General features: G+C 35.1%; 19 protein-coding genes, 1 long non-coding RNA gene, 2 other non-coding genes and 2 pseudogenes across 38 annotated transcripts; 7 read left to right on the top strand and 17 right to left on the bottom strand.

The window, feature by feature from the left end:
- Positions 1–15,560: 15,560 nt before the first annotated feature.
- LOC132188209 (uncharacterized) lies at positions 15,561–16,716 on the bottom strand (annotated as a pseudogene).
- A 597-nt stretch (positions 16,717–17,313) lies between these two features.
- Positions 17,314–29,865, bottom strand: EDA10 (SEC7-like guanine nucleotide exchange family protein). Its single transcript, XM_059602625.2, has 11 exons — positions 28,411–29,865; positions 25,557–25,874; positions 25,009–25,354; positions 24,487–24,909; positions 24,049–24,341; positions 22,996–23,269; positions 21,199–21,704; positions 20,777–21,098; positions 20,251–20,623; positions 19,447–20,108; positions 17,314–18,150 (listed from the first exon to the last, which is right to left on the bottom strand). Exons 1-11 carry the CDS (start codon positions 29,583–29,585, stop codon positions 17,542–17,544), a joined length of 5,301 nt encoding a protein of 1,766 aa, XP_059458608.2. The 5' UTR covers positions 29,586–29,865; the 3' UTR covers positions 17,314–17,541.
- Positions 29,866–32,518: 2,653 nt separating this feature from the next.
- On the top strand, positions 32,519–36,800 carry LOC132188196 (Tetratricopeptide repeat (TPR)-like superfamily protein). 2 transcript variants are annotated; one of them, XR_009440865.2, is made up of 3 exons: positions 32,519–33,412; positions 34,297–35,161; positions 36,548–36,800. XR_009440865.2 is itself a non-coding variant. In XM_059602602.2 (2 exons), exons 1-2 carry the CDS (start codon positions 32,963–32,965, stop codon positions 35,086–35,088), a joined length of 1,242 nt encoding a protein of 413 aa, XP_059458585.2. In that variant the 5' UTR covers positions 32,519–32,962; the 3' UTR covers positions 35,089–36,800. The 2 variants fall into 2 exon arrangements, 1 of the variants encoding a protein (XP_059458585.2); XM_059602602.2 differs by having other exon boundaries at positions 34,297–36,800.
- A 2,155-nt stretch (positions 36,801–38,955) lies between these two features.
- On the bottom strand, positions 38,956–41,854 carry LBD18 (LOB domain-containing protein 18). The gene is made up of 2 exons (XM_059602593.2): positions 41,145–41,854; positions 38,956–39,426 (listed from the first exon to the last, which is right to left on the bottom strand). Exons 1-2 carry the CDS (start codon positions 41,478–41,480, stop codon positions 39,061–39,063), a joined length of 702 nt encoding a protein of 233 aa, XP_059458576.2. The 5' UTR covers positions 41,481–41,854; the 3' UTR covers positions 38,956–39,060.
- Positions 41,855–52,960: 11,106 nt separating this feature from the next.
- LBD19 (LOB domain-containing protein 19) lies at positions 52,961–55,719 on the top strand. Its single transcript, XM_059602911.2, has 2 exons — positions 52,961–53,313; positions 55,314–55,719. The coding sequence occupies exons 1-2, from the start codon at positions 53,026–53,028 to the stop codon at positions 55,659–55,661; spliced, it is 636 nt and encodes a 211-aa protein (XP_059458894.2). The 5' UTR covers positions 52,961–53,025; the 3' UTR covers positions 55,662–55,719.
- A 3,178-nt stretch (positions 55,720–58,897) lies between these two features.
- LOC132188195 (uncharacterized) lies at positions 58,898–65,961 on the bottom strand. Of its 3 annotated transcripts, none has more exons than XR_009440862.2 (4): positions 64,559–65,961; positions 61,634–61,757; positions 59,659–59,804; positions 58,898–58,987 (listed from the first exon to the last, which is right to left on the bottom strand). It is a non-coding gene; the product is annotated as an uncharacterized LOC132188195 (long non-coding RNA). The 3 variants fall into 3 exon arrangements; XR_009440864.2 differs by lacking the exon at positions 58,898–58,987 and having other exon boundaries at positions 59,248–59,804; positions 64,559–64,637; positions 64,755–65,961; XR_009440861.2 differs by lacking the exon at positions 58,898–58,987 and having other exon boundaries at positions 59,248–59,804.
- A 908-nt stretch (positions 65,962–66,869) lies between these two features.
- On the bottom strand, positions 66,870–69,416 carry LOC132188852 (uncharacterized). Its single transcript, XM_059603417.2, has one exon. It carries the CDS (start codon positions 69,180–69,182, stop codon positions 67,281–67,283), a length of 1,902 nt encoding a protein of 633 aa, XP_059459400.1. The 5' UTR covers positions 69,183–69,416; the 3' UTR covers positions 66,870–67,280.
- A 3,950-nt stretch (positions 69,417–73,366) lies between these two features.
- Positions 73,367–85,985, top strand: LOC132186124 (65-kDa microtubule-associated protein 3-like). Its single transcript, XM_059599948.2, has 14 exons — positions 73,367–73,447; positions 73,738–73,826; positions 74,017–74,109; positions 74,213–74,410; positions 74,534–74,788; positions 75,213–75,422; positions 75,511–75,666; positions 75,798–75,957; positions 82,945–83,096; positions 83,184–83,271; positions 84,056–84,129; positions 84,288–84,362; positions 84,465–84,657; positions 85,428–85,985. Exons 3-14 carry the CDS (start codon positions 74,038–74,040, stop codon positions 85,877–85,879), a joined length of 2,085 nt encoding a protein of 694 aa, XP_059455931.2. The 5' UTR covers positions 73,367–73,447; positions 73,738–73,826; positions 74,017–74,037; the 3' UTR covers positions 85,880–85,985.
- A 3,263-nt stretch (positions 85,986–89,248) lies between these two features.
- LOC132186123 (AT-hook motif nuclear-localized protein 7) lies at positions 89,249–101,730 on the top strand. The gene is made up of 6 exons (XM_059599947.2): positions 89,249–89,553; positions 90,328–90,767; positions 93,625–93,692; positions 94,684–94,815; positions 96,848–97,009; positions 101,113–101,730. The coding sequence occupies exons 2-6, from the start codon at positions 90,410–90,412 to the stop codon at positions 101,410–101,412; spliced, it is 1,020 nt and encodes a 339-aa protein (XP_059455930.1). The 5' UTR covers positions 89,249–89,553; positions 90,328–90,409; the 3' UTR covers positions 101,413–101,730.
- Positions 101,731–104,729: 2,999 nt separating this feature from the next.
- Positions 104,730–105,311, top strand: LOC148585075 (uncharacterized). The gene has a single exon (XM_088517690.1). The coding sequence runs from the start codon at positions 104,730–104,732 to the stop codon at positions 105,309–105,311; it is 582 nt and encodes a 193-aa protein (XP_088373816.1).
- Positions 105,312–115,317: 10,006 nt separating this feature from the next.
- On the bottom strand, positions 115,318–118,664 carry LOC132187186 (protein cornichon homolog 4). Its single transcript, XM_088517485.1, has 4 exons — positions 118,573–118,664; positions 117,773–117,954; positions 115,516–115,638; positions 115,318–115,408 (listed from the first exon to the last, which is right to left on the bottom strand). Exons 1-4 carry the CDS (start codon positions 118,642–118,644, stop codon positions 115,372–115,374), a joined length of 414 nt encoding a protein of 137 aa, XP_088373611.1. The 5' UTR covers positions 118,645–118,664; the 3' UTR covers positions 115,318–115,371.
- Positions 118,665–118,926: 262 nt separating this feature from the next.
- On the top strand, positions 118,927–122,648 carry PBF1 (N-terminal nucleophile aminohydrolases (Ntn hydrolases) superfamily protein). Its single transcript, XM_059600868.2, has 7 exons — positions 118,927–119,070; positions 119,185–119,292; positions 121,139–121,220; positions 121,596–121,725; positions 121,834–121,976; positions 122,068–122,154; positions 122,238–122,648. Exons 1-7 carry the CDS (start codon positions 119,024–119,026, stop codon positions 122,310–122,312), a joined length of 672 nt encoding a protein of 223 aa, XP_059456851.1. The 5' UTR covers positions 118,927–119,023; the 3' UTR covers positions 122,313–122,648.
- A 255-nt stretch (positions 122,649–122,903) lies between these two features.
- Positions 122,904–124,590, bottom strand: LOC132186805 (DUF1499 family protein). The gene is made up of 7 exons (XM_059600869.2): positions 124,420–124,590; positions 124,284–124,340; positions 123,995–124,120; positions 123,607–123,673; positions 123,401–123,493; positions 123,184–123,297; positions 122,904–123,057 (listed from the first exon to the last, which is right to left on the bottom strand). The coding sequence occupies exons 1-7, from the start codon at positions 124,551–124,553 to the stop codon at positions 123,004–123,006; spliced, it is 645 nt and encodes a 214-aa protein (XP_059456852.2). The 5' UTR covers positions 124,554–124,590; the 3' UTR covers positions 122,904–123,003.
- A 259-nt stretch (positions 124,591–124,849) lies between these two features.
- KU80 (Ku80 family protein) lies at positions 124,850–132,275 on the top strand. The gene is made up of 12 exons (XM_059603049.2): positions 124,850–124,916; positions 125,333–125,425; positions 125,512–125,563; positions 125,718–125,849; positions 126,611–127,014; positions 129,277–129,563; positions 129,681–129,876; positions 129,996–130,202; positions 130,680–130,847; positions 130,950–131,273; positions 131,719–131,849; positions 131,987–132,275. The coding sequence occupies exons 1-12, from the start codon at positions 124,902–124,904 to the stop codon at positions 132,057–132,059; spliced, it is 2,082 nt and encodes a 693-aa protein (XP_059459032.2). The 5' UTR covers positions 124,850–124,901; the 3' UTR covers positions 132,060–132,275.
- Positions 132,276–133,522: 1,247 nt separating this feature from the next.
- LOC132187127 (peptidyl-prolyl cis-trans isomerase FKBP43) lies at positions 133,523–139,496 on the bottom strand. 4 transcript variants are annotated; one of them, XM_088517428.1, is made up of 12 exons: positions 139,355–139,496; positions 139,129–139,202; positions 138,658–138,875; positions 137,863–137,999; positions 136,093–136,882; positions 135,769–135,972; positions 135,458–135,694; positions 134,745–135,003; positions 134,423–134,510; positions 134,293–134,334; positions 134,147–134,195; positions 133,523–134,037 (listed from the first exon to the last, which is right to left on the bottom strand). In XM_088517428.1, exons 1-12 carry the CDS (start codon positions 139,365–139,367, stop codon positions 133,956–133,958), a joined length of 2,193 nt encoding a protein of 730 aa, XP_088373554.1. In that variant the 5' UTR covers positions 139,368–139,496; the 3' UTR covers positions 133,523–133,955. The 4 variants fall into 4 exon arrangements, with proteins under 4 accessions (XP_088373554.1, XP_088373555.1, XP_059457301.2 ...); XM_088517429.1 differs by having other exon boundaries at positions 135,458–135,664; positions 135,775–135,969; XM_059601318.2 differs by lacking the exon at positions 135,458–135,694.
- Positions 139,497–142,201: 2,705 nt separating this feature from the next.
- Positions 142,202–142,397, bottom strand: LOC132188918 (U2 spliceosomal RNA). Its single transcript, XR_009440977.2, has one exon. It is a non-coding gene; the product is annotated as a U2 spliceosomal RNA (small nuclear RNA).
- Positions 142,398–144,818: 2,421 nt separating this feature from the next.
- LOC132188917 (U2 spliceosomal RNA) lies at positions 144,819–145,015 on the bottom strand. The gene has a single exon (XR_009440976.1). It is a non-coding gene; the product is annotated as a U2 spliceosomal RNA (small nuclear RNA).
- A 1,221-nt stretch (positions 145,016–146,236) lies between these two features.
- Positions 146,237–153,541, bottom strand: LOC132186556 (Transducin/WD40 repeat-like superfamily protein). The gene is made up of 10 exons (XM_059600533.1): positions 153,169–153,541; positions 152,215–152,320; positions 151,533–151,593; positions 151,128–151,423; positions 150,874–151,013; positions 149,887–149,961; positions 149,284–149,374; positions 148,081–148,284; positions 147,332–147,376; positions 146,237–146,742 (listed from the first exon to the last, which is right to left on the bottom strand). The coding sequence occupies exons 1-10, from the start codon at positions 153,370–153,372 to the stop codon at positions 146,663–146,665; spliced, it is 1,302 nt and encodes a 433-aa protein (XP_059456516.1). The 5' UTR covers positions 153,373–153,541; the 3' UTR covers positions 146,237–146,662.
- Positions 153,542–155,216: 1,675 nt separating this feature from the next.
- LOC132187624 (protein transport Sec1a) lies at positions 155,217–171,244 on the bottom strand. 7 transcript variants are annotated; one of them, XM_059601994.2, is made up of 21 exons: positions 171,028–171,244; positions 170,007–170,065; positions 168,586–168,667; positions 168,133–168,211; positions 167,198–167,248; positions 166,982–167,078; positions 166,844–166,876; positions 164,009–164,134; positions 162,532–162,723; positions 162,361–162,444; positions 162,159–162,257; positions 161,962–162,038; positions 160,078–160,174; positions 159,467–159,592; positions 159,277–159,372; positions 158,179–158,295; positions 157,993–158,070; positions 156,800–157,008; positions 156,034–156,124; positions 155,849–155,938; positions 155,217–155,435 (listed from the first exon to the last, which is right to left on the bottom strand). In XM_059601994.2, exons 1-21 carry the CDS (start codon positions 171,104–171,106, stop codon positions 155,382–155,384), a joined length of 2,016 nt encoding a protein of 671 aa, XP_059457977.1. In that variant the 5' UTR covers positions 171,107–171,244; the 3' UTR covers positions 155,217–155,381. The 7 variants fall into 7 exon arrangements, with proteins under 7 accessions (XP_059457977.1, XP_059457979.1, XP_059457978.1 ...); XM_059601996.2 differs by lacking the exon at positions 171,028–171,244 and adding an exon at positions 170,175–170,476; XM_059601995.2 differs by lacking the exon at positions 171,028–171,244 and adding an exon at positions 170,200–170,476.
- A 1,928-nt stretch (positions 171,245–173,172) lies between these two features.
- LOC132188454 (vestitone reductase-like) lies at positions 173,173–175,226 on the bottom strand. 2 transcript variants are annotated; one of them, XM_059602908.2, is made up of 4 exons: positions 175,106–175,226; positions 174,027–174,566; positions 173,447–173,642; positions 173,173–173,358 (listed from the first exon to the last, which is right to left on the bottom strand). In XM_059602908.2, exons 1-4 carry the CDS (start codon positions 175,224–175,226, stop codon positions 173,217–173,219), a joined length of 999 nt encoding a protein of 332 aa, XP_059458891.1. In that variant the 3' UTR covers positions 173,173–173,216. The 2 variants fall into 2 exon arrangements, with proteins under 2 accessions (XP_059458891.1, XP_059458892.1); XM_059602909.2 differs by having other exon boundaries at positions 174,027–174,560.
- A 6,108-nt stretch (positions 175,227–181,334) lies between these two features.
- On the bottom strand, positions 181,335–184,269 carry LOC132188279 (vestitone reductase). 2 transcript variants are annotated; one of them, XM_088517468.1, is made up of 4 exons: positions 184,025–184,269; positions 183,261–183,794; positions 181,897–182,041; positions 181,335–181,787 (listed from the first exon to the last, which is right to left on the bottom strand). In XM_088517468.1, the coding sequence occupies exons 1-4, from the start codon at positions 184,143–184,145 to the stop codon at positions 181,646–181,648; spliced, it is 942 nt and encodes a 313-aa protein (XP_088373594.1). In that variant the 5' UTR covers positions 184,146–184,269; the 3' UTR covers positions 181,335–181,645. The 2 variants fall into 2 exon arrangements, with proteins under 2 accessions (XP_088373594.1, XP_059458683.2); XM_059602700.2 differs by having other exon boundaries at positions 181,897–182,092; positions 184,025–184,267.
- An 8,672-nt stretch (positions 184,270–192,941) lies between these two features.
- LOC132186852 (vestitone reductase) lies at positions 192,942–195,275 on the bottom strand. 2 transcript variants are annotated; one of them, XM_088517249.1, is made up of 5 exons: positions 195,153–195,275; positions 194,316–194,849; positions 193,824–194,019; positions 193,579–193,709; positions 192,942–193,147 (listed from the first exon to the last, which is right to left on the bottom strand). In XM_088517249.1, exons 1-5 carry the CDS (start codon positions 195,271–195,273, stop codon positions 193,062–193,064), a joined length of 1,068 nt encoding a protein of 355 aa, XP_088373375.1. In that variant the 5' UTR covers positions 195,274–195,275; the 3' UTR covers positions 192,942–193,061. The 2 variants fall into 2 exon arrangements, with proteins under 2 accessions (XP_088373375.1, XP_088373376.1); XM_088517250.1 differs by having other exon boundaries at positions 193,067–193,147; positions 193,541–193,709.
- A 5,881-nt stretch (positions 195,276–201,156) lies between these two features.
- LOC148585074 (vestitone reductase-like) lies at positions 201,157–202,980 on the bottom strand. 2 transcript variants are annotated; one of them, XM_088517740.1, is made up of 4 exons: positions 202,827–202,980; positions 202,080–202,616; positions 201,614–201,809; positions 201,157–201,512 (listed from the first exon to the last, which is right to left on the bottom strand). In XM_088517740.1, exons 1-4 carry the CDS (start codon positions 202,945–202,947, stop codon positions 201,371–201,373), a joined length of 996 nt encoding a protein of 331 aa, XP_088373866.1. In that variant the 5' UTR covers positions 202,948–202,980; the 3' UTR covers positions 201,157–201,370. The 2 variants fall into 2 exon arrangements, with proteins under 2 accessions (XP_088373866.1, XP_088373867.1); XM_088517741.1 differs by having other exon boundaries at positions 202,080–202,613.
- Positions 202,981–208,468: 5,488 nt separating this feature from the next.
- LOC148585073 (vestitone reductase-like) lies at positions 208,469–210,310 on the bottom strand (annotated as a pseudogene).
- Between the last annotated feature and the right edge of the window lie 1,390 nt (positions 210,311–211,700).

Below are 211,700 nucleotides of genomic sequence, written 5' to 3'. Positions count from 1 at the left end.
GCGGTAGAAATTTTAGGTGGATTATTATTAAATTCTAAATTTAAGAATAATTTTTATTGATACATCAGAGCAGTAAAGTTATAAACTATTTTTTTATTCTCTAAATTTGATGGCTATCGGAAATTCAATAATAATTTTAGAAGTTTCATAAACTTTTAGAGAATAAAAATATAGTTCTTAGCATTACTCCACATCAAGGAGTGCATATTCTACTGGATATAAGCCGTATGAGATTCAAGTTGTATTGTACTTGTAACTATTTTAGAACACGTACAATTAATCTATTTTTGATATGATTATTGATTATTTTTGCGATTTTTTTGTTATTGACGTTATATTTTATATTTACTCGGTCCGTTCAGGTCAAGATTGCAGGGCTGGAGAGCTTGCGAAGCCACGGGCCCCAATTCGGCCAAGGAAGCCGGCGTGTCAACCGAACAATTGCATAAGGAGCACAATTAAGGAATGTGGCACAAAAAATAACTACCTTCAATCTTGTCCTAATTGCTAACGAGGGTAGAATTCGTCACGCTATCAAGTCACGGTGAAATCCTGCCAGTGAGTTGTTATTCGACACAACACTAGGTCAAGGCCATAAGATTCTAGCTCTCGTTTTCAAAGTAAGAACAACTTTACTCCTACTAACTCAAGTATCATAGGAGGTTTTTATCCATTGGTATTTCTGGCAAGTATCCAACTCTTCTTACTCCTTGCAGGCGTCCGTTGCCAAGTCTAACCGTGCGATCAACTATATCATCAGTTCCGGTAGCTGACTTTCGCATATTTTACAATGCTCACAAAATATGAAGGTAATTTATAGATAAGAACTATATCATTTAAAAAAGGAAAAAAAAAATCAAAATTGTATAGTTAATTAGTTTGTATTTTAAAATTTTAATTAATTAAATGAGTTATAGAGTAGTTGAGATTAATAAATTAAGATATTGCAGCGGCATGAAATTTAGCATGCATACGAGAAACGTACGGAGAACATTTAATCTAGAAAAAAAAAAATTAATACGTACGGATGAGAACTATTAATTGATAGAACATAAAAAATAGTTATATTTAAACACACACATCCATATGTTCGTGATTTTTTATTGGTACGCATTTTATTATACATGAAGCATGCATTTACTGCTAGAAGAAAAAGAACAAAAAAACAAAAGAAAAAAAAGAAGGGAAGACGACAGTTTTAGTTTGACAACAAAGAAGGTTTATAATATACAGAAATGCTTCTTAATTTATATTTGGGGAAACTTCACTGAAGATCCCTGAACTTTTACCCGTTTTAAAATACCCTCTCTACACTTCAAAATCTCTCAATTTAGTTCTCTAAACTTTCAATTGCTCTCAATTTGGATCCCTTCGTCAATTTTAGCCGTTAAAAATACAAAAAAAAAGACCAAAATATCCCTGATTTTTGTTTTTTTTTTTTTAAATAAAAAAAAATGTTTTTGAAGTTGGAATTTTATACAAAAGTCAGGGATATAAATGTCATGTAACGTTTAAAATCTGACGGAGGAATCCAAATTGAGAGCAATTGAAAGTTCAGGTGACTAAATTGATAGATTTTGAAGTTTATGGGGGTTTATCAAATCGGGTAGAAGTTCAGGAGTCTTCAGTGAAGTTTTCCCTTTATATTTTGGTGTTCAGAAACAAAATGAAAATTAGTATGGGTCAAGGGAGCCAAAAAAATTCTCACCTTTATAATGTGACTAGAATTATAATAAAAGTTACTGTGTACGCGTCTCCAAGAGATAGTTCAATCGGCTGTAGACCACACCTTATGAATCGAAGATCACTAAAAATTATTGTGTACGCATGGTGTGAGAAAAATGATATTTTTTTTAGAGATTATGTTTTAGGTCATATCTAGGCTCCGTTTACTTCGACGTAAAATGGTTTCCAGAAAATGATTTCCGTATTTTACGGTGTTTACTTCGACGTAAAATAGTGGTCAACGGAAAATATTTTCCTTTTGACCAAAAATTCTTCTTCAATTTTAGGAAAATGGTTTACGGTTTTGAAAACCGTAAACCATTTTCCGACTATGAGCATCTCATTCTTAAAGTGATGGATCTTGCCAAGACCCTCCTAGAACTTCGTCGGGACTTGACCGGGTCCCACCCGGGACTTGACCGGGACCCACCTGGGACCTGACCGGGACTTGACCGAGAATCGCCCGGGACTTGACTAGGACCCGCCCGGGACCCTAGAGGGACCTGCCCGGGACCTGCCTGGGACCTAACCGGGACTTGCCCAGGACCTGACCGGAACATGACCGGGACCCACCCAGGACCTACCTGGGACTTGACCGGGACTCGCTCGAGAATTGACCGGGACCCGCCCGGGACTTGCTCGGGAACCGCCTGGGACGTAACAGGGACGCGCCCGGGACCTGCCCGGGACTTGACCAGGACCTGCCCAGGACCTGACTGGGACTTGCTCGGGACCTGCCCGGGACTTGACCGGGACCTACCCGGAACCTGATTGGGACTTGCCCAGGACCCGTCCGGGACTTGACCAGGACCTGCCCAAGACTTGACCGGGACCCGCCCGAGACCTGACTAGGACTTGCCCGAGACCTGACCGAGACTTGACTGGGACCCCGGAGGGACCTGCCTGGGACCCGCCCGAGACCTGACCGGGACTTGACCAAGACCCGCCCGGGACCTGACCGAGACCCGCCCGGGACCCTGGCGGGACCTGCCCGAGACTTGACCTAGACCTGACCGGGATTTGCTCGAGACCTGACTGGGACTTGCCCGGGACCCGCCCGGGACTTGACCGAGACCTGATCGAGACCCGCTCGGGACCTGATCGAGACCCGCCCGGGACCTGCCCGAGACTTGACTGGGCCCTGCTCGGGACCTGACCGAGACCCGCCCGAGACTTGCTCGGGACCCCGGTGGGACCTGCCCGGAACCTGACTGGCACTTGCCCAGGACCCAATTGGGACCTGACCGGGACTTGACCGGGACCCGCTCGGGACTTGACCGGGACCTGACCGGGACCCGCTCGGGTCCTGAGCGGGACTTTACCAAGACCGAGCAAGTCCCGGTCAGGTCCTGGTCAAGTCCTGGACGGGTCCCGATCAAGTCCCGGCGCGGGTCCTGGTCAAGTCCCGGTCAGGTCCCGGGCGGGTCCCGGGCAAATCCTAGTCAGGTCTCGGGCGGGTCCCGGGCAGGTCCCATCGGGGTCCCGAGCAAGTCTCGGGTGGGTCTCGGTCAAGTCTCGGGCAGGTCCTGGGCGGGTCCCGAGAAGGTCCCAGTCAGGTCCCGAGAGGGTCTCGAGCGAGTCCCGGGTAGGTCCCTCCGGGGTCCCGGGCGGGTCCTAATCAGGGTGGGTCCCGGGCACGCCCCGATCAAGTCCCGGAAGGGTCCTGGTCAGGTCCCAGGCGGGTCCCGAGCGTGCCTTGGTCAAGTCTCGGGCAGGTCCTGGTTAAGTCTCGTGCATGTCCTAGTGGGGACCTTATTGGAAAAAATATATATTAAAAAAAAAGATATTAAAAAAAAATTATTTTCCGTGTGCAAGATAAACGCCGTAAAATGTTTTCGACGGAAAATATTTTCAGGGAAAATGAATTTTCTGAAAATATTTTACGAAGGAAACCATTTTACGTCGAAGTAAACGGAGCCCTAAAGTCAATTTTTTTAAAAAAAAAGTAGAAGTATTTTTCATGTTAATCATTCTTTGGTTGGATTATTTTGAAATTTGTCTTTTGCTTGCCCAAATTCAAGGGCAGAAGAACTAGCCTATACCTTTGGGGGCTCCAGCCTCAAAAAATTTAAATAACATCCAAAAATATATATTTTTTATTTGGTATTAAGAAACCTTTTTTTTTTTTTTTTTAATGAGAAAATTATTATTATGAAAGTAGCTAGCTGGGTCAGCCTTCATGGTTACCGAAATTAATAACATTGGATTTTGTCCCCATGTTGCGAGGCCTCACGTAAGCATCCAGCTCACGCGCACGTGCATGCGCAAGACGCACATCCACGGGCGTCCCTAATCTCCATACGACGGAATATGCCCTTGCCGGCAATCGTACCTTCTGTCATTTGCAAGGGTTTTTTTTAAAAAAAAAAAAAACAAAAACGTTTTCCCCAATTGCAACAAACAAGAACCTTGAAGCCGAAGTGATCCCCATGGTTCCAACATCGCCAAGAGCTAGACTCATGTTCCTTAATTTGCTGTTACTACTTGTTTAATTATGTAATTTCGACAATATATATATATATTCACAAGATCATACAATATTGTTATCAATGTTATTCTGCCTTGTGTTTGTTTGTGTGTTGTTTAATTCAAACATTTATAGTTGGTAAATTAATTAAGTTACCTTATCCTAGCTATGAGTTTAATATTTTAAAATAAATGATAAGTAAATGGACTGTCAGTGCTATTACTATTAATTAACAGCTGGTATAATTTACATGTTTAATGATAAATTAGATAAATAGATTGTTGCTGTTGTTGTGTTTTTTTTTTCTTTTCTTTTTTTTTTTACCAACCATAAATTCAAAAGCCCATCGCTCAATATAATTCCTGTAATATTTAACTGTCATGGTTGTTAAGTAATTAGTTGTATCATAATGTTTAAATGCATCTGTAACATTGGCGTGAATTAAGAACAAAAAAGTTTATATATATATATAGGCAACTCCAAGATAAAATCAAAAATGAAAATGTTTGGGGTACTACCATTTTTTTTTACAACTCCTTAGAAATTAAAGTTGTTGTTTATAATTGGTTAAATAATTAAGAGTGTATGGTTAACAAATCAACCACTAACTACTTAAATTGAGAAGTTAGATACTTAATTATAAAGAGAATTCGAGATAGAAATTGAGTTCGAGATAGCAATCAATGTATGAGGACAGAGGAAACCTTAACAGGGATTTGATAAAGGAAAATATGTATAACGTACGGGACAGAGCCGGCCAAGGATGAAAGATAAGAAATTAAAGAATGGATTCAGGTCAAGTCAAGACTATAACGCATGCACTATCCAGATTCCCCTTCCTCAGCACGCGCTTGCTCGCTTCTCGAGATACTTGATTGGAATCGAGGAAGAAGGTTATAATTAATTAAGTACCCCACTTGGCTAGAAGAACGGTTTTGGTATAGTCATAAATTGTCACGTCAGTTTATAAGGAGAATTTTGTAGTAAAAAATACAAATACCCCTAATAACACTTAAAAAATAAAAAATAAAATAAAACTTGCTAAGTAGTGAGAGTAGAAGATGTAGTTGGCTCCATCAAGCAAATTTTTTTTTTTTTTTTTAAACAATTCAAAGGAATGAAAGATTAGCATATATGGCTCATATATTAGCTAGGTACAGTAAAAGGCTATGTGACACCCACAACAAAAGGTCAATTTATATAGTTGACTTAGAAATTTAGTTCGATTTACCTAATTTCAAATTTTAAGCATTCTGATTCGTCGTCGATTCTAATATATTATTTCCATGTAAAATTAATAAAGAATCCATGGCGTAACAGGCTACGCTTCATGCCTTTTGACTTCAAGAGTTGCTCAAATGCTTGCTTTGCTACCTTGTCTTCTTATTAGATTCCGGAAGAAAGTTGTAATCCATCAATAAGATTGAAAGCACGAGGTTTTCTTTTGTGACGACGGCAATTAAATTAATTAAGTAACTGAAAAATATTTAAAGGAATAGATATATATAGAAGATTATTGCTTGGTGGGTTACCTTGAACTCATGCTAATTTTAATGGACAAAAACTTCTTCCAAATTAGATTAGAGAAAATTATTTCAACCCAATTTACAAAATAGTCATGTATTTTTTGAACATGTAAAAAACACATATAATATTAAAAAAAAAAAAAAAAAAAAAAAAAAGGTGTTTATCAGATATTAAGAAATACATACCAATTTTATAGACTATGTTAAAGAAAAAAAATTTCAACCCAATTGAAATATATGTTCAATTTGAATTCTTTTTTTTTTTTTTTGTTCTTCCCTTTATTCCGTATTTCAATAAAATAGGATCTTTCAATTGAAGTTCTCTTGGATTACAATGTTGTGTCACGAGACAAGCTAAGTAATCTATATATCTTTCTAGATTTTAGAAATGGCACTTAATCCATTTGAGGTCTACTCTCTCTTAACATTCATCAAAATCCACCCTCAAAACTACAAGCTGAAAAGCCATATATAATAACCCAATTAATTAAACAATTAATGAGACAAATTAATCCCACAACAAATAGCTGGAACAACACTTCTTAATTAATTCCTCTTTTCTTCCCCCCACCCCCCCCAAGCTGTCCAGCATTAATCTCTTCTTGTGTTTCATTTAAAAACGACCATTTATATGTGCCAAGTGATCATATTGCCATACAACATATACTCTAATGAGTCCAGGACGAGACATGTCATTCCTCCATCTCTCGTTCATTTTTACAAAAATTTATACGACTCATATTTAGAGTACGTTTGGCGTTGTGATTTCATAAATAAAAAGTATAATTTTAAATTTAGCTGAAAAAAAAGATAGATTGTTTAGAATTGCGATTCTGAAAACATAGAAAATCTCCGTCTTCAAGTAGAAAGTAAAGAAGTATTTTTTTTTTCAAAACGCATAATTTTAAAAACTAAATCACAATTTTAAAAGCCAAACTACAATTTTACTAAATGTTTAACTATATATATTTAAATATCACACATTTTCATATCATTATTTTTAAATAGCAAGTTTGAAGCCGGCGTGGCTCGATAGTATTGTGGTTGGCAAATGGCAACCACCTGCAAATAGGCACGTAGGTGGGGAAGAGTGAAAGAAAAAAAAAATGATATTGCCGCGGTTTGACTGCATCGTCCATGGTGATGTACGTTGAATGGCAAACCGGAGTGTGTGGGCGTGAAATGTGAATGAATGAGAGAGAGTAATAGCACAGGAGAGAAGAGGTGCTATGCTGACAGCCGCAGTGACAGTACTGACAGTGACAGACTCTGAGTGACACTGATCACCAACAGTACGATCACATTTCCGTGCGCGGAGAGGTCGAATGGAATGAAAGCTTTATTGCAGATTTACATTACACGCGCTGAATCCCATGAAACATTAACCCTTTTGATGTTCTCTGTCGGAGAGTCTCCTTTCCATCGCCATTACCTCGATCTCTTTCCACCTTCTTCGATTAATATTCTCTTCTTTTCTTATTTATTTTTCTTTTCCTTTCTCTTGGTGGTTCAGAGCTGATGTCAAAAGCGATCGAAAATATAAATATAATTAGTTGAGTTCTTTTCAAGGAAGAATATGATATATATGTGAATAGGATCTAAGCTAGATGCGTGCCCAATGTGAAGATTAATTAATAAAACAATATTAAGGTCAAATGTATATATCTATTATACAATGTAGTAGTTACATATATTTATATATATATTTAATTTCTACGTGGCTTTAAGTCTATAGCTTACAAATTTCTAAAAAATATGTTTACTATCAATGCCAAATAAATGGTTTAATATTAGGGCTGCTGGGTGATCCAAATCTGAGTTTGGTATATGAATCTTTGATATATTATAGACTTTTGGCAACTGGGTTTCTTGATGTTTTGTATATATGGGACCTCCTCACATGTGCAACACATACGTGTGCTTAGATTTTTGGAAATTATATATATATATATCCTTATTAATTTTCACTTATTAGTCGAGTAAAGTACTTAATTATGTAGTCTAGGGCGCTCATTTATTTTCAAAGAGATCTTGCTATAGTTGTTCATTTTGAATATATTCTTTCCCTTCATCTCATTTGATTGGTTTTCTAATTCATTTTGAATATCCCTACATATGTTGTCTGTTTTAGAATATAAGTGAACACAATTTTTCAATAGAGTTTTTTTTTTTTTTTTTTTTTCCTAATCTATCCTTACTTTTATTGATAGATGTTCCTTTAAAAATGTGATTTTTCTAGACAGAAAAATAATAGGAAATAGGCCAGGGGGGAGGGTATTTAATATGATAATTTTACTAAGGGTCCATTTGTATTTGCAATTTCAAAACATGAGATTTAAAAATAACGATTCTAAAACATATGATTTGAAAACACGATTCTTAAAAACACAGTTAAACGTTTGAGAGAAAATCACAATTTGACATTTAAAATTGCACTTTAGCTTTTAAAATCATGGGTTTTTAAAAATGCATCCCTAGGCCATTGCATCCGCATATTTTTCTACGTTTTTCAAATTGTAATTTTTTAAAAACAAACTCTCAATCAATATACATTTTACGATTTGGTTTAAAATTGCACTTTTAGTTTACGAAATTGCAGTGTCAAACACACTCTAAATAAGCGTTCTAAATGTTACAGAACATCTAAGCCCCAAATAATGGTAAATTTGAGTGTTATATGCTTTAGAAATTAGTAATAGTATTTCTTTAAAATGAATCTTGCCAGGATGATGAACAAATTGAAATTGAAACAGAAAGAATATAAATTAATATTGCGCCAAATCATTTAGAATTGATTCAATGGATAATAGACACCGAGTCGAAAAGAGATGAGATTGGAATGTAAGATGTAGCATTTATATTATTCGAATTGGTGATATTAATGGGAGGGCACCTCTACTATGTATTGAGTGGGCAATGTTCAATTTCTCTCACACAGAGAGAGAGAGAGATTGTATAAAGAATAAAAAAGGGTTGGTGATTAATTGGATGAATAAGAATCAAAATCGGGGGTCCTTTCCGGGGCGACCGGCCCGCCTTCTTCTCGCATGTTACTTTCATCTCTCTCGTCACATTTGGCCAACTTTCTCTCTCTACACACTAAAACAAAACAAAAAACATTATTAATTTAAAAAACAAAGTGATAAGCAAGCATAGCAAACCATCCATCCATCTCATAACAAACGAACAAATAACAAGAGAAAGCTACAAAATGCATTTTATTATTCAACAAAACATCGTTTTCTTAAGCAGTCAACGTTCCTCCCAACAACTCCTTTCGGAGGTACTGAAATCCAAGAGTCGTCTTCATCACGAATAAGTCACTAATATCGACCTCAATCTCACAATCTCCACCGTTCATTATCCGCGTCGACCATAATAATTAAAAATATATATAATATTAATCATCTTCTTCATTTGTCTCTTGCTTTTTCACTACGTACTTTCATTTTAATTCTTCATATATAATAATATGTAAAACCTAACAAAAGAAAAGCAAAATTTCAGGATATTATAATTATATATTAATGCAGCGAGAGGGTGGTAAATGAGGATATTATCCGGTTCAAATGAACTGAAAATGATCCTGTTCCAAGAGATACCGACTATTTTTTTTTTTGCAATTACTTTTTTAAATTTTTAATTGAGTTAATTATATTGATTATTTGGTGAAGTCTATTAAATATTTCTCTTTTATAACACTTGATAGTTATGATGGATTACTATACATGTGTCGAACAACTTATATACTTAATTATTTACTTTATAAATAAAATGTTAAAATGAAGAAGATTATTTACACATGTATAGTAGTCCATCTTCTTATACACATGGCATCTTGGCAACTTGGTTAGAGTTAAGATGTACATCAATCATCGTAGGATATATGTTCAACATATATATATACTTTAACAAACCAATATTCACAATTAGTGACGAAACCAGAATTTTGGTTCAAATCATGAGGTAATTAAGACCAAAATATAAAATTAAAAAAAATAATAATTGAAAATTGATTAAAAATTTGAGCATATTAGGCTACTGTATATTAGGTTGTTTACATGGACAAATATTGGCGGGCTAGAGGTCATTTGCCTCCTCTAATCACCACCCCCGGTTCCGCCGGCCTGTGCTGATCATAATAAATGGAAGCCCAATTAAGAAAATATTTTAATAGTCCTAACTTTGAATTAAGTTGCTTCCATCCTCAAAATTAATTAGCTATTTCCTAGCACAAGCGTGGTAATTAGCATTTGAAATTTTCTAAAGTTGGCCTCCCTAGCTAACACCAAAGTTCTTGGGTTCACAATTGTACTCCGGTTCAACCAAGTTGAAGAATTGAAGCAGCGTAAAGTTGACGGGGTCTAGCTATATGTGAACGTTGAATAATATTCTTGTGAACAAATATATATATGAAATCTTCAAGAAAGACATAGTCTAGCTTGCCTTTGGAAAGATGAAGAAATGAATGGAAAGCTCAGAGAAATGTTGCAAAAGTATGGTCCAATAGGGATGCTTAATTAATTATCTTAATCAATCAATTAATTAATGGGGTAGCTTTTATTAAACAAATGAAACCCATTATCATGTACCCATTAATAAACAATAATTTAAGTAAAGCTAATCCAAAGAGAGACCATGGACCACCTCAAAGAGAGCACATATGTGAGGTTTCCATGTGAATGGCACCTATTGCTTGGAATCAAACATAAATGTTGCATGTTCTCACTCTCTCAGAAGCCGCTTTTCACTCATAGTGGCTTCAGATTGTTGCACCAATTGTTGTCATCGATGCAACGCCAATCAACAGATAAAACTTTTCGAACTTTTAGTTAATTAATTAATCAATTAATTAATTTAATCAAAGCAGCTAGCATCGAGCAATGGGAATATTTTTGAAATTAAGTAATTTAAACAAGCCGACCAAAACTCAGTTTGCCATGTGATAGATAGTGATCGATTTGGAATCATTGTACTCATCATCCCTTCACCTTCTTGTAATCTTGTTGATCAACATCTTTAATCAATTGATCAAATGAAACACTAGGGCATTTAGTTATATATATATATATTACACGACATCTATCAATGTTCTTTCGTTGCATTCATTTGTAGATTGTTCGTTCCAGGCTTCAAACTTTTTTTTTTTTTGGGGGGGGGGGGGGGGGGGGGGGGGTTGCATATTGAATTCCTCTTACCTTTCTATAATTAGCATCTTTGTTGAGAGCAACCGCTAAATGTTTTTCTTAAAGCAATAAATTAGAAGGTAACATAATCCAAGTTATATTATGGTTGATTTGATGTTGTCCGGGCAATAATTGGTCCGTATTGATTCTACCCATTTTTTTTAAATGATGAATAAATTGTTTTTTTTTTTAAAAAAAAAAAAAGTACGTTAATAAATATATAAAGAAAGGTTTCCTAATATTAAGAATTAGGTTCCAACCTATTTGGAAGTGCCAAACATTTTGGTAATCATAATTAATTAGAGAAGACATTGGAAAAGTAATTTTTTGGCAGTATAATATAAGGAAAAAGATTACTCTTAACAGATTAAGAAATTGTCTCGAGGGACAATGTGGTAGCTTCAATGATAACTTAAGATGGTTTCTTTTACCTAACAAAAGTTATCACGAGAAAAATAATGAATTGTTTTTGCCTAATTTTAATTTGACTGGCATGGAAAACGATAGACTTAACCTAAAACTCCAATATTTTAACAAGAGAAAAGAAAACAAAATCATGGCATTCGACAAGTCTTTCTTAAGATACTCGAGAAAGTGTGACAATCAAGTAGATCTCCTTTAGGATATAGAGCTCATTCATAAATGGATAATGCTTGATATATATTATGCCATATAAAACTATATATATATGCTACTTAATTCATGTGTATATATAGTTACAAAATATTCAAGAACCTACTTATAATAAATTGCCCAAGATCAAGTGTGTCTAAAATGAGAGAGAGAGAGAGAGAGAGAGAGAGAGAGAGAATAATTAAAAAAATACCATATAATTTAAAAAAAAAATGAAAAAGGGAAGAAAAAATAAGAGAGGGAGAGAGAGAATAATTAAAAAATACCATATAATTTTTTTATAAAAAAAAAATGAAAAGGGAAGAAAAAAAGAAGAGAGAGAGAGAGAGAGAAAAGAAGGAATTCATTGACTAATAGAGTGGGCCGGGTGGAAGCCCACTCTTTTTTGGTCCATTAAAGACTGGTTTGTTGGTTTGAACCGCTAAGGTGAGGTATGAGAAGGGCCCATTTGTATTTTGCGACTCAGGGGATGGGCCAATTTTTTTTTTTTTTTTTTTTTTTTCTCCCTTCTTCTTTTTAGTTTTAAATAAACTGTAAATCTTTATTTTTTTGGTCTACTAATGGCTGGGCACTACTATTTGTTAGGGTTTTGTGCATTTTATAACATGGGCAGCTTCTCATCTACAAGACATTTAAATTGATAAGTGAAAATATACAATACCCACTTCAAATTCCATCTTAAACTAATAATTTTTTTTAAAATTTTGTCATGATCAATGTTATTAGCATACCAAATTACCAACATATATAATTAATCTAAGATTCTCTGTCTCTTGTTGTTTCCCTCATCTCTAGTTCCAGAAGCAACAAAAGTAATTACAACAAAAATTACCATTAAAAACCCCTCTACTTATGTTGGTGAGAAAGTGTAGGAAGAGAGAAAAGATAAATAGCCCAGAGCAGTAGAAGGCATGAAACGAAAAATATTCCTGAAGTTGCAGTAGCTATGGGCCTATGGCTTTGAAGTCCAATATGGGTGGTGCTTTGTTGGGCTGAAGCAGCAAAATTTGGAAGAGATTTGGCAGGATTTTCTAAATATATGATTCCATATTTCCATTCTCTTTAATTAAGGCTATTTTACGAGCACACACAACAGCTATTTTTTTTTTTTTAATTTATAAAAAAATAGAGAATTAAAGGGAAAAGTACACTTTACCCTCTAAAGTTAGGGGCGATTTTTAATTTGACCTCTAATGTTTCAATTTTTGAAATGCATCCCCCAAACTTTCAAATTTTTGCGATTTGACCAATTTAATCCAAAAATTTTCATATTGCTCCTAATTTTTTTTATTTTTTATAAGAATGGCCACCCCTTTGGCCATTTGGCCATTTTTGCACCCCCAATTTTTTAAAAATAAAATAAAATAAAAATAAACAATTAGGGGCAATATGGGAATTTTAAGATAAAATTGGTTGAATTGCAAAAAATTGAAAGTTTGGGGGGTGCATTGCAAAAATTGAAACATTGAAGGTCGAATTGAAAATTGCCCCAAACTTTGGGGGTAAAGTGTAATTTTTCCAGAATTAAATTATTTTTTTATCCAAATACGCTCTATAATAGCTTCTCTTATATTTTACTATGCCATATTTTCTACATAATGTTAGTTTTATACTTATTCTCACATTTTTTACAAAATCTCAATACAATTCCCTAATAAAAGGCAAATAAAGGAGAGACGAGAGAGAATAGAGAAATATTTTGCCTTAAAATAATGGTAACACGCTAACATACCCACTGTTTAGAGAACCTATAAGGAATCTGCTGCAAGTAATTTTTGTGATTTTTCATATATATTTTCTTATATTTATAGCTATAAAGTACCTGTTATGAATGCTATTACAAGAGCAAAAGACGTGCTCTAAATTCCGTACAATGAGCTGGGTAAAAGTGTTTTAGGATAATCTTGGGAGCCTATTAGGCTATAATTAGAGACATTTTACTTAGAAAAATTAATTACTATGCAACCTGCGGTCCACGAAACCTAGTAAAAAACAGGATGATGATACATGTACTTGTTATTCCTGCTGTGTGATCAATTCAACCATACTCCATTTAATCATTTATCCATGCAATATGCATAAAGAGTATCCCATCAGAAGTGCAATATTCTTGAATGGTACTTTTTTTTTTTTTTTTTTTTTTTTAATTTTAATTTTAATTTTCTTGAATGAGACTTGAGAAGCTAACAGTTGTGTTTTGGACGATGAGTTAATTAATTAATTGATAATTGATATTTAAATAAAGAAATTTGTTTATTGGTAAATTACTATTTATTTTAAAAACTTGAGCGGATAAGTCAACCTTAAATATTTAACTGAAATATGATGAATTGATATTGGAGACAATTAAGGATCGAACATTTGTTGTTATACCATATTAAATTACCATTTATTTCAAAATTTTAAATATAAAAATATTAATTTAATTAAGGGTTAAATACTAAATACTCCCCTAGAGTTTTATTGCTTTATTTTTTCCCATATAGGGTTTGATTTTTTTCACATGAGGTCCATGTGGTTTTGATAATAGACTAAACTAGTCCTTCTATCAGTTGACTGTTAGTTGATTTAATGGAAATTCACATGAACCAATCAAATGTTGACACGTGACACTTACTTATTTTTTATTTTTTATTTTTAAATTAAAAAAAAAAAAAAAAAATGGGGTGGCTCCTTGGTGCCCAAGGGGGTGGCCGAAACCACCCCCAATGGGTACTGGGGGTGGCTCGAAACCACCCCCAATGGTGGTTGGGGGTGGTTTCGGCCACCCCTAGGCTCCATGGGGGTGGCTGAAGCCAAGGGGGTGGCCCTGGCCAAAGAGCCACCCCCAATTTTATTTTATTTTTTTTAAAAAAAATACATTATTTTTTAATTTTTTTAAGAAAAAAAAATTAAATATGAGCCACATGTCAACATTTGATTGGTCCACGTAGATTTCCATTAAGTTAATTAGCGGTCAACTGATAGAGGATTAGTTTGGTCTATTATCAAAACTACAGGAACGTCCTACGATAAAAATCAAATCCTAAGAGAAAAAATAAAGCAACAAAACCCCGAAGGAGATATTTAGTATTTAACCCTTTAATTAATATTATAACCTTTATTTGTTTGCTTTGATATTTCAAAGCATGGAGCTCCTTTAAGAGGCTCCCACAGTCTTCCCAGTTCCCAGTGTCCATGACATTTGATGAAGACTGCACCATTTAGGTGGATTTTTGTTTTTGTTTTTGTTTTCTTTTCTTTTTCCTGGTGGATTTTTGTTATCAACTTCTCATTGTTCCAGCTAATTGACAAGGACCTCTCCACAAGAATTGGACAGTAAAATGATACACGAGGAACCACATTATTGGGAGAATAAACACTTAAAGAGCTTTAAGTAATTAAGTCTTGGGAAAATATATATATATATATATTAAGTGAAGCATATGATCAGTAATACTAAAAACCATATTTTCTATCTTACAACTATCTCATAATACTAATGTGTCATTTTTAATCGACCATCGTTTAAAAAAAAAAAAAAAAAAAAAAAGGTTGATCGGAACTTACATGATTTCATAATGCTCATGTTACAATATCAACGAAATCTTAGATTTTTTTTTTTTAACAAAAACTTATCCAAAGGTTAGTAGAGATTTCCACATTAGCATTGCGGAATAATTATAGGATAAAAATATAATTTTTAACATTACTCTATATGTATATATTAGTTCGGTCGAAAAGGTTTACTTTGTGTGTTTGAACTCAACAGTCAACGCTAATTTAGTAACCACTCAATGTGACAAAATGTTATACACTTTCACTCTCACTCTTTAAGTGTACAATCTCTGATCTGTCTAGTGACAACCACCGTACTAGCATACTCTCTCATCAATCTTTTCTCTCGCTACCACATGCAATGACCGTTCTCTCCCTCTAGACGCTAGAGGAAGCCCTTACCAAGCTCTTTAATTACCAAAATGCCACACGTCACTACCAATAGTACTCAACCATTTTGTTCGTGTAAGCCACATGCTCTTAGCCACATTCTATCATGATAAGAAGATGGGAAGTTCATCACATAGCCACATCTCTTACTGGAAAGAATAAACAAGTCTCCATATGTTTAAATATCACTTTAATCCACAAATTGAAGTTTAATTGTTTTTAAGTCTAATTATTTTTTCAGTTGACTTAATGTGAGATTCTATTAAATATGAAACTTCAAGCAAGAAGTATATATATATAAAACAGATATAAATTATACATCTCTCTAATTATCGCTCATCATGGATCGGAAATCTTCAAAATCGACAAAGCCATCTCCATCCTTATCGACTGCTTTTATCATACGCCTACACTGTTTAAGGCTGCATCCGTCGCATCCAAGGCTGATAAGAACTCGCTGCAATTCTCTCGGTGAGATTAGTCCATTCCTATCAACATCAAAGATGACAAACGCATCCATGAGATGATCTTCCTCCTTCTCGACGCCAAACTTTCTACTAGCGTTCATGGTGTCAATGAATTCGTCCAACTCGATAAGCCCGTCTCCGTCGTAATCCATCGCACTCACCATTCCTTGAGCTTCTTTGAAGGCGGTTGATTTCTCGTACCCGAGGCAGAGGAGGAGTTCGCTAAGCTCAAAGGTCGATATCTTCCCATCCCCGTTGGCGTCGATGACCTTGAAAACTTCTTTGAATTGGTTAGACACTTCCATGGAAGCAAAAGAAGTGGTTGAGAAATCAAACTTGGAGGATAATCTATAGGGTTTTCTTCGCTTGAATCCACTCATTTTGTGCATGGCTCTCAGCCGTCCAAGGAAAGTTTCAGCCCTCCTGTGGAGAGGGGCCAAGCAAGTTCCCAAAGATTCCAACATAATGAAAGAGAGCAAGAGCGAGAGAGCTAGCAGTGGTGGTGAAAAATAAGTGGAAGTTAAAGAGCAGGAGAGCCTTGTCTTCTTGCAATAATTCTCTTGAGATCAGACCCTACAAAAAGGCCAAGCAGTCGCTGTAGCTCAGCCCTTGGTCCCTGAACAACAACATCTTTTAAAGTGGCGTTTGATCGAGTCTATTTTGGTGGATGCCAGCTGAATTGTAAATTATCAAAAGGTGCCGGCAAATTTTTTATTTTCACCAATTTCCATTCTTGTGGTCTCCGCAACCTGAGAAGAGGTTGATTGAGTCTTGCTTTCTATGGCAATCATGATTCATGATGCTGGATTTTATGATCAAGTATAGACAACCATCCTGATCACGCAATGTTCCCTCAATCAGTTCATCTTATTTGCTTTTAACTAAAACAATCAAATGATGTTACAGCATTAATTACAGTAGAGGCACCAAAAATCTGAATCCTGTAAAGAGGCAATTTTTTATTCTCCATTCACTATTCAGTAAAGATGCCTTTTATAAGTTTCTCTTTCACTTGCGTCTGTTTTTTTTTTCAGCAGATGATAAATCTACAGTGCAGGCAGAGAGAACAAAAAGAAAAATGCTATTGTCTATGGGGAATATTCACATTCACTAGTTTTTTATATTAAAAAGTAAAAGAAAGAAAAACAAATGGCATATTCACCATATGTAGAATATTACAAAGCCCATTATCAACAAAGACGAGATCTAATGTTGCATTTATTTATGAAAAACATCTCTGTTGATAATTTTATGATGAATGTATAACATAGGGAAACCTGTTATGCACTGAATAGCAATTTTTTTTTTTTTTTTTTACAATAAATTATTCTTTTGTAACTTCTGTCAAAAGGAATATTTCACTGAACATACAACAGCAGAACTCGTGAAAACACCTGTAAATCTAAATGGAGGAACCGCACCTCTGATTAAACTACAGAACGTTCAGAAGCACTAGCCAATCCAAAACCAGGGCTAACTCTCATACACTATGAAGCTATATTTCCGAAAACAATTATCAGGAAAAAAGAAAGAAAAAAGAAAGAAAGGAACTAGAAGACTTGGATAACAATTATCATACATCTGCAACAAGGGGCCCTATCTCACTAAAATCAACAAGATCGGAGTAAAACAGGACCCACCGAAGAGCTAAGCATATCACTGAGAGCTACCTGAACCTCATTTGAGCCATGTTCACAACTAATCAAGCTTGCAAGAAGGGGGAAGAACCGATCCAAGTTCTTCTCAAATAAATTCTCTCCCAAACTACAGATAGCCTGGAGAGTAGCAACAATAAGAGGTGCACGTGCAGCCAATTCTCTCCGTTTCCCCGAACCTAAAGGAATTTGCCAATGGGCCTGCCCGACGGATGATTCAGATACCTGTCCCAACCCAGCAGTTTCAAGATAAAACTGCAAGACCTCCTGGCAAAGGTCCACAAGGTAGGACTCCACCTGGACCTCGTCATAACTTGGAGGCCTATCCAGAATAAGATTCTGTAAGAATGTGAAGCAAATTTGGTAAGACTCATTCTCAAGCCGTAGTAGTGGAGGGTCTTGCATTTGGGTCATAGAGCCAAACTCTTGAAGCTTTGAACGTAGCGTTGTATTGCTATTGATCTTGTGAGCATTGGATGCCACATCACGTAAAGCATCAAAGAGGAGTAGGGTGTTTTTGGCTGAAAGATGAGAGCGATACATGTTGTAGATTTCCACCACTGCCTGCAAATTTGACGCAACATCACATACATAAATGTTATTCTTTCCCAAATTGGCAACCATACTCTTCAGGAAAACAAAATGGTTATTCTTTTACTTAGAGAATATGAAGTTGATCATGCATAAATGAATAATGTGGTAATCATCCCAAAATTTTCAGTTTCATCTTTTCAGTCTCATCGAGTTTTGATAATCTCAATCAAAGATAAGATTTTCAATATTTAGGTCATTAAGTGGAAATGTTTGGACAAACCACGCCAATGTTTCATAGAATGGACTGAGACAATGTACAGTCGTGTTACTTCGAACTTTAGTCTGCACGGCAGCAAATATTTGAATTAAAGGACCAACAAATGTAGCAACCTAGAGAAAATATTAGCTACATCTGCATTATCACTCCAAAATTGCTCAAATTTTCAATATTCCTTATAAAGCGCAGTCTAGCTCACCTAATAAAAAATCAATGTGAAATTGAGCACTCATAAGTTCCTTTATAGTCCACACTCAATGTGAGCAATTCGTCTTTCCAATACGAAGCTAACTTTATGAGGAGTCAACAAAGATCCAAATCCATCACCTCAACTGTGATATTTCTTCATTTTATTTCTTCATTTTACATAAATTGTTTAGGGCGTTTATTATTGTGCATTTGTCCCTTTCCCTTAGAGACATTTCTAATATATGTTGTCTAAATATTTCTGCATTTTTTTTCACATTTCCTAAAAACATGCACAAGAATATGTAAGTTAAGAGCCACATATAGCTAAATGTCAGTTATTTCAGATCTATTTGATAGATTATGACATTGGTGGCATCAATACTAAAAAAACACATTTTCAACGAGACAAAACAAAACATAATTACTGGTGGGGACAATAATTATGAAACTCCGACCTGAAGCAGAATTTTCCTTTTTGGAGAACTTGCAATTTTCAAGTTCGAGAAAAAAATATTTGTTAACATAAAGTTTCATCCACGCTTTGCCAAGCACTGATTCAGCATTACTTATGTGTTCTCTTTATACCATTCCTTAAATCTAGAGCATGTCAACCAATAATTTAGTATTCGTATAATCGTATCTTCTATATTTATTTATTATTTATTTATCAACGCTTGCATATTTCTTACTGAAATAAACATTGGAGGCCAACTCAAACAATTCTATTAGCTGGATTAAGAACCATGCTCTAGAGGCTCATGCAAAACAGATATTTTGACATACTAAGCTCGAGCCATGTCCACATATTCTTAAGCTGGAAGGCATCTGTACTAACTTGCAACGTTAGATAAAGATTCTACCTGAATCAGTAGAAGTTGAACAGCAGCTCGGCACTTAGCATCAGATAATGCAGCATAGATTTGTTGTGTCCTTAGGCTCTCTGAATCATCATCAGGCATGTCAGACACGAAAGACTCTCCATTATTTTGGCTGGATAAAGAATGTTGACCGACAATGAAAGAGAAATCAGGAACTGTTGCACTAGCTGCTTCTTTCAATGACAAAGCCACTTCTAGCCACTTTTCCTCAGAAAATAGATCCCCAGCATTGCTCATCAAACGGACAAATGCAGCAATACCAATACCGGCAAGGCTTTGGTGAGGACGCTTAATAAAGCTCACCAGAAGCAACAGCACTTTTCTCAAGAGTGGATTGACGGTGTTATAAAATTTGACAAAAAGATCTACAACTAGTTGGAGGGCCAATGTGCATGTCTCGTAAAGCCATGCATCTTGATCAAGCTCACTTGTATCACTATCAGCTCCCTGCCCTGGTGAGTTTTCTCCAGAAGGATCAATTGCATGGCGTACGTAGTCAAAAATTGGAAATAGGACTGATTCAAACACGCGTTCCCACAAAGGAAGAGAGAAATGGTGACCATGGTTGCGTAAAGTATCAAACAACACTTGTAACGCACTCTTCCTGATCTCAGGCCTAGGGTCAAAGCTAAGTTCTGACAAACCTGCATAAAGAGAAGACTCACAATCAAATATTTTAGAAACATGTTTCTTTTGACATGAGAAGAATTTGTTTATGGATTTTAGGTTGAAAACTCAAGCAAATCCAAATGATAAGAAACACAAGAACTTATGCATCTTCCTTACCAGCCAACAAAGGGAACCAGAAATAGAGGTGACCATCCACCTCTCCGTTATCTTGTTTACCATCTTTTCCTGTTTGAGGTGAAGATGGAGGAATCCTTGCAAAAGCTTCCTTTTCCTTATTCCTAGATGAAGAGCCAAGATCTCCTTCTGCAAGTTTTGTTGCACAGAACCGAAGAAAACCGATGGCATTGAGGCTAATGTCTTTGTTGAATCTGTTATTGGTGAATGCAATCAGGCAATTCACACAATCTGTAAATGTGGTGGTTTCAGTCTCGGTAATGTATGGGAAGTAGTCACGCACTATCTTCTCAATTATTTCAAAAGCCAACAATACAATGTTTTTGTGGTCATCATAAGCTGCAGTTGTGAAGACCTGAATAAAGTTCACATAGTAACAACAATCATTAAGAATACCCCAAGCAGAGTAGTTTATCAAATCACAATGAGCAGAACTAAGGTCCAAATAAAATTTTCAAAGATTGAAGTTCATTTTTTATAAATAATATAGATTGAATAAATTGCATACCATGAACATGCTCTTCCATCCAGATTTGACATTGTTGACACGAGATAATACCATTTGGGAGACACATCTAATGATTAATTCTCTGATTTCAACAGCACCACTTTTACGCATAACAATGACAAAAGGCTTCATGAATTCATTTTGAAAATTATAATTAGCCAATTCTTCTCGCTCTAAGAATTTCATTGACAACTGGCGTAAAGAATCCATTGCAAATATTGCAATAGAGAGGTTTTCTGAACAGCCAATGTTTACAAAGAAATCAGAGAGCACATGCCAGATGCTTGACCACACAAGCCTGATGCGGTTCATGTTATAGTGCCTGTTATAAGGACATAAAACAGGCCATCAGATAGATACCAATAAAAACATAAATAAGATAAGCCCAAGAAAGGAAAAAGAAGAAGTAGGGTGATTCATACGCTATCTCAACAATCTTTGTAAGGCTGAAAACCCGTGGATCAGATGCAGATCGCAATTCCTCCATAGAGACCTTACAAAGGGCCTTGACGAAGTCTATTATTGCTTCACTGTTTAGCTTTTGACTCCTTGTGAAAATGCGATTCATTTCAGAGCTACCAACTTGTTCTAACATGTTCAAATTAGAGACCAAATTGTTCACCTGTTCAGATGTAACTGCCCCAGAAGCATTGCTACCAATACCAGCACTATCATAGGAACCCCTCATCACAGCAGAAGCTGCATACTGAATCCTCCCAGGTCCCTTTTTTTTCAAGACAGGAAGGATGGTAGACTTGGCCTGTTTTGACTTTTCCAACTCGTTCTGAGGAAAAGCAAAAAACGTGGCATCTGGAGGAGCACCTTCTCCCAAGAGATGTAGATGCTCAAATCTTGAAACACATGTCAAGATATGCTCCCAAGCTTCTTGTAAGTAATTCCCATCTTCATCTGCGATTGTAACTATTGCCTATTAACAATATAGATGCCAAGTACACTGTCAGGTCCATAAGCAATGGCCATTTGCTTAATGTGAAAAAAAATTTACTGCTCACATTGTTGGAAAACTAGATTCCAATGTCGTAGGATGCATTTTCACTAATAATACAGATTTCCGAAAGCAAGTCATACACAAGATACGCACACCCACATGCGTGCACATATTTACGCCATTCTGAAATCTAAATGTCCGAGAACACGTGTCTGCGACGTTGGTAAATATACACTCAAATTTACACCCATGCACCTACTGGGTCTTACCCTCCACCTTGAGCTATACAAACTGACTAGGAGATTTGAGTGAACAATGACAAGGAATCGATTATTTGATAACAATCTAGATTATGTAGGATTATACACAAAAGATATTTTCTTGGACAAGTATGTCTCATCAGCAAACAATACTCATATCTGCATCCCCTAAAAATTCAGATTAACTTTTAAAGCATTTTAAATCTTACAATATGACTTGTGAGATGTAGCATCACATATGGCATACCATCCAATCACTTAAGTACTAAAATAGATTTTTACCTCTAAGACCAAAAAAATAAAAATAAAAAATAAAAAAAAGACCAATCTTTTTTAGTCTCTAGACTACTCACGTATAGTTTCTTCATATTTGTGCAATTTCTTTTAAAATGAACAAGTAGACAACAAAAAGATCTGGACAGCAGAGATATCTAGCAAGGTTCTAATTTATTGTTAAAGTAACATATCTATCAACAAAGTTTTTTGTATAAGTACGTATAGTTTCTTCATCTTTGCCCAATTTCTTTTAAAATGAACCAGTAGACAACAAAAAGATCTGGACAGCAGAGATCTGGCAAGGTTCTAATTTATTGTTAAAGTAACATATCTATCCACTAATTTTTTTGTAATTTTCTGGCAGTGTGGAGTTGATCAGATGACAAAGTGTGAAATGGAAAGAAGTCCATCATCTAGCTCATAACAAAAAGGATACAGACCAAAATGCGAACACACACACAAAGAGAGAGAGAGAGAGAGAGAGAGTAACAAGATTATACTACTTGGTACAAAAAGGCAGAGACTAAAATGCAGCATACGTATTTCACTCCAAATTAAGAGCTATGTGATTTTAGCAAAGGATTAATAACTTTACGTCCCAAAAAAATAGGCAAATTCTATTAACACAAACTCTTGATAGACATCGTAAAACTCAAATCGTATCATTAACCATTACCATTTTTAGCTTACTCTTAATCCTTTATGGCATCCATAATGGTAAAGTGCACACCAACCTTAATTGCATCTATGTTTTTCTGCTTGATATCAGTAGGAGAGTGTAGAGAGGTAAACTTTGCTAGGGAAGTCACAAAAGCATCTCTATGAGTCTTCATGGACATCACAGCAGTAACATGGATTGCATACCGGAAGCCTTCGAGACACAAAGCAATTACTACTTCATCGTCACTTTGGTCAAGTGGAACACTGAAGGCAGCCAACATAGGAGCCCAGCATACCTCAATCATGAATCTAAGGATAACCACGTCTGTTGCTGCATAATAAGCTGACCTACAGATCACCAAGCAAGTACGTATCAATACAAAAAGCTAAAAGATTGTTTCCTCCAAATTGCAAGATACACTTCACAATAAGCATAATCCAAATTGAAATTCCAGGCAAGTAGAACAGTGAAACAGCTAAAAAAAGAGACTCGGAAAATCATATATGTACTCCATCCCATAGAGATTGCCCTCCTCACTACTTTTTTTTTTTTATATAAGTAATGTCATATCATAAGTAAGGCGCATAAGGGTGCAACTCTAGCACAGAGGGATACAAGAGAACCCCTAAGATGAAAAAATAAAAAATAAATAAGCTATGAATCCTCCTCACTATTCCGATCCATTAAAAAATATTCAATCATTATGAATCTCTCATTTTTCTGAAGTACCTTCATGTCTCATGTTATCCTTTTCTTTCATCCCACAAGTTCATATATTAACAACAGTGACTTCAAACTTGAAAGAAGAACAACCAAGTGTTAGAAACATTAGCCACATGTCTCCTTATTTGTTAACTTTTTCAAAGAAGGAAAATCTTGGTGGGATACTCTACCATACACCTTGCTCTACTCGGACATTGGCCACTTAAAATAACACCAGTGTCATGCCAGTAAGAGAGTGATACGGTTTATATATGTACCCGATAGACAAAGTTCAGTGGAAATACAATATCTCTAAGACCAAGATCCTAATATTTAGTATAAGGGGAATTTAGTTGTATTCACTAGCAAACAATGGTAAAGCAACAAACTCTTGGAGCATAAGAGAAAACCAAGTTCATCTTACTCAGATTTGCGAGCTTTTTCTTTGAATTGTTCTTGCATGTGCCTGATAAGATCGTCACTTGTTTCCATATATTTGTCTTCTCCACGCTTACGAATCACTATATTCAGGATACTGTCCAAGCCCAGAAGTCTGTTCGAGTTCATAGACTGTTTCTGTTGAGGAGCCAAATCATCTTCTTTCATTTTAATCTCGTTTCTTGATATTCGTTCGAAGAGTGACCTCAGGTACTCCTCAGGTAAATCTTTTCCATCATCTATGCCACGATTGTTTCGTATAAAATCATCAGCTGACATCTGCACATTTTAATGACCACAGAGAGAGAGAGAGAGAGAGAGAGAGACAGAGAGAGAGGAGAGAAAGAGACAGAGAGAGAGAAGAGGCTTCATCAGCATTCTGTTTGAAACATCTGATAAGATCAGATGGAAAATGTGAACACACCTTGTTCTTCACCATAGGGTTATGAGCATCAGTATTGAGCAATATCACAGAGTAAGCAAGGACATAGGCTGTGTCAGCACTAATAAAAGCCTTTGGATTGCATTTGCAATAACACTCGGCAAACTTTTCCATGATTCGATCAATCTTCTGTGCCTCACCAGGCAACCTAAAGCCTTGAAGAAAGGCCCTGATTGCTTCATCAAACTCCATACCTTGAAAGTCAAAAGCGTCCACATAGGCATGCATCACTTTCAGTGATAACTCTTCCCTTTCTCCTAGATAATCACCTATTAAAGTCTTTTTCAAACCAGATGCATTTTTAAGAAAAGCTGCAATCTCCTCAGGTGAGTTGCCCACCTTGTTTGCATTAATAAGAAATTCAATCCCTTTCTTAGGTTTCCGATTAAAAAGAGATATACCTTCCTGCCACAAAATTTACATTAGATTCCATGGGCAATAGCCAACTACATAACGGCTGTGAGATAGATATGCTTGTGTCCCAAACATTACATATTATCTTACCTGAAGTTCCAGCTTGTAAGCTCGCCGTTGCTCAATTGTCAAAACTTCAGAAGCCTCACTAGAAGCTTCAGAATGAGAATCTGACCCTTCAACAGACTCATCCCCATTTCCATTTGCTATGGGAGTACTTCCAGATTCAGGGCCGTTTTCAGCTGCTTCAAATTTCTTGGTGGAATGAGGATCTGGAATACGCAACTGTTTATTCATCCAATCTCCCATTGATCTCAAAATAGCCACTAAGCACTTCATAGCTTCAAGTTTCATGGTCACCTCCTGTGGTGGCAACAGTGTGGTGGCTACACCAGGAGGGACACCTTGTGCAGTTTTAAGAAGTCCATTGACCATTCTGGAAATAGCAGCACAAACAAAATGAAGAATGCATACAAATGTTAACTTTTAGGCCAAGTCAATCATTCTCAAAGTATCAAAAGGATGTGCACTAATGTAAGAACAAGATTTGCAGTTAAGTTTGAAATTCTTGTTCTTGAACATGATTTCTTACAATTGTATCAAAATGTGCAAATTCTGCAGGATGAAACAGAACATACCTCTCAAATATGTTTGATGAATTGACATCACAATCATAATTAATAAAAATGTCTACCAAGATTTGTGAATCAACACAGAGCTTCTCGAGAAACCGAAGCACAATCATCTTCTGCTGAAAATTAGGTTGAGCAACATTTTCTAAAACCCTGAGAACAATCATAGGAAAAAATACTCCAATCTCTGCTTTCAATCCAGCTCTAAATCTTGACACCAGACTAATGAAAATGGAGCAAGAAAGCTGGAAAACAATCATAAGAGTTGAAGCGCTGTTCTTCAACAATGACAAACACAAGTATTGCTTAATGGCTCCTAAAAACCTGTTTCACCACCAGCATATAGAGAAGAACACAAATTTGGCATTAGGAACTTCACTAGTAGGGGAAAAACACAAAGCACATAAATGAGTTAAAAAGAAAAGAAAAGAAAGAAAGCAAAAAAACAAAAAAGAACGTAACTTTTCAGCAATGGCAACTAAAATGATGAAATGTGCTTACTCGTGAAAGAAATCGAAGCAAAACTTGTAGATCTATAAATGCTCAAATATATGTGCCAATTGAAGAAAAGAAGGAAGCAAAATGCAGTTCAGCAAATAATTCAGCTTACGCTTGATGGAATGCATGTTTAAATCTGATTAATCATTGACTGACCAAGTATAGCATAGCTGATTCAAAAGGTAGCCTTATACAGATCTTTTTGTAAAGCAACCATGCTCCCATCATTTGATAATGCCTAAACCAATTTTTGTTTTAAAAGTAATCGAGATACAATAAAAGTGTAGGGCGCCCCAGGCATACATGGTGTATAGAAGCAAAAAGAACAAGACAATCACGATATTTAATCACCAAAGGAGAGACAAAAGCAGATGTATAAATATACAAGGTGTTGAAAGATAAAAACTTAAATCTTCTATAAAGTCCTCTAACAGTCTCCAAAACTTCTGTCATTCATTTTCCCTCCAAAGACACCACAAAAGGCGTGAAGCAGCATCTTCCACACAGCATCACTTCGAGTGTGCTAGCAGTCCACCAATAAGCAAACAAGTTTATAATTCGTCTAGGCATAACCCAAAACGGCCCAAATCAACTGAAGAAAACATTCCAAATGGCACAAGCAACCTCACGATGGAGAAGAAAATGGTCTACAGACTCCTAATTCCTTTTACACAGCCACACCTATCAACCACATTGCCACAACAGCGTGCCGCTTCTAGAGATTGTGCATGGTAAGGATCTTTCCTAGGGCCGCTGACCAAGCAAACAAAGCCACCATCAACGAAACCTAGCCAATAGATCTATAAGAAAGAAGTCCAATAAATTTTGGCCAAAATTGATTCCACCAAATAGCATAAGCAGCAGGACAATTCAGTGAATGAGCAAGATGTAGTAAACTGCTTCTCCTGACTTCTTGACCGCAATGTAAAAATTATAATTTAGAAACTTGTTGGCTCTTCTTTTCTAGTGTATGCCATCAGCATTTGTCAAGGGACCAAGCCAAGATCATAAAGAATTAAAGAACTTAGAATACACCAACCAAAGTTAAGGATATAATAATCCTCAGTGTTGGGAACATCAAATAAAAGCAAAGACTAAAATAGCTACATAGAGCGAGTTTAGACTGCACAGGAAAAGCACCAAACTTCTTAGTACGACAGTCATCAAGGCAAACAACAACCTGTCTTGAGCCAAGAAGCGACGAAACCTATCTCTTCAAAGTACAGCTTCTTGGCCCAAAAAAAAAAAAAAAAAAGTTCAGCTTCTTGTGAAGCTAATGATATACAATTAGGACATCTAATACTAGCACCATAAACACATACTTTGTTATAAAGCCAATTGCAATAACGACTGTGAAAAGTAACCTCCTAGCACCAAGGATATCCAAAACGTTGCAGCAAACACGATCGGAATTTTGACTAAATCTCACTTCTTCTTTTTTCATAAGTATCAATAATTTTGTACTAGAACCTAACTAAATCTCACTTCTAGCCACCAAACATCATACCAGCTACAATGATCTCTAGTAACTACAATATTCCTTGCCCACCCCAAAACTTTCCCCATTTAAATTAATTCTCATAGCAAGAATCTTCTCCAAACAATTTAGTATACACCTGAGAAATAAAATTGACAATATTACAACAAAATTGTGAAGACTTATAAAAAATTCAACATTCCATCTCAAATTCCAGCGTGGTTATTTCTTATTTATATACTAAGGCTCCATTTATTTTGACGTAAAATATTTTTATAAAACATTTTTTTTGATAAGTAATGTTGGATAAGGGAAATTTTTTGTAAACATTTAGTATTTTCAAAAGTATGGCTGCATTTGGAGAACTTGGGTCAACTGTAAAATATATGTGGTCAACCATAAAACGTCCCATTGTTTTCCATAAAATGGTTTACATTTGAAGGCATAAAATTTATATTTTCCGTGCATAGCACCTCTCTTCTAACAACCCCACCCCCCCGGGCAACGAATACTCGCACCATGGCACACTCCGGACATAGTTCTCCTGCCAGCACCAACCCCATCGAAGACATCCCCACCAGCGGAAAATGTTTCATTTTCAGTACCAACCAAATAACAAAAATTGTTCAGGGAAACATTTTTAGTGTGACAGCTAAACACTGGAAAATAAGTAGTTTCATGGAAAATATTTTCAGCTGAAAACGTTTTTAAGTCCTTGAAACAAACGGAGCCTAAGTTTAAAACCATGATAACTCCAATTTAGTTACAGAACTACATCTTCATCCAGTTGACAAGATTAAACCCATATAAGTACACTGGAAGAGCAGAAGTGTAGCATATAAGTATATTAAACAAGTGTGTGTGTGTGAGAAGAGAGAGAGATACCTCTCGCTAGTCCTAAACACAGCCCCGGCATTCTCCAACAGAATCTTCAACAACTCCAACGCCACAATCTTTCCCTTCATCAACTGTGGATCCGCCAGCGCTTCCTTGGGTGGCGTCTTCATCGACAGCTTGCAGAGGGCCCGGAACACCAAAAACGCGTCCCTCCGAAGCTTATTCCCAATCTGAACCTCCAAATCCTCGTCCCTCTCCCCATCCCCGTCCGCCAACTCGCCCTTCCTCCCCTCCAATGCCGTCTTATACATACTAATCTCCCAATATTTGGCGTCCAACATGTCTTTATCCGTTGAGTCCAACAAATCCGCCGGGTTCGTCGTCTCCACCGACGTCGTCGTTTCAAATGCCCCGTCGTGACCGCCCAGCGAAACCGTCCCTGGCGAAACGGGATTCAGAACCCCGTCAATGTCCTGCATTATCTTCGTGATAAACCCTTGCACGAACATCGTCATGGACCCGTCCGCATCAGATTTCTCCACTGGTTCCATCAGTTCCGCCACCACAATCGGCTGAATCGGCACCGTCGACGAGTCCGCCTCCATTCTCCGGAACACGATCACCAGCATTTGGATCAACGACGCCTTCGCCGTCGTCTGGTTCACCACGTTTTTGCTCCCCAAGTAGATATCGTAACACGTTCTCACGATCTGGAGGAGGCAATCCCCGTGGATTCGCAGTGGAATCGAGGTCACCGCCGACAAAAGCGTCTTGAGGACGAGCAATTCTACCTGGTCATCGCCCAAATCGTGGCACTTGCAGACGGACTCGATCAGCTTGGCCAAGAGCTTGGCCTCGTCGCCGCCGGTGGGGTCGGCCTCGCCGCGGAGGTAGCCGTGGGCGATCAGCTTCTGGATGCAATCGACGGCGGGATCGGCGATCTTGAGAACGCCGGAATTGGCGGCGTTGATGAGCGGGCTGAGGATGGACTCGGTATCGGCGAGGGAGTACTCGGTGGTGCCACCGTCGTGGAGTGGGCCTGGGATGGATGAATCGGACTCGGACTCAGCCTCGGGCTTGGAAGGGGAAGCGAGCTTTTCGAGGACAGACTTGCACTCGTGGGCGAGCTTGGAGTGCTTGCGCCACGAAGCGTTTTTGATGATCTTCTCGAGCGCCGGGGAGACCACCTGGCTTAGCCGGGAATCGGCTTCCGAAGAAGCCATTCCCGCGTTCGGAGATTAGAGGTCCGGCGCAGTGACTCAGATCTGGAGTGAATTGGAAACGGGGAGGGTTTCGCCCTTTGGGAAGCTCGGCAAAGGAGGTTGTTGCTAGCTCGCCGAGTAACGGTGGCGGGTTGACTCGGTGAGTCGGCGACCAGTTCAACAGGTGCTAAGCTTCTGATCGCATCAAAGTTTCATAGAAAGAAAGAAAATTTGGGTGACGGAGGGAGGGAGGGAGTGAGCTTTCCGCTTGTACGAAGAGTGGGGTTGAGATTTAGATCGAGTTTGCGTTTTTTATTAATTTTTTTATCCAAGTCCAAGTTTTGAGTATTAAAATGACTGAAATGCCATTGTCTTTGTCTGTTGATGATATGTGAAATAACACCTGATCATGCGGGATGTGAAAGGGTGGTGTTTTGGGTTTGTAGTGGGACTATTAGCTGTTAATCGGAGCTGGGAATTACAAATTCGTGCAGTTGAAATTTTGCATTGTGTAGACATACTTTTTCTTTTTAAATGGTTTGTGTAAAATTGGAAGATCGGTGGGGTGACTGCCTGATTGGTGCTCACACTCGCACCATGCAATACAAGTCTTTGTCAACCGAATTCTAGGATGTTAATGTGGGTATTAATGAAATGTTCTAAGATCAGCATGATTTATTTATTTTTAATCTTTTGGGTCAAAAATACTTTTTGGTGCCTATAAGAGCATTATTAGTAGTTTCATCAAATTTTATTTACCAAAAATACAATTTTATTTATTTTAACTATTTACTTTTTTAGAGCACTCCAGCAGCGTTACTATTTTAATAATCAACTTTCACTATTATATTTTAATGTTATTTTTCAAATATTTATTTATTAGGGTAATTACATTTTGCCCCTATGAACTACAGCGTCTTGACATTTTTCCCCGGTAAACTAAAAACTATAACACATGACCCCATCAAACTACCATCTTATAACAAAAAGCCTCATTTCGTCAATTAAATTGGTTAAAATTGACGGTCAACGGTCATGTGCAAGTCATGTACCATTTTAAATTTTTTTCTTCCACTTTTACCCTCATTTTAAATTGTTTTCATGTGCTAAATTAGGGTTTATGTCCTTTAGGGGGGTATAAACATCATTTTCTCGGTTTGAAGTGAGGCCAAAAGTGAAAGAAAAAAAATTTAAAATGCCAAATGACTTGTACATGACCGTTGACCGTCAATTTTAACCCATTTGACTGACGGAATGTGGCTTTTTGTTATAAGATGGTAATTTGATGAGGTCATATGTCATAGTTGGTAGTTCATGAGGAGAAAGTGTCAATGCATTATAGTTCATGAGGGTAAAAGGTAATTACCCCTTATTTATTTGTTCTCTAACTATTAAAGAATGAGAGATAAGTGAAAAACAAAAAGAAATAGAGAAATTATTTTTTTATTCAATAAGTGAGTGAAGAGTATTCACTATTAGTAGTGAGTATAGCTAGCTCACCATTTTTTTTTCTTCATTCAAATGGTGAGATTGAAAATAAGAGTTTTTAACTACTTTCACCAAATTGCTTCACCAAAATAATTATAAAAAAAATGACTTTGATGGGGCTGTAAATGGTTTTGTAGAGTTGTCAAATAGCTATCCAAGTTTTTAAAAGTATGCTATAAGGAATTTACAAATGTTTGTTTTTACTCTCTTTATTAAAAATATTAACGACTATTTTGTCACGATAAATGTTAAGGGCACTATCTTTTTTAGTAACAGAAGTTTACTAAACTGACGTGTAACTCATTTATTAGAGAAAAATAAAACAATTAATTAAAATAAATATAACAAGTATCAATGAATAAGCTAAACAGGCATCTATTAGTAAAATAGTTAGTACCCTTAATATTTATCGTGTCGCATGTACATGTGATCGTATCACCGTTTATAAAATTGCATTAGGGTATATTACTTGACATGTTACTATGTTAGCATCGCTTGACATATTAGTATTTAACATATTAATTAAATACACTAAATTACAGTACTCCCTTATATTAAAAGATTTTAAAAAAAATTTGGCCAATTACCTTCATGTTATTGGCATGTAGATCAACCCCTCGTGGAGGGGTGGAGATTGTAGAGACACGAGTTCTCATAGACTTCATGGTCGGGCATGGGAGGAGAGTTGGCTAGTATGTTTTTTTTTTTTTTTTTTAACATAAGGGTATAATTATAATTTAGTATATTTAATTAACATGTTATAACTTAACTAAAAAATGATGTTAATGTATCAAGTATGAGATGGTGTGATGTACATGTGGCTTGATTTTATAGGAAGTGACATGGCTAAGCATAGACATGGCAAAATAGTCATTAATATTTTTTACTGAACATTAAGAAAGATAGTAAAAGCAAAAATTTGTAAAGCTCAACTACCATTATTGATATTTTTTAAAGGAAAATGTTAGGTGTTTTTTTAGTGTTTTTTTTTTTGTGTCTTTCTAACTGTGATGTGGCTTTTAAAATTACCAATAAATTAAAAGTCAGTAATGATAATCTAAAATTCAACGATAATTTTAAAAGTCACATCACAGTTAAGAAAAAACCAAAAAAATGCTAAAAAAACACCTAACATTTCCCTTTATGAAAACTCAAGTACATATTTGATAAACCTACAAATCAAAAGTACTAAAATGATGTTAAACCTTTAGTGTTTTTTTTTTAAAAAATTTTTATTCCTGTAATTCAAAAGTAGGGATAAATGTCAAATGATGACACGTATGATCTCAATTGAATTCATGCGTTGGTTTTCATCATAATGTTGTGAAATGTAAGATTAATATCTTTTTGTTAGCCATGGCCTACCAAATTAAAAGAATAAAATGAAAGGTGATGATTATCCATTATTTGAGATTTGAACTCATCCATCAAAAGTTATTATCTTTATTACAAAAAAAAAAAAAATTATTATCTTGCATGTGGGTTTGATTTGGGGATAAGGGCCAACATATCTCATATGGATTGGGCAACTAGGTTTGCAATTTTTCTGCTAAGATAACGGCAGGTCCGGTTTCCTCGTACTCCTTGCTTCACTAGCTGTCTGAAATCTCCAATTGTTCATCTGGGTAAGATTCAAATACCCAAGTGGTTCACCTCACAAATAGCTAGAACAATCTTGAACATTTCCCTACTGCTTTAACTTCTCTGGGTAACAGAGTTGTTTTGTATTTGATTCATTCATGTATTTATTGTCACCTGTTTCTTCGAAGACACTGCTACCCTTTACGCTTCTTCTTCAATACATGTACTATAGTTTTGTTTGCAGTTGCAAACTGAGGGATTGCCTCTGTTCAGTTTTCCCAAAATAACTCATGATATATGTTTCTGCATTTTGATATTTCGAGTTGGTTATGGGCATCTATTCTTGTAACATGCTTGTTTATCCCCACTCAACTTTCCCATTAATCAATGATATTAGGAAGACCTTTTATTTTCCATTGGGAAACTCTATTTTGCAAACCCCCACAAATTTTGGATTTCGCAAAATCCATTGTCAATGGGTTGCGCCCAATGTGGAAGAGATGGAACAAACAGAAATCCTGGTAGAGAAACCAAGGTTTACGTGGCTAGAGATAGGACCTAACATCACAGAAGCCCAAAAAAAGACTATTGCTCAACTCCCTCCTAAGATGCCCAAACGATGCAAGGCCTTAATGAGGCAGATTATCTGCTTCTCTCCTCAGAAATGCAGTTTGTCTGATTTGTTGGCGGCTTGGGTGAGGATTATGAAGCCTAGGAGAGCTGACTGGCTTGCAATTCTTAAAGAATTGAGTACAATGGATCATCCACTTTATCTTGAGGTACTTCTCACTTTTTCATTTTCATTTTTGGGTCTTTGTTGATTTCATTAACTCATACCCAATCGGACAAGTTGCACTATCTACTATAGATTTCATTAACTCAAACCTGACCAGGACTTGCACTATGTACATGTGTGCGTAGAGAGAGAATTTCTGGTTTGAATTTGCTTGTCAGTTGCTGTTGTAGCGTGTTTAGTATCTTGTTGATTTGAATTCTCATATAAAGTTGAAGACCATACAGGGAGAAAGTCAGAGATGAAATCTTTATGGAGAGAGAGCCAGAGATTCTTGCCAGCATCCAGTAGTGAGCTCTAAAATCCTCCCGGTTGGTTTTGTCAAATTCTTTATATTGGAATAGAATGACTAGAAAAAGGGCATGTGCATCAAACCTATCAGATATTTTAATGCCAATGGGAGGTTATTGGTGTGGGATAGTGTGGCACGATAGGGATTATGTATAGAATTGGTAGAATTTCATTCAGGTCAGAGATCTCTGTGGTGCAAAATTGGAATAAATTGATAATATATGACACATTATAATCTTAAATCATTACTTTTCTTTGACAGTTGTGATATCTGTTTAAAATTCTTGTCTGCCACCAATCAAATGGTTGTTGGCTAAGGAAAATTCAGGAAGATAAGCACATTTTATTTTGAAGAAGTTTTTAAGGAAACAGAGAATTAATAAGTTCCTATACCAAACATAGTTTTTTTTTCCCAGACGCTTCTGCATATTTTTATTGCAATTAACATTTAAAGTGTTAATCTTCTTGTAGAAGTTGCTTTATTATGATATAATATTTCTGTGCATTTAGATGAAACGTTCACTTTTTAAAACTCCTTACAACCTGAAGTGAATTCATGGTTCTTGGCGCTTTTCTTAGGTGGCGAAACTTGCCCTCCTAGAAGTATCATTTGAAGCCAATGTTCGTGACTATACTAAAATAATCCATGGATATGGGAAGCAAAACCAACTTCAAGAGGCTGAAAAGACCCTCTTGGCCATGAAGAGTAAAGGCTTCATCTGCGATCAGGTAATTTTAACTGCCATGATTCACATGTACAGCAAAGCTGGCAATCTTGAGCTGGCTGAGGAAACTTTTGAAGAACTCAAGCTGCTCGGGCAACCTTTGGATAAAAGATCCTATGGCTCAATGATCATGGCCTACATCCGAGCTGGAATGCCCCAGCAAGGAGAAATTTTACTTGGAGAAATGGATGCCCAAGAAATATACGCGGGAAGTGAAGTTTACAAGGCATTGTTAAGAGCATATTCCATGACTGGTGATTCTAGAGGGGCTCAAAGAGTGTTTGATGCACTTCAGTGTGGCGGTATACCTCCTGATGTTAAGATGTGCGGGCTCCTTATAAACGCATATGGGATGGCAGGTCAAAGTCAAAAGGCAGCTATTGCATTTGAAAATATGAGGAGGGCTGGTCTTGAACCAAGTGATAAATGTGTAGCTTTGATGTTGGCTGCATATGAAAAGGAGAACAAGCTTAACAAGGCATTGGAATTTCTAGTAAAATTAGAAAGATATGGAATTATTCTTGGGAAAGAAGCTTCAGAAACACTGGCTAGGTGGTTTCAGAGATTAGGGGTAGTAGAAGAAGTGGAGCTTGTCTTGAGAGAATATGCTGTAGGTGAAGCCAATTTCGAAGTTCCCTCTTCCTAGGTTCCAGTCTTTCTTGCCATATTATTGGTCTCATGTACATGTGCTTCTTTCAATTGCCAAGAAGGTTGAAGTGGTAAGATCATGAGCTTTTGGTTATTTCCATCGTCATTGTGGCTGCTGTATGTATTTTTGCTGATATATATATATATATATATATATATATATATATATATATATATATATAGGTGGTTTTATCCTCTACATGTAGTTGACATAGAACTTTGTGTCCTTGCCTTCCCATCTTCTTGTTGGCTGCGGTGTCCATATTAGAGCTGCAGCACAGAGATGGGTTTTACAAATCCATGGGGTTTCACTTGACTTGGACTTAAAGTCAAGCCAGTTGTTGTGTCATTTGCTTCTCACCCTTGGCATTTGCCCATTGAGAGCGGAATTGGTTATCTCTTGCGCCCCATTGTCGCGTGCAAGACAATACAAGAATTTTGGTCTTTAGCGACCACAATATCAGAGACTACTAAATGTTGTCACTGATGACATTTTCTTGTTAACGAGTTATCTACGATGACATTTGTTGGTTGTCACTGATAATCTGAAATTTTTTGATATTAGTGACGACAAAATTGTCATCATGGATGTCTCGTCGCTGATACACAGGTGGGAATTTTTTATTTTTATTTTTATTTTTTTGTGCGCGAGGTCCCAGCAATTTTATAGCAGTGACATATTACTTATGTCACTTTTAGCAACTACATATTACATTGGGGAGTAGGGTTTCCTTGCTTTCTCTAAGACATTCTAGTGTCTTGTCATAAATCTGAATTGTATGACTAAAATATGCTAGATTTTACTTAGTTTTTGTAGTTCCTGGGGTGGGTAAAATAGAACTCCAGTATACTGCTAGCAAACTAACTTGTGCAGAAGAGCTAGTTGACCTCAATATTAAAAATGATCTATAACATACAAAAGAGATTTTAACATGAATCTTTCTTTTATCGAGTCTCATACTGCCTAAGGAGATTAGTTGACCTCAATATTAAAAATTATCCTTCATACCCTGTTCCTCCTGTACCAATGCCTGCTCCTGCTCCTGCTCCTGTGCCAGCACCTAGCAGTTATGTACCCGTTCAGGTAATGCCTGTATGCCAATCGAGCTTCTTTTTTTGCACCTTATTTTGAATGGTTTCTTTTGAAGTATGTATCGCTAGCTGAAGCTGATTATTGTGCTTATACTCTCTTTATGGATGGCCCATACTCTCACTGCTTGTATCTCACAATGCAATCATTCTGCACTGTGTAGATGAGTTTTTCCAGGATAGGAATGCAGAACCGTGCATGCATTTAGTAGTTAATTTCTAGGCTCTTGGAATATACTGTTTGCAGTTGCCCACATGGAAGTCATTTAGTCTTTTAATCTGGAAAATTTGAGTTATTTATTCTTGGCATAATATTTACCTTATCCATTATAAAATATGGACGGCTGAATTTGTAAATCGGCTTGCAGCTGAATCCAGGAGTTTCTATAAACATAAGGCAATTTCTTCATGATGCTCCTAAGACATGTTATTTCACATGCTATGACTTATTGCTGAACACAATTACACACAGGATGGTTCCCCTCAACTTCTAGAAAGATTGTAATGAATTTTCTGTAGTGGCTGACATCATTATGGTTGCTCCTTGGAGATGCTTCCCAGCATACTTGAACTGCTTTGTTTTTGAAATAATAAGGTCTATCTATAGGCTTGCATAGACTTTGACAATGGTGATCATTTTAGCAATGCCTTTTTTTTAGTTAAAAATGGTAGGTTGGGGAGACCAATTGTAGCTATCCTACCTGGGTGTAATTATAGTAGCACCTACCTGTTGGGAGTTGCATAGGAGGAACCTAGACGGTGTGAACTGCAGGCACTCCTTCAAGTCCGACTGAACCATAACTTGACCCAGTCTCACCAGGGCATCAAGGGGAATCCAAGGCAGCTAATACTAATCAGGCATATGTAGGGATTCTCTATTGTGTAGATTCGAAACCACGCCCTAGTACATGCTTTAGATTTTAAAGATGTGTTTATTGAAAAATTGAATAACTTTTTCTTTTCTTTTTTTACAAACACATGCTGATTCTTTTTATTTTGCCCCTTCTTTTATGTAGTTTCAGAACTTTGATTAATGTGAATGTTGTGTTGTGTTTCTGAGCATATGTTGATTGAATACTTGTATGATGTAGGAGTTTTAACTGTTCTCTATTAGTTAACTACCAGGCCAAAATCAGTGACAATTGAAAATTATATAAATAAAATTCAAAATGTATAAAAAAGTACAAAGTTATCAGCTGATAATAAACTATCAGTGACGACATAGTATATCGACAATTAGTTATAATCACTAATGACTCCTTATGCTGTTAATAACTTATTATTAGCAATGAATGTGAACAAACAATAAATTGAACTGATAGAAAGCCGTTGCACTAAAGAACAAGCAATGAATTGAGCTGTCAATGCGAGCACATCTAGCATATTTTTTTTTCACATCTACCCTTCTAAAAGGAACATTGGCTCTAACAATTCCATCTGTCTACAAAAACAACCATAAATGTTTCAAAAAAAATAATAGAGGGTGTGTTTGCTAATAGAACGGGCCGTTACTGTACCTACTGTTCTAGCTACAGTAACGATCAGAAAATAGTACACTAAACCTGAAAAGCAATCTCCATCTCTTCGACAAAAATTACATCCCTCTCTCTTCATAATAACCTTGCAGTAAAACAAATCCATTTAACCTAACCACTCCCTAACTTTACTTATTTTCAACGAAAAAATATATATATATATATTTCTAAAGCTTCTTCTTCCTGGTTTGTGAAGTTAGGAGGTGGTTATGTTAGATGGGTTTGTTTTACTGTAGGGTTATTGGGAAGAGCCCGGATGTGATTTTTGTCGAAGAGAAAGGGATTGCTTTTCAGGTTTAGTGTACTATTTTCTGACCGTTACTGTAGTTGAAACAGTACTGTTGCAGCTACAGTAACGACGCCTTCTATTGGCAAACACAGCCAGAATTACCTCAAATATTATCATCGACGACTTTAAGGTTGTTAATGATAACAATTCTCAACTGAACAACTGTGATAACTTCTGAATTTTTAACTATGACTTTTCACCAAAATTTTTGTAATGAGAATTTAGAATTATTGCTTGAATAGGTCAAATCCTTATATGCCGATAAATGGTTAATAGTGATTTTCTTTCTATATGCTGATGCGGCAAATAAAAGCTGTGAGATGGCTATCTAGCCCATCTTGAATAGAGTAGAAGATGAGGTTGAGTTTAAAAAGTAGATTTATTTGGGTTTACCATTTCAAAAAATGCGATTTAAAAATAGCACTCAATCGCAATTTGGATTTTAAAGTTGCAAATTTGCCTTTAAGATTGTCTGTTTAAAAAAAAAAACACTCACGTGCCTCTGATTTGAAAATGCCGATTTTAGATGTGTTCAAATCGCGATTTTTTTAAAATACAATCTCAATCAATCCAATTTTCTACGATTCAATTTAAAATTGTATTTTTTGTCCACGAAATCGCAATGACACGTTCAAAAATTTGGAAAAATCACCAAAACATTAGTGGCTTCAAAATTTCTCTTTCTTTATGAATCAGATATATAAAGATTGGTGAAAATTAGAATGTTCATCAAAATGATTCTTTTAATTCAGACGATAATTTGACTAATTCCTCACCGTGAAATTGTTTGGAAACAAACGAGGAAATCACCACTATCTGTGTGTAACTTAATCTTCAAATATTAGAAAAAAAAAAAAAAAAAAAAAAAAAAAAAAAAAAAAAAACTTAATCTTCAAATAATTATAAAAATAAAACAGAATGAATAAAGTAATTTTGAATTTCACTAGTACTTTTGAAAATAAAAAGGAATACAGCTCAGTTACTAAAATTACTTCCCATTATAACATGGAAATTAATTAATTAAGCTCTCTTCCTAGCATATGATCAACGGGAAGTCTCATTTGGAGAGAGTTGGTGATGTTGAGGAAGTGGATCCGGGGGGTGCAGACCCGTGTCTATGGAGGAGTTCTCGTGCCAACGCTTGGAGGTCGCCACCGCCACCACTTGACGACGAACCGCCGCCTCCAAATTGACGTGGATCCATGGGCCGCTGCTGCATGGCCCACGAGGGTTGCACCATGGGATCGAAAAGTGACGATAAATCATACGTGACGGGCATGGAAGAGGCTGAAGGGAGGTCCGCGATTGAGAGTGGCGGCGGTGTCATCGCTGTTGGAGGTGGTGGAGCGGGTGGTGGCGATGGTAGCTCCAATGTTGCAAGGTGGGCTTGCAAGTACGAGAGTTCTGCTTGTAAATTCACCACCTGCTTAAAACAATTCATAACAAAATAAAAATAAAAAATAAAATAAAAACAATTACACCTTGCGTAGATAATATATTGCATTTTTTAAGGTAAAAAATGAAGACAATTTGAGTGTTTTCCACAAAAGCGAGACTGCTGAAGGCAACAAGTAACAAACTTCCTAAGTTGGAGACAGAAGACAAATAATTAAGTTGAATCAACCAACATTATATTTGGGAAATTAATGATAAATAAGGACAATATTTTATTAAATTAGACAAACTTAAGGCTTTATTTACTTTGTTTATACTAAAAGGGTACTCGAAATATGCGCACTAGAACATGGCGTTGCGGACAAATGAAGGTTTCTCCTGGCATAGGCTAAACATAGTGACCCATTACATAAATTTCTTATCCATAATTGTTGTTGGGAGAAGTAATTTATTGTGCTAACTATACATTCATTGTTTTCTTTCTTTCTTCTTCTTCTTATTTATTTATTTTTTTTAAGATATTTTGTAATGTAATTTGTTTGACAGTCCTCAAAGTACCTTTTTTCTACTATACAACTGATGGAGATGGCGTGAAGTAAAACTCAGCCTTTGAATAAACAATCACTTGTAAGGAAAAAAAAAAACAGAGAAATGTTATTTAGTAGACTGATATACAACTTCCATACAACTATATATGGTAATGTGACAGTGAAAATTAGCCATTAATTTTTATTTTTTAAAAGCTCTAGTTGATCTAAAGGTTAATTTTCATTGTCACATTATTCCAGTCATATAATAGTCTACTAATTAAATAGACTTACTAAAAAAAGAAAAAAAACTAAAGACTAATTTTTATTATTTCATCATCTCAATTGTATAACAGTCTATTAATTTAATTAGGTCTTGCTATATACCGTCACTTTGATAGAAAAATGCAAGACAAAATGATAAATTGTGCTCTGTTGGAGAAGCCCCACCAACATGTAGTCTGTAGATGGGGGAATATAGGGAATGAATCTTAATCCTCGCTAAAAGCCTAACTCCCAGGACCCGACCATTTCCTTAATAACAGCAAACCCCACAATTTTGCACAGGAAAATGGTACAACTTTTGGATATGCACGCGAAGCAACCGGCCACCCCATGATTTGTTAATTAAAATTAATCAAACACCTGGATTTCAGTAGAGCACACAAAAAAGTCTCCTAAGCACCGCAGCCTGTCCTACACTTTTTCTTAATTGGGTTTCTTTTAGTTTTTTAGACCAAAATTTATACTAATTTGTTTCTCATCAAGGCTACTGACAGCCTCCTATCTTTTCCAAACTCCTATTCATAATTGAAGGACGTAATAGTAAAAATCAGGTTAATTTTTACTATTACATTATCTTTCCTATATTAATGCAAAGGCTAGAATAATCCAACATGTTTTTATATATGGGCGTTACTCCAAAGTCGAAAGAATTCAACGGTTAAAAAGAAAAAAAGACTTCTAAGCTTTTAAAGTCTGCCTATTATACTCCATATGTTAAACGCATATGCATGCCATGGAAAGGGCAAGTGAAAAGTGGAAATTTGAAGAGGAATTAACCCACTTACCACTTTCAAAGATTTACTTGAAGTACTAGGCAATTAATTATGTTGTAATAAGACAGTAAAAAGCAAAAGCAAAAGAACAAGCTAGACATAATTAACTACTACTGTCTTGTTCTTATACTAAAAATGGCAAAGTGACAACTTAAATTTACCTGTTGTTGAAGAGCAAAGATGTGAGCAACGCAGCCGTATACAGGATCTCTAAGCCGAGCCTGAGCCTCATAGCATATTGTCACCACCGCATCGAGCCGCTTGTGGATAGGAATGTGCAAAAGAAGCTTGGATACGTTACTCGCACCAAACACCTTGTGCACGGCTGCGAAATGGGCTGCGCCTTGCTCCGAATCAAAGTATGGCGCAAATATACACCCCGGCACGCACTTCCTCCGCAAAAACTTGCAAGCACCGCATGGCCCTCCGCCGCCGCCCCCACCGCCACTGCTGCTTCCGCCGCCATTTCCGCCGCTACTAGTAGGGTTTGCACTCATTTGTTTTTTTGTGTGGTTATCTCTCTTTCTTTTTCTGCTTTCTGTTTTGGGTATGATGATTATCACATAATTAGGGTTTGTGGGGTAGTACTTGAGGAGGAGGAGGGAGGAGGGAGGAGGGAGGAGGAGGAGGGTGGTGGTGTTTTAGGGTTTGGTGGGTGTGGGTTTTTTTGGTTTTTTAATGGGTAGTGATATAAAAGGATATATAGAAGAAGTCTTTAAAGCCACGCGAGAGAGCAAAGGCTTAACCCCCACATTTAGCTGCTTGCGTGAAGCAAACATGCGATAAGCCCCATGTTATTTGTTCTCAACTGCTTTCCTTTTTCTTTTATCTTCCTTCCTCTCGTGAGTTTATTCAACAAATCTCATGTTCCTCTCACTCTCTCTCTCTCAAACTTTCTCTCTAAAGCTTCCTTTCAATTCTCTGGCTTTACATATATATGATATATATTGCACTTTGCTTTGGCTATATATATATATATATATATATATATATATATATATTGCTTTTCGAAGAAAAAGAAAAGGATTTTAGAAGGTGGACACGCGTCAAGGGGACTGTCTATATCTGCTAGCCACTGCGTGTTTTAAGCTGCGTGGAGGGGAAAAGACGCCAACTCCTTTCTCTTTCTCTTTCTCTCTCTCTCTCTCTCTCAACGTTGAAAATGACTCGATTTTCCTTTTCCTTTTCTATATACATGAAAAAGCCAAAAAGAAGCCGATGGGTTTATAAAAATGAAATGAATGCCCGCTGGATTTTCTAGAGTGTAATTTGTGTTAGTAGTGGCTAATAATAAAATATTACTTTTAAATTCAGCAAGAGTCAGGCTCAGGCGATTAAGAGGCATATATATGAATTTTTGTCAAGCTAGCAACAGCAGCTGAAGAACTTGGGAATTGAAGCGGCCGTGTAGTGATCAAACATTAAGGCCAATATTTATGAAGTGGATTTATCTGTCAGGCCATATATTCCTTAAATGGAAATAATAATGTTCTACTAATTTATCTACTCCATTTGTGAGAGCTCTGATCAGGAGTACTCGGGTCATCAACATTACCTCTAATGGTTGAGTTTGATGACCATGACAATGACACTGTAATTGTAAATATATTCCTCTTATAGTATGAAGCTTTCTGTCTATACCTCACTTCCAATGACATCCTCCCTAGAATTGTAATTCAACAATTACAGGTGACAATTTCTTAGAGTCACGTCTGTTAGTAAAGTTGGAGTCTTATCCGGGCACTTTATACATGTACAGGATTTGCCTAACAATGTGTGTCATGTCAGAATATGAAGTGGCTCTACCTTAAAGGGATTTTCCATTATAAAATGGTAAAAATTACATTTTTATTTTATAATTATCTTACAACGAGTAGTCTCAACCAACTTTTGATTTTTCTTTTTTCTTTTTTAACAATGACTAATCCAAGGCTTAATTAGGACTATAACACATTAGCATTATGTGATAATTGCTAAATAAAAATGTAATTTCTAATATTCTTTGTTCACTTAAACTTCCATTTAGGACTAACTATACACATTAAAAAAGGAGCCGGCGGGGCGGGGTGGGGCCGGGGAGAAAGAATGATAAATTGCCTATCTAGTAACCTATTGCATAAAATATTCATAAAAGAAAATGTTTTGGGTACTACATGCTACAATTTTTATTACAATTCCTTATAAAATCACATGGTAATCTACATAAGTGTGACAACATAGAGGAAAAAATAAAACAATAAAATTTGATTGATAAATTTAATTGTTTAGTGATTAATGCATTTAAGTTCATAATAAACGTATAAAAATTACAGTACCCTTAACCTTAGCAAGAATTTTCCTTAAAGAACAGATTATATAGTACTATTAAATTGGTGGACCACGTGTTTTTGATTGGATGACAACTCATATATAATGGTGATTGAACATAATGTTGGTCATACTATTTCATAATTTGTTTAAGAAAAAAAAAAAAAAAAAAAGAGAGTACGGAATAAGATCAGATCAAGATTAACGGTAGACGAAGGGACCAATTTGTCCTTGAATTCCGTGCCTAGTAGTAGCCTATAATTAGCGCAAAATTTGCGATCTAAACAAAAGGTCAAAGTCTCAGAGTTCGGCATTCAAAGGCCGAGCGGAGCCACTCGAATGTGGGAGCGCCACGTATGAGTCGGTGACTAAGAACGTAACGGCCGGGTAAATAGATGACCTCATCTTAGAGTGGGACCCGCGCGCCGTTCCATTGAAAAGAAAGTAATGTCTCTGTTCCGTCTCGGAAACGTGTGACAAGAGCCGGACGGCGCGGTGACACGCCGTTACGAACGGTTACTGTTTCTCGTTTCCCCCTTTTTTTTTTTTTTTTGTCTAAAAAAAAAAAAAAAAATTTAATTTTTATATTGTTTAAAATATCAAATAAAAACAAGTAATTTTTTAATTTTATTACATCAGTGCTCTTTTTTTTTTTTTTTTTTCTCTAATATTTTGTTGAGAAAATTGAGAACCGACACTACAAAAAACTCATGATTTAGTGACGTGTCTACAATAATATTTTTTTTTTTTTTTTTTTTGTTTTTGCTCCCAAACATCACAACTTTAGTGATGTGTTAATTTTTGGGGTGGCCTGCGGGCTACCTCAGGGGTGGGCAACCCATATCAATTTTACAAGGATACAAAGATGGTCTCTAGCATTACTAAAAAAAAAAATATTTAAATTTATACTCCAGTATATATGTATATTACTAATTACATATAGTGACACAAAGTTACACAAAACATTGTATAATTGTATAAATCACAAAAAAAGTAAATTTAAATTTGAATTACAATTATTACAACATTAATGGAAAATTAGAAGAAATTTGTGATGATATTTTTGTGATACGTACCTATTTTATTTCAATACAAATAAAACTCATATAATTATGAACATTTACAAAAATAATACATAGCAAAATAACAAATCCTTTTTTTTTTCTTTTTTTTTTTTTATAAATACAAAATAAAACTGAATCTTTCACTTAATATATATTTATGGACAAAGTTTTCCTCTAAAGTGGGTTGGGGGAATTTTCTTCAACCTACTCTATAAAAGTGACATCTGTTCATTTTTTTAATAACATATGATACTCTATAAAAGTGACATGAGTTTATTTTTTTTAATAACATGTGATATGCACATATTTTTTTAATAGTATGGACAAAGTTGGAATAAATTTCATTTAAAACTCATGTGCATCTCACATGTTATTAAAAAAATGAACACATGTCAATTTTATAGAGTAGGTTGAAGGAAATTCCTCCAACCCAATTTGAAGGAAATTCCTCCAACCCAATTTGAAGGAAAACTTTGTCATTTATTTAATGCAATCAAACAAATCATTTCACGTCATGTTCACTGCTTAATTATCTCTTTCGTGTTTTGAAAGTGTTTTTATTCCTTTTCTAGACAACAATCAAACAATTGTCTCTTATTTTGCTTTCAAAAGCAAAAAATTCCCACAAATATTCATGTAAATCATACAAATGAAAAAATAAGACTCTAAATTTTAATTTGGGGGGAACTAGGGCCATTTTCAGTCCCCCCATAAATCTGTCTCTGGGTCAAGTGTCAATATCAGATACTTTGAGGGGTACAATATCACTTTTTAAACATTGAGGTTAAAAGTGCAAATAAATAAATAATTCGGGTAAAGTGTATTTTCTATGCTGAAAACTATGCAACTATACGTTAGAGTTTCATTGGAAAATTGATGGCTGATGTCAACGACAAGGGTCTATCTTAGACCAAATACAAAACTAGCAAAAGAAGAGGACTTCCAATAAATTAAGTGACTCATACACGCAAGTACGTATGAAAAACTGTAGCTGTGAGTTATGCCAAAGAAATAGAGAAGGATGATTTGGATGAACTTTGGATAAGCTAAATTAAATTCAACTTAAGTGCTTCACCAAGCAGTACTACTGCAGGTTAAACTCAAATAACCCTCAATTGTAGTTCAACTTGCTGACCTAATAGTCGCTAATTGATTGGAGTTAGTCTTCCCTAGTGTCAAGGACGACGGAACCAACATTTTCCATTTGAAATGGCTAAAGTATAAATAAGGGGTCCAATTTATTGGAATAGAATCCTCTCCGTTTTATTCATATTCGTTAAGATGATCATATCTCCCTAAATCTTTATCCTAATCATTAAAGCATTTTCAAGCTTATAATGGATGGCAAAATTAATGAAGGCTAATTTAAATGTAGAAAGGGAAAGGGTGTCCTGCTTATACTTAATTTGTAGATAATCCTCTAATTATCTTCTGCAAGATTGGGAAGTTCAGTTCGGTTGCAGTGGCAAATGGGTATCTTTTTAAATCTAAGGAGTCGTTGGGACTTGGGATCGATCCCTCTAAACCCAGGGAAGAGCAATATTTCACAGAAAGAATACAGGGTTTTGTTCAAGAACAAATTTGGGGTTTTCTCTAGCTAGCTAGGAGCTGATTTTGGGTGTTGTGAGTACGTACAAGACGTTTTGCTGGACTACAATGGTTAGTGGTGATTATATTTTTGGAACAATTGGCGAATTAGCAAGTTATACAAAATGAAGGTTAACCCTTCTCATGCCATGCACAAGTAGACCAAAACAAAAAAAAGAGAGAAAAAAGTAACCCTTCACACGCATTCATAGTCATAGATATATATGTATCGATCATTGCCCTAACTATTCTGGCCACTGCATATATGTTTTTAGGTGGAATAAGGAGTCATTTATCCCCTCTCACCCAGGCGACACCGTTGCCGCTACTATATAATATTGTTTAAAGACAAATTGAGTACTAGAAGTTACCATGAATTTGTTATTAACACACACGAGATTTTTATTCTTCTAGATCTCTCCCTCTCTCTTGAATTTCCAAGTTGCTTGCTTTTACGCTACTAGGAAATATATTCATTCTTTTCATTGTTGTTTGGGACAACATTAAAGTAAAAGGATAGTCCAAGTTAGGTTTCAACACAAATAAAATCGTCGTGTATATATATATATATTTAACAAAGTTGATGATCAATGGAGTATAATTACCCTTTTCATGTAGGATGTCCAGGCAACAATGTCCCTAAAAGGTTTCAAAAAGCTGACCCACTTGTATTGAAACACATGTTTCCTAGTGCTTTGTTTATTTTCGAAATACTTAGGCTGTCTCTTCATGTTTAGGTTGTGCCTTGCTAAACTTTTGCTAACATCAATGTTGCCCCCATCACTGCCCAATAATGTATAACAGCAGACCCACGAGCTCCCCCACTCGTGCGTTCAACACCTAGAATTCATGCAATTGTATAAGAATTGATCATTCTTTGAAATATTTCTGTTCAAAAAATGGGATTTTATATTACAGGATGTCACCCAAGCATACGGCAAAGAAGCTGCTAAGGGTCATCTTCTAAGCTACTTTCGGAAGAAAGGAAGATTATAAAAGGAATGTAAAAATAAAGGAGTCAAAGGATGATTTTGGACCAACTAATCATGATCAAGTCTTTGCAAATATTTTTAACACTTTAATAGTCATGCCAGTCAAAGTATCTATAAATCTATGATATCTTTGAATATATTTTAGGATAATTTATGATTTTATATGGATCATTTTTCTAATTCAATACAGTTGTATCACAATCCTAGTTGGCTTTGTTTGTTCAACCTTTTTTGTTTTTTAAAACAAAAATATCCACGTGCAAACAACCTAAAACACAAAACACAAAACACTCACAATATTCAAAAATATTATTTTCACCACCTTGTCTAATCTATAAATACTATGATTAAACAAAAAATCCTCTCTACAAGGTTTTGAAAGAAAAATATGATATATCAAAGAAATATAAACTCAAAAATTATTAATATAAGTGAATTAACGATGAAACAAAAAAGATGTGTAGACTAATTTAGCTTAATATTAATATACTACGCGCGTTTTGAACATGGCATCTTCTGATTGTAGGGATGAATAAACAATAAATAAATCCAAGTATATATAGGTGATCATATTTATACAGCCTTTTCGATCCAACTGTAATGCGTGAAGAAACCTTTTTTTTTTTTTTTTTTTTTGGTAAAGTCCACTTAACTCCCTCAAACTACCACCGCAATGGCTATCTACCCCCAAACTATTAATTGTAATAATTTACCCCCAAAACTATCAAAACAATGACAATGTACCCCAAATATTTAAAAAATGATGAAATTACCCTTACTAAAATAAAAAAAATAAAAAAATTTTATTTTTGTTTCAAAATTTTAAGGGTATTTTTATCTTGTTGAAAATTTTGTTGGAGTAATTTCGTCATTTTGCTAGCATTGGGAGGGTACATTGTCATTGTTTTGGTAGTTTATGGGGTAAATTGTCGTAATTGATAGTTTGTGAGGTAAATTATCATTGGGGTGGTCATTTAAGGAGGTTAAGTGGACTCTATTTTTTTTTTTTTTTTTTTTTTTTTAAGCAATGTGGGCCTCATGATCTCAAACAATAATTTCCAACTTTATTACTTAGAAGGCGAAATTCTTGACTGCGAGTAAGACGAAATAAAAAATAAAAAATAAAAGAGAAAAAAAATACTTCAAAACAAAATCCCATTTCAACTTGACTGAAAATTAGGCATAAAACAAATTATCAAGGGAAAATTCCTGGGCTTTTGGCTAATGGGCTAATTATTTAAAGAGTTTTGGGTTGGGCCTCTATGTACATTTTGACAAATCGCTTTAATTGTCAAGGCCTGCATTCATATTGGAGAACAATTTTGATGTTTTGCAGGCAACATCTGGCTCCTGTAGTTGGGCGTAGTAGAAATATACAAGCTTCACGAATTAAAATATTAATTAAACAATTGATTTATCTATTTTTACTAGCTTAAAATTTTAAAATAATTATTGATTTTAATATAATAACATAACAAAAGTCATGACGTGTTCGGCCTGATCAATTGTTGAAGGAGAGTTTAAATTCACACGTGAAATTAAGTCTATACTTTTTTTTTTTATCTCACAAGCAAATTAAGGTTAGTCTAAGTGGACTGAACACCATATATATATATATATATATATATATATATGAGAAATGTTAAGTATTCTTCTAATGTTCTCTTGGTCTTTTCCCAATTGTGATGTGTCTTTTAAAATTATCGTTGAATTTGAGATTATCATTATTAACTTTTAATCTATTGGTAATTTTAAAAGTCGCATCACAATTAGGAAGACACCAAAAGAATACTAGAAAAACACCTAATATTTTCATATATATATATATATATATATATATCCTATTGCCAAGGCATGCGTTTGCCAAGGCATGCGCGTCTGAGAATTTACAACTTTGATGGGAAATGTTGTCATTGAGGCAACATGAATGAGTGCTAGACATAAATAGCATAGAGTCTCAATATAATTGAAATTTGGAGTCCAATAAGTGTTTTAATTAGTGAGTGAAAATCAACTGTGTATTCAGGGGTCTACATGCAACTTCTTATGGTATAAAATATAACCAAGTGAGACCAAAACAATAATGTGTTTCTAAAGCAATCTCAAATTAATATTTTATTGAATCCAATATCCCGCCCATGAAATGACATATTTCACTTTTCAGCTCTTAGAAATAACTGGTTTTTTAAGCACCACTCCACTTATTACAGTCTCTACTATGCCTTCTTCTCCGATCAATCTTTTCTTCAACCACCCACATACATTGATTGCTTATGCAAAGTGCAATGCATCTTTGGGGTTGAGATTCTTCCCCAAAGTTAAAGAAAACAACAGCTACTCGATCTCCCTCTCTTTTTGGTGCTGAATAACCAGTGTCATCCATCTATGAATTAACATCTACGTTATTCCCACATATTTTATACCACGACGCATTTTCAGTAATTTTTTTTTATTAATATAATAAATTACTTAAAATATATTATGCTAATTAATATAAAATGAATGTGATAAATGAGTATAAAAAGTTACTTAAAACACGTCATATCAGATAATGTAAAGTAAATATAAGGAGAAACTTCACTTAAGTTAACTCCCGAATTAGCTAGCCACTCCCCAAATGGCCCAATTTTTTTTAAAAAAAAATATAATTTTTTAATATTTTTAATTTTGAAAATATATATTATTTTTTAATTAATTATATAGACACGTGTCAATTTGTTATTGGTGTTGACATTGCGTTCCGTCAAATTTTGAACAGAAATATCATCTTCATCTTTAGACAAACCAGAGATACTTAATGTAATAAAAAATAAATTATAAAAACAAAAACAAAATAAAGAAGTTAAATCATAGATAATAAAGTATTTAACTCTAAATATAATAAATAAATATAAAAAATAGGTAATCGGAAATATTTTATATACCCAAAGAGGTGTCTCTGTAGAGATACTGTTGCTTACTTTTCATGTGCCTATGCTGACCTCTTGTTCCTTAAGGGAGACGATAAATGGAAGCAAATGTCAGATTGACACGTGTAGTGATTAGAAATATGGTAATATTAGGTCAGCATGGTTTTTCGTGCTACTCAGAGTGGGGCTTGACTAGGCTGTCCATCTCACCATTAATTTTCATTTCTATCCACGTTGACCGCAGTTCATCACTTTCCTCAGATTAATGACACGCCACATTGTGCGCGCGTAAGGAACTTGTGAAAAGAGGTGCCGATTAGACAACTTCAACCCCACTATTTCTTACAATTTTTTGATTTTTTATTTTTTTAGGTTACATATGGTACCAAATAATCAGCCTAAAATAAAAGAACTTATATATATTTAAGAAAAAGCATAATATATTCTCTCAAATTATTATTTAATTGTTAATATTTTTAACAATATTTTTGCAAATTACTAGAAATTGTCCGTATTCTTTAATGATATTTGATGATGTGACAAATACTATATCGAGAAGTGATTATTTGACTGCTACTTTGTTTATTACCGAGTTGTGGAGAGTAAAAGACATTTTGGTTAAGAAGTCCGAGGATGAGAATGACTATATATATAAAGGCTATGGCTGTGAAAATGAATATTAATTAGGTTTGAGGAGTATTGAGGAGAGAATGTAATCTCTTGATGATGATAGTTACAATTTAATTTTGGACCCAAGGCTCAAGACAAAGCTGAACAAATTGAACAAGTGCTAGCTAGAGAATGCCCTTCCAATGTTGTTGGATTTGGGAGATCGAAGTCCTAAAAGTGGTAAGGAAATGTTTGAATCATTTGTACAAACTGTGCATACAATTCTTCCAAATGAATTTTGATTTGGACATACACTTGGGAGGAGAATCTATACATCTATGAGGAGATTTCAAGTCAGGACTTTAGCGCATTAGAATGATGGAAAGCAACTACTCTGAACTTTTGCATAGTGTCTAAAATGGCTTGAGATATATTGTTTATACCTATTACCATGATGGCTTTAGATTCGGCTTTTAGTACTAACGGTCAGATTATTGATTTGTAATAGTGGTTAGCTTTCGAGGTTTCGATTGGTGTGGTCACCAGCTCAAATGATGAATGCAAGGAGATCTGAAGAAGGTAGAGCAACAAGAGACTGGCATCACTGGGGAAGACGCCAGAAAAAAGGCCGGAAGTAAAATAAAATCTTGGGGAAGGTAATTCAAAGTATATTCCCTAACATCATGTTAAGAATAAAGTTATATATTGAATCACACCTAATGTTGTATACGAGGGATATGTGCTAGCTAGCAATACACAAACACACCTGAATAACCCATGTGAGACCAGGCACAATACATAAAATAATCAAAAAATAAAAATAAAAATTGTAGAGTTTTGATCATATTATATATATATATATATATATATATATATATATATATATATATATATATATATAGTTTAGAGCATTTTCAAAAGAATAGTCAAATTTGATTATTATGGGTGCTTTTTCATCTTTAGTATAATATGCACCTTAATTTTTTTTTTTTTTTTTTTTTCATTTAGTGTGAACAATAAATAGGTTGATTAGTCTATTCACTATTCACATTATAAACTTTGTTTATTATTTTTTTTCACTCTTCTTATCTTTCTTTCACAATCTCTTCCACACAAAATAATATTTAAAAAAAATAAAGAGTAAAATAGAGATTTTGTTAGAGTGTGTATCAAAAAATGAATAGTTAAAGTAAAAATATATACTTTTTCGGTAGCTATTTTATCTACTTCCGCTAGAGATGCTCTTATACAGTTGCTAGCTAGCAAGAATACATATTCAACTGAGTAACTATTGAGTGAAGAGGCAAGCTTACGTTGAAATAGAAGGAGGTTGAGGCTCCACTGCATGATTAGCCATTTTGGTAGGTAAAGGGCGGGCTTTAATTAAATATTGAAGTTTGCAATAAAATTCCCGGATTTGGAAAAACAACTCCTTCGAACTGCTGCAACTTTGAAACCAATAGTAGAGAGAAGGTATGAAATAATGAAAGGCCGAAGATATAAATATATAAATATAAATAAATGTATTATTAATAATAGTGCATCTGCATGCACTGCAATTCACAAAATTAGGTGAAAGGAAGAACTACGGCCATACCCTTTAGGCTTTAGCAATAGAAGAAGATCGATTAGAAACAAGTACACCATCTGACACACACCTATGTAGATCGACTAGAAATGACAAGAGAATGAGATGGGATGTTTGTCCCACGTGGGCTGGGATTCGCACGTGGCCTCAACTGCGGCCGTTGGAAGTTTATATGTTTTTTGCTTCACGCAAGCTGCTCCCCCAATTCCCCTCCTCTCCCCTTCTTGCGTGGCTTTAAAGTTTTAACAAAATTCACCACCCACACTAAATTCAACTTTTATATATATATAAAATCGCAAATATTATTAGAAAAATGAAAAACTACCCTCTCTCAAATGACCCACCACCAAAGCTTCCATTGTAGTGTTATTGGGTATATATATATATATATATTTTTGACCCATGTTCACACAAAATGGGAGGAGAATTCGAATGAATGATTTCTATTTCATAAGACGTGATCTCCAGCCAATTGAACTATCTCTTAAGAACTATTGGGTAAATTGCTATACAATTGTCACACAATTTAATTATATAAAAGTAAAAATTAGCTTTTTGATCAATATTTATTAAAAAAAATGTAATTCTAAATACTCAATTCTAGCTTATCTTATTGGGTTAATGCGGCGCGCAGTGCTCATCAATTATTATTATTTTTGTTCTTTTTAATAAAGGTTGATTAATAATTGATGATGACTGTCATATCAGTTCAGTGTTACTCTTAAAAAAATGAATATTGATTTTTTTTTTTCACATCATCTCAGTAGCAAAGTGATAGTAATATAACAGTTTACTAAATAGCACTACAAAATCAAGTCTATAAAAATAAAAAGTAAAGAGCCTTTTTTTTTTCCTTTATATATATATATATATACCCATGTCTCTCTCTCTCTGCCCCCACAAAGTTAAACACAGAGAGAAGAAAAGTAGAAAACACAGAGAAAAGAAGCAAATTTGTGTGTAAAGGAGATCGAAAAGGGAGAGCAATGATGACTGGAAGCAACGGAGGTGGGCCTTGTGGCGCCTGCAAGTTCCTAAGGCGAAAGTGCGTGAGCGGTTGCATATTTGCGCCCTATTTTGACTCGGAGCAAGGAACTGCTCACTTCGCTGCGGTGCACAAGGTGTTCGGCGCCAGCAATGCCTCCAAGCTCCTCTCCCGCATTCCGGCACACAAGCGCCTCGACGCCGTCGTCACTCTTTGCTACGAGGCCCTCTCTAGGGTTAGAGACCCCGTCTATGGCTGTGTCGGTCACATCTTTACTCTGCAACAGCAGGTGTGTTTTTTTTTTTTTTTTTTTGTTATGAAAAATCCCAACAAAAATCCAAAAATGGAAAAACAAAACCCTTTTCCGTTTTGCAGATTATGGTTGTTTGGTTTTTAATTAGTGCTTCATTTATATATATTTATTTATTTGTTTCATATAATGCCAAAAATGCTCCTAGGCTTTCTCCTTAATTAATTACGAGAAAATAGTGAAAGGGAAATTAATTTGTGATAAAGTCGTGGTATATATATATATATATATCAAGCACCTGGAAATGTAAAGTAGTATTAAATATCTTGTAGGTAGGAATGGGTCAAGGTTTCGGGCATGTGCAGACTAGTAGCTCCTTGGGAAGAAGTAAACCCAACAGGGGCTTTTTCTTGCTTTGTAAGATTTTGAATGTCAGTTTTGCTGCGTTTTTTTTTTTTTGTTTTTGTTTTTTCCAAAACGATGGTTACAATTACACCGAAGTGTATACTTTTTTGTGCAATTTTTTTCGACAAATTGCACTATACATGTAATATTGTAATCCGAGTTGGTCAAGGTTTTCACACTTATAAAAGACTGTTCGTTTGACACGTTTGTCAGTCTTAGGTACCGGTGCATTTTCTCTGTCGATCGACATGCTGACGTGCGACGATGTAGGGTTTTGTTTTCATTCTAGGGAGAGAGTACTGGTTAATCGGCAGGGTTTCTTCCTTTGGATTTTCAATAAAATTTGCGTGAATTCCATGCTAACTTGCACTTATGAAGAGAGATAATACTAGGGTTTCTTTTTATAATCTTGTTTGTAACTATTTCTAGTTTTCTAAAGAAAAAATTTTGTGAAATTCATGTGAATTTAACATGTACTATTGAGAAAGAGAGAGAGAGAGAGAGAAAGAGAAGTGGCAGCCGCCATGACCTGGTAGTGGTGGATTGCTACTAGGGGGTCTTGTTTGTTGCTTGCCGGAGCTACTAAGCAAACTTAGCAGCTCGAGAAATATACAAATATTTGTGTTTTGACTTTCCCTCTCAGTATTTATATCGTGGAGGACATATTTATATATATATATATATAGTAATCTTAATAGTGGATCCGTGATCTTACACTAAAAAATCATCTATATATATAAGCAAACTATTTCATTTCATGGGTGATGACGAACCATAAGTACTTTTAACATTTTTTTACTGGCATGAAAGCAGTACTCTAGCTACCATATGTTAGTTCCAATTATTTGGTAAATTAATTAATCTACTATTTTATTTTTGGGGGTAGAAAAGACTAAAGAGTTGTTACCTGTAAAGATGGATGAATCATATATATAATGTTTTGATTAGGGTACGTAGCCGCTATATGTGGGAAGCATTATTGGTACGTAATTATTGAGATTGCATAATCTTATGCGTGATATGATAACAAGCTTTGGCTTGTAAACATATATAACCCTTTCAAGGATTCAGGAATATTGTCTATTGCCTATGTACGGTAGTATATATGGTCACTCGCATGCTGTAATCTCATCATGATTTACAACCATTATTATTGTTTACTTTTTTCTTCACCTTTTCTTTCCGTTTCTGTGGCCCCTAATTAATTGGGAAGATAAGCACCATCACTCTCTTCTTTGCTTTAATTTGGTAAATTTCCATTACCCTCTTATTAATTAGGTCTGGAGTTGACTATACTTTATCTTCTCTCTCTCTCTCTCAAAGCTTTCACATTTGGATAAGATCTGCTGATTCCTAAATCTAGCTATGCTTTTAAAGTACTTATTGCATCATTTGATGGAGATACAAGTATATATTACCATTTTTCCCTAGCAAATAAAAAGGTATATGTACAACTGTCATGTATAATGCTTGAACACCCCCCCACCCCCCCAAAAAAAACAATTATTAAATGCAACATATTATTAATGTTGTTTAATTTATAGTCCTTAGGGCGGATAGGGTGGTAGACACAATAATAGTTGCATGCATTTAACAATAAAATGGTGGTAATTAATTTTGCTATGGATTTGTAGGTAGTGAATTTGCAGGCAGAGTTGGCGTACGTTCAGGCCCGTCTTGCTACATTGCAGCGGCTTGCTCCGGTGCAAGTGCCGCAATCTCAGAGCTCATCACCGACCAATAATCACCATTCGTCGTCAGACTTGGCACCATCCAACTATAACTTGTCCTCCATGCATTTTGATCATCATCATCATCATCCTCTGCAACCACAGGCTGCCACGTCAGCAGAGTTGGCGAGTTTTTTCAATCCGGTGGATCATGAAGAAGTGGAGGATGGGGATGTCCAAGCATTGGCTCGGGAAATCATCTCTAGGTACTTGCCCGGAGTAAGATTCCGGCCATCAAGTCCCGATCACTAGATTTTTAGCTTTTCTATTAATTATTATTAATATTATTATTGTATGTTTTAATGGCATGTTGTTTTGGGGTCCATTGGAATTGTGAGGCAAGCTGCTCTACTTAATTCGATAGATTTCAGCAACTACTCGTTTTCTCACCCCTAAACTATCATTTTCAATGTCATGACCAAAGGAAGTCGGCCTACTTCTTTAACTTCGAATATTTTTGTAAAGCTCAACCACTTAACCAAATGAATATGGTTTTTCTTCTCTCTTCTTGTTTTTTTTTTTTTTTTCTTTTTTAAATGAATGAATTTCTATTAACCAACAAAATAATACAGCTAGAACATCAGATATTCACAACCCTATTCAATTATCTACATTATCAAATCAACAGCAGCTATAAGAGCTTGCTTGCCACCACAATACAACCAATAGAAAGTGCTACGAACTCAGTCCCGAGTGTCTCACATGACTTGAAAGTATAAATTTTTTTGAGCACCCTCTTCTTACAAGCCAATTTTTAAGGGTAAATTTTAACAAAAGTTTGTATAATTTAATATCAGAACTAACCATCACATCAAGCATGTGATCAAACATAACTCGTAGAGTATATATGGAATCAAACGAGTTGCGGTTTTGTAATAAAGGCACAAAGAGGGCCACTTGTAGGCTGGTTTGATTAAAATGTTTCATATGATGTTGATAGAATAAACTGTCGTGAACGTTGATTGCAAAATTTGATAATATATTACTATTCATACGCATTTAAGTACAACAAACATAACTCGTCGAGTATATATGGAATCAAACGAGTTGCGGTTTTGTAATAGAGGCACAAAGGGGGCCACTTGTAGGCTGGTTTGATTAAAATGTTTCATATGATGTTGACAGAATAAACTGCCGTGAACGTTGATTGCAAAATTCGATAATATATTACTATTCATACGCTTTTAAGTACAATAAATCGTTGTACTTGGCCTATCTGGATTCTGGGGACTGGTTAGACCAACTGGGTCGGGGACCAGATTGGGGTGAGCTATATATTAATTGGGCTGATACTTTTATAGAGCCAGTCGGCCAGCAAGAAAGATTGACTCTTGTCTTTTCTGGTCACCAGTAGTAGACGGTACTAGTCCTAGACTCTGTTACATACAATAATGTCCCATTTCAACCGGCTACGCCCAGGCCTCAACCTGCTACAATGGCTTTCTTTTCGTTTTCAGGACTCTACAAAAAAGCAAAAAATTTGTCTAACTTTTTATTTTTTATTTATTATTATTCTTTTCTGGGGCCAACGCCTAAAGAGCAAACATGGGCTCTCAAGTATGCAAAGCTCTCTGAATTCTGCTTGCTTCTGGGCCTCCAGGGTCTGGTTTAGTTGGCTACCCACAGGCCCAAGTCTTCCAGAAATTGGCACAGGTGTAGATTGGCTGTCCTCCCAAATCCCAATCTCTATTTTAAGGGAAACGTTGAAAAATGCCTGATATTTAGAGAGAGTAAATGACATAATAACTCTTGTCAAGCTTCAATCAAATATCTCCTATGCCAAAATCAAAGAACTGAAGCCAATATATCTATTTTATTTTCTAAATTTTACTTCCAATGAAGGAGGCTATTTGACATGCTATGAGGGTTTAGATTAAAAATAATAATAATAATAATAAAAAAGGAGGTAAATTAAATAAATAAAGTGAAGTAGCATGTTTAAAATCTAAAAAATAATCTCAAACTAAAGCCCAACCCATTTCTTTTATATTTATTTATTTTTATTTTCTTTCCTCACTTCTAGTCTATTGCTTCTTGGCTCTATAATTCTTTATTTCATTGATATTTTATATGTTATATTAATATATTCACTATCAAGTGCCCGTTGATTTTAGTTGGTTGTTACGTTCATCTTACCAAAAAAAAAAAACAAAAGATTTGTGAATTATCTATCGAGAATAATATATTACTAAAGCTTGAATATAAAAATTATATTAGTAATTTACATCTCAAAAATTTAGAAAATGATTTTGAAATTACTTTTTAAATAGAGTAAAGTCCACTTATTCCCCTCAAACTACAACTCCAATGACAATTTAACCCCTCCCCCCACCCACAAAAAAACTATTAATTACGACAATTTACTCCCCAAACTATCAAAAAATGACAATGTACTGCCCTATGCTAGCAAAATGACAAAATTATTCCTATAAAATTTTCAATAAGACAAAAATACCCTTAATTTGAAAAAAAAATAATAATTAATTTTAATATTTTTGTTTTTATTTTAATAAAAGTAATTTCATCATTTTGTTAAAATTGACAGTACATTGTCATTGTTCTTGTAGTTTTAGAGGTAAATTGTCGCAATTAATAATTTGGGAGGTAGAATGTCATTAGGGTGGTAATTTGAAAGGGTTTAGTAGACTTTACCCTTTTAAATATTTAATATAAAAATTTATTATATTAATATTTTAAAATTACAAAATGCCCTTTTAACTTTTTATTGAGCCGCCTCTGCTGCCAATGCACCACAGCGGCACAGCCCCCAACCACCCCACCCCCCCCCCCCCCAAAAAAAAAAAAAACTAGGTTAATTTTAAGAACGAAAAAAAAAAGGGGGGGGGGGGGGGGGGGGAACATGGGGGAAACATTGAGATTGTCTGTCTGATTGTATTGTGTTACGAAACTTCGTTTTTACATAACCTGTAAAAGACAACATACAATTCAAGTTTGAAAAAGAAAAAAACATAAGGACCCGTTTGGATGTGCAATTTCAATAAGTGCGATTTTAAAAATTACGTTTTTAAAATCGCTACTTTTTAAAATCGTACATGCGTTTGGTAAAACATACTAAAAAGTACTTTTTTTTATCAATTGAGTGTTTGGATAACATTAGCATATAATTGCGGTTTTATGACCAAATTACCAATAAGGATAAACAAGACAAAGAGGATGAAGAAAAAAAGAGAAAAGAAAAGTTTTAATATATTTTAGGTGGGTATTCTTGGTATTTTTTTCATTCCCATTCCAAAAAAAGTAATTATTGTGTCAAATATCTTTTTAATAGAAATCGTGATTTTATTTTAAATTCGCACTTTTTCAAATAAGCACCCTCTAATCAGCTTATGGAAATCGCAGATTTTTTTGCGATTTTAAAATTTACGTTTTTAAAATCGCAATCTCAAACACCCTAAAATTACGATTTGGTTTAAAATCACAGATTATTTAAAAAAAAAAAAAAACGCACTCCCAAACGCACCATAAATGCCAAATCAAAGGAGACCTACCCAGAGAAGAAAACCAACAGAAATTGACATTGAGAGAAGAAGAAAACAGGAGATCATTACACCCACCTCCTAGTAAAACACACACATACTCAGATCATCAATTATGGGGTACCTACAAAATATTTTAAGCAAGATATTGAAATCCTTGCGCAGAGTTCTAAAAACCGCAACATCTGCAAAATTTCTGATGAAGTAGATGAATTTTAGATTTCAGATGGATTCACAGAAATCAACATCAGCCCAATGACTTCAAAGTGCCAACGGCACCAACTTTCTTGTCAACCAAACACACAAAAAAAAAAAAAAAAATTCCAAGCAATTCACAGAGATACAGAATAAACCCCCATCCTTTTGGTTCCCATGAACCTCCATCATCCTTTTGACAACGACATACTTTAAAAAAAAATTGTTTCAGAAAATTCCACGTATTTCTGTCAATGTATATTATTCGGCAAATAAAAGGAATAATAATTCACCCACCAACTAGAAAAAGACTAGTTCTTCAACCCAAAACCCCAAGATTCACAAATTCTAAAGACCCAGATTCGTAAATTTGTAAAATCAAGATCATCAAATACCAAATGGTCTTATGGAAACCCAATACTCAAAATACACAATATGACACAGATGGATTTGGAGGAAAATATGCTTAAACTCCATTTGTGAATAAGGAAGCCCAATAATCAAAACCCAAATGACTCAGACGAGAGAGAGAAAAATTAAGTTAAAGCAAAACGTACTAGGCTTGTCGTCAATCCACTGAGAGATGGAAAAATCAATCTTCTCTATGGATGGAGCTTCTAGTGGCATCTTGCCATCTTGGTGAAGTGGACCGAGAGAGAGCGCACAAAGGAGAGAGTGAGAGCGCGAAATATAGAAATCCTGCCTGGAATATAAAAATGTCAACAAAAGAAATGGTGTATCTATATCTGCTCCCTACCTCTGGCAAGCAAGAGTAGCACTAGGCAAAAATCTTGTAGTAGATAAAATGCCCTAAGCAGTTTTAGCTAGTTCACTTGGAATGCCCTAAGCAGTTTTAAGGGGGCTAGCTAAAATTTGGTTAAGAAGCTGTTTAGCTAGTTCACTTGGACTGCCCTTAAGCAGTTTTAGACGATTTTGGATACGGTGAAATGAAAATGTCGAGTGTTAAGCCTTTGGCAGCAAGTAAGCATCTCTTGTAACATATGAGCAACACCAAACCCCTCTAGAGCCCAAACCTCCATTTTGAAGATAGTAGGGCAGAGAATTACTAGTATAAATATATATATTAAAAAATTAAAAAAAAAAAAATTAAAAAAGAGAGAGAGGATAGATTATAGAAACCCCAGATAATACAAATAAGCCTCATCATCAGACTCGTGGGATGAGGCTAATAAGATTTTCTCAAGCACAGATTTAGACATGTTTAAGGGTCTATATATGTTTCTACTTTACGAATATGATATTTTATGGGCATTTCTAGTAATATCAAGTGTTATTCCTATTTTGACATTTCTAATTTCAGGAGTTTTAGCCCCGATTAGAAAAAAGGTCGATAAAACAAAACTGGCCCTGATATGGTGGATGATGAAATTCAAAACGAAGTGCAGTTGGACCAATTACCATAGCCCCAACAGGGGATTCAGGCTTCAGCTGAGGGATGAACTGTTTAATTAAATGCTTGCATCGGTGTTACTGAGCCCAATCAAGCTTTTGCTAGAGGATGAGCCTTTCCGTAGCATTCCCTTTTTCAAAGTCTAGAACGCTAGGGACTCTATTCAAGTGGAGTAAACAAAACGGGATGCACAATCAGTTGAGTCGAATGTGGATATTGGCAAGAATTGATTGAAACTTTAGCATGGGCTAATGAACACACATTTTGGCTAATTTGATTCAATGGAGAGATAAACCAATGGCTCTTTCCATTGTGCCAGCGTTATCCATTATTAAGGCACATTCTCAAAATACCTATAACTGCAGCTGTGACAATAGGCGCGTGATTGGGCAATATGCCAATTTGCCCACTATTAGTAGATAAAATGATAGGGACTTCTAGGCATTAAGGCTCAAACTGCTTGCTCATGGCAAAATAGTTAAGGTAGCGGGCAAACAGCTGGCGGATGCAGTTCTTGCCCCTAAGATTGCAATTCAAAACAATCTGTTACAGGGCTTGTGTTGAACCAGAGACCTCGCCCATGAAGTAAATTGTCGCACCTACTGAAAAGCAACGAAAAAGGCTATTGAATTAACTGGACAGCCAGGTACAAAAGGAATTCAAGTATCGCGTATCAAGGGCACAGCTAGCAGCATTGAAGTCGACTCAGGCAAAATGGATTTAGAAACCTAGAGAGTAAACTAAAATCGATATTTTTCCTTAATAAAATGGTGAAAAAATTTATCTAAGTTTTTTTTTATATTTTCAGTAAAAATAAACATAATCTCAGTGTAGGTGTTGGGTGTGAGGAAAATATGACACAATGCTTAGCCGAATCTGGGAATACAAAGTGTTGACCGCGACATTTAAACATTTTGCAACGTAATGATGGATTAGGTGTTCATTTGTTAACTCTCTGCACTTCACTAAATGCTGAATGACACGCATGGAAATATAAATTTCACTGTTATAGAGTCACATATCTATGTCAACGTAGAGTAAGACTAGCATTTCATCAATCCTCTTCTGGTAAAAGACAGGTGCAATAAAATCAAGCCACATAGGGTAAAACAAGGTATTACCTTTTTACTAGCTGAAACAGGCTACAACACTACCAAAATGTCCTTCAATCCACAACAGTTTTCTCTGCTAGAGTTCAGATGCTTGCTTTAGCTGAAGATGCCGATTTCATCGAACAAATTATCCCTAGATCGAAAAAATTGAGTCTAATATCATGATGTCATCTTTGAAACATTCAATCAAAAACCATTATGGCAAAAAGTTTGTGTGAATAATACAAGCACCATTAGAGCCAAAATACATTATCGGCAAATAATTTAAGAAAGTAATGTAGTAAAGCATGGAATTACAAAGACCCCACTTCATAGGTCCCAAGCTATATGTTAAAATATAGCCTCCTGGGCATGAGGATAAACTGCTTAGCCCGTCAAGGGTAAAAGCTCCTGGATTACCTGGTAACTGGTTCTGGCGGGTGGGATCAGTTACCCGTAGGAGTTTGATTAACGGTGAGGATTGTTGTACAGTATGCGTTTGCGACGTGCAATTAATCTGAGTAAAGTTCTCCTACGTTATCAAAAAAAATATATATATATAGAAGCTGTTAGGATGACAGGCTACTGGTGAGCATTCAAGCAGTACAACTGGAATAGTTAACATGGCAAGGAAGCATATGTGCCAACTCCCAACACCTTGCACTTGTTTTTCATACCTAGCTCTTTGTGATTGTCATTGGGTTTATTCAATCCTCTCAAATATCTGTCGTTTCTTTTCATCTAATAACCCCGAATAACCCCGATCAATGCTCATTTTCAAGTATAAATGCAGCTAAACTTTAATACTTAACCCATGAAGAGCAAAGTCCGTCAAAAGTATTAGTCTTGGACCATTACAAGAATCTTCCAGACACCAGAGTAAATTATCCAACTTATTTTAAATTCGCTTTGGTACCAACAAGCTTCATGTTACAACAGAGTACTTCTTGTGGGCAAAACAGTACTGTAATACTGAAAAATTTGTTTCCTTTCACGACCAATGCTCATACAAAGAATATAGTTAGAAAAAGAAAAAAGCTACACATCTGTATGCTTCCAAGCAGTAGTGTCGAAACATACTCATTCCAGGACTGGAACAAGTTCTAAGAGCTAAAAAGTAACTCAGTTTCTTAAGTTGCTTCCTAAGAACTTATAAGCATTGACAATAAACGGTACTTCAGGTTTTATCAAGCTGCTAATCAGTGTTTGCACTGGAACCAAGATGGTCCAATGAAGAACAAACAAAAGACAGATATGAGATGCCTCATAAAATTACAAAAACTGATAAGAACGAGATTGAAACAGGCTGCTTCCCTGAAACAGATAAGAACGAGCCTGATTAAGCTAGATTACAGTTGATGGAAAATCCACAACCAACTTGACTGCCAAATAGCCACATTAGAAACCTAAATTAGTTAACTTCATTTTCATAAATATGATGATATCAAATGGTCAGGATTGTATTAGCAGATGAATCATGACCAAAACCAACAGTATCTAATTACTAAATTAACATCATAATAGACTAAATCCTAAAGATGCAATCATTATTTAACAATTGTTTGTAGTTACAACCTGTCATGGGACCATGAATAGCTTTGGCAGGGAAAAAAGACCTCTGAAGCTACCTTTTATACTGCATAGACTTCAGAACACGAGTCAGGAATGAGTATTTCTTGACAGATCTGACCCCAAAGTTTGGGAACTGACCAGTCATTCCTTATTTATGAATATATAAAGGGCACACCAGCCACATCCAAAAAAGGTATTGCAAAACAGCTCAAGTAACTCCTTACAACCCCCCCACCCCCCCCCCCCCCCGCGCCCAAAAAAAAAGGAACAAGAACTAAAACAAACACAGGCTAGATGCTTGACCAACCTTTCAGAGGCACCTATTGGGCATATGACCAAGTGTAGGAATAGTCCACATACATTCATATGCCTATCCATGTCATGTGGTGTCCCACATGAACCATGCAACAAACACCAAGTCTTTGCATGAGGCCCCTAGCCAACTTAAGAAGGCAAGCAATCTCGTCATGGTCTAAGATGAAAGTATCACCTACACCTGTTAATATGAAATTAATACACTACTTTGGTTTCTGGGTATCACTATATGATACAAATAAAACAGTTTTCAGTCAATCACTACTGTATTGCTATAAACAAGCTTCTGTGCCATTTTACTATTTCTTATAGCTCCACATTACATCATTCCAGAGCTAAAATACCTACAATACTTCACAATTTGATATAGATATGGGTCAAAAAACATAGCCAGTCTACAAAATCTAGGCATACGACATGGTAAATGGTCACTGTATAGATTCTGCATATAAAAACACAAATTATTTGTCTTTCATCATCAACTAGAAACTTACTGGCAAAACTTACAAATGATATCATGTTTCACTTGGTATTGTATTTCAATACATTATTGACACCAAACAGTCGAACAGCCAATTGTACAGTAAAAAGAAAAAAACTTGCCACGAATGTTCTTTGGCAAAATACAGCAGCTGCATTCATAGAGAACAAAGTATGTTGAAATTTCTATAAATTCCATAACTTTGTACAAAGACTTGAAAAATTAGGATCCCCTTTCTCCTGTATCACTAACTTTCTGTTGTCAAATATAGTCAGCATGACCTGTTTTTCTTTTTTGGGCTATTCTAGTCAGCATGATTTGCCGGGACATAAAAGTAGCAAAACCCTTGTCTAAAACACAGGAAGGGTGAAAATGGAAGAATTCAAGAAACTTACGGCATAATGATTATGTTAAAAACTAACAAAAAAATGTTGAGGAAATGACAAAGCATATTGATTAAAGACCAAAGAACACAAGATACACAAAATTGTAGCAGATTAACAGAAATGATATGAAATTTAATCCTTAAAGGAGCACATCGTTACAACTTATATAAATTTGGGTAGAGATATGAAGAATATATGCACCTTTTGTTGAGAGTATGACACTGCACTCTTAACTTTATGGTGCTTGCAGTTTGCAGTGTCTTTTACCAGATGGAATGGCCTTCAAAGAGAGAAACCTCACGCAAGTAATCCAAGATATGCGCGAAATCGACAATTATACGTGGAAGAAACAATTTCCTATATGGGATCTCAAGAGTTCTTGAAGATAATCACCAACCTAGTATGAGGGTCTCTTATGCCAATGAACCTTTGGGAGGAATCAACACTAACTTGAGGACACCCAAGAAAGAGTGATAAAGAGAGGTAGAATTTGAAGTATTGGCTCACCATTCAATCTCATGGTGGTACAATCCAGAATCCAAACTTCAGGCAAAGCCTTAGTACAACGCCCTTGAAGTTGTTAATATATCTGTTACAATGAACTTTCAAAGGTACCAATCTTATTGCAAGTGCAAGGAGAGCATATAAATAACTTCTGAAAACCATAACAAGAAAAAGGTGTAACATGTCTCTACAGTATGCATCTCCATTCTTCTGTGGATATAATAATAAAATCTGCAGAAAGTAATGTTTATAGAATATCTGCAGCATGGATACCAATATTTATATATGCATATACCTATCTGCAAATAGATAAATGAATAATAAGAAAAGCAAAAAATAAAGAATTTGAAGTATTGGCTTACCATTCAATCGCATGGTGGTACAATCCAGAATCCAAACTTCAGGCAAAGCCTCAGCACAACGCCCTTGAAGTTGTTAATATATCTGTTACAATGAACTTTCAAAGGTACCAATCTTATTGCAAGTGCAAGGAGAGCATATAAATATCTTCTGAAAACCATAACAAGAAAAAGGTGTAACATGTCTCTACAGTATGCATCTCCATTCTTCTGTGGATATAATAATAAAATCTCCATAAAGTAATGTTTATAGAATATCTGCAGCGTGGATACCAATATTTATATATGCATATACCTCTCTGCAAATAGATAAATGAATAATAAGAAAAACAAAAAATAAAGGTGGAAGAGTCAAATTTCCTCTTCTCACAAGCAACCGATCACACCATGCTCATCATGATTGTGATACAAATTAAAAATCAGAAACACTTGAATCGGGGGTACAACAGTAATCATATGCAACATAATAATATACTTGAAAGTGTATTCTACTTACTGATCAAAATTCTTCGTTGTTTGCAAAATGTTGACAAGCAAGGATGAACTCGTATCACCCACCCCACCCACACTTATGTATGATATCTTTTAAGTTCTCTAAAGAATACACAATACCCAAGTCACACTTTAGACTCTTGAGGCAGGAAAGTAAGGTTTTGGGTTCTCAAAAGAATTTTGGAAAAAGTAAAAATTGAGAATTATTTTGGTGGTGGCCACATTTGAACATGTGTTATCTGTGGGATCCACAAAATAAAATGTTTTTGGTAAATTAATAAGTGTTTTTGCACCACCACCTCTATAGAAGTTGTAACTGTACACACGCTTATCTCATTCACAAAGTTTTTTGTTTTTTTTTTTTTATTATTATCAAATTGAGGCTGATAGTAGAATTGAACAATTGTAAGTAGTATCCTTGCTCAACACTATATAGAGGATGTTTCTCCACCAGCTAGTTCAATAAAAATTCAACACAACAATTAATAACAACAACATGTTAGAGTGAGTGTAACTTGTCGATAAATAAAAGTTCGAAGAGAGAGAAGCTTCCATTAAGGAAGATTAGAAAAGAAGACAACTTTTTTCACTCGTGTAATCAAAGAAAAGAACAGAAAAACACTCCTGTAATCATCACCTCCTAACTTGGTAGGTAGGCCCTGGTAGAACTCAATAATCAATATTATAATTATAATTCCCTTTCAGCGAGCACAGCAACAAAACCATTAAACCTGGAAGCCGATGATCAAGGGCCTAAAGTACCCACATATTGTCAATACATAATAAAGGGTGATAGTGAAAAAGTAGTTCATATAAACTTTGATGTCCCTTAATGACCACCCAAAAGCATTTGCTGGCACTCCCAACAGTACAGAAAAGATTGTCAAAAGCAAGTAGAATAATCCCCAAGAGAAAAGGCACAAAGTCCCTTAAGATTTATCATATCTGTTGAAACAGGTAAGAAAAGTATGATAAATAATGCAAGGAAGTTTTAGAAGGACTACCAACTTATTGGATCCAGGGACAACCTCTAGAACAAATAGCACAATCTTAACCCAGCAGTAACTGTTTGTTAAGCACCGCAGCCAGGTGACAGATAAACTATAAAGTGATTGGTTACTGAGCATTCAGAAAAAAGAGGCTTACAGAGATGCATATACAAGAGAAATTCAAGTTACATACACATCATGACGAATAAGTTCCGTATATCTCATCATGCCACGGTCAACGTGGAAGCAAGACTACACATATAATACATACAAGAATTTGAAAGAAGAAAAATAGACTGAAACAGTCACCAATGTGCATTATAAAGAAAACCAAGCTAAAAATTCTGGAGGCCAGGAACATTGTTAACAGATAGTTAAAAAACACATATGTGCAGAGAAGCCCAATTGGGCTATCCTTTACAGAACCACACGAGCAAACACACCTAAAAAGCACGTGAGCGGCTCAAGTTCTTCTGTATACATTAATGTACAACCCACTTCCAACTATGAGAAGGGATGAATGGCTACGATAAAAATCCATGACTAAGGAAGAGTAGATTAACCAAGCTGTTGAGGAATCTACACAATCTCGCCATGCCTGAATCCACTATCCTCGCAATCTGCACCAGTGTCCAACCCACAAGGAGAATCATACCATTTAGGATTCTCTTGGTAGAAACTATCAACCTGTATACCAACAAGACCTACATCTGCAACTATGGCCTCATCATGTCTAATGGGCTTGGTTAGTTTAGTATCTTCACAATCAAGAATGCTTTTCTCGTCAAAGTCACTGCATTTCAACCACTTTTCTGGTTTACAAGGCTCGGTCATCAGATCCTTCTGACTCCTACAATCTTCCCTCATTTGGTCCCATGGAACAACGTCGCCAAGAGTTCGCCCAAAACTGTCTTCATCATCCTCAATCAAATCTGTGTCCTTGCCATCCCCATATATTTGTTCATGGTGATGATCACTCCAATGCGCCAAATCATTCTCCCCAACCAACACATCATCTGAATGCGGCTTGTGAGAGATCATCCCAATTGCCTTCAAACTATCTTCCCCTATACTCCTAACTTTATTCACAATCTCACACAACTCTCGAGACACTGAACCCAATAATTCATGCGGAAGTTTGGTAACTTTACCTTCTAACAACCCAACCTCAGCTCTCAATTCCTGCACCTGCTGTAAAACCGAAAGCTGCAAATCCCCATCATCCTTCCCCATCAACCCAAACCCGTCATGCTCCAACTCCTCACTCACCCCATACACCGCCGTATCCTGGTCCATCAAAAAGGCACCCTTATGCCCCACAACCCGATGCATAATCCTCGCATTCCCATCCAATGGCCCCGGCTCATGCCCCGTATGCACCGCATACAACTTAAACACCGCCATCCCCTCTTCCTGATACACAAAAGTCTTATCCTTCTCATTATAGTTTGCAATTGGCACAATGGCTCTAATCCTAAACCCACACCCACACCGCTTCGATGCATAAGGCTCCCTCTTCAAAATCTTTGACTTCTTTGCGGCAGGCTCGCCCGCCCTATGACAAGCATAGTCCTTCACCTCCGCCATAAACGGCTTATACCTAATATACTTCTGCCTAATGCAGAGCACAACCTTATGCTTGGCAGCCAATTGCTGAAGCCTATTGGGCACTTCCTTGGCCGGCACATCAAAGGACTCGGTATACTCAAACCTACGCCGCTTAGTCCGCGCCGCCGCGGCCCCAGAGGACCCTCCCGACGACACCGCAGAGCACACTGGGCACGCGGCAACGCAAACCCTAATGTAACTCTCGGGAATGCCGTAGAATTTGGCACCTACGGTCCAGACCTGCTTAATTCTCTCTATAGTCTCCTTAAGCCCTAGGTGTTTGATGTCCGTATCGGAGTGGAAGGTCATGGCTATGTCCTGCCACTGGTTAATGTGGGAAACGAATTGCTGAGAATTGTTTTTGAAGCAAAGGAATTGGTTACCGTTGGTCGGGTCGACGTGGGCCGAGAGCTTGTCCTGGATGCGCTTCCACGCGGTGAGGTAGGCGGTGTCCTCGTTGCGGTCTTTCCAGACGGCGCGCCAGGACTTGAGCACGGCCCGCGGCGTGGCGGCGCGGATCTCGCCCGGGGTGGCGAGCCGGTGCTCCAGGAGGCAGCGGATCATCAGGGAGTGGGACTCCGGGTTGAAGGTGTAGAACTGAGAGGAGATGTGGGGCTCCGGGCTGATGTGGAGCTTCGGAACCGGGTTTGAGGCTTCGCCCGGGTCGGGTTCGGAGGAGGAGGATGAGGTGGAAGGGGAGGAGGGGGAGCGGAAGAGGACGATTTCGGGGAGGGAGAAAGCGGGGTCGTTTTGGGAATCGAGAGGAATGGACGGCTGGGATTGCAGGATCTGATGGGATTGTGGTGGTGGGTCCAGATCATGGGGGTTGAGGTGGTGAGAGAAGAGGAGGTCTTCCGTTTTGTTGGGATTCATGGGAGGGAAGGAGGAGAGGAAGGTGATAAGCGAGAGAGAGAGAGAGAGAGAGAGAGAGAGAGAGAGAAATAAAATGAGGCTCGTGAGAGTATGTTTGTGAGAGGGGTGAGAGTATGTATGTGTGCGTGTTCACTACTTCACTTTGTGTCTGACATTTTCTTCAAAGGCTTTCTGTCTTTGTCTCTTCACTTTTTCTCCTTCTTCTTCTTCTTCTTCTTCGTCTTCTCCTTTTTGTTTTTCAATTTCTGTGGGTCGTCCTGTTTATTGCTTCAATTAAGAAATAAAATAATGTATTTGAGACTTCCATACGCGTACATACTCGATCTGCGCGAGCATTTTGGCGTTCAAAACATAAAACAAAATACGGAAGTTGAAAGTAGTAAAGCTCGCGAGCGAGAGACAACACATAAAACGACAGATCAACTCAAAAGAGAAAGTGCCATTTTCTTGTCGTCACTCCTGATGGCATCAAAAAAAGAAAAGAAAAGAAAATTGACAGAGACCTCAGACCTGCGTTGGTGATCGATCCAGTAGTTTAAACAAAAACGGTTTTGAATTGATCAACGGCCAACGAATGATTTGGACTTACCAGAAGCGTTGGACTGATGAGTTGACCTAGTGTTTTCTTTTCCTTTTTTTTTTCTTTTCTTTTTTTTTTTTTTTTTTTTTTTTAAGGATTACAAAAATAAAAAATAACAAAGAGCATGACAATGCAACAATAAGCCCGAAGGCAAGCAGAGTAAACAAATAAAATGAAAAAAATGCATTAAAAAATGACACGACCTTATGCTGAAAACTAAGAATTTTGGATGCCAATAAAGGCAGTTGAGCAAGGTACGAGCAGGAGCATGATCATCCTGAAACCCTTCAATTTTATGATTTCTATCTAAAACCCTATAGAATTGGACATAAATAAGGGCATGGCCTTCAAAATATCTTTCAACCCTACCTGAAGGCCTATTGGAAAAGAGGCATGATGGGAGGAAGGAAGGCGTCAGGTGCAGTAAATAGCAACCCATGCACCGTTGCGTGTGGCCCATGCGTTGATGCGTGGTGGCCGGATGGAGGAAACTCAAGATATCCATCAACCCTACCTGAAAGCCTATTAGAAAATAGGCAAGATGAGAGGAAGGAATGTGTCAGGTGCAATAAAGAGCAACCCATGCACCGTTGCGTGTGGACCACATGTCAACACGTGGTGGCCAAATGGAGGAAACTTTGGTAGTGGTTGGAAGCAGAGAGACTCAGGAGAGAGGTGGGGTGGCGCGTGTGGGGGTAAGACTTCCTGAAGTGATAGATATGATTTAAAAACAAAACAAAATAAAACAAATTAAAAACTTAAAAATGAGTTTACATAAGATATGATTGTTGGAGGAGGTAGAGACCAGATGATCCGCAGTGAGGATGGAGATGATGGAGCTGTTGTGATAAGATAAATCCCAAGGACGATAAATAGGTCCTCCAAATAAACAAGTAGGGCCTCCAAAGAGGCAATTTAAGCTTCAAAATAGGCAAGAATGGAAGGAGGAAGAAAAAAGAGGGGGCTAGGAGCAGGGACGGAGCCAGGAAATTTTATGGGAGGGGGCCAGCCAAATTTTTTTTTCGGTTCTTTATAATTTTTTTTATCAAAAAAAATTATTTTTGTTATTTTTTATGAACTAAAGACTACCGTAAGGACAAAAAAAAATAGACATTTGAAAGTAAGGGCCAAAAATAAAAAAACTTAGTGAGTATAGGCCAACAAAATTAAAAATAGGGCCAATTTTTTTTTATGAGGCCAAATAACTAAAATTAAAACTTTAACTTTACTTTTTTTTTTTTAATTTTTTTAATTTTTTTTTTTACTTCTAATATTTTTTTTCCTTATTTTGGGGGGGACCATGGCCCACCCCGGTCCCCCCCTCCCTTCGTCTCTGGCTAGGAGTCAGTCGCAGCCACAATGGTGAAGGTGTCTTGAGAGAGAGAGAGGGCTAGTTTTTTTTTTTTTTTTTTTTTTTGGTAATTTGCTGTTTCTATTGCTTGATGCCTCGTACTAGTTGAACCACTTATAATTTATCTTTAAAAGTCATATTAATTTTAGGGGATAGAAATGTGACATTTATTATTACTCTTTATTTTATATATAGATTAATAAATAATAATTCATTACATGGGGTATTGAAAAAATCAAATACCCAAGGAGAATTATTAAAATGTTTAAGGTCGAACGATGTTTAGAAACCTCTCAAAGAACATTAAAAAATTACTGCTACATCTTATGAAAGTCGTGGATTACAAGGCTTATATAAAACAGGGATAAAACATATGTTTTATAAGCCAGTTAAGAAATTAAACAAGATACGGTTGTCTTGATTGACCAAGACTTGATCTTGACCAAACGAGAACTAGGGTTTCGTAAATATCTCATAGTGGCGATTGAACCTCGGCAGCGATCTAATTGTAGATAATAGCTTTCATTCTGGTGATAACCACTAGTAGAAATGTGACAATAACCTAATTGTAGATTTGTAATTTTTTTTTTTTTTTTTTTGAAAGAAATACATTCAAATTTCATTGATAATAATTACGAGAATAAAACTCTTACATCGCAGGAGTACAAAGCTCTGAAAATGCAAATTATAGCTGAAGCTATAAGGATACAACATCACCTAAAATCTCCGCTAACCTATGACTAGTTTTCAAGTGAAATAACAGATCTGCATAAGACAGACACAATCCAATGCATAGGTAGCGCAAATTCCTCCTCGACCCAAAAGCCAGGATGAAGTTCACGTCCACAACTTGAACGTTTAGACTAAAATTCACATCCACGACCTAAAAGATCTAGACCAAAATTCAGTTCACATCCAAGCAGGCAGATCGAGTAGCCAAGCCTTATTACAAAACAGAAGCAAAAAAACCGAAATAAAACGTGGGCGAACCAAAGAGGCAGGGCCTTATTATAAGCAAATAACATGAATGAAATGCATATAGGGAAAAAACATGAATAAAGACAATAAAAAGAAAATAAAACAAACAGGAACAGACACACGCAGCGTGGATGCCGATTGTACACTCGCCCGAAACCGACACCGGAAGGGAACAATGGAAGCTCGATTCGGTGGGGACGCGGAAAAAGCCCAAAACAGTGGACGAAGGGTGGCGAAACCAATCGCCAGCTGGCCGGAAAACCATTGCAGCAGGGGACGTTGAAGCTCATCGCTAGAAGGGCATGAGGAAAGACCCAACATCGAACGTTGGGCAATAGAGCGGGCAGAGGAGATCGGCGGCGAACACAAAACAAAACTGGGGGGAGATTGAAAGAAACCCCCAAAATCAGCACTCACACCGAGTGGCACACAAGTAAGGCTACAAGAACATCACACTAAAAACAAAGCAAAGAAAAGAAAGGAAAGGAGCAGAAAACAATCAGAGAGCCTCGCCAAAGACAAAAGTGGAACAAAGAGGAAGGGGCGGCAGAGAAAGTGTAGGGAGGAGGCAACCTGGGACTGGGACATTAAGTAAACTACTGGCACCCGGTACAAGGACAGGCGAGGGGGAGGAGGGAGGCAACAAACGGCCATCCCTCCTCCCCTCACCATGAGGGAGAGGGCTTACCTGAGGCTGCGGCGCTAGAAAGAAAGTAAGAAAAATTGTAGATTTGTAATGTATTGCTTAGAAAGTAAAAATAAAAAATTGTTTTCTTTATTTTTGGTAATTGTTTACATGACAGCCTCATGTGGTATGTAAATATATGTGTCACGTTTTCATTGGTATGACATAAATAATATAATGGGGCAAATTTTTTATTAAAGATTGGAAAGGAAAAACCTATTTGTCACTTGAGCAAAACCAGTTATTTTAATTATCAAAATTAAAAAATTTAACCGTAAAATAGGCAAAATTTAAGAAATTTTGGGACATTTTTCCTTTTTTAAATTCAAAATTTTGAATACATCCCATTCGACCCCACCAAAACAACAATCCCGATCGCCTCCCACTGGGCCACTCCCTGACCAGACCCAACCACAGACCCCTCGATCTTAACACGTCATCTTGGCTCCTATATATGACCACGTGTCAAGATCAGGCACTATTTCCTCTCCCCAACGTAACGGCTCCCTTTGCTCCCATTCCCTTTCCCTCCCAAAATGAAGCGTTACACTTTCTTTTTCCATCAAAACCCCAATAAACCCATTCTGATCAGAAACGGATTTTCCGGCACCGAAAAACTTTTCTCCGTCTCCAGGCAACACTCTCATAATTTGAAAATCTCAGACAATCAGGTTCGTTTTAATCGTCATTTTCTGTTTGCTTGGCTGGAAAACTGAGGAAAAGAAAAAGGAAAATTTCCTACTAGTTCTTAACATGATTGTTGTTAGTCCTCCATTACTTGCTGCATTACTTCGCTCATTTGAGTATCGCGTTCATTTTTGTTTGTTTGGTTGGCTGAAGGTTATTCCTACTGAGAGTTCATTCTGAATTGTTTTGTTTTGCATTTTTTTAATTTTTAATTTTTGACATTTATTTGTTCAGTTAATTTTTGTTCATCCATTTTGGGAATGTGACATTACAGGGTTTCTTCTAGTTTCTCACCAGCCAAACAGAGCACGCTTGAGGAATTGTTTTGGCGTCTCTCCGTCTCTCCCTTAGTGTCTGTGCCGTGTATGTATCTCTGGAATCTTTTGAGACTATATTTGATATTATAAGTTGCAAGAACATAATCTAGGGTTTTGCTAATGCTTAAAGAATTAGGAATAAAATTATACTTTTATGATGTGAATTTTTATAATATTTGTTTTTTGTTTTTATGTTGGTACCTAGAGGTGTCTTACAGAAATGTTGTCATTTTCAGTGAAGGTTGCCTTGCCTCACCATGTTTAAACACCAAATTAACCAGTTTGCGCATATTGAAACAACTTGTGGATTGTTGCTAGATGAACTGCAGGTTTTCTTCAATTTCTTTTGAAGGATAAGTTATATAGAATCATGCATCTGGTATTCCTGATAGCATGTTGAATTTCTTTTCTTTTGGTTATTGTTGCGATTAGAAAATATGGGATGAGGTTGGAGAGCCTGAAGTCAATAGGAATACGATGCTGCTTGAAATTGAACAGAAGTGTCTGGAGCTATATAGGAGAAAAGTAGATGTAGCCAAGAAGTGTAGAGCACAGCTGCAACAAGAAATAGCTGAATCCGAAGCAGAACTTGCAGATATCTGTTCCGCAATGGGTGAGCAGCCACTACATGTAAGTCTAGTAAGGAATTAAAAAACAAGTTTATATTTTTATGCCTGCCCTTTTTTTTTCCTCCGGTCGCCACAAGCAATTCTTTAATGGTTGGAACTTTTGTTGATTGGTTTGTATCTTCAGTTTGATTGGAAGCCAGATGGAGGCTTGAGTAAAGAGCTTGACATCGTTATTTCACAACTGGAGGACATGCGGAAGCTAAAAATTAACAGAAAGAACCAATTTGTTGAAGTTTTACAGCAGATACAGAATATTTCAAATGAGTTTCGGGGAGATACAGAGGATAATCTGTACAAGGTGGTTCTGGATGAGACTGACTTGTCCATGAGAAGACTAGAAGAATTACGTAAACAGTTGCTTGAACTTCAGAATCAGAAGGTTGATCAATTTACTATCTTTGTATATAGCGGCAAGTTTGGGTTTTATTCGATTCTTTGTTCCCTCATAAATTTACAATTATTGCAAGAATAGCAAATTCGGATTTTTTTTCTTCGATTTTTTGAAAACTATGAAAACTGTAATTCAGCCAAAACTTGGGGAAAAATGGGTGAGAGATGAAAGTATGTCTTTTCAAGGAAATGATGGAGAAAGCATAAGATTAATTGGAATTTTTGCGATTAATTTGGGATTACTTACAATGAAGCATGAATGAATGCAACTGGAATATGAATTGTGCCTATTACATTTGAACTATGTTCTGGGAGTGTGTGACATAAAATTAATCAAGTTCTTTTCATCTATGGAAGTTGGAGGTTTTGTTGCTATAATGATTTCTCCTGATTTTGTTCTACATCACCTGCAGAGAAATCGTTTGAAGCAGGTATCGAACCACCTGAACACCCTGAACTCAGTGTGCTCGGTCCTTGGTATGGAGTTCAGACACATAGCTGGTGAAATCCACTCCACTTTGAATGATTCCAAAGGAACAAAAGATATAAGTAACCATACGATAGAGAAGTTGGCTGCTGCGGTACAAAGTTTGAGAGAGGTCAAGATTCAGAGAATGCAAAGGGTCAGTACATGTGTAAACTAGTTATCCTATTGTCCTCTTGAGAAAACTTTTTTTTTTCTTGACCTTTTTAAACCTTGGAGTTTACCAGCTTCAAAACCTTGCAAGTGCCCTGTTGGAGATGTGGAATTTGATGGACACACCAATGGAGGAGCAACAGATGTTTCAGAACGTAACTAGTAATATTGCTGCTTCAGAACCTGAAATTACCGAGACTAACATGCTTTCTGTAAACTTCCTAAATAATGTATGTAATTTTAGAGTTAGATTCCTTGGAGTGGAGAACTAATTTTGCTTTCTTATGATTTACAATATGTGCAAAGTTTATGTGGGAAATTGACATGTATTTAACTATTTTTATGAGTTTTTTTCCTGCAGGTTGAGGCAGAAGTTTCAAGGCTTGAGCAACTAAAATCAAGTAAAATGAAAGAGCTTGTTATGAAAAAGAGGTTGGAACTAGAGCAGATATGTAGCCAGACGCACATGGTCACGGAAGCACTTAGTGTAATGGAATCCTCAGTTGAAGCCATGAAGTCTGGTAAGAATTTTATTAATGCTATTTATGTAAAAGGCTACTGCAAGTAATTTTGATGTTTTTCTGCCAAGGAAATTTCTTCTTTCTCTATGAGGCATGTGATTTTATTGAAACCGTTGTCAAGCACTTATATATAACTTGAGAGCTCATTCAATATGGGGAAAAGATACAATCATAAACTTTCATTGACTTGAAGTATCAATTTGTGTGCAAGGATTTTTGTATGATGCAAACATGGGTGAGGTCAGGATTTTAACTAGAGGGGCCGGATAACACACTAAAATAAAATTTTAAAAATATATTTCTAACAACTGGTTTATGATTAAATCATGAAGTACTTACACAAAAGCATGCTTTTTATAGTACTATTCATGTCCAAAAGTTATAATATAACTTAAAGCACATTCAAAAATACATCTTCCAACTTTAAAGTTCATATGTACAAAAAGGGGAGAGAGAGAGAAATATTCCTCAAGGTTAATCTTCCTAACGTGTAAAGTTACAAATAAAATTGCTTTCAGCTTAAATGTTCATGGCCTTGATTTGCTGTAAATTCAACTTGATAATTAAATTGGATTGAGTAGGTTTTGCTTACTTGTTCACTATGATCTCACTCTTGTTGGCTGCTGCCTATAGATGATGCTACTACATATTAATCTTGAAAAATTACTTACTTGATTCCTGAGGTTTGCAGTTATATCAAACTGATCCAGGGGTATCAAAAGTATCATTAAGATCCATGGAGTAAGCTCTTTGATCAAAAGGGTCCCTACCGTTGAATTGTTTGATGAAAGCAGTTAGATGCACATGCGGATCTACGTCATCACCAATCTTCGATGACATGTGGCATAAATGATGACATTAGCTTGTTGTCATTATAAAATTATAATTTTACCCTTCAAATAAAAAAAGAGGTCACCCTCACAGCCACCCCTCACCAAATGAGGGGTAGTCGGCCCTTACTATGTGAAGGGCGATTGGTCGGCCACTTGTGAGGGTGAGGGGTAGTCTAATAAGTACCAAGTGTTATCTCTTACATATTTTCTTTAATATTTTAACAGTAATTTATTGTTATTCTACTAATCTAGGAATTCAAACATTAATTTTTTAGAAACCCAAAAATATTAAATGACATTTGTTACTTATTAGTGTAGGTTGAAGGGAATTTCCTTAAAACCAAGTTTAGAAGAAATTCGTGTCCACCCAAAAAAGGACCCTTAAAAGGGTTATCGAACGGACTAACTTTCATTTCTCTCCTAATCAAGAAAACTAAAAGTTTTTTTGGTTTAATAGAGAAAGCTTTCATTTTTCAATTGTTCAATAATGGATTTTCTTTAACATAAAAAACAAACAGCTGTTATAGAATAGGAATTTACTTGATTTGGAAGACAGCAGGGCAAGTGTGGGCTTTGCTTAACAAGATAACAAGATCTTCTTCTTCTACTTCGTCTTTTTTTGGGTGGGTGACATTTGGTGAATCGAAAAGTGTTAGGGGTGAACACCAATTTCAGATGCTCAGCGGAATTAATCTACCCCTCTTTGTGCAAATTAAATAGTAACACAATAGCAAAAATAATAATCAAGCAAACCCACAAACAAGACACCAAGATTTTTACGTGGAAAACCCTCCAATGCGAAGGTAAAAACCACGGGACCTAGTCCAGTTAAATCTTCCACTATCAACAATAATGAGTTTACAATTTGTCTTCCCTAGAGAAATATCTAGAGGTTATCACCACATCAAGAATACATGCATTCTTGGATTAAACATAAATTCATCACCCTAAAGTGGATTCCAACAAGAATAAAGAAAGATCTCACCAAGTAGGTATTAGCAACCAAGCGATTGGAGAGGAATTCCAACGATCGACACCAGTCAATACGTAGCACTCGTCGTCAGGAGCAACACTCTAAAATTGCATCAAGATCGAACCACAAACGACCTTCCAATCTCTGACGGATGTTCTTCTTTTTCTTTTTCTTTTCCTCCCTGCGCCGCACGCCTCTTTCTTTCTTCTCTCGCTCTCTCTCTGTTTTTCTGAAAGAAAAATATGTATATATATAGCACACAAAGGGTTTTAAAACCCTTAGTGTTTCCTGCCACGTGGGTTGGTCCCCACATACAGAGGGATCACCCAACAAATCTCCCCCTCCCGATTATGTGGGGGGCTCCACCAAGCCCGCTGCGCTTCTGCAAATTTCAAGCTTTTGCATAGGCAACGATTTAGTCATCATATCTGACCCATTATCATCAGTATGGATTTTCTCAATCTGTAACAGCTTATCCTCCAGTGCATCACGAATCCAATGACACTTAACATCAATATGTTTCGATCTTGAATGGAAAGTTGAATTCTTACTGAGATGGATGGCACTCTGACTGTCACAGTAAAGCACATACCTTTCTTGCTGTAGACCCAGTTCTTGTAAGAACTTTTTCATCCATAACAATTCTTTGGCCGCTTCAGTGATAGCAATGTACTCTGCCTCTGTGGTAGACAAAGCAACACACTTCTGCAATCTGGACTGCCATGACACTGCTCCCCCTGAATAAGTAATCAGGTACCCTGAAGTAGATTTTCTAGAATCAATATCCCCAGCCATATCTGCATCTGTAAACCCATCAAGCACCTGTTGACCATTGCCGAAGCACAAACATACTCTCGAAGTACCTCTGAGATACCTGAGAATCCATTTCACAGCTGCCCAATGTTCTTTGCCAGGATTAGAAAGGAACCGACTAACAACTCCGACTGCATGAGCGATATCAGGCCTCGTACACACCATGGCGTACATCAAGCTACCCACGGCTGATGCGTAAGGCACTTTCTTCATTTCATCTTTTTCTTTCTCACTTGTAGGACTTTGCTTTGAACTCAACTTCAAATGACCTGCAAGTGTAGAGCTCACCGGTTTTGCCTTGCTCATGTTGAATCTGTCCAATACCTTCTCGATATAACTCTCTTGTGATAGCCACAATTTTCCTTTCTTCCTATCACGAGAGATCTTCATACCAAGGATATGCTTTGCGGGTCCCAAGTCCTTCATAGCAAAGGACTTACTCAATTCTTTCTTCAGTCTGTCAATTTTACTAGTGTCACGACAAACAATCAACATGTCGTCCACATACAGCAAGAGAATAATAAATTCTCCATCAGAGAATTTCTTCACAAACACACAATGATCTGCTGTAGTTCTCTCATACCCATGATCAACCATAAAAGAATCAAACTTCTTATACCACTGTCTCGGTGCCTGCTTGAGTCCGTACAAGCTCTTTTTCAACCGACACACTAAGTGTTCTTTGCCTTTAGCTGTGAACCCCTCTGGTTGCTCCATATAAATTTCCTCCTCCAAGTCACCATGAAGGAAAGCAGTCTTCACATCAAGCTGTTCGATCTCCAAATTCATTTTGGCAGCCAAACTCAAAACAATTCTGATAGAAGACATCTTTACCACGGGTGAGAAAATTTCATCAAAATCAATGCCCTTCTTTTGACCGAACCCTTTTACAACTAGTCGCGCCTTGTACCTTGGCTGTGATCTGTTTGGTTCAATCTTGCATCTGAACACCCATTTGTTCTTGAGTGCTCTCTTGCCCTTAGGCAGTTCCACCAAATCATATGTGTGATTCTCATGCAAGGATTTCATCTCGTCTTGCATGGCTTCTAACCATTGATTTTTCTGGTCATGTAGCATAACCTCTTGATAACTTTCTGGCTCTCCCCCATCAGAAAGTAGCACATACTCATTGACTGAATACGTTCTGGAAGGCTGTCGGTTTCTGGTAGATCTTCTCAACTGAATCTCAGCGGCTGGTTCTGAAGAAGCTTGCTCTAGATGCTCTTCTGACTCCGCATTATCAATTGTAGGCTCACCATTTTCACCAACTGTATCAACCTGTTCTTCTTGTACATCTCCCATGTGTTCATCATGCATCACACAAGGAGGAATAACTGGATCCAAATCAACACGGTATTCACTCAGAGACTCTGCCTTTTTCTGATCCAAGTCTTCAATGGTTTGATCTTCAAAGAATACGACATCTCTGCTTCGTATGATTTTCTTATTAACTGGATCCCACAGTCTGTAACCAAACTCCTCATGCCCATAACCCATGAAGATACATTGCTTGACTTTGCTATCAAGCTTTGATCTCTCATCTCTAGGAATATGGACGAATGCCCTGCAGCCAAACACTCTCAAGTGCTCAAAAGAAACATCTTTCCCTGTCCAAACCCTTTGAGGAATGTCACCATCCAAAGGAACTGAAGGAGAAAGATTTATCAAGTCAACTGCTGTCCTCATTGCCTCACCCCAAAAATGTTTAGGCAATTTTGCATGAGAGAGCATACACCTGATTCTCTCACAGATGGTTCTGTTCATTCTCTCTGCTACTCCATTATGCTGCGGAGTCTTGGGTACAGTTTTCTCAAGCCTGATCCCATGGCTTTTGCAATACTCTTCAAACGGTCCTCTGTATTCACCACCATTGTCTGCACGGACGCATTTTAACTGCCTTCCAGTTTCTCTTTCAACCTTCATATGAAAGACTTTGAACACACCCAATACCTGATCTTTGGTTTTCAAAGCAAACACCCATACCTTTCTAGAGTGGTCATCAATAAAAGTTACATAATAAAGTGCACCACCTAGAGTTTTAGTGTTCATAGTGCAGACATCAGTGTGAACTAAATCAAGAATATTAGACTTTCTTGATGAAGAAGATTTTTGAAATGAAACTCTTCTTTGTTTTCCAACAAGACAATGAGTACAGGGCGTTAGTGACGTACCTTTATTATTAGGCAGGAGCTGTTCCTTGGCGAGAATCTGAAGTCCCTTCTCACTCATGTGACCAAGCCTTTTGTGCCATAGCTCAGTGGAGTTTTCATTCTCAACAACAATCGCATCTCCCTTGACTAGTCTTGTAGCTGTCTTGTAGAGAGTGTTGGTCTTCTTTCCCCTGGCTAAGATAAGAGAACCCTTGCTCAGTTTCCACTGTCCACCTCCAAGGTAATTGTGGTAGCCTTCATCATCAAGTTTCCCAATAGAAATCAAGTTGAAGCGCATTTCAGGAACATGCCTGACATCCTTGAGAATCAATTTGCACCCAATGCTGGTTTCTAGCTGTATATCTCCCATGCCCACAACTTTACACTTTGCTTCATTTCCCATCCTAACCCAACCAAAATCGCCACTGGTGTAGGAAGAGAAGAAATCTCTATGTGGAGTAATATGAAAAGATGCTGCTGTATCAACTACCCACGTGGATTCATCACATGCGAGATTAGCATAAGCTTCATCAAAAGCAAATACCACATCACCATCAGATGCAACTGCTGCAGTGTCTTTTTCTTCTTGACGTTCATCGTCTTTTCCTTTCAACTGTTCCCTCTTAAACTTTCTGCAATCTCTTCTTATATGCCCAGGCTTGCCACAGTGAAAACATTTTATGTCCATTTTTGAATAGGACTTTCCTCTTGACTTGTCACGACTGTCATACCTGTGAGGTTTTCTGCTTTTACTTCTCCCCCGCCTTTCTATAACAAGTGCCTCTGAATGAGAAGAAATACCTTGTTCTTTCCTTCTTGCCTCTTCATTGAACATGCTGTCTTTTACCATACCCATAGTTATCACACCATTGGGAGCCGAATTACTGAGTGACACCACCAAGGTTTCCCAACTGTCTGGCAAAGAACTCAACACAAGTAATGCTTGCACCTCATCATCTAGTGCAAGTTTCATAGTAGACAACTCGTTCAACATTCCCTGAAAATTACTCAGATGCTCCGTAACACTATGCCCATCTTTGTACTTCAAATTCACAAGCCTTCTTATCACAAAGGCTTTGTTTTGAGCAGTCTTTCGTTCATAAAGACTTTCTAACTTCTGCCAAAGACCATATGCATCAACTTCTTTGGCTACGTGATGAAAGACACTTTGATCAACCCACTGCCTAATATATCCAACGGCTTTCCTATTCAATTTCTTCCAATCATCGTTGGTTGCAGTAGCTGGTTTGACACCTTTCAACTCAATGGGGTCAAACAATTCTTTGCAATACAAAATATCTTCCATCCTAGTCTTCCAAATTGAATAATTGGAAGCTGTGAGTTTAACCATGCTATTAGATGACTCTTCCATTTAATTCACACAAGAACTCCACACAAACAATGAACCAAAAGCTTTGATACCACTTTGTTAGGGGTGAACACCAATTTCAGATGCTCAGCGGAATTAATCTACCCCTCTTTGTGCAAATTAAATAGTAACACAATAGCAAAAATAATAATCAAGCAAACCCACAAACAAGACACCAAGATTTTTACGTGGAAAACCCTCCAATGCGAAGGTAAAAACCACGGGACCTAGTCCAGTTAAATCTTCCACTATCAACAATAATGAGTTTACAATTTGTCTTCCCTAGAGAAATATCTAGAGGTTATCACCACATCAAGAATACATGCATTCTTGGATTAAACATAAATTCATCACCCTAAAGTGGATTCCAACAAGAATAAAGAAAGATCTCACCAAGTAGGTATTAGCAACCAAGCGATTGGAGAGGAATTCCAACGATCGACACCAGTCAATACGTAGCACTCGTCGTCAGGAGCAACACTCTAAAATTGCATCAAGATCGAACCACAAACGACCTTCCAATCTCTGACGGATGTTCTTCTTTTTCTTTTTCTTTTCCTCCCTGCGCCGCACGCCTCTTTCTTTCTTCTCTCGCTCTCTCTCTGTTTTTCTGAAAGAAAAATATGTATATATATAGCACACAAAGGGTTTTAAAACCCTTAGTGTTTCCTGCCACGTGGGTTGGTCCCCACATACAGAGGGATCACCCAACAAAAAGCTGTGGAGTGGAAAAGAACAGGTTTTGGAGACGAGGAAGGCACTGACTAGGTTTTGTCCGTATGTGCAACTATCTATGTGACTTGAGCGATTGTCCTGGAAAAATAAATCATCAGCAATTACATTTTGCAGGAGCTGTGGATCCAATGTACCTGTTAGAAGAAATTGAACTTCAAATTGCAAACGTAAAAGAGGAAGCTTTGTGCAGGAAAGAAATACTTGAGAAGGTTGAGAAGTGGTTAGCTGCATGTCAAGAAGAGAGCTGGCTTGAGGAGTACAACAGGGTTGAACTTTTTTATCTTATTTTGAATAGAAAGTAGCTTCCATTCCCCTCATCTTAATTTATTCACCTTCATATCATGGAATTTCAGGACGATAATCGATATAATGGTGGAAGAGGTGCACATCTTACCCTTAAACGTGCTGAGAAAGGTCGTGCTTTAGTTAACAAAATTCCTGGTAAATATCTTGCTTAACCAAGTTTTATTTCTCATAGCAATAGGATAGAGAGTTGAAACAGGTCGGCTCAATGTATTTGAGGCCTTAGGCGAAATTTTGAAGTTGAGACCTTATTTTTTTTAATATTTAAATATTAATTAAATAATATTATTATATTTTTATAATGTTATTATTATTTTCATTTTTATTATTGTTTCATGACTTTTAAGTTTAATTTTTAATTAGTTGTCCCAAAAAATTGATGTGGTATATTTGTTTTTTTAGGTTAATTGGTTTTATTTTACAATGGACTTATTATATTGGGACCTTATTTTAGAGGCCTTAAATTTTTATGAGAAAAAATTTTGGGCCTTATTTTTTTTTTAAAAAAGGCCTTAAGTTAAAATAAAATTAAAAATTTTTTTAGGCCTTATTAAAAAAAATTTTGGGCCTTACTAACTGGGGCCCTAAGCGACCGCCTCAGTCGCCTAGTCATTGAGCCGGCCCTGAGTTGAAAATACTGTGAGTTTAAATCCCAGTCGTATTATTAGAGTACGATCTGATTGAATTACACTATGCAGATATGAGTAGTACTTATATGCAGCTCTTACCGTTCTACTTAGTGTGCCGAATGTATAAAACAATGATGCTGGGAAGCAGGGAAGTTAGAGCCTAGAGGACCTAATAAATAGATTGTTTACAAATTTATGTTCAGATTAATATTCTATGTAGATGCTACCTTTATATTTTTTCTTTGGTCTATTTTATGAGTTTTTGTTCTATCCTTTGGATCCTATTTGAGCAGCAATGGTGGAGGTATTGACGTCAAAAACAAAAGCTTGGGAGGAACAAAGCCAGACTGAATTCTTATATGATGGTGTAAGGTTTTCTGTTAATCGATTAAACATTTTAATAGACATGTTGCTCCAAGTCAAAACTTGACCTGTTCAAGTTCGTCAAGTTGTAGTGCATATTGATTAATATTTACATTGCCTTTGATTATGCAAATTAGATCTTCTATGATATCTGTTTTGTAGGGACGGCTTCTTTTTATGCTTGAACAGTACAGCATGCTAAGGCAAGAGAAAGAGCAAGAAATGCAGAGGCAGAGAGTATGGACCTGGTTTTAATTAATTTGTGATAATCAGTATGGAGTTTTCGTTTTAAATCTTTTTTCTCTTTATGACCCATGCTTGAATCGGTTCTGTATTTAGGACCAGAAGAGAATCCAGGGACAGCTGATAGCTAAGCAGGAAGCACTTTTTGGGTCAAAACCCAGTCCATCAAAGAGTGGAAAAAAGGCTTCGAGAACACCCACAGGAGTTGCAGGCAACAGAAAAGTCTCCCTTGGTGGAGCAATGCTTCAGAACCTGAAACCTGAAAAAGCTGCTTCCCGTCTGCAACCTAGTAAGGGTGACTTTTTGAATCAGAAGGGCTATGTTTGCCAACAGCCGGGGCGCTATGTTTGCCAACAGCCGGGGCCAACACTGTTGGAACGGCATTGTTTCAGCTACAGTGCCAACTGACATGTGGCAGCAAAAATTGACTTTTTCATCTTAATTTTTTTTTTTTTTTTTTTTTTTAATATTTTGCTTTTTTTTTTAAAAAAAAAATTATATGAAAAAGTCAATTTTTGCTGCCACATGTCAGTTGGCACTGTAGCTGAAACAGTGCCGTTCCAGCTACAGTGCCGGCCCCGGCTGTTGGCAAACATAGCCAAGAGCTCTTTGAGCCACCAGCACCATGGTGGTTTTGCAGCTATGTCCTCTAGAATTTTTCAAATATTTAATTAGAAACTAAATATTTCCAGGATCTTTATTGGTAGGATAGGATTTTGAGGAGTATTACTATACTTAATCAAAGGACTGCCAATATTGAAAACTAAGGCCAGCAAATTTGAACCATCTTGCTTTAAGGTCCTTTGTCTCTTAATACTAAAATAAATTTGCACCATTCATGTAATATAGTAAGATTACTCTCTGATGTGAAATATACAGATTAACCGGTCCAAAATTTAATGGTAATTTTTTTTACCACATTAGAAAATAAGCACAGAAAAATACATGTAGGATTTTTTAACACAGTAATATTAGAATGTCTACAATTTTGGGCATTGCTTGCAGAGTTTCTCAGTGACTATTTAACTTGCAAAGTTTTGGTTACAAAATTTTATGCAGGTAAGAGCATCTCAGAGGATCCTGGTCATTCAGCAGAGAAGTATTCATCTGGTAGTGGAAAGGCACATAAAAATAAGTCACCGTTGATCCGGAAGCCCCTTTCTCCTGTTTCTTCCCAAGTGTTATCTAAGGCCAACATTGATAATTTCCTAGAAGATCAAAAGATGACATATACGGCGTCGTTACAAAAAGCTCTCTCAAGCACCGAGCTGTCACTAGTGGGAACACCTTCGAAGCCGATTGCCGTTGGCTATGAAGAAAGCAGAACGCCGAAGACGATGCCAATTCCGGAGCCGACAACTCCTCCGACAGTGTCAGTTCCTATGACGACAGCCAGAACACCAGCTACCCCACGTCTTGCTCTATGTATTGAAAACAACAACAACAACAATCAACCAACTGAATACTCGTTCGAAGAGGTCAGAGCTGGTTTTATCCTTCCTAAAACCTAGTCTCTAATGCCCATCAAAATCCCAAAATTGATAGTTGTTTCATGACAAATTATATGAAGGAAATTGATGATTTTTCTAAAAGATTATGGCATCTTATAGGATCCTCTTTCAGTGCTATACTTATTCCCATTTTTTTACGCCAATTTTCTCACACCCATAGCATTGCTCCATGTACACTGTTATTTGAAGGCAACTCAATCAATATAGATGGGAGCCGTTGGGACAAGTAAATGATCCAGTAGGACATGGTAGATAGAAGTTATCTCCAGGGGACAAGGATAGTGATCCATGAAGTAATGTACCCTCTTTTTTCTGACCCATGAAGGATTAATTTATTAAATATGGTGGGAATCATTACTCTTGATTATACCATTGCTACAGTACTGGAGCCAAATAAAAATTATTTGGAGGGGTCAAATATTGTTGGCAGAATAGGGATTAGATTTGGAAGGCAACTTGAAAGTTGAGAATAGAAACAAACACAGTAGGAAGAAAGAGAGTTGAGGAAAGAATGGAGTTGGGTTTTGAAAAAATAATTATTTAGGAAGAAACTTCCTCCACCGCTGCAAAGCAATGATTGTTTCTGCTGAAAAGCAGGGTTACAATTCAACTTAAAATTGCTCTTTTGTCGTTCCAACAAGTACTACGACATGTGACGTCGTACGTCAAAATCCCATTTTTTTCGGAAAGCTCGTCTCCAACTCCCACCATCGGAAGAAGGACGGAGAGGAGGGATTCCTCCTTCCTCCTTTTTTGTTTTTTCTCCTGCAATTTGGGAGCCAAATCTACCATATTTAGCCTATTTTCTTCGTGCATACACCTACCCTCACCACCTTTGACCTAGTGATGAGTGGAAGGGAAGTTGTGTTTTGGGAATTCGAGTATGGGGGCGAGGGGCCCCATGAAATATATTCGGTTTGAGGGGCATGTGCGGTACAGTTTGTAACATGAGAGACAAGCAACGTATCTCGGACAAGTGTAAGCATGTAACGGCTCACCTGCTCAAATTTTGTCAGGACCACCACCACCACCTCCACGCCGACCTTGGCTTTTCTCACCTGCCAATCACATTTTTCTTTCCTTTTCTTTTCTTTTCTTTTCTTTTATCTGCAGGTATGTGAAGGTATTACCATTACCATTACCGAGGTTTGAATATAAGGAAGGGTGGTTGATTTCTGCACTTATGAGACCACGTGAACACATTTCTACCCATGCCATGTTCTGATTTTTTTTTTTTTTTGGGTGAATTTAAGCCTTCTTGTCGGTTTAGATATTAACAAATTTTTTTAAAAAAAGAAAAAGTATTTCCATGAGTCCATGTAGTCAAAAAGTTATTTTTTATTTGAGTGATCTTATATTTATTCGCTGTGATTTTTAAAACTATAATTAAATATGAGATAGGTTTTTTTTGAATTATAATCTAATTGCAAATTTAAAAACTGCATATGAGTATATGAAAATAAGTGTAGGAACTATAGGAAGGGATTTTTTGATCGGTTTTACATTAAAAAAAAAACTAGGTTGAGTCAATTCAAACACCGTTAATTTGACTAAACAGGGAGCTCTAGGGAGCTTCGGTTGCATAACGATCGCACACCATTTGATTGGTGTAAGCTACATAGAGCCCCCGTCCACATAAACGATCATACCGTGTTTGATCTATATAAGCCACAAAGTGTTCCATTCGAACACCGATTGCAATATGTTTGAACGAATCTCTTTGGGTTGTGGAAAAATTACAGTTTTTTAAGAGGAAAAAGGTACAATTAAGAGTTTAGGAGGTGTTTATGATGTTCAAAGGGAAATAATTAAGTCCTATGATTTTGAAGATCATATAGTATGAGCCTACATGCTCTTTTGTCATTAAATAGTATGTATAAAGTGTGATTATGAACAATGATGTAGTTATGCCGTTTAATGAAGTTATGTGTAAAAAATTGTGGGGTATTTTGTTAATTTTGACACTCCTTGTTAGGTTTTAAGATAAAAATTTAATATGAGGTGATATTGCAAAAAATTAAAAATTCAATATAATAAATTGAGAATTTTTAAATTTTAGGTAAGTAATTGTAAAAGTAATGAAAATTATGGGGTTAAGTGAAGTTTTTCCGACCTTTAAAAAGTGACAATAGGGCATCCCATCCTACCACTACATGTCAAATTATATACTTTTGTATATTTATTTCCAAAATACCTTTGAAACAAAATTAAAATTATTTTTAAAAAACTGAAAAATAATAATTAATTCAATAGCTATCGACCTCACACATAAACATAGCGAGAGAACCATCAAGGGTAATGGTTCAATGGCCCAAAAAAATTTTAAAGTGGTTAGAACATTTATTAGGACGTGGGTTTAAATATCCGCAATGAAGAATCTGTACATATACTTGATTAGTATTAGTCGCCTAAGATTTTAATTGATGCCTAGGTAGGACTGAGTCAGACTATAGCTTAGTCGGACTTGAGAGAATGCTTACAGTTCTCATCATCTAAGCTTCTTTAGTGAGACTCTCAACGAGTATATACTACTATAGTCATATTAAAATAGGATAACCATAATTGACCTACTCTATCTACTATTTTTGCTAATATATATATATATATATATATATATATAGTGAGGGAAAAAAAAAAAGAAAAAAAAAAAAGTAGTGCGGTGCATACCCCCTTTCTCATTTCATGATGTAACGTATTAATATTTTCCCACGTGCAAGGAAGGTCATATCCCATAAATGAAACTGCCTGTCCGGCAGGCGCATTGTCACTCTCCCATGGCAGTATATCCATTGAGATGCTGACAAGCAAGTATCTATCTGTGAGCTGCAGGTGAGGCAATCACATCTCACCACCCTGAATTCAAATTCTGCCGAAACAAATTCCCCCAATACAAAAAAGCAAAAACCCCTCTAGAATTTCAAACTTCAATTGACGCGTTTCGTAATAATAATCTTTTTCGAGGGCATAAGTGAAAGTTCAGTCTTTTATTTGCGCAAAAAGGACAAAAATCAGGTCAGCGGCAAACAAAAAGGTCGGCCCGCCAACACTACCTTTCGGAGCTTTAAATGCAAAACAAATGAATTTCATAAAAGAAAGTAATTTACTCTTTTTCCACTTATTTCCCCTACTTTTTCTATAAATTTACCATATTAGACATTTACCTAATTTTTTAAACCCCAATTCCCCTCACGGACGTGAAAATTTCATTAACTATATTTTATTTTATCGGGTTTAGCAATTACTGCTTTTGTTTTTAAAATTGTTTTCACATTCAAATTCCAGTGGGTTTTTTGTTTTTTATTTTTTATTATTATTTTTTTAATTTTGTATTATTTCAATATATATTTTTTTTAAATTTTTTGTTGGTTATTTATTTTCACTTTCCTTTTGCTATCTCAACTGCCTTTGTTTTCAGACAACTTCTGAAGAACCGGCCTGCGGTTAAAATTTTCCGACGCTTGAAATTCAAAGGCGGTTTTCATTTTCTCAGTAAACAAACAGTTTATTTATTTTTTTAATTATATTATTGTGATTTTTTTGGAACTTTTTGTTGTTGTTGTTGTGGTGGTGTATGAGAGTACTGTCTCAGCTCGAATGTGAAAAGGGTCTGACACAGAACAGTCTAAGCTGCAGTGTCGAAAGAGCTAGTTGAAGTTTGGAGGTTCCAGTCACAGGTCGTGATCTTTGGATTTTGGTGTAGTTTTAAGTTCGAAGTTTTGGTTATTTCACTTCTTTGTTTTTTTTTTTTTTTAATTTATATATTATTTCTGGCTAAAGATTTGATTTTTGTTCTGTTCGTTTATTTTTTGGTGTAATAAGTTCATATTTTCTGATTTTGAGATGTGATTTGTGCTAAAACATTTTTCTGTTTTTTAAATGAAAATAATTGTTCTTATTCATGGGTTTACTCTCTCTCTCTCTCTCTCTCTCTCTCTCCCTCTCTGTGTGTGTGTGTTTATGTTCACAAGGAGTTTTTGTTTTTGATGTTATGATCTTTGAAGATTGAAGAAAATGTTTACTTGCAGTAAAAAATATACTCCAATAGACATTTTCTATTGTCTGTCTTTCTGTTTTCACTTTCTGATGTTTTTTGTTTTTTATTTTTTTGTTGGTTTGGGTTACAAGTTTAGTTTTCAAAAGATAAAAAGAATTTGACTGCATTTTTATTTTCTTTCCGGGTCTTGTTTTCTAGTCTGAGTTTCAAATTTCGTTTTTATTTTTAAGTTGAGGAAGATGTTGTTGAGCTTAGGTTAATTCCATTTATCTTTTTATAAACTTCTAGCTTTTACATAATACCTTTTGGATTTTAGGTTTGTATAGTTGTTTTAGATCTCTGAAGGTTGAAAAACCTTTTGAGTGTTGAGCAGATATTTCTCAAGTCTTTAGCATTTTTCCCCAGAAGGAAACAAAAGGGTTTTAATTTGGAAGCATGGATTTCTTTGTTGCAGATGCTAATGTGAGTATCTGAGTAGTTGGAAATATCAAGGTTGCCAGCTCTAGTGGTTGTTTTATGAAAGTGTTGGTCTATGAATGGAAGCAAGAGAAGGTATTAGTTCAGGGGTTACTGTGATAGGAGCAGAAGCTCCATCAGCTTATCATGTAGCGCCGAGGTCTGAAAACAACCCGAGCCAGAACCAGCCTGCTGGTGCACCAGCAGTGACTGCTGCTTCACCCGTGAGCGTGGGATTGGCCGGAACAACGGGAAAGAAGAAGAGAGGTAGACCAAGGAAGTATAACCCAGATGGGGCGGTCACTATGGCATTGTCTCCAATGCCGATTTCATCTTCGGCTCCACCTGGAGGTGACTTCTCGGTCACCAAGCGTGGGAAAGTGCGACCAAGTGGTTTGGAGTATAAGCAGCATAAGAAAGTGGCAATGGAACATTTTGGTAATGGGTCTTTCTTATTGTCGTTTTTCTTATTCGATATGTTACCATGACAACAAAATGGTTGTCACTAAATCTTTTATGATTGATATGAATGATGCTAATTCTTGTATTGTGTTTGATGGATGTTTATATTTTGTTCCTGCTTTTGATACTAGAACAGCTGTTTAGAGCAGGATTTGAGTTACCGCACTTGGATTTTGGATCTAGTATCTTTGATTTTGAAGAATTCAATGTTCTCTCCTTTCAAGGATTCCTTTTAAAGTCATTCATTGATAATACTTGTCAAAGTTCTATGTGGGACCTTACTATGAGATGCTCTTCAATTTTGGGTGTATAATGATTGTTCTGTGAACAAAAAGGTCGGCTTTTGTGGGTTTCTGTCAGTGAGGGAATATTCCTTATGTGACCAAAATTTGTGATGAGCTGACAGGAACAGAATGGAACTTGATAAAGGTGTGACGTTCTTGAGTCATAAAGCCTGTTGATTACACGAGCTTTACTTGGGATGAGAAAGATATATGTCCTCCTCAAATCGCAGTCCTGATTTACATAGAAGTTGTAAGTTGAGTTTTGACCAAGTTGATCAAAGTGTTTGGATTTCTGCATGACTTCTTTTAAAGTGTTTCTAAAGGAATGGGATTCCCTTGTCAGATGCTTGTTGAACTTTTAACCTCAATCATTTATAGTTTGACCCATACCCTTTCTTCCCAATGGTGCTCAGGCAGAGTTAGCTATACTTTAATGTAGGTTTTATGTTGGTTAATTCAGTGTGAAAACCAAGTTAGTTGTAAGTTTAGGTTTAGTTGATTAAGTGGTAGGTAAAACTGGCCGAAACCCCTGTTTTTGCCAGCATGATAGCAAGTACGGACTGGCAGCAAGGATTCAACTGAATGACCAGAGCATCGGTTGCTTCCACTTGTGGCCTTCTTCGACGACCTTGACACCATAACATCAAGGAACCCCCCCTCTTCTCCACTTCATGTCCTGTTGCTTAAATAGGGCTTTCGAAATTCCTATTATACCTATTTCATGGCATGCTTCATGTCTTATCTTACTGCCTTTGCTTTATGGCAGAATTGGATTCAATCCACCCTTAGGCTTGGAGGAGCATATATTGATATAGGATTGAATGTCATGCCCCTAAAAAGCATGGTTGCATTGGGAGAATAGGTAGGCCTTGTTAGTGGCACATCATCAGGAATGGATTCAATCAATGGACAAAATCCTAAGAACATTTAATAATGAAGCAAGGAAAACAACTTGATTTGGTGTTTAAAGTTGAAGAAATGAAGCTGCTGTCGCAAGCCAGTTGATAGCTGTTCGAATTCGAACTCAATCTTTGAGGAAATTCAAGATTTGAGATTTTAGAGCTTCGGTCGCTGGAAGTTCAAACAAAGGTCTTCATACTATAGAAAATGAAGTTCCCAAAAAGGTCGGTCGCAATGGCAGTTGCTTAATATTGGAATGAAGGTGTTTCACAAGACCCATTGAGCAGCTTGGTCACAAGCTGTTCACAAAAGGTTCAAACACGTTTATCAAGGGAGATCCAAGAAGCTCGGTTGCAATACAACGTTCGAACGCCATTGCCGAGAAAATTGTGAAACCCTAGCTTGCGTTTGAATGAGATACTTACCCGTTTGAACGCTGCTGCCTCAAATTGTGTTTTTTAGAAACCAACTTGCACCAAAACTTGAGTTTTTTTTTCCCCCTATATAAGCCTCATAGTGCACGATTTTCATAAGACCCTGAGACTAGTATAAACTGCGTGTAATTTAATTCTTCTATAGTGGATGAATTTCTTGGGTTTGGCTGCCCATAATGGTTTTAATTTTTAAGGATGCTTCAAAAGGTTTTCACTTCATCACCAAATTCTTGTTTTTGACTGATTTTATACTTTGGTTAATTTTGGTGATTTTGTATGTGGTTATTTATTTTAAGTTAACTATGTTTGTTGAGACAATTGAGAAAACACTCTATTCACCCCCTTATAGGAGTTATTTGGGGCCATTAGACAAATTTCATTTAGGATGCAAGGTGGTCATTTAGCCTGATTCAGCTGTAAAATCTTGTACTCAGATTTCAACCTATGCTTCACAGCAACCATCAGCATTTGCAGCCAATGATGAACTCAAGTCCTTTTATTTAGCTCATTCTCTACCCTTTGCATTGTTAATAAAGATCTATGTTATATTACTTGTTATGATCTTTCTTCTGCAGAAAGTACACATTTTTAGTTGTTTCTGTTTAATCTCCTATTATACTATGACCTATTGTAATGCACTTCAATGACTCAATTACTGTATCAAATCAGATCAAATCAGGCCTCTCACTGTAGGGATTGAATCAACGTGTCTACATGTAGAAAACTTTATTAAAGATGGAACCATTAATTTGATCCAAGTTGCTTAAAGATTGCATAGGTTTTGTAGGAAAGAACTAAGCTCTTTGATTTTTTGCTGAAACTTTAAGTATAATATATAAGAGATCTTTGTTATTTCAAAAGTTTTGATTACATGAAAATGTTATTAATGCCTGAAAGGCTTTTATTTTCCTTATTTATATGCACTTCAAAGTGTTAGTTCCTGGATCACTCCCCCCCACCCAAAAAAAAAAGGAAAAGTAAAAGTAAAAAAGAAGATTGCAAAGTTGAATAATATTCCATAGAAGCCTCTACATGTGCCTTTTTATCCATATAAAAGACTTGAGTCCGTGAAACTTATTTATTAGTATAGGCTTATTTTACTTTCATTTAGATTAGCTTTCAGTGAAAGAATCATTTCATCTGTATAATCTTCCATGTGTGTGTGTTAACTTTTAATTTCGTATTTGTTAATGTTCTGCAACTCTTATTTTGTAGGAGAGTTCAATGCATGTTCTGTTGGTACAAATTTTATGCCCCATATAATCACTGTCAATGCTGGCGAGGTACGTTTGATGAGCAAAAGAAAAGAAATTAGCATTGTTTACTAAATGAGTAGTTTGTCTTCGTGATTAATCGTTGGTCATGTCTAATGCCTGCTTTTCCTTTTAAATTGGAAGACATCTTTGCAATCTAGGGAACTGTTACGAGAAATAGCAAAATTTAAGAAAAAAGGTTAATTAAGTCAGAGTTGTTTTATATACAGAAATGTTAACTTTTTTGTAATTTAGAGGTGTATGTGACTGGAGTTCTTTAAGATTTTTTACATTTTATTTTTTAGTGTCATGGTCCAGGGTTTTACCACTTGGGTAACGGGCCCAAGTATTTTTCAACGGTCCTTTTCCTCTAGGGCTACAAGATCTCAATTAAATCTCTTTTTTTTTTCCCCCTCTTTTCCTCTCTCAAATAATATTTGTTTCAATATTTTCATGTAGGTGTATGCCTAGGATTGATTTCGATCTAAGGTCTCATTCTCAGATCTTGCATATCATTTATTATATAGCAACTTTAGAAAGTCAAACTGGGGGTTATATACAATTAAGGGAAGTACATATTAAAAAAATTCGGCAGGATTTAGAGCTGCTAGTTTTCCAAACAGCTTATCTTGAATTCGTTCTATTATTATCTGTTAGATTCCAAATCCTTACATAAACTGATGAGCAGTCTTAACAATGTTTTCTGTCTTCTAATTCAAGGAGTTTCTCCAACAAAAGTTTTACCAAAATTAGCTTTGCCCATTATATAGAACCGACCGCTTTTTATCAAAAACAAGATAACTGTAGTGTTTTTTTTGGGTTAGTTAACTGTAGTGCTGCTTTATTTTGGTCAAGTTAACTAGTGCTTTTATCATCATGTGATGAACAAAGTGCAACTCTAATTTCAATTTTCCTCTCAAATTATTAATATTTGGCTATTGCTTTCTATTTTGAATATATTCGAATGCCTTATGTTGGATTTTGCTGCTTCTATTTTTTTTTTTTTAATTGGTGTTAACAGGATGTCACAATGAAGGTTATATCATTTTCTCAACAAGGACCTCGTGCTATTTGCATCTTATCTGCTAATGGAGTAATTTCAAATGTTACACTTCGTCAGCCTGATTCTTCTGGGGGTACTTTAACGTATGAGGTGTGGCCTTAGTCATTCCATCTCGAAATATATTATCTTTTGGATGATTCAGACTTACTATTTACATACAGACGCAATTATAAATGGATGAATGACTATACTCTTCCCTGTCTATTCTGCATGTTACACTTGTATGCTTTTTGGTGTACCTGAGTGCAGTTCTGATTTTCTGGGTTAGGATGTGAAATAGCCAAGGTTAGAGCTGACATGAACACATGACATGGATTGACATGGTAAAGCTATTCTGGCACATCTAGATCTCAGAAAGCTAGGCACAAAAACAGTAGGTGGTTAGGTTTACCATGTGTGTGCCTGTCCTTTAAAAAAATCTTGCCAAAACCATCAAAGAAAAATATTATCTCTTAAAAGGAAATGAATAAATACTATACTCATATTGAACATATTTGTGCCTGGATTACTTTGAATCTAGTGTCCAAGGCCTAGCTTAAGCGTAACAATTACTAAATTAAAATTGGTATAGTAGGAGTTAACATGCCACTTAAATTCCCCTGGAAAGACATCAGAGTCAATAAAACCCCAGTTCAGCATATAGATAATTTTCTGCCACCTCAACATTAGGATTGAAGACTGCTTAAACAATCAGTCAGCAAAACATTGTGTATTTCCTTTTCAATACAAAACCAAGTACCGAGCATGCTTAGATGATCCATACTCTTATTGGTTCATTATCTTAGTTTATGCTAGTATAAAAAAATATCTTCAAATATTTAAATTTCTCTATAGAAATGTATATTAGGTATTATTAGATGTTGCATTATTAAAGAACCCTATGCACAACTGTTTTGTCAAATCAAGAAATCAAATAATTTTCAATCCTTTGGTAGGTCATGGGAGGTATTCTCTTCTCTCTCTTCTCTGTCTTGAAATTTTAAGAATTTTCTATTTTACTTTCTTCTAGATTACATATCGAACCTTAGCTTTCAATCTTGAACTAACAATCGAAATTCTCTCTTCCTTGTATCCACTCTGTAATTGGTTAGAATGGTCCTAATCCATCTCTAACCCAGATCTAACCTAATTCAGTTCCTCAAATCTACTTATTGATGCTTGCCCTAGTTTTTGAATTTGTGGAGGGCTATAGAATGGTGATACTAACGTTAATGTGAATTGGTTGCAACATGCATCCAGAAACTGAAACGGGTAATTTATCTGTGGTGGCATAAAGTATTTTAATTATGGGGATTCATTAGAGTATCTACAATGAAAAATATACGAAAGTTATTGAATGTAGAAAATGGGAGATCACATGTGGCATGAATTATTTGCACAGTGCTTGATGTTTAACAGATTAGGTGAAATTTCCATATTAGTAATTTATGTCCACTTGTTAAACAATTGTGTAATCTACATAAAGAGTGAGGTGGGTATATAAACACCTCTCTGATCCCTCATCATGAAATGGTATGATAGCTTGCTTTTTTTTTTCTCCATGTAGATCTCCTTCTCCTTTTATGTACGTGTGTTGCAGCTTTAATAGAGTAGAAAACATTATCTTACGGGACAATGCCTCACATCATAAGTTGCACGCTAAAAGAAACAAATAGTACACCTTTGACTGAGTCTTATCCTGTAAGTCTTACATCCAATCAAACCACTTGCCTCATGACAGTTTACAACACCTTTTGTACTACATTTTCCTTTGTCTTGAAGAGAAAGGTGCCAAATCTCACATCTTATATGCTTATGTTTTGGCATGCCTTATTATATACTCAACCCATACATAAAGGAGACCCCAAGGAGTTGGTATTGGGATTCTAGAATTGACTGACCTATAAATGAGGTAATCAGAAAGAGATTGAGGATTTATATTCGTCAGCACATTAAGTTTTTTACTTGAACTTAGTTCACAATAAACTGTAAAAGCAATTACATCAATTTTTTCATGGTGATTATTTTGGCAGATATAGATGGTTTAGAAAGCAAAATAGAGAACAAAGAAATTGTTGTGGTTGCATTAAAATTTGATTCTGTTCCATGTATCTAAGATCTCTTCTTCCTGGTTTTCTTTTAGGGTCGTTTTGAGATACTTTCCTTGTCTGGATCTTTCATTCCTACTGAGACTCAAGGGACAAGGAGCAGGTCAGGTGGGATGAGTGTCTCTTTGGCAAGCCCCGATGGTCGTGTTGTCGGGGGAGGAGTTGCTGGACTTCTTGTAGCTGCTAGTCCAGTGCAGGTAAGCATTTTCTAAAGTTTTCTTCATATTTCATTTATTTTTCTTTGGGTGGGGGCTTGTGTAAGGGTGGTTCATTAATTAATCTATACTCCATGTTGCTCCTTTTATGCGGGCTTTGGTGCTGCATCTGAGATCTAAAATATGATTCTCCTCTTGCCTTCATTAGCCATCGATCTTCTAACATCTAGAGAAAATGATTCATTTAGGATATTAACTATTAAGTGAAGAAAAAGAAAAAATAAAAATTGTGGGAAAAAAGCTTGTATTTATGATATATAAAACTGTACAACGGATTGACTTACTTATAGTTGAATGAGGCCAATGATAGAAATGAAATACACTAACTACAAAATCAAGAAATAATGCTAATTTACTTATAAAAAAAAGAAAAGAAATAATGCTAATTGATTTACAATAATTAGGAGGAGCTAATATGGTAGTGAATAAGGAATATTACCATAATGTGATGTGAATATTATGAAGATATTCTAACCCCAAGGGGTTGGCCTAAGTGGTGGAGACCTTGGTCTTAAAGGTTTGCTCCCTTCAAGATCCAAGGTTCAACACCTCATGAGTGCAAACAATCTCTTGGGGCTACACCCTCTGGTGAAAAGCCAGCGATTTAACCAGTTTCGTGTAGGGAAACTTCTAAGGGTGCGGCGCACGGGACCGGAGTTTACTCTACAGGGGTGGGTCCAAAGGGCCCTGCCTTGGAGAGGTTCCTCGACATTATGTATATATATTCTAGCACAATTATGGTAATATTCTAATATCCCCTCTCAAACTCGAGGTGGAACAAGATCAAGAAGGCGACTAGGCAGATGAGATTCAATAAATACGTCAACTACCTAATTTTCGAAGGAGACTTCTCGTAGATGTAAGGTGCCCTGTTGACGATGATGCCTGATGAAGAGACAATCAATCTCGATATGTTTGGTGTGCTCATGAAAAACATTATTATGGGCAATTTGTATGGCACTTCGATTGTCACATTGAATGGCAAAACTAGTAGTTTGAGGGGCACCTGTATTTGTCAAAAGCCAGCGTAACCGCTAAAAATCAGAAGTAGTGTTAGCTAGCACACAATACTTGGCCTTAGTGCTGGATCTCGCAACAACGAATTGTTTCTTATTGCGCCAAGAAATTAGAGATGTCCCAACTAGAAACATCAACTCGTGGTGGAGCAGCGAATATGTGGGATCACCAGCCTAATCAGCATTGGAATAGGCGTGGAGGTCAAGGAAGGAATGTGAAGAGAAGTGAAGTCCATGAAACTTACTTACCAAATGAATAGAGTTCTCTTGACATAGCGCAAAACACGAAGAACATCATAATGAGTAGAGCATGGCATACTCATAAACTGACTGACCAAATGAACAACATAGGAAATATTTGGCCGTGTGACTGTGAGATGGATAAGACTGCCAACCAACTGTGTGTAGAGAGTGGCATTTGGTGGAGGCTCACCATCAATAGAAGAAGCTCGACATTCGTCTCGAGAAGACTGCTGGTTGTCTTACTATTTGTCAAATCTGCCCTGGAAAGTAGGTTAGACCCATATTTGACCTGAGATAGATAATAACCAGCACCTGAAGTAATCTCATGGCCAAGAAAGTAGGTGTCCTTAACATTAGACCAGATCAAACTCATACAGCTAGAGATAACGTTGAGGATGAAGATAAGGAAGATAAACATCAAGTGTCGATAGAAGAACACTTGTGATAGGACTCTAGTATTCATCTATAGGCAGCATTACAAACTGTTAGAATATGTTTTCTAGTTGTTTTTCGTTTGCTTGTATCTTCCAAGCTGGATTCATATGATGTATATGCTCCAGCTTGAGGGGGAGTGTTAGAAGAGTTAGGGTTTGAGTCATTAGGGTTTTGGGGGTATTTTAGTCTCTATGGTATTTCCCTAATCCTATATAATAGGATGCTTGTATTAGGTTAACATAAGTTGAATAATATAAGCATCCTATTATATAGGATTAGGGAAATACCATAGAGACTAAAATACCCCCAAAACCCTAATGACTCAAACCTTAACTCTTCTAACACTCCCCCTCAAGCTGGAGATCAGAGCCAATACACGACTAATGTCTGAATTTTTTTGCCTTCATGGCTACTTCTTCCTCTTCCTCCATCACCTCTTTTGCAACCCTACCCATGACGTTTGCTGCCTCCCACAATCCTTTGCACAATGTCACTCACCATATCACCCTCAAACTAACCTGAGATAAATATCCTCTCTGGAAAGTAGTTGTTGTCCCCTTTCTCGAAGGCCATGATCTAATTGGTTTTGTTGATGGTGCCACTCCCCAGCCACCAAAACTTATTGTTGATTCCACATCTGGCATGCTGGTAGCAAATCCAGATTATCAAACGTGTTATCACCAAGACAAACTCCTCATGAGTCACTCATCTCCACTCTGTTTGACAGACTATTACCTCATGTGGTGGGAATTTTCACCTCCCACCCACTATGGCTCACTTTGGAGAAGTTTATTCTCTTCTCATTCTCAAGCTCGACTCATGCAAGTCAGACACCAACTCACCATTTTGAATTGTTGATTATTTTCAAAAGGCCCAAGGCTTCGCCCACATGCTGGCAACCATTGGTCACCCCCTTGGACTTAGTACTGACTAAGATCCCCTCGTCACATTGATTACAACACGATCTGGCGCATCTAAAATATTGTTAATAGAATGGGTAACATCATTGAGGGTGAAGGCATTTGAGACAAGGTAATAATTTATTTATTTATTATTATTATTTTTTTGGCTGAAGAGTATTGGTGCGACAAGGGAATATACCTGGGCGTGAGTTTGGCTATTAGAGGAGTTGATGAAGCATATTTAGAACATGTGCGGCAAGAGTAGAAACTGAGATGTGGACTTGGATAGGATGGCAATTAGGTGTGACGTAAACAAAAAATTGGGCATGAAATTGCAATTATGATATGATGCACCAGTCTGAGAAAAGTACTCGTGCTTGGGTCACAATTACGGATTGGGTGTTGATCTAGGTTTAATATCCAATCAGATCAAGTTCTTGAGGCATGTGGATCTAACGTGCAAAACCACCTGCTACGCATGGTGGCGTGCAACTATGTGGTGGTGTGGCCGACCTGTAGGTGGAGCATGAGAGCGTGTCTAACAGTATATTGAGGATATTTCTTCACAGAGCTATAGATCGATTTGTCAAACATGGAAGAAATGGCGGTGCACGTGGTGCGTGGAGGCATGTGCTATACCAGATGGACTCTTAATTTCAGTCAAATAAAGTGTTTGGTGTGTTGCTCTCGCTTTGAAAAACACCAAGGAACTGCTAAAGTCAAAAAATTTCACGGGCGGTGAAAGGAGGCTTATTAGTGAAATCAAGAGATTGGTGGCTTTGAGACCATGAAGAAAAAGACAAGTTAAAGAATTGTTAAAAGAAGCTTATTTTTCTGATATGTAAAACTGTACAATAGATTGGCCTATTTATAGTTGAATGAGGCCAGTCAAAAAAAAAAAGACATTAAATACAAAATTAAGAAATAATGCTAATTGAGTTACAATAATTTTTTTTTTTTTGATAAGTAATAATGCATTAAAAGAGCGTAGAGGAGTGCAATCCAAGTACACAGGAAGTATACAAGAGAGCGACTAAGAAGGAGAGAAAGAAGAAGAGAACATAAAAGGAAAATCAGGGAAATTGATCACTAAGGGTTAGGAGGAGCTAATATGTTAGTGAATAAGAAATATTATCATAATATGATGATGAGAATATTATGAAGATATACTGGCATAATTATGGTAATATTCTAATATTAAGAAAGACTAGCATTGGGCTTGCTTAAGATGGTGGGAAAGAATTAAGAGCTTTAGAATAATACACTCAACCTAAACCTAACCTGAACGGCAAGAACCAAAGAAGCCACGTTTGACTTTATCCACGAGTAATTATTGTGGATGTGGTTCTCATACCCTAACCTAACTGAAGCTAGAATTAACCAAAATTTTGGTTGGATGATGACCATGTAGCTTATGAACACTAGTTACATGCTTGAAATGAACCGTAGCTTGGAATACTTACCTAATCTTTTCATCGGAGCGCATCAGGTTGTGGTCGGCAGTTTTCTACCTAGCAACCAGCCTGAGCAGAAACCAAAGAAGCAGAAGAATGAGTCCAACCCTGCTATTGTTACACCAGCCACTACCGTAGCTACTGTGGTACCTGCATTTAATGCTGAAAATGAAGAGAGCCTGGGAGGAAATGGACAGCAAAATTCTAGCACCCCAAGACCAAGCCTTGCTTCTTCCTCCACATTCAGAAGAGAAAACTGGGCTATCCTGCACTCAGTGCAGGACTCTTCTAGAAACTCTGGAACCGATATCAATATATCTTTACCTGGAGGTTAACATGAAAAGCTGCAATCAATATTATCTTGGAAGTCTCTTGCTGACTTTATTGTTTCCTCATCTTTCATCTTTTTTAATGTATTAGTCTTTGCTTCTAATTTCTGTCTTTACAAGTTATTGATTGTTGTAATAGGAGGAAGTAGGGGAACAGAGTTCTGAACTTCCAACTAGGTTTATACATTCTTATCAGGTAGGACTTCTGATTTGTAGGCTAATTATGTAGGTTTCTGCAGGTATTACGAGTAGAATCTTTTCATGTAATTTTTCAACTGGTTTGCCTACGTTTATGACCAAATTTATCAGCAACAGTTTTCCATATCTTGAAGGAGTTTTTGTCCACTGGTTTGATAATGTTTCTGGCTGTCTTTTGCCCAGAAGTTGCTTCCTTGCTGTCTGTATCAAGGAAGCAATAAATTCTTTAATGCTTACGCTTTTGTTTCTTCTTCACAAATAACAACTAAATTGCAACCCAAACAAACAAATAGGGCCCTACACAATTAACTAAAGGAAATATGCTGAGCTTGATGAACACCCAAGTTGACACCCCAAGAATTTACAAATATCTCCTCAAGAAGAAGAAGAGGAGAATGCCGTCCCAGTACCTTGGACCACATATAACTTGAGTAATGATCATATCACATTGCTTTTGCTTGTTGGGCTATGTCGAGGGGAAACTTTAGTTTAGACTTCTAACTTAAACGTAATTTGACAAGCTTATTTTAAATCTCTTAATTTAGATCTCTGAATTTTCAATTGTTTTCAGTGTGGACTTATCCGTCAATTTTAGCCCAGTTGACACCCAAGTTGGCACTTAATTGCAACCCAAACAAACAAATAGGGCCCTACACAATTAACTAAAGGAAATATGTAATTGCAACCCAAACAAACAAATAGGGCCCTACATAATTAACTAAAGGAAATATGCTGATGAGCTTGATGAACACCCAAGTTGACACCCCAAGAATTTACAAATATCTCCTCAAGAAGAAGAATAGAATCTAGAATGCCGTCCCAGAACCTTGGACCACATATAACTTGTGTGAATGATCACATCACATTGCTCTTGCTTGTTGGGCTATGCCCACAATTTGGAGCCGGCTGGCACCACAACATACAACAATAAAAAATAAAAATAAAAAACAAGGGAAAACTTCAGTTTAGCTCTTGAATTTTCACGCGATTTGATAAATCTCCCATGAACTTTCAAATCTCTTAATTTGGATCCCAGAACTTTTAATTGTTCTCAATGTGGACTTCTTCGTCAATTTTAGCCGTTAAAAATACCTAAATATTCTTGATTTTTGTTTTTTTATTAAATTAAAATAAAAAAAAACGTTTTGACATTAAGGGTAAAGTTGAAATTTTATACAAAAGTTAGGGGTATAAAAAAATTTCATTAGTAGAGTTTCCAAAATTAAAAAAATTTCACTTTCAAATTAAATGATTCATTTTTTGTCACTTCAACATTTACTATTTTAAAAATCCTTAATTTTCTTTGATTCATTATTCATCGCTTAGCAATAAGTGTTAATGTAGATGAAGTCATTTGCTCGATTTCGAGATTCATAACACTGCTAAGTACTGTTTGGGTGTCTTGTTAGAACAATCTAAGTTGTGTTCTAACAAGGCGTGTTAGAACGCTCGAAGCGCATTAAAATATGATCAGTATGAACATGAAAACTGCAAATGGAAGGAAAAAAAAAAAAGAGAGAGAGAGAGAAAGAAAGTGAAGGAAGGTGATGGAAGGAAAGAAGATGCCTTGTTAGAATGCTCGAAGCGCATTAAAATATGACCAGTATGAACAAGAAAACTGCAAATGGAAGGGAAAAAAAAAAAGAGAGAGAGAGAAAGAAAGTGAAGGAAGGTGATGGAAGGAAAAAAGACAGGCTTTGATGTTGTTGGAGCAAGGAAATAGTAAACAATCTAAAGGATTTTCGTCTGCACTTCGTCATCTTGTACGACACAGTCAATGCCACCCCATTCTTTTGGAAATGACCCTGTGGTTAAGCTGCTAACTGTGGTTAGAGTTTGAGGTCCCCAACAATAGTTAGCTCCAGCCGGAAAAAACTTAGGGCAATTAACAAAGACTTTAGGTCAACACTTTTTATTTTATGTGGTATTAAATAAATAAATAATGGTGTAGGTTTTCTCTATCACTCATTTTCAGTCCCTTATCTTTGATTAGTTTCCGTGTAATGTAATGAACTTCAAATTAACAGTCCCTTTATCTGTCGAGAAACACGATATATATATTTTTTTCCATACACACCAGAAAACGCTGAGAAATTCCTTCCCACCCAAGCTTTGCCTTACGTCTACAGAGTGACAAGTATAAAAAATAATGTTATATATTGTTTAATGAATACTTGTTACTTTTTGGTCAATCTTTTTTAAAAAAACATTTTCTAATATATATATATATATATATGTTCTCTTCTTGAAATAATGTTTTAAACTATGGAAATTCATTACAACCTCCATAAATGATTTTGCAAATCGGGTTGAGTACTAATCGTTTGTTTTTCGTGCGCCTTATTGTGCTTCTTGGAAGGATTGATGGATCGTGTACGATTTATACTCTTTTTCTCTCGTCTTAAATTATTAAAGTATTGATTAAACGATTAAATTTAAAAGTAACTTTATTTTAGACTTCTGAATTACCACGTAATTTGATAAGTCCCAAAAACTTCAAAACTTCTCAATTTGAACCTCTAAACTTTCAATTGTAGTCAATTTGAACACCTTAATTAGATTTAACAATTAACTTCTAATGAAAATACCTAAAAAGACTAAAATATCCCTGATTTTTGTTTTTATTTATTTATTTTTAATTTGGAATTTTATGAAAAAGTTATGGGTATAAACATCATTGTCTCATTTTTAAGGTTTAAAATCTGACGGAAGGATTCAAATTAACTACAATCGAAAGTTCAAGGGTTCAGATTGATCGAGAGAGGTTTCAAAGTTTGAGAGGTCTTGTCAAATCGCGTGGTAATTCTAGGGGTCTAAAGTGAAGTTACTCCTTAAATTTATTTTAAGCTTTTAAGATAAATTAATATTTAAAATTAAATAGCATGAGAATCAAAAGTTATGAGTTAAAATCAAAGGTTATACAAAAGGTCTTCTAAAAACTAAACCACAATAAAATAATAAGCCTTACTTTCATAGACTTTTCGTTAAGTTTCTCAGAAAACTCCCCCCAATTGTTAAATACTATATATATATATATATATCCTCAACAGGGCTATACGTAAGGCGAAGGATACCGTCTCTGTTCACAGGAGAGAGAGAGAGAGAGAGTTGCGTATTTGAAGGGCATGAAGACAGTTTCCATTTCTGTACTTCTTTTATGCCTAACCATCCCTCTGCTCCTCGTGATTCTCTTTTCCATCTCACTCTCTGTCGTCTCAAAACAGCACAACCCTTTTCTTCCCACGTACGAGTATGTCGTTGTGAAAGGGTCTTGTCGGGTGGCTGTGTTTCTCATGTTTAACGTTATCATCATCACAATCTTCCGCGGGAGTAGCGCCAAGCCTTCGGCGGAAGATTCTGATTGGTTCCCTTCTTCTTTCCGTCGTTTTTTAGTCTACGAAGAAGCAGGCGAGGATGGTGCAAAAGATGAAGCAACGTGTGGAGAGTATTATTACTACTACAGCAGTGATGTTGAGGATGGTGATGATGATGGATATCATGGTTATGATGGCTATGAAGAAGACAATGATGATGATGGTGGCGATGATGATGATGATGATAGTGATAGTGAATATGATGATCATCATCAGCCAGACAAGGATTTGGAGAGGAGAATTGAGGAATTCATAGCCATGAACTATAAGCAAAGGAGAGAGGAGATGGTTTATGAGAGGCTTCTTTGCATGGTGCCCAGCAGCTCTAGCTAGCTAGCTCCCAACAGCCGAGGTTCTTCATGTAATTAGGGAAAAAGTGCAAGCTTAAATTGTAATTTTCTTTTCTTTTTTTTTTTTTTTTTTTTTTTTTTTGGTTTGTTTGATATTTCCTCCCCCAAATAATTAAGTTTTTATTTTATATTTGGGGAGGGGAGGCTGCGTTTGATCAAAGTCTTGCTGGTTCTGTACTTTTTTTTTTTTTGGGACTGTTGGGACTCAACTGCTTAATTAGCATGTATTGTAAATTAAATGGATCAATGAATAATTACTGTTGAATGATTTACAAGGGTGCATAACCCTATATATGCAGTAATTACATCGGGTTTTTGGCTTTCTTAATGAGTGCATTATATATATATAGAGAGAGAGTGAAAGAATAATGGTCAAAAAATAAATATATAAAAGAAAGAAGAGATAATCTCAAATCTCACATAAAGTTTGGTGTGAGTCGCTATGACTTTATCTTATAAATTAAGAAATTTATTCTCATATTAGGCTCCGTGTGTTTGAACGTAAAATGTTTTCACAAAAGTATTTTCCCTATTTTTTAATGTTTGGCACGACCGAAAATCATGATCAAATCAAAAACATTTTTTGTTGACCAAGAAAATCTTCTTTAATCCCCTAAAAATTGCTTCTCTTTTTTAAAATCGCAAAACATTTTTTAAGTTCAAGCTTCTCTTTCTCATAGTTCATTCTTCACCATTACCGTCGGAGGTTGCTGGAAGTTGCAAGAAACCCGAGGCCGCTATAGGAGGTCATTGGCCATTGTCGTTGTGGTTATTGATTTTATTTTAAACTAAAATCATTTTTCGAAAATACGTCCAAACAAACAGAACCTAAAATCTAAGATGGGGTAAGATCTTTCACAACAAGGCCAAAAAAAAAAAAAACAAAGCTACAGATCATCAACTGCCAAGTTGGCATACAAATGATGCTAGCATCCATTAATTGGGGTATGGGGTAAAAGGAAGAATCTTTTGAAATTAAAGAATTATTATAGAGTCTAATGACAAGGAAGTTTCGGGGACTAGTCAAAACTGCCAAGTCAGCAAGTGTTCATGGTAATGACATCAGCATCTGTTAATTGGCTTGAAAGAAAGAGTTTTGTACAAAGTCTACTACTTAACTTAACCAAACTTTATGGTTTATTCCATGAAGGTGTATACTATATACTATATTCATAGGGGCTCTTTATTACTAGTAAGATACTTTTGACACCATCATATATAATTCTATCACAAATTCAATCTTCCTAAGTGTAATAATATAAAGATATTTCTTTGGGAAAAAATAAATTTAGTCAAAAGGTTTTTATGTGATTTCAATTAAATTCTTGGGTTTTTAATTTCGACAATTAGATCTTTATGTTTTTTTTTTTATTTCAAACAAGTGATCCCCCGTTAACTTAATATCTACTTACTTAAGGGTATGCCACATTTGAAAAATCAATTAATTAACGTCACGTGTCTTTAATTAATTGATTTGGCACACCATGCTATTAACCAATTAAAGGGATCTATTTGAAATCATAAGTCAATTAATGAAGTGAATTATTTGAAACTAATTGTTAAACTTAAAAATTGAAAGACCAAATTTGATTTTTTCTTGAATTTTCAAAAATAAGTTTGATGGTACGGTTCATTGAACATAGCCCTCTCTTTTTGTGACATTATTATATTTTTTTACCAATTGCAAACGACTATTTACAATGGTCAATGGCACATGGCAGGCGAATTGGGTCTTGGTCAGTAATATGTTTTAATTAATTAATTAATTCATCAAGATTTGGGTGTATGACGTACACATGCTAACGTACTTATGTCGTACACTCTTGTAAGTTTACTGGCCAAGATGGGATCAATGGCTAGGCCGGCTTTGATAATATATATATATTTAATTTTTTTTTTTAAATCCCATAGAGATAGAAATGAGGCTTGAAGGATGGAAGAACTTTCCAAATTCCAACGCGTGTCTGTGAGTTGTGGTTGACCTGTGACCTTTGAAATTCACGTCTGAGAATATTTTCAAAACCTGCCACTTCTAGATGTTTTGCCATTGTATACCGCTTCGTGCCGTCTTTAGAAAAATTCAAATTCTTTTTGGTTTTATTGTTTACTATTTGTTTTTATTATCAATTTTGTATTGTTTTTTCCGTTTAGGTTTTGTTGATGAAGAGCTTATCCTGTTTCATTTGTGTTTGTTCCCGTAACTCTTATCCCCTGAATAAAAAAAAAAAAAAAAACAAGAAAAAGGAAGAGACAATATTAAGCCATAAAAGTCTTGTCTCAAATCATATAATCCTTAAAGATTGTATGAAGCAATGAGTTTCTAAGCTAAATTACCATTTAGGCAATGAAGTTTTAGCGCCACCAAAAAGATAACACATAGCGTACGGATTAATAGACATGAGTCTCGTCCTCTTTAACATTTATGTCTGTGGAAGCTCTAACTCATGTCGTCCTTCTCACTGGACCACATAGGACTAAATCCAACAACCCCTATAATGGTTTTTGACTAATTATTGTTGACTTTGACCTTTCTGTTTTTTTATTGGAATGATTTGCTAATCTTTGTCTCTCCTCTCTCGTTGTGTCGTTATCAAACCTTTACACAAATTCACGTACATTAATTTGAGCATGATCAGGAATCCAAATGAGATGTGGTTGAAATGGGGACTTTGGCATTCACGTCTGAGAATAATCAAATAGTGCCACTTGCTGCATACAATCAAGGAAGGGATCAAGCCATAAAAGTTTGTCTCAAATCATGGTTCTTTAAGATTTATTAAGTAATCATGAGTTGCTTAGCTTAATTACCATTGGAGCTAGTTTCCAAAAAAGAAAAAAAGAAAAAATTACCATTATTGAAGCTAGATTAGTCTAATTAAACAACATCAAATAGCCCTTTGTTCACCTTTTTTGTTTTCTCTTTTCAAAACAAAAATATTAGCAAATAACAAAAATACACAAAACGCTCAAAACACAAAAGATCACACGCAAGAGGTTAATCCAAATGGAGTGAACCTCAATCTAATACCATTTGAAAAGCTCAGTTTAGACCCCAAAGAACACCTAATGTTTGACACAAATTATAACCAATTCACAAAATTATACAACACATGCAATAAATAATTCACTACACATCAAATAACCAAAATCACATAAAGCATATAGACATTACACATGATTTTGGTTACAAAGTGAAACTATTTGAAGAACTTTTTAAACGTAAAACACTCAGGCATGTAGACAGACCTAGCAAGTCAATCCACTATATATAAAAGATAACAGTTTACAAGCAATTCAAAGTACAAAACCTTTGTAAAAAAAAAAATTAAGCAATAAAATTTAATTGGTTGTTACTGACATGGTAAGTATTCATGTCAATGTTTTAAAAAGATAGTAAAAATTATAATACCCCTATCAATACTCCAAAAAAATTACCAAAGTTTGCCTTATGTCATGTATTAAAACAGAATGTTCTATATTTACACGCGCGTGTACCCCGTCAAAGGATCCTGCTAAAAGTATTTAAGGTTGTTCGTTGACTGGGACAATATATTTCATTTGAAGTTTCTAACTTCTAAGAAAATTTCCCAGTCCCTGAATCTTCTCAACAGGGCTGTATTTAAGTGGAGGAATAATATGTAGAGAAAAACAGAGTTGGGTTTTTGCATGGAGATCATAGCTTCCGTACCTCTACTTCTTTTACGCCCAACGATGCTTCTGATCCTCGTGATTCTCTTATCAGTCTCCAAACTGCACGACATTTTTCTTTCTACATACGAGTTTATTGTCGTGAAAAGGTCTCACCACGTGGCACTGTTTTTCATGTTTAACATTATCGTGGTGATCATGGTAATCTATCATGGGAGTAGTACTACTACTGTTAAGCCATCCGTAGAAGATTTTGATTGGTTCATTTCTTTGGATTATGATGCGTACAGTAATAATTCTGAGGAGGATGGTGATGATGATGATGAATTTCATGGTTATGATGGCTATGACGAAGACAATGATGATGATGATGATGATGATAGTGAAGATGAACAGGAAATGAAGGATTTGGAGAGGAGAATTGAGGGATTCATAGCCATGAACTATAAGCAAATTAAGGAGAGAGCTTCTTTCAATGGCAGAGGTGGTATCCAGCTCTAGCGACTAGCATGCATAAAGACAACATGATGGCATGGCATGGCTAGTTTTAAGGTATTTTTGATCGAATAAAATTAGTACTAGAGTAGGGGTTTCGTATAATTGTAGCCTATGAAAAGGCATATTTTTTAGCTTCCTTTTTGTAAGGTTTTGAATTAACTTGATGAAAAGGCATATTTTTCCTATTTTTAGAGCTATGTTATGTATGAGACTGTTATATAATTTGATGATGTCACAATAAAAATTAATATAAAAGAGTTGATTTTTACTACTATAACATCTCAGTTAATTATATGACCGTTGTGTACGTAGCAGTCCCGTAATCATGTTTTATTTTTCAACAATTTTTCCAGGATCATAATGATCTATAAAATTAATACAATCACATTGTCATGGCATTATTATAAGGAAAGACACATGTATGCCTTAAACTCATAAGGCACTTAACATCTTGGGAAAAATTCTTGTGCAAAATGTCATATCTTAGGTCCATTAAAAACCTAAGATAGAGATTTCTAATAATAATGTGTGGAGAGAAAGAGGGACCAAACCGTTATATAGAAAATCTTTATAGTCTTCTCGTCACATATTTTTACCCTAATTAGGGTTAATGACATGCATCCGATTTACCATGCATATCAAACAAGAATTTTATTCTTATTCAATATTTAAATGACCTTGTATCTCAAAAGCTTAAGCCGATAAGAATGTATGAATTTAATTATTTAATTTAAATAAATGATGAAAATAATTTTCAATCCCATATTTCACCTATCTCCGTGGACGAGTGAATTCACTATTGGATTATGGGTCCTACATATCCAATTGTAGATTCCTAGATTTACGAAAGTAATGGTTGGAAGCTAGATGGCGGCTGGGAGAATGATGTGTAATATGACTATTTTATTTGAAAATGATGTATAATATGACTCTTTTATTTATATTCTAACATTCATCTTCACGTGTGAACACAAACGTACTCCCAATTAATATTAGGTGATGACCATTGCATAGAATACTTAAGAAACAAAAACCGACAATTTATAAAAGTCTCACGACAATTTATAAAGTCCCATCTCATGTTTCATCAAAGTCTTGATAAGGACTTTTTTTTTAAAATTTTTTTGTTTTTTTGAAGGTATTGATAAGGACTGTACATTAGGACTCAATAAATGTGAAAGAGTTGTATAAATAGACCCGTGGATAATTATTTATATATTACGATTTCGAAGAGTAAATAACCTTATAGAGTCTTATAAATAGTGAGAATTGTAATTTTAGCCCTGATAATGTTGGGGCCAATTGCAGTGCTTATAGAATGATTCTTCATGATCATCAACAGGGGTAGTTGGCATTATCCACCAAAATCACATTAATATACATGTTTGAAAAATAATTTTAACCCAAAAGTAGGGGTGTTCATGCGGTTTTAGTAATCGCTTTGTAATCGTTAGTAATTGCTTTTAAAAGCTGTTAGTAAAAATCGCTAACCATTAGTGAGTTTTTGAAAACCGCTAACCGTTTTTTTAATATATATTAAAAGCTTTTTAGTAACTGGGTTTTCTTTGATTTTCATATTTGTATTACTTTGGGTTAGGAATTTGATCATCCTGATGATTTTCATATAACTATGTTCTTTTTTTTTTTTTTTGGTTGATACCGATAGCATTTGGGTTTTTTTAGATACCCTTTACATTTTTTTTCTTTTTTTTTTTAATATGGTCTCATTTTGGAGCAAGCCCAATGTAGTATATCGCAACCTACATGCTTGTTAAATAATGCATATTTTGATGCCAAAAAGGCACATAAAAGGGCAAAATAAGCCCAAAACGGAAAATTGGACCAAAAGGCAAAAAAAGAAAAAAGAAACTGAAAAGGAAAAAAAAAAAAAAGTGGAAAAAAAATTTAAAGTGAGCCCAAAATAAGCCCAAAAAAGTGGTTAGTAAAAAAAGCAGTTAACCGGATGCGGTTAACAGCTAACCAGGCTTAACCGCTTAGTGGTTGGTAAAATGTACTGACCGTTTAAGTGGTTGCGGTTAGCAGTTTTGGCCACTAATTGCTAACCGCAACCGCATGATCACCCCTACCCAGAAACCTAAGCTAATGGTGTAGGTCTGCTCATGTATATTATCTACTCATTTTTTTAATTTTATTTTATTTTTCTCAATGTGAAACTCAACACTTACAACAAATCTCATATTCCTCATGTATAAGTGTCTTCCATATTAGTCTAACTCCTCTTCACGTGTGAGTTCCTCAATCAAACCAAACACAATTTTTTCCAATTATAGACATCCAGACAATTTATCGGAATCAAATCAAATGTGTCAAAGATCCAAACATTCGTTTAAGGAAAGTTGAACCATAGCCATAGAAACAAAACCAAATGATAGCTTAGAGCATCTCCAGCAGTAAGAGATATTCTACCTAGTCAAAAAGCACAATTCTCTATTTTACTTACTCATTTTTTAATATCAACTCCAATAGATTATTTATTTTATTAAATATTATTTTTTAATTTTTTTTTTTAAAAAAATTTGCGACCGCTTTTGCATCATCTTGTAAATTGCAATAGAATTGATTCAAGCAGCATACCTGTGTGTTATTTTTATTTTTTTCCATTTTTAGTTTGTCAATTATATGCATGCTATTCAATTTTTTGAAGAGTTTTTACTGATTCAAAAGACTTAAATTTGTATCATAAATTCATGAAGAGAGAAGAGAGAAGAGAGAGAAACATTGAGGGAGGGAAAGAAGAGAGAGAAACATTGAGGGAGAGAGAGAAAATAATGTGGAAATAATATTATATTTAACAATCTAGTGTGCTACAGTGAATAACAATATGAAGCTATTCACTGTAGTAGTTAAGGTATAATAATTAATATGAAACTATTCTGTTGGAGCAAAAAAAAGGACAAAAATAGCTAAATTTAGCTAATATCTCTCTTTTAACTACACTACTGAAGATGCTCTTAGTAACTAAAGAAATGCCTCTACATGAGTGACTTGACTTGATGAGAACCATGCAATGCAAGTCTCTTCAACACCCTACTTTGAAACTTGTCAATCACGTTAGGACGGTGATATCTTCAAAAAGTCAATAACCATGCTTGACTCCCGTTTAAACATGAAAAAGCCCAAAAAAATTAATGACATACTCAATGTATGGCTATTTGATTTGTTTGTTAATGTTGTTGTACGCTTGAAAAATCTAAAGCATTCATTTTAAACTAGTTTCCAACATGTGCTTGACTATTAGCAAATCATGTTTTCCTAATTATTATTATTCTTTTTTTTTTTTTTTTTTTTTTTTTAAATAGACTAAAGGTAGCCATAAGAACTCAAGAAGTTGGTACTTAAGATTTACATAGTAGTACATTATTCATTGAGCATCCAATTAGCTAGAAAGGGACCTAGACAAATCTGCAATGCAGGGTAAACCACATGTGTGTTCTTTCAAGATTGTTCGAGCTATAGCTTAGTTCTAGCCTCACTCATGAGTCGGGATTAATGAAAATGAGTCTCATCCTCCTAGTATTGTGTCCGTGAAAACTCTAACTTATGTCTTTCCTCTCACACAATCATTTAGGAGTAAGCCTTTTGTGAGAGCATCGAGATCTTCGATAGATGTTCTAAAACCTTTATATTGTGTATATTTAGCTAATATAAGGCAAAAATCACATCCAACAGCTTGTCTTTTTCTTATTATCTAAAACATATATTTTGGTTTTTAATTAGTTACTTTTGAATATAACTATACATGCATATAGATGAATATTAACCGCAATTATCTGCTATTCACAATCATTCGCTGCTATCGTACTATAAGGATTTGCTCATCTTTGTGCTTTCTTCTCGGCTCATGTCTTGAATTACACGTACTTTCTACTAATACATGTTGTCCACTTGTTTTCTGATGTCGTTGTCTTGTTAGTTTTTTCCATTAAATTAACTTCCTTTCCCTCATATTCATGTATCTATAAATGCATCTAGACCTATACATGTTTGTTTGTATAAGACTATCTACCATTGTATGTAGATATTAACTTCCTCAAAGTCAAAGACACCAAACTAACTAACATTTAGGATGTCTGGATTGGGCTTTTTAGTTTAGCTTTTATTTGCTTTCTATTTTTAATTTTTGTTGTAATTTATTTCGAATGAATGAAAGTACTTATAAACTAAAAAAAAAAAATTAAAAAAAAAAAAACTAACATTAGGAGTGGTAGAATACATTAGAAGGATAAAAATTATTTATCATAAATCGAGATTTGTTTATTGGAATTGATTATTATTATTATTATTATTATTTGATTATCATAGTTATTTGATCGGTGTTTTTGGTATCATTTTTGTACTCATTTCTTGTTCATCTTAAAAAAAAAAAAAAAAAAAAAAAAAAAAAAAACCCAAATTAACAAAAATTCACCATTGAATTGTAAAATTTACCCATCTCTTGGACAAGAAATAAGCAAAAAATGAAAACCAAACATTTCTCTAGTTATTTTATTTTTACCTATCCCAATTCTCCTATAAATATGAAGAAATACTTTATTTATTTTTATTTTTATATTTGTTGTCCATCTCTGTACAATTTTTACTGCAAATCAACATTTAGATTTGTGGGACCAATAGTTGATTTTCAAAAGAGGTGGACCACATATGTCTAAGAGATGTACATGTAGCACATCTCATAAATATGAGTAATTTTGTAATGGAAATATTATCAAGCAATTAAGAGCAAAAAAAAAAAAGTATTCCTATTGAGCTTTTTCTAGTGGCGGATGTAAGAATCTAATACCAAATTACCCATAAATTCTCTTATCTCCATTTTCTATTTCTTCTGTTATTCTCTTTATTGGATTTAAATACAATAATGATTTATCACAAATTCAATTGTAATTTTATAGCCTGATCAATTTTAGAGGGAGGTTAAAAAATATGAAATAACATTTAACATTATTTCCCTAGCACTCCTTTGTGGGGAATTTGAAGGGAGGAGGGGTTTATCTCCAAGTTTCAATCTGTTTTATAATTTTTTTATTTTTTATTTTTTTTCTCCAACGTAAATGGAATTATTTTCGCATTTTTTTTAAATAAAAAAAAAAAATCCGAAATGTTACTCCGTCCACAAACTTCTAATTACGGATGTAATGAAGAAATGACAACTAACAGACTTCCCACAAAAATCAAAATAGAGAAATAATAAAATTTTATTAGTTTTTCACTATCTTTTAACTATATATTTTCATTGTGAATAAATGAATTTATCATTGAATTTGTGTAAAATCCACGTGAGTCTACAAATTTAATGGCTAATATTTATTAAAAAAAAAAAAAAAATTTAATGGTTAATATATTAAATTTATATATAAAAAATATTTAAAAATAATTGTGCAATACGCCTTCACAAAATATTAGATAGAAAATTCTTCCGTGCCTTTGTCAAATTATAATCTACATTTAAAATTTCATTAATTAAGGGCCACTATTATGGACAATTGTCAAAACAAAAAAAAAATAATAATAAATAACAAATAAAAACCAAACAATTTAAAAACAAAAGGAAAAAAAGGAAGAATGCCTGGACAGAAAAAGTGAAAGAACATAATAATACAATTATCGATAATAATACAATCATTGAAGATTGAATCTATACTAACAATTCAATAGGACCCAGCTTTTTGTCCCAACATTCACTGAAAAAATCATATACATGCATAGATTTCTTCCTCATCATTCTCTATCAGCATCGACCAGAACAGAGCATAGCCGCAAAGGAGAATGAAAACTTAAAAAAGAGGAAAAAAAAAAAGTGAATGTTCATCATGTTATTTTAAAGTCCAAGTACCATAAACTACTTACAGCGCAAGCTCGTCAGGAGCAGCAATTCTTGATTAGTCATCATGTTCATCTGTAACACTCCAAAGCAACCTAAGAGAGATTTTACATTGAAGGGAACACACAATTTCACCAAAGTTGCTCTAAAAGTATCAACAGCAATTACCAAAAGTATAATAACAGCTATATTATCAAAATACCAGAATAGAGAGAGGAAGAATAGGATAAGAAGATAGGCGATCTTAAAGAACCGCCGCTTTTTCTCCCATCTCAACTGGTTATAGATCTCAGTTACATCAACCAAGTGTTGTCGCCGAATGTACCTGATTAAAGGATTACAAATCATCTCAGATGCATTTATTGAGCTGGGGTTGGATTATGAATTAACAAAAACTTGCTAAATTATGTGAAATCTGAAAATGCATGTATGTGTGCAAGTGCTTGGCCATGCCAAATAAAGTTCAATTGGTCTTGTGAGTGGGAAAGATGACCCACTGATATTCATCAAATGCATAACTTTGTAAAACTTGAATCAATAGTTTGGGATAAAAAGAAAAAAAGAACAATTGTTGTGCATATTTCTGACATTTAGGAAAGGCATTGAAAGTCATCCTTAGTTGGTTTTAAGTTGTAAGTTAAAAGCTATAAATCAAGGAATGTGTGTCATGACAATAATAGAACTACTGCACGATTCAAGTTTCATGCTTTGATTGATGTGATCTACACACACCAAAAAAGAAACTACTTCTTGAGTTCTAATCTTGGATGACCATATATATATTGTAAATAGATCATGCTGAATATTATTAAATTTTGAGTAGGACTACAACAACCCCTGGGATTTCACAATGACCTTCCCCCTTCAACTGGAATATACAAAAACCTCTTTGGTCATAGCAGAAGGGCAAACAGCAGTAAAAGGTAAAGCTATATTCTGATCACACCATTTCTCAATGAAAATTATACCTTTATGTTTTTTTATAAGTAATTCAATTTTATTACTTATCAAAATAATAATAATAATAATAATTCAATTTTATTAGAAAGTGCAGAAAGGTACAACCCAAATGCACATGGAGTATATAAGAGAGACACCCAATTAGGGAGAAGAAGAAAAAGAACACAAATCTAGAAAATCAGGAAAATTAGAAAAATGAGAACTATTGAATGCAGCCATCCACCCATAGAACGTTTTGAACAATATAACTTTTAACTCTACTACCATTCTCTACAATCTTTAAAATTTCGGGCGTTGCATTCTCTCTAAATACACCACATCAAGCGTAGGGGAATCATCCTTCATACTTCTATAATGAAATGGTTACTAGAATGGCCTCTCAAACTAGCCAATAACTGCACCACCTGTTGGGGCATGACCCATTCTATCCTGAAAAGGCGGAAAACCGAAATCCACAAATCTCTAGCTACTTTGCAATGTTGCAAAAGATGATCAATGGATTCTTTACTCTCTTGCACATGTAACACTAATCCATCACTATGACATGTTGTTTCCTTAAGTTATCCAAAGTCAGGGTCTTCCCTAGTGCTGCTGCCAAATAAAACAAAGTCACTCTTGAGGGGGCCTTGTTCCTCCAAATGCTCTTACAAGGGTAAGCAAGATCAGCTAGGGGCTAAACGCATTATAAAAATATCTAACATTGAATGTCTCGCTTTTGGAAGGGATCTGGAAAATCATACCTTTTAAAAGTTTCAATGTTCGGCCTTTGGAAGGGATCCAGAAAATTATACCTTTTTAAAGAAACTTTTTAAAACCCAAATTGGAAATTGACACTTTCTATTTCCATTTCAGTTCTTAAGGGAATGCTTGGAATATGAAAAATGTACTATTTAGCATGCAATCAGCAAATAGGTCAGTGTCAAGGCGATCACTAACAAGAATGGGACATCTTCATGGCTTATCCAACCTAGGGACAATGTCATTACAGGACACTAAACCTTGGGGACGATCATTGTAACATCCACTCACTCTATTGACAATTAACAATGAAGGATCATACTTATCTGATATCTCAATAGAGATCGAACATATCCAAAAAGTTATCAATCTTCATTGAAATGACAGTCGTTGATAACTCATGTGGATAAATGACTGTGAATTGTACCCTTATTTTATCTATATTTGCTTCTTGCAAAGTAAAAGGATCTGCCATGATATGACAAACCAGAAGGATGAATTCATCTGAATGCAATAACTAATTTCCCATAACGTCCCCCCATCTGTAATTAGATGATGAAATTTATATGCCACACTTACAGTTGCAAATAGTTAACACGGAAGACCCTTTTTCAAAGTATTACTCACATCATGGTATTAAATCACATGAAAGTAACTTTTAAAGTGCATAACACAATCATGTTGGTGTCTTCGAAAGAGGAGACAGATTATATGAAATTCATTCACAATTTGTTGCCGAGGAGGGTGAGAAGAGAACTTACAATCTCACATTATAACAGAGGTACGGGAGAGAGAACAAAAACATAAGCCAATTTCCCGTTAGAAGATAGAAGAAGCATAAGACTCCTTGAGCTACAAACTCTGGCACAATAACCATGTTTATCCGAGATGCTGAATCATATGGATTGACATAGTCAAACTCTAGGTCCACCAAGCACATAAGCTGCAAAAGATCTTCAAAGCTTAATCTTAATCTTCTTAAAGTTTTCAAAGAACACTAAACAAAGCACGGCAATACATCAGCCCAGTCGTTGACTTTAAAGCTCTTGCTACTTGAACTATGTTTTTGTAATAATTTGATTATCATCGTTTTACACCAAATAATTTCTTTTTCTTTAGGCCAAGATCAAAAACCCTCTCACATGATCATAGATGGTAAAATGACACTTCTGTAGGCAAATCCGAAATTAACCAGATGCAATAATGCCAAAATTGTTAGAGTTCTTCTGCATAAAAATTTCATTTCCCTCAAAGATTTTCCTTGTTTTCCAACAATTTTATGAAATACCCAAATTTTTGTTTATTTCACAGCCATAAAAATGCTTCTCTAACACACTCAGTAATTTGAAAGCAAAATTTTTGATTTTCAAAAGAGGTGTTCGAAAATCAGAACCAGAAGAGAAATGGAATTAAAAAAGGTACTGAATTGTGAATCCAGCATTGCTAGCGATGAGTATAGTCACAGAAGTATTTACCAATTGCGAATACATCAAAGATTAAAAGTTCAAAATAGAATAACAAAAAACAGAAGAAAATCTGATTGGGTTGAGGAATCAAACACCTGGAAACCGAGGGTGCATAGCAGACCTACAATGAAGAAGAAGGACAAGAGCCAGAACCACAGGGCAGCCATGGCCCTTCTACTCTCTCTCTCTCTCTGCGTGTGTTCTCGATTTCTGTGTTTTTGTTTTGCTCACGTTTTGATTTCACTGCACTGGTGGAAAACTTTCAACTTTCTACTGTCCAGGAGGGGAGCATGTGTTTTATACAGTATTTCTACTTTTGGAAAGGGAACAGAAACTTGCCTGATCCAATCCTCACAGTGGGCCTATAATAATTGGGCTGATTTATCCATTACGGCCCACTTATAGGTCACGACGTCGTATTAGTTTGTTTTCTTGAAGGAAAAGCCAATTGAGATCTGAACATTAGAAAAAGTTTGTTTTGCTTTCTTTCCTCACCATAGTTCTTCTTCTCTCATTGTTCTTTGCTCCATCAGGTATCAACGAATCATGACGAAGCAGCAAGCTAACTGGTCTCCATACGACAACAATGGCGGGTACTCTCTCTCTCTCTCTCTCTCTCTCTCTCTATTTGTACGTTGTTCAGTTTTGTTTGGCACGATGTTTTTTTTTTATGTATAGTTTGTGGTGTATGTACTCGTTATGTGCAGATCTTGCGTTGCAATTGCCGGAGCTGATTACTGCGTTGTCGCGGCCGATACTCGCATGTCCACCGGTTACAGTATTCTTACGCGCGATTACTCCAAAATCTGCAAACTGTACGCTCCTTTTGCCCCTGTATTTTTTTTTTTTCCTTTTTTGTTGTTTAAGTTTAGGTGGTTTTATTGGTTTTTTTGGGGGATTGATTGAAAAGATTTTGATTGGTGGGGGTGGTTTTCAGCTTTAGTATTTGGAGATTGAATTGGTTCTCCCGCATGAGTCGGATTGTATCGAATATCAGTCTCGTTGAAGTACAAATTTCGGATTTTGGGTTGGCACAATATTAGGGGAAAATCTTGTCTTACAGTTTTTTGTTTTTTTATGAATAAGCTTCACTTTGCTAATAACAATTCAGAGTACAAACGAACTCCAGAGGAATCTGGAACTCAGCCACAAAAAGAGGCTGAACTCAAAAAACGTCTAATAGCATAGCATACAAAAATCAACAACAACGCCAGAACACGCTACTGCATTAACAACCTATAAGATCTACCTTGTTGGTACAACACCCTTATCCTTTCTCCTTGTGATAGTCTCTCACAATCTCCTGAGCTAGAAGAACATTCTCTGAAATGCCTCGGTTGGGAATAAATGCAGTCTGATTCTTACTAATAAGATGATCCAAGCTAGGCATCAACGGGTTAGCAAGAATTTTAGTGATACACTTATACACAACGTTGCAACAAGAGATGGGCCCATAATCACTCATTCAAGAAGGGTTAATCTTCTTGAGAACTTTTTTTTTTTTTTTTTTTTTTTTAATTTTTTATGATGACGGGGAACCTTGACAAGGTAGGGCCCTTCGGACCCACCCCTGCAGAGTAAACCTCGGACCCGTGCACCGAACCCTCGGAAGTTTCCCTACACGGATCAGAGTTAATCGCTGGTTTGTACACCAAGGGGTGTGGCACCAAGGGGGAGTTTGCACCTAGCATGTCTCGAACGTGGGATCTATGGGGTGATACTCCCTAAGACCACAAGCCTCAACAACTATAATCTCTTCTTGAGAGCTAAAGAGATTATAGTTGCATTAACCTCTTTTAATAGTTTACCACTGCTAAAAAAGGGATTGAATAGCATCTACAACATCATTGCCCATCATAGACCATGCCTTTTGAAAAAATATATATTAAAGCCAATGGTCTTGTCTTACAGTTTCCTTATCTATAATTGGATATTGGGTGGACAAATAATTAGAAGTGGGATTCTTGTGATTTTCGGAGGAGGTTATAGTTTAGGAATTTTAGCAATGTCAGGTTGGGCAAAGAAGAAAAGTATAGAAGCGAAAAGCTTCATACAATTCACAGAATAGGTAATTTAGGTAGTCTTGACTTCAGTGAATATATTACAGGGAAGTTAATTCTTTGGCATTCATGTTTTGCTTGACTCATAGAAATACATATGACTGGACCATGCTTCTTATTTAAAGGAAGAAAGAATATTTGAGTAACATATTGCTCTGCCAAGAATTTTGGTGTGGATTAGTGGTTGCTACTTGGTATTGGAATAAATACCTGATGTCTTGAAGCAGTGTAGGATAGTTTTACCTTTTCATTCATCCATGTGGATAACTACTAAATGCTCTGTTAGGACAATGGCAGTTAAATAAGCTTATTTGGTGTCTTTTTACTAGTTAGATCTGTGTTGTTAAATGTAAGTTTATGGTGATACAGAAGTAGTGTGAAATGGTTTTCAATGAGTGACACGTGACTGAAGTAAATTTTTATTCTGTTGTTGCTTAGTGACTTTGAATCAGCCCTTTGTTTTCATTTTGCTCATATTTTATGGACTCTTTGCACCTGATAGCAAGGTTCTAAAGCTTATGGAAAGGGGCTGTAGATCAATTGTCAGGGTTCCGATATAATCAGGTCATGTCTAACATTTTTCTTTCCCTTGACCTTGCAGAGCGGACAAGTGTGTAATGGCTTCTTCTGGTTTTCAAGCTGATGTGAAAGCCTTACAAAAGCTCTTGGCAGCTAGGCACTTGGTGAGGTTTCAAAATATCTGTATTTAATATATCTTCTGCAAGAAGTACATTGGTTGAAGTTATGTTTTTAGGTCTGTAATTTAGGTTGGAATCACCTGGCTTTCGAACATTCCTCATAAATAGCTTTTCCAACATTTAGATGCAAATTTTTAATGTTTGTTACTCCATCTTCCTGTTGGTTTTGGTTAATTGGTATATAATTTAAAAAGGGGGATTTTTTCTATTAAATTTAATGTTTGTAAAAACACATGTAGGTCTTGTATGGTTTGAAGTTTTTAATTCTCATTTCTGTAGACATTGTTTTATTGGATATAAATATGGGGACATGAAATTGAACTCATGCCTAATCTCACTGATATTCTTTCTTGTATACAGATCTATCAGCAACAACACAACAAGCAGATGAGCTGCCCTGCTATGGGTCAACTGCTCTCTAACACCCTCTACTATAAGCGTTTCTTTCCGTATTATTCCTTCAATGTTCTAGGTGGCCTTGACAGTGAAGGTAAACTACTACAAGCTTTAAATGTCATTTTCATGCCCTTTCTTTGTATTGACGCACTTTTCTTTCTTTTTTTTTTTTACTTTTTTGGATTTAATTCCAAAACTACAGGAAAGGGTTGTGTCTTCACTTATGATGCTGTTGGTTCCTATGAGAGAGTTGGATACAGTTCCCAAGGTTCTGGTTCCACACTGATCATGCCCTTTCTGGATAACCAACTGAAGTCTCCCAGCCCTCTCTTATTGCCTGCCCTGGTGTGTTGTTGTTGACTTAAATTATGGGTTTATGTATTTTTTTCAGCATCTATATGTTACATATGCCTGATTTTTAAACTGTGACCTTTAGGATGCTGTTACACCACTTTCTGAATCAGAAGCAGTTGATTTGGTTAAAACTGTTTTTGCATCTGCAACTGAGAGGGATATATACACTGTAAGTTTTTGGTTCTCTACAATTCTGCCCTTCTGTGGGAGGTTTCTATTTCTCTTTTTTAACAAGTCGTGGATGTTTTACAGGGAGACAAGCTTGAAATTGTCGTCCTAAATGCTGAAGGTATTCGTCGTGAATACATTGAACTCAGGAAAGACTGATTTCTGTCCTGAATTGTTGTGCTGGTCTTCAAAGCAAAATGCTGAAATTGTATGAAATCTTTGATGGTATTGCCATGGTGGTTTTTTCAGTGTTCTCATGACTCGTCAATTAAGTTTTAGCTTGTCAACGAGTTCAATATGAACAATTGCATTTCCTTATGGGAATTGTTGAAGAAGTGATGCCTGTTTTGGACATGAGTTTCCTGTATTATATATCTCCACCTGTCTTTGCCCCAAGTTTATACATTTAAGTCTAACACTCGTCAAATTAGATGTGCTAATGATTTATGAATGATCTCCATTAATTTGGCGTTTGAGTGACATAAATTTGATATATATGTGCTTTATATAATGTTTGGTAGAGAGAACCTTTGAAACGTTGTTTAGAGCAACCCATCACCCTTGTCATCACCGCACAAAAGCATGATTCTTTGTGACATTCATTCTTCAGGTGATGGTTTGTACTTTGTGACAAAAGCATGCTTTCATATTATGCACATTATCTTTATAATATTTTAGTTTCAAAGCTGCATTGCCTCGGGTGAAAGAGTTAAAAAACTGGTACTAGAAATGCAAAAAAAGATTAGAAAATTTCTTTTGATCTAGCCTTTAAAGCACCATCAGTACATGATTATAAAAATTGAGGGTTCAATCGGTATATAATTTATTCTTGTTGTATAAGCAATGCCCCTCAAAAGCTGTCTTCAGACGCCCATCCTTTCTTTTCCAACTCTTGTCGCAATGCCTGTTAAGAATTCCAGAGACCATATAAATTGACTGAGGAGTTGCTTTTCACATAACTATGAATGTAAACCCACAAACAACATGAGATTGTTTATTTAAGATGCTTACGTTTATTTAAGATGCTTACCTTGATTCGCTTTCTATTGATATCAAAATCATAGTTTCCCAACCGTGATGCCGATCGGTACTCCACTATCGAGTTCTTTCCCGGTGGAAACCAAAATTCAACATCATCAACAAACTGTTGGAACAGAAAAACACCTAATGTTTCCAGTTCTTTTTGAGAAAAAAAAAACAGGTTCATGATCATGAATGATAGGATATTGGAGACAAGTTACACCTACCCCGAGTATGTGGCTTTCGTATTCCGTTCGAACATAATCAGCCTTCTTTTCCACTATCCGAGGTGTAAACTTGTCCGGTTTCGTCGATTTTATCTGTAAGATGAATTTTAGGATCTTGATTCAGCTTAGTTCAAAGTTCAGAAAGGTTAAATGCTAATTGCTATTATGAGGCAGTTAAACCACTCTCAGACAAGTTGTTGTTTTACCACTTCGACTAGTTCCTCCATTGCTTCTTCTCTGCTCACAGGCTTTTTCCTGCCGCGGTTGTAGTTCCTATAAAAGTAAAAACCAACGTGCACAACGTTTTCATTGACCTACTAGTGGAAGTCGCATTTCTCAAGTGTTGGCAAGAAAAAAAAAACATAATAGTTCCTTTTGAACATACTATTATGTAGCAATCACACGAGTCCCACGAGTCCCACGTGGTCGGCTCCTATATGCTTTTCACTTTCTGGTCGGCTCATATAAAAGGAATTTAAGAAAACTTTGTCCATTCCAAATTGTTATCTTTTATTATTATTATTATTATTATTATTAATTGCAATTATATCACTAAAAAAATTATTAAATAAGGAAAAATGGGAAAAGTTTTACCAGGGTGGGGCATAGTGAACGACATCACTGACGTTCTCCGACGTTGAGATACAGTTCTTGGTAGCCGGACAAAGTGCTAGTGCCGGTGGGTTTTTCTGAACCCCCAAATACGCAGGTTTTTTTCCGCTGCATCACAATCCACAATCGTAAATTTTTTAAGGGTGTTAATCAAACCAATCGGTGAGCTCGATCAAATAATTTCCCGACTAGGACCGAGATGACAAATCTAAATTCCCATTTACCAATGGGGAAAGAAAGAAAGAAAGATAAGGAGCACAAAGAAACGTACCTTAAGCCGAAGATGGCTCCAATTACAGCTAATTCGCTGCTCCTTAGTACGATTTCCCTTCAAAATGCAATGCTTCAACAAACCAAATCTTGCTCTGTTTGCATACGAGAGAGAGAGAGAGAGAGAGAGAGGGTACCTTCGGCCAACATGGTCAGTGGGTTGGTCGGGTTGCTTCTGAGAAAGAATGACACGGGGAAGGGTGGAATTCTTGCAGGATTTCTTGTGATTCTTGTAGAAATAGTGAATGCTCGGTGATGCCATTGAAGCCATTGTCAAAAGCTCAGAGCTATTATGAATTATCCGTGCGTGCGTGTCTCTCTGCAACCGGCGCTTCTCTCCCACGGATTTTATTGTTCTCGCTTCTCAGCTGGCGGGCCGCTATTGGGCCTAGTGACACACTCCAAACTTTGCAATTTTTTAAATGGGCTTTTTTCAAGGCCTCTTCTTTAGGGTTCAGTTGTCAATATCTTTGAGATTTCGGACTTTTTTGTAATTTGAGAAACTCCTTGACCCGGGGCGGGAAAAACGAAAAAATCACATTACGACTTCTTTCCGGTTCATTTGCTGCTCTATTCCCACCCCAGCTTCTCCCCCAAGCTTTTACTCTCTCTGTCTTCAATGGCTCGGAACAAGGTAAACCAATATCACTCGCTACATATCTCTACAATTTCTTCATTTCTGCTTCCCAATATTTGACAATTTTTTTCAAAATTTCAAATTTGCTCTAACTCTTCGTTTGTTAAAAACTCTTTCTGCCTCAGTTGATCATAATCTGTACTTATTTTACTTTATATTTTTGTAACTAAAGCCTCTTAATTTTTTTTTTATTGTTGATTCCATTGGCGAATTCCTTCCCCTCTCATTTGGTTACTTTTAATACGTTATATTCTAATTGCCCTGCGCTCTAATTTTGCTGTTTTTGTTGTTTATGATTTCTATTATGCTCTCTTTAGGGTTTAGGATTTAGGGTTTTAGTTTACCAATTTATGAAAATTGACTTATGTATTGCATATTTTATTTTATTAAATTTTTTGTGCTTTGGGTAATAGGAGACCTTGCTATTGTTGCTCGATGTGGGTCCTTCAATGCACGATGTTCTTCCGGAAGTTGAAAAAGTCTGCTCCTTGCTAGTAGAGAAAAAGGTATTACTTTAAAAGTTTTGAATTATTTTTAGTTATTATCTCTCTGTAATTTCTTTTGTCTAATATTCTTCCTTTTGTTCGTGCAGCTCATATACAATAAATCTGATGAAGTGGGTCTTATTTTATTTGGAACTGAAGGTATGCCTTAGCTTTCTAATTGATGATTTTGGGCACTTGATGTCAATTTAATTAATTCATGTTCATGATTTCATTGCTTTGGAACGCGGAGGATCTTTATTAGTTACTCTAGTAAGGAAAAGTTACTTAATGATGGTACCATTGGAATTTTCAGACACAAAAAATGAGCTGACAAGGGAAGTGGGTGGGTATGAACATGTGGTGGTTTTACGAGATACCAAAGTTGTTGATGGAGATCTTGTTGAAACTTTACAACACCTTCCTCGAGGAACTTTTAATGGTGATTGTATCCTTTAATTGTTGTACTTGTTTTTGGAAGATTATCCTTTTCTGGTGTCAATCGTCAATGTTTTCTCTTTGGCATGTATTGTCTGCTTTAAATATTTTCATCCCCTGGCTCATTGGACTTAAAACAAAAATGCTGAGTTTCTTTTTCTTCTTATGAAAATTTTGTTATGGACTTTAAAAAATAAAAATAAAAATCTATCCATTGCAATTTCTTTGCTTCAAGGAGAGTGAGCTCTAATCATAAATTTTTGTAGAAAATCTGACTGACTTATGCACATTTTTCTATGCAGACAAAGCTCATTAACTCTGTAAAATCTTGTGCCTGCCTGCCTTTTTTTTTTAAAAAAAAAAAAGAAAAAGAAAAGAAAAATAAAGAATAATTGCATTTTAATTTGAACATTAGTGAAGATCAATGTTGTATTATTATTATACTAGATTATAATCGCATCTATTATTTATTTAGTATTATTTCATATCTGTTATTGTTTTGATGGATGTATGATGAACTTCATCTGAAGCTTGGAGATACTCTTATTATACATGTATTACATAATTATTTTTGGAAGTTAATCATGGTTAATCATGCCATTTACCTTTAGACCAAAGGCATCACCACCCCAATAAGTACTGGGTGGTGGGTGAGGTCATATGTTCAAATACTGCCAGATAAATGGGTTAATTGTTAAGCAAAAATGCAATTCATATCTATTTGACTATGTGCTCATTAATATTTTCTTGGCACCTTGACTTCATTTGTAGTTCTTGATGCTATAATTGTTGGGATGGATATATTGATAAAAAGGTTTGGAAAAACAGACAAAAAAAGGAAACGCATTTGCCTTATAACAAATGCACTATGTCCTATTAAAGACCCATTTCAAGGAAGCAAAGAAGACCAAATCATCACCATCGGTGAGCAAATGGTTCAACATGGCATGGGAATGGAAAGTATAGTTGTGAGGGGAAGGCTTAGCGAGAATGCAAATAAGAGAGTAATAGATGAAAATGATCTTCTATTGAATATATTTTCGAAAACAACATGTGCAAAGTTGGTGCATGTTGAGAGTCCAATATCATTGTTTGGTGCTCTAAGAACTCGAAATATTTCTCCAGTTACAATATTCAGGGGTGATCTTGAAATCAGCTCCAAAATGAAGATTAAGGTAAGCTATTTGGTGCAGTATAGAAGTAATTGTCAAGCATATGGTATTCATATTTTTATAGATTATGATCGTTCCATGATATTGTTTCCTATCTAAAAAAAATTTTCTTTCATAACAAGGGACAAAATTAATTACTTGGGCACATCAAATTGAACCTGATCTTGAAGTAGCTATTTCACACCTGTCAATGATTTTCTGTGGGATCCACTTGTCATCACATGTGCCAGTGGATTATCTATCCTCCCAAGCTGTCATGCTTATCAAATATCACACTAATTAGATATTAAATTTCTCCAACCCATGCCTCGTACTTTATTTTTCTATAAAACATTAGCAAAAGAACCCAAATTTCGAGTCATACATGAATGGGACAGCTGTTGGTCCCCAATCACATGTGAAGCATTCACAATTCAACATTGGACTTGCGGAAAATTAATTCGGCAAAATGTTATTGAGGGGTATTAAAGTTCCATAATCTAGATTTCAACAATGGTAGTTTGGTCCACAAACAGACAAAATTGGGTATTATTTGCTTTTCATGACTTGTTCTACAATACTGGATTTTTTTTGTTATTTCTCTCTCTCTCGCTCTAAATTTATTCTCCTGTATATTCTAATTGCATTATAAAAAACTGTCACAAAAAACCTATCTTTTTAGATATTCTCTCACAAAATACACATTTTCCCCATCTTTAGAATCTTGCAGCTGTATGCTTTGTTCCTGATATGGACAGCCTATACATGATTTGGCACATACACACCTTCATAACCCACCCACTCAATATAGGACTTAATTTCACAATCTGAGATATCATAATCTCCCCTACTCAAAAATTTGACGTCCTTGTTAAGGTACACATTGGAACGTAGTGTCTCAGTGCCACATGGTAATACTAAGTTAATTATGATACCATTTGTCATGACGTTATACCTCAAGAGGACTTGCCAAAGTTAGAATTGAAGCTTAATAGAGTCACTTATGTAGTCTAGTTTCACCTAGTGCACGATCAATATGGGACTTGACACACACGTCTTCATAACCCACTCACTCAATATTGGACTTAATTTTTTTCAATTTGGGGCATTGCAATTAAATTATGTTGTGCAAATTGGGTTGCTAATTACTAAGCCGGCCCAATGGTGCCAACCTCTTTCACAAGTAGCTTACCTTTGCTTCAACAGTGCATGCATTTTGAGAGTATTAAGCCCCATTGTCACTGAAGTGTGTTAATTTGGTTTGGGGCCAGTAATTTTGTTACAAAGAGAATTTGGGAATGTATCATATTACTCTTCCAACTGATAGAGGATAAATGTGGAGACCACTGTTTGGGGCCATCATTGAGTCATCTTTTGTCTGATACATGTTATATGTCAGTTAATTGTAAGCATCAGCACAGTGTTTCAAGTTTCTTTTTGGTAATGGAGGTGTGCTGGACAGAACTGAGAAGTGATACAAGAATGCACACCAGGAGAAGGATATATAAGAGCATATTTTCAATGAGAATGAGGTGATGAGAGAGCAACTAGAGATTGCGTCTGAAAGAGGAGATCTCTGGGAGATCTGAGACTTTAGACGTTGGAGCTCTCGTGGTGATATTTTATTGGTCATTTAGCATGTGCTATAGTATATAAGCTAGATTTAGGTCCTATTTTTCATCTCAATACCAAGTGCTGTGTGAACCAAGTGAGCAAGAGCGGCAGGGTAGCATCGAGCTGTGGTTATGGTGTAAATTAGAAAGGAATCCAAAGTAGAGTAGTATTCTCAGGTAGGTTCAGTGGAAGTTTCCGACTGCTTTAGCAATCAAGTATCTTAAGTCATACCTTGGATTGGTGGCAGGGTGTTCCCCCATGATCTACAAGTGTCAAATCTGTCCAAAGTTCTATGGACCTTGATTTTCTACCAAGCACCTAGCATCTGGTGCAATAAGGTATAAGTTGCCAAGTGAGCCGATTGCCTTGTTACCACTCATGCCATTGGCTGTAATCACAGTCTTGATGCTTTTGATGCCAGTCCACTGATTGGTCATAAGCTGCCCTTGATCAAAACAAATTGGTAGCATAGGATTTCACTGTACTGAGTAATGTCGTATCTTGCATTATGATAATAATTGTGATTCTTGTTGTCTTGTGATGATAGTATCTTGCCTAAGTTTCTCCGTGTAATGTTCTTAATGCATGGGCTTCTTCAATTATTCCCTGTTCTTTGCAAGTGCTTATAGAAACATACCAAATTTATCTCATTCATTTCTTAATTGATTTTAGGTATGGGTTTACAAGAAAACATCAGAAGAGAAGTTTCCCACTCTGAAGAAATATTCTGACAAAGCACCTGCAACTGATAAATTTGCCACCCATGAGGTCAAGGTAGATTATGAGTACAAAAATGTTGAAGGTCCTAGTAGAGTTGTACCTCCAGAAGAAAGGATTAAAGGATATCGTTATGGACCTCAAGTAGTTCCTATAGCACCTTCTGAATGGGATGCTGTCAAGTTCAAACCAGAGAAGAGTGTAAAACTTCTAGGATTTACTGATGCTTCCAACATAATGCGGTACGTTTTCACTGCTTTGACTTGCATACTTAAGCTTTCCTTTTGGTTAATTTCAATTGCAATAATAATCATTTGATTTCCCTTTTCTTTTGTCTTGACCAACATATATGTATCAAGGCACTATTACATGAAAGATGCCAATGTTTTCATTGCTGACCCGGGCAATACAAGGGCAGTTCTTGCAGTTTCTGCCTTAGCAAGAGCAATGAAGGAGAAAAATAAGGTGGCTATTGTGCGTTGTGTTTGGAGAAATGGCCAAGGGAATGTTGTTGTGGGGGTTCTGACACCCAACGTATCTGAGAAGGAGAATATTGTAAGTCTTCATACGCATGCTTACTAAGTCCTATTAAACTTGGTACTTTGTATATCTTAGCTTATCATTCTTTTGATGATCTTACTAATTTTGCATGCTTTTGTGTAATTGCTGGGCAGCCTGATTCGTTGTACTTTAATGTGCTTCCCTTTGCTGAGGACGTTCGAGAATTTCAGTTCCCCTCTTTCAACAATTTACCAGCATCATGGCAGCCTAATGAACAGCAGCAAGAGGCTGCAGATAACTTGGTAAAGATGCTTGACCTGGCACTACCTGGAAAAGAGGAAGCTCTGCAGCCTGACTTTACACCAAATCCTCTTTTGGAGGTACTCATTCATGCAATTCCTCTATCTGTATTATAGTAGTTTGACATAGAGTGCAAATGAGTGCAGGGTCTATGGCCATTAAGTAATTATGGTAATATAACTTATAGAAAGATTTAAAAAAAAATAAAAGTTATTTATGCTTGTCAGCTTGTTGCTTCAGCTGTGTATACACGCACAGAGCATGTTTTGTTTGTTCTAGAGAAGATAATTAGCACCACAAGACCTAGAAGGACGATTATGCAGGTCCCTTGGTGCCCCCGTGGATTACATAAAATTACTGCAGGCTCAAACAGGGAGAAAATTTTGATTTTTGTAAAAGGATGTCATACAAGAATAATGTCTTGAGCAGTTCTAAAAGGACAACATTTCAAAAGCTATGTGAGAGATGAACAAGGAGTGTGTTTCTGCGGCTTTCTTGCCCCTTCAATATGGTATGCAGGTATTCTGCTTGTAACTAATACTGAAGTTAATTGTCAGCGTTTCTATCGTCATCTTGAGTTGAAATCAAAGCACCCAGATGCAGCTGTACCTCCTCTTGATGAAACCCTCAAGAAGATAACTGAACCTGATCCAGAACTACTTTCTCAAAACAAGTCTGTTATTGATGCATTCCGCCGGATTTTTGAACTCAAAGAGAAACCAAAGGTCACTTTTGCTGTTGCACTTTATTTTTTATTTTTTTAAAAAAATGGTATGCTGTGAAATTTAACATGGTCATTGATGTTCTGAATTTTATTTGGATTGCAGCTGAAGAAATCAAATCGACGATTTTTGCGAGAAAACCCATCTGGATCGAACAAGGAAGAGGGTTACAGTGACATTTCTGCTCAATTGCTCAATTCCAGTGAAAACACATCTGCTGTTAAGGTTGAGAAAATTGGGGATTTGACCCCTGTCCAAGATTTTGAAACCATGATGTCACGTAGAGATGGTCCAGAATGGGTTGGTAAAGCAATCAAGGACTTGAAAAACAAAATATTTGATATGGTGGAGGACTCCCATGAAGGGGACAATTATTCTAAAGCACTGGAATGTCTAGTTGCCCTTCGCAAGGGTTGCATCCTTGAGCAGGTAGCCCCCCCTCCCCATTTCTTCCAACCCCCAATTGATTTTGAGTAGAATTTGATGAATTTTATTTTAGTTTGAAACTAGGTAAAGGGCCAGATTACATTTAAAGCCACAGTGAAATAGTACAACTTCATTTTTTGAGTTGCCTTATACTTACTACCCTAGTGATTAAGGTTTGGTCGGTGGGCTACTAAAAATTTTCTTTAGGTTTGCATGGGGTAAACAGTAGGGCAGTGATCTTTTCAGTGACAATAACTTGCACTTTTCACTACTTATTTGATTTAGCTATCATCCCATTTGTCCTTTTAGGACAGAATTATTCCAATGATTGTTTGTAACATGATATATATATAACTTGGTGATCTCTAGGTCATAGTTTAGCATATTTGTTTCGACAACTATGGTTAGACCAACTATTTTTTAATTTCCATAGGTTTTTCCTTTGCAGGAACCAAAACATTTCAACGATTTCCTGCACCATCTTTCTAACTTCTGCCGGGAGAAGGACCTTGATAGTTTCTGTGAATTTCTTGCATCCAAAGAACTCACCCTGATCTCCAAGACAGAAGCCATTGACAGGTTTATATCGCTATGTTTCTTTGTTCTATTCATTTTTTCATTGCATTCTTTCATTTCAATAATTGTTCTTGTGTTCTCATTTCATTTGGCTGGTTAATTTCTTCTTCTTTTTTTATTTTTTTTATTCTCCTAAGCAGTGAAGTTAGTGATGCTGAAGCTAGAAGTTTTTTGGTTAAATTAAAGCCAAAAACTGAGGACTTGAGTGGATAATCCAGTGTCAGTCCTTGTAGTATCCCCATGTTGATGCTGATCACGGTTATGTATAGACACTCAAAAGTTTTGTTAGATGATGGGGAATCGGGGATTATATTGTAAATGTTCCTTAAATCTTCCATTCTAGGATCTGCTTCAACCATGGAAGGATGTTATTGAAACACTAGTTTTCTGTTTTTTATACATAACGGGAGTCATTGAAACCCCACCTCCCCCTCCCCCCCCCCCCCCTTTTTTTTTTTTTTTGAAGAGGTTGATAAAGTTATATAACCACTCTGACTGTTAATCAAGCCGTGAGAACACGGTAGAAAATAAGTTTGTTTTGCTAGGGCGAAACCATGAGTGCAGAGTTTTTCTTTTATGTTTTCCTGTGCTCAAGAAAGTTGAAGGTTGATATTTGTAGCCATTGTTTTTTAATAATTGGCCAAAATATTTTTTTTGTGAAAAAAAAAAAGAAAAAAGAAAGAAATAGTGTGGCTTGATAATTTGAAGAGAGATCAACGGTGGCACGAAAAGGCTCCATTTTTATTTTTCTTTTTTGTTTTCTGAGATGTCACAACCGATATACGAACTTCACGGGCTTACCATATACTGTTCCCATTTTATTGATTTTTTATTATTATTATTTCGACAAATTTCTGGTTACTCTTGGATGCATCGACTAGTCTAGTTAAAAAGGAGAAAAATGCAAAATTAGTTCTTAAAATTTCACTGATTTAAATGGCTTCATGTGTACAAAAAGTGATCGTAAACTCCTAGTAGTAAGCAAAATTAACAAATACATCTTTCCATCTATCTTCTATTCAAAATTTAGACGAGTGTTACATCAGCACTAATTATATTACATATTGTGACACCGACAAATATCCAAAAAAAAAAAATTGTGTGAGTGATGCGATCACCTCCAAATTGGCAAGAGAGGGTAGTCAAATGCCAAACTACTCACCCTTGATAGCAAATTGGCAAGAGAGGGTAGTCAAATGCCAAACTACTCACCCTTGATAGCAATTGGGAGTGGTTCGCCCACCCCCAAACGGTCATTTGAGAGTGGTCCAACCATCTCTTCAATTTCTTTGTTCTTTTTATTTTTATTATAAAAAATACACATCACAATATTATTAGTATAGAAACCTATTTGTTGATTTTGCTTGCCCCTTCAAAAAAAAAAAAAAAATTGCTTGCCATATAATGCTTTTAATCATTTTTTATACCACATTTTGCTTCTTTTTTTTTTATCTTTTTTTTTTCTCTCCCAGTTAAATTTGGACATTTGGCCAATCAATGCCGCTATATTCTTTCCCTCGTGTAAGCTAATTTGTTTGACTAAAAACTTAAAAAAGTAAAAGAGATGCTCGTGGATTATTTCAATATTCTACATCACACTTGGCAATTAATGTAACAGGTTAATCGATCTCTCCAAATTCAATCTTTAGATTTCCAAAAACCAATCTTTCTTCATTTAACTATATATGAAGCACTTTGCTCAGTCTTCTCATATCATTCATACATAACATAGCTAAGAAAGCGTAACACAAGTCTTTCAACAAAATTTGCCGCAATTTCGTCACGATTTTGCACAAGTCCAAAGTGACTTTATACATAAATAGGTGAGAATGGTAAAACGTGCGTACCATTATAATTACTCTTGGCTGCACCAACATCCAGCCTGTGGTTTCTTTTACAAAGCCTGCCTCAAGTACCTTTTCACAACAGGACATTAAGTTAAACGAAGTATCTTCTATAATTTGCTATGAAAGTTGAATCAAAATCAATGAGAACCAACTATAAGTGAGAGACAAACGGCTGCCTAATTTCATCCCAAAACAGATATGAACAAAACACAAAAAGGCAGCTCTCAGTAAGGAACACATGGGTTTTTTACAGGTCAATCAATCAGTGGACTTTAACCAATTCCACATCATATTCCAGCCATGAGTCTGGTGGTACGTTTTCACCACTTCCTTCACTCCCAAAACTGCAACACAGGCAAAAATGTCAGGCAAGGGAATGAGAACCCAAAGAAAGCAGACAAAAAAGAAAAAAGAATGGGCAGCAAGATTCATTCGAAGAATACGATCACATACGCCATTGATGGTGGGATGACAAGTCTTCTCTTTTCACCTACTCGCATACCTAAGAACCATGCACATGTGTCAGCTAGAGAATAATAAACAACGATTTTAAATGCAAGTACATTTCCTTCAGGATAAAAACATCTCAAGGGCAATACCATCAAGACCGATATCCCAACCCCTGATCACTCTTCCCACACCTGCAAGAAGCCACATATATTAAACCATGTAATAAGACTTAACATATCGTATCTAGGAAAACCACGATTCTATCTCATATCATAGTACCTAGGCGAAACTTGTAGGGAGCAGCACCAACATTTGAATCAAATGATTCTCCATTCTTCTTCAACTTGCCATTGTAATTGATGCTGATCTGAAAGCAAATAAAATTTACATCAATTTTTTAGAATTTTCTAAGACGCGTCTTTGATATTCTACGGTTCAAGATTAGAATATTATTTTTGGTAAGCTACCCCTCAGACGACCCAGAAAAGAATACAAACTGCTATTTCTGTTCATTACCTTTGATTGGAAGACTACATGCAGGAAAACACATTTAATTAACATCATTGTTGAATCAACAGAACATGGATTCAAAGGGACTTGCCTTTTTCCCAGAAGCAGCAACTTTGCTGTCTGATTTACCCATTTCTAGCACCTCAATCATTAATCCATCAGACAAGGTCTGAACCTGAGACGACTTGTCATTAACTTCCTTCTCCTCAATCTTGTCTGCTGACAGAAGGGATATATTCATGTTCACAGCTTCCACATTCTCCTGGATTCTACTCTTTTTCTTCTTCTTAATAGTCTTCTCCTTGGAATGATTTTCATTATCAAATTCATGAACATTGCTGTCTAAACTCCTGTGTAAAATAATGTAAGAATGATATAAAGGAAAGGATACAGCAAATGAAAAGTAGAAAAGTCTATTCATCTTGCAACTGCTTATCATTCAGAAGATCAATATGGACAACAGAATTGTCCAAGTAAGTTCATCCTTCGCACAAGCGAAAAAATAGAATTGAATGTTCTTTGTTGATTAGTTGATTGGCAGGAATTCTTAAATTTTCTCTGTTTCTCTCACTTGTATTTGGGTTGGGTTGGGTTGGTGGAGAGGGCAGAGTTCACAGTTCATGCAACTTCTCTCAGTGTTTAAGTGCCTCTGCAAAATTAAAGCTCAAAAAAGTAGTGTCTTGTCATTGGCTGGACTCTCTCTATTTGGGTTAGGTTGGGGGAGGAGGAGGGAGCAGAACTCATGTAATTTCTGTGTGTGAGTTTCTATGCATTTATAAAATTGAAGCTCAAAAGAGTACTGACTTGTCATTGGCTAGATCCTGATTTTGTTCATCTGTCATAGGCAGATCCTGGACTATATCATTAACCTTTGCTTCATTTTGCTGAGCTCTATCTTCTCTAACACTGTTGTTATGCTTACTGTCAGTTTTAGAAATTTTTACATCCCTTGCCTGTTGTTTACTTTTCTTTTTAGTTTTTTCATCAATTTCAGGGCCTATTTTGGTGTGGGTAAATATTAACAACAAAAAGATCAACAAACTGAAGTCTCAGTAAGCCCTTTCAATATGAGGAACATGTTACATATTCAAAGTTCAGATCACAGATATACTCACAGAGATCCTAGGATCATATTGTCAGCCTTGAGCACATCTTGAGGCACTTTATCCTCTTTAACAATATTGATGTCCTTACTCTCAGCTTCAAATGCTTTCCCCTCCTTGAGGCGTGTTTTCCTTTTCTTCTTTGGATTTTCACCATCTTCAGCCCCAACTTTAGTGGAAGGCAGCAAAAAATTATCCAGCAATTCAGCTTCCCTGCTTCAGTAAAAAAATAAACAGTGACAAGGATCAAGACAATCCTCAGTTAACTCTAATCTATGCTTCAATGTCTATATGATAACATATTATATGCAAAACACAGATCACTGAAATACTCACTTATCATTGGCTGCCGTATCTCTTAAAGGAAAATATTGGAACTTGTTCTCAGCATTTGACTCATTTTGCTGGGCTTTATCCTCCTTAACAAAATTGTTATGCTTACTTTCAGCTTCATAAGTCTTCTCCTCTTCCCGTTGTTTCCTTTTCTTCTTTGGCCTCTCACCACCTTCATGGCCCACTTCAGTGGAAGGCAGCATAAAAGTATCTGGCAGTTCAAGTTCTGTCCTCTTGTAACTCGTTTCACCTGTTCCCTTGTCAGCTCTGCCATCTACTTCCTCTGTTCTTTCCTTCATGGTAGTTTTAGACTGACCATCTATAAAAACGTCATGGGCTTTTCTTTTTGGCTGATCAGCATAAATTCCATCTTCTGCCTTCTTGTCACTGGTTTCAGGTGTTACCTCATCAGTCTTTCCTTCTATTTCCTCTGTTGTTTTTTCTATGGTAAACTTCGGCAGACCCACAACAATGTAGTCAGCTTTTCTTGTAGGTTCAATAACATAATTTCCATCATCTTCTGTCTTCTTATTACTGGTTTCACTTGTTTCGTTGTCAGCGTTGCCTTCTACTTCCTCTATTGTTTTCTTTGCTGTGGTTTTACTCTTGTAGAGAGAAGAAATTGGGACGATGTCATCATCTTCACTTTGCAATACTAGCTCATTGCCGCTACCATTCACCATATCTTTTTGTTGAGAACACCCCTCATCGTCAGACTCACGGATTTGATACCTCTTCCTAAGCCGTCTACGACTGTCCTTCCTTTTCTTAGGTTTCTCATTATCCAATATCTCTGATGATGTCAACGCCACCAACAAACATAGATCAAACACTCAGACATATATTCCATAAACATTAATGAGCATGTAATATAGGATGAATATACCCTTAACCAAATAATTTAAACATGTGCATTCAACATACCCCCAAACTCTAATATATTGAAGATGTTGAAGAACATCAAATGAAGCATATGGAAACATGCAACAAGAACCAAGAATGTAAGGAGATCAGGTTGAGATGTACCAAGATTTGATATAATCCAATAATTGGATGCTTTTGTTAGAATATTAATTAAAATGATTAAATTTCCTATTTTCTATCAGCTTAGAGCTTTATATAAGTGGTGATTTAACATGGTATCGGAACAAAAAATTTTAAATTTGAACCTTGTCTCTATCATCCACATTTCTATTTCAATTAAATATTTCACTTATTAGACATCACTTATTAAAGTGGAATTTGAGCTCGCACGTGAAAAGAAGTGTTGGAATATTAATTAAAATGATTGAATTTACCATTTCCTATCATCTTAAGTTTTTGGGATAAGTAGTGATTTAACATGTTCTACATCACACAATTCTTATCATCCTAAACAGCCCAACAACCTATTTGGGATAATCACACTTGACTGCCTTCCAAATCATCTAACCAAAATTTACTACTACATGCGATGTAACTTCGATCATGATCAAATTCCATCGACAGAAACAAGTTTGACAGTTGTAACCACCAATGAAGAAAAGAAGTTTAAATTCCAAAAACGAATTGCTTCATGCATGTAACAGCAAAGCCAAAGACTACTTGCATATGAGTCCTTCATTCCTGAGTCCTAACAATCAAATTAAACATACATATTATCCTCCCTGCCTGGTTATCCACACAAATGGCATGAAAGGGAGTAGAGCCAGCATTAATATCCTATATGAAAAAAAAAAAATTAAATAAATAAAAAATCACGAGAAAAAATGAAGCAATTTTTTTTTGATTTACCTCCACCATCGGAAATGGGAGAAGGTGGGTACACTTCCAGATCATCATCGTTGATAAAACTATTTTCATACTCATCTTCATCACTATCCTCAGACCTCTCTGTTTCAGTGTCAGCAATATCTTCCCCACAGGGTTCTCTTGCCATTGAAGTAAAGGAAAAATAAAGAAACCCATAGAACAAAATCTCAAACAATTAGATTGCTAGGCACAACCCTCTATTTGATTGCTAGTAAGTTGAGAGAGAGAAAAAATCAAGTCTAATGTTTTGTGTTGATTTGATTTACAAGAAAAGAAAAGTTCAACGCAAAAGACCAAAAGGGAACGGAACAAGGACCTCAAGCCACAAACATTGCAAATCGGTGGGATTGTCAATGGTGTGGCTCAGCTCATAGAGTGCGTTGACGCTCTCAAAGGCAGTATTCAGAACCCATTATGTTCACTCCAAAAAGGCTTAGGAAGGATTGCCCGTTGCCCCTTTCCTGAACCAGAACAGCTGGGGCTGAGAGCAAAAGGGGGTGTTCAAATCAATACTATCTAGGGTTCGATCAGTGGTAGCTGGGGTCATCTTACCTCTTAACTGATCAACTAAATTTACTAGGCACAATCAGATAATGTTACCATATAGTGGGATTTAACAGCAACCCATATTTCCAAATTCTTTATTTTCCTACTCTCCCCAACAATCAAACAGATAGTAAGCGCATACACTAATTAACCAATAAGATTAACTTGGTAGCAAAATTCCATACCATAAACAACATACAAACTCCAAAGTCTAAACCGACAAAAGGATACAACTCATGCCCAGCACTGCGCAGATAGTAACCAGTGAGGAAAACGCTTCGAGGACCAATAACAGAGAAAACAACGTCATCTGCCTCCTCAAATTCCAAATTTAGTTGCAACGACTCAGAATTCACAGGATACAAAGCGCAAAGATAAACAGGACTCCTTTTTCCCACATTACATTGAAGTACACTTTTCGCTGTGGCAGTACCAAGCGCCAGTGTTGCCTGCGTAAACCAATATACATATCATTGACGCGTACGATAAAACCCCAGTTCAGGAAACCTCTAAATCCCTTTCTTTATGAATCCCGACCCAATCAAAATTGCAAAACAAAGCTCAAGCAACCTCAAAATTCTTTCATATAGATGCAAAGACTACCAAGTACCAACAATTAATAATTAGAATTACAGATTTTTCATCAGAATCTAAATAGAAAACAATCACAATATACACAGAAAAAGAGATTTGACTCAGTACCATCGATATGTGTAGCCGTCCATTCGAGTCGTCAGATTTATGAGTATAGGGCTTCCCGGGTTTTACTTCGATTCCTGAAAAAAAAAACAAAAAAGTTAACACATGCAGATTGAAGACACAATGCAAAAAATTTCAAGCTAATTTTCCTGCATATTATCAGCAACAAAACCATTCCAAAAAAAAAAAAGAGGCGCTTTTGTGTGTATGTGCTGTAGGGTGGTCTTACCCCAGAATGCCATTTGTTGGGACCGGATCAGAGCGAAAAAGCAATTGGAATCTCTCTCTGTCTCTCTCTCTCTTAAACCCTAGAAGAACCACAGAGGCCCAGCGCTTTCTTGAATTCTTCTCTCTCTCTTTCGACTCTTAACTGTGGCACGGGTCCCATATCGGCAAGGAATTATGGGAAGAACGCGCCAAGCCCGTACACTGTACGCAAACTTAAGCCTCCGAGCGGGACCTGAGAACTTGGCTCTTGGTTTGAATTTTTACAGCGTGGAAATTCTATCGATTTTTAGTTACTAATCTTTATATTTACTCGTAATTTTCAATTTTTCTAATCATACCTTACCTCCCATGTTAATGATATACTTGCATTCTCATCAACAACTTTTATTTACTTTCTATTAAGTTCATTTCAATTTCGAAGCAGAGGTCACTGGTTTGAAGTTCTCTCCCTTTCTTGTACAGACATATCAAAAAAAAAACTCATTGATGAAAATTTTCTTTTTCACACTCCAAATTTTCTAATATAATATAAATGTAAAAAAAAATTTGGATGCTTTATTAATATTTTTGTTTTGAAATGAAAAAACAAACGAAAGGATGAAAATTTTTGTCAAATGAAGCCAAGTATTATCAAATAAAAGGTCCATATTTATTGGGTAATGAAACCAATTTTCGTAATTTCTTTTATCCATAATCTTCAAAAATAAATAGTAAAAGTAAAACATGGGTTACAAGTCAATCCACACTAAATTAAAGATTAGTGGCTTTCAATCACCAATTTATATGCATGTAACTCTTAAAACACCTTTTTTCCACTGTTTGATTCGTTTTGAATGAGGGTGGATTCAAGGGAATTTTATTGGAAATCTTAAAAGGTTGGTTTTTTCTTCTTTTCACTTCTTCCAAATTCCTTTAATCTTGCAATTAAATTTTTGTTGGATTTGTATTGGGATTAGGTCCAATGGTGCGTTGGCCGTGTTTTGAGCAACAAAACAATGATGCCGGTCAGTTGCAATTAATAATTCGGAAAGGAAAATGCTAGAATGCAATCACTTCTTCGCATTTGACCCATCAAAAGCTAATGTGACAGGCCACTTTTATTATTTTATGGGAAAAATATAAAAAAGCCCCTCAAACTACCAGCCGTTTTCGATTTAGCCTCCTGATGTTTCAAAAGTCATAAAGTAGCCCCCCAAACTACCAAATTGTTACATTTTGACCACTTCGTTAGTCAAAACCGTTAGTCTGGACGAAAACCACGAAACGACGCCGTTTTATTAGGGTTAAGTTACGAAAATGCCATTGTGGGATTTATTTTATTTTATTTTTTAAGGTAGGAGCAAAACGGCACCGTTTTTGCTTAGGGTAATATAGTTATATCTTGATTTTATTTGTTTAGTCACTCCTTCTCCTTCACGCAGCCTCCTTCACCCTCACCTGGTCAAATTCTTCCTTAAAAGATTTCTAATACATGTAATTGAAATTGGAGGTGTAAGATGAAAATTAAGTGTGAAATCAAGACTTTTACTAACAGGGACAACACAAAACGAAACAAATCTCAATAACCAAACTAAATACTCTGTTTTTCCTCAGCTTTCCCAAAGCTACTCCACACACATACTCTGTTTTTCCGCACTTATAAATCAATTGCAATTTCTTCCTCCATACTCTGTTTTTCCGCACTTTTAATAGAAACACCATTTCCATTACTTGTCCCCTCTTCCTCCAAAAAACCTCCATCAAAACTCACATCCAAATTCTTCTGGGGTTCACAACCAGAGATTACTGGGTATCGTTTTTCAACTATACTTAATTTTCATACATATTTGTCAGTACCATAATGGATTTTCTTGTTTATTGGAATTTTCTCAGAGTTGGAATTAAACTTCCAGAAATTGCAGTACGATTTGAGCACCTAAATGTTGAAACAGAAGTTCATGAAGGAGGCTGCGTGAAGGAGAAGGAGAGACTAAACAAATAAAATCGTATAACTATTACCCTAAGCAAAAACGGCGCCGTTTTGCTCCTGCTTTAAAAAAAAAAAAAAAAAAAAAAATCCCACAAGGGCATTTTTGTAACTTAACCCTAATAAAACGGCGTCGTTTCGTGGTTTCCGTCCAGACTAACGGTTTTGACTAATGGAGTGGCCAAAATGCAACAGTTTGGTAGTTTGAGGGGCTACTTTATGACTTTTGGAACATCAGGGGGCTAAATCGAAAACGGTTAGTAGTTTGGGGGGCTTTTTTATATTTTTTCCTTATTTTATTTTTGAAAATCTTTTAATTTTTAAATCAAAATTAAAACAATAAAAAACTAAAAAGAAGTTGCAAAGAGTGGCCGGCCACCCTAGACCGTCAGTTTGGGGTGGCTTTGTCCTTGGGGGTGGTCCACGCCAACATAAATTTTTTTTTTTTTTTTCTTGGATTTAGTCCTTGGACGGTTGGGGGTGACTCATGACCCTTGGAGTGGATCCCTAAAATACGCCCAAAAGAAAATTTAGTCATACAGTCAAATAAGGACCAATTGTTTTTTTTTGTTTTTTTTTTTTTTGGCATATACATCTATAAACCACATGGACTAACTTTTTTCAAATATTTTGAAAAAAGATACTAACCGTTTTACTTTTTAAGAAATTAGGTCTCTACAGAAGTTAAATTATATTCTAACTGTATACCTTAGATTTTCCAGTCAATTAACAGCATTCAAAATTACGTTACTTAAAACTCCACAACTCAAAAAATATGATAAGAAAGTCCCCAGCAAGGGGAATTCTCACAAAATTCAATTTAATGGGCTGGCTAAGCTACATGCTCGTGAGCCAGAGAAAAAAATCTTGAACTAGACTTGGGAGGGGTGCGCCAGGCCCGTGCAATAGTGCAACGCATGGGCGACGCTCGAGAGTCCCAGTAGCAAGCTACTGTAGTGGACCCTCCCCCAAAAGAAATTAATTTAATATCATGTGACCCGATGGGCCACGTATCAGATATTAAACTGATAAGAACAGATACTACACTTGATCTTAGCCAAAAGGCCGAGAAAGGTATGCCTATTCAGTTATCTCCGTTTTCCTTTTATAAGCTAGTGTTCACTCCGCCTGCTCTTATGTTTTCGATGTGGGACTACAAAAGCTGCTTCTGCGGGCATCGACTTCAAAGAGCATGCACCATGTGCGAAGCTGCGCATCTTTGGGTGCGTCTTTTATGCGTAATTTATTGCACTTGCCTTGTGCTTATGCAAATATGAGCCATTCGGTTCGCATTTAGATCCCCTGATTCGTTCTACCAAACTGCATTTTAGATCGTATTCTAAAGCAAAAGCTGTTTCCAGGGTTTTAAAGTATAAGATTTTCCAGGGCTATATCATCACAAACCATTGTGTCCTTTAAATCCCCCCCTCCCAAGCACCTCTTCAAGTTACATTCAACTATTAAACCACTTTTGAGGCCTTGGGGTGATTCCGCAATCTTTGAGCATCTCCGGCAAATGCTCTAAAAGGGTGATAATAATAATAATAATAATAATTATTATTATTATTATTATTATTATGTCTCTAGCAGAATAGTTATTCTAAATATTTTGCTACAGTATAAAAGTTCGTCGTAACACATAAACAATTATTTTAATCATTATTGCGAGATGCTCTTATTTGGTTAAACCCTAAGAAAATAATTAACTTTTAGGGGTGGTCAAATCACTCTGAATAGCTACAGCTTACACGTTGATTTGGCCACCATCAAATTGGCCAAAAGAGGTGGCTCAAGTCATTCATATATATATTTCATTTTAAGTTTTTTTTATTTTTTTTGTTGCTTTTAATTTTTAATGAGGCATATGTGCTAAGCGGCCGTTTCTAATTGATTTGATGTGTTTATTCAAATTATATATTGAAGTACCATCTTAATATTTAAGCTTAAGACAAGTACTATCTATGATGCCTTTTGAAACTAAGGCAAGGCCATTTGATTATGAATCTTATCCTTACCGTGGATACCTCAAAATCATTTAACCCCTATATGAAAAGAAAATACCCTTTTTGACAAACAATTTGAGATGAAGGTACCACCTGAGGTAATATGCAAATCATATTTTATCTACGACCACCTGAGGTAATCTCAACCCAAAAGTTTGTGCAATTTTCCTACATGCGTATGGGAGAAGCATCAGTGCAATCCTCTCATGAGTCTTTACTCCTGTCAATTAGTATTCAAACAAAATAGTAGACTGATTACCCTTGTCAATTGGCATCAATCTAGTCTCTACATTTTTTTTTTTTTTTTTCTTCTTCTTCTTCTTATGAAGGGTCTGTTTAAGTTCTTAGATTAGGAACCGGATAATATCTAGTTAATTATAGTGAAATGGTATTTTGTCTTTTCACTTTTTTAAGGGACAAAAATACATCTTTACTATAATTAACTGGATATTCTTTAGTTCAAATGAAATGGAAATCCTAATTCATAAATAGGACATGACGTATGTCATAATAATAAAATATTATTTATATTTTAAAAATAATTAAAAAAAGAAAATAATAAAAAATGAAGGGGTGGCTGGCCACCCCATTTTTGGAATAGAGTGGCTTCGGCCACCCAAATCGCCGATCCACCCCTAAGAGCATCTCCAGCAGCGTTTCTAAACTAGCTTTTTAGTTAAATTTAACTATTTTGTTAACTTTTCTTGCTCCAACAGATACTGTAAAATAGAAGGTTTTTCAACTACTGCTACAGTAAACTTTCATATTTATAAGTTACTGTAACAACTTGTAAATAATATTTTATTATATTTTATCTTTCTTTCTATTTTTTAATCTCTCTCTTTCTCTTTTTATGGGAAGACCAGGAAATGATAAAAAATTAATAAAATAATACTAAAAAATAATATTTAATTAGAGTAGATAGTTAACTAAAATAAAAAAAAGTTGTATTTTGAATAGTAAAATGAAAACTTTTGCTGGAGATGCTCTACAGGCCATGGGTAGCTTCGGCCACCAAGGGCCAAATTATTATATTTTTTGTTTATTTGGCCATTGAAGGGCCCAATTTACCCCCAACTGACCCTTAGGGATGGTTCAGCCACTCCATAGACAAATATGGGGTTGTCAATCACCCCGTAATTTTTTAATTATTTTTAAATAGAACAAATGTCTCCCGCCATGAGTAGAATAACGGGCATTAGTACTTAAAAATATCAAATGACAGGTTGAAGAAAATTCCAGAAATTTTTGATCTGACAGATAACTTACAGTTGCTGAAGAGGATTCTTGAAATTAATAAATCGCCTGTATTGGCTACATAATTCAACGATACTTGCCAGCTAGTTTCCGTTCAATTTATAAAACTCAAATTAATAAAGATAATAATAATATCTTAATAAATTAATTTTTATAACACATTTCTCGCCTTCCTCGAAATTCATTCGCATGATTTTACCAGTATAAGGTAAAAATAAAAAATTTTGGACTAGGATTTGGTGGGGTGCGCCAGGCCCGTGCAGTAGTGCAACGCATGGGCGACGCTCGAAGGCCCCAGTAGCAAGCTACTGCAGCGGACCTTCCCCCTGAAAAAAATTAATTTAATATCATGTGGCCCGATGGGCCACGTATCAGATATTAAACTGATAAGAACAGATACTACACTTGATCTTAGCCAAAAGGCCGAGAAAGGTATGCTTCTTCCTTTCTCTCCGTTTTTCTTTTATAAGTCAGTGCTCACTTCCACCTGCTCGTTTTGTTTCGGTGTGGGACTAGAAAAAAGCTTCCGCGCGCATCGACTTCAAAGACCAACATGTGCGAAGCTGTACTCCCCCACATCTTTGGGTGCGTCTTCATGCGTAATTACTGCACACATGCCTTGTGCTGATGCAATAGGAGCCATCCAGATGGCATTTGGATTAGACGGGTAAACAACATCGTCAGCACACTAAAGCACCTCCATGAAGAAAGATCGACAAAAATTATGGAGAGTTTATCCAGTATGTTTCTAAAACTTGGTAAAATTGAAGATTTGTTTCTTAGTTCAATTTTAACAACTGCTAATCTATTTGGGATCACAATATGGACCTGTGGAGACGGCATATATTTGTTTACCCTATAAGGTAGCTGTTGGTGATAAAAGATAGAAAGAGAAAATAATATACAAGAATTGTTTATTCTATATTTTGATGATTTTGAACGTGTACAATAATAGGGTTTAATTTATAATAGGATAGCTTAATTTTTTTGCACATGTATTACTTAAAAATGTGGTTTTTTTTTTTTTTTATTTATTTATTTTTTAAATATAAGGGTATAACTATATTTTTGTAAATTTTAGAAAAGTATAAAGATGACACATGACAACCCCTCCCCTATGTTAAGATTTAGCGGAAAATCTAAATAGAGTGAGGCTATTACACAAATTGAATCATTGGAATACATTGCAAATAGGGTGGTAGTTAAGTTTCCCTCTATTCTTTTATCTCTCTCTCTTATATTCGTTTCTTTGTTAATAACTATCGATTTCCTTAGTATACGATCTTTGTTGGCTGAAATCTTTAATGTATATGGAAAATAACACCAACATTTTACTTGGAATGTCTCAAAATACACTCCATTTTAAAATGAATACAAATTTAATAGTTTCTTTTTTCAATTTACCCTTTTTGTCGAACAACTTGAGATAAAGGTAGTAAGTACTTCAAGGTATAACAGTGCATAATGTCAGTAACAATTATCTTTTCCATTATAAATTCCAAATGACCATCCCATCACTTCAATGTTGTTTCTTCAAGAGTACATTTAAGATTTATAGAATTTGCAGACCGATAATCTCTGTAAAATTTATAAATCTGTTCTTTAGGAATGCTCACTGCTTCCCTACTCGATGATAATATATAAAGCATTGGCAGAATGTCATAGAAAAGGTAAGTTTTAGTAAATACTGATAATTCAGAAAGCACCTCCCAAGTCTTCCAAGCCACACCAAATGAAAGACATATGGATATGGAGGCACCTGCTTTAAGGTCGGTCAAAATCAACCACATCATCTATTTCTGTATTAAACTTTGTAACCAAAATTTCGGTGAGATCAAGTTATGCAAGTGAAAAGTAAGATTTTGCTTTCTGAATTTCGATACTCCTGAAGACCCTGCATTTGACCTTTCAGCTAAAGTGTAGGTAGCTTTCATCGAGGAAGTTGTTGGAACTATTAAGTATTAACCCTTGGAGGAACCAAGGCTGACAACTAGAGAAGCATATCTAATGCAGTCGAATAAGTAAGATGTAGATCTTCTTCATGCATTGCTTCACAGAAGTCCACTAAAAGATTCCTTTAGGATCAGTGAATTGGTGGAGCTGCCCACAACTTCACTTTCTTGTCAACACTGGCTGTGGCTAAAACCAAAACTTCTCCATCTCCTGTAGAAAGTATAATAGTGTTATGTGGACTACATCACATTAACTTGAAAAAAAAAAAGAAAAGAAAGTAAAGAGGAATTCATCAGTGAGGAATTCAGGCAACTTTGTCGATCAAATCAGGACCTACAAGTGCACAATGGCCAAAAGTGAAGAAAATCAGATAATGTTAACCCAACCTCTCAGTTTTCACTTTCCGATACTCTGAAATCCGAATGCTGGAGTACTTGAATTGCATTCTTCTTATATATTATTGCATTGAAATCCATTTATAAATCATCTACAATGTCTACTTGGGTGCACTAATGCTCTTTAATCAACAATATTGAACAGAAGCATATTTTTCACTTCTTGATCACACATGAGCATTTATGCACAAGAATCATTTTAGGCTACTGATTTTAAAAAATGAGAAGATAAAATTGTCGTTGAGGGGCTTCTTAGTTGGCAACTTCAAGCCATCATTTCGCCTAAGCGTCCCCATTTTTCTGGGGATACGTTTACTTGCTTAAGCTCATCTAGGGTTCAAGAACAGAAAAAGTATACAAATGAGCAGACAATTCATACATGCTACATAAGGAAGGTAATTTACCCATATGAATGGCCTTAGGCGCCCATGAAATGCATGTGATGTCACCTGCATGATAGACTGAGGTCAATACAAGATTCATAAGCAAATCATTTCCTTATTTGAAGCAAAGTATCCTGACTCCACATAAATCTGACAGTTATGGGAGAAAAATCAAGGGTTAACTCATAGAGGTACAAAGTTGGGGCTGCATGTTTGAGCCAGACAACAATGTCTAAGACCATAATTAACTTAAAGAAGTCCAAATGCAGAATACTAATCAACAAAAAACTAGATAAAAGAAATTCAACTTTGGATAATGAACATAAAACTTGATAAAGTGCAGACAGATACCAACTACAACTTTCGCAGTCGGTAATGAGCTAAATTTCTTTACATCACTGGACAGCAATTTATGCAAACAATTTAAAAAATATGCTAGCACGAAGAAGTTCATACCATGGATTGTTGTCTTGTTTCTTGAACTTCATTTTCAAGGGAAAATGAAGTTCAAGAAACAAGACAACAATCCATGGTATGAACTTCGGTACACCTGAAGCAACAACAATTGCAAATGAGGATGTTGGGCTGAATGAAACATAAAACTAATATGTCAGACTAGTTTCATGGTAGGACTAGGCTCATATGTACACATGCTAGCTACAAATCTGTCCCTTATGCAATGGTTCCTTCACAGGCTAGATTTATAATTAAGATAATAGTAGGAAAAGTGAATAAAAAATCAAGCAGAAAAACATTCAACTAATTAATACCCTCGTGTGCTTTGTCAGCCGTGTCCAAAACCTTCCCAGTTTCCATACATAACCACTGCAATGTCGAACCATGGGTTGCTGCTAATATCCTTCCATCAGGGGATATACTGAGACGATCATAATGCAAAGTAGCACCACTTGAAACATCAAGTGGTATTGGAAACACCTTCAGAGTTTTTGGATCCTCGTCAAGATGATACCGAACTTCAAGAGGACAGATAAATGATGGTCAGCACAGACAAGATTAAGAAACTAAAAGCCCAAGAAAACAAAGAAATAAAACACAAAGTCAGATAATTTAAGGGATAAATTGTGCCGATAAACAATTTTATTCAAACTAGAAGATCCTTTAAACACCTGAAAGAAAAACTTGTCACCTCTACCTAGTGAATCTTGTTTTATCAATTGAAATTGTTCGAATTGCTCTATTAACATTGTTTTTGGAGTAATGCAGCATACTGAATTCTTATCCCACTTCCATACAATTAGGCTGATGTGGCAGTGCCCATAAACCATTGATCAACTTTTATTAAAAAAGGAAAAAATCTAAGGATTGATGGGCATTGCCACATCAACTCAGTTGTATAAGAGTGATGGAAGTTAAGTATTTAGAATTACTATTGTTTTTTATATTGACTACAAGTTCATATTCAAGAAGTGGGGCAGTTGCTCATTTGCAGACAGTGCTTTCTCTTTATCCAGTCACCTGTGAAAATTGGTTAATCACCCATCATTTTATCATACACCTTTTTAGTAAAAGACTATTAGAGGTGGCAGATACTCAACACGTTACAGATTGTGTTTGAGAGAAAGAAAGATGTACATATTAGCTCAAGTATATGAAAAGAGCTTAACAAGATACAGAGCACAAGAAAATTGTTTTAATCGCTATTTTGCTTCGATCTCCCATATACAAATCATAATTAAAGATTTAGTTATGATTAGAAAAACACCCTTCTGTTTTTATCTATTGATCCTTATACTCATTCAATTGGAAGTATCGATCCAATCCAATCGATTTATAAGGGGGAAAAACATCTCTTTGTACTTTTTATTACCCAATTTCTTCAATCTCTGACTGACTCTTACATAAAGATCACGAGAATGTATATTCTCCCTCCAATTGTTCATTGAGAGGTAATGGATTAAATTTTTCATGAACAAGTACAAAGCTTAGGAGATATACATAAAACTTAGACGCACCATTGATATTCCATATTCTTATTGAACCATCTTTGGATGCTGTGATGATTTGCTCCGAGTTATGAGCAAAGCATAACCAAGTTACTGCACTCTGAACATCATAAGGAAAAAAAAAGAAAAAAAAAGAAAAAAGAAAGAGGATTAGAAATAAGAAGCAAATCAATTATTAGGCCATTAAGCTATAAATACAAAAAAAATTGCATAACAAAGAAACTAGCGACAAAGGTTTAGGAGCTATGCACAGTTGAGGACTTCAACAAAATTAGTAATTAACAATACACTTATACCACAAAAAGAGCTTAAATTTGTACCATAAATAATAGATTATGTGCACAATCGACTTTTTTTTAATGCTTCACTATTATAAGAAACCAAAAAAATAACTCTTAATGTCATGTAGTCCACCAGAGAAACCTGACATATTTTAAAAAAATGGTACTGAACATTATCTAGATTTTCTGACACCATATGTAATGCAAATTTCAACAAAAAAGTCACAACGTTAAAAAAAAATGGGAAAAATGAAAAGAAAGAGAAGACAAGAGCAAACAAGCTCTGTGAAGATATAATCATACAATGCAATAGTATGCATAGATATACAACCTTATGCCCTTTAAGCTGCATAGCTTTTGAAACCTCCTTGACTGAACCATCCTTTGAGTATACAATTTCCCAGATCTACAGAAGACAATTATAAGAGGCAAAAGAACAGCCATTAGTTGACAAAAACTATTGGATAAAGTCACACCTTGTTCCAGATTACGTGTGGAACACCAAATTGACATACAAGGGATCCATACCAAACATTTTGGAAATGACATTCCTTTTGTCTTAGAAATGGCATAAAATTGCACAGCAAAAGAATGATTGAGGAAGTGCTAGAAAACAACTCCTTTTGATTGACAGGAAGAAAAAAGAATGTATAAAACAGGTTAATCATTTTATAGGATTAATAAAGAAAAGATGTGGACTAACCATATTCATCAAAAAAAAAAAAAAGATGTGGACTAACCACTAACTTCAGGAAATGTACTCCTCCAAATCTTATTGTCCATCTTCAGCAAAGTAATGTGTCATAGGAAAGGTCCCCATAAAGTTTTCATGTAAACTATTGTTACTTAAAAGCATCTTCCCTTTCTTTCCACTTTATTGGACATCCTGATAACTACTTCCAGCAAGACTTTCTTAACAACCAAATGGAGGAATACATACAAAACACTCAAGCACACACAATCCCAAGTCATTGACAGTACATGTCTTGTTTTGTGAAATTTCTGTATATGCATGCATGTATGATGCTAAGTCTACAGTGAAATTCTATGTATACATGAGTAACTAGGTAACATGGTATGTGTCAAATGCTATACATAAATTAATGCAACATGACTTTCCTGTAACTAAATTACATGATATAATCTGTGTAACTGTGTTAATAGCATGTACACAATGATGCAATCCTAACATGAAAATCTAAATAAATAATAATAATAAAAAACATATATACAAGTAATAATTTTCACATTCAATACAAAAACCCCAGATTGGTCATTGACTGTCTTGATTACCAAGGTATAAATTAGAGATACTCACCTTCACATCTGCAGTAAAAGCTGCGGCAGCAATTAAACGCCCGTTTGGTGATATGGCGGCCATGGTATTTTTCAACTGATTTGTGTCAACATTTCCCAAAATCTTACCAGTTCTTCCATGCCAAAGGATGATATCAGTTCCTGAAAGAGAAAAAAAAAAAAAAAAAAAAAAAAAAAAAAAAAAAAAAAAAAAACAGATCATTAGAAGCCAACAAAAAAAACACAATTTTTCCAGGATAAAAGAAAACAAAATACCTTCTGAACAAGAGGCAAGAATTGTACTCCCATCAGCACTTCCATAACTTGCAGTAGTTCCAACAAGGGTCAGAATAGCTCTTTTCTCATGGACTTTGTGATGTTCCCATTTAAGTTCTGGTAGAGGAAGCTTGGCTTGTTGTTTAGTTTCATCAGGAGCTTTGGCCTTTTCCTCCCCATACATGTACAAAGAGGAACCAGCAAGCATCTGAGAAGCCACGATTATAGAAGATGCATCATCAGAGAATGCAACTGCTGTTGGATGGCCTCCCGCAGGCAAATTAATTCTCAGAAACCTACAAAAATGTCAAAGAAAATATGAAGTAAGAAGCAAGAAAAAACGATGTGCATCTTTGATATTGAGGTAAAATCTGGTATTGCATTAAGGGTACTTGAGATTCATACTTGAAACTCTTACTTGAAGCCTCATCCAACTTGAACACCCTGACCACTCCATCAGCACAAGCTGTTTGGATATATAAGAAACTATATATGAGTATTAAAAAGATGCCTCTTATGTAAGAGAAATCAAATGATTCAAACAAAACTCAGCCACCGCATTATAAATGAGTAAAAACGCATATCAGTGGCAAAGGTAATAATTTAATTGGGGAGGGCATCCAATCTCCACAACATTCATTTTGTGCCAGAAGATCCAGGAAGATCATTGTGTTCCAGCATATGAACACAAGTGATGGCTAATAGGTAACTAGGAAAATTAAGGTCATACTATAACCAAGCCGAGATAAACACAATCTAGTACAAGCAATATCCCTAGCCGTCTTAATTGAAGGCTCTGCCATAGATAGTCCTCCCATAATGAGAAATAAAAAAATAATAATAATAATAAAATAAAATAAAATAAACAAGAGAAAGAAAGAAAGAAAAAGCACCAGTTTATAAATACCCACATACAAAAAGATAAAAGCAAACCAGAACTACACATTATTTTCGGTTGATATCATTTGGTCCACCAGGCACATCCTAGATTTCTATTCCGGAGTTACCACTAATAACTTGAATTTCTTTCCATAAACTTCAGTAGCCAGAGACATACATAAATTTGCACAAAGAATGAATTATTTACCCGTTGCCAAACTTTGCCCATCAGAGGAAAAACATATCCCAGTAACCGAGTCACCATGACCCTTCAGAGTGTTCAAATCCAACGGATGATGCCGTTTGTTTTGATCCTACATTTCACATCCAAAGCAAATAGAATAAACAAAAACACACTAACCATTTGAATCCTACAAGTTGTACTACAATTTATGAGAAAACAAGTAAAACTTTAAAACTTAACACCGTTGTAAAAAAATGCTAAGAAAATTTGGAATAAGGTAGATTAAACCAACATCCCTCAAAGTTTGGGACAATATAAAGGGCTCACCTCGTATTTTCAGAAATGACACTCCATCCTCTGGGTGTGATCAATACAACATATAGACCCTTACGACCACTTACGTGCCATTACAAACTGTGACTAAATATTCCTTTTTCTTCTTTTTTCAATACAGTAATCTCAGATAATGCTTTCTAACCAGAAGGTTAGATGATAAAGAAAATCAGGAAAAAAAAATAGCAGCCTTAAGAATGAGTGCCATTTTAAAAAATAGGAGGTAAATCCCAGTCATTTCCCAAACCTCAAGGAAGGTTACTTTAGCATACAATTTATATTAGAAAGAAAAATATACACTGATTTGAGTTTATTTTATTGAACAACTTAAAAGCCCGAGATATCCTAAAAATAAATAGCCAAACCAAACCGCAAGCCGAATTTCCTTTCATCTTCGTTTCTTTTGATTGATTTTCTCACGAACCTAACAGAGGATAGGATCACAACCACAACTTCAAAGACAATGCGGTCAAGCTTCAAATAGAACTTCTTCGAGAAGTAGTTGAAATTTCAAAGTCTATCTAAACAAGCAAAAGCCGGTCGAGCCCAAAGCAACCATTGGGCTAATTTAGCTTTCATTTTCTCACAAGTATTTAATAAATAGATTTCTCGGGAACCAATTAGAGAATTCAAGATCGAGCTTACTTTATCAGAATGGGAGTGAGCTTTGGAGTGAGACTTCTTGGGCTGAGGAGGCCTCGGGTGCTTCTTCGGATCCGATTGGGGTTCCGCTTTCGCGATGGACTGGACCTCCGATCGTCGTTTGCTCAAGTAGCTCCCAAAGAAGGCGGCCGCGATTAAAGCGCCGAGCAGAACCGAAAGAGCCGTAATTGTAAGAACCGGATCCATTTTGTGACCGGAGAGAGAATCCGAGTGACCGGTTTGGCGCCGAGGGTGATTGTCTGTGATGACGTGGCTGAGAGATTCGGGAAATGGAAATGCTTGGGGTTTCTATACGCGGGGAGGAGTAAGCAGGAGAACACTCCGGATGTTTCGTTGAGGGCCAAACAACGACAGAGTGGGCAGGGACTAAGAATGTGATAGAATATAGTAAGGGGCCCACACACAAAAAAAGAAGAAGATATTATTGGAAGGGATAAATGCATTTTTAATAACTCCCATAAATTTTTAAAGTGATTATTCTTAAAAATAAAGTAAACAGAACAAAACAAATTAGTTTATCATGAGTAACTTTGACAAAATCGAGGTGACCGAATCAGTCTCATGATAGTTTAGATGGTAGCCAAACTACACCCATGGCCAGTTGAAGCGGTTTGGCCACCCCCAAATGGCTAAATAAATAAATGGAGAAAATTTACCTTATTCCTCTTGAAATTTCAGGAGTTTTTCAATTTAAATCTCAAAATTTAAAAATTAGCAATGTACCCCCTATTATTTCAAAATTTTTCAATTTAAACATTCTGTTACTAATTTTTGTTAAATTGGACCGAAATATTTTTTTAAAAAAAAACATGAGGGTAATTATGTAATTTCATAAAATTCAGAATTTGACGAAAATTAGTAACAAAAGGTTTAAATTGAAAATTTTTGAAACACTAGGAGGGTACATTGTCAATTTTTAAACTTTGGAGTTTAAATTAAAAAACTCCTTACACTTTAGGAGAGTAAAGTGAATTTTTTCCTAAATAAATTGAATGAGTGACTAAACCACCTTCAATGGTTATGGGGTGGTTTGGCCACCCCTCTAGGCGGTTCAATTCTTTTTTGATGAGATGCATTAACAAATTATGACAACTTTTTTAATGAAAGAGATTAATTTGTTATCTTTGGCTTATCTCAATAAATGATTAATCACTTTTTTAAACTCATAAAGTTATTTGTCAAAATTCCAAACCATATGACTAAAAATGCATTTATCCCATATAATAAAGAGATCAATGCATTTAGGTCCACTAAGGTTTGATAAATAGTTTTTTTATTGTTATTTTTTATTAACTTGAAGGGTATTTAGGGGAGAAAAATGCAAAACATGTATAATTTGACACGTGATGGTAGTATGGAAGGCCCTAGTGTCACTTTTTAAAGTTTTGAGGTGTAAGTGCAAAATATAGTCTAGGGGCTAAAGTGTGTGTGCGCTTTTTTTTTTTTTTTTTTTATTTTTTTTTTATTTTATTAAATATAAAGGTATTTTGAAAAGAAAAATGCAAACGTGTATAATTTGACACACGATGTTTTAATATCACTTTTTAAAGTTTAGAGAGGTGTAAGTGCAAGATGAGTGATAGTTCAGGAAGCTAAAGTATATTTTTTTCCTATAATTTTATATTTTTTTTATAACATTTTAAATTTTTATTGTAAGTGACACATATCACACTATGATTGATGCTGATGTGGCACATTAATAGATTCTATCAACTTTTTTAACCATATGAACCAATTCAATTTTTTTTTACTTACCATAAAGAGTAATTAATCACATTTTAAATCGCAATGACCAAAAATGTAATTATCCTCTTTTTTTTTTTTTTTAGGCCACAACTTCACAAGCTGTTGCTATGTGATGTGAACCTTTTCTTCTGCTTTAGGTACTATTTTGAACAGCTTGTGAGCTTCACAGGCTTCGATTCAATCTATTCAGACCTACTAAGACGATAATATTTTTTTTTTTTGATGAATAAGTTTTTTATCAACTAAAACAAATACAAACATCAAGACATAATTCTGTAGAAACAAAAGGAGAATTCTGCAATTTCCCATATATCAAGACAGCATTGCATTTCCTATATTGAAGTGAAAGAGAGAATAAAATTATATCATAAATACAAAAGAGAGGGCCAACAATCAACCTGTTGGCTTTTAGCAAAAACATATTTCACAAAATCCTATGGCACCAGAATTTAGATTCTGAGACCATCCAGTGAGAGATCTCTATCCGGAAGCAGCTTCAGTTTCTGCAAATTGTAAACAAAAATCATGAGCAGCAAAACCAGCAGTCAAACTTATTGTGGCTAAATATATATATTTTTTTATAAGTAAAAAGTATATTATCAAAACGCCCAGAGGGGTGCAACCATGTATACAAGAGGCATATAGGAAAATCGCTATTGATTAAAAAAAAATTTACAAAGCTCTAACAAATCAGAAGAGGTGGACTCATGGATCCAGTTCAAATATTTCAAATTTAGATTGTTTTTTTCTGAGCAAGAGAGGATAGAAACTAGAAACCAGCTTGGATATGGTAGAGCTGGCACTTTTTGATTCAATCAGGCCTCTAAAAGCATCAAACCAATGCTAGAAAATGGAAAAGATGTTCGACCTCATGTATACACAATCAATTGATCTTAAAATGTTAGGCATTTATTACCGTAATATATTGAGGAGGGTCATCAATAGTAGCAGAACCCAGGATTACTTCCCTTCTGAGTTTTGTTGTGAGCTTGTGACAAACTCGTAGCTGGCAGTAGTATCAGAGAAAAAAAAAAACATCAGGTGATATCCAAAACATAACTGGAGTTCTAGAAACAAAGAAAAGTTCTTTAAAAAATTTACTTCAGATCGAGTAGCCCCGCCAATAATAAATACAAAAATACGTTGGCCCATCTTCTTGAAATCAGTAGATGCAAGCCTCACAGATGAGTCACTACAAAAGGCAGCAGAAAAGTATGAAGTTGAGATGCTAGAACTATAAGAGTTGAAAGTAGCAATTCCAATCCGATGATGCAAATAACATCTGAACTGCTGTCATCAACCAAATATTAGGGAAAAGTTCACATATTTTTCTCAAACTTGAAGCTTCTACCAGATTGACAATATCTTTCCAAATTACCAAAAAATTGACAATGACACCCAAAGACAAAAAATATAATTAATAAAATAAAAAATCTGGAAAAAAAAAAACTACAACTGAAAAAAAGAAAATAAAATAAAAAAAAAGACGCAAAACCAGGGATGGCTCAACCATCCTAGATTGGGTTTTTGAGTTATTTTTTTTGTCTTTTTGCTGATATTAGGGGGAACATTGACAATTTTTTAATAGTTTGAAGGGGACATCGTCCCAATTGAAAGTTTGAGAGGACATTGTTAATTTGGTGGAAGTTTGAGAGAGGTATGTGAACTTTTCTCCAAATATTATAACCAGGTAACACGTGCCATATAAAATATATAGCAGAAAATAGTCAAGAGCTGGTGAGATAAGATCATATTGACTGAAGGATCATACCGAAAGATCAGATTTGACAGATGGTCTCACCTGCACATGCTAGTAAAGGACGAAGCAAATTACTCCAATAACTAGGATAATAAGTTGCGAGATTACCTTGAATATCCATCATCAGAATGATGAGCTCGTGCCCAATTTGCAGTCCGTTTTGATCTCATTGAATGAGGAGCAGAAATTTGACTTGGATGCATTGATGCACTCTGGGTACCCCTTAGGGAGCCTCCTTGAACGGTTGGACTTGGTTCATTCATGCATGAGTACTCATTCTTTGTTAACTCACCTTTGCTAAGATTTTCAATAAGCTCCTGAGACAGAACCATGCTGTGTGATACTGTCTATTATATATAGACAATGTACACCATACTAACATATGTGCTTTTATAGACTAGTATGAATTTGGAACTGATTTTTTTTTGTTTGTGTTTTATGCATAACAAGTTAAAATGAAACTTTTTTGTGATTGTCTTCACAGAAAGCATCCTTTTTTGGCAAGGAACTCCTTCAATGACCTCATGTTGCCTTGTTTCCTTTGTTGCTACTACTGGTTGACACAGAAAAGTCAACTTCACGATGACTAAAGCTGGCCCAAATGCTTAAGACAAAATTTCAGCTGTGACACGGGAATAACTAGTGAATTGCACTGGAAGCAAGCATCCCATGTTTCAATTTATAGGCTTTGTTTTTATTGTGACAGCTAGATTTGTGAAACTGGCGGTTACATGACTAGTTTAGACCACCAATGTGAGCAATGCCTAAGTTGAATGACCAGAAAGCAGCTAGTGATAGGGTAGCAACGAAAGAGGTAGTTGTTGGCCAAAAAGGAAGTTTATTTCCATGGTCTCTAAAATGATAAAAATGATGATCCTAAATGCCCCATGATTAGGCAACATAAAAGTAATAAAAGACCCAGTAAAGATGATCTATGGCCTCCCACAAAACTAATCAACATCACCACAAGATGTTAAAGTACCATAACAAGCATTTAATCCAAATATATCCATGTAGTTTGATTTCCATATGCTTAGACAGTGCTTCATACTGTGGATGCCATCACATGTCAAATCATATGGAAAACTACATCTAAAAGGGGGCAGTTGAAATGCAGCACCAGATTTCATCAGTACAATAAGGACATCATAGAAACCATAGCCGAACTCATATTTAACTCTGTAAAATTAGGCAATATGAACATCAATGAAATTTATGAAAGGAATCAGAAAGATAAACCTCTACGTGGAGATGTTCTAGGCAACATTAAATGAAGAGGCTTGTGTGATGTAGTATGATACCTCTATCATGGGATAAAATCGTGACAGCTGCCACGTTTCTTCCTCACCTGTGCGATCCTTTCTTGCTGCTTGCTTTGTCTGAAAAACAATGCTTATCAACTAGTAGAATTTGGAACCCCCTCCCTTTTTTTACTTAAATTTTCTTTTAGTGCAGGCAGGGTCTTCAATAAGCATTTCAAGTTTTACCTTCTGGGCATTGAACTTGAGTGAGAAACTACCAGTTGTCTTTTTATTATCTGATGATCCCGCAAGCAATTGCATATTGTATACTACCTTCATGTCCTCATGTGATAATTTAGCCAGCTAATTGGATAAAAGAAAAAATAATTAACATAATTAATACCAAAAAGAAATATTTCCTCAGCTACAACTTTTATATACCCTTGGTAATAATAGATAGATGTTAAAGATGTTTAACGATAGGAAGACTATTGAGAGACCAACCAAGGGAAAAAAACGATAACTGAAGGCCCGAAAAAGCCAGTAACAGAAACAATACAATCAGAAGGCACTGAAGTTTCAGAAATTGAGCCATTTTAATCATGATATGCACTTGAGCCAAAAAGGTTTGATTTAGAACCATTTTACCTGTTAATAATCTGTTGTAGGTATTAATAACTATAACTGTATAAAGTATCTCCCCATGAAACTAACAAGCTTTGGAGCGTGAAACAATGAAACTAACAAGCGCTAAATAGTATGAAAATACCTTAGACTTACATTAAATCCACCAGGTACTCTTCAATGAGAACAGTGAGCAAATATACCATTTGAGCCAAAAAGGTTAAAGATAATGTAACTGGACACAGATTTTTGTTCAATTGATTAATTGAACAAAAAATTTTCAACCCCACCTACCCGTCCCATTCCCCCCCCCCCCTCCCCCCCCCCCCCTCCCCCCCCCCCCTCAAAAAAAAAAAAAAAAAAGGAGAAGGAGAAAGAATCTGGCCCTGCAGTTGGTGGCAGATGTAGACTATCTGAAACTGAGGTCAAGTCAGTGAATTACATTTAATTAGCCTTAAAGAGAAGTTTGGAATCAAATTTCAGGCTCCTCAACATGAACCAACTTTTTTTACGCTTACATTGCATTTAATCACAAACACAACCAAGTAACAACCAACTTGCTGGTCTTAAAAAAATGGTAATTTCAGGTTGCAAAGCAAGCACTGCACTGAATGGACTTAGAATGATAAGTTATTCCTTGAGGTGAAGTGAAGATCCAGGAAAAGTAATTAACTAGATTCTTTAACTTGTAAAACCCAAGAATTGGAATTTTGTGGACACCTGCATTAGCTTTGAAGCTTTGTCACCCTCAAACTTCTCAGGATAGACAGATGCATAAATAATCATCAAACGCAGCTTATTTTCAGGAGAAGCATCCTGCACAAAGAATTTTCAATAAGGATAGACATTAGCAAGTATTTAGAAGTACGAAACATCACCTTTATCCATACACATGTCCTTAGTACATCACCTGTTTTGTCCTCAGAAAATTAATAACATCCTTGGCTCCTGCATCTCCAAAAACTAGATCCTGCTCCAGTTGCCCAAGTTCTCGAAGTCCCATTTCTCTGATAATTCTGTTAAGTTTTCCTGCAATCTGTAATGAAATAATCAAGCAAAACAATCAGAATGGAACAAACATACCACTGGACTCACCCTGACAAGTCTTTATGATGCTTCTCAACTATTAAAAAAACATAGTTATTTCTGATTGTACTCTTAGAGCAAAGTATCAGATGGCAGAATATATTCCAAACACAATACTCCCGTTTTTCAGATAAAAGCTATAAGAAAATTTTGTAGACTGCATGTTTGCTCTGCTTATATAGACAGTAAAGATGGTGCCGTAATCTTTGTCTTTTCTACTTTCTCTTGATTCAAGACTAAACTAGTTTATAAGAATATTATGCAGCAACTTGAACTTTCTCAACACCAAAAGATTGGGAAAGAAAGAAAGAACAAAAAAGTTTTTGTCAGGTTGCATGTGGATGGCTATGGTACTCTATATTTCTCTTTGAAATAAACACCACATGTTTACATTCAACAAGAAAATATGACACTTGCTGAAAGAAGAAGACTGACCTCCACATGGAGAGAAATCTTGTCAACTTGCTCAGTGTACTGTGGCAAAGCTTGAACCATTTTCTGCAAATCTCGTGTAGACAATTCGCTTCCATCCCTAGATACAATCAAATTTCAACTCCAAGTGAATGTGCAAAGTCTGCATGGTGAAATCAAGGAAAAAAACTTTTGACCCTAGATATTTTCCTCCCCTTTCGGCCTGAATCCTCCTTAATTTCTAATGACCTCAACAACTAAAAGCCCATGTGCATTGTTATGTGAAGTATATGGATCAAAAGCTATGTGCAATCTGTACAGATGGAACTTCAAATATCATAAATCTCAACAATGATTAAAAAACTAACAAAATTCAAGCCATGCTTTACAAAGCCTTAAAAATAACACTCAGCATCTATATCATTGATAAGCTCAATTTAGCCAAGCCCCATATACCATAACCATCTTCCGGCAGTATTTATATATTCCTTGTCCCTTCTTACTTCTCAATCACCTGCTAATGGTCACCCGCATTACAATCGCCTTTTCATTACATAACCTTTAACTCCCTAAGTTCGCCCTTAGAAGAAAAGGGAAATTGTTATTAGTGTATTTGTAAGTGTTGTATCCCACATTGAGAAAGTTTTTTTTTTTTTTTTTTTTAAAAAAAAATTAGTAGTTAATATACTTAAGTGGATCAAAGCCCATTCGCTTAAGCTTTTGGGTTAGAAGTGATGTCCTAATATGTATATAACTTACTTTTGTTTGACTCCCTAGGTATTCTCTCCCTAACAATTGATATTAAAGCCATAGTTAGCTTCTGCTGCAGATACGAGTGTCTTAGTTTGACGCGTTTGATTTGACTCTTGTAAAAAGTGTGGTGGCTCTTAAGAGTACAGGTGACACTCTAGTGTAAATGACTCACACGTGATGTGGAGTTTGATCAATGTAGAAAATACTTATAAGTGAGAGGGAGATTGGTTGTGAGTGCACTTGTGAGTGGTGTCCCACATTGAGAAAGTACAAAGAAAGTGAGTAGTTAATATATCTAAGTGGACCCAAGTTCATTCCATTAGCTTAGGCTGTTGGGTTAGAGTGGTGTCCAAATATATATAAATTAATGTACTCTTATTTGACTCCCTTAGTGCTTCTCTCCCTAAAATATTTGATCACACAAATGATCCGACCAACGATGAAACTAAAGTAACAACCTATCTATACAATAGTCCTCATCAAATATGTGAATTACAAATCTGAGTTTACTCTTTTTATACTCTTATATACTAAATTGTTCCTCAGGCTTTATTACATTTCAAAATTTATTCAACTCTTTCAAGAGAACAACTTTTGAAATGAAATCTCAACAGGACCATACTTGATGCTAACATTTTACTCAGCTATAACAGTGGAAAATCTAAATATAGCGCATTATATGCGAATATAACCCGAGTATTACATAAATGTATCCAACTGTAGAAATATTGACTTAAATGAATAAATTTTTCTTTCTTGAGAATTAACTTAGATGCATAATTATAGTGAGCAACAGTTTCATTTCTATCTACAAGATAATTTCTATCAACAATGACTAATTATTGTTGAAGCACAGATTCTGCTTCAAAGTTCTTTATTGTCTAAGTGATGGTATAATAAATACTGTAACACAATGGTGACAATAAGATAGAAAGAGAATTCAAAGCTGAAAGTAGCAAATAATCCACATTGTATTGAAAATACAGTGTGGTATTGCTTGGAAAAGAAACACAAACTAGGTGAAACAAATGATGATAATGTACTGACACCGTAATATCAAGACGACAATAATATGCTAAAACCTTGTAACATGCAAAGTTCAAGATCAAATAGCCAAAACTTTCGAAAGCATGACAGATGCATGCTGGTACCAACCTTCCACTCTGTTGGATTTGTGCGGCTTTGTTCTTGGATACGAAGTTGGCCATCTTCTCATGCAAACGTTCACTAGCCTGATATTCCAGTTAGTGGCAAAGAGCATTCACGCTTACAATATATCCAAAAAGATTATATATATCTATATGTGTGTGTGTGTGTGTGTGTGTGTGTGTGTGTGGATGCAATAGACATACATCTGCTATATGTGCATGACGAAGCTCGAGCCAGATTAGGTCATGGTCTTCCAGAAGAACCTCCTTTCTTTCAATTTGATCCCCTGTTTTGCTAGGAACCTAATATGAAATATATGTTATCCATTGATATAAAAATAGAATGCGGAAATGAAAAAAAAAAAAACCTAGAAAATAAAAAGAAAGAAACAACATGAAGACATACCTCATGCACATATTTATTTCCATCCATATCCAATAAATCATGGCACATAGCATCATAAGTCCACTCATGTATGACTGGAGCAATCTATAAATGCAACCTCAACACATTTAATAAATTCAAACTGAAAGAGCATACAAAAAAAACAAGTCATGACAGGAAAATTAAAATGACCTGGTCAACAGATCTACTCAAGATGAGCAGCTCGCATGTTTCAGTCTGTGGAAAGTTGGGAATGGTAGATTTATATTTTGAAATACAGTTCCAAACTGCAGCAGCAAGTTTTGTAGGGACTAAATCCCAACTTGTTGCTGCTGTAGATTCATCAAGTGCCTTGGCAGCACGATACCGAACACATGGCAGCTCCTGAGAAAATGCAAAGATATGCACAAATTTCCGTAGTAAATAATAAAGAGCATGGCTTTTAGGAGAAGTCGTGGTTTAACATCTAGGAACTCAATGTTTCCACATATAAAAAACTGATGACACATGTAAGATTATGCTAAAATTACACAAAATCAACAATGTATTTATAAGTTTTAAAGCCTAATTGTTAAATTATCAATTGTCTCAAAAGCTTAAGCATATAAGAAATGATAATTTAATCATTTAATCAATATTTCAACTCAAGTATGAGCTTAAACTTTCCCTCAATAAGTGCGACCCAAACACGATATTGATTTAAGATAGTATCATAGCAAAGGTCTAAGTTCGAACCTTGACTCTACAAGTTACCCCCCATTTTAGTTAAATATTCCACACGTTGGGCCTTATTTATTGAGATGGAGTTTGAGTTGAGAGGGGGGGGGGGGGGGGGGGGGGGGAGGGGGTGTTAAAATAGTTTATTGAATTCACAATTTCCTATCAAATTAAACTTTAGGATAACTGATGATTTAACACTAAACAAACCAAACCCAAGCCCAAATAATGGGCTTAGTCTCAGGTTGCCAAGAATCATAAACTTGTTACATTCCTTCTTAACGATGACTCTAACCAACCACGGATAATTGTGCTAAAGCTTTGTTGCACTAATCATAGTTAGACCAGAATGAATTGCAAAATAACCAGGGATGAGACTTAAACGTAACCAAACGGATGAGAATAACTTTATTCTAGTCATCCTAATCTGGCAATTCAACCAAAAAGCGAAGACTCTAAAATTATACACTGATCTCCACCATAATCATTATTTATTAAGTGCTTCTTAGTTATACAATAATTATAAGTAACAAATTCTATGTTGAATGAGTTAAAAGACACTACTTGAATATGCAGGAAGGATGAAGCAGAATTTAAAATATACTTCAGAATGTCTAAGCACACCAATGATAATAAAAATGAAGCTAACACATGGATTAGAGTGAAGGTATATAAGAGCTCTTTATGCCTGGTGCTACAAGATGGTACTTGAGACCAGCCACATGCAATATCAGTGCACTTGTGTTAACTTAAAAAAAAGAACTGAAGTAGAAAGCCGTTCCAACTTCCACAATTTATACCCAGGTAATAATAAAGCATAAAAGGTCGATCATAAGCAATAAGGAATTCAGAAAAATTAAGCATATTTATATTTTACCATTATTGATGATATAACAAAAGGAGCCCACATTTAATCACATGAAAAATACATTTTGTGGTCTAAGATTCATACCTTCAATGAAGCAAAAACTGTAGCTATTCGAGTTGCCATCATGTTCAAGCAAGCATCAAACTTGCGAGGATTCTCAACATCACCAAAGAGTTCTTCCAATGCTCTTTCATGATCAGTGATAAAAGCCTGCATTAAAGGAACATCAGTGGACAAAGCATTTTCGAACTTCCTTTCAAATGGCTAGAACAAAAGACAAAATAAATATGTTTGGGATGCTCAACAATAGTATACTCCTAAGTGTCCTTGCCATCAGATACTTAGAGTAGCCAAATGCAGGATGGTCTAAAGAACATAAAAATTTCCCTATAGCACTTCTTGGAGATTTAATTTGCAACTTGGTTGAACCTTCACCACAATATATTCAATATATACAGACATTATTCAGTGTAAAAGTCTAACTAAAAGCAAGTTTCATTGTCCTGAGATTAAGAAAATGAAGCAAGAGTCATGGAGGCAAAAAAAAAAAGCATATGATCCACATGGATTGAGACTTCAAAAATAATCTCTTCACATGATACAAATGTTTAAATTGCATCTTTCTTAGCCCAACCCAAAGATGTGAAGTTGACTTCCTGGGTAAAATAAGAACCATGTGTTTAACTTGCTTCCCCCAGATCAATCAATGGAGGAATTTCTTCAATGGCAATGCTTTTGGTGCTTGGAAACTTTGAGGGCCCAGTGTACAGTTCATAAAGTTTCAGTGTTTTCGTAATTGCTTAAAATTATTCTATAATTTGACTTCCTGCTTTTTCTTGGAGAAAAAACCCAAGAGAAATCCCAATTTTAGATGCGGGACAGCTCCTTATTGCAACTTTGGTGTGAAGAAATCTCATCAGTTTACTTCCTTGGTCTTTATTGTTACAAATTGTGCTTTTAGCATCATAGACAGCAGATACTTTCCATTTATGTTGTATTATCAGTATGCACCCTTTAAAATCAAGTTCGAGTCCTCATGGTACAGTTATTTTATGAGGGACTTGAGGAGGAGGAAATACCATACATGACAAGTCAAGGGAGCCATATACTGTAGGGATTAGACTCAACTCAAATGGGTTGGGTATACCCTAGTGTAATTAAAAAGATCAAAAGACTCGTAGAAGACATTTTGTATTCTTAGGTTCAAAGCAAAGGAAGATTGCAGGAATTCCTTGAATCCAATAGTATCAAGCAGCTTATTCATGTAGGGCTAGTTAAAAATTTATGGTTACTATTTAGAGGGAAAATATTTCTTATATAAAGTAAATTAAAAATAAGTAATTCACATTGACGCCAGGAAAAAATTGATGGAAAAGAAACACAAGCACAAGCTCAACGAAAGTCTACTAAGATTACAACTCACCACCCATGGGATATAGAGTTTCACACGATCACCACTCAAGAAAAATCTTCATGAGATACAAAACAATAGTTAAGCTCACTATTCAATGGGAGATTACCTAGAGATATAGAAGGAATAAAAAGAAAATGTTCTTGAAAGCTAAAGGCTGAAACTTTTAGTCAAGTAAACTAAATTTTCAAAATCTCTCTTTAAAGAAGGCCAAAAACATGCCTTTAAATAGGCTAAAACACAAAACCGTATTCTAATAACATAATAAGATGAAAATACCCTTAAAAACTAGCAAAAACATATAAAAAAACTCATGAAAAAAGCCTAGTTGCCACTTTGTACAGGCGCTGGTCAAAGTGGCGGTTGGCCCATCTATCTACCGGTGCATTCTGTTTGGCACGGTCAAAGCAGTGGTTGATTCAACTATCTACAGATGCAAGTAGGTCAACCGATGCAATCTATCTAATTCTGTTCGAATCTAGTCCGAGCAAACTTTAGGATCATTTGAACACTGTCAAGACTTGACTTTTGACACTCCATTAATCCTTGACACTTCCGTGTCACATACATATTTTGCATACTTCACTTTTGTTTAAGCATTTCAAAGCAACACCTGGGTTCAATGTAATAAAAATACCCGATATGTCTCAGGATCACCAGCAACTAATTTCAGCATATACTAATTGCAGTCATAGTTAAACATAGGTGACCATTTATTAAAAAGCCAATTCTTCTAGCTTGAGGACCATCTGTCACCATCCATTTGTGAGCAACACTTAGTTAAAATGGGCAGCCGAATTGGCCCCCCAGAAACACTTGCTGAAACTTCTGTAACCCGTATAGTCTACAAACCCCATTACATCATAAGTTGCTCTCAACCTGACAATTATGACCATCATCACACAAACTCCACAATGCCCTCATAAGTAAGTAGCCTTCAACCAACAATACCAATATCATATAAATTATATTGATAAAAAGCATGACAGTGAAAGGAACTTAAGTTTAACAAAAATCAATAAAGCAAGAATTCATTGTAGGGAAGGGACGAGATAGTGGTTAAACTAAATAATATGAATGTGTTCCAAATCAAAGTCATAGAGGGTGGCATCCACTTGCTCTAATCTTAAAAGAATCTCTATTTGATTCTTTAAAGTCTGGTCTGATCACATAAGCATGAAATTGTTCAACTTATGAGTCATCATTAATCGAAGTGAACTCTCAAAACAATGCAACCTAATTTTTTGTAGTACAATGCAGAAAGATAACTCTGGACAGTGGACACCCTTCCACAAAGAATTTGTAACTAGGAACTCATCGAATAAATATTGTTTTATTGATACAGGATTCATGTGTTATATATCAGAAATAAGCTTTTCAAGATGATGGTGTTTGCAACAGAGGAGATCTAAAACTAATTGGATTAATTGATTACCCTTTAAATTAATATGATGCTCATTGATCAACATAGCATCAGGAGAAATGAAAGAAGAGATGTTGACAGATACCTGATTATCTATAGGAAAGTACTCCAAATTCATCTGCAACATACCAAGCAAAGGAAATGATTACACAATATAATTCATGAGAAATTAGCAAACTTACATACACTGAGAATCTATAGGAAAAAAAATAAAGATCTTGACCTCTCTCAATGCACCTATGCGGGGTAATACACTTGTATCACTCTTGATGTGATTTATAAATTCCTTTGGGACTGGTGAACTGAAAAATACAAATGCCCTGGAACCCAAAGAGTAGGACAGTAATGAAAAAACAAACAGTAATCAGAATAATGCTGGCAGCAATTCTGAAACGAAATAAAATCTAGAATTTGTGAAAAATTAGAATTCTCCACATACTTCTTGTATAAAGGCTCCCTTCCAGACATGTCAGACAAAAACATAATAACACTGCATGCTAGCAAAAATACAGGGTTAAAATGGATCTGTACTATTGATGCAGGCATATAAACAAAACTCAAGGGAAGAAGAAAGCAGAGCAATCAGGAAATGGAAGGGCAAAAAACGAAATGCAGAAGTTAGATCTATGGGAATTAGGAGATGCATTTAACTATCACAGTTAACTATGAAACCGAGCCATTTCTAATTTCTGCAGCAAACAAAACTCAGAAACCATTGGACAATATTGATTCACAGAAATATAGAACTGATACGTAGGCTTATGAGATATTAGAAAACCAAGTTTCATGCATAAAGTGATCTGTCTTTGATAAACACCTTGTTAGTAGCTCCAAAGTTCCATATATTAAAAATATAAAAAGATTGGATCCCTTAGTAGTTCTTACAAATAATCTTCTCATCTGAATCTTATAGAGCTCTTCTGACCTCACTTGAGACCAAATCAAGTACAAGAATTGGATGATTGAACCCTAAAGCCAGTTACAAGAAAATATTTTTGTTGTTTCTTAGAGATACAATGCCCCCCACCCCCTTCCCGCGAAAAAAAATAAAAAAAAAATGTCCAAGCTTAACACTTTGCTCGTATGCTTGTCCAATTATAGCGACAGCAATTTTTAGCTCCAAAATGTAGAAAATTCTGTGCTCATATCAAAAATTGTTTGCTGACTATCCAAGTGTTTCTTAATAAAAAGATGTAATATTTGATTTACTATTACAAGCAAGAACACCTTCATAACTTAATGGAGAACCATAAACAAATATAGTTAAAAAATCCATGATTGTGTATGTTAAAGAATGTACATGATATGCGCTTTCTCTTGAAAACAAGTACAGAAACTAAGATGAAAAAAAGAAAGAAAGAAAGAATGGTGTACTTTTCTTTTGAGGGCTGGACGAAATAAATAGCATCCATGGATGGCAAGGGTTGCCTTCTCCTGAAGAGGTCTTCGACCACTGCAGTGAAATAATATTTTTGGTAAGTTAAAATACCAATAATCCATTCAACAACCAAACTTTGAAGCTGTTTTGCTGCAGTTCTCTAAGTGGACTTAAAAGCAATGACATGCGAAAGGCAGCCAGCTTACTGCAATCTAAGCAAACAGATATTTGCTTTGATATAGTTGGCCCTAAAATAGTAATTTGAAATGACTAGGACCATAAATTGAAAGCTGATAGATAACAGGCAATTTAAAGCAGTGATGGAACTTTATATCCATGAAAGAATGCGTACAAGTTCGCATCAGCCAATATTGAAGGTATCGCAAGAAAATATGTTAAGAAGCAATCTTAAGCTAAAAAAGTGAGCAAAAACCTATTTTGACACTTACGTGAAACTCCTTGGTCTGTAATGTCTGCCATTTTACATGAGTGAGACATGACTTTCACAGTAACTTTATCCATGATGAGTACCTGTCAAACAAGTAAGTTGTTTACATACATATCATAGACAACCCCACAGAGTGCTACCCATGCATTCACAATATAAAATAGTATGAACAACACAACCAAAAACTGGTCCCACTGAGCGAAAAAGGGAGAATAGCATGTCAAATAAGAATAAATACAATGTAACATAGTAGTATGGATGCTTGTTAGACACTTAAGAAAGAGGACAGGTGAAGAGAGATGGAAGCAGGGGCAGAGGGAGTGATGCCCCCCTTGACTTTTTCAATCCCTCCATTATAGTGAGATTTTTATCACTGTTGGCTGCCATAATTTGCGTATGCCTCCCCTTGATTTTTATATGCCTCTTTTATTTTTTCATGTCCAACCATTTCTATCGGCTCACCATAATTCCAAGATAATTCTCTTACTTGTTATAACCCTTTTCTAGGTTTTTTTTTTTTTTTTTTTTTTTTTTTTTTTCATTTATATTGTTAATTCTAAAAATTGTTCAAAACTAATAAGAGATATCTTTTGAGGTTTTATATTCTATTATAATTGATATTATGTCATCAATGTGGCTTATCAATATATAAACTTAAAACAACTAAAGTTCCAACATGATAGCTATCAATTTCACATTTGTGCAGTACATAAATAAATGTAGTGGATTTAACTTGTGGTCTGTATCTCTTACTATCTAACATCTAAACAGGTTATTAATCTTAACAGTTCTCATATAACTAAATAGCCTTGGTCTTCCTTGAGAAAATTTTCTAGCTCCACCACTAAATGGACCCCATTACACTTCTGTCTAAAGTTGGGCGGATTTGATGAGAGTAAAAAGTGTTCATGTACACATTCATCCCCACACTAATAGAGAATATCTACGAATTATTAGGATTTATAAAAAAAAAAAAAAAAAAAAAAGCAATAATCCAATCCACTTATGGTAAAAACCAACACTTACAAAGGTTTTATATTAAACAACCTTGGTGGAATCTACCTTTTTGAAGATTCTTTTCTTTTATCTTCTTTCCATTACAAAACAAAACAAGGTACTACAAACTTCTCTTCACTTTTTATTATTCATCTTCTCCTAACTTCCTTTCTCTCAAACTTGCGAAACACACTATAAACAAGAAGGATACCTAGATTCATGCATAAAAACAGCATTTATAATGAACCGAGGTTTGCTATTAAAAAGTAAACAAATAAATGAATAGAAACTACGAGCTTATCTCTAGCATAATTCCACTTAAAGACAAGCCCAAATCAAGCTTCTACCCTAATAGGTACATATTGTCAACCACAATATATAGCTCTTTAAAAACCATATGTATTCCAAGAAGAAGAATGATCGCACCTTCCAAGTTGACTTTGAATCCCCAGTTTTTGTTGATCCAAGCATTTCATACAACAATCCTGGAAAAACCATCAAAATAATTAGATTTAACAGACAAGGAAGAAAAACCAACACGTACAATAATGGCACAAACTTCGCCGAAAAATTCAAATAAAAACCAACACATACAGCAATGTTACTAAAACGGTGTTACCCATTTTAATTCCAATTTTAATAGAAATTGCGAGAATCTCTCATTGTTGAATTGTTCTGTATTACTTCACTAAAACTCTTAACACATTCTAGAATGCACCGATTTGACGGGGTTGTCATCATTAGCGAAATGGAGAGTGGGGGCTGTAAGTGAATCACTTGCATGGCAAGAAACAAGTCGCCGGAAACTATGGTTTCCGATGATACTCGAGTCACCGATTGGGAAAGGGTCATGGGTAGTATGCCGAGGAGAAAGGATTTGCTGGCGACTATCACCGTCCGTACTTATTTTAGAAAAGCGACTGCCGTTTATGGTTGCTCCGTTTACTCATTTACACACTCGACACGCCTTTTCACATGTTTACACAAAGCGATTAGATATTCACCATGAACGACTACAGTTTAGCTAACTTTCACAGACGACAGAAACGCATCCGTCGTTTCAGTTCTTTACAGTTTTGCAGTTTTCTATTCAAACAAACGACTGCTGTTTTCTCTCAACGACGAAAAGTTCCCACAGAACGGACGAAAATTGCATCAATAGTTTCAAGTTTCAACGTTCGAACTTATAATCACGCAATATTATCGTAATATTCGAAGCGTGATTTCTTTTCTTCCACAGTTTTCTCTGCAACCAAACGGAGTCTAAATTAATGAACCTGAAACTTGACAGAGCAGTTTAGCTTTCTATCATTGAAATTCGATTCGTTTTCTTTCTACACATTTAAGCTTTAAAACCTTGACTCCGTTTCTCTTAACACATTTCCCCGGGAAACAAACGGAAAACGGACCGGAATTCTAAAAGATAATTTGAAGGGAGAGAACTTACGGTCACGGCTAATTTGACGGAAGGTTTTGTACTCTGTGGCTCCGCCATGAGAGGAGGAATCCGAATCCGAAAATGACATTGTTGCAGCAGAAGATTTGGTTTCAAACACAATTACACAAATTAGAAAAACGAAATCAGAGAGAGAGAGAGAGAGAGAGAGAGAGAGAGCTGCCCGTGTGTTTGGGAGACGAGAAAGGAGGATTCGTCTGTGAAGGTCGTTATATTACGAGGGGACGTGTAATTTGGAACGGGAATTTCGATCGCCAAACTTTTTACGGACGAGCAAATGCTTCAAAATTTACATATATTAATGGGGGAGTGATGATACATATACACATATCCATACATATACGTGTCTTTGTGTATATGTATGGATATGTGTGCCTATTGTGCATGTGCATAATGAATTTATATCATGCGGTTGGGAATAATCTAACTTTATAGGCCTACCATATATATATCATGAGCCTCAAGATTAATAACAACCCATCAGAACAATAGTCGGCCACAACTCTTACCACTCAGATCAAGTTAAAGTACAAGACCTAATGCAGGCTCCACCTCTTAGCCTATAAATAGGCCATTACATCATATACAAACTTTAGACTGAAATATTGGGCATTGGACATAATCTTTTCTTAGATACTGACTTAGGCATAATGAGACCGGCCGACAAGTTCTTTTACTTGGTTATTGTATTTGTCTTGCAGGAGCACAAAGATTAAAGATCATGAACATCTCGAAGAACATGCAATTCACACCAATCAAAAAATGTTTTAACACATACTATAAAACACACATATAAACTTGAGATTGAATTATTTAAGGTCCAAGTTAATTTATTTAATTAACTTAAATGATCAAATTTTAATAATTATTAAGATAAATTTACAATATATATATAAGAAATGAATAAATTAATTGAATAGTTTGGGATCAAACTCAAATTCGTTCAAAAACAAGCAAGCCAAAATCAAACAGAACATCTAGCTCAGTGATATGCTTGAGCTCGACTCATGTTCGAAATAAAATTAAATGAGCTAAATTATTTAAACATTCAATACTCAACTTAGACTCGATAATATACATTGTCGTCTACTTCTGTCCCACATAAACAAATCAAAGCCGTTCTCACAAAATAAATCTTTGGTTGATAACGTGACCTGCATGAATATTTCAAGAGGAAGTGTTTTTCCCCTATCCATATGATGCGGGGATTTGGTCCATCTCATTTGGTGACGTACTTCTAATAAGTTAAAGAATTGGACATTTTACATGAGAATACAATTTATCAATGTTGGGGAGAGAATCACAAAGGGAGCCAGCCGAGTGTAAATTAATATACATATTATTACACTACTTTTAGCCTAAAAACCTAAGCTAATGGGTCCACTTATATATATTAACTACTCTTTTTTTTCATATTTTTTCAATGTGGCACACAGACCTCTCAAGTGTATGCACAACAATCAATTAAAGTCACGAGTCCCACAAAAGAGCACCATTGACCAGAGCTTAATTTGTTTACAACAGGACAGCAGCAAAAGCTTGTATTTAAAAGCATCTTTTACAGCTTGGCATCAAATGATACCATGTATCTCTCTTATTAGTTACAACCTCAAGACATTAGAAAACCCAGAAAATGCAGTAACAAAACCCACCTTGACAGCAACAACAACACAAAGAAAAGGCACACCATATTCACAATCTTCCCAGAAGCAAATCTAGCAGGAATAAGCTTCATCAACATTTCTCTTATTCGTATTGGCCCGGAATTTAGATCTCGTATTTGATAATGTATACACCATCTCTATATCGAATAGAAAGCAATCGATTAGTAAGCTAAATCTAGACCATTGCAAAATTACTGCACATGTGCTCTAGTTTTTTCTTACGGTGTAAGTGCAAACCTATATCTTAGCTCGGGAGGCTAATGTTCCTTTTAAATTTTAAAAATGTCTTCAAAAGTATAGGCTTTTATGAAATAAACCTTTTTACCCCCTAAAAAGTGTTTGTTTTAGTTTTGCCCTCCCCGAGCACCAAGAAAAAAAAAAAAGGGAGAGGAAATAAAGGTCGGAGTGCGAATCACACACCTTTATATATATATATATATATATATATATATATATATATATATATATATATATATATATATCACAAACCAAACCAATGGCAGATTCAGCATTGAACTAGAGATAACCCTTCTCTTTGCAGCATTGAATAGCTCCATCGAACATTTCATTGATCCCATACTTGTATTTGAAACCAGAATCTAACAGCTTCTTTGTTGAGAGACTCGGCATTTTATACCCTCTAATTTCCTTCAAAGAACTGAAATAATTTTGAGATTAAAGGAAAAAAAAAAAAAGATTTAAATTTTAGTTTGTGTAATAAATAGAGGAAGGATAATTGAACTCACTCTAATGTTGGTATTTGAAATTCTGGGTACCTAGCAGCCAGAAATTGACACATCTGTTCAATTGTGACAACATCTGATGAACAAATATACCTTCCTTTTGCAGTAGGACATTCAAGGAGAAAAATATGTGCTCTGGCCACGTCATCTACATGAACCAATGATGTATTGAGAAGAAGACTATATTGATCCTTGTCACCTGCAGAGGCATTATAAGTTATTAATTCACACCAAAACCTCTTTTATTGTAATAACAAAAGAAATTATAGAGATTCCTTAGGAAAGAGATCATCTAGAAATACACGTATTCGATAAAATCTTTAAGGTGTAGGAATTAGGATGTTATTTTAATTTGACGGAATTTAGTTTGATTCTTTGAAAAAAAAGAAAAATTAAGAAAAAACTAGGGTATAAATTGAAAAATTAAATAAAATAAAAGATTGATACACTAAATTAACGCTTTTTAAAGTTTAAGGGTATGATTGTAAAATAATGAGAAATTAGCCTATCACATCTGTTATCGTGTGTGTGTGTATATATATATATATTCAGTTTTTAGAAGAAAAAAAATACACACACATACCCAAGACCATAGCCAACACTGTGTGAATAGAGCTTGGGAACTTTGGACAAATGAAGGGTCCGACAACGAAAGAAGGAATTAAGGTTACGACGTCCAATCCATGTTTTTCTGCAAATTCAAGGGATGCCCTTTCAGTTAATGTCTTGGAAATCATGTAGGAGCCTAAATGTCCATATGACTTTGAAGCTCTAAGGAAATCTACATCGCTCCAAAAGCTCTCATCCATTTCGTCAACCTCCTGATCGCCATTTAATAAAACAGCTGCTTCACTGGAAGTGTATACAACTCGCTTCACAGTCTTGGAATTTAAGCATGCTTGTAAGACACCCAACGCTCCATCGATTGCTCTTTTGGTCACTATTTCTTCAGGCTCTCTGTCTTCAAAATCAATCGGAGTTGCAACATGGAAGACGCCGGTGCATCCTTCAATGGGTGCATTGAAACTCTGTGGATCACTGAGATCTGCGTTGAAGATTTGGAGCCTCTCTGATGCTCCTGGCAGACTCGTAAGAAAGCTAGTGTCTTTCTTTTGCTCTGCTCCTGCATCAAAAATTATATGGATAAAGAATTGCATGTAACAATAACATGTTTTAACGACATATACGAATTAAAGATCCTGCTTTACAACATGGGTTGACAAAAAGAAATAAAATAAATAGTGAATTTAATATCTCCCAAAAGCTTCTGAGCAAAAAATTAATAAAATAAAACCACCATTGACAAAAATAATTACTAAAATAGTGTGTATATATATATATATATATATATATATATATATATATATATATATATATATATTGACAAAAATAATTACTAAAATAGTGTGTGTGTATATATATATATATACACACAAAGACACCCAAGAAGGAATCCCACATGTTTTTCTTGATCTTATGAATATTCAACGAAGGTGTATACACAAAGACATCCAAGAAGGAGTCCCACATGTTTGTCTTGATCTTATGAATATTCAACGAAGGTGTATACACAAAGACATCCAAGAAGGAGTCCCACATGTTTGTCTTGATCTTATGAATATTCAACGAAGGTGAAGATCAGTTAGATCAGACATGGCTTACCAGAGTCAGATCTAATGGTGGTTCGGACGGAGTAGCCACGATCAAGGAGCCTCATGATGAGCCATGATCCTATAAACCCGGTACCACCTGTAACGCATACCGGGCCTTTATCTCCTTCCATCTCTCTCTCTCCCTCTGCACTAAAATAGTTTCTCGAATATCTGCTGTTTTTCAGAGTTGGCTCTTTTGCTTTACTAACCTTCCTTTTAAGTTTTATTATTATTATTTTTTTTTTATCTTTACTTAAAGATATATAAAAAGTAGGAATGTAAAAGAAAAATAGTTATTTTTCTTTTACACTTTAAATTTAGTATTTTACCCTTACTCTTTGTTCATCATGATTTAGTTAAATAAAATTATTTTTGTCTTTTGACATTTCTTTAGATTGTGAAATTACTAATTTGTCTTTTTTGAATCTAGTGAATTTAAGAAGTTATTTGAATATTTTTGTCTTTTATATTTAAATTATCATTTTTCCCTCTGCGTATGTAAAGAGTTAGGCTTTTTGAGAGAGATTTTTTGGTCTTTTATGAAGGAAGCTTTAGATGAAATGGGCGAGATTCAGAAGGAATTAATGGGCTATTAGAAGGAATGCGCAAGAAAGAAAAGCTTTTTTTTTTTTTTTTTCATAGTTGCTACAGAAAAGTGTACAGAAGTCAAAAACAAAATCTACCTAAACCGATTTTTTTTTTTCTTTTAATTTGACCGATGGGAAGGGCCGGATTGGCTGATCATGTGAGAGGGCCAATGTACGTTGATTTCTTATGTTTTTTGTGAACTCAGTTTGACTTTTTTGCCCAACATGCTATTTTTTAAACCTTGGTTGGTCTGCTGCTTGGTGCTATGTTATATTTGAACTTGTGCGAAGTAGGGTGCTGTAACAGCCTTTCGGTTAAAAAATTGGCAAATGAGAAGGCATTGGCTCATTGAGATGGCCAAGTTACTTTGATTTCTTATGCTTTTTGCAAACACAATTTGCCCTTTTTATTATTATTATTATTATTATTATTTTATTTTTATCTAAACCATGCAATAAATGGCCTTCAATTGCAACCAGCGGCTGACCTTGACCTATCCTAAATATTACTTATCCAATTATCTCTCTCTCTCTCAACATTAATCTTCAATTGCAACAGTGTTGCAAGCTCTTCAATTCGGAACATGCATTTTGCTAGATAGAGTGTATGTTGAGATCTGATAGGTGCTTATTTTTCTCTTCTTATTATTCCTTGTTGTTTTTTCTTTCTTCCTTTGTTTTCTTTTCTTTTCGTTTTCACTATTTGCATGTCTGTGGTAGGATTAACGTTTAATGCTTCTTCCTTGTCTTTTTTTTTTTTTTTTTTGTTTAACGAGAATCATGTTGCTACTGCACGTGGAAGTACTAACAAAAAAAAAAAAAAGAAAAAAGAACAAGAAGATACTTGGAACTGTTTGACTGTTTTTCTTTTAGCATTCTTTGTAAGTGGATTGTCTTACCGCTATATATTGAATGAATATGAGCGGGTACTGGAATTAATGAGGAGCCAGTAAGTGACAATATATGCATTTTTGGGGCATTAGGTCCTAGAACAACAAATCAAATCTCTTGCATTGGGATTATTTTTCAATTTAAATTTGTGTTTCTTTTGTTTCTTTATCAAAAAATTAGGTCTTGACATTCTACATTGTCAATGTTCATAAATTCTACACATCATATTGTTTTTCTAATTATTATGGTTATGAGTTTCTTGTAATTTATGTTTAGTTCACCTGTTTGGGAAGTCATTGACATTATCTAACAAAAACAAAAAACTTGATTTATTGGAGGAAATCAAATGTTTGTATAACAATTTCCAAGCAAGAAAATCATACCTGTTAATTCTAAACATATTTCAATTTTTGTTGCAGTAGGCATAGATCATGTCACGGTCCATCCTAAATTTCTACATTCAAATGCAACTAGCCATAAATGCGCTCTGGGAGGTAGATAGTCATATGTTTATGTAGATGTTCTTGAAAACATGAAAGATGGTACTAAAATATTGCAAGTTGATGGTAGGTAACTTTATTGTTTTGCTTTCTATTCAATTATTGTTTTCTGAAAATTTCTTTATTTATTGTCCTTGTCTTATTATTATGATTTTCGGATATTGAAGAATTTTTTAAAAGATCAATTTAGCTCCTCGGAGGCTTTTTCCCTCTATTTCTTTCATTAATTATCTATTGCTTTATACTTTTGTGTTGCAGATAATGGCGTTGGAATGACTCCTGATAAGATGCGGCAGTGCACGTCCCTTGGCTATTCTGTAAAAAGCAACATGGCCAACACCATTGGTCAATGTGAGCTCCTAAATTACTTAATGGGTAAATAATTGGATGTGCAGAAGACTTGATATGTATTAATCTTTCCCTTCTTGTTTTTTTCCCCCAATTTTCTCCCAGATGGAAATGAGTTCAAGACAAGTACAAAGAGGCTAGGAGCAGATGTTCACGTGTTTTCACGTTGCCAAGGGAATGATGGACAAAGCTAGGTTCTTTTTTTGCTTACAATTAATTTTTGTTTATGGCTTGCTTCTTTTGATCTTTCTATTATGGTGATTATATATATGGCAAATTGCTGAACAAGAGATCAATTTCTTTCTATTTATTTACTTTCTATTTGTTGGCTCAATTTGCATGTCATCTTCAAGAATCAAGACTAATTTAACTGTATTTATTTGTTTAAGGCTCACACACAAAGCATCGGAATGATATCCTAAACATTTCTAAGGGGTACTGGAAAGGAAGATGTTGTGGTTTCCATGGTAAGACCACTTGTAATGATTCTTGCATGTATATATATACTTAATTTTTCATCCAAGTGTTGGACCATTCTTTATCACTATTTTTTATTTATTTATTTTGGAATGACAAGATTGACTTTGAGAAAAGAGGACAAGAGTGGAAGAAGATGACACGATCTTCTCTGCAAGACTGGAATAGAAATTTAGCAACCATATTGCAGTGGTCACCTTATGCAAATGAAGAAGATCTTCTTAAGCATGTAAGTCTTCTTTTGGTTTTTTCAATTTAGAAAGGGCTTATAATATAATAATAATCTCATACCACTGTTACAATGCTAGATTCTTCAAGCTGTGTGTGTGCACACCCATGTGCGTCCATTTCCAAATAAAGCTAAAATTAGACTTCTAATTATTTTGGCCCCTTGAAGTATAAGTAGCACTGCTCTGTTTCAAAACTTATATGGATCACGTACACCATCCCTATAATTTTTTTTTAATGACATTTCTCATTTTATCACTACTTATCATTCTTTGCTCGATGTACGTAGTTCAATTCCCTGAATGATCATGGAACACGAATAATTATATACAACCTTTGGGAGAAAGATGAAGGAATCTGGAACTTGATTTTGACACCGATAAACATGTAAGTTTGAATCACACTTTTTCATTTGCTGATTTTACTCGGTGGTTCAAGCAGTTTCTGATAAGGCTAAATATTTATAATGTTCAATGTGATAGGACATTCAACTTAGAGGAGTCAATTGAGATGAGAAGAGCATACAAATGGCACAGCAATATCCCAACTCTAGACACTCCTTAGCTTATCAACATTCACTAAGGGTATGTGTAAATTTATTTATTTATTTTTTTTGTACTTGAGTTAAATTTAAATTTAATACATGACTGCTATATATGGTTAGTGACATTTTTGTATTTCATCTTTGCCAGAGTTACGCATCAATTCTCTATTAGTTTACTTGTGTAAGAATTTGAATGTGCACTTGTTTAAGGACTAGATATTAAATTTATGTTATTAATACTTTTTATAAATGAGATTTAGATTTTAATGTTAAATATCACGTAATGAATTACATATATTATTATTGAACACAGGAAATCAAGCATGTGGCTTGCACGAGCCATCCGGGCCACTAGTTTTTATAAAATGCAACATCTCATTTTCTGTCATTTCAGCCGAAAGTATTGGGACATTGGGTGGAATTGTTGTTGAAGAAAGCGTGAGGAAAATGTAATTTTCTTTTATTGGAAACACGTGCAACACAAGTGATTATACGTAATACAAATTAGCTCATAGATATCACGATTCAAGACAAACAATTACCTACAACTATAATATGACACTTACCCACCTATAATATGACAGTTTTACATATTCAAGTAGGGGTGGGTATGATGGTATCGGTTCGGTAAAGTCATTATTAGTCGCTTAACTAAAATTGTCGGTTAAATCGGTTAATTCATCGAAATTTTTGGTTAATTTCGGTTGGTTAATTTCGGTTTACCGTGAGCTTTTTTAATTGGGCTAATGATATTTTTACATGGGCCAAAAATTAGTTATTTGGGGGGCCCAAATTGTTTTTTTTTTTTGGGCTAAACAATTTGAACATAAGATGCAAACAATAATAATATAATATGCAAAAAAACTTACTAAATACTTTTAACGAAACATCACTCTGCAAAGTTCATCCGTCAAAGCCTTAATCTGTGTCAAATTTGACGGATTGGTTCGGTTAACCAACAACAAAATTTCTATACCTATTAACCGAACTAAACCGACGTTGGTATAAAAAAATCCATACCGATTTTCGACTCGCATAAGTCGATTGACGGTTAACATTGGTTCGGTCATGATTAGTATGCGGTTAATTTGCCCACAATGCTCAATAGTTACACCACAAACTCAAATTTCTTAAAACATACGTGAAACTCCTTGGTCTGTAATGTCTGCCATTTTACATAAGTGAGACATGACTTCCACAGTAAATTTATCCATGATGAGAACCTGTCAAACAAGTAGGTTGTTTACATGCTCATCATAGACAACCCCACAGAGTGCTATCCATGCCTTCACAATATAAAATAGTAGCTAGGGACAACACAACCAAATACTGGTCCCACTGAACAAAAAAGGGAGAATATAGCATGTCAAATAAGAATAAAAACAATGTAACACAGTAGTATGGATGCTTGTGATACACTTTGAAAAAGACAAGTGAAAGAGTAAATTAATATACATATTAAGATATTATTTCTAGCCTAAAAATTCAAGTTAATGGGTTTTGATCAACTTATATATATATTAATTACTCTTTTTCTTCATATTTTCTCAAAGTGAGACATAAGTATATGCACAACAATCAATTAAGATAATGAGTCGATCGCATGAAAGAGCACCATTGATGAGAGATTAATTTGTTTACAAAAGGACAGCAGCAAAAGCTTGTATTTAAAAGCATCTTTTACAGCTTGGCATAAAATGATATATACCATGTATCTCTCTTATTAGCTACAACATCAAGACATTAGAAAACCCAGAAAATGCACCCACATTGACAACAACAATAACAACAAAAGGAAAAGGAACGCCATATTGATCACAATCTGCCTAGAAGCAAATCTAGCAGGAATAAGCTTCATCAACATTGCTCTTATTCATATCGCATTTGATAATGTATAAGCCATCTTTCATGCCAATAATCTGTATCGAGTAGAAAGCATTCAATAAGCTAAATTTGGACCATTAAAAAAACTATAGCATATGTACTGTAAAGGTTTTTTTTTTTTTTTTTGGAAAAGTCACACATAAATCCTCCTATGAGACTATCGCTCAATTGACAATATTCCCCAAACTTTCAATTGGGACAATATCATCATTAAACTATAAAAAAAAAATGATAATATCCCCAATGACGATAATATCCGTAATAAAATTAAAGTAAGAAATAAAAACTGTGGAAATTAAGAAAAAAAAAAAATCATTTTTTGCTTCTTCTTTTTCAAATTTATTGGAGTATTTTTGTCTTATTAAAGAAAAATTATAATCATTTTCATCTTTTTACTAGCCTTGAGGGGCTATAGTCAATTTTTTAGTAGTTTAGGGGTTACATTTGAAAGAAGCATGTCAACTCTTTCTTTTGTTTTTAAAGAACTAGCATGGGCGAACCTTTATCTTAGCTTGGGAGGCTAATGTCTCTCCTAAATTTTAAAAATCTCCTCAAAAGTATAGGCTTTTACAAAATAGATCTTTTATTTTATTTTTTTTTTACCCCCAAAAAATTTTTTGTTTTAGTTTTGCCCTTCCTAAGCACCAAGAGGAAAAACAAAAGAGAAAATAAAGGAGTATGAATCACACACCTTATATATATATAAATATATTTCACAAACCAATGGCAGATTCAGTTATGAGAATCAACTAGTATCGAATCCAAGGGAAGATAATAGAATGAATACCTAAACATACTTCTCTTTATTGATAGTTCTTCCTTTTATAGGAGAACGATAAGGTTGATTACATAAAAGAGTAAGAAATACACTTGACTTCTACTGACCCTCTTGTTATCAACTAGGACTGACTCCGCAATAAAATAGAAAGAGTTCTAATTCAATTAGGAATTAGAATAAATGACTAATTAACTAGGAATAGGGTTCCTAGATGGACTCTATTTGGACACCGCTCTGGAACTTTGGTTCCTTATTGGACTATAAGACCTCTAGACTCCTCTCATCCTGGACACACACATCATTCAGCATTGAACTAGAGATAACCCTTCTCTTTGCAACATTGAATAGCTTCGTCGAACATTTCATTGATCCCATACTTATATTCGAAGCCAGAATCTAACAGCTTTTTTGTTGAGAGAGTCGGTATTTTATACCCTCTAATTTCCTTCAAAGAACTGCACAAAAGGGAAGAGATAATTTTGAGATTAAAGGGAAAAAAAAAAAAAAAAAAAAAGATATAAATTTTAGTTTATGTAATAAATAGTGAAGGGTAATTGAACTCACTCTAATGTTGGTATTTGAAATTCTGGGTACCTAGCTGACAGAAATTGAGACATCTGTTCAATTGTGACAACATCTGATGAACAAATATACCTTCCTTTTGCAGTAGGACATTCAAGAAGAAAAATATATGCTCTGGCCACGTCATCTACATGGACCAATGATGTATTGAGAAGAAGACTATATTGATCCTTGTCACCTGCAGAGGTATTTTTTAAGTTATCAATTCACACCAAATCCTCTTTTATTGTAATAACAAAAGAAATTAGGAGAAAAAAAAAAGAAAAAGGAAATTATAGAGATTCCTTAGGAAAGAGATCATCTAGAAATACATGTTTAAGGTGTAGGATGTTATTTGAGGGTAAATTTATAATTTAATACCCATCCTGTTGGAAAAAAAGTGATCGGAATCCTATATAATTTAATATAGGACGTTTATATATATATATATATATATATATATATATATATATATATATATAACATTCTACTAAATAGTAACTTTTGAAAAAAAATAAATAAAAAAATACACACACATACCCAATACCACCCCCAAGGGTCAAATTAAAAAAAAAAAAAAATTGAAGGTTTGGCCATTGGGGGTGGCCGAACCACCACCAAGCAAACCACTCACAGACTGGCTGGTATGGGGGTGGCCGAGCCACCCCATGGTCTTTGGGGTGGTTCGGCCACCCCTAAGGCCAAACCCTAAAAAAAAAAAATTGAGGGTTTGGCCCTTGGTGGTGATATGGCCACCCCCATACTAGCCGGTCTGGGGGTGGCTGAACCACCCCAGGCCAAACGAGGCGGCCGGCCATCCAGTTTTTTTTTTTTTTTTTTTTGGTTTTTTGTATTTTGTTTTAAATATGATGTGACACTCAAAAACCTAGGTACCATGCCACGTGGTACCTTGAAACCACAGGTACCACGCCATGTGTGAGGGTGACGTGGCGGTCCGTTAAAAAACCTAACAAAATCTTGATGGAGGCACCAAGTGAGTTTATTTGCTTATCACATGTACCATTTTGTGACATTTTTGAGAACTAAGTAGCTATTTAATTTTGATGCAAACCATAGGCACTGCAAATGTATTTAACCCTTCTTTTTATAAGTCATTGCTTCAAAGGTTAGCTCGTCACATCAGTCACATTTACAGATATATAACAAGTAATGCTATAAATTTTTCTTGTGTCCCTCCAAGAATAAAGTGGCTCTTAAAATTATCATTAGACTTGTGATTGATCATTATTAAATTTTGATCAAATAGTAATTTTAAAAGCCATATCATTATTGGAGGGACAGATAAAATTACGCGACTACTAAATAATAACTTTTGAAAAAAAAGAAGAAAAAAAATACACACATACCCAAGATCATAGCCAACATTGTGCGAACAGAGCTTGGGAACTTTGGACAAATGAAGGGTCCGACAACGAAGGAAGGAATTATGGTTACGACATCCAATCCATGTTTTTCTGCAAATTCAAGGGATGCCCTTTCAGTTGATGTCTTGGAAATCATGTAGGAGCCCGTATGTCTAGATGGCTTTGAAGCTTTGAGCAAATCTACGTCGCTCCAAAAGCTCTCATCCATTTCATCCACCTCCTGGTTGCTATTCAATACAACAGCTGCTCCACTGGAAGTATATACAACTCGCTTCACAGTATTGGAATTTAAGCACGCTTGTAAGACACCCAGCGCTCCATCGATTGCTCTTTTTGTAACTATTTCTTCAGGCTCTTTGTCTTCAAAATCAACCGGAGTTGCAACGTGGAAGACGCCGGTGCATCCTTCAATGGGTGCATTAAAACTCTGTGGATCACTGAGATCTGCGTTGAAGATTTGGAGCCTCTCTGATGCTCCTGGCAAACTCGTAAGAAAGTTGGTGTCTTTCTTTTGCTCTGCTCACTCATCAAAAATTATATGAATAGAGAATTGCATGTAACAATAACATGTTTTAACGACATATACAAATTAAAGATCCTGCTTTACAACATGGGTTGACAAAAAGAAATAAAATAAATAGTGAATTTAATACTAAAAATTACAAATTAAATCTCCCAACATCTTCTGAGCAAAAAATTAATAAAATAAAACCACCATTGACAAAAAGAAATATACTAAAAATTACCAGAGTCAGATCTCACGGTGGTTCGGACAGAGTAACCATGATCAAGGAGCCTCATAATGAGCCATGATGCTATAAACCCTGTGCCACCTGTAACGCATACTGGACCTTTATCTCCTCCCATCTCTCTCTGCACTTTCTAAAATAGTTTCCCAGATATCTGCAGTTTTCCCGAGTTGGCTCTTTTGCTTTGCTAACCTCCCTTTTTAAGTTGGACTTTTTTAGAAAAATCAACTTTCAACATCTCATTTTCTGTCATTTCAGCCGTTATTGAATATTGAATGGTATTGTTGTTGAACAAAGAAAATTGGTTCACGACTATTTCCGATTCTATGTTCTCAAAAAAAAAAAAAAAGAATAAGTTTAATAAGATATATATATATATATATCAATTGCTCGTTGAAACAAACTTTTCTGGATCATCTTGAAATGGTTGGTGCAAGTAGGCATATTTGGTTAATAAATTAATAATAAAACTATAGAAAGAAGAAAAATTGGTTCACGACTATTTCAGATTCTATGTTCTCAAAAAAAAAAAAGAAAGAATAAGTTTAATAAGATATATATATATATATCAATTGCTCGTTGAAACAAAGTTTTCTGGACCATCTTGAAATGGTTGGTGCAAGTAGGCATATTTGGTCAATAAATTAATAATAAAACTATAGAAAGAAGAAAAATTGGTTCACGACTATTCCAGATTCTATGGTTCTCAAATATTCTCAAATATTCTGAAAACTCACCTAAGATGATTTCGCGCCCACAATAAAAAGCTGCAGTTTAAATTTTGTTCCACTTCCTTTAGGATTATTTCCCACCATGTCCTAAGCTTTCATAAAAATTCTAGTTTTGTCCCAAAATTCAGCCTATAAATAGGCCGGGCTGTACATGTTTTCAATCACAAATAAAACGTCTCTCTCAGAGATTTCAAGTGAGAAATACCTATAATATTTATAAGCTTTAGAACTTAAAAGCTTAAAAAAGGGGGAGTGCCATGTATAATTCTTTTATCCTTAGTTTATATGTCAATTTTAGTTATTAGAATTTAATTTATGTCGTTATAATGTCTAAATTGCTCGAGAAAGTGTGATTGAATATCTCGGAAAGGATATTATATTCAATCATCCTTTTAAATATTACAAATGTGCCATTGTGCTATTTAAATTTTTTTAGGTATTTTACAATAGTGCCGTTGTGATGCCCAAGTAATATTAGAAGTTTTAGATAGATATAACATTAATGTCCTAGTAATGCCAATATAAAAATATGTGGTAACACCACATAGTCGTTATGATGCCCGAGTGACATTATAATATTTTAGGTATATGTCGTTATGTTGTCCAATTTTGGATAGAACATAGAGATAAATTAAGAGGTCGTTATTTTAGCCTTTTAAATATAATTTTAAACTAATATATGGTCGCGCGTTGGCGTACTAAATGCAGTGAATATTAGAATCAAGGGTTAGAGCAGGAATTCAGTTTAACGGTAAAATGTAAGTATAACTACTTACTGAGCATGATACTATTTTTGTAAGTATAACTACTTGCTGAGAATGATACTATTTTTGTAAGTATAACTACTTACTGAGCATGATACTATTTAGTAAGGGATTTGGCTTATGTGTGGTAGTGGAAAACTACCGCACCTGCAGTAGCCCAAAACGACCTAGTTTTGGGCAATAAAAAATTAATATTTTTAAAGAAAAACAAAAATAAAAATATTAAAAAAATAAAAAAAACTAATAAAACTAAAAGAAAAAGAAAAAGAATAATTCAAGGAGCCACCCCCCATGGCCGGTTTGGGGGTGGACGAACCACCCCCATGGCCAAGGGGGTGGTTCGGCCACCCCCAAAAGGCCAAAATGCCAAAAGAAATTACAAAATAAAAAATAAAAATAAAAATAAATAAAAAAACTTTAAAAAAAAAGTTTGGGTTTTGGGGGTGGCCGGACCACCCCCAAGGGCCTGGGGTGGTTTCGGCCACCCCCATACCGGCTATAGGGGGTGGCCGAAACCACCCCCAGGCCCTTGGGCGTGGTCCGACCACCCTCAAAACCCAAAATGTTTTTTTTTTTTTTTTTGTAGACATTTTGGCCTTTTGGGGGTGACCGGACCCACCCCTTTACCATGGGGGTGGTTTTGGCCCCATATCGGCCATGGGAGTGGCTCTAGCCACCCCTTGGTGAAACTGGGGTGGTCCGGCCATTCCAGTTTGGCCAAGGGGGTGGATCCAGCCACCCCTTTAATTATTCTTTTTCTTTTTCTTTTATTTTTACCTGTTTTTTTTTTTTTAATAATTTAAGTTTTTTAATATTTTTATTTTTATTTTTCTTTAAAAATATTAATTTTTTATTGCCCAAAACGACCCAAAATTGGGTCATTTTGGGCTACCGCAGCTATGTGCGTGGTAGTTTGCACTACCGCATAGAAGTCGGATCCATATTGCAAAGCAAGCATGCTGAATGCGGTAGTTCAGTGTTAATGACGTGTATGTATAGCTTGCTATATATAGCATAAATTACGGAAGCAATAGTCTATTTAACATAGCTTTGGTAAAAAATGTCAGCTGAAAATTACCCAAAGAAAATGTTTCCTTTTCGTCACCAAAGTCCTTGTGTGTGATTGTTCACATTTTAGTGATTATTTGGGTATATCTGTTAATTCCGCATAAACTGTGATATTTATCTGTTAAGCGTTTTTTAGATTTTACAAAGCAAAATGGACCAATCTAGCTATATATATTGTGCCTCCTCCCCATTGACCATTTAGCCAGTTCATCACCGACATTGCATTGTGACATAATATTCCACATATATATCCGTTTAATTAATTTGTTGGCTTGTACTACTCGGAGAAGGGACCATCATGGAGGGGCCCTCGACTTTGGGGCAAGGAGTAGTCTAGGTTGTCCATATGGTCCCTTGTCTGAGCAGTACAAGCCATCAAATTAATTAGACAAATGCATATGTGGAATATTATTTCACAAAGCAATGTCGGTGATGAACTGGCTAAATGGTCAATGGGGCGGAGGCACTATATTTACAACTAGATTTGTCCATTTTGTTTAGAAAAATCAACTAACCGTCTCCGCTAACCGCCTAGCTAGTACATGGACGGGCTCTAAACTTGGGGACAGGGAGTAGTCTATATAAGATAAGCCAATAATTTCATAGTGATCAGGCTGTCCATATGGTCCCCTTTCCGAGTAGTACAACCCAACAAATTAATTAAAGGGATATATATATATATATATATATATATATATATATATATATGTGTGTGTGTGTGTGTGTGTGTGTGTGTGTGTGTGTGTGTGTGGAATATTATTTCACAAAGCAATGTTGGTGATGAATTGGCTAAATGGTCAATGGGGAGGAGGCACTATATATCTATAGCTAGATTGGTCCATTTTGTTTCGTAGAATCAACTAATTGTCTCCGCTAACCGACCAGCTAGCACATAGATGGGCCCTCAACTTTGGGGTAGGGAGTAGTCTATATAAGATAGGCCATTGATTTCTTAGCGATCAGGCTGTCCACATGGTCCCTTCTCCGAGCACTACAAGCCAACAAATTAATTAAATGGATATATATGTGGAATATTATTTCACAAAGTAATGTCGGTGACGAACCGGCTAAATGGTCAATGGGGTGGAGGCACTATATATATAGCTAGATTGGTCCATTTTGTTTAGTAAAATCAATTAACCATCTCTGCTAACCGCTTAGCTAGCACATGGAGGAGCTCTCAACTTTGGGGTAGGAAGTAGTCTATATAAGATAAGCTAATCATTTCTTAGCGATCAGGCTGTCCATGTGGTCCCTTCTCCAAGCAGTACAAGCCAACAAATTAATTAGACGGATATATATGTGGAATATTATTTGACAAAGCAATGTCAGTGATGAACTGGGTAAATGGTCAATGGGAAGGAGGCACTATATATGTAGCTAGATTGGTCCATTTTGTGTGTGGTGGAGAACGTTGACACTTTGCTGCCTAATACTTTGTACTTTGAGAGTAAAGATATCACTTACCCCAATTGATACGCTTCCTCTATCTTCCTCTCCTGATCTTGATGTTGACAAAGATGAAAGATGGTTCTGTTTTCTTTGTGATTTAATAATATTGTAAGTTGTTTCTTTGATATCATGAATACATATATGAATCACACCGAAAACTATACATGAAGGAAGTGTATATAGAGACCAATAAACCTAACAATAGAATCAATAACATATTAGTACAACCAATTAGAAAAAAAAAAAATAGTAATTTTATCTTTAAATTCGTTAAAAAAATAATAATAATTTAGGCCATTTTTTTTTCTTGTTTTGGACCACTTTGGTAATATATATATATATATATATGCACTTGTGATGCTTGTGTCCTACATTGGAAAAGTATAAACTAAAAGAGTAGTTAATATACCTAAGTAGACCTAAGCTCATTAGCTTAATTAAGCTTTTGGACTAGAAGTGGTGTCCTAGTTAGGGTTGTGCACATCAGCCGCCTACCGCCCATTGGCCGTCCACCATGCCGACGCCGAGTCGCCACCGACAACCGGTGACCGGTAGACAGTACAACATTTCACTACCGACATAAGTTCGGTTGGCAGGCGGAGTAGTTTTTGGAGAAGACGGGTTTTGCAGCGACCCGCACAAACAATGGCCTTTTTAAAAATAAAAAATAAAAATGACGCTTCTTTTTTTTTTTCCCGATTTGGAGTTAATTATCGGATTTTTTTCTTTTTTCTTTGATAGTTCAATATATATTAAGAAGGCAAATTGCTGACAAGATAGTGTGGTTGAGCTTTTGAAGCCATTGACAGTTTCAATGAAGACTTTATTAGAGGGAGTTTTATTATGATATATATATATATATATATATATATATAGAGGTCAAAAGAATGAAATTATGAAAGGATATATCCATTGTTTCGGATTTGGCTTAGGTGCGATAGTGGAAAACTACCGCACCTGTGGTAGCCCAAAACGACTCAGTTTTGGGCAATAAAAAATTAATATTTTTAAAGAAAAACAAATATTAAAATATTAAAAAATTAAAAAAACTAATAAAATTAAAAGAAAAAGAAAAAGAATAATTAAAGGGGTGGCTCCCAAAAAAAAAAAAAAATTAAAAAAATTTTGGGTTTTCAGGATAGTCGGACCATGTCCAAGGGCCTGTGCGTGGTTTCGGCCACCTCCTATAGCCGGTATGGGGGTGGCCGAAAGCACCCCTATGGTCAAGGGGGTGGTCCGGCCACCCCCAAAAGGCCAAATTGCCAAAAGAATTAAAAAAAAAAAAAAAAAAAAAAAAAAAAGGTTTTTGGGGTGGCCGGACCACCCCCTTAACCATGGGGGAGCTTTCGGCCACCCCCATACCGGCCATAGGGGGTGGCCGAAACCACTCCAGGCCCTTGGGGGTGGTCCGGCCACCCCCAAACCTTTTTTTAAGGTTTTTTTTTTTTTTTTTGCTATTTATTTATTTACTTGTTATTTATTTTTATTTCTTTTGGCATTTTGGCCTTTCGGGGGTGGCCGGACCACCCCCTTGGCCATGGGGGTCGTTCGTCCACCCCCAAACCGGCCATGGGGGTGGCTGGAGCCACCCCTTTAATTATTCTTTTTCTTTTTCTTTTATTTTTATTAGTTTTTTTTTAAAAAAAATTTAAAATTTTTATTTTTGTTTTTCTTTAAAAATATTAATTTTTTATTGCCCAAAACTGGGTCGTTTTGGGCTACCGTAGGTGCCTAAGCCAAATCCTTTAGTAAGTATAACTACTTACTAAGAATGATACTATTTTAGTAAGTATAATTACTTACTGAGACTGATACTATTTTATAAAGCTTTTGAAGTATGATTATTACATGAGCCTGAATATTTTGTGAATAACATAATTATATGCTTTCAATTATTTTTACATGTGTTGAAATAAGTTGCGAAATGAAAGGAGATGATTATGAGAACAAAATGATGATTTTAAGAGACATGTTTTTGCATAATGTTGAACATTGAGAGATTACACCACATTTACATAGATGTTGATGCAGATGTAGAAGATGGTGAAGATGATCTATATGCTTGCCTAGGTTACTATGGATAAGGCTTTTTGGTGCCTTAGTTTGTTGTAAAATATCATGAAGATGTCCATATTTTGAAATGTATCTATAGTTAGACATATTCTAGGTACTTTTGGTGTACATTTACCTATGTGCCGTCTGTTGCACTTTTGACTAGTGTGTTTTTTTGTCTTGTAAAGTACAATTTATAAATCTGTTTAATATAGAAGTCTTGTTATCAGCTATGATATGTTTTGTAAGGGTTACATAAGAAAAAAACAAATTTTTTCGCTACGAGATTTATAATCTCTAATGCTATTGAGGTAGAGATAGTAGTGCTTAGTGGCAATTGGAAATTTCCACTTTCGCCTTTCTTTAAGTAAAGTCGGGGCACTACACCTTACTTCAAACTACGACTATATGACACACACTCACCTTTCTGGGGCTGAATTTTGATCTTTCAACCATATAACATTTGAAAAGACACATGGACGGCTCACAAATCACGCAACACACACACCTTTCTCTAGTCACTTTTTGAACTAATCAATTTGGTAATAGTTTAAGGTGGGAAAGATCACATTCCCCTTTAAATTACCACCCAATTGATAATGTTCCTCCAAATTTTTAATTGTGACAATGTCATCTTGAAATTACCAAAACATTGTCAATGTCCCCAAAAGCTAGCAAAAAGATAAAAATGCTCCTATAAAATTTGCAACAAGACAAAAATACCCTTATAAATTCAAAAATAATAAATAATTAAAAAAAAACAAAATTTTTTAATTTTTATCTAAAAAAAATTATTTTATTTTAAATTATCTTTCAAAAAATGAACTTTTTTATTTTTTTTAAACGAAATTTTTTATTTTTTAAAACGAATATTTTCAATTTTAATTTTAAAAAAATCGAAAATTTTCATTTATTTTTTCTTATAAAAAGGATTTATATATATATATATATATATATATATATATATATATATATATATATATATATATATAAATTTGGCCACCCCTTGGATAATTTTTTTTTTTTAATTTTTAATTTTAGGTTTTTTTCTAGAAGTTTTAGTATTTTTTGTTTTTATTTTACTAATGTTAGTTTTGTCACTGGGGAACATTGACAATGTTTTGGTAGTTTGAGGGGACATTGTCAATTTTGTAGTAGTTTAAGGGGATATGTGGACTTTTTCTCAGGACAGAACTAAGAATTTTTATCGACAATGATCCAAGTATAAATGAGAAATATATTAAAATAGGGGGCCAAAGAATGAATGGTAAATATATTAATATTAAATATTAAATCAACATATAAAAAATAAAATTAGTATCCATTCAGTGTTAAAAAAATATAAGCAAAATAAAAGATACGAAATAATTGTTTCTTAAAATATTTCAATTTTCAATTCAATTACCTATTAAAATGGAACTCGACATTCTCCTAAATCCCAGAAATAATCTATGATTTGGGGTGTGGCATGTAATTAAGCAAACCTTACCCTTAGCTCTACGAAAAACCGCATTCTCCTCATATCCACACTGCACTCTAGAAAACAATACGGATTTTGGAGAAATACGTAGGACATTTTAATTCATGGGTCTAGAGCATTATAGTCATATATACAAATTTTCTTGTTTGAAATGCCCCATGTTTTCTTAAAATTTTTGTACTGGTTTTATGGGTCTAGGCCAAACAAAAAATTGTGGAATGCTTTCTTTTGGGCCCAAGGCCAAACTAAAAGATTTAGCTAGGTCCTTACACCAAGTACAAACCCTAGACTAAAATATTGGGCATTGGACATACTCTTCTCTCAGAGACTGACTTAGCATCGGAGTGAGACCCGCCAACGAGTTCTCTTAATTGGTTATTGTCTTGCAGGAATGCGAAGATTCAAGATCATGGATGTCTCGAAGAACGTGCAAATCACACCAATAGAAAACTAATAGAACGAAAAATGTTTTAACACATACTATTAAACATACATATAAACTCGAGATTGAATTATTTAAGGTCCAAGTTAATTTATTTAATTAACTTAAATGATCAAATTATAATAATAATTAATATAAATTTACAAAAAAAAAAAAAAAATCACCATATTTACTTTATATAAGAAGTGAATAAGTTAATTGAATATTTTGTAAACAAACTCAAATTCGTTCAAAAACAAGCAAGCCAAAATCGAATAAAACATCTAGCTCAGTGATATGCTTGAGCTTGACTCATGTTCGAAATAAAATTAAATGAGTCAAATTTAAACATTCAATACTTAACTTAGACTCGATAGTATACATTGTTGCCTACTTTTGTCCCACATAAACAAATCAAAATCCCTTCTCACAAAATGAATCTTTGGTTGATAACGTGACTTGCATGAACATTTCAAGAGGAAGTGTTTTCCCCCTCTCTGTATGATCCAGGGATTTGGTCCATCTCGGTAGGTGAGGTACCTCTAATAAGTTAAAGAATTGGAGATTTCATTGTGAGAATACAATCTATCAATGTTGGAGAGAGAATCACTAAGGAAGTCAAATAAGAGTAAATTAATATACATATTATGATACTACTTCTAGCATAAAAGCTTAAGTTAATCGGGTTTGATCCACTTATATATATTAACCACTATTGTTTATATATATATATATATATATATATATATATTTTCAATGTGGAGTACAAACCTCACAAGTGTATGCACAACAATCAATTAAGGTCACGACTCCCACGAAAGAGCACCATTGACCGGAGCTTAATTTGTTTACAACAGGACAGCAGCAAAAGTTTGTATTTAAAAGAATCTTCTACAGCTTGGCAAATGGCATAAAATGATACCATGTATCTCTCTTATAATCTTATTAGGTACAACATGAAGACATTAGAAAACCCAGAAAATGCACTCACAAAACCCACATTGATAACTACAATAACAACAAAAGGAAAAGGCACACCATATTCACAATCTTCCAAGAAGCAAATCTAGCAGGAATAAGCTTCATCAACATTGCTCTTATTCATATTGTACCGGAATTTAGATCTCACATTTGATAATGTATACGCCATCTCTGTATTGAGTAGAAAGCAATTATTAAGCCAAATCTAGAACACTGAAAAACGACACCACATGTGCTCTAGTTTTTTCTTACGGTGCAAGGGCAAACCTATAGCTTAGCTTGGGAGGCCAATGTCCCCCTTAAATTTTAAAAATCTCCTCAAAATTATAGGCTTTTACGAAATAAACCTTTTAAAATATTTTTTTACACCCTAAAACTTTTTGTTTTAGTTTTACCCTCCCCGAATTTAAAAAAAAAAAAAAATCAAAAAATAAAGGCTGGTGGCGAATCACACACCTCACACACACACATATATCGAATCTCACACACACACACACACACACACACACACACACACACATATATATATATATATATATATATATATATATATATATCACAAACCAAACCAATGGCAGATTCAGAATTGAACTAGAGATAACCCTTCTCTTTGCAGCATTGAATAGCTCCATCGAACATTTCATTGATCCCATACTTGTATTTGAAGCCAGAATCTAACAGCTTTTTTGTTGAGAGACTCGGTATTTTATACCCTTTAATTTCCTTCAAAGAACTGCACAAAAGGGAAGAAATAATTTTGAGATTAAAGGGAAAAAAAATATATATATATATATATATATATAAATTTTAGTTTATGTAATAAATAGTGAAGGGTAATTGAACTCACTCTAATGTTGGTATTTGAAATTCTGGGTACCTAGCTGACAGAAATTGAGACATCTGCTCAATTGTGACGACATCTGATGAACAATTATACCTTCCTTTTGCTGTAGGACATTCAAGGAGAAAAATATGTGCTCTGGTCACGTCATCTACATGAACCAATGATGTATTGAGAAGAAAACTATATTGATCCTTGTCACCTGCAGAGGCATTATAAGTTATTAATTCACACCAAAACCTCTTTTATTGTAATAACAAAAGAAATTATAGAGATTCCTTAGGAAAGAGATCATCTAGAAATACAGGTATTCGATAAAGTCTTTAAGGTGTATGATGTTATTTGATGGAATTTGCAAAAATATATATGCTTGATTCTTTGAAAAAAAATTTAAAGAAAAAACAGGGGTATAAATTGGGAAAAAAAAAACAGAGGTATATATATAACAATCTACTAAATAGTAAGTTTTGAAAAAAAAAAAAAAATACACACACATACCCAAGACCATAGCCAACATTGCACGAACAGAGCTTGGGAACTTCGGACAAATGAAGGGTCCGACAACGAAGGAAGGAATTATGGTTACGACATCCAATCCATGTTTTTCTGCAAATTCAAGGGTTGCCCTTTCAGTTAATGTCTTTGAAATCATGTAGGAGCCTGAATTTCCAGTTGGATTTGGAGCTTTGAGGAAATCTACGTCGCTCCAAAAGCTCTCATCCATTTCATCAACCTCCTGATTGCCATTGAATACAACAGCTGATGCACTGGAAGTGTATACAACTCGCTTCACTGTCTTGGAATTTAAGCATGCTTGTAAGACACCCAGCGCTCCATCGATTGCTCTTTTTGTAACTATTTCTTCAGGCTCTCTGTCTTCAAAATCAACCGGAGTTGCAACGTGAAAAACGCCAGTGCATCCTTCAATGGGTGCATTGAAACTCTGTGGATCACTGAGATCTGCGTTGAAGATTTGGAGCCTCTCTGATGCTCTTGACAGACTTGTAAGAAAGCTGATGTCTTTCTTTTGCTCTACTCACGCATCAAAAATTATATGGATAAAGAATTGCATGTAACAATAACATGTTTTAACGACATGTACGAATTAAAGATCCTGCTTTACAACATGGGTTGACAAAAAGAAATAAAATAAATAGTGAATTTAATATCTCCCAAAAGCTGCTGAGCAAAAAATTAAAAAAATAAAACCACCATTGACAAAAAGAAATACTAAAATAGTATATATATACCCAAAAAGGAATCCCACATGTTTTTCTTGATCTTATGAATATTCATTAATGAAGATGAAGATCTGTTAGATCGGGCATGGCTTACCAGAGTCAGATCTAACGGTGGTTCGGACAGAGTAGCCACGATCAAGGAGCCTCATGATGAGCCATGATCCTATAAACCCGGTACCACCTGTAACGCATACCAGACCTTTATCTCCTTCCATCTCTCTCTCTCTGCACTAAAATAGTTTCTCGAATGTCTGCAGTTTTCCCGAGTTGGCACTTTTGCTTTACCAACCTTCCTTTTAAGTTTTATCAGGGAAGCCACGTGCCATCCCACTAGTTTTTATAAAATGCAACATCTCATTTTCTGTCATTTCAGCCGAAAGTATTGGGACATTGGGTGGAATTGTTGTTGAAGAAAGCGTGAGGAAAATGCAATTTTCTTTTATTGGAAACACATGCAACACAAGTGATTATACGTAATACAAATTAGCTCATAGATATCACGATTCAAGACAAACAATTACCTACAACTATAATATGACACTTACCCACCTATAATATGACACTTTTACATATTCAAGTAGGGTGGGTATGATGGTATCGGTTGGGTAAAGTCATTATTAGTCACTTAACTAAAATTGTTGGTTAAATCGGTTAATTTATCGAAATTTTTGGTTAATGTTGGTTGGCTAATCGGTTTACCGTGGGTTTTTTTAATTGGGCCAATGCTATTTTTACATGGGCCAAAAATTAGTTATTTGGGGGCCCAATTTTTTTTTTTTGGTTAAACAATTTGAACATAAGATGCAAACAATAATAATATAATATGTGAAAAAACTTACCAAATACTTTTAACAAAACATCACTCCGCAAAGTCTATCCGTCAAAGCCTTAATCTGTGTCAAATTTGGCGAATCGGTTCAGTTAACCGACAACAAAAATTCTATACCGATTAACCGAACCAAACTGACGTTGGTATAAAAAAATCCATACCGATTTTCGACTCGCATAAGTCGATTGACGGTTAACATTGGTTTGGTCATGATTAGTATGCGGTTAATTTGCCCACAATGCTCAATAGTTACACCACAAACTCAAATTTCTTAAAACATACGTGAAACTCCTTGGTCTGTAATGTCTGCCATTTTACATGAGTGAGACATGACTTCCACAGTAAATTTATCCATGATGAGAACCTGTCAAACAAGTAGGTTGTTTACATGCTCATCATAGACAACCCCACAGAGTGCTATCCACGCCTTCACAATATAAAATAGTAGGGACAACACAACCAAATACTGGTCCCACTGAACAAAAAAGGGAGAATATAGCATGTCAAAGAAGAATAAATACAATGTAACACAGTAGTATGGATGCTTGTTATTCACTTTGAAAAAGACAAGTGAAAGAGTAAATTAATATGTAAAAGACAAGTGAAAGAGTAAATTAATATACATATTAAGGTATTACTTCTAGCTTAAAAACTTAAGTTAATGGGCTTTGATCCACTGATATATATTAACCACTCTTTTTCTTCATATTTTTTTAATATGGGACACAAGTGTATGCACAACAATCAATTAAGATCACGAGTCTCATGAAAGAGACCATTGACGAGAGATTAATTTGTTTACAAAAGGACAGCAGCAAAAGCTTGTATTTAAAAGCATCTTTTACAGCTTGGCATCAAATGATACCATGTATCTCGGTATCTATCTTATTAGCTACAACATCAAGACATTAGAAAACCCAGAAAATGCACCCACATTGACAACAACAACAACAAAAGGAAAAGGAACGCCATATTGATCACAATCTGCCTAGAAATCAAATCTAACAGGAATAAGCTTCATCAACATTGCTCTCATTCATATCGCATTTGATAATGTATAAGCCATCTTTCATGCCAATAAATTGTATCGAGTAGAAAGCAATCAATAAGCTAAATTTAGACCATTAAAAAAACTATAGCACACGTACTGTAATGTTTTTTTTTGTTGGGAAAAGTCACACATAACTCCTCCTATGAGACTATCGCTCAATTGATAATATTCTCCAAACTTTCTATTGGGACAATATCGTCATTAAACTATAAAAAATAATAATAATATCCCCAATGACGATAATATCCGTAATAAAATTAAAATAAGAAATAAAAACTGTGGAAATTTTAAAAAAAAATCATTTTTTGCTTCTTCTTTTTCAAATTTATTAGAGTATTTTTGTCTTATTAAAGAAAAATTATAATCATTTTCATCTTTTTGCTAGTCTTGGGGGGTCATGGTCAATTTTTTTCGTAGTTTAGGGGTTACATTTGAAAGAAGCATGTCAACCCTTCCTTTTGTTTTTAGAGCACTAGTATGGGCCAACCTTTATCTTAGCTTGGGAGGCTAAGATAAGTTTTAGACTTTTTTTAATTATTTTTTATTTTTACAAAATGCAACATCTCATTCTGTGTCATTTCAGCCGACAGTCTTAGGAGTCGGGACATTGGATGGAATTGTTGTTGAAGAAAGCGTGAGGAAAATGTAATTTTCTTTTTGTTTTATTGGAAACACTTGCAACACAAGTGATAAGACATGAATACGTAAATACAAATTATTAGCTGATAATTATCACGATTCAAGACAAACAATTACCTTACTTTAGACGACAACTATATGACACTTTGAGAGGACACAACGCACCACACACCACACACTCACCTATCTTCGGATAAATTTTGATCTTTAAAGTGTATAACACTTAGACAAGACACCACGTGAACACTTCACAATAAAAAGTAATAAAAAGTTATTTATTTGATGTAAAAAGTAAGAATATTAAGAGTTAATTTGTTCTTAAGAATAAATTCAAAATTGATCGTTATGGTTGACCTAAATTACAAATCACTCTATGTGGTATAACACATATTTTATAGGTACTTGTAATTGGTTCCCTACACATTAGAAAACACTATAGCAATCTTTGATGGTTGGTTAAATTTAAGGAATCTGATATAAGTAGGTCTTTGTGATTTTTTTGAAATTTTTTCTAAACATAGAGAATAAAATGGCATATAGAGCATATGCTACTAGTGCTCTAAAACATGACAAGACACCACACACTCACCTTTCTCTAGTCACTTTTGAACTTGGGTATTAGTTTGAAAGGGAAAAGTTTAAATATTTTATCAAACTATTACTTAATTGATAATGTTCCCTCTAAATTTTTAATTGTGACAATGTCACTTCCAAATTACGAAAACATTGTCAATGTCCCCCAAAGCTAACAAAAATATGAAAATGCCCTTATAAGTTTCGCCATAAGATAAATATACCTCTATAAATTTGAAATAAATAAATAAATAATTTTGTCTTAAAAACGAAAATTTTAATTAAAAAAAAATTTATAAACGAATTTTTTTTAACTATTTTTTTTTAAAAAAAAAAACGAAATGTTTTAAAAAAAAATTTGAAACACGGAAATTTTTATTTAAAAAAAGGATTTTTTTAAAAAATTATGTTTTTTTTTTTAAAAAAAGAAAAATTTTATTTCTTTTGAACGAAAATTTTTATTTTATTAAACAAAATTTTTTAATTTTTTCAAAAGGAAATTTTTATTCAAAATATTATATAAAAAATTAAAAACTTTTATTAAAAAAATCGATTTTTTTTTTTTCTTATAAAAAGGATTTTTTTTTTTTAATTTTTAAATTTGGCCACCCCTTGGGGTTATTTTATTTTATTATTTTTCTATAAGTTTTAGTATTTTTTTGTTTTTATTTTACTAACGGTCATTTCATCATTGGAGGGACATTGACAATGTTTTAATAATTTTGGAAGATATTGTCACAATTAAAAAGTTTGGGGGGACATTGTCAATTGGTTGGTAGTTTGAGGAGGTACGTAGACTTTACCTAGGGACGAAACTAGAATTTTTTATCAAGAAGGGCCAAAGTATAAATGAGAAATATATTAAAATAGGGGGGGTCAAAGAATGAATGATAAATATATTAATATTAAATATTAAATCAACATATAAAAATAAAATTAGTATCCATTCAGTGTTAAGAAAATATAAGCAAAATAAAAGTTACAAAATAATTGTTTCTTAAAATATTTCAATTTTCAATTCAATCACCAATTCAAATGGAACTCGACATTCTCTTAATTAAATCGCATAAATCATCTATGATTGAATTGGGGTGCGGAAAGCAATTAAGTAAACCTTACCCTTAGTTCTACAAAAAACCGCATTCTCCTTCTCCTCAGTTCTCATATCCACATTGCACTCTAGAAAACAATATAGATTTTGGGGAAATATGTAGGGCATTTTAATTCACGGCTTTTGGGCATTATGGTCATACAGATTTTCTTGTTTGGGAGGCCCAATGTATTCTTAAAAATTTTGGACTGCTTTTATGGTTCTAGGCTAAACAAAAAATTGTGAACTGCTTTTTTTTGGGCCTAGGGCCAAACTTTTTTTTTTTTTTTTTTTGTCTCAAATGCAAATTTTAAAAGTAAAATTAATAAAAATAATTGTAATACCGGGGGTGGCCATGGCCCATTGGTCTCTGACTTTACCCTACTTTTTTTTTTTTTTTTTTGAAAGTTAGTTTTCAAATGATGTATCATCATTTCATAAGATTTATTATTTTGAAAAATACTCATAAGATAATGGCATATAATTTGAAAATCATTTACAGCTTGGCATAAATGATACCACGTATCTCTCTTATTAGCTACATTATAAAACCCAGAAAATGCACCCACATTGACAACTACAACAATAACAACAAAAGGAAAAGGAACGCCATATTGATCACAATCTTCCTAGAAGCAAATCTAGAAGGAATAAGCTTCATCGACATTGCTCTTATTCATAACATTTGATAATGTATAATCCATCTTTCATGCCAATAATCTGTGTCGAGTAGAAAGCAATCAATAAGTTAAATCTGAACCATTAAAAAAACTATAGCACATGTACTGTAATTTTTTTTTTTTTTTTTTGAAAAGTCACACATAACTCCTCCTATGAGACTATTGCTCAATTGACAATATTCCCCAAACTTTCAATTGGGACAATATTGTCATTAAACTATCAAAAAAAAAATGATAATATCCCCCAATGATGAAAATATCCTTAATAAAATTAAAATAAGAAATAAAAACTGTGGAAATTAAAAAATATATATAAATAATCATTTTTTACTTCTTTTTCAAGTTTATTGGAGTATTTTTGTCTTATTAAAAAAAAATTAAATCATTTCCATCTTTTTGCTAGCCTTGGGGGGCCATTGTCAAATTTATAGTAGTTTAGGGGGTACATTTGAAAGAGGCATGTCAACTCTTCCTTTTGTTTTTAGAGCACTAGCATGGTCGAACTTATATCTTGCTTGGGAGGCTAATGTCCCTCCTAAAGTATAGGCTTTTACGAAATAGACCTTTTATTTTATTTTTTTTTATCCCCAAAAAAGTTTTTGTTTTAGTTTTGCCCTCCCTGAGCACCAAGAGGAAAAACAAAAGAGAAAATAAAGGAGCCAATGACACACCTTATATATATATATATATATATATCACAAACCAATGGTAGATTCAGTGATAAGAATCAACTAGTATCGAATTCAAGGAAAGATAAGGGCTCATTCGAGGGAGCCAGAACCTTCAATAAAATAGACTGCATAATAGAATGAATGCCAAAACATACTTCTCTTTATTGATAGTTCTTCCTTATTATTGGAAGTCCCACATTGCTTGGGTATTAAAGAGATGGACCATTTATAGGGGTGAGGGAAAATCTCAATTCTAGAGCTAACTTTTGAGTTGTGTTAGGCCCAAGACTCATTTCTAACATGGTATCAGAGCACAGCTCAATTGACTGTGGCCCACCGTCTCTCATTATTGCACGTGTTGGCTTGGATGTCCTCCCGCCACACGTGAGGGGGCGTGGTAGTAGTCCTACATTGCTTGGGTATTAAAGAAATTGACCATTTATAAGGGTGAGGGAAAACCTCAATTCTAGAGCTAGCTTTTGGGTTGAGTTAGGCCCAAGACCCATTTCTAATACTTATATAGGAGAATGATAAGGTTGATTACATAGAAGAGTAAGAAATACACTTCTATTGACCTTCTTGTTATCAACTAGGACTGACTCTGCAATAAAATAAAAAGAGTTCTAATACAATTAGGAATTAGAATAAATGACTGACTAGGAATAGGGTTCCTAGATGGACTCTATTTGGACGCTGCACTGGAACTTTGGTTCCTTATTGGACTATAAGACCTCTAGACTCCTCTCCTCCTGGACGTGTACACATCATTCTGCATTGAACTAGAGATAACCCTTCTCTTTGCAGCATTGAATAGCTCCATCGAACATTTCATTAATCCCATACTTGTATTTGAAGCCAGAATCTAACAGCTTCTTTGTTGAGAGACTCGGTATTTTATACCCTCTAATTTCCTTCAAAGAACTGTACAAAAGGGAAGAAATAATTTTGAGTTTAAAGGAAAAAAAAAAAATATATTTAAATTTTAGTTTATGTAATAAATAGTGAAGGGTAAGTGAACTCACTCTAATGTTGGTATTTGAAATTCTGGATACCTTGCAGACAGAAATTGAGACATCTGTTCAATTGTGACGACATCTGATGAACAAATATACCTTCCTTTCGCAGTAGGACATTCAAGGAGAAAAATATGTGCTCTGGCCACGTCATCTACATGGACCAATGATGCATTGAGAAGAAAACTATATTGATCCTTGTCACCTGCAGAGGCATTATAAGTTATTAATTCACATCAAATCCTCTTTTATTGTAATAACAAAAGAAATTATAGAGATTCCTTAGGAAAGAGATCATCTAGAAATACATGTTTAAGGTGTAGGATGTTATTTGAGGGTAAATTTATAATTTAATACCCATCCTGTTGGAAAAAAGTGAACGGAATCCTGTGTAATTTAATATAGGATGTTTATATATATATATAACATTATACTAAATAGTAACTTTAGAAGAAAAGAAAAAAAAAACACATACCCAAAACCATAGCCAACATCATGCGAACAGAGATTGGGAACTTTGGACAAATGAAGGGTCCAACAACAAAGGAAGGAATTAATGTTACGACATCCAATCCATGTTTTTCTCCAAATTCAAGGGATGCCCTTTCTGTTGATGTCTTGGAAATCATGTAGGAGCCTGAATGCCTAGATGGCTTTGAAGCTTTGAGGAAATTTACGTCGCTCCAAAAGCTCTCATCCATTTCATCCACCTCCTGATCGCCATTTAATACAACAGCTGATCCACTGGAAGTGTATACAACTCGCTTCACAGTCTTAGAATTTAAGCATGCTTGTAAGATACCCAGCGCTCCACCGATTGTTCTTTTTGTCACTATTTCTTCAGGCTCTCTGTCTTCAAAATCAATCGGAGTTGCAACGTGGAAGACGCCGGTGCATCCTTCAATGGGTGCATTAAAACTTTGTGGATCATTGAGATCTGCGTTGAAGATTTGGAGCCTCTCTGATGCTCCTGGCAGACTCGTAAGAAAGCTGACGTCTTTCTTTTGCTCTGCTCACGCATCAAAAATTATATGAATAAAGAATTGCATGTAACAATTAATAACATGTTTTAACGACATATACGAATTAAAGATCCTGCTTTACAACATGGGTTGACAAAAAGAAATAAAATAAGTAGTGAATTTAATATCTCCCAAAAGCTTCTGAGCAAAAAATTAATAAAATAAAACCACCATTGACAAAAAGAAATACTAAAAATTACCAGAGTCAGATCTCACGGTGGTTCGGACAGAGTAACCATGATCAAGGAGCCTCATGATGAGCCATGATCCTATAAACCCTGTGCCACCTGTAACGCATACCGGACCTTTATCTCCTTCCATCTCTCTCTGCACTATCTAAAATAGTTTCCCAGATATCTGCAGTTTTTCTGAGTTGGCTCTTTTGCTTTGCTAACCTCCCTTTTAAGTTTTAAGTTTTAGACTTTTTTTAATTATTTTTTATTTTTACAAAATGCAACATCTCATTCTTTGTCATTTCAGCCGACAGTCTTGGGAGTCGGGACATTGGATGGAATTGTTGCTGAAGAAAGCGTGAGAAAAATGTAATTTTCTTTTTGTTTTATTGGAAACAGTTGCAACACAAGTGATAAGACATGAATACGTAATACAAATTATTAGCTGAAAATTATCACGAGTCAAGACAAACAATTACCTTACTTTAGACGATAACTATCTGACACTTTGAGAGGACACAACGCACCACACACCTTCTTCTAAAAAAAAAAAAAAAAAAAAAGAACGCACCACACACCACACACTCACCTATCTTCGGATAAATTTTGATCTTTAAAGTGTATAACACTTGACAAGTCACCACGTGGACACCTCACAATAAAAAGTAATAAAAATTATTAATGCGATGTAAAAAGTAAAAATATTAATAATTAATTTATTTTTAGGAATAAATGTAAAATTAATTCTTATGATTGACCTAAATTATAAATCACTCTCTGTAGTATAACACCTATTTTATAGGTATTTGTTATTGGTATTAATTACAAATCACTCACTGTGATATAAAAAATAATTTATAGGTTCTCAAGATAGGCCAAGATAACAGTTTAATCCCTAAAATATGTTACTTTGTCAAATCATTAAGTAATCTAACAAGATCCGTTACATTAAGTAACTTAACTTAACAGAATCTGTTAAGTGACGTATTTTGTTAATTTACTTAACAAAAATTGATTACATGAAGCAAACTATTATTTTGGCATACCTTTGGTACCTATAACTTATTTTTTTATTCCATAATAAGTGATTTGTAATTTATGCAAACTGAAAGGACCTATAAATTATTTTTTATACTACATGGAATGATTTATAATTTAGACCAATTACAATGACTAATTTTACATTTATCTTTTTTTTTTTTTTTTTTTATGAATAGTAATTGACCATTGGCAAATGGTGCCAATATGACACTTTGACAGGAGACCACACACCACACACCACACTCTCACCTTTTTTGGGCTGAATTTTGATCTTTAAATTGTACAAGAACATTAGCAGCAGTTTGATTTTCTCTAAGTTTAAGGAATAAAATTATTTTTTGCTTCCCTATGAAAAGAAAAATGTTTGTGCCAATATGACAAAAAGATGAAAGAGGAGAGAGATAAAAAAAAAAAAAAATGTTATTTTTTATCACCTTTTTCTAGTCACCTTTTGAAATTGGGTAGTAGTTTGAAAAACAAAAGTTTAAATATTTTATCAAACTACTACTCAATTGACAATATTATTTTTAAATTTTTAATTGTGACAATGTCACTTCCAAATTATGAAAACATTGTCAATGTCTCCCAAAACTAGCAAAAATATAAAAATGCCCTTATAAATTTCTCAATAAGACAAAAATACCCCTATAAATTTGAAATAAATAAATAATTTTGTTTTAAAAACGAAAAAATTTAAATTAAAAAAGATTTTTTATAAACGATTTTTTTTTTGTTTAAAATTATTTTTTAAACAAAAAGTTTTAAATTTTTTTTGAAACGGAAATTTTTATTTAAATTTTTTAAAAAAATTATGTTTTAAAAAAAGAAAAATTTTATTTCTTTTAAACGAAAATTTTTATTTTGTTAAACAATTTTTTTTTTTTGAATTTTTTTCAAAAGGAAATTTTTATTAAAAATATTATATAAAAAATTAAAACAAACGAAAAAATTCAATTTTTATTAAAAAAATCGATTTTTTTTTCTTGTAAGAAGGATTTTTTTTTTAAAAAAAAAAAAAAAAAAAAAATTTAGCCACCACATGGGGTTAGTTTTTTTTATTTTTATATTTTTCTATAAGTTTTAGTATTTTTTTGTTTTTATTTTACTAAGGGTCGTTTCATTATTGGGGGGGACATTAACAATGTTTTAATAGTTTGGGGGGTATGTGGACTTTGCCTAGGGACGGAACTAGGAATTTTTATCGAGAAAAGTATAAATGGGACATATATTAAAATAGGGTGGCCAAAGAATGAATGATAAATATATTAATATTAAATATTAAATCAACATATAAAAATAAAATTAGTATCCATTCAGTGTTAAGAAAATATAAGCAAAATAAAAGATGCAAAATAAAAGATACAAAATAATTGTTTCTTAAAATATTTCAATTTTCAAATCAATCACCACTTAAAATGGAACTCGACCTTATGCTAAATCCCATAAATCATCTATGATTGAATTGGGGTGTGGAAAGCAATTAAGTAAACCTTATCCTTAGTTCTACGAAAAAACCGCATTCTCCTCGATCCTCATATCCACATTGCACTCTAGAAAACAATATAGATTTTGAGGAAATACGTAGGGCATTTTAATTCACTGGTTTTGGGCATTATGGTCATACAGATTTTCTTGTATGAGAGGCCCAATGTATTCTTAAAAATTTTGGACTACTTTTATGGTTCTAGCCTCTAGGCTAAACAAAAAATTATGAACTGCTTTCTTTTTTGGACCAGGGCCAAACCTTTTTTTTTTTTTTTTTTTGGTCTCAAATACAAATTTTAAAAGTAAAATTAATAAAAATAATTGTAATACCGGGGGTGGCCATTGGTCTCTGACTTTACCCCCTTTTTTTTTTTTTTTTTTTTAAGTTAGTTTTCAAATAATGTATCATCATTTCATAAGATTTATTATTTTAAAAAATACTCATGAGATAATGGCATATAATTTGGAAATCATTTACAGCTTGGCATAAAATGATATATACCATGTATCTCTCTTATTAGCTACAACATCAAGACATTAGAAAACCCAGAAAATGCACCCACGTTGACAACAACAATAACAACAAAAGGAAAAGGAACGCCATATTGATCACAATCTTCCTAGAAGCAAATCTAGCTGGAATAAGCTTCATCAACATTGCTCTTATTCATAACATCTGATAATGTATAAGCCATCTTTCATGCCAATAATCTGTATCGAGTAGAAAGCAATCAATAAGTTAAATCTGGACCATTAAAAAAATTATAGCACATGTACTGTAATTTTTTTATTTTTTTATTTTTTTTGAAAAGTCACACATAACTCCTATGAGACTATCACTCAATTGACGATATTTCCCAAACTTTCAATTGGGACAATATCATCATTAAACTATCAAAAAAAAAATGATAATATCCCCCAATGACGAAAATATCCTTAACAAAATTAAAATAAGAAATTAAAACTGTGGAAATTAAAAAATAAAAATAAAAAATCCGTTTTTTACTTCTTCTTTTTCAAATTTATTGGAGTATTTTTGTCTTATTAAAAAAAATTTAGAATCATTTCTATCTTTTTGCTAGCCTTAGGGACCATTGTCAATTTTTTAGTAATTTAGGGGATACATTTGAAAGAGGCATGTCAACTCTTCTTTTTGTTTTTAGAGCACTAGCATGGGCAAACATATATCTTGCTTGGGAGGCTAATGTCCCTCCTAAAGTATAGGCTTTTAAGAAATAGGCCTTCTATTTTTTATTTTTTACTCCCAAAAAGTTTTTGTTTTAGTTTTGCCCTCCCTGAGCACCAAGAGGAAAAACAAAAGAGAAAATAAAGGAGAGAATCACACACCTTACATGTATATATATTTCACAAACCAATGGTAGATTTAGTGATGAGAATCAACTAGTATCGAATTCAAGGAAAGATAAGGGCTCGTTCGAGGGAGCTGGAACCTTCAATAAAGTAGATTGTATAATAGAATGAATACCAAAGGGAAAAATATAGTTTAGCCCCCAAAACTACCAGTTATTTTTATTTTAGCCCCAAAAGTGATAAAGTAGCTTCCCAAACTATCAACCAGTTGTAATTTGGCCACTCCATTAGTCATTACCGTCAAATAGGATGGAAAATTCAATAATACGTCATTCTCAAAACAACGTCGTTTTGAGAATGGGACTGTTGCAATCACTGAGATCTTCAATCCAACACTAGACAAAATCCAGAGGGTCGTCAAAATTCAGTTACCCGAATTCCCACAAGAATTGCTGAGGAAAATGGAAAGAGAAGAATGTAGACTTTGCGGCTCATCCCTTGGAAATCAACCAATGGCCTGCAATACTCAATTTGTTGGGGAATTTCGCTTTTCCATTGATATTGCTTGGCTCTTTACTGCTTAGAACATCATCTACAAACACTCCAGGAGGCCCCACCTTGCCGTTTGGGCTCGGAAGGTATAGTACTAAAAAAAAATTATCAATCCACTCTATAAGCTAGTTTCTTTTCAAAATAGTCGAGTTTTACTTGATCCAAATTTAACAATTTATGCCCATATTGTACAACAGGAGCAAAGCAAAATTTCAAATGGAACCCAACACGGGAGTGACATTCGACGATGTTGCTGGCGTTGATGAAGCAAAGCAAGATTTTCAAGAGATTGTTGAGTTCTTAAAAACCCCAAAAAAGTTTGCTACAGTTGGAGCAAGAATTCCCAAAGGAGTTCTTTTTGTTCAAAAAGTGATAATGTTCAAAAGGGCATTTTAGTAACTTAATCTTAAAAAGCGATGTCATTTTGTATTTTCCATCCAATTTGATGGTGTTAACTAACGGAGTGGCCAAATATATTACAACTTTTTGGTAGTTTGAAGACTCATTTATTACTTTTTGAACATTAGGGGGCTAAAATGAAAATAGTTAGTAGTTTGGAGGGCTAAATTATATTTTTCCCAATACCAAAACATACTTCTCTTTATTGATAGTTCTTCCTTATTGTTGGAAGTCCCACATTGCTTGGGTATTAAGAAGATGATCGAGCTATTTATAAGGGTGAGAGGAAACTCTAGAACTAACTTTTGGGTTGAATTAGGCCCAAGACTCATTTCTAACATAGTATCAGAGCCTTCAAAAAAAAAAAAAACATGGTATCAGAGCCTTCAAAAAAAAAAAACATGGTATCAGAGCCTTGCCCAATTGGCTGTGACCCACTGTCTCCCATTACTGCACATGTTGGCTTGGATGTCCTCCCGCCATACGTGAAGAGGCGTGTTGGTAGTCCCACATTGCTTGGGTATTAAGGAGTTGGGCCATTTATAATGGGTGAGGGAAAACTTCAACTCTAGAACTAACTTTTGGGTTGAGTTAGGCCCAAGACACATTTCTAACACTTATATAGGAGAACCATAAGGTTGATTACATAGATAGAAGAGTAAGAAATACACTTCTATTGACCTTCTTGTTATCAACTAGGACTGACTCTGCAATAAAATAGAAAGTTCTAATTCAATTAGGAATTAGAATAAATGACTGACTAGGAATACGGTTCCTACATGGACTCTATTTGGACGCTGCACTGGAACTTCAGTTCCTTATTGGACTAAAAGACCTCTAGACTCCTCTTCTCCTGGACACAAGCATCATTCAGCATTGAACTAGGGATAATCCTTCTCTTTGCAGCATTGAGTAGCTCCATCGAACATTTCATTAATCCCATACTTATATTTGAAGCCAGAATCTAACAGCTTCTTTGTTGAGAGACTCGATATTTTATACCTTTTAATTTCCTTCAAAGAACTTTACAAAAGGGAAGAAATAATTTTGAGATTAAATGAAAAAAAAAAAAATAAATAAAGATTTAAATTTTAGTTTATGTAATAAATAGTGAAAGGTAATTGAACTCACTCTAATGTTGGTATTTGAAATTCTGGGTACCTAGCAGACAGAAATTGAGACATCTGTTCAATTTTCACGACATCTGATGAACAATTATACATTCCTCTTGCAGTAGGACATTCAAGGAGAAAAATATGTGCTCTGGCCACGTCATCTACATGGACCAATGATGCATTGGGAAGAAAACTATATTGATCCTTGTCACCTGCAGAGGCATTATAAGTTATTAATTCACATCAAATCCTCTTTTATTGTAATAACAAAAGAAATTATAGAGATTCCTTAGGAAAGAGATCATCTAGAAATACATGTTTAAGGTGTAGGATGTTATGTGAGGGTAAATTTATAATTTAATACCCATCCTGTTGGAAAAAAGTGAACGGAATCCTGTGTAATTTAATATAGGATGTTTATATATATATATATATATATATATATATAACATGCTACTAAATAGTAACTTTCGAAGAAAAGAAAAAAAAACACATACCCAAAACCATAGCCAACATCATGCCAACAGAGATTGGGAACTTTGGACAAATGAAGGGTCCAACAACGAAGGGAGGAATTAAGGTTACGACATCCAATCCATGTTTTTCTGCAAATTCAAGGGTTGCCCTTTCAGTTAATGTCTTGAAAATCATGTAGGAGCCTGAATGTCCAGTTGGATTTGGAGCTTTGAGGAAATCTATGTCGCTCCAGAAGCTCTCATCCATTTCATCAATCTCCTCATTGCCATTGAATACAACGGCTGATGCACTGGAAGTGTATACAACTCGCTTCACTGTCTTGGAATTTAAGCATGCTTATAAGATACCCAGCGTTCCATCGATTGCTCTTTTTGAACTATTTCTTCAGGCTCTCTGTCTTCAAAATCAATCGGAGTTGCAATGTGGAAGACGCCGGTGCACCCTTCAATGGGTGCATTGAAACTCTGTGGATCATTGAGATTTGCGTTGAAGATTTGGAACCTCTCTGATGCTCCTGGTAGACTCGTAAGAAAGCTGACGTCTTTCTTTTGCTATGCTCACGCATCAAAAATTATATGAATAAAGAATTGCATGTAACAATTAATAACATGTTTTAACGACATATACGAATTAAAGATCCTGCTTTACAACATGGGTTGACAAAAAGAAATAAAATAAATAGTGAATTTTATATGTCCCAAAAGCTTCTGAGCAAAAAATTAACAAAATAACACCATCATTGACAAAAAGAAATACTAAAAATTACCAGAGTCAAATCGAACGGTGGTTCGGACAGATTAACCATGATCGAGGAGCCTCATGATGAGCCACGATCCTATAAACCCGGTACCACCTGTAACGCATACTAGACCTTTATCTCCTTCCATCTCTCTTTGCACCATCTAAAATAGTTTCCCAGATATCTGCAATTTTTCCGAGTTGGCTCTTTTGCTTTGCTAACCTCCCTTTAAAGTTTTAGAGTTTTTTTAATTTTTTTTTATTTTTAGAAAATGCAACATCTCATTTTGTGTCATTTCAGCCGACAGTCTTGGGACATTGGATGGAATTGTTGTTGAAGAAAGCGCGAGGAAAATGTAATTTTCTTTTAAGTGATTAGACATGAATACGTAATACAAATTATTAGCTCATAATTATCACGATTCAAGACAAACAATTACCTTTCTTTAGACGACAACTATATGACACTTTGAGAGGACACCACGCACCACACACCACACACTCACCTATCTTCGGATAAATTTTGATCTTTAGAGTCTATAACACTTGACAAGGCACCACATGGACACCTCACAATCACACCACACGCTCACCTTTCTCTAGTCACTTTTTAATTAGGCCATTGAATAGTAGTTTGAGAGATATTCTTTTAAATTATCCCTTAATTGTTAATGTTTCTTCAAACTCATAAAAGCGGTTGGTGCTTCATATAATCCTCAATTGACCTCAATAATTGTGACAATGTCACTTTTAAACTTTTAATTGTGATAATGTCTCCTTTAAACTTTTCATAAAAGCGGCTGGTGCATTGCATGATAATATCTCCTTAATTTTTAATTGTGACAATGTTACTTTCAAACTCTCAAAACATTGTCAATGTTCCCTAAAGTTAGCAAAAAAATAAAAATATAATTATAAATTTCTCAATAGGACAATAATGCCCCTATAAATATGAAAAAAAAAATTAATTTTTTTAAAACAAAAATCTCAATTAAAAAAAAAAACTATAAACGATTTTTTTTTAATGGAAAGTTTTATTTAATTTTTTTTTTTAAAAAAAAAAACAATTATGTTTTCAAAAACGAAAAATTTTATTTTACTAAACAAAATTTTTAAATTTAAAAAAAAATCAATTTTTATTAAAAAAAAATCGAAATTTTTTCATTTTTTTTCGTATAATTAGGATTTTTTTAAAAAAAATATTGGCCACCCATTTTTTTTTAATTTTTTTTTTTAGGTTTTAGGTTTTTTCTAGAAGTTTTAGTATATATATATTTTTATTTATTTTACTAAGGGTAGTTTCGTCATTGGGGGGACATTGACAATATTTTGGTATTTTGGGGTGGACATTGTTACAATTGAAAGTTTTAGGGGACATTGTATATATTAAAATAGGGGAGGCCAAAGAGTGAATGATAAATATATTAATATTAAATATTATCAACATATAAAAAATAAATTTAGTATCCATTAAGTGTAGAGAAAACATAAGCAAAATAAAAGATACAAAATAATTTTTTCTTAAAATATTTCAATTTTCAATTCAATCACCTATTAAAATGGAACTCGACATTCTCCTAAATTCCGAAAATCATCTATGATTGAATTGGGGTGCGGCAAACAATTAAGCAAACCTTACCCTTACCTCTTCGAAAAACTGTATTCTCCTCCTATCTACATTGCACCCTAGAAAACAATATGAATTTTGGGGAAATACATAGGGCATTTTAATTCATGTGTTTGGTGCATTATGGTCATACGGACTTTCTTGTTTGAGAGGCCC

This window comes from Corylus avellana, chromosome 6 (genome assembly GCF_965113065.1).
Source record: "Corylus avellana chromosome 6, dhCorAvel1.hap1.2, whole genome shotgun sequence".
Lineage (NCBI taxonomy): Eukaryota > Viridiplantae > Streptophyta > Magnoliopsida > Fagales > Betulaceae > Corylus > Corylus avellana.
The sequence above is the reverse complement of the archived record's forward strand: the minus strand, read 5'-3'. Positions and strand labels throughout refer to the sequence as shown.

What these genes read in the sequence shown, in the direction of transcription:
- EDA10 (XM_059602625.2), bottom strand. Translation starts at nt 29,585, where the DNA reads ATGGCTTCTTCGGAAGCCGATTCCCGGCTAAGCCAGGTGGTCTCCCCG. An exon ending in GTGTTTAGGACTAGCGAGAG is followed by an intron (nt 25,875 to 28,410) that starts GTATCTCTCTCT and finishes GTGGTGAAACAG; the next exon opens with GTTTTTAGGAGCCATTAAGC. An exon ending in ACAAAGATTGTTGAGATAGC is followed by an intron (nt 21,099 to 21,198) that starts GTATGAATCACC and finishes TCCTTATAACAG; the next exon opens with GCACTATAACATGAACCGCA.
- LOC132188196 (XM_059602602.2), top strand. Translation starts at nt 32,963, where the DNA reads ATGGGCATCTATTCTTGTAACATGCTTGTTTATCCCCACTCAACTTTC. An exon ending in ATCATCCACTTTATCTTGAG is followed by an intron (nt 33,413 to 34,296) that starts GTACTTCTCACT and finishes CGCTTTTCTTAG; the next exon opens with GTGGCGAAACTTGCCCTCCT.
- LBD18 (XM_059602593.2), bottom strand. Translation starts at nt 41,480, where the DNA reads ATGAGTGCAAACCCTACTAGTAGCGGCGGAAATGGCGGCGGAAGCAGC. An exon ending in TCTTTGCTCTTCAACAACAG is followed by an intron (nt 39,427 to 41,144) that starts GTAAATTTAAGT and finishes TGTTTTAAGCAG; the next exon opens with GTGGTGAATTTACAAGCAGA.
- LBD19 (XM_059602911.2), top strand. Translation starts at nt 53,026, where the DNA reads ATGATGACTGGAAGCAACGGAGGTGGGCCTTGTGGCGCCTGCAAGTTC. An exon ending in TCTTTACTCTGCAACAGCAG is followed by an intron (nt 53,314 to 55,313) that starts GTGTGTTTTTTT and finishes ATGGATTTGTAG; the next exon opens with GTAGTGAATTTGCAGGCAGA.
- LOC132188852 (XM_059603417.2), bottom strand. Translation starts at nt 69,182, where the DNA reads ATGAATCCCAACAAAACGGAAGACCTCCTCTTCTCTCACCACCTCAAC.
- LOC132186124 (XM_059599948.2), top strand. Translation starts at nt 74,038, where the DNA reads ATGTTTAAACACCAAATTAACCAGTTTGCGCATATTGAAACAACTTGT. An exon ending in TGGGTGAGCAGCCACTACAT is followed by an intron (nt 74,411 to 74,533) that starts GTAAGTCTAGTA and finishes TTGTATCTTCAG; the next exon opens with TTTGATTGGAAGCCAGATGG. An exon ending in AAGAAATGCAGAGGCAGAGA is followed by an intron (nt 84,363 to 84,464) that starts GTATGGACCTGG and finishes TTCTGTATTTAG; the next exon opens with GACCAGAAGAGAATCCAGGG.
- LOC132186123 (XM_059599947.2), top strand. Translation starts at nt 90,410, where the DNA reads ATGGAAGCAAGAGAAGGTATTAGTTCAGGGGTTACTGTGATAGGAGCA. An exon ending in TCACTGTCAATGCTGGCGAG is followed by an intron (nt 93,693 to 94,683) that starts GTACGTTTGATG and finishes TGGTGTTAACAG; the next exon opens with GATGTCACAATGAAGGTTAT. An exon ending in GGGGTACTTTAACGTATGAG is followed by an intron (nt 94,816 to 96,847) that starts GTGTGGCCTTAG and finishes GTTTTCTTTTAG; the next exon opens with GGTCGTTTTGAGATACTTTC.
- LOC148585075 (XM_088517690.1), top strand. Translation starts at nt 104,730, where the DNA reads ATGAAGACAGTTTCCATTTCTGTACTTCTTTTATGCCTAACCATCCCT.
- LOC132187186 (XM_088517485.1), bottom strand. Translation starts at nt 118,644, where the DNA reads ATGGCTGCCCTGTGGTTCTGGCTCTTGTCCTTCTTCTTCATTGTAGGT. An exon ending in TATGCACCCTCGGTTTCCAG is followed by an intron (nt 117,955 to 118,572) that starts GTGTTTGATTCC and finishes GATCTTTTGCAG; the next exon opens with CTTATGTGCTTGGTGGACCT. An exon ending in TTCTTCCTCTCTCTATTCTG is followed by an intron (nt 115,409 to 115,515) that starts GTATTTTGATAA and finishes AATCTCTCTTAG; the next exon opens with GTTGCTTTGGAGTGTTACAG.
- PBF1 (XM_059600868.2), top strand. Translation starts at nt 119,024, where the DNA reads ATGACGAAGCAGCAAGCTAACTGGTCTCCATACGACAACAATGGCGG. An exon ending in CCATACGACAACAATGGCGG is followed by an intron (nt 119,071 to 119,184) that starts GTACTCTCTCTC and finishes CGTTATGTGCAG; the next exon opens with ATCTTGCGTTGCAATTGCCG. An exon ending in CTCTCTTATTGCCTGCCCTG is followed by an intron (nt 121,977 to 122,067) that starts GTGTGTTGTTGT and finishes TGTGACCTTTAG; the next exon opens with GATGCTGTTACACCACTTTC.
- LOC132186805 (XM_059600869.2), bottom strand. Translation starts at nt 124,553, where the DNA reads ATGGCTTCAATGGCATCACCGAGCATTCACTATTTCTACAAGAATCAC. An exon ending in ACGAAAGCCACATACTCGGG is followed by an intron (nt 123,298 to 123,400) that starts GTAGGTGTAACT and finishes CTGTTCCAACAG; the next exon opens with TTTGTTGATGATGTTGAATT. An exon ending in TCAATAGAAAGCGAATCAAG is followed by an intron (nt 123,058 to 123,183) that starts GTAAGCATCTTA and finishes AATTCTTAACAG; the next exon opens with GCATTGCGACAAGAGTTGGA.
- KU80 (XM_059603049.2), top strand. An exon ending in TATTTTATTTGGAACTGAAG is followed by an intron (nt 125,564 to 125,717) that starts GTATGCCTTAGC and finishes TGGAATTTTCAG; the next exon opens with ACACAAAAAATGAGCTGACA. An exon ending in TATCTGAGAAGGAGAATATT is followed by an intron (nt 129,877 to 129,995) that starts GTAAGTCTTCAT and finishes ATTGCTGGGCAG; the next exon opens with CCTGATTCGTTGTACTTTAA.
- LOC132187127 (XM_088517428.1), bottom strand. An exon ending in GATACGGCAGCCAATGATAA is followed by an intron (nt 135,973 to 136,092) that starts GTGAGTATTTCA and finishes TTTTTACTGAAG; the next exon opens with CAGGGAAGCTGAATTGCTGG. An exon ending in TTGGGATATCGGTCTTGATG is followed by an intron (nt 134,196 to 134,292) that starts GTATTGCCCTTG and finishes CATGGTTCTTAG; the next exon opens with GTATGCGAGTAGGTGAAAAG.
- LOC132186556 (XM_059600533.1), bottom strand. Translation starts at nt 153,372, where the DNA reads ATGGATCCGGTTCTTACAATTACGGCTCTTTCGGTTCTGCTCGGCGCT. An exon ending in CTCACTCCCATTCTGATAAA is followed by an intron (nt 152,321 to 153,168) that starts GTAAGCTCGATC and finishes TGTGAAATGTAG; the next exon opens with GATCAAAACAAACGGCATCA. An exon ending in GCTTCAAGTAAGAGTTTCAA is followed by an intron (nt 151,424 to 151,532) that starts GTATGAATCTCA and finishes ACATTTTTGTAG; the next exon opens with GTTTCTGAGAATTAATTTGC.
- LOC132187624 (XM_059601994.2), bottom strand. Translation starts at nt 171,106, where the DNA reads ATGTCATTTTCGGATTCGGATTCCTCCTCTCATGGCGGAGCCACAGAG. An exon ending in CAAATCCAACAGAGTGGAAG is followed by an intron (nt 160,175 to 161,961) that starts GTTGGTACCAGC and finishes GATTGTATCTAG; the next exon opens with GGATGGAAGCGAATTGTCTA. An exon ending in AGATTTCTCTCCATGTGGAG is followed by an intron (nt 159,593 to 160,077) that starts GTCAGTCTTCTT and finishes ATTTCATTACAG; the next exon opens with ATTGCAGGAAAACTTAACAG.
- LOC132188454 (XM_059602908.2), bottom strand. Translation starts at nt 175,226, where the DNA reads ATGGAAGGAGATAAAGGCCCGGTATGCGTTACAGGTGGTACCGGGTTT. An exon ending in CACCATTAGATCTGACTCTG is followed by an intron (nt 174,567 to 175,105) that starts GTAAGCCATGTC and finishes TTTTTGATGCAG; the next exon opens with GAGCAGAGCAAAAGAAAGAC. An exon ending in TTTCAAATACCAACATTAGA is followed by an intron (nt 173,359 to 173,446) that starts GTGAGTTCAATT and finishes AAATTATTTCAG; the next exon opens with TTCTTTGAAGGAAATTAGAG.
- LOC132188279 (XM_059602700.2), bottom strand. Translation starts at nt 184,145, where the DNA reads ATGGGAGGAGATAAAGGTCCAGTATGCGTTACAGGTGGCACAGGGTTT. An exon ending in CACCGTGAGATCTGACTCTG is followed by an intron (nt 183,795 to 184,024) that starts GTAATTTTTAGT and finishes ATGAGTGAGCAG; the next exon opens with AGCAAAAGAAAGACACCAAC. An exon ending in AATGTTGGCTATGATCTTGG is followed by an intron (nt 182,093 to 183,260) that starts GTATGTGTGTAT and finishes ATACCTCTGCAG; the next exon opens with GTGACAAGGATCAATATAGT.
- LOC132186852 (XM_088517249.1), bottom strand. Translation starts at nt 195,273, where the DNA reads ATGGAAGGAGATAAAGGTCTGGTATGCGTTACAGGTGGTACCGGGTTT. An exon ending in AATGTTGGCTATGGTCTTGG is followed by an intron (nt 194,020 to 194,315) that starts GTATGTGTGTGT and finishes ATGCCTCTGCAG; the next exon opens with GTGACAAGGATCAATATAGT. An exon ending in TCAATGCTGCAAAGAGAAGG is followed by an intron (nt 193,148 to 193,578) that starts GTTATCTCTAGT and finishes TACTCAATACAG; the next exon opens with AGATGGCGTATACATTATCA.
- LOC148585074 (XM_088517740.1), bottom strand. Translation starts at nt 202,947, where the DNA reads ATGGAAGGAGATAAAGGTCCGGTATGCGTTACAGGTGGCACAGGGTTT. An exon ending in GATGTTGGCTATGGTTTTGG is followed by an intron (nt 201,810 to 202,079) that starts GTATGTGTTTTT and finishes ATGCCTCTGCAG; the next exon opens with GTGACAAGGATCAATATAGT. An exon ending in TTTCAAATACCAACATTAGA is followed by an intron (nt 201,513 to 201,613) that starts GTGAGTTCACTT and finishes CCTTTTGTACAG; the next exon opens with TTCTTTGAAGGAAATTAGAG.